This window comes from Anolis sagrei, chromosome 1, assembly GCF_037176765.1.
Source record: "Anolis sagrei isolate rAnoSag1 chromosome 1, rAnoSag1.mat, whole genome shotgun sequence".
NCBI lineage: Eukaryota > Metazoa > Chordata > Lepidosauria > Squamata > Dactyloidae > Anolis > Anolis sagrei.
In genome coordinates this window covers 194,675,069-194,963,426 of record NC_090021.1, presented here as the reverse complement: position 1 = coordinate 194,963,426, position 288,358 = coordinate 194,675,069, and the positions used below count along the sequence as shown (strand labels likewise).

Sequence of the window (288,358 nt, the reverse complement as noted above, 5' to 3'; positions counted from 1 at the left end):
CACATAATGGGCTGAAGATACCGGAATGTCCTCTTCAGCCCAGCCCTGGACTCAGAACTGAGATCTGAATGCAAATTCAATCAGGAAGCATATCGCTCCCAAGGGGACACAATGAAGACTCCTCAAAGGAAATCTAGAGCCCATCATCAGGGATTGCTATCAATTGCCATCGTTTAATAAAGGAGCCCTTCCCAGTCCTGATAAAAGGTAAAGGTTTTCCTTTGACATTAAGTCTAGTCGAGTCTCATTCTGGGGGGTGCTGCTCATCTCCATTCCTAAGTCAAAGAGCCGGTGTTGTCTGTAGATGCCTCCTAGGTCATGTGGCCAGCATGACTGCATGGAGCCCCGTTGCCTTCCTGCTGAAGTGGTACCTATTGATCTACTCACATTTGCATGTTTTCAAACTGCTAAGATGACAGAAGCTGGGGCTAACAACAGGAGCTCACCCTGTCCCACGGATTTGAACCGCCGACCTTCTGCAGCTTAGTGGTTTCACCAGCTGCGCCACCGCAGCCCCATCCCTGCCCCAATACCCACCAGCAACATTGTCTCCCCTGACACATTTACTCCCTATGTCAGTGAGCCCCCAAGGACAGAAAGGGACGGTGCAGATACAGAAGGCAGACTCAAGAATTCTACCAACAAAAGGCTTTATTAAGTTTCCCACCATACACTTTACACAAATAAGACTGTGAATCGTAATTTATATCCAAGGAAAACAAATATCTATAACAAATAGCAAAACTAAAATTGCAAACTGTTATCAACAACCGTATTGTGCTGTTCTTAACTATGCCTGCCGGTTAAATCTGCAAAGTAAAACACTAAAGAATAACACATAAGGTACAAGCCTTAATGATAATTTGTTGTCTCCCTTCGGCAATGAGTCGCCCTTGGGGGCTGAGAATTGCGGTATATAAGCGCAGTAAAAAAATAAATAATAAATAAATACTCGTAAAGTCAGAGTTTTAATTTCACTCTTCTGTATTCTATAATAAGCTACTGATAGGTATGGCAAAAATATAAACAACATTTCTGAAACAGACTAAACACTTGAAAAGTCCTTTAGAAAATAACATCCACAAGGTACAAGTCCCAATGATGATGTTCTTTCTTGTTGCGGAGGTTGCTTGTGCAGACAGAGTTTGTATCTTCACTCTTCCGTCTAATCTTTTAAACAGTTGGTAAATACTGAAGAAATAAAGTATTTTCAAAGTATTTACCAACTGTTTAAAAGATTAGATGGAAGATGGCCTGAGCCAAGAATGAGAGTTGGAGGAGCCCAGCTGAGCATTCTATGTCAATTGGTCAGTTAGCTGGAGTTAGCTGGAGTCAGATGAAAAGTGAGCTAGGGAAATAGTTAAAGTAGTTGACTAAATAAATAAATTATGGCAAGTTCTTGGAGTTAGGGGATAACAAATCACCTTGTCTCTCTCCTGAGGAATCTGTATAAGGACCAAGTAGCAACAGTAAGAACTGACCATGGAACAACAGACTGGTTTAAGATTGGGAAAGGCGTACGGCAGGGTTGTATACTCTCACCCAACCTATTCAACTTGTATGCAGAACACATCATGCGATGTGCAGGGCTGGACGAATGCAAGGCTGGGGTGAAAATTGCTGGAAGAAACATTAACAATCTTAGATATGCAGATATACACTACTTTGATGGCCGAAAGTGAGGAGGAGCTGAGGAGCCTTCTAATCAAGGTGAAAGAAGAAAGCGCAAAAGCTGGGTTGCAGTTAAACATCCAAAAAAACAAGATTATGGCAATAAGAATTATTGACAACTGGGAAATAGAGGGAGAAAATGTGGGGGCAGTTACAGACTTTGTATTTCTAAGTGCAAAGATTACTGCAGACGCAGATTGCAGCCAGGAAATCAGGAAACACTTCTTGGGAGGAGAGCAATGTCCAATCTCGATACAATAGTGAAGAGTAGAGACATCACACTGGCAACAAAGGTCCACATAATTAAAGCAATGGTATTCCCCATAGTCACCTATGGATGTGAGAGCTGGACCTTAGGGAAGGCTGAGCAAAGGAAGAAAGATGCTTTTGAACTGTGGTGCTGGAGGAAAGTTCTGAGAGTGCCTTGGACCACCAGAAGATCCAACCAGTCTATACTTCAGGAAATAAAACCCGACTGCTCGTTGGAGGGAAGGATAGTAGAGGCAAAGTTGAAGTACTTTGACCACAGCATGAGAAGACAAGAAAGCTTACTGAAGACAATGATGTTGGGGAAAATGGAAGGAAAAAGGAAGAGGGGCCGACCAAGGGCAAGATGGATGGATTGCATCCTTGAAGTGACTGGATTGACCTTGAAGGAGCTGGGGGTGGTGACGGCCGACAGGGAGCTCTGGCGCAGGCTGGTCCATGAGGTCACAAAGAGTCAGAAACAACTGAATGAATGAACAACAACAACAAAACTGACTGAAAGCAAGAAGCTAGTGACAGTAGAGAGGTTTTTAAAGGACCAAGTGGTCAAGATCTCTACATCAGGTTAAAGATTGTTAGAAATCAGTTTTAATGTGTTGATATTAAAAGGCTTTTAGGAAAGAGTAAAGGCTTGAATGAAAGTCATGCTGAAACTGTTTTGTAACATCTTCATAAAAGAATATTTATCTCATCTGTAACCACCAAGCATATATACTTCTGAAACCATCACACTTTGTTACAAAAAGGTTACAAATAAACTAACCGTTACTGTTTTACTTTATGCAAAGTCCCTCTCACTTTCCAATCCTCTACTTTAAAGGAACATTAAATTTATTATTTATTTACAGTATTTTTATACCGCTTTTCTCACCCCGAGGGGGACTCAAAGCGGTTTACACATAAGTAATGGCAAAATTCAATGCCAGTACACACAATTACAATTATACACTACAATTAGACATAAATCAAGTTAAATACAGTACATCCACAAGCAATAAAACAATCATTAAAACAACAAAACGCTCTCGTTCCAGTCATTGTCTTTCTGAAATGCGGCATACATTTACTTCTACTGCCCGAAGGCCTGGTCCCAAAACCTGGTCCTAAAAGCCAGGAGGGAGGGAGCAGATCTTACCTCATTTGGGAGTGTGTTCCATAGGCGGGGGGCCACAGCCGAGAAGGCCCTGTTTCTCGTCCCTGGCAAACGCATCTGTGCCGTTGACGGGAGCGAGAGCAGGGCCTCCCCGGATGATCTTAGATTACGAGGTGGGACGTAGGGGTGGATGCGTTCGGAGGTGGCAAAGATTTTTTAAAACACCCTGGCCTGACAGATTCATTCATTTACATTTTATGGTGGCAGCAAAATTAAACATTATTTATATTTATTAGTGGGATATCTCCAAAATAGCTGGACAGAGAAAAGAGAGGACCTTTTTTGCACCATCCTACTCAGAAACGAGTGATTGCCAATGATGAAGGTGCCAAACTACATTGATACTACGAAAACTAAAGAGTTGTGGCTGAAAAGAGAACAATTGAGTCAAGAGTGCAAGGCAGGAATGGGAGGAGAAACCAAAAGAGAGAGGGGGTTCCAGTCAAAGCTCTCCAGGAAGGAGAATCCTCACAGGCTGAGAGAAGAACAAGGATAAAGTCTCTCAGCATATCAACCGCCCCGAACGAAGATACCTTTGCGCATGCGCGCGGAGTCCCCGCCCCAATTCCCCTTTCCGCTGAGGTAATTTGTCCCTCGTCGGCGCCCGTCAGGAAGTTGCCAAGGAAGAACTCGGAGACGCTGAAGGAAAAAGCTGACAGTCGCCATGGCGGCGGCGGCGGCAGCTGCGGCGGCGGACACGCTGTGGGAAGACAGGGACGTCCGCTTCGACATCTCCCCTCAGTGAGTACTCGCGCGCGCCCGAGGGAGGGAGGGAGGCGCGAGGACGGCCGCGCGCCCCTCGGTGATCCCCCAAACGCCACTCCTCCCGCTCTTTGGGACTTCAACTAGCTTGGCCAGTGAGGAGGGATTCTGGAAAGGCCTCGCGCTTCCTCCTCTCAGGCCCTTGAAGGAGATGAGGATAGGCAACCCAGTCTGCAGCTACATTGTAGAAGGGATGCAGTTTGACACCGCTTCAACTACCTTGGCTCAGTGCTGTTAGAAGAATCGCACCTCTAACAAGGTCTTTCGCCCCCTCTAACAAGCAGTGCTCGTGCCTCACCAAACTACAACTCCCATGATTCCAAAGCATTGAGTCAGGACAGTGAAAGCGTGGTCAGACTGAGTGAATTCTATGCACTTTCAGGGCCCTTCCAGACAGACCCTATACCTCAAATCCCTGGTTTTCTGCTTTAAATTGGATAATCTGGGATAAACAGAAAACCTGAGATTAGATTCTAGGACAGGGGTCCTCAAACTAAGGCCCAGGGGCTGAATGCGGCCCTCCAAAGTAATTTACCCAGCCCTCGCTTAGGGTCAACCTAAGTGTGAAATGACTTGAAAGCACACAACAACAACAACAACAACAACAACAATCCTATCTCATCAGCCAAAAGCAGGTTCATGCTTCCCACTGAAATACTAATAAGTTTATATTTGTTAAAATTGTTCTTAATTTTAATTATTGTATTTTTAAGTGTTTTTGCACTACAAGTAAGATATGTGCAGTGTGCATAGGAATTCATTCATTTTTTTCAAATTATAATACGGCCCTCCAACAGTTTGAAGGACTGTGACCTGGCCTTCTGTTTAAAAAGTTTGAGGACCCCTGTCCTAGGATATATGGCCTGTCTGGAAAGACCCTTTCTACACAGCTATATAAAACCCAGATTATCTGCTTTGAACTGGGGGCCCTTCCACACAGTCCTATATCCCAAAATATCAAGGCAGAAAATCCCATGATATCTGCTTTGACCTGGGTTATCAGTGTCAACACTCAGATAAAGTGGGATTTTCTGCCTCGATATTCTGGGATATAGGGCTGTGTGGAAGGGCCTTGGGTTGTATGGCACTATAGACTCATATAACCCAGTTCAAAACAGATAATCTGGATTATATAGCAGTGTAGATATAGCCTCAGATGTGCCTCATGCAATTTGCGCCATTTGTTGTTTTAAATCAATCCCCCACGTTTTGTTTCTATGCTTCAAGTCTGAATTGTCAAGCTCTATGGGGTTTTTTTCGTTGAAAACGTACAGGACATAATAATACTGTTTGGCAAATACTCAAAGAAAACAAAGCACCATAAAATACATCTATTTTTAAAAAATCATGGAGCACTAGTAATAAAAATATAGGGTCTGCTACAGCCATAATACATAGGGCTTAAATACCCTAAAGGCTTTCCGATCCTCAAATCTAGGCAGAGTCACCCCTGTTAATACTTGGATGGGAGGCAGCTAATGAGTATTAGAATGTTGTGGGCCCTATTTCAGATGAAGGAATTGGCAAGACTACCTCAGAGGATTCCCTGTCTAAGAAAACCCTTTGAAATGCATGGGGTCACCATATGTCAACAGTCAATGTCAAGGCACTTCCATGCATATAGCCTTATGCCTCAAATAAACTTTAGATAGGAAATATGTTGAGCCTGTTGTAGTTTACAGTTTGCTGTTGAGCACGATGGGTTTTACAGGTTCTTGAAGCTGTGCTCTAGTTTCTTAAAACTATTATCTGCTTTTGGAGCTCTGCCGTAAGAGTTCCCTGACATAAGCTTACTAAAGACTAATGCTGATAAAGAATTACATACAAAATTGTCACATACAAGCAGTCCACAAGTTACAAATACACTACTTACAAATTACTCATAGCAAAGAACAGGGGCGAGACAACAGAAAGTGAGAGAAATCTACCCCTAGGAAGGAAAATTAACTCCTGGAAGAGTTGTCATGGGGAAAAGGTCTCCATTACAGCTGTATCTCCTGTCCTTGTTTCCACAACAAGCCAGGAGCTCCCGGTGATCGAATCCAGGGAGAGTGGGTTGAGCTCCCTCTGTCATCTCCAGCTCCCCATGCGAGGACATGAGAGAAGCCTCCCACAAGGATGGTAAAACATCAAACAGAGCGTCCCCTGACCAACTTTCTTACAGACGGCCAATTCTCTCACACCAGAAGTGACTAGCAGTTTCTCAAGTCGCTCCTGACATGGAAAAACAACCAAGCCACATTTTAAAAATCAGATTTTCACAGGGATAGAAAGTGAGGTGAAATCTCACCACAAGGGTGTTAACCCTTCCCTATGCTATCCAAAGCTTGTGTGTGTGTGTGTGTGTATTTTTGGCTGAAGTTACACCTTAAAAATGTACATATCTCAGCTTCCATACAAATTCAGCTTAACAACAAACCTACAAAACCTATCTTGTTTGTAACTTGGAAACTGCCTGTACTGGCTAAATGTTTTGAGCTTATTCAGCAGAAAACCAGCAGTGACTGTGTGTAAGACAGTGTCTTGGGTTTTTCACTGCTATCTCTTTATGCCATTGCAGGATTTTAAAACCAATGAATTGTAGAAAAGATAAGATTTGTAAAAAAAAAAAAAAACTTTATATAGGGACCACCAAACGCAGCGCCCAGACACGCATCAAGGAACATGAAAGGCACTGCAAACTACTCCAACCAGAGAAGTCAGCCATAGCAGAGCACCTGATGAACCAACCTGGACACAACATATTATTTGAGAACACAGAAATGCTGGACCACTCTCACAACCACCATGTCAGACTACACAGAGAAGCCATTGAAATACACAAACATGTGGACAATTTCAACAGAAAGGAGGAAACCATGAAAATGAACAAGATCTGGCTACCAGTATTAAAAAAATTCTAAAATTGCAACAGCAAAAACAGCAGAGAGGAAACAGGCAGGGACATCTAATTACCTTTCAAGAAGAGTTTGCTCCAGGCACAGTCAGCCCATTGTATGCTAATCAAGGTGGTCAGTTGAAATATTCACACCTAGCCCAACTGACAAAAGTCCTTTGTCTCACCCTGGACATTCCACAGATATATAAACCGTTTTCCCAGTTCCAACAGACCTCACCTCTGAGGATGCTTGCCATAGATGCAGGCGAAACGTCAGGAGAAATGCCTCTAGAACATGGCCATATAGCCCGAAAAAACCCACAAGAACTTAGTGATTCCAGCCATGAAAGCCTTCAACAATACAAAAACTTTATTTGTTTATTATCCAGTTTTTCCCAGTTTTTAATGCACCCAACAGCTGTGCTTTAAATAAAACTTTGCTCTCATATTTGCTGTCGATTTTCCTTCTCATGCCTGGAGGAAAATTCCTAAGATACTCTACTTTCTGAACCCATGAGGTCTCTGCAGCCAGCAACATAACCTTGGGTAGTTACTGTCTCTGAGCATCATCTCACATCTCATCTAATATCTCTTATCTCATCCTGGAGTCCCAATTTTGGGAGAAAGGCAAGATACAAATATAACAAGTACAATATTTCTGGCATTGTTATTATTTCAGATATTTGGAATTCCTGAGCTTGTTGGAGGAAGGAAGGATTAAAAATTTAACAAAATAAAACACTTGCCTCTGAGCTGGGTGAAGTTTATTGTTTTCTTGACATTAGCTTGGTTATTGATCAAATTTGAAATCTAAAATGCACTAGGAGAATATCTTGAGAGGGAAAATAGTATTTTGCAATGAGTTATATTGATAAATAGGAAACATTTCATCTGACTGGTGCATATGTTTGTCTATATATGTTGTGTGTCTGTGGCATTGAATGTTTGCCATGTATATATACATTGTAATCCGCCCTCAGTCCCCTATGGGGTGAGAAGGGCGGAGTCTAAGTACTGTAAATAAATAAATAAATATGCAGCATGTGGCTTCTGACACAAGGCAGCTTGAATCTTTATTAAGCTAAACAACAGATCCCTAGATATGTGATCTGAAAATTATCTGATGTAAATCATTTTTTAAGAAAGATTTTTGGATATGCTGTTTTCCCCAGAACAGAAATACTCCTTAAATAACCAAATTTCTGTTCACAGAGAACTGTGTTTTAAAAACTGAAATGTTGGAATCATTACTCATGAATAATAATGCCTGGTATAGATCTGTGAATGAGAGTATACAGGCAGAAACCTGAGATACGTGATCCTCCAGAAGTTGATGGACTGCAGCTCCCATCAACTACAACTTGCATGATGAATAGTGAGAGTTATAGTGCCAGGATCAGAGACCCACATACTCTCTAGCTCTTGGCCCATGACGTAGTTGGTGCATTCAAAAACAATTAAATGGGACTGAAAGATAGTGTTCTGTGCCCTCATCTCACCAAAGACCAAAAAACTACAATATACAAACTTTAGAAACAGTGCCTGGGTTGCTTCCCATCATTCTATAAATTTCTTTTCCTTTTTTTTGGATCATGGTGGATGCCATCCTCATAACGTGCTTTGGGGCTTCTTTTTGGCTGAAATGGGATAACGTATCTTTTAATGAATCAGTAATTATAGGCCAGGGAGAGAATGGGCCCTTTGAAAGATGTAGAAGGCCTTGCTGTTTTGCACGGTGGACCATACTTGCCTCAGAATGTTGTGAGACAGTGTCTAAAAATACCATATTATCATAGGCAAATGAAAATGAGACCAGGAGAAGTTCTCATTGATTGTTTGGATCCTATTGAAGATACCAAAGGAAACAATGGAGAAAAAGGTAACTTCAGATGTGTAAATTTCTAGATTATAAAATTACAGGTCGCATTTATAAACTTTTCTACCTCAAGCTATTTCTGAGCACCTGGGAAACAGTGGGGCATTTCCAAATTGTAGACGAAAATCATTAGTGACTGCAATAACATTTGATATTTCTGCTTCACCCACGAGGCATCCTTTTTGACTGGAAAGGTCACAAAGTGAGTAGACTCATCTTCAGGTAAGGCATTAATTGAAGAAACTCAATCCAGCATTTCAAATGGAGAGTTACGACCCTTCCACACAGCCATATAACCCAGAATATCAAGGCATAAAATCCCACAAGATCTGCTTTGAACTGGAATATCTGAGTCCACGCTGCTATGTATTCCAGTTCAAAGCAGATATTGTGGGATTTTTTTGCCTTGATATTCTGGGTTATATGGCTGTGTGGAAGTGCCCATAGTGATAGAAAAGAAAGCTGGACTCCAGGGGGCTCCATTGACAAGAGGTAGATCTCCCTTTTCGTCAACTACCATGAGTGCTATATTTCACAGAAAAGTAGTAGACAACAGATTACTTGTGGGTGGCATGAGGCCTACTAAAGTTTCCGGGTGCTCCCTTGCAGACTTTACAGGAGGGGGAATTGTTCAGAAATTTCCATTTGTGCCCTAAAAAGCCTCTAGGAAACCAGATTTGCTATTTTAAATGATTAACTCTCCCATTATTTCACTTAGGTCCAAAACAGTCTTCAAAAATATGAAGTAGCAATCTTACAATGATTCTTTGGGCCTTAAACTGATCAAAAGAGAATACTTAACTTGGCCAGTTGTACAATCTGAATCTTCAGGGATTTTGGCTATTTATCATTTATCTTTTGCATGGGGAATATTGAAATTTTGAAAATTCCTTGAGACTGCAGAAGTGTCCCACCTTTCTAGAAAGTCTTCTTTTCATTAAATTTTAAGGTATTAGAATTAATTACTTCATTTTCCACCAATTTGGTCAGAAGTTAGATCTTGAAACATTTAATATTTTCCTATAGCAATTTAATTCTTTAATTTGTCTTTAGGCTTCTTTTCTTGTACAATATTACATAGACAGACCATTGTCCTTAGAATACTATATTCTGGTACTAAACCCATTCAGATGAGGATGTTTATTACTTTTAATAGTCAATAATTACTTTTAATAATTACTTTTAATAGATAATTCACTTCAAATTTCCTTCTTTAACTTTTCAGGCAGACTCTTGGTTACAAACCTACGAATTATTTGGCACTCTATAGTATTGCCTAGAGTCAACCTCTGTAAGTATCGATCCTATTCCTCATTATTATTAATAGTATTTATTTATATAGTACTATCAATGTACAGGGCACTGTACAAGTAAAGCATTTAAAAATGTTGGGTTCTACCAGAGGCATAGAGTCTAAAATATATGACCGTAGCATAGGAAGCAGAAATAATGTCTGTTGTATGTTGGTTGTAGGAAGATAAAACAGCTAACTGGCACAGTGGGCATGTTCTCTTTCAGCTTATGAGAGAGACACAAATACTTATACAGTTTTACTATTAGGGTAGGACAAATGCTATTTCCAGCTCATACTGTATCTATCATTCTATTTTGTTCTGGGATAGCTTATTCCATGACAGTGCCAAGAGAGCTTTAGTCTAAACAGAACCTTTGTTAACAAGCAAGCGAGTCATGTGGTGATGTGTATGTAGCTGAAAAGTATTGGCAGAGGTGTGCATGTTGGAGCATGACAATGAATTGATATAATTATTCTCATATAAATGATACATCAATAAATGTTTTCCAAATATTCAGGACATTGCAGAACATCAAATTTATATGTGTGTAGATCTTTTTAAACATGTGAAATCGTGTCTTGTTCCACTTTGATTATTTGTTTGTTTGCTTTCTTCTGTTTGTCTATTTGATTTAGAAAAAATATGCTGTTTCACACTTTGAAATGTTGCTTTCATATACCGCATTCTGGTTCAATATCTTGCTTCTTCAGAGATCTGGTGCTTAATATTGAACAGCTCTCAGACTAGTATATAGTGACTTCTTTAACAATATTATTTTTCTCTTTTTGCTTAGCTGTTGGTTACAATTGCTTTGTGAACACAACAACAAGAACTGCTAACTCAGTAAGTTCTAATTACCAATTATCTTTCTAAATATGACAGAGCAATGGAATTCCTTTCACCTCAAGATGTGTTAATTGCCAAACCTTCGACATATTTGCTTTTGGATCCTTATCAGAAGACATTTTTATAGCATTATTATTCTACTTTGCCATGGCAATTAAAAAAGCAGTTTAGAAAGCAGCATTTAGAGAGCCCTTAGTAAACTACAAATCCCCAGAAACCCTCAGGTTTTGTCTATTGGCAGTTAAAATGCAGTGCAGCACAGTAGCATGGGCAAACTTCAGCCCTCCCACAATTCCTAACAACCTGGAGGGCCGAAGTTTGCCCGTGCCATAGTGTGATAAGCTTGTTAAGAGTAAACTCATTTTGTTTAGTACAGTTTCTTATCTGATATGGATTATATAGGAATGTCATCCAAAGCCTAGGCATTTTTGGATGTATAAAATCTTTTGATTTAGTTTGGCTTCTGGTTCCAGTAGAGAAATTGATTTTATATGCTATACTTTGTACTGAATACATTTAGCGGTGTCTTGCTAGTTTAGGTGTAATATTTGTTCTAGGGCTATTTTTAAATGATAACACTGAAAATGTATACATTTGTAGCATGCTAAAATATCATGTCTCATGCTTTTCTTCTTCCAGAAATTAAGAGGCCAGACTGAAGCACTTTACATTTTAACGAAATGCAACAATACACGTTTTGAATTCATATTTACGAATGTGGTTCCTGGGAGCCCCAGACTTTTTGCCTCAGTTATTGCTGTACACAGGTAATTGAGCTAGAAATATTCACTTAAACACTTCTGATGCAATTGGATTGGTTGCCTGTGGTACATAAACATTCAGAAGGAAAGAAAGCTTTGTGTGCATTTTGAAACTGAATGTAACTTTGCACTGACATGCAGATGCATAAAGTCAGCCCAAGTGTCCAGATCTTATTTCCCCACTCCTTTTTCCTTTTTATACATTAACTTCCAATACATTCCAGAGGTCTGTATGTCTTTATCCAGCCATTTGGAATTAGGTTGTTAAATTTACAAACATATCCAGTCCTGTGCACTTGAGGAGTCCTTTTAATAGAAAAGCTGTACCTTATTTGGGAGTTGGCATGTTTTACTTCTGTATTATTAAGCAGCCACCTCCAGAATTTGTTAATTAGAAATGGAATCTACAATGTGTTGCAGTGAGTTCACACTTTGACAGTGGACATTCAGTGACTATCGAGCACCTTTTACTATTCTTAACATTAGATAAAATCCTGTGAGCACTAACCAAACTGAGTTCTCTGTTACTAAGAATAATAATTTTAAAAAGATATCTTGAGTTCAAACTTATTTTAAGAAATTTCACATAATAGTAATTACATCTGCTATTTAATTCTCCTTTTTTGTGAGTGGGTATTTGATCAAATTATTTTTAATGCAACAAAACTACAAGGGCACGATAAAAACCTTTTCAGTTTTATTTTAAACATGCTGTTAGAAAATCCAAAAAACTTTACAACTGTGTTGCTTTTTATTCACAGAGCTTATGAAACATCTAAAATGTATCGTGAACTTAAACTGAGATGTGCATTGATCCAGAACAAGCAGTTGAGATTGTTGCCAAAAGAACAAGTATATGACAAAATTAATGGTGTCTGGAATTTATCTAGTGATCAGGTAAAGTGCAACATTAAGATTACATATAGAAAATGGCAGTTAGACAGTATTTGTTCCCTCTTTCTTTTCAAATTTGGCAAAGGATCAAAAACTGATTACTTGAAAAGATATGTAATGCAGTGCGAAATGCTAAGCTAAGTTTTTTTGTTGTTTTTTTTTTTTTAATGCATGGGCAAAGTTTGCCCCTCCACATGTTCCTGGACTGCAGTTGTCTTGAATATGCAGGAGGGCAGATAAGAATTACAGTCTAATAGCTTTTGGAGGGCTGCATGTTGTGCCTATAGTTCCACTCCACCAATCAGTAAAAACAGTATTAAAAGGTAAAGTTTTCCCCTTGATGCATGCCTCCTAGGTCATGTGGCCAGCATGACTGCATGGAGCGCCATTACCTTCCTGCAGAAGCAGTACTTATTGATCTACTCACCTTTGCATGTTTTCAAACTGCTAGGTTGGCAGAAGTTGGGCCTAACAATGGGAACTCAGCCCGCTCCCCGGATTTGAACCACCGACCTTTTGGTCAGCAAGTTCTGCAGTTTAGTGGTTTAACCTGCTGTGCCACTAGGGTCCCCTTAAAAACACTATATATTATTATTATTATTAATAATAATAATAATAATAGTAATAGTCACTGGCATAGAAGCAGGTTTCTTTTAAGTACAGTACTTAGGTAGATCACAAGAAAGATTAAATCAACAGCCTGCAGACCAAAAGCCTTCATCAAAGGAAGCTTCTGAATATAGCAGAAACTCTTTAGAGCAAAACCAACCCTGTCCTCAAGGTTGTTCTTGAGCTTTGGCACAACCAAAATGTTTTGTAAAATTCATACTATAGTAGAGAAAAATTATATGAGGGACGGTAAGAATGTATGACCAGGAAAGGCATGAATGAAAAGGGGGGTGTTTTCTGTAGTACAGTAATCTTGCCTACATTGTTTTTGAAATATTTTGAAATACATAAAAAGTGGCAACTGGAGTGGGGCAGGACTTAAAATGTTGCTGGAGGAGCTTGGAATCCGATAAAAGCAAGCCAAAGCATTTGATGTAACTTGAGCTGTGCTGGCCCGAAGTGTCTCTGTCCAGTTTTAAATGTTTCACTCCTGTCCCCTAAAAGCTCTCTTCACATTATTCAATAGCGCATGCAATTGTGGTGTGCAGTGGGAGAAATAGTGGTTCTCTGTCTAGGCTAGGGCAGTTTAATATGGCATATGAAATAAATTGCAGTAACTGTAACTATTATTTATGTTGTAGTTGTAGTTGCTTTGCTGAGCCGGAGCCCCAAAAATGGTTTTTATTAATTTCGCTGCTTACGAAGGGAGGGCAAGTTACTTGCTTCATTGTCATTGAAACAGCCTTAAATATAAAGACTGTTATAAGCACAGAGTGCCCTCCATACATTCAGTGTAGCTTACTACCCAATAAGTGCATAGGATGGATTACAGGCAACCTGTCATTATTTCTGGAAAGACTCAACAAAATAGCTGCTGTTATATTATTCTTAGTTCTTTATCATGTAGTGCTCTTTTGCTTAATAATTCTTGAGGAGGCTCAACTACATAAAAATACTGGTGGACCAAACTTTGCCAGATCGTTTCAAGCGAGGCTCATTCCTCCCAGCTGAGTCTCACTGGGTGCTTGAGCTTAGGATCCATGTTTCGGAGTAGAACTGTTTTCTTTTTGGATGCTAGTGTTTCCACTGTGGCATACGTAGCTAGGATTACCTAATTTTAACTTGCATGCCATCACACTTGAATGCCATATTATTTTGAGCCATGTCGGAACACCAGCAGGGGGTGGAGGGTTGTCCTTTCAAATTGCATTGTAATTCTTCCCACTACACTATCACAAAAACCTTACCCAATGAGCTTTGTATTTAAATGTTTACTTAAATATTTGTCTCACTAAGTGAATTTTATTTTTTGTTTAAATTTTAACTATAATCTAAAACTGGTATAGAAGATACGAACTAATTAGGTTTCTCTTTTGTAGGGAAATCTGGGTACCTTTTTTGTCACAAATGTAAGAGTAGTTTGGCATGCTAATATGAATGACAGCTTTAATGTCAGTATACCTTACCTACAAATTGTGAGTACCATGATATTACAATTACCATTGTCAACCAAGTATTAATAATGATGGCAAATGTTACTTTAATCTAATATATTATTTGCATTTAATATGTTTTTCTTGGGGGAACATTGATGATACTATTGTGAATTCATCACTATTGACTAACAAACTTTGGAAATGCTGTGAATAGATGTCTCCTGTAATTCTTGAGCTGGATGATGGTGAGGAAAGTGGCTTTGACTTTGGCCTTGGTTCTTTCAGTTAAAACCGTGACCAGAATGAGCTTCTTGGGATACCATTATTTAATATTTACTTTTCAAAACTTCCACGTGCAGTAAGCTGGTGGTTTTGTGACTTTGTTTATTTGGGTTGTCTGTTCTCAGAGACAACAGCAAGGAGTTTCCTTCTTCATGAATAACCGCTAGGACCTAATTACACATTAATTTGTTTGTTTGTTTTTGAATGTTTACATCCATCCCCATATCTAAAGATCTCAGGGTGGTTTACAATAAAATGTTAAAGAATAAGTAATAACAACTAAAAAGGTTTAAAATTTATTTAATAGAGGATCAGTTAAAAACCAGAGGAGTTAAAACCAGTTAAAGCCATTCTAAACAGTGCAACTCGTAACCCATATGGTAATCTGATTATAAAGTATAAAATGAAAAGAGAAATTAGATAAATAACATTATTTGTTGATTTATTTTGGGCATTTATAGCTCACCCTTCTGCCGGAAAGGTCCCCAGCAGAGCTTACAGGACATGTTTTCCAACCTTTCATCCTGTCTCCATATGGGATGGTTGTTCCAATTGTTTGTGGAGGGGGCTGCCTTGTATACTGCTGACAACTCTCACAAGATCCCATGGGTTGTATTTATCCACTTATAAATCATGTTATTCCAGTGATATCATTAATGATGAGTCACTTAGCCTTCAGATTTACAAGACAGGCCAGTGATTATGTTACTATATGACAGATGGGGTGGAGAGCTTAAAATATAGTCACTTGAATAACTTATTGAGTGAGTTGAGATGAATATTTGCAATCGGGGGATTTTGGTTCTCATGTATTAGGAATCATTATGCTACCCAAACTCTAAAGTTAAAGCCAGTTCATTTGATTTCCCTTGCTACTTGATTAGCATACTAATTGTTAATCAAAGTGGTTATAGTTATATGTAGTAAAGACATGCGAAGTGTACTTTTTACCAAAATTCACCAAATCATATACTTCTTAATATTCTTGGACTGTTCTTGTATGGAAGAAGAATGACGCTAGAATTACAAATTACTAGAAATAGAATAATGTAAAATAATGTAGAGCAGAGTCACTGTTGGCAATATTGCTTCTTTTATAGAAACACACTTGAAGGAAATGTTTCAAACCAAAATAACCTTTGTTTTTACCAGCGTTCAGTAAAAATAAGAGACTCAAAATTTGGCTTGGCCCTTGTCATTGAAAGCTCTCAAGCGGTAAGAAACTCTCCTTTTCATTCAGTTGATAACATGATCCTTGAAACTCTAGTAAATCTTCCTTTACAAACGTGAATTTAAAAACCGGTACATGGTGATAATGTCTGCTTTGTTTAAGGGAGGGGTGGGCAAAGTACAGGCTAAGGCAGTAGGCTATTAGGAATTGTGGAAGTTGAAGTCCAAAACACCTGGAGGGCCAAAGTTTGCCCATATCTGGGCTACGGTCTACCTATGGAATCTCTCAACTCCCACAGTCCCTTTTGTAAAAAGATACAGAGAGCCTGGGGAGGAATATTTGCCACATACTACCTCTGTTCCTGCCCCTCCCCCATCTGTTTTAGAGCAATTGGGACAGTTTTCCCAAATTGAACATGATATTTGTCATTCCCTGGATAAGAAAATGAACTCTCCTGAGCCTAAAACAGGCCAAAGAAGTCCTCATACATAATAAAAAACCTCCCAGATTCTCCTCCCAGGTGGAAAATTGTTTATATATATATATACACACACATGCACACACACACACATTCACACCCTCCCCTCAAAAACATTTAGGAGAGAAGGTTCAGCCCTGCTTCTAGTAGAAGGTGTATCCATTTCTCTGGGATTTCCCCCGTCTTTAAGACGTCATGGTAGTATGACAAATAGGACAGCTGAGTTATGAATGTACCAAATAATGACCATGATAAATGAGCACCAGGTGACTAGTGAAATCTCTGAATGAGACACCCGCATGTCAGTTTGATCACTTACTATTTTGAGTGCCATGTTCTTGAGAAACTTTTAACAAGAATCTTGAAATTATTTTCTTCTGAGTAGTTAGTAGGACTGTTTGTGAATAATTTACCTTATAAATGTATGTATTCTTGCTTGCCTTTATCATAGTACATCTAAAATGAGATTGATTTTTGCAATACATGTTCATCTGAAATATTGCTGTTGTCGTTGTAGCTAGCTTAAATTTATAATCATCCACAAAAATATGATATTGTTCAGGCATGGGCAAACTTCAGCTCCCCGGGTATTTTGGACTTCAACTCCGACAATTCCTAACAGCCTACCAACTGTTGGGAATTGTGGGAGTTGAAGTCCAAAACATCTGGAGGGCCGAAGTTTGCCCATGCCTGATATAGTTCATACACATACCCTACACAAGCCTATAAATAATACAGTCCTATACCTTTTTATTTTGATGTAAGTCTCATAGAGCTTGATGCACTTGCTCCCAGATTACTATGTAGGATTATAATTTAAATTATTGTGTTTCTGCAAATTTGCTTCAGCATGTGAGACTATATTGTACAGATTAATACAACTTTCATTCATATTGGTTTAGTCTGGCATAATATGATTTGTGGCTTATCTGTGAATTGCTATACAATTTATAGCCCTGAAAATTGATATTCAAATCAGCAAAAACTAAAATTATCCTGATCCAGGTAATTATTGAATTCCTTTGCTTTAATTTGCTTATATTATTCTTTTCCAGACTGGAGGTTATGTGCTTGGGTTTAAGATTGACCCCGTTGAAAAACTAGAGCAAACCGCTAAAGAAATAAATTCACTGCATAAAGTCTTTTCAGTTAATCCTATATTTGGAGTGGATTATGAAATGGAAGAAAAGGTACTCAGATTTAAAGATGTGGTGTTAGAAAATTTAATTAGTCACTGTTTCTATATTTAAAAGTTGAAGGTATAGATATTAGTGGTTGCTAAATTTGTGTCGTATATTAATCTGCAGCCCAAACAGCTAGAGGACCTGACAGTGGAGCAGGTACAGGATGATGTGGAGATAGAAGCAGATGAGCAGACAGATGCTTTTGTGGTAAGGTCCTCTTGAAAAATAGCAACCGTCTGGCTTATTTCTATAACTTCATGCAGATGTAACTTTTATAGTTGTCTTCTACAGCTTATATCCGGTAGTATGTCTCATCAAGTCTAGTTGAATATATTCAGACAATCATGTTTTACTAAACATCTGTTAATGAAATGAGACTGGGATCTACAGTGATTATTTCAAATTTAAAAATACTATCACATTTCTGTATTTCTTTAATTAATTATTTAGATTCTTAATTATGTGGCAGCATTGCTGATGTTATGAGCCCAAAGTCCCCATGAAAGTGAAAAAATATGACTTAAATTGGCATTTTTTTCCTAAGAGACTATCTATCTAGGAATTTCTAGGTTTTCCAGCATAACTCTGTGATCAATTTTCATTAGGACATCTGGAGAACATGAACTATAAGTGTGGATTTGCGTAATAATACTGTATTTTATTGAATCTAAGGTATACTGTTTCCTGTTTAAGGGGCTTCAAAAATGGGGATGCCTTAGATTAAATGGCGCCTTAGATTTGCTGGGTTTTGATGGTTTTTCAAACTATCTTGGCCCTGAAAGAGGAGGAGGAGGAGGAGGAGGAGGAAGGCCCCAGCCCCAATGGCTCTGCCATCTGCCACCATTTTATCCTCAGCCTCAGCAAATGGCTGTGTTTACCATCTTTCTGAGCTAAGTGCAGCTTCCTCCTTCAACTGCCTCTTCAATAGGCCCATAGATTCAGTAAAATAGACACATGCAGATAATATAACTTCCAGGTTTCTTCACTCACCCCTCCTCATCCCACAGGAAAGATTGTACTACAAAATTGATTTGAAACAAAAATAAGGTATTGTGCAAGCACAGAAAAACTATATTGTAAGAAAAGTGTTTCTTTCCAAAATTGAAACTTCAAAAATGGGATGCACCTTACAGTCAATGATATGGTGAAATACGGTAGTAAATTCTTCAGTTTTTTAGGGAGCCAATCCTAACCTTGTTTTTTAACTCATTAAATACATTAAAATCTTGATATCTGTATTACAATACATCATCTTCAAGTGGAATTCCTAAATGATTCAGAACTACTATGTGTTGCGCTTATTAACATAAATGTTTTCTTTGTATGGAAACAAGCTTACTGAAAAGGAAAATGTTTTTCAAATCATCTTAGATATAACAGACATCAGTAGGTTTTTCATTGAACTAAGATACTGCCTATGTTTGAATTAAGTCATATCTAATTTTTAAAATATTTTTAAAATGTTAAACAAGTGCTTTTTTCTGTTGTAGGCTTATTTTGCTGATGGAAACAAGGTAAGAAATTTCATATTTTAAAATTATAATGATGTATAGTCCCTAATTGATAATTTTAATATTTGTTTGTTTTTATTTTCTGTCTTCCTTCTTCTTTCCTGAAAAAAGCAACAGGATCGTGAACCTGTTTTTTCTGAAGAGCTAGGACTTGCAATAGAAAAACTAAAAGATGGATTCACACTGCAAGGACTCTGGGAAGTAATGAGTTGACATTAATATATAAATAAGTATGCTTAGTCGCGCTTCAGTACTTTTTAACAAAGAGGCTAAAATACCCATTTTGTGGAGATTTTGTAAAAGAATAAATAATTGTATACAGTGTATAGTTTCCAATAGGAATTATATTTGTAAGATATATTTATGTACTGTATTTTTAATATGTGTATGGTGCTTTAAGTTTTAAATTATTTGTTTAGAATATTTGTATTGATCTCATATAAGTCTAAATTGTGTTATTTAACAAAATAAAATGAGAAAAGATGCGATACTTCTGAATGATTCCTTTCATTTGGTACCTATAATACCTTGCAAAGTGTTTTCAAATGAGGACTCCGATGTGTGTTTGCCCAAATGTACCTGTTTTAAACTCTGCCTATGTGACTTGAAGAGACAATTAAACAATGCTGTTCCTACTCCAATTGCTATACTCAATTATAACCACATTCCTTCTCTAACTAGGAGTTTGCAAACTCCTAGCCTAATGGTCCCTAAATTTGAGTCCTTTAGGTGTTTTGGACTTCAGTTACCAAAAGCCCCAACCATCTTGGCCAATAGTCCAGAATTCTGGAAACTGAAGTCCCATACATCTGGAGAACCAAAGTTTGGGAGCCACTCTCCTAGCTAATCACCCCCAACATAAGATAATGAGGAAGTAAGTGAAAGTGTAATTAAGATTCTTACAAAACTATACAAAGGAGGGCTTTGAATACATTAAGACTGTTAAGATAAAGTAAAGAAGTCAACTGAGAAAATCGTGAAAAGTTAGAAAAAACAGCATCATTGGTCTTTGAGAAAGCAAAGGCCAGTAATAACAGAAATGACAATGCCAGAAATATATTGAGAATTAATAGAAAATGAATAGTCTGCATCATCAAACATTATGAGACTTCTGGGTTACTTTACTACACTATCTGCATCTCAGGAACCAAATATGAAATTTAAATATTACTTTGGTTCATGCTCCAGTAGTGGCTCTTAATGTGGCAGCTATGACACTCCTTCAAAGAGGTGGATGAAAGGAGAGCAGATATAATCATGAAAAAAACTCATGAAGCATCAGCTAAGACTTTGAGAGCATCTACATCAGTATCAATGTTTGTTTGAGCCATGATATTACAAGTTCCACACAGGAATTAGACATACAAACACTTAATAAGGCATTGAAAAGGATAACAAAAGTATTGTAATTCATAGCTGATGCATATCATGATGCAACAACCTTAGCAGCACGAACCATCAATGTGATAAGGATAGGAAGGTGATCACTGATTACGACATTGGGAAGCAAATTCCAAATCTAAAAATATTTTTTGTCTTCATGCCATTTAAAGGGGAATTATTCTTTTGGGGAGAAGCACTAGATAATATGTGAATTAAAAAGAGAGAGAAAAAAGATGATAAGGCCTTTTCATAAGAGACAATATGATAGGAGACCCTTTAGGAGTGGGTATGATTTGACTTATTCCTTGTGAGTAGAAAGAGGATGATTCAGGCTTGGTTTTTTAGGCCTGTTCCTGGGATTATTTGGGACGCTTATTCAGAAAATTGCATTGGATAGATTGCATCAGCTCTAGTTTCTTATGGTTGTTATGGTTTTCTATGGGCAAGCAGATGGCAATTGACATATGTTCTGTATCAAAAAGTAGATCTAATAAAGGAAAACTGGGGCCATTTTTTAAATCTGCAGGTCAAATATACCCAGAAACAAGTCTAACATTTGAGGCAAATGTGTGATGGTTAGTGCTATAGATACCAGAATCAAAGAGTTAAACAGAGACTACAATTTGGTAAACTAGGCCAGTATGTTGAACACTAGTAATAGCACCTTTCCACGGAGAGGAAGAACCTAGTATTGACAGAAATGTAGCACCAGTAAGAGGAAGATTAATGTCACTTAGAAGTCTTTGGTCTCAAATAACAAATCAATTGTTAAATAAGGTAGTCATGTCGGGTTACAGAATATTGTTCAATGGGACCTCATTATAGATGCCCCCCCCCCCCCCCCCCCGCTCTATTTTGTTACGTTTCGCCTGCAAACAACACTGGCATGCTGCCTCATAGCAACCCATGCGCCCTCCCTCCTTTCCCTATCACATGGGGGTATCAAGGTGCATTGGTGCCCTATTCCTTCTCCCATCAGATGGGGGAAAGGGTAGCTCCTCGCCAACCATGGTTACTTTGGTTGGCGAGGAAGTATCTTGCAACATTTCCTCACCACTTCAGCCATCATTGGGGTGAGGCCATGGCCTGCATCGTGTGATGCGGTTCAGTAGGATCTGTGGCCGAAGAGGAGTAAGGAGCCAAAAGGTGGTAGCAAAGTCGAATTTCTTTTCTCACAAGTGCCAAAGGAATGCAGAAAAAGAATGACAGCTTTATAAGAAATCAGACATTATCTGGAGCTCAAACCAATAAGGTTGGCATTGTTGAATTTTTCCCTGAAAGTAACAAACTGACACATTTATATAAGAGCAGACAATGGGACTGCGAAAACATATATTTCAAATGTAAAATGTCTACAATCACTGTCTTTAATAACAGAATTCAACAAGTTATTCCATTGGATGAAAAGAAACCTGCTATTAATCTCAGCAGAATATTTTAGATGCCAATAGAATATTTATGCCAAATGTAATCCTTCCAGGAAAGTGACTATTGAACATGTCGTTACTCACCCCAAGCCACGAGGAGAGGTGGGTTAGAAATAATAAAATAATAATAATAATAATAATAATAATAATAATAAATATTATTATTATTATTATTATTATTATGTGTCTTTCATATTATACAATACAAAATGTACATATTAAATCCTTCACCATATGTTCCCTAGCTATTACTGCCACAGATTTGAACCCAAAATACTTCATTGTTGGTGAATATGCTCTGTCCGTAACATAAAATCTAGGAAATGTTAATTCATGTTCTTTGGTGATGTATTTCCTCATTCTTTATTTATTTGTTGACTTTTCTACATCCAGTCCCTATCGCCAAACCATCATCTTACTAAACATATTCTATATGAAATGTAAAATAAAAACCTTTGGGAATATATAAAGCATTCAAATGGCATGAATTCAGTTTCTGTGTTGATAAGGAATATATAACAGGAAGTTATCACAGCAAAATCACCAGCAATTATTTTTTTTTTGCAGTGATGCAATCGGTTAAACCCTTGTGCCAGCTGAACTGTTGAGCTGAAGATTGGGTTGTTGACCTGAAGGTTGCTGGTTCGAATCCACGAGACAGGTTGAGTTCCCATCTGTCAGCTCTAACTTGTGGGGACATTAGAGAAGCCTCCCAGCTAACACATCCAGGCAACCCCAGGGCAACGTCTCTCTGTAGACAGCCAATTCTTTCACACCAGAAGTGACTTGCAGTATGTTCTCAAGTTGCTTCTGACATGATAAAAAAAACCAGCAAATTATGTGGCCCTTAGGTGAACCCCAAGCAGAAATCAACTACTAATAATCTAATTTAAAAATCCAGTTCAGCTTTGTTTTTAAGGGTAGAAGTTAAAGGAACAGCATAATAGCTGTATCTATCCAGTGAACCAACAGTGTTGCATTCAAAATGAAATGTCATTTATTGTTTGAGAGGGGCAGCTGGTATGATTTTACATGAGGTAACTGCATGTCTTCCATCTCTATAAATGGAAGAATGTCAAATGACCTGTCTATCCAGCTGTTGTTGTAGCAGCTGATCTTTCGAGTATACATTGAGAGACGCCCATTTAAACTTTCCTACTCATATAGAGTTGAATTCAGATTGAGGCAGTCACACTTCAGTCACATTATATTCAATATCATCCGCATCACCTAGGACTGATTTTTACATTTTAATATGGCTATGAGAACCAGTGTGGTGTAGTGGTTTGAATGTTAAACTAGGTCACTGTGAGGTCAAAGTTCAATTCCCCACAGAGTCATGAAAACTCACTGGGTGACCATGGAAAAATCACACACTCCCAGCCTTAGAGGAAGACAAAGGGAAATCCTTCTATACAAATTCTACCAAGAAAACCCAGTGATGGCGTCACTTCAGAGTAGTCATTAGTCAGAACCCAAAAACTCAACAATTACATGTGACTAATTTGTTCTACATCCATTCCATGACTTTTGGTGGTATCTATTCTGTATTAAAGGTACAAAGGTGACTTTCAGTAAAATTTATCAAATGACAAGTTTTGAATAACTTTCCTATAAATTGGAACCTAAGAATTTGTTATTAACTATTGTCTGTTTTGTTGGATTCCAGGAGGTATTCTTTTGTATTGAGCCCATTTCTGGTTTTATATGCTGTGCAACATATCCCCCAGTCTGAATGGGCATTTATGTCTAGCCCACATGTAAAGCACTAACGAGATTATTAAAAATGCATTTAAATTTTGGGACTTGATCCACATTTTTATTGATTTGTTGTATACTTCCTTTCTCTCTCTCTCTTTTATTGAATTGGTCAGTGCTTTCAACCAATTATTGTTGTTCATTCATTCAGTTGTTTCCAACTTTGTGACCTCATGGATCAGCCCACTCCAGAGCTCCCTGTTGGCCGTGGCCACCCCCAGCTCCTTCAAGGTCAAACCAGTTACTTCAAGGATATCATCTATCTATCTTATCCTTTTTCCTTCCATTTTCCCCAGCATCATTGTCTTCTCCAAGCTTTCCTGTCTTCTCATTATTAACCATTACCATTGTGTAACAGCTAAATATCTTAACAAGACACAAATAACCTTTTAGATATTGATTACACAGGTGTTTATTTTTCTAGGAGTATGAAATGCTTTCATTTGTCTGAAACAGTGGTTTCCAACCTGTGGTCCATGGACCACCAGTGGTCCCCCAGAACAAAAATATGGTCCATGGCCTCACCATTACAACACTGTTGCCTCGAAGCCACGTTGCAACGAGGGCGACGGTCTCACAAAACTCTCTCATAGTGCCGAAGCAACAGGAATGTCGGGAGGGGAGAGGCTGACTACCCACGAAAGATTACCACTACCACATCAACTCTAGATTATTAAATATGGTTTTTGGTGGGCGAACAGATGGCAGCTACTGGATGGCATATGTTCTGTATCAGAAATTAGAACTGATGTGGTCTATCCAATGCAGTTTTTTGAATCAGCAGCTCAAATAACCAAACCAAAGTTGACCAAAAAATGATTCATAACCCCTTTGGTACTAATGTTGGAGAGTGGTCCCTGGTCAAGTGGTTTCTGATCAAGTGGTCCCTGGTCAAAAAAAGGTTGGGAACAACTGGTCTAAAATATATTTAAATGATTTTATGAATGAACATCATACGTTCACCTGATGATTCCATATTTTGAAATCATGCTTGAGGGTAGTAACAAGTATGTTTTTGGGACCTATTCCATAGCAACTACCTTTAGATCTAATTCTGACTCCTTGCTAATGTAGGGATCTAAGTATATTCTACAAGTAATCTCAGTGATTCAATGTGTGTAACCAAGTAAAACTGATTCCTTAGTGACTAAAAGCAACAGTTGCTTCTTTCAACCCATGACAGCTGCAAGCCCCACTCTTCTTTCCACACCATCCATTCGAAATTCCAGTTTGTGAAAGTCTGTATCTATATTTAGCTGTCAAGATTAAATTACAGGACCTTCAAGCTGGGCAAAGTGCACTGATCTGCCTTTTCCAGGCAGACCTAAGTACCAACAAGAGGGCTCTCTCCCTTAGCTCCTTGTCCAGATCTCCACAAAATGGATTCTCAAAGAGAACTCACTGAAGAGCTTCGGCTTTATCAATCCACTCTTCTGCAAGATGGCCTCAGGGAGCTTTTGGAAGAGAAAAGGTTTGTCGATTGCTCCCTTAAAGCTGGGGATAAAAGCCTTCCGTGCCACAGACTGATTCTGTCGGCCTGTAGTCCTTATTTCCGGGAGTACTTCTTATCTGAGCAAAGTGAGGAGAAAAAGAAAGAGGTAGTCCTTGACAATGTTGACCCTCTCACCCTTGACATGATTGTGAAGTACCTTTATTCTGCCAGCATTGACCTCAATGATTCAAACGTTCAAGATATTTTTGCCTTGGCGAGCCGCTTTCAAATCCCCTCCGTGTTCACCGTGTGTGTTTCCTATCTTCAGAAAAGGCTTGCTGTAGGTAACTGCTTGGCCATCCTCAGGCTTGGTATCCTCCTCGACTGCCCAAGACTTGCACTTTCTGCCCGTGATTTTGTGTCAGACCACTTTGTGAAGATTTGCAAAGAAGAGGATTTCATACAGCTCGCCCCCCATGAACTCATCTCGATTATTTCACAAGATGGCTTGAACGTTGAAAAGGAGGAAGTGGTTTTCGAAGCCGTAATGAGGTGGGTGAAGAAAGATAAAGAAAACAGAATGAAGACTCTTGTAGAGATCTTTGACTGTATCCGTTTTCGGCTGATGGATGAGAAATACTTCAAGGAGCATGTTGAAAAAGATGATATAATCAAAACTAACCCTGATCTTTCCAAAAAGATCAAGTTGATAAAAGATGCATTCACTGGGAAAATGCCTGAACCGACCAAAGGTGCGGGAAAGTCAGCCCAAGGAGAGGTTAATGGTGATGTCGGGGATGAGGACTTACTCCCTGGGTGTCTGAATGATATTCCAAGGCATGGAATGTTTACCAAAGACCTCATTCTTCTCATCAATGATACAGCTTCTGTGGCATATGATCCTACAGAGAATGAATGTTACCTGGTAGCCCTGTCAGAACAGATTCCTAGAAATCATTCCAGCATTGTCACAAAACAGAAGCAGGTCTATGTGGTGGGAGGACTGTACGTGGATGAAGAGAACAAGGAAGCCCCTTTCCAGTCATACTTTTTCCAGGTATAAATCTTACGTTTCTCATTGTCATTTCAGTTCTGCAGAGGGGTAAATTGATTTTAAAAAGTTAAGTCCACATCCTAAAAGACATTGCTTTTCTGTGGACTTTTGGAAAGCAATCTTTTAAATTCATTATCTCTTGGTCTCTGCAAGTTTTGCATTTCTGTATCCTAATTCAGCATCATTTCTGACTAGAGGTCTACAGATGCTTAAGAATGTATCACATAATTTTTCAGTCCTGCTTTCTAGATAATACTAGCATATTCTAAGCTATCTGAGAGGCTAAGAGGAGACATGATGGCCATGTATAAATATGTGAGGGGAAGTCATAGGGAGGAGGGAGCAGGCTTGTTTTCTGCTGTCCTGAAGTCTAGGACACAGAATAATGGCTTCAAACTACAGGAAAGGAGATTCCACCTGAACATTAGGAAGAACTTCCTGACTGTGAGAGCTGTTCAGCAGTGGAACTCTCTGACCTGGAGTGTGGTGGAGACTCTTTCTTTGGAGACTTTTAAGCAGAGGTTGGATGGCCATCTGTTAGGTGTGCTTTGAATGCGATTTTCCTGCTTCTTGGCAGAGGGTTGGACTGGATGGCCCACAAAGTGTCTTCCAACTCTAGGATTCCATGAACTCATTTCCACTATATCCCTTCCCCCACCCCAAAAGCTTTTTAAAATATTTTAAATAGAACTTATTTAATGCTGTGTCGGCCTGAGAAATGTACATGTAAATTAAAGTGGGTTTTATTGATTTTATAACAGAAATGGTGGCACTGTGCCACTCTGTTGTAACAGCACAACTGAGACATTTGACTGGACGGCATTTGATCATAGCATGCCTTGGAAGTACCATCAGTCCAGAAGAGCCAACTATTTGTTCCTGTGTGTTCCTTTAGACCAGGGTTATCAAACCCATTTTCATGAAAGGCCACATCAGTCTTAGGGTTTCTTTCAAAGGGCTGTTTGTAATTGTAAGATTTTATAAATATAACTATGTTACCTTAACACTGAAAGTTCCACAGGGCACATAGAATGATTTTATGGGCCGGATTTGGTCCGCGGGTCTTGCATTTGACATAGGTGAATGAGACATTTTGCTAAAAGAGAAATGGGATAGGATCAAAGATTATTGACATGATCCTACTCTTTTATATGCCAGTTCAGGTGAACATTTAGCATGTGATGGAATGATGGCTCTTAAAAGGTTTTAAAAATACTTTAGAAGAAGAATGGACTATCAGTTGACTATCAGTTGACAGTACTATGTATCTGCATATCTGTGCTCACGAATACTAGAGGCTGTAGTTACAGTTTTTGGAAAGTTTTCATAGAAACTGGTTTGCCATTCTGTGACGAGAATGGTAATATATATAGGTTTTTTGGTTTGGTCCAGTATAATTTATGTTCTCAGATATTTCATGTGCCTTGTCTATGCATTTTCTACTCTGGTCTTCTAATTTTCCTTAATTTAGTTTGATATTTCCATTTCTGATGGCTACAGTCTATCTTCACCATGCAGATGGAGCTCTTCCCCTCACAAGAGTTTCCTCTTTCATTCATTTCAGTACAGGAAGTAGATATTATAGCCATTGCTTTTCCCTTGCAGATCAGATTCCTCAGTGTGAAACCCAAGGACTTGTAGGATTCTAGGTCAAAAATCACAACCAGCCTTGAGTTTGCATGTTCGCTCCTTTGTCTCTTGTGGTGAGGCTGTGAGGACATCAGAACAATCTGCTTCTGCTTATAAGCCAGTTAGAATTCCCTGTTGTATCTGGATTTGAGGACACTGATTACTTTAGTCAATGGATAACCATCAGTTTGTTAACACATCAGGATTGTAAACAACAATGGGTTGTATGTATTGTCGAAGCCTTTCATGGCCAGAATCACTGGGTTGTTGTTGGTTTTTCAGGCTGTATGGCCATGCTCTAGAAACATTCTCTCCTGACGTTTCGCCTGCATCTGTGGCAAGCATCCTCAGAGGTTGTGAGGTCTGTTGGGTTGATGGGTTGCTCCTTATTGCTTGAACAAACCAGAGTTTGAGCATAGAGGAGACATCAGATATAATGAGAAACTCCTCTTAATTTAAAGTTAGGAAGGACAGATGTCAAATTAACTACTATGAATGTTAGGAATCATGACAATGCATACTTAATGAGTTTGGAACCTCTGTAGGGAGCACATATGAAGTCTGGTGGACAAGAAGTTTCTAAGGAGCAGCAGTTAATAGAACAGACTCGGGAACTTAATTAAAATTGTACTGAGAAACCAAGAAAATGCACAGAGAAATCAAAGCATTAAAGATGCTCTCTTAAATATACCTTAGAAGCAAAAAAAAAATGTAGACAATTTCCACCTTAAAGCTCTTCCATTAGGCTTGGCGTTGGCACACAGGATCTTCACCAAAGTATTAATTCAACTGATATCTTTTGTGATACAGCAACAATGATCTTTTTCTGAAAGCCAAGTGCAGACAGGAGGCAGAACATAAGCTCATTCTCACCTTATAATATCTACAGACTTCTTATACATTTCAAGAAAAATCAGCTGACAGCAACAAAAATATTAACTCACTTGGATGTAGAAGAAAAATACACAGTGGCCATGGGTGCATCTACTCTGTAGAATTAATGCAGTTTGCAGTTTCATAGCTATAGTTTCATGGGAGTTGTCATTTGCCAGATCTTTAGCATTCTCTGCCAAAATGGGCTGGTGCTTCACCAAACTACAACTTCCAGGATTCCATAGTATTGAACCATGGAATTTAAAATGATGTCAAACTAAATTAATTCTACAGTGTAGAATAGATGTATCCCATGTCTGCCTTTCCAAAAAAAAGGAAACAGAGCTTCTTGGAGCAAGTAATGCATTTGAGAAAGGTGAAAACATTTAATGCATTTGGTAAAAGTGCTAGGAATATTAATTTCAACTGTTCAGTCCTGTGTACAAGGTTTCACACAAGGGCATTGCAAATTTTCACAAGAGCACTTCTGAAAAAGATCATAAGGCAAAGGTAAAGGTTTCCCCTTGACATTGTCTAATTGTGTTTGACTCTGGAGGATGGTGCTCATCTCCATTTCTAAGCTGAAGAGCTGGCGTTGTCCATAGATACCTCCAAAGTCATGTGGCTGGCATGACTGCATGGGACACCATTAGCTTCCCTCCAAAGCAGTACCTACTCACATTTGCATGTTTCGAACTGATAGGTTAAGAGAAGTAAAACATACTTAGGTAAATTCCACGGATGCAATAGGCCTATTCTAATTGGGACTGTATTTAAGACATAGCATTGCTACATTGGTGAGAATTAGATCCAAATAAATAGAAGAATCTTTAGGGAAAATTTAAAAAACCTATAGAAAATAGACTTTAAATAAAAACAACAATGGAGGTGCAAATCCAAAAGCACAAGTGGCAAACCTTGATAATTATCAGGGGGACATGTGGTAGAGGAAATTTTCAAAAATCTGTTATGATACACAAGCATAGTATGGGGGCGAGAACCATCAAGAGGGTGTTCATGAGAGGTGATGAGATGGGGTGAAAAAATCATAGTCTCTTTTATTAGCTGTTTTGTGGTTGTTTGCAATTGTTATGCTAAACATGCTGTCATTTCTTATTCTTACATTTGGAAATAGTTGGATACCATCACTTCTGAATGGGCTGGACTTCCTCCACTGCCATCAGCCAGATGCCTTTTTGGATTAGGAGAATCAGAAAACAAAATCTACGTTATTGCAGGCAAAGATCTCCAAACTGAAGAATCCCTGGATTCTGTATTATGCTACGACGCCACGTAGGTTGATTAATATTATCATATTTTACACTTTTAATTATCTGCCATACAGGCCAATGGGGGGAAATTATCTCTGTGTTGCTTAAATGTCTGCTCATGTCTCCTTCCTTTTCAGAGCAGTCAAATGGAGTGAGGTCAAGAAGCTTCCACTTAAAGTCTATGGCCATGCTACAGCTTCACACAATGGAGCTATATATTGTCTTGGAGGAAAAACTGATGATAAGTGAGTACCTGTTTTGAAGCTTGTTTGTGGCATGTGGAGCTCTCAGTGGCACAGCAGGTTAAATCGCTGGGCTGCTAAACTTGTTGAGATGCTGAACTCAGCTCAGTGGTTTGAATCTGCAGAGTGGGGTAAGCTCCCACTGTTAGCCCCAGCTTTTGCTAACCTAGCAGTTTGAAAACATGCAAATGTGAGTAGATCAATACGGCGGGAAGGTAACGACGCTCCACACAGACAAGACTGGCTATTCCGCTTAGAAATGGAAATGAGCACCACCACCCCAGAGCCAGACTCGAATAGACTTAATGCCAAGGGGGAAACTTTACCTTACCTTAGTGGCATATGCAGGCTCAATGTCAAATTATGGTTCTATATGGTTTTTAATGGTAAGCATGGATGGAGATTTTAATCTCTACTATCTACATCAGGGGTCCACAAACTTTTTAAACAGAGGGCCAGGTCACAGTCCCTCAAACTGTTGGAGGGCTGGATTATAATTTGAAAATAAACATGAATGAATTCGTATGCACACTGCACATGTCTTATTTGTAATGCAAAAAACAACAACTTTAAAATAATACAATAATTAAAATGAAGAACAATTATAATAAATATAAGCTTATTAGTATTTCAATGGGAAGTATGGGCCTGCTTTTGGCTGATGAGATAGCATTGCTGTTGTTGTTGTGGTTGTGTACTTTCAAGTCATTTCATACTTAGGTTGACCCTGAGCGAGGGCCAGGTAAATGACCTTGGAGGGCTGTATCTGGCCCCCGGGCCTTAGTTTGAGGACCCCTGATCTACAGTAACCTCCATTCCCCAAATTCAATGATTCTGGTGTTGTGGCAACCCACTCATGGCCATTGGGTGAGAGAGTCATCCGACAATGGTTGGCTATGCTTCAGCAGTCAGTCTCAGGAAGTCAAAGGCACCCTTCCAGACTTCCCAGGGGTTTTCCAGAGGTCTGGAAGGACAACAATGCTTTCTTGCAACCAGCTCCTAAAGCTGAAAATTTTAGATCGGTGGTTCTCAACCTGTGGATCCCCAGATGTTTTGTCCTTCAACTCCCAGAAATCCTAACAGCTGGTAAACTGGCTGGGATTTCTGGGACTTGTAGGCCAAAACACCTGGGGACCCACAGGTTGAAAACCACTGATTTAGATAAATAAAATTAGCATATTATTTCAGAATTAATGGTAATGGTGTGATCATAGAACACTGCCATATTAATAAGTAGAAACCACTTGTGACAATGAGATGAGCCACTGATTTCCTTGGTTACTTCAGTGATGCACTGTACAGAAAAAGTTATTAACGCAGTCATAGAATAAAATATTTGTTGAACATGTGTGGCTGGCATAAATGATTTCCTTTCTTTTAAAACTAAAATTGAAGTGGTTGTCATAACCATATATTGTTACCCTACAAGCAGGGAATGTTCTATTTATTATGCTTACACAATAATATAATCACCCTCCCACCATTGTCACTTTCTAACTGTAAGAGTCTTATGGCTATGTATGGTCTCACTGGAATCTAGTCTAAGACATGGAATTTGCAATGCCGAAATATTCAGCATAAAAAAATCTTCTTAAGGTGGTGCCCACTATGTTTTTGTGTTTGTATTGTTTTTGTATTTATTTTTATTTTCATTATCTTTTACTGTTTGTATTTTATGTTGTATATTTGCTGTATTATTGGGCTTGGCCTCATGTAAGCCACCCTGAGTCCCTTTGGGGAGAGGTGGTGGGGTATATTATTATTATTATCATTATCATTATAATTATCATTATCGTCGTCGTCATCTGTGCTCAAGATCTTCTTGTATGCTAAGAAGGTCTTCTTGTAAAAACTCTTGCAGAAACACTGTCGTAGTTTCTGCTTTACTCCATAATAACAGCCATACTAGTGCAGGGATGTCTCTCTGGTGCTCTTAAGTGGCACACTTTTTCCATCTTAGGACTTAATCTCTATTAGCAGGGGAAGGCTTATGTGGGAAATCTGATGCATACAAAGTGGCAACTTGGAGTACATATTTTCTATATCTTACTATAATTATACATACAATCCAGTGAACTTCCCAAAAAATTTTTAAAACTCTGACTGGCATTTTTTTATGTCCAACATACATACAATTGCATTTTTGGCCAAGGAAGAAAACGTGTAACCAGCTGAAGCTTACAAACATGAAGTTACATATGTAGTATCTTTGCAAATCATTGCATATACATCTGCTGGCAACCATTCTGTAATAAGATGACATACCATGGTGTGGACATAAGTTATGCTACATGTTTCCAATACAGGAAGAGGATTGTTGTTATTATTAAACTAAATAGTTGGACTTACATTTAGATGTTCAGAACATCTAGAATGAAACATCTTTCATGGTGTTTTTCAATTTTCCTGTTGTTATTCCTGACCTTTATTTTCTGCTGTTTTTTTTAATGCTGTTTTTTTCTTTTTGTTTGTTTCACAGAAAATGTACCAACAGAGCATTCATCTACAATTCCAAGAGAGGAGACTGGCGTGACCTTCCTCCCATGAAAGTGGCTCGCTCTATGTTTGGTGTTGCTATTCATAAAGGCAAAATTGTGATTGCAGGGGGCGTTACCGAAGAGGGCCTCTCAGCTTCCGTTGAGGCATTTGATCTCACCACTAACAAGTTAGTGTATTATCTATCCATTTACTTAATCACATCGCTCATTGTCGATCTCCTGTCCAAATCTGTCTATTGTGATGCTTTAAAGTACTGATAAAATCAAAAGAGCTGGATCACTTCTACTATGTCGGCAAAGTTTGGAATACTTCTTGCAGAATTCCTAGATTCACAGTTCATTTGTAATTCTGTACACAATACTAGGCATCAGCTGCATTAAGAGAAAGTGACCTATTCTGCCAGCAATCAGAGCATGTCTGAATGACATTTCCATCAAGTTTGGGGAGTTTGGGCCAGGAGAACTTACTGGTATTCAGTTTATACCTAACTAAGCTGATACAAGATTCTGGCTGAAGTACTTTGAACATTGTGGCTCATGTTCCAAATTAAGAGCCCTGATCAGAGAAGCTCAGCACTAGTGTGAAGTTTGCGGGTGAATGAAAAACTGGATCTAGTCTAGAGAACTACTCACTCACTAAAGAAGCAATAAATAGTTTAGAATACATGTAGCACCAAATAGTGGATCCAAAGAATCATAGAGTCATAGAGTTGGAAGAGACCTTGTGGGCCATCCCAAGAAGCAGGAAAATTGCATTTGTGTACCTTCTTTATATATATATATAATCACTCTTTTCTTTATATTCAATCTAGTCTTTGATTTAAAGACTGATTTAAAAAAACAAAACAATGGGCAAATTCCACTGTCATACAAGCTCTTCCTCCTTCTTTCCTCCTTGCTTCCCTCTAAAGAGCTCCAAATATGCAGTGACAGGTTGTTCTACTCTCTTAGAATAAATCTGGGTGTGTTCTCCAGCTTGCAGGGCCCTAATCGAATTCTTCATCGATTATTTTGAATAAGCAAAACCAACATGCATCACTTCTTGTTGCCTCCTGCGCTGTTGAGGAACTTGGCTGTTTTGAGTAAGAAGGTTTCCCCTGAAACTGCATGAAATAGCCCAGTGATAAGGCTTTAAAATGCTTGAGAGTTCTTTTTTTCCTCTGAAAAGCAACTTTTTAGAGGATGAGTTGGTACCACAAGAGCTACACGGAGCAAATAAGCAACAATATTCCCACCTTTGCTCTCTAGGCTGTATTTCAAAGGCATTCTGGGACCACAAAGAGAAAGATTGTCCTTTTCAATGCCTTTGCCAGAAACTGTTCTGATGCTGGAAGGGCTTGTTTTGTGTACATTAATAATAAACAATTTATGTAAGCTCTTTTTGCTGTAGGAGTTGATCTTAAGTGTTCATTTTCTGTATGACCATCAGTCACTTGAGCAAAACATTTTCCTGGGTAACTGGTCACATTTTTCTGTATTACTAATACTTGGTGATCCTATTGCTCCCTTCATAATGTAAGGAGTGTTTCCACTGTTGGACTGCCTTCAGTCTATAAGCCAACATGCTTTGTGTTTGTATTTCCAAAATCAGTTTTTCTTTTTACATGATACAGCTCCATGACATAACTGACAGCTAAATTTGGAAGTGATCATGCAACTGCATAAATTAATTATCTCGATCACATTTTTTTCAACATGTATGAATCCATAGCTGATATAAAATGCAAGCCATTTGCAATCCATTCATAATTTATATTCCCAGTAGCTCCTTCCATGGAGTGAAAACAATGGATACAACACATTCGCTATCTATCTATCTATCTATCTATCTATCTATCTTTATTATTATTATTAATTATTATTATTATTATTATTATTATTAACTTTATTTGTACCCCGCTAGCATCTCCCGAAGGACTCGATGCGGCTTACACGGGCCGAAGCCTCAAAACACAATACAATAAAAACAATAGATATCTATATAAAAAAAATATCTATCTATCTATCTATCTATCTATCTATCTATCTATCTATCTATCTTCCCCAGTAGTATTGTATTATGAAAATGTTTAAAATGTACATTATGCTTAAATTACAGATGGGAAGTTATGCCAGAGTTCCCACAGGAGAGAAGCTCTATTGGTTTAGTGGAATTGTCTGGCTCCTTGTATGCTATTGGTGGTTTTGCCATGGTTCAACTCGAAACAAAGGAATTTGCACCCAATGAAGTCAATGATATCTGGAAGTAAGTTCTGTTTAAGTATCATTTTTTTCTGTTTGTCTAAAATTACAATATTTAAAATTAGCCTTATTTAAAATGGTCTAGAATGTTAAAAAATTATGAGCTGTTGGCAAATTTACTAAATGTTGGCATAGTCTAGAAAGAATTCGCTAAGGCTGTTAACCTGTAGTTTTGCATAAATGATTTATTTATATTTAACGTCCCTATGCTTTCACTGCTTAAAAGAATTCATAGGTGCTATGAAAATTTCCCACATACTAGGCAGTAGCAACTCTGATTGATGGGGATTTGCTCTCTTGTCAATTGGAAACTGACATTTCCATCATCTCCTTGAACAATCTCTGGTGTGAGGGAAAATTGCGACAAAGACCCTGCTTCTGCCTTTCACAATAAAGATCACTCATGGGGGTGGGGGGTGGGGGCAACAATCATATCTTTTTACTATAGTCTATCACCCATGGCCAAGTATAGAATCATAGAGTTGGAAGAGACCTCGTGGGCCATCCAGTCCAAGTAGCAGGAAAATTGCATTCAAAGCACCCCCAACAGATGGTCATCCAGCCTGTTTAAAAGCCTCCAAAGAAGGAGCCTCCACCACAGTATGATGGTCTTCCAAGTGTAGGGTCTTAGCAGTGGGTCCATAAATGACTATGGAAACTTATTCCAGATCCCCATGGTCCTTCACAGTGAGGACATCCATTTCTAGATGGAAGGCAGTCCCAACAAGGGTTGGCTTGATGCGCCTTCCTCTCAGTGTTTCTTCCTTTCACTCTCCACAGCACTGTTGGCAACAGCAAACCTCCAGTTAGAGTGCTTGAGGGCCAGGGCTTCCCAGTTCTTGGTGTTTATTCCATGTTTAGGTTAGCTTTAAGCCTGCCTTTAAATCTTTTCCATTCTGGCTGATAAGTGGGGGCGGGAGGTACAACACGTAGCTACATAGCTGATAGAAAATGCCAGTTCTGGCACAAGTCGAATGGAGAGCAAAGGCAAGTGTCTGCCAGCAGCTGATGGATTATGTGTTCTGACGTTTGCGAAGGAGCTTATACCAGATTCCTCTTGGTCCATGTTTCCAGAAAACAGGCTGTTAGGCTAGAAATTGAGTTCTTTGAAGTCTATGGGTTGTTAATCTGTCATTTTTGATGGCCTAAAAAGAACTTAAGTGGATTCAATTTCAACCTGTTGGTTGCTGCAAATCACCTCATTTCTCTATAAGGTTCCAGTTATTCGTTTCTACATTTTTTACCCAGTGATAAATTTATACTACGTGTTTATGCTTGCATGGGTCATTTAAGCTTTTATCTTGGTTATTTTTGTCTGTTATTAAGTTTAAAGTTAGGCTATTTATATATTGCTTGATGTGATATAATTGGTTTATATATTTTCCTTTTTTGGCACTGAATGCTGCTCTGGGCCAGAGTAAAGAGAGTGGGGCCAGGGGACAGTTCCACCTTGTCTCCTGTGCTATGCTAATAATATAATATAATATAATATAATATAATATAATATAATATAATTAATATAATATAGTATAATATAATATAATACAATATATTGTATATACATATATTTACAATATTATAATGTAATGCGATATAATACTACTACTAATAATATGGTATTATAATTATATACTTATATTACATGTAATATTACTAATAATATTACAATATAATGGTATAGTACAATATAGTAATGTTTAATACTGATATTGTACTATGCTAATAACATAATATATTGTATGTATATATATCTTGTAAGCCACTCTGAATCCTCTTCGGGGTGAGAAGGGCGGCATATAAATGTCATATAGGAGATAGGGCAGTCTACAAATAGAGTTGTTGATGTTATTATTATTATTTTACTGACACAAAAACACAGTATGTCACAGCAAATGAGATCTATATGCTGGATTTTGTATCACAAAATCACAAGTCGAACACTTCCCAAGCGTCTAGGACTGTGATGATGATGATGATGATTATTATTATTATTATTGGTTGTGCTAAGATGTACCATGCTGATTTGTGTTAACTTTTTCCATTACAGATATGATGATGAGAAGAAAGAATGGTGTGGCATGCTGAAAGAAATCCGTTATGCTTCTGGAGCCTCCTGTCTTTCTGTTGGCCTGAATATGTTTAAATTGTCAAAGCTGTAAACCAAAAGACTCACTGACTAAAAATGAGGATATTGTTGCCTCTTGTTGTGTTGTGTAAACCTGCCCTGTACAGACTCTGATAAGTAACTGTATTGACTGAACTGTTAATATATCTGTCCACCATGTGTATTAACCTCTGTAGGTGTAAACTCCCACTCTGTTTTTACTAACAGTTTGAATTTGAAGTAAATTCTGCTGTAACAATGAATAAAATCGAATATGTCTAAAAATCAGCATGGAAGATTTGGCCTCTATTACTGTTTCATCCCAACCCAAAGACACTCCTTTACTCAGCCTCTTGCAAGGTTTCAAAAACTGAAACATTCATAATATGAAAAATATTTAATATTCCATGATAGTAGTCCATATAAAATAACTTCATGATTGTGTATCTTCTTCACGCAACACCATCACAGCTTCTCAAATATTTTTCTCTTCAGATACTCCATCCATGCATCCTTTGATGACAGTTCCATAGAATTCCATTCAAAATGAGGAATCTGAAATTAAATTAAGGGATTTGAAATAAAATACTGTTTACATTACATTTTATCTATATTATCTATGTATCTATGTCTATATTATTTATCCACTGGAGCCCCCAGTGGCACAATGGGTTAAACCTCTGTGCTGGCAGGACTAAAGATCGACAGGTCAGAGGTTCAAATCTGGGGAGAGAATGGACGAGCTCCCTCTGTTAGCTCCAGCTCCCCATGCAGGGACATGAGAGAAGCCTCCCACAAGGATGGTAAAACATCAAAACATCCAGGCGAACCCTGGCAACATCCTTGCAGACGGCCAATTCTCTCACACCAGAAGCAACTTGCAGTTTCTCAAGTCACTCCTGACATGAAAAAAAAGTTACGTGGTTACCTTTAATGAATATTCTACCACAGAGACAAGATATATGCCAGGACTAATTATATTTTTATGAAATAGAGTAGACACCATACCTGAACCACCTGGTAACCCAGGATCTCCAAATGTCTCTTTTTCATAGCAGTTTCTCCCTTCTGGTGATTCGAGTTTTTGCAAAAGGCCTTTGAATCAAGAAATTCTATCGCAATTCTGAATAAAAATACAATACAGAACATATACAATTTAAAAAGCTCTTATCTGTTATGCTGCACACAATAACCAGAAAACAAATCTACTCATTCTTGGCTAAGATGAATCACCCAGACAATAGGGACAGGGAATTCCTCAAGGCATGTATCTCCAACGTCCGCAAGAAAAAAAAGAAGAGAGGAAGCTAAAATGTTTCACATAAAAATACAAGAGTAACCTGTAGCAGAGTCCTACTCAGAGCTCTCATAGTCAGACTCAAGCAAAAAGGAGTTTTACTTGAATGTCATTTTCTAATTGGAACTAGCATAAAAACATGGAAGAAGTTTATTAAACTACAAAAACTTTGTTTTTCCAGGGCATCCTGTAGCAAATTTTGCTCTACTTTTTCAATGAATACCTCAGAGTGGTATATCTCATAAGGACCACACAATTAAACAGGAAATAACACTTTCAAACCAGGAACAGGGGTCTGTTTTCTTCAAATTTTATTACATAGTGTAATAATAAGCCTTGGAGGTCTGAGGGTACAAGGCCCATCCCACTAAGTGCTGGACTTTCTAGCTATTGTTTTTGTTGTGCTGTGTTTTTTCTCTTAAGTTTTGTGTTTTTAACTGGTTTTAATTTTTCAAATAGCTTTGTGTTTGTTTAACATGTAATTTGTGAAAAATAGTAACAACAACTACCTCTGAGCTCCTGGGGGTAGTCCTCGCCTTCCCAAGAACTGGTTCCCTTGCCCCCAGTGCACTCTTTCCAAGTCAGCATTCTGGTCCGTATATGGAAGAGGCTTCTTGTTTTTATCAAGAATACATACGAAGTCTGAAAAACAAGACTTGTTATTATTATTATTAATAACTTAACATGTTTTGATTTAACAGGTGTAGCAGGTATTTTACATCATGACAGCAAGTGAGTCTGTAATGTGGCATTCCTGCTGCAGCAGAACAATAAAATAAACAATAAAATACTCAGGCATGTATGTCGCCACAGAAATGTCTACCTTATTTTCTTTTAAAACACTTGGGATGGCTTATAGAGGTTCCTAGTAATCTCAAATCTCAAATGTAAGTAATTTGCATTTAATTTGAACCAAGCTTTAACTGCATTTGCTTCTACACCACACACTGGTTCATTTGAGGTCAGAATATAGTTAAAAAGACTTTTTTTAAAGTGTAGAAAAGTTGCTTGCACACATCTGAATACCAGTCTTTGAGGCTGCTTATTCATTTCTTTTGTGACTGTAATCCTAGCAATTCCAATAGAACCAAATGTGTAAACTTTTATACTGCAATAACCCACTCACCTTGGAGCATGTGCAGTTGGTTTCTCTCTCTCTCTCTATCACACACACACACACATATTACGCTGAATTATATCATGAACTAACTATATTATATTCTTTGATAAAATATTCTGACCATTTCAATGGAAAGAGAATTCTTACATTAAACAGAGTGCTAGGGGGTTAGCAAAGGTAAATGTTTCCCCTTGACATTATGTCCAGTTGTGTTCCACTGGGGGGTGATGCTCATCTCAATTTTTAAACTGAAGAGCTGGCGTTATCCGTAGAAGCATCCTAGGTCATGTCCAGCATGACTGCATGGAGCGCCATTACATTCCCGCCAGATCAGTACCTACTGATCTACTCACATTTGCATGTTTAAAAAAGTGCTACAAGCTGGGGCTAACAGTGGGAGCTCACCTTGCTCCCTGCATTCAAACCACCGACCTTTTAGTCAGCAAGTGCAGCAGCTAAGCTGTTTAACCCGCTGCGCCACCAGGGGGTTAGTTTGCAGTAAATCGTGTTTTTACAATGTGAACTGTGTGCTTTACTTCATAACCACACTACACTGAAAGATTTGTAATATAGAATTTGTGCAAATACTATGAATATACCTGTACAGAATACAATGGAAGAATGCCTTTTCACTTGCGTTCATAGCATTTAAACAGTCTACCCAGGTAGTAAGAACAAGTATTTCTTCACATACCACATACTACATTTAATATTTTTTGAAGAGAACTCTCTTTCCCCCTTCCTCTATTCTGCACTCCTGGGAGGAACCCATCCCCCCTCCCCTCCAGAGCAAATTTTGGGGAGCGTGGAAGGGCTGTGGAGAGAAGAAGGAATTACATCTTTGCCATTCCACATCAGGGAATCCCCGGTGGCACAGTGGGTTAAACTGCTGAGCTACTAACCTTGTCAAAAGGTCATAGGTTTGAATCTGGGAAGCAGCATGAGCTTCCGCTGTAAGCCCCAGCTTCTGTCAACCTTGCAGTTCGAAAACATGCAAATGTGAGTAGATCAATAGGTACCACTCCAGCGGGAAGGTAACAGCACTCCATGCAATCATGCTGGCCACATGACCTTGGAGGTGTCAACGGACAACAGTGGCTCTTTGGCTTAGAAATGGAGATGAGCACCATCTCCCAGTGTCAAACCCGACTAGACTTAATGTCAAGAGGAAGCCTTTACCTTTACTTTTACATTCCACTCGTAGAAGACATCACTTGATGAAATGGCAGAACCTGAATTTCATTCTAGGTTTTCACACTTCAGAAGTGCAGTAACCTTGCCACAGAAGGAATGGCACAGGATCTTTAAACAACAAACAGGAAATAATGTTCCTAAGTCCTTAGGGTCATCATTGTACATTTTCTTTAGCTTGTTTCTGTACATTTGGATAATTGTGTGAGTACTTGTGTTTAGAGAAAGCTCTCCACGGAGCACTGAAGCAAGGAACACTTTCAGTGGATGAATACCCACCAATTCCATAGCAGTAAGGCGTGAATACAGACACTTTGGCAAAATGGCTTCCTCCCAAAATTTCTCCCAGCAGCCTATGAATCTGCTGTTGCAATGCACTGAGGTTACCATTGCCTGGAAGGAAAAAGGACAAAACGCAGCACAACATTAGAAAATGACCATCACCTTTAACCACTTTATGCTCCTCACATATTCAGGTTTAACCAAGAACCCCACTACCAAACAAAGCAACAAGTGTAGTTTCTATTTATTGAAATAAACATGATTCCGCAAAAGATAATTGGAAATTGAATTGCAACACCTACAATGTTAATGGCATTTAACAACTTAAAATATTTACTTTTTTTCTGGAGCTGCTGACAGTAGTGCTCATGAAACCACGGGATCTGAAGTTCAGGACACTCCAAGCAGACGGCTCGGTTCAGCTCCAATAGTCGTAAGCGGACCCGCCTGTTCAAGGCATCTGGTAGGGCTGATGCCCAAATAAAAAGGGGCAAAACAAACACCACATCAGCATTTAGAGCACACTTTGCCTGGCAGCCCATCTATTAGTACAAAAGAAAGAAAATGGCCCTTGTAGACAAGGCAAAACTCACAATCACATAAAGTAGTTAGCAATCTTAGGCCCATTTTATTTTACGCTTAACTACAAACCACACTCCTCTTTAGCTGGCTGAGATATATAGACTAGAAAATAAAAAACCTCTTTTTGACACAACCTGATCAGAAATTTTCTAAGAAAATCAGTGATAGTGTTTTTTGGAATACATGCAACTAATGCTTCTTTGAACCAATGAGCTCTGTAAATGAATACTGCAGGAAGACTTCATTTGAACGTAACCTTTTCCCATAGCACTATATGCAATCATGTGAACACTTGTTAAAAGGAGCATAACATTCATTCTGAGATTTATGTAAAAAAAAAAGTTTGCCATGGATGATCTAGAAAGTGATGGTACTGCACAGTTGCAGCCAAACAGTATTTATTTATTTTTTGCAGTAATTTATATACCGCCTTTCTCACTCCTGGGGGGGACTCAAAGCGGTTTACACATAAATAATGGCAAGATTCAATGGGCACCGATACAATGCCAATACAATAGTAAGACCACAATTAAACATAAATCACAAAACAAACCATCAACAAGCATTAAAACAATAAAACAGTCTTGTCAGTCGAATCGCCATCCGTCAATGTTCCCCTTAAATGCTACATACATCTACTGTCCGAAGGCCTGGTCCCAGAACCATGATTTTATTTTTTTTCTAAAAGCCAGAAGCTAAAAGCATATGAACTAATAATGGCCAAGACAAGAGAGAAGTCTCAAAATAGAGACAAATATCTGATCCTGATAGTCATAATATGATTTGGGTCAAGTATCCTTCCAGTTGCCAAAAGGTGAGTTATTTATTCTATCGCTGACAGTTCGTAATTTTGAGGATTTTTGTCTATTGACACCCCAAAGAGTTTAACAAGGAAGGGGAGGGGTATTTATCTTGATTCCTTTTCGTTTTCTTTTCTCCCCATTTCAGGAGTGACTTGAGAAACTGTAATATGATTTTGGTAATACCATTGTGCTTTGGGAAGGAAAAAGAGAAGAACACAAAGAAATCTTATGCCACTGAAGCAAAGGACAAATTTATTTATTTATTTATTTATTTATTTGGTACACTTGTATACCGCTAATATCTCAGCCTGTGCGGCGACTCATTGCGGTTTACAACATATTTAAAATACAATATTCACTTTAAAAATATAAAATAGAATATCAAAATACATACATATACATACATAGTATTGGGCCACCAATACAGACCGGAACATCTCATAGTTAAAGTCGTAATCCAATTCGTTATCCTTGATTGCTAGTCCATGGTCAAAACAACATCACATCGGAAATTAGTTGAAAACTTGCTCGAACATCCAAGTTTTCAGTTTTTTCCGAAATGCCATTAGCGAGGTGGCTGATCTTATTTCAGTAGGGAGGGCATTCCAAAGCCGGGGGGCCACCACAGAAAAGGCCCTATCTCTCGTTCCCGCAAGCCGCACTTGTGAAGCAGGCGGGATGGAGAGAAGGGCTTCTCCTGAAGATCTTAGGGTCCTGGTGGGCTGATAGGCCGAGATACGTTCAGATAGGTATGTAGGGCCAGAACCGTTTAGGGCTTTAAAGGTCAGAACCAGCACTTTGAATTGGGCTCGGTAGCTAATCGGTAGCCAGTGGAGCTGGTACAGCAGAGGAGTTGTATGCTCCCTGCGCCCTGCTCCTGTTAATACCATGGCTGCCGCCCGTTGGACTAATTGGAGCTTCCAGGCCGTCTTCAAAGGCAACCCCACGTAGAGAGCGTTGCAGTAGTCAAGGCGGGATGTAACCAGAGCGTGGACTACCGTGGCCAAGTCAGACTTCCCAAGGTACGGTCGCAGTTGGCGCACGAGTCTTAACTGTGCGAATGCTCCCCTGGTCACCGCCGAAACCTGGGGATCCAGGCTCAGCGATGAGTCCAGGATCACACCCAAACTGCAAACCTGTGTCTTCAGGGGGAGTGCGACCCCGTCTAACACAGGCTGTAACCCTATACCCTGTTCGGCCCTGCGACTGACCAGGAGTACCTCTGTCTTGTCTGGATTCAATTTCAATTTGTTCGCCCCCATCCAGACCGTCACAGCGGCCAAGCACCGGTTCAGGACCTCGACAGCCTCCTTAGTAGCAGGTGGGAAGGAGTGACAGAGCTGGACATCATCTGCGTACAGATGACACCGCACCCCGAAACTCCGGATGATCTCGCCCAGCGGCTTCATGTAGATGTTAAACAACATGGGGGACAGTATTGAACCCTGAGGAACCCCACAAAACAAAGGTTGTGGGGTAGAACAGGAGTCCCCCAGTGACACCTTCTGAGACCGACCCTCGAGGAATGACCGGAGCCACTGCAGAACAGTACCTCCGAGACCCATTCCCGCGAGGCGTCCCAAAAGGATACCGTGGTCGACGGTATCGAAGGCCGCTGAGAGGTCGAGTAGCACCAACAGGGACGCACTCCCCCTGTCGAGCTCCCGACGGAGATCATCCACTAAGGCGACCAATGCTGTCTCGGTACCATGTCCCGGCCTAAAGCCAGACTGTGCCGGGTCTAGATAATCCGTGTCTACCAAGAATGCCTGGAGTTGTGAGGCCACCACACGTTCCATGACTTTGCCCAAAAAGGGAAGATTGGAAACAGGCCGATAGTTTACCAATTGAGTGGGGTCCAGTGATGGTTTCTTCAACAGCGGTTTTATCACAGCTTGCTTTAAGCTGGCTGGAAAAATGCCTTCCCGAAGGGAGGCATTAACCACCACCTTAACCCACTCGGCCAATCCCCCTCTGGCCTCCTTTAGAAGCCAGGATGGGCAGGGGTCTAGGATGCATGTGGTAGCTCTCATTCCTCCAAGCACCTTGTCCACATCCTCGGTTTGAACCAATTGAAATGAATCCATCAAAATCGGACAAGCAGATGATTTCCTCAGAAAGATAACTGGCATGTCTTCTCCTCCTTTTCCTTCTCAGGGAGAAGAGAAAGGAGATAAACATGCAAACTTGAAAGCAAGTCCCTCTGGGGCTCATTTATAAGTGAGTACATAAAGAGACATGACCAGGAGTAAATGTACACTATTATTCCCCAGTGGGAATGCAGTGGGTGATGGATAGCAATTTCTAACCCCACACATTTGCAGATGAACCTCCAAACTGTTACAAGAAATAACAGCATTTCCAAAACCCAACCAAAATAAACAATATAGAAGTAATTACTGCTCACTTTCAAGCTGGGTATCCAGTTTGGCTAGGAATTCAACATTAAAGATAGCTTTTATCACAGTCTCTGGAAAATACTCAGCAAGAGCCAAAGCAAAACCAAGCAGCACGAGAAGATGAGGCTCGAAAAAATCTGTAGAAAAATAAATGCATGCAATTAATACCTTATTTTTGAAGTAGCAGACAGTGAACCTGATCTATTTACCGAAGAAACACAAATACCGTTATCAGAAATATTAACATAAACAAATTTGTGTACATCATTCTGCTTCTCAAAAACCAGCTTTTTGCCTTTTAAATGTTTATGAGATTGCAGGGGAAGAAGAAAGGAAGGGAAAAGATAAAGAGCAAGGACATAAAATTTGTGCAGAGGAAGACTGGAAAATACACTCTGCATAACTCTTCCCTCTTCCCAAATTTCTGCTGGATCAGTCTGTTTATTATGCTTATTCTACCTTTCCAAGGAGCCCCCCGGTAGCACAGTGGGTTAAACCACTGAACTGCTGAACCTGTTGACCAAAAGATCGGCGGTTCAACTCTGGGGAGCAGGGTGAGCTTCCACTGTTAGCCCCAGCTTCTGCCAACTTAGCAGTTCAAAAACATGCAAATGTGAGTAAATCAATAGGTACCGCCTCTGTGGCAAGGTAATGGCACTCCATGCAGTCCTGCCAGCCACATAACCTTGAAGGTGCCTATGGACAACGCCGGCTCTTTAGCTTAGAAATGGAGATGAGCGCCACCCCCCAGAGTTGGACATGACTAGACTTAATGTCAAGGGGAAACCTTTACCTTTAACCCTATGATTCTCCATATAAGTGGCATTTCCTTAAAAGTTACAATGTCACCCCATCCCTCGGTAAGCAGACGCAGCTTATTTAAAAACACTGAACAATTTCATAACCACCCTTTCAAGAAAACAACAAAACAGGTGGAAGAACACCTAGAAAAAAGAAGTAAAGAAACTTAACAGTGAATAGTATATCAATATAGGCTACAAGAGTGGACAATTAAGAAAAAACTAGGAAGATCACATAGTTAATAAAGTTAAGCTCATGAAGGATTAGAAGGAAGTCACAAGATTTTATTTTTATTTTTTCATTTTTCCATTTTTTTCTCTTTTTTGTCTCTTTCTCGGTTTCATTTCACTCTTAGGTTTTTGTTTTCCTACTTTTCTTCAAAATACTAAGTTCCCCCACTTTACTCGGAAATTAAACTTATATATATATATATATATATATAACAAATAAAAATCATTAAAAAAGAAAACAACAAAACAAACTGTTTTCTGGAAAAGGGGCCATCATTTGTATCATCAAGGGATATCTTCTTCATAAACACTTAAAATGCGCTCCTGACTGGCACAGTGATCATTCGGAAGATAAAAAGAACAGCACCTAATTTAAATTCACTCTACCTATTGAGGCTTTTAAAAGGCTGGAACAGTTTCCCCTGGGAAAGAAACAATATATTCATTTCTTTAAAAAAAGAAAAAGAAAAAAGAAAGAAAGAAATAAAAACACACACAACTGACTGACTTTATGTTCTTATATACTGTTAATGTAACCTTCAGGAAACTGGGTTGCTGGGAATTTTCTAAGATGTACGGCCATGTTCCAGAAGCATTTTCTCCTGACATTTTGCCTACATCTATGCAGGCATCCTAAGAAGTTGTGAGGTTTGTTGTTAACAATGAAAGTGTGAACTACCAACAAAGGCAGGAAGCAGCCAAGCCTTAAAGCCGTAAGGCCATTCAATACTAATCAAGGTGGCCAATTGCAACAGTCACACTTGCCTCCAACAGACAAGGGTTTATGTATCTGGAATGTCCAGGGTGGGAGAAAGAACTCTTGTCTGTTGGAGGCAAGTGTGACTGTTGCAATTGGCCACCTTGATTAGCATTGAATGGCCTTGCGGCTTTAAGGCTTGGCTGCTTCCTGCCTTTTTTGGGAGTTCACACTTTCCTTGTTAACAACAAACCTCACAACCTCTGAGGATGCCTGCGATAGAGGTAGGCAAAACAACATGAGAATGCTTCTGGAACATGGCCAGACAGTCCAGAAAACTCGCAGCAACCTAGTGATTTCGGCCATGAAAACCTTCGACAACACTTTGGGAAACTTCTTTTTTATAGACTTACCTAAGCGAGAGTTGAAGTGTCTAATACAAGCCTCAAAAAATTTCTCACTTTGGGGAGGATCATAGTTCAGAACCGCAAATGGAAGGAGAAGAGAATAAGTTCCTGAATTGTAAATCTATGAAAAATGGGGGGGGGGGGGGGGGGGGAAGGATTCCAGTCATTTATTTTTGCCAAGCTTGTAAATCATTCAGAAAGCAATGACACTTAGTTAAAGAATGCCATAACTATCACTCAGTCTCATTTTCAGCAACAAGTTTATGGATACGTTAAAAGCAATGACGATAGCTCACTGTGTGCCCTTCATTCCTAGTTATTTAACAGTAATGTTAAATACAGATGAAATGAGCAGCGCAAGGTTCATGCCAGATTCTGAGAAGTGACAGCTTACCAGATATTTTAAAACTCACTGTATTACAGAGTTTTGTATATATTTTTAATTTAAATGGTAAGTTAGCCCCTCCCTACATTTAGGATGGAAAAAAAGAAGTAAGATGCCTGCAATCTTGTTCAGACACTACAGGCTGCCTGAAGTCTACCTAAGATGGGCTGGGGAACAGGCTGCAGATTCCCACACATTCCTCCATCAGGAAATGGTAAGGAGCCAAGAGGAAAATCCCACATTTCAATGCAGGGTTTCCTACTGTACTTGTTAATTATGAAAATAACACTATGTAAAATGTGATTATCCTTCTCACCATTCAAAGCTGAGTTTTTCTGGAAAGGACACTCAGGTGGTGAATTGCAAAATAAAAACATACATGAAATATTGGGAAGCTGCTTTTTGGATAAGTCACTGGTTCATCCTGCTAAGGCCCCTTCAACACATCCTTATAAAAATGTATTTTATTTATTTATTTACAATACTTATATTCCACCCTTCTCACCCCAAAGGGGACTCAGGGCAGATCACAGAACACATATATGGCAAACATTCAATGCAGATTAGCCGTTCTCTGCCACGCATTGCTGTGGCCCAGTCTGTGTATATGTTTTGTGTATAAATATATGTATAAATACCTCTCCACTTTTAATTAGGTTCTTATTTATCTACTCACATTTTTTTTCAAACTGCTAGGTAGGCAGGAGCTGAATGAAAGGTCAGGTGCTCACCCTGACCCGGGCTTCGAACTGTCAACCTTCCGGTTGGTGAGAATGATTGCAGCTTGGTGATTAACCTGCTGTGCTAAAGCCCGGCCTTATATAATCCAGATCATCTGTTCTGAACTGGGTTATATGGCAATGTAGACTCATATAATCCAGGTCAAAGCAAATGTGAATCAAATGCTTTGATAATCTGGATTATATGGCAGCGTAGAAAGGGCCTAAGAATGTGAACACTGGGCAGTGGCTCTCAAGGATTTCAGGGAATGGATTTCTTAATCTTATTAAAGGCCCAGGACTGAACTTGGGATCTTTAGTGATAGCCCATCCCTAACATTGTACACCTTTTGTACTATCACTTTCAGTAGAGATAAAACTAGAATATATTATTACCTTATCTATGTGTTCAATGGAAATGGCAGCAATTTTATCCAGTAATGGTGTGCAGAGGTAGTTGGTTTTTATGATAAAGGAAGAAAATTCTATCATATTTGTCCATGTTACTTGGTCTATCAAACGCTGAAGAGTCCTCATCGTTTCTTCCAGAAGCATTTCCTCAAACCACTCTCCGGATATATATTTCAGTTCCTCTAACAGAAGGTCCAGATTATTGGCTTTCTGAAGTCGCTGAAATGCACAATCGTTGATTCTTTGCAAAAGTTGCCCATATGGCCCAGAAGGGTTTTGTTGACTGGACTGGTCTCGTCGAACCCATTTTATGACAGCAGTAGCAAAGGAGTTCAAATCACTCAGGTTACACTGAGGCAAGATGGCATTGATTCGTGTGACTACAACATCATCCATGAAGAAAGGAGGAAGCATGGAAAGAACGCGAGTTAGCATGGAAACATCAGCTGGGATGACGCTAATTTGTAAGGAGCTGGAATTTTAAAAGGGAAACAAATCCATCAACAATTAGCAGGAAGAAACAATGGGCCACAAATATTCATTACCACATTTCTCAAGCAGATCACATGCATAAAGGTATATCAATTAACAAAGAAGATGGGCTGCAGGGAATTCTTAACAGAACATTTAGTACCAGAGCAAGAACTAGCATGGAAAGCGAAGGAGTAGCTTTCTACACCAAAGAAGAGAACTTTGTGGTGTAATGTAAAGTCATGTTTCTTCAATCCACACACTGTCTTGCCAGAGAAAGAAAATATGCCACACAAATGATCAATTTAGAACAAGTAGTTTACTCTTCATAATACAGAACATATATACAATCATGTGATCAGCTGTATTGACTCACATAATGTCCTTTTAGAGAGATTTTAAATGGTCTTTCTTTGTCCATGTGGAAAATCTCCTTCCAGCAGCTCATGAAGCAAGAACGCACTCCAAAACTGTCTCTCTGCTTCTGCACAGCTCAAGCCTAAATATGTAACAGTAACCAGAACTCCCAGGTTCAGCTAGCTCCCTGGGTGTAGCCCAACCCATCAGCTTCGTGCTTCTGTGATTGTGTTTATCGTAATGTTATATTGTTATATTGTTACTGTATTCATATTTTGATGCTGTTGCTTGTTGCTTATGTTTTGGTTTTATTTTCCTGTAATATGTTGTCTGGGCTTGGCCTCATGTTAGCTGCCCCGAGTCCTCATTGGGGAGATGGTAGCAAGATATAAATAAAATTATTATTATTATTATTATTATTATTATTATTATTATTATTATTTTACAGCTGACACACACTCAGTAACTGATTTCTTATATGCCCTAACAAACTTCAACATGTTTCAGCAAATTAAGGTGAATCTTGCTTAAACAAGGGTATTTTGAAATTCCTAGAGACTATTTGAAAGCTCCTTCCAAAATCCATCCGAAGATTTTTCTTTCTTTCACCAGTATTCACTTTTATTATGATTTCAATTTTGGTGGCTAGCCCGCTTTATACCTATTTTTTTAATCTGCTGTAGATAGCTGCTGAATCAGGTTCATCTGCTTTTTCCATTTCTCTCTATTTTGCTGCTCACTCATGCTCAGTTATTGTTGTTATATTTATTTCTATATTGCTTTTAAGAAGAGTTACTTTGTGTGTTATAGGCAGGTATATCAGCTACAGCTAGGACTGACTAAAGTAGCATCCTATTCTTTCTCAGCTCAAGTTTTGTTGCAAGTTTGACTGCAGATATGTTGCAAAAAAAAACCTCTCTCAAAGTCAGTGTTGCTAAAATCTTCTAACCGAGAGAAAGGAAAGGCAGGCTGGCTGGGCATTCAAAGAATTTGTAAAAAGAAATTCAGAAGTTTTGTTAGCTGGAGAATGTCTATATTTGCTTGAAAACAGGTCCAATTGATAGCAAATGAGTCTATTTGAATGCATTCAAAACCGACACCATATCTCTCAAAGGGGAAAATGAGAAAGAAGACCACAAAGTCAACTTGATCTTATATTTTGATCTAATTAATTTGTTTTCCAGTAGATAGTTATTCAAATATCCAACTTTTAATACATTATGAAAATTAAATCAACTTCCTGATAAAAGAAATGTTAATTCATTATGAGTTTTTGTTTTAAGAGGGCATATTCTAGGTCCTTCAGAGTAATTCTATGGCATGCTTTGTCTGAAAATCCAAGACATCATTTATTTCTGGTTTAATCAAATGAAAGTCTGCTTTTCCTAGTATCTGATTGGGAGATTGTCCAGGAACACAGACTCAAAAATCTTTGTGTTGAAGGCTTTCATGGCCACAATCACTGGGTTGCTGTGAGTTTTCTGGGCTGTAGAGCCATATCCCAGAAGCATTCAATCCTGACATTTCATCCACACCTATGGCAGGCATCCTCAGAAGTTGTGAGGTCTGTTAGAAACTAGGCAAGTGGGGCTTATATATCTGTGGGATGTCCATGGTGGGAGAAAGAACTCTTGTCTGTTTGAGGCAAATGTGAATGTTGCAATTGGTCACCTTGATTAGCATTGACTGTCCTTGGAGTTTCAAAGCATGGCTGGTTGCTGTGTTGGGGGATCCTTTGCTAGGAGGTCCTTTCTCCCACCCTGGACATTCCACAGATATATAAACCTCACTTGCCAAGTTTCTAGCAGACCCCACAACCTCTGAGAATGCCTGCCATAAATGTGGGCGAAATGTCAGGAGAGAATGCTTCTGGAACATGGCCATACAGTCCAGAAAACTCACAACAACTCAAAAATCTTTGATTGAATTACTGAAGAAATTGGATATAAATATGTAAGCAATTAATAAAAATGCATACGCTAATATATTTGCAGTAATATATATATATATACACGTACACACACACATACAAATGCCAACACACTCAAGAGTATAATATAGAAAATATATCTTCTTACCCAACTAATAACTTTTGTAACTTGGAGTAAAGATCAGGATTAGGACAACGCAATGCGACTAGGGATTGTGTGACTCTCGCCAGCTCAACTGGTCTGTATTTATGCAGGTATTTATGGAGGAGAGCTGCAATCCTGAAATCAAAAACAGTTTAGGTTAAATCACGGGGCAGAATCTCATCCTGTATATCTCAACAAATTACTAGATGAACGTAATGTTTTTCATAAATTCTTTGGCAATATAAACACAGCAGCCTTAAAATCAGACCGTCTGGTTGTACCAAGAATTGGAACCAAATCCATACATCCACAGGCAATTGCAAATAGATATGGAAGTTGTTTGATTAGCTGAAGATCGTTTCAGGACAGGAACTAAGTAGGAAGAAAATCCAACCAGTTTTTAAAGAAGGGCAAACCTCTCCCTTTGCCTGAACTTAAAGCAATGGTAACTTTTATCACAACCTTAGACGAGTTTTCCTTTTAACGCAGGACTGTGAATTCCTGGATGAAAAGGTTAGACATCTCCTTGCCCCAGATCACTGATCTGCATTTTTGAAAGTATCACATTACATGTCTATTTTGGTCATTAAGAAACAAATATAGCAAGAACCACTTTGTTGTTTTTAGGCATCATTGTTCTCTGCCTTTTATTAACTACCTTTTGTGCTGAACTTGCTGTGTGTGTGTTTCAGCTTCTTGAATGCATTTTCGTGAAGAATCCTAAACTACAGGATTCTTCTGTAAAACACACAAAAATGGGTTACAATCAGCCTTCCACATCTGCATGTTTGACTTTAGCAGGAATTATTATTCATAGATTTGATTAATATGTTTTCTCTAAGAATGCCTAGGTCCTCTGGGACAACCCTATGGTCAATGCCTGATAGAGACTGGTTAAAGAGATTACTAGAGAGGCATTTTCTCATGTTTTGTGTGTGTGTTGTGGGTTTTTTCCCCACTTTTGTAGAGTCCTGTGCATGAAATTGGAAGGCCTACTGCATATTATGGTCTAAGCATGGTATACAGAAGCCATAGTTCTTATATAGACTTTAAGAACGCTAGCTTCCAATAAATGTGTTTAGAGCTATGCTATAAATGTATGTCAGTTCTATGACATACTGCACAGTCAGAATAGAGTTGTGATTTAGGCATTGGACTACTGCTGTGAAGACTAGGGTTTCATTCCCTACTTGTCTATGGAAGCCCACTGGATGGACTTTCTCAGACTCTCTCAGCCTCAGAGGAAGGCTATGACAAACCGTCCTCAAAGAAAAATTGCCTTAGTGTCATAGCAAATCAAAAGCAACCTGAAGGCACACAACAACATGCCATTATGGATGTATAAGCAATGTTCTGTTTCAATTATTCTTACACTGAGGGTAGTTATACATGATTCATTTGCTCATGCTAGACCAGTGGTCCTCAACCTGTGGGTCCCCAAATGTTTTTGCCTTCAACTACCAGAAATCCTAACAGATGGTAAATTGGCTGGGATTTCTGGGAGTTGTAGGCCAAAACACCTGGGGACCCACAGCTTGAGAACCACTGTTCTAGACAATCAATGAAAGAAGAAAATCTTTCAAATGAAAATAGTGAAATTGTACTGTCCTGAAGGCTTACTTTTGAATCAACAGTGAATTTCTGCAATCCATTTCTTGCATCGTTTCTGCCACCGCTAATACCTGGTAGTGGTCAAATTCATCTGCCATGAGAAGAGCAGTTTCCATTAACCTAAAATAAATGCATAAATTACATGTTTCAAGCAGTTCTTCTATGCTGAGTTGTTTCTTACCCATTTCAAAGAAGAAAATGTGCTAGGAAAAAGCAGAAACAGAATACATGAAGGAGAAATGGTTTAAAATTGTGCAGTTCCTTTACTGGCGACCATGAAGACAACAACTGGTAGGTACACCAGTTTCCAGACTTAACTATGTGCTTTCCTACTATCACAAGGGCTGTGAGACAAGGCAGGAAATGTAAGTATATCACCATGCAAGAAAAAATAATCCACTGGGTTGCTGTGAGTTTTTCGGGCTGTATGGCCATGTTCCAGTAGCATTCTTTCCTGACATTTCACCTGCATCTGTGGCAAGCATCCTCAGAGGTTTGTTCACAGGTCTGTTGGAAATGAGCCAAATGGAAAAACTACAGACCACCACCACCCCCTGGACACTCCATATATATATATATATATATATATATATATATATATATATATGGAGTGTCCAGGGGGTGGTGGTGGTCTGTAGTTTATATATACTCACTCTTTCAGTGCTTGACTCACACGTTTGTATTAAAAAACACCCAATTAATATTTAATATTTCTGACACCTCTCACAACATAAGCTATATCATCTGCCTTGAGAATCTCCTTCTTTCCCTACTAGCAGAAAGGTGTAAAACTTTGGAAAATTTGGGAACAATTCACATATTATAAAAAAAAGTACATGCACACTTACATCAGCTAAACAGACAGGAAAACTTACTGTTCTCTGACCTCTGGTCCTGCCATGGGTCCAAGACTAGCAAACAGCCGAATGAAGATCAAAGGATTGTTGCAATCGTCCATCATTTCTGTCAGTCTCTGCTTGGCAATCAATCTAAATTCAGTATTGTTGAATTGTAAGGACTGGTAAAGTCCAAGGATGATAGCTAAATGTTCAATATCTAGGAAGTTGACATTCTGAATGAAAATCTTATTGCATTTATAGAGCAATGGGCGATGGGTTAGTTTCACATTCCGGAGGAACTGCACAAATCGCCGGACGTGGTTCAAAGGGACAAATTCCATGGTTTCCAGAGCACAATCGGCCTTTTGAATTAATTGATCTCGGAAATTCTGAGAGATAATGCTAGATATGCTGATCATCAAAACGGACAAAATCCTAAAATAATCAAAACAGATGGCACTTATTGAGTCAAGAAATGTAGCAAGTTGGAGAACACTGCATTAAAAAATCACTAGAAAGGTAAGAATGGTGTCTGATCGTGTACAATTAGGTGAGACGTGACCCTATGCCTTCTCCCGAAGAGCTATTTAAAATAAGCAAGTTTTTTAATGCTAAGAAGGCACCAATTTTTGAAGCAAAACCATTAAAAATAATTCTTCACATTTGATTGATGGATGTAGCGGCTAAGGATGCACACGCACGATCATGTGCAGGAATAAGCCAGGAAGAATTGACCATGGCTTACTGCTGAAGACATGATACTGATCTATAAACCAGTGTGTCCTCAGTGACAATCCTATCATAAAATCACCAGGTAGTCCTCAGCTAGGCCCCTTCCACATAGCTGAATAAAATTGCACACTATCTGTTTTGAACTGGAATATATGGCATTGTGGACTCACATTACCAAGTTAAAAGTAGATATGGTGGGGTTTTCTGCCTTGATATTTTGGGTTATATGGTCGTGTAGAAGGGCCCCTAGACATCATTACAGACTCAAGGCCAACACAGATGTGATTACACTGATTTCTTCCATTCCAAGATGCACTTTTTCCTATATAAACATTTCTAAAAATGGAGTGCGTTTTAAAATCGTAAGTGTATTTTTTGTTGATAGCTGTATGTAAATTATGGTGTATTTTACAATTGATGGCGCCTCAGAATTGATGAAATATGGGACTAATCTCAGTAGGATTTACAGCCAAGCAGACATATCCAGGAATACAAAGGAAGGCTCCAGAAATAGTATCCAGTCATAATTCAAACTATTTGTAATGGTTAAGAACCATGGGAAACCCAGGCCATGATTTTTCATCATCTTCTCACTTCTCAGCAAATCCCCAGTGAAAAGAATATAATATTACAAAAGTGGTAATAACCACTACAATTGCTCCAAATGGTCAATATAATTGTTATTAAAAACAGTTTCTGAACTGTCTATTGGAAGTACTACAGTTATCATACAAAAACACATGTGATTAATTTGTCAAAAACAAGCACAAAATTCTTTGTAAGCACTAGGCCAAGACGTTTCAATCATTATGTCAAATAGTTTTTAAAAACTCTACATGGAATTTATCTACGTAAGAAAGCTCCTGCCTATGGCATCTTCTCCTTCAGATTTACATAATCAGTCTTTAACTAATCTAATCCAATTTAACATGGACTGTTGTAAAAATATGTATATTAATCAAACATAGTCATAGTCCTATTCCAGAAACATCAGATCAGCAAAAATTACCTTGTATCCTGTATTGAATCCAAGTTTCTGCTGACAATATCAGCAATACGACCCATAAGAGGACTATTGTGTATTTGTTGGTCCTGCAGACATAGTGCAAACTTAGACAACGCAGGCAAGCTTAGTCTGTGAGGATACCAAATAAAATCCCATTAGTATATCAAAAGATATAAAGTTCCATATATAAAACCTGGCAACACTGCATGCACAAGAAAACACACAAGAAAAAAACAAATAACGAAGACCAGCCATGGCTGCATTAAATCACTACTCACCATGAGTTCAAAGCCAGCCCGGGTTGAAGTGAGCTCTCTACCATTAATTATCTAGCTTGCTGTTGACCTATGCAGCCCGAAAGACAGCTGCATCTGTCAAGTAGGAAATTTAGGCACCGCTTTATGCAGGGAGACTAATTTACGACACCATAAAACCTTACAGCAGCATGCATAAGAATGAGGAAGCACTCCATCAAGGAGTCGGTGTCACAAATGGACGGTGAAGCAGCAGCTCCCCCTGTGGCCTGAATCGAGCATACCCTCATGAAGCCAGAAAGCTGGAATGTTAAATTGCTTCTGTGTCTGTCGATGTTGTATGTCTAATGGCACGGAATGTTTGCCATGTATATGTGCATTGTAATCTGCTCTGAGTCCCCTGAGAAGGGCGGAATATAAATACTGTAAATAAATAAATATTCTGAAGCATTTCAGTTTGAAGGATGACTATGCCCCATCTGGCTGCTAGTTTGGTTTTTTGTGTTTGTAGTTCTAATATGTATTTATGCACTGAAAAGCAGAGGTTATTATTTACAATGCATGCAAGTACAACCTTGTGAAATCTCTTTCTTTTTTTCTTTTTAAAAAGTATTTTTATTGAATTTTTTGGGAAAAAGAAAAGAGAAAAGAAAAATAAAAAGGAGGAAGGGAAAAGGGGGAATAGGGAGTAGGAAAGTTTAACGGGTAGGAAAGAGGAAAAAGCTTACTATGCTTAAGGGGGTATGGAAGTTTCCCTACTAATGGATATTGGAGTGAAAGGGCTGGGGGGAAAGGAAAGGTATGGGCAACCAATTATTCAATGTATACAAAGACTGGAAACAAAACAAAAATTGTACTTGCCCATCTAATCGTCTCCAACCTTCCATGACCAGTTCTTGTACCAGTGAATCATGTGCCTCAACTCTGAACCTACAGAAAGAAAATTGAAGAGGCTCTGCATAGTTATTTTGAACAGATTAGAGAATGAAAACTATATAACCAGAAACATACTAGAAAAGCAGCTTATTAGCAGATTGGGGTTTTTTTTAATAAAAAATGGTTGTACTACAAGTAAATATAAAACAGTCCAACAAAAAAAATATTGGTGTCTTGGTTTTTAGGAGTTCCTGGGGTTATCAGGAGCACTGATTCAGAAAATTGCATTGGATAGACTGCATCAACTCTAGCTTTTTAGATATGGGTGTCATGACTTTTATGGGCAAGCAGATGGCGACTGGTAGATGGCATGCTCCATATCTCAAAAAGTAGAGCTGAGAGGAGAAAACTGGTGTCATTTTTGGAATCAGCAGATCAAAAATACCAAGAAACAGGGCTAACATTTGAGGCACCAAAATATATGTTGGCCAGTGATTGCACTTGCTCACATGCAGTCCCTGATGCTTATATACATGTCGACTTCTTCATAGTTCTCCCTTTACTTGGGTCAGAAGCAGACCACCTAGAACTGATACTAGTATTGAATAAGCCTTTTTCATAACTTGGTGAATGCCTGTACTCAATTTTAATAAAAGAGGAACAAAACTATTTTTTTAAAAAAATCATGATTTAATAAACATATTCCCACACACTGCTTACCTGAGTATACTGTAGAGTGTGTCCACTAGTGTTTCATTATCCATATATGCAATTTTGTTCTCTGCTAAAATGCGGAGAATAAGAAACTGAGAATGATTTTTTACATAGTCAGTATTCCTCAGGAGCTCAGGCTTCTTCTTTTGAAACTGCCAAAGCAATTGAACTGCACTTCCCACATGATTTTCAGAAAGTTTTGTTTTGTTCTTTCCAACAAGATCAAAGACTTCATCCTCATTTGTACAGTTATTCAGCTGGCTCAACAAGGGGTCACTGCTCCAAGTTCGACAACAACAATGCCTCAGTGCAAATGGGTAAAAACGTCTCAAGTGAAGCATCTTTTGTGACTTTTATAAATTTCTTTTAACTGTATCCAAAATGAGATTTTCTTTCTTCATTTTCAATCGTCAGCAAAGGATTGACATCTAGACATTGTATATCTTCCTTTTCTTATATTCTTTGAAGTTACTGCAAGGGACAAATATACAAAGGAATTCTGAAATATTTATAGCAGTATCATTTTGAAATGGTTCAATGAATACCCCAAATAAGATTGCAAATATGTGATTGGTCTCTCCAGCTAGATATGTTTGTATCAGGTAGCTGTCACAAACAGCTTTTTTCCAATAAGCAACCTGACACTAAACCATGATTTAACATATTTTTCACCAAGCTATAATAAATCTGAGATGTATGTTCTAACAAGTATATTTTATCATATAGAAATATGCCAGCTGAAATTCTGAATCCAAACTGAACATATAACTATGTCACCCAAAGTGTATAGATGCTTAGCTTTTAAATGTAATTTTAATTATATTTTTATGGTATTCGTGACACAAATATTTAATTGTTCTTTAATTTTTGTATTAATAGGTCTGTGTATTTACCTTTCTAAAAATTATATTATGTTATGTCTGTTGTGTTAGCCACCTTGAGTCCCTATGAAGAGAAAGGCTGGAAAAAAATAATAAAGTAAATGATAAAAATACAGTTTAGTCAGCCTTCACATTTGCTGAGGTTAAGGAACAGGATTTCCATGAAAATGAAAAACAGTGAATAAAGAAATTGCTCTTTTGTGTTTAACAAAGGTAACACCTCTTCAGGATGACTACGTGGTCCGTTTCCACTGGACACAGCATGGAATTACATTGAGACAGCTTAGAGATTCCTAGAGGAAGTTTACCAGGGACAGGATGAAGGATTTAGAGATTCCAAGAGAGACCAGTTTTAACCAAACACTATGTAACACACTTTTTGTTCCTGGGTTGTAAATGTCATTTCCTAATTGGTTCTATCATAGAAACATGGGGAAAGTGTATTTGTGGGACATCCTGCAGTACAATTTGCTCTAGTTTTTTCAGTAAATATCTCATAAGAGTCTCAACCAACTCAACATTGTTTATGGCAGCAACAAAAATGAAGTTTCTGGGATATAACAACTGCTTTCAAAGTACGTACCACACAATTAAACAAGAAATAACACTTTCAAACCAGGAACAGAACATGTTTCACATTTTGTTACATAATGTAATCAAAACTGCACGAGGAAGGACACCTTTACTAGGTTTTCCAAGGCCCTTTCCAGACAGGTCCTATATCCCAGGATCTGATGTCAGGTTTTCTGCTTTCAACTGGATTATATGAGTCCGTACTGCCAGATAATCTGGGATAAACAGAAAACCTGGGATCAAGGGTCTGTATGGAAGGGCTCCAAGTTAGTAGAAACAGTGTATAACATCAAAGAGCTCTGGACAGCTCCTATTCTTAATGCGGATCTTCTATACATGAAGTAAACAGTCACGCATCCAGTGAAAACTCTGAATCAAGACATTTCTAACAAACTCCCTTGTGACATTTGTGGTTTTAAAAAAGTATATAATGAATGTGCCCCTGGTGGCACAGTGAGTTAGACCGCTGAGCTGCTGAACTTGCTGACTGAAAGGATGGCAGTTTGAATCCGGGGAGCGGGGTAAGATCCTACTGTTAGCCCCTGCATCTGCCAATCTAGCAGTTCAAGAACATGCAAATGTGAGTAGATCAATAGGTTTCACTTCCGTGGGAAGGTAACAGCGCTCCATGCAGTCATGACCATGGAGGCGTCTATGGACAACGTTGGCTCTTTAGCTTATTTATTAACTTATTTATTTAGAACTTTTATATACCGGTCTTCTCACCTCCGACGAGGGACTCAGGCCGGTTTACAACAGAGGAGTTCATACACAATAGTTAAAAACATCACATCTTAGAAATGGAGATGAGCAGAGTAGGACTGGAGTAGACTTAAAAGTCAGGGGAAAACCTTAACCTTTTATACTGAAAGAGAAGAACCCACACATATTCTGTAAAGAGAATGTGGAGGATGTATCTTGGTCCTGGAGGGAAATGAAAACATTTACCTATGGGATCTATGTTTGTTGTTGTTCATTCTTTCAGTCGTCTCCGACTCTTCGTGACCTCATGGACCAGGCCACGTTAGAGCTCCCTGTCGGCCGTCACCACCCCCAGATCCTTCAAGGATCTATGTAGAAGTAGGTAAATGTAAGTCCAGTCGTGTTGGACTCTGGAGGGTGGTGCTCATCTCAATTTCTAAGCTGAAGAGCCAGCGTTGTCCGTAGACACCTCCAACGTCATGTGGCCGGCATGACTGCATGGAGCGCTGTGACCTTCCCGCTGGAGTGGTACCTATTGATCTACTCACATTTGCATGCTTTCGAACTGCAAGGGTGGCAGAAACACGGGCCGACAGTGGAAGCTCATGCTGCTCCCTGGATCCGAACCTGCGAGCTTTCAGTCAACAAGCTCAGCAGCTCAGCGGTTTAACCCACTGCGCCACCGGGGGCTTCATGTAGAAGTAGAAAAGCATTAATACATAGTTGCATCTCCACTGGAGAATGAATGCAGGTTGACATCACTTGAACTGCCTTGGCTCAAGGCTATGGAATCATGAGAGATGTAGTTTGGTGAGGCTGCGACACTCTTCGGCAGAGAAGGAAGAAGACTTTGCAAAAAAAAAATGCCATGATTTCATAGCACTGAGCCATGGCAGTTCAAAGTGGAGTCAAACTGCATTCATTCTCCACCCCAGATCCTTAGGAGCGAGAGGAAAGAATGAACCCGGCCCTGTTTGCAGAGATCACCCGGCCTTACCGCAGCTACAAAGGTGATTCCCCATCCCAACACACACCAGAGGGACCCATCAGGGCTGGGAAGATCAGCCTCCCTCTTCCAGCCACACAGCACGTGACAGAACACGCTGCCCAGGGGAAAGGAGGCGTCGCGCACCGATGACGTCCCAGGTTTCCCCTTAAAGTGACACTCCAGCCACGGATCTCCCCTCCTACAAGGCGTCGCGCGCCGATGACGTCCCAGGTCCCTCTTACAGCCACTGATCTCCCGCCTAGAAAGATTATGGGAAGTTGGAATGGACTGAGCGCGCGCACGAAGGCATCCCGAGCAAAGTCCTCACGGGCTCTTCTGTTTCCGCCTTGTCCCAGTCTGGCTGGAGAAGGCTAGGACTCCATTTCCCAGCATGCTCCGCTTTGCCCTCCCATTGCTTATTGGGAGTTGTGTTTAAACTGCTAAACGTCTCGACCAAGTTTTTTTAGGACCCTGCTCTCTCTTTTCAGGAGGGAGGGAGTTCACAGAAAGCAGTTTTAAATGAAAACGAGGGGTTTTGATTTCCATTTCTGTTGCTACTATATGCCAATTCTATATTTGGTGCAAGTTTTTAAACTTTTTTGGGGGGGGGGGTAATTTTGTCTATGTATTTGATTGTATACTAGCCGTCCCCTGCTAGGCATTGCTGTGGCCCAGTCTGGTGTTCTGGAAAATAAAGTAATAAGAAAGTGTTGGTTTCTAATATATGTAATTTCTTTATGCTTGTGGGTAAACAGTATTTCTTGTTTTTTCTTTGTCAGTGTTGATGTGCAGATTGTCTGGTTTGCCCACCCTGGAGCATGCAACTTATCGTTCTCCTTCTCTAAGGGTCCCTTTCAAATCTGAGATATGATATCTCTGTCTGTGTGTGAATCATATCAATCAATCTATCTATCTATATGGCTGGAGGGCTCTTTGTCAGGAGGACTTTTCTTGCCCTGTTGAAGGGAATTGTGGCGCAGCTGGCTGATTGTCAGCTGCATTAAGATCACCCTGACCAAAAAGGTCATGAGTTTGAAGCCAGCCCAGGTTGGAGTAGGTTTCCAACACCTTGTGTGTAGCCTGTTGTCGACCTTTGCAACCTGAAAGACAGTTGCATCTGTCAAGTAGGAAAATAAGGTACCACCTTAAAGTGTGGGGAGGCTAAATTAACTGATTTATGACCCCATAAAGAAGACTCCAGCAAAGCATTCCAGCAGGGAAGCATGCGGGGAATGCGGAAGTGCTTCATCAGCGTCAGATGGACGATGAAAGCGACAGCTCCCCTGGCAGCCAGAAAAAGTTAAATAGCCTCTGTATATGTCTGTATACGTTGTATGTCAAAAATTGGCATTGAATGTTTGCCATATATGTGTACACTGCAATCTGCCCTGAGTCGCCTGCGGGGTGAGAAGGGCGGAATATAAAAGCTGTAAATAAATAAATAAATAGGACTGGATGGCCTTAAGTATTTTCTGTTGGTCATGGGGGTTCACTGTGCCACATTTGGTTCAATTCCATCATTGGTTGAGTTCAGAATGCTCTTTGATTGTAGGTGAACTATAAATCCCAGTAACTACAACTCCCAAATATCAAGGTCTAACGGGATCCAAAGTGGCTCACAAAATAATACAACACAAGTCAAAGGACATTTAACATAAAATACAAGATATTTATCTATCTAACTTATCTATAAATCTTATCTATCTATCTAATCTATAAATAAACAAACAAACTTTATTTGTAGCCTGCCCTATCTCCCTAAAGTGACTCAGTTCTTTCCTGATCCATCTTATCTATCTATCTCAGTGGTTCCCAACCTGTGGTCCATGGACCAACAGTGGTCCGCAAGAACCAAAACATGGTTTGGGGCCACACCATTACTACACGGTTGCCTCGAAACCACGCGGAAACAAGCAACTGGTCTCGCAGTACCCTCTTATTGTGCCCAGGCAACAGGGATGTCGGAAGGGGAGAGGTTGACTACCTACGAAAGATGACTACCACATGAGCTCTAGATTATTGAATATGGTTTTCTGTGGGCAAGCATATGGTGACTACTCGGTGGCATATGTTCTGTATCAGAAACTAGAGTTGACGTTGCCTATCTAATGCAATTTTCTGAATCAGCACCCCAAATGGCCAAACCAAATCTTAAGTTGACCAAAAACCGATTTGTAACCCTTTTGGTACTAATGGTGGAGAGTGGTCCCTGGTCAAAGTACTCCCTGGTCAAAAAAAGGTTGGGCACCACTGATCTTTCTACTCCGTCTATCTAACTAGCCTATCTATCAAATCTTATCTAATTTATCTATCTATTTTATATATCTATCTTATCTATATCTATCTGGAGTATCTATCTATCCTTATCTATGTAGTCTATCTATCTATCTATGTTATCTATGTATCTAATCTATCTATGTAGTCCAGGCATCCTTAAACTGCAGCCATCCAGTTGTTTGGGCCTCCAACTTCCAGAAGCCCTAACGAGCTTGTTCAATCGCCAAGAATTCTGGGAGCTGAAGACCCAAACAGCTAGAGGGCCGCAGTTTGCGGATGCCTGATGTAGTCTATGTATCTAATCTATCTATTTTATCTATGTAATCTATTTTATCTGTCTATTCTAGCTATGTAATCTAATATATTTAATCTATCTATACTATCTATCTTATCTGTTTTATCAGTCTATGTAATCTATTTATGCTATCTATGTAATCTTTCTAACCAATGTATTCTATCTATCTTATCTGTTATCTATGTATCTAATCTACTTTATCTATGTAATGTATTTTATCTATGTAATGTATGTATCGAATATATTTTATATATTCTATCTATGTAATTTATTTTATCTATGTTATCTAATCTATCTATGTAATCTCTGTGTTATCTATCTAATCTATGTATTTTATCTGTTATCTATCTATCAAATATATTTTATCCTATGTAATCCATCTAATCTATTTTATCTATGTTATCAATCGAATCTATTTTATCAGTCTATCTAATGTATCTATGTAATCTTTCTATGTTATCTATCTAATCTATCTGTGGAATATATTTTATCTATTCTACCTATGTAATCCATCTAATCTATTTTATCTATGTTATCTATCCAATCTATTTTATCGGTCTACCTAATCTATCTATGTAATCTCTCTATGTTATCTATCTAATCTATGTATTTTATCTATCTAAGCTATATGTTTTATCTATCTTATCTATCTAAGCTATTTTATCCATATAATCTATCAAATATATTTTATCTATTCTATGTAATCTATTTTATCTATGTTATGTATCTAATCTATGTATTTATTTATTTACAACATTTATATCCCGCCCTTCTCACCCTGAAGGGGACTCAGAGCGGCTTACAAGGTATATATTACATACAATATATTATATTATTAGCATAGTACAATATCGGCATTAAACATTGCTACATTGCACCATACCACTATATTGCAATATTATTAGTAATATTACATGTAATATAAATATATAATTATAATATCACATTATTATATTGCATTACATTATATTGTAAATATTATATGAATATACAATATATTATATTAATCTATGTAATCCCTCTGTTACCTATCTAATCTATCTATTGTATCTATGTATTTTATCTATGTTTCTAATCTATCCTATCTAATCTATCTATCTATCTATCCTATCCTATCCATCTATCCTATCCATCTATCCTCTATCTATCTATCTATCTATCTATCTATCTATCTATCTATCTATCTAATCTATCTCTCCTATCTATTTTATTGTATCTACCTATCTGTCTACCTACCTACCTTCCTATCCCCTCTCTCTCTCTCTCTCTCTCTCTCTCTCTCTCTCTCTCTCTCTCTCGCTGCCCCTCCTTCCTCCGCCCCGCCCCGGCCCGCCACTCTCCTCCACTCCCGGAGTTTCCCGCTTCCTCCTTCCTTCCTTGCTCGCTTCCTCCCCTCCTTCCTCCCGCCCCTCCCCTCCCTCCCTCCCTCCCTCCCTCCTCCTCCATTGACGCAGTCCGTGCTGCACCAGATCCTAACATGGCGGCGGAGGCGGGAGAGAGGTGCTGCTGAGGGGCGCCGAAGCGGGGAGAAGCCAGGGCTCCGAGGCTGGGTGAGTGCGGAGGGAGCCCGCATTGGGGAGAAGGCCGCGGGGGGTTGGGAGGGGGTCGAGAGGGCGTGAGTGGGCCCTCCAAGTGGGGCGGGAAAGGAGGGAGGGAAGGAAGGAAGGAGCTCTTTCATTTGAATCTCCTTCACGCCGCGCGTCCATTCAGGAGAAGGGCCGAGAGGAGGAACAGGAGGCCTTGAATGGGAGGGAGTGGAAGGCGGGCGAGGGAGCGAGCGGGGCGGGTGTGTTGGTGTGCTGGTGTGCCCACGAAGGGGGCTGCCCTGCCTCCATTGTGGCTTCGGCCTGTGTGGAATATGCTCGGGGGAGGAGGGAAGCAGGAACCCCTCACCCACAACCAGCCCTGCTTCCCTCCAACCCTGCACAACTTGGTTCCACTCTGAGGCCCCTTCCACACAACTGAATAAAATCCCACATTTCCTGCTTTGAACTGGGATAGATGGCAGTGTGGACTCAGATAGCGTAGTTCAAAGCAGATATTGTGGGATTTTCTGCCTTGATATTCTGGGTTATATGTTTGTGTGGAGGGGGCCTTACTCTTGAAGGTATAGGAAGCGCAGTACAGGTTGAACATCCCTTGGAAGGTATCCCCAGATACTCCAAAATAGTCCGCCCTGATGGGCGAGAGAGGGGCACTTTTGCTTCTTGATGGTTCAGGGAACACAAATATTGTTGAGGACTCCTGACCCAAAATTCCATCATACTCCAAAAAGCAGTGGGAGAGAGTGACACTTTTGCTCTAGGATGATTCAGTGCAAGTCAACATTGAGCCCTTCCAGACAGGCCCTATATCCCAGGGTCTAATCCCAGGTTTTCTGCTTTAAACTGGATTATATGAGTCCACACTGCCAGATAATCTGGGATTAACAGAAAACCTGGAATATAGGGCCTGTCTTGAAAGGTCCATACTTGGAATTCCAAAATAGTCCACCGGCCCGGGATAGATAAGAGAGGGGCACTTTTGCTTTTTGATGGTTCAATGAACACAAAGCTTTTAATCCAGTGGTTCCCAACCTTTGGGCCTCCAGGTGTTTTGGACATCAGCTCCCACAGTTCCTAACAGCTGGTAAACTGGCTGAGATTTCTGAGAGTTGAATTCCAAAACACCGGGAGGACCAAAGGTTGGAAACCACTGTTTTAAACAAAGGCTGGACAGCCATCTGTCAGGTGTACTTTGTGCTGTTCCTGCATGGCAGGGGGTTGGACTAGATGGCCCACTTTGTCTCTTCCAACTCTATGATTCTATGAAATATTGTTGAGTATTCCTGACCCTGGATTCCTGGATTTCGTGTTTAAAACTGAGTCCCAGCTCCAAGATACCTTAATATGTATATGCAACAAACATCTGAAAGAAAGACTAAACCTGAAATACTTCTGCTCCCAAGCATTTTGGAAAAGGAATACCTGTCCGTAATCAAGTGAAGCTGACTGACTTTTACACGTATAATTAGAAGGGAAAGCAGACTAAGTGGTTGTTGGATTTGATAATAACTAAGTGCTGAGTGAAAAGAAGATACAGATGGCAAGAAGTGGCAAAATAGCTGGCATGGTGGAATTGGGGAGGAACTGCATTAAACTGGTACCAACAAGACTAAATTAAAGCATCATTACTACGATATATTCTTTTTTTTATAATGCAGTGTGTTTAGTATCTTCTGGGGTTTGGTTCCATGGATGCTCAAGTCCCATTATATACATTGAAGTAAAATACATAGTATCACTTCTTTAAAAATGATAAATTAGATTTCTGTTCTGTGTATGCCTATACCATCTCTGTATATGTTTACGAAAAAATGGAAGGTTTTCCCACTCAATCTATTTTCATAATAATAGTGAATGAGAAGTGTCATATATTGCAATTGGTGTATTTCATTTTTTATAAATGATTTTAAATTGGAATGAGGAGTGAAGTAAAGCTTTCAGGTATCATATATTGTTTAAAAATGAACTTAAAAGCAGATTCTTCAAATATGAAACATGCAGCGAAGAGATAAATGAAATTTTGTCTAAATGCAGAATGATTTTCTTGTGTCATAAACTGTGTGTCAGATGCTGCATATATTTCTGATTGTTTATGTATTTACGATATTTCTACCTCGCCTTTCTTGAACCCGAAGGTGACTCACGGTGGCTTTATAACATAGGCAGCTATTCAATGCTATTAAATCAATGTAAAAATTACAATTAACATTTAAAACAGAATTATAAAATACATACACGAAAACCTTTAAAAACATATAAAACCACTACTTTCACTATTAGCCTTGTCGTCCAAAAACATTGTCTAAGCCATTCCAGTATTCGATTTCACATAGTTCCATGTTTATCAATTGCACTAGGTTCACAAAGGCTTGTTCAAAAAACTATGTTTTCACCTTTCTGCAGGAGGGAAGAAGGGGCTGATCTAATATCCCTAGGGAGGGAGTTCCTCAGCAGAGGTACCACCACTGAGAAGGTTGTCCTTAGACCAGGGGCCCCCAAACTAAGGCCCGGGGTCAGGATACGGCCCTCTAAGGTCATTTACCTGGCCCTTGCTCGGGGTCAACCTAAGTCTGAAATGACTTGAAAGCACACAACAACCACAATCCTATCTCATCAGCCAAAAGCAGGCCCACACTTCCCACTGAAATACTAATAAGTTTATAGTTGTTTAAATTGTTCTTCATCTTAATTATTGTATTGTTTTTAAGTGTTTTTTGCACTACAAATAAGATGTGTGCAGTGTGCATAGGAATTCATACATGTTTTTTTCAAATTATAATCCGGCCCTCAAACAGTTTGGGGGACTGTAACCTGGCCCTTTGTTTAAAAAGTTAGAGGATCCCTGCTTTAAACAAAGATCATTTAAAAGTACTACAAGAGAAAGTATGTAAAATGCAATTAAAATTATCAGAATGCTGCAGTGTGCCCTTTGCGAACAAAGATTGAAGTGTTGGAGTTTTCAGGTGTGCTTTTATTTTGGTTTTTGTTGTCGTAATTAGTTAAGGGAAATTCATGGGAGCATGGAAGAGATCGTAAACTGTTTTGTCATGATCATGGCTTAAAATATTTACAAGCATAAAATCCAGTTGCCAGGTAAAGATTTAATTTGTTTAACCTGAACCATCAAACCACACTAAAGGTGCATCTGCAATTTAGAATTAATTCAGTTTGACACTATTTTACCCGGCGTGGCTCAATGCTATGGAATCCTGGGAGTTGCAGTTTTTGGAGCCTTTACCAGAACCCATTTTTGATCTGGTGCCTCCTTTCAACTTAGCCATGCTTTTCAGATGAGTAGCTTGTTTCCATCACTTGCAGTTCTATTTCTTCTGATTTTTTATTATTTTTAGCTAATCTCCCTCACTCTTACTTGAGGATAGGAAAATTCTCTATCCTGGCTGTTATAGAGGTTTCTTTATCCCTTGTTGCTGTAACTGGAAATAAGTGTGTTAGCCTTTTACTAAGTTAAGAAAATGCATAGGTTAGTAATTTTGGTGGGTTTATTAGCAAGGTTTGTTTATTTACCAAAATAAAGCATTTACATATACAGTAGAGTCTCACTTATCCAACCTTAGCTCATCCAACTTTCTGTATTATCCAATACAGTCTGCCTCCCGCCTGAATCCACAGCTGTTTCAAAACATTGTGATGCTTTGGTGTTAAATTCATAAATACAGTAATTACTACATAATGTTACCGTGTATGGAACGGCTTTTTCTGTCGATTCGTTGTAAAACATTATGTTTTGGTGCTTAATTTGTAAAATCATAACATAATTTGACGTTTAATAGGCTTTTCTTTAACCCTTCCTTGTTATCTAACATTTCCACTTATCCAATGTTCTGCTGGCCAATTGTTGGATAAGCAAGACGACTGTACAGGTTAATGCAAAGGTCACTTGACAGTGACCACTGCTGGACACCCATTGAAAAGGTTGAGATAACACCAGGTTGAGATAATGTGTTTTTGCTGTTAGTTTAATTATTTTGTTAGTTTGCTATTCAATTACAGATATGTATTTTTAAAATAAATACACCTAGCAAGAGAACTTTGCCTCTCTCTGGATATTTGATATTGATATTGAAATTGGTTTTTCCAAATCATTTTTGTAAGTTTATCTTTTCTACCATAGTTCTCTTCCTCTTTTTGTGGGGATGAAAATGTATCAGAATTTTTTGTGGAACATTTTCGATTTAGTCAATGTGTGCCATCATGTGTTTCCTGATTTAATGACTTGTGAGGTGAATCTACTATAGGTTTTCTTGGCAGGATTTGTTCGATGGCAGGGAGGGGGATTTGATGTTATCTTCCTCTAAAGCTGAGAGAGTGTGACTTTTCCAAGGTCATCAAGCAAGTTTCCATGACTGAGTAGGGATTCAAAGACTGGTCTCTTGGAGCCATAGTCCAGCACTCAAAGTATACCACACCAGGGACCTCTTCACCTGGGTGGCGGTGGAGGGTTTTGGCTGTTTTGCCACAGAGCCTGGTGGCTCTCATAATATCCCAGACAAGTGCTTCCAGGGTGGCTCCATAGCAAAACTGGCAAGAAAAACCCTGCCGCTGCCGAAAAATAGTTGGCAGCACATGACAAGAGGCTTCCCGTCTTTCCATAGGGTGGGTTTAGCCGACTTACTGAAGCTTCCCCCCGTGTGATGAGATATGAGGGAAGCCGGGACAGTGCGGGGCATGGGGCGACAGGCATGTGCTGCCAGGATCACCGCAATACTCTGCAATTTTGGCAACATGTGTAAAGAGGTTGCAGTTCTAATTCAGAACTGTCCTGGGAACTCACATGATCGGCAATGTACTTCTGAATATCCTTTGTCAGTTATCATATGTACGGTATTCTTGCCTTTCTGGCCAGATTGTGAGCTTTCTGAAGGCATCTGGCTTTCCTCCGTTAGTAACAGGAAATTGGACTACCTGATTTCTAGTTTCATCCAACAGGTCTGTACTTATACAATGAAATGCAGTGACCGGCCTTTGGGAAATCCATTGTTTACAAACAAATCTGCCCTAGCCAATTTACTTAAGGAAAAGGTCCCATTGATTTTGCCAAGTATGTGCAATGAAGTTCAGTAGGAGTGTTTCCTATGTGAATGTGTTTAGAATTACATTTTTAGTGCATTCATGCATTACAAAAATAAGTTTAAAATGAATACGCTGCTTTCTTTTGTTGGAGGCTGGTGACTCTTTGTGTATAATGAGCAGTGGACCTAAAGGTAAATTCTTGAAAAGAGAGGTCTCTTATAAGAAAAGTGCAATTCATGCTTTTGTTCACACAGCAAGCCGTGTGGTCTTTATTCAAACTGTTGTTGAATATAGGAGAGCCCTTGCACAGTGTTGTAGCATTTGAATGAACCTTGTCCTTCACATTTGCTCTTCCTATTATAGCCCTATTGTCAAGAGAGCCTCAAGTACAATCCAGGCATATTAGACCCTACATTTACAGGTCTGGTTGCATAGATAGGATTTTGCCTGTAGACAGTAGTGAAATATCAGGCAAGCAGCAATGCCACAAGCGGCTGCTGCTAATCCTCCTATAGGCCTCAAAGGGAAGAGGTGTGTGTTTGCTTATAGGAGGGCATCTGGTTTTTTCTTGTAAATTTGGTTGGTTCTTAAAGCAGCATTTCAGCAGTAACATTCTTTGGTTAAGTTTTGGACCTGTATGAAGAATTACTAGGGATTTGAGGTTAGTATTTCTGTTTGAAAAACTTGTATGCATAGCTGCTTACTTTAGTTCAACACAAAACTTGTGGTCTGTGCAGATTTTAGACTTTTTCACCTATTTATGTAAATTGCTTATAATTATACTTTTAATGCCTCCATTTTTCACTGGAACATGGGTTTAAGGAAGCTTACAAATTCAAAGGAAATATGCTTTTATAGGTTTATTGTTTTACTTTCTCTTAAAAATATAATCAAACTGTCTGTGGCATTAAAATCAGTTTACAATATCAATAAAATATTTAAAATCTAAAAAGCAGTATGATACATTACTGAAACCTGTTACTTAAAAAAACCAGTCAGTCCCCAAAAGTCCCTGCCTGCCAAAGGACAACAAGGAAGAAAGGAAGGGGAGTTTTAGAATCTATGGGAAAGGAGTTTTAGAACCTATAAGCAGCCATCGAGGTGTCCTTCTCTCATGTTCCCATTTAGCAAGCTTGTGAGGATGGTAGAACCATGAAAAAGGCCTTTTTCAAAGATCTCTGTTCCCATGCAGATTTTTGGAAGAATATGGTCCAACAGACGGTCTGGACTGGATGGAAGCAAATGGCAGTTTCAATGTAATCATAAAACAGCTGTGTCTTGGAAGGAAGGATTGGGAGCCTCTGCCACTCATCTGCTTATGTTTGATTCTGTCTAGTGTCCCAGTATTGACTTCTGATCCGCCTGGGTGCCCAACTCATGATAATGATTAAAGCAGACAAGCCAAGTCAATAAAGTTTTGGAATTTCATGATATTATTTTTGGGAACTATATAGAATCTTGGTACTCTTTTTGGGCTATTTATTTTATGCATCCATAGATATATATATACACTTATACATTCTCCTTTAGGAGAAACACAGATATAGCAGTGCCTGGACTCTTAGCTTCCATTATATAACATATATGTATGTTATATAATGTTATATGTAAGGCATCATATGTTTTGTAATAGCACATGGTCATCAAGATGTTCCCCTTTTATCGGAACAATTTACAGGAAGTTTATCTCTCTATTCAGCCCTTCAGTCTTAATCATCATCATTAAACGATTCAACATAACCTTTTATCCATCATCAACGTTATCATTGGGATCTTAAACCCTAAAACAAAACTCTTCAGTGATATTGTCGTCAAAACTGCTACCATACTGTGGCAGGCCACTGAAAATAGTTTTAGGTGATAAATTATAGGTGGAAATTAATAGACTATATTTGCAACATGCTTTAGGTTCTTAATCAACCAAAACTCAAGCAACTAATAAAGAAAACTAAAGTTGCATACTGTTATTATAATACAGTAAATAAGTTTGTCTTTATTTGCTTTTAATTACTGTTTTTAAATATGACATCAAGACAGAGTTTATGGTATGGTATGGTATGGTATAGTATTTGGTCAGTTTTTAACAGCAACTCAGGCAACCAGAAACCACATGTATCCAGCATCTTCCAATCCTCATGAATGCTGGTTAATTGAGAGTACTGTACTGTATTATGAAAGTTGTATGTTTAATATTCCAAACGTCCCCCCGCCTTGTATACATTAAAGTCAATATTTGGATGATACTGGTGTGCAAGTTAGAAGTTACAAACTTCCAAGCAGGAAACAGGGGGAATGTGTGCCAGAAGCTTACTAGCATTTGAAATTGACTTCCATAGACACAGGGGATGGGAAGGTTGCTGCAGGTGTTTCAACCTAGTGTAACAGAGTCATCTTAGGATGGACTTCCTTGTGTACAGGAGAGTAGGAGGTGGCAGCACTAAGCCCCAGATGGCCATTCTTCCTGCTTTATGCTGGAAATGCAGACCATCACTTCCATCTTTCAAAGAGTAGAAGCACCACAGCCAAAGCAGGAAGAATGATGCCTTGGCCTTGCCAATGTTGCCTCCACTAATGTCCTGAGATCGCTTCTCAGGGTATCTGCAGATATGTACATTTTAAATAGAAACTTGAGTATGCATGTTTTTTTGGCATACACTGGGGGACCTAGAACAAAGTCCCTGTGGATACCAAGGGCCCACTGTATACCAGATGTAGTTGGTCTAGAGATTATTTGAGGAACAGTTGTTCATATTGGATGTAAATTCTGGGCTGTTCCTTGTGATGATACAGGTGGAGAATTTTCCACTGCTATATATACCCACTGTTCTCGACTATTGGTGGATGGTTATTGTTGTTTTTATGTTGTTATGATGTCTGTTGTTCGGTTTTATTGTTTTAATTCTTAAAATGCAATGTATATTAATTGTGCTATATTTTATTCTGCTTTGCTGAGCTAGTCCCCATGTAATCTACCCTGAGTCCTTTTAGGGAGATGGTGGTGGGGTATAAGAGTATAGTTATTATGATTATTACTATATTTTTCCATGGAGTATCTTCTATTTCTAAAAACATTAATAGTGTAACAAGTTAAAACTTTCCTGAGATGATTGTACCTAGGAAATCTGTATGTATATGTAATTCATAATTTTCAAGATATAATAAAATTAGTATGTAAACAGTTTTAGTAGCTATTTTCTTAAAGTTTAATGAAGGGAAGTGAATGTAATTGTTAACAATATATTTACAAACACAGGTTGAGCATAACTGAATTTATTTTGAAGGTGTAGGGGAAGTTAAATGTCTTGCAATCTGAGCTTGATTGCAGTACTGAGTGGTGTGTTGATCTACGTCCCATGAAAACTGCAACAGGAATAGTTCGCTTTTCTATATCTGTAAAAGACGATGTAATTTCATACCTATATATTTTTGTTTGTCAGTGTTCTTTAATCAAGGCTTAAAAACACATTCAAATGAGTAAGAAATAAAAACTTAAAATTTGTAATTCCATTACAGTCTTAAAGGTTGGAAGCCATGGGAGTGAAAACCCAGAGACCTCGTTGCTTTTTTGACATAGGCATCAATAATGTACCAGGTAAGAGAGACACTACTGGCTTCCATGTACCATTTTGTCATGTTGAAATGTCCAGCTGCACTCACCGAGTCTTCTTTTATTTTTTATTTTAATTTTATTGATACATCAATTCAATTAACAAACTTTTGTCATACAGGTGTAATCTCAATATATATTGTTCCAAAAGTCACTTTACCTTAATTGATGCTTTAAATATTCCTTGGATGTGTATCACCCGTTTCCCATGCCCCCCACTCCCCCCCTCCCTTCTGGAGCAGCAATTCCGAATGATATCATTGCATCGATTTAACCGTGTAGAAAGCCTGGTTAAAGTATATGATAGCTGGTTAAAGTATATGATAGCTGGAATACAAAATCCTATATCATTTCCATCTGTTTTGTCGGTTACAAAAGACCATTTCTTATACTAGTCTTGTTTTGTATAGCCATTCATATATTTGCTTTTCCTTTGATTATTAAAACCACTAATTATGTATTCTGAGAGATAAAACCACTAGGTTTCCAAATCCCATCTTGCATTGTCTCTCCATTCTCGTAGCTATTGTAGTTTGCTAATGGCTCAATGGCCAATGCAAATAGGGTTGGGGAAAGGGGGCATCTCTGTTTGGTTCCACTCTTCATGTTAATTTGTCGCAAGTGTGCCCAGTTTCTTGTGATGGTTGCTTTATTTCCACTGTATTGTTCTTTTATTACCTTGCACACTCCCCCCATATTAGTTTCCTCACAAATGTTGGCATAATTGTGGGGGTATAGGTTCATTCTCTCATATGTGGTAGGATTGTAGAAAAATTCAGAACGATTACATTGAAATCAGAAATGCAGTGGAGGAACTAATAAGGCAAAAGTTAAAGTGGGATGAAGCTAGATTTATGTCTCTCACTGTAGAGGCAAAGGAAGATAATACTAAATGGACAGAAATCCTAAAGTATATGATAGCTGGAATACAGCTACTGAGTCTTATTATTGACCCTCAAAATCATATCTTTAACATTTGTGGGTGTAAATAATATGCCTTTAATTATGTATTTTTATTTTTGTTTTAGCTGGAAGAGTTGTCTTTGAATTATTTTCAGATGTTTGTCCAAAGACATGTGAAAACTTTCGTTGCCTTTGTACAGGTTTGTATATATTAGTAATTCGTTGTATAATGCAGGGGTTGATAAAGTGTAGCTCATTGCAGAACCAAAATTCAAAAAGGAAAGTCACACTTCTGTAGAGTGGACTGCCTTGTGCTTTGAAAAGACTGTTTTACATAAAGCAAATTCTTCAAGTACCAATTAGTGCAGTTGCATATTTGAGGTTCTGTATAGAAGAGTCAGCTGTGTAACTGTGCTTCAAGGATGGCTTCAGTGACAAAGAATCGAACTGTGTACCAATTTATTTTTTGAAATCTAGATTTGTTAACGTTTGAAAAGTAATCCCAAACCTCAGGACAGGCTGAGCATCTTGCTTGATTTCTAGATAGGCTTCATTAAAGATATTGTATCTGCAAGAGAAGAAATAGATTTATTGTAGCCATAATCAAAGCCTTTATTTAAATAATTTGGAATTATGCTTGATGTGGGACAAGTCTTTATTTCAGAAAACCAATTCTTTAATCAGTAAGATGAGACCAATCATTAATTCACACAATTATTTCTGATTTCTCTTTGGAATCTGAGATATATATCTTTAATAGTAGCTCCTTCCATTTAGGAAATCTAGGAGAGTTTCAAAGCAGTTTGTAATATGATATAGAAATGGGAAACTTTTGTACACATGTCTGACAATTTGGACCATTAGAAGCTTAGCAAATAAACATAGTATTCACGTCATGTAATGTTTTCACAATTTGAGTGAAAGTTATATAATAAGATAGCTCCTTACAATTTACACTTTATTTTGGTTGTTTGTGGAGAAACTGTCTCATTAGAAGTGATGGAATTTGAATGTTTTTCCCTCTGCAGGCGAAAAGGGTACAGGAAAATCAACCCAGAAGCCATTGCATTACAAAAGTTGTCTGTTTCATAGAGTTGTGAAAGATTTCATGATCCAAGGAGGTGACTTCAGTGAAGGTATAACATTGACTATTGGAAATAATTGTTTACAAATATGAAATGTACATGAAATAGCAATCTAAATCCTAAAAATAAAACACGCAGGGTGGCAAGCTCTATGCTGTGCCCAGCTTACCTGTCTAAATGTATCTCCTCCTATGAACCACCTCAGTCCCACCTCCCTTTTTTTTCAGGGCATTTTCAGTGGTGGCTCCTCAGCTGTAGAACTCCCTCTCCAGTGATATTAGAGCAGGTCCCTCACTCCTGGCCTTCAGAATGAAAGTGAAAACCTGGCTCTGGGGGTCAAGCCTTTGGAGATTAACTGCAGTGCAATAATAGCTATGGAATTATGTGTAATGACTTTTGGAATGGCCCTGGATTACGATTGTGGATTGTGTGATTTTTAATAATGGTTGTGATGTTTTATGTGTTTTAATGTGCATTTAATTTTAAATCTTTAACTTAATGTATTTTAACTGTTCGTTGTTCAAAGGCATTGAATAGTTGCCATATGTAAAGGCGCCTTGAGTCCCCTTTGGGGTACAGAAAGGTGGGATACAAATAGAGTAAATACATAAATAGTCCTGTACAACCTATATTGAGGTCAAGAGTCTACCCTCAATGTGCAAAACAGAATGGTTTACAATGGTCTGAATATATCATTATATTTCAGTAAAATTAGACTCAGAGGAAGGGGGCTTGAAAATTGGAGAAAAGGATATGCAGATACCGTACTGCTAGCCGAAAATAGCAAATGTTTGGAACAGTTACTGTAGAAAGTCAAGGGAGAAAGTGCAAAAGCAGGCTTACAGTTGAACATAAACAGAAATAGATTATTTTATATAACTTTAAAGTGGATGTTGAAGCCATTGAAACAGTTCAAGATTTTCCATATCTTGGCTCAGTTATTGATCAGAATGGAGATTGTATTGTCGAGGGCTTTCACGGCCAGAATGGAGATTACAGTCAAGAAATTAGAAGGAGACTTGAGAGGGCAGCTATTAAGAAACTAGAGAAGGCAACCCATGCTGTTATATTTCCAATTTCTATGTGTAGTTATAAAAGTAATCTGAGAGGTGATGTTGGAAAAGAGTTCTGCGTATTCAGTGGACTGTTGGAAGCAAAAATAAATGGGTTCTAGAACAAATCAAGATTGAAGGTTCCCTGGAAGCCAAGATGACTAAAGTGAGACTGCTGTACTTTGGACGTATCATGAGAAACTGGCCTCACTAGAAAAGACTAATAAATAACCTAAATGTACCATATTCCTACTGATTGTGGAAGCTAAACACTATCAGCCCTGATTAGTATTTCAGTGGGAGACTTCCAATGAATGCCACATGCTGTGAGTTATATTTCAGAAGAAGGAACTGGCAAAGCCGCCTCTGAGTATTCCTTGCATAAGAAAATTATGACATTCTTAGGGTCACCTACTAACTTGAAGGCATATTTATACAAGATAGAAGGCTATAGGAAAAAAGGAAATGGATAGACCAAATTAAGGAAGCCGCAGCACTGAAGCTGTAAGGCCTGAGCAGGGCTGTTGATGATAGGATGACTTTGAGATCTCTCATTCATAGATTCATCATAAGTTGAGGTAAGTTTGATGACAGTTAACAACAAGATGATGAGAAAAATAGAGAACAGCCTCATTCTGTTTCATGACAATCAGTTTTCTAAGATTTACCTAATTTCACAGGAATTGAAGTTCCCTACACTCATAAAATATTTTCTGTGTCGATAAGAAACATTTAAGAGACATATCACCATTATTATTAGTCATATTTTTTTCATTTTGTAACAGGAAATGGAAGGGGAGGAGAATCAATATATGGTGGCTTTTTTGAAGGTAAGAATATTAAATTCCTTACCATAGTTATTAGTTTAATAAATATGTCTGTTAGGGAATTAGTATTCAGTGTTCCTTGCCTTCAGGCCAGATTTTTATTTAGGACTATGGCCTGATCTGTCCTTAAGTTCTAGAGCCAGGGATCAAAAAAATAAATAAAATAAAAATCTTCCTTCTCTGTGGTTTTGTAATATGACCACTGATGTAGTGGCTCAGCTTTGTTCCTCCCTTTCTACTTATCTTAAGGTTTTATTGAAGAGCATAAGTCTTCTATCCCTTGTGTCAAATTGCCAGAGCTCTACTGGTATACAGGCTGAGGTGAACCAAAACAAACACCCAGCTTGTGTCAAACTGTTTAATTAAAGCATCACTTACTGTCTGACTGTTTCCATAGTCCAAATAGAAAACAAAAATAGCACTCAGCCACAGAATATAAAAAAAGACTGATAGCAAACGCCAATGCAGGTTCGGGAGAACACCGTAGTCAAAAAGTTCAGTCCAGTAGTCAAACACGAAGAGTTCAATTATTAATGTCCAAAGATCAAGATTCTGTACCATAGTCAATAGCCAGTCCATAGAGTCAAGGTTCCAGGAGACAGGTCAGGATACCGAAATCCACAAACCTGGGAGAAAAACCAGAAGCACCCACAGCCAAATATGACAAATACTACCCCACCCCCCCAAAAAAAAAGATCGGTCTCCAGGCTAGCTCCTTATATCCAGTTAAACCCAGCTGCATCCTATTTCTTGCATGCCTCCACCCTTAATTGCTTTCGCCTGTAAATTTTTACTTATAGATTACTCTGCCCTTTAAAACTGACACGGGTTAGGACTGACATTAACCCCTTCCATCACCAACTGCTAGGTCTGATCACCTACCACCATCAACTGAGGAACATGATACATGACACCTTGTCCATTTCACGTTCCTCAGCCCTTTTCAGTTTTCACATCTAACGGATGGTGCCTCAACAAACAACTGTGTTTATAAAGTCAATGACATTATACCATCTCTAGAAACAAAATGGAACTTAAACCCCACGGGCTAGACAGGTCCTTAAAATGGACATGGAGCTGAATACTAAATGGCAGTTGTACACAACAGTCCAACAAAAGAGACTTTATGATTTCTTGTAAAGCTGGAAGGTGGTTACAGGTACTTACCATGGTTCTGTTTGTACTTTCCGGCAGCTTGAATTGTGTTGTAGTCTTAAAAGGCTTTTTCTTGGAAGAGCGATTTATGATTCAAAGCTGCAGTAAACAAGTCTCCACAAGACCACTTATTTATAAAAACTCAAATTTATTTATGTTTGTGTCTCAGATTTATCCCTTGTCCTCTACATATTATTGCTACCACTTTTTATAGACTTCTATGAATGTCAAATAAGACAAAATTATGAGCTTGTTTTCATAAAAACACTGATCTGCTTGAGCTAATAAAAATGAGTTTAATGTGCACTGTTTTTGCTCAACAGATTTATTGAATTGTAAGGTAGTTCTGTTTACACATTCACTTATTCTGTGCTGTTCAAGGAGTAGATAGAATAATGGTTTTAATATTTTTGCAAGTTTGACTGAGAATTACCGTACATGTCTTTCTGTCTTTAGTTTACCTGTCTGAATACTGAATAATGTTTAGCACTGAGATGACGCATTTATGCAGTTTGACAATCCTTATTTAAAATGCTAAAGAAATGCCAGTGCAAGGTAATACTTGGATTTTTGAAGTAATTCAAACGCTTTCTCTAGATGAAAGCTTTGCTGTAAAGCACAACAAAGAATTTCTCCTTTCAATGGCCAACAGAGGAAAAGATACAAATGGTTCACAGTTTTTTATGTAAGTATCATGCCAGCTCCACTGTGTTTCTTCAGCATTTGGATGATATTCCTTACAATTCAAATTGTAAGAACTTTGAATTGTTCAAATGGCCGAGTCTTTTTTCTCTTGACAAAGTATGAATCCCTTTTAAATTATGCAGTTTAACTGTGCACATAATGTTTATTTGGGATGTAGCAAATAGGGTTAAAAGCATATAGGGAATACATTTGAATATCGTAGTCATTCTATATGTAAGAATCAAGATCAGCTTTGCATTAGAGCAGGGCCTAATGCAACTTTTCCCACTTGCAAGCCCTTACCTCCTGATAAATTTTTCCGTGATCCCAGCTATATAGGTATAGTAAATAGGTATAAAAATCAAACTTTACTGATAATGAATCAGCATTTGCAAGACTTGCTAAACAGACTGTTTTTTCCTTTTTGTGAATAATAGATGAAACATTTTCTGAAGAGTCCACTGTAAACACTGCACAACATTGCTAACAGATTTGTGTAAATGTGGCATTCAGAAACCTTTTACTATTGTCATTTTTTTTTTTTGCAACCTTAACATTGAGCTAAGGGGAGCCCATTTGTGGCCGAGACTCACAGTTTAAGAAGTAGTGTGTTAGAGGAAGCTGTCACTGCCTTCTAATTCAGGAAACATCTCTGTCCAGTAGTAGCCATTGTTGAAGCTAACTTGGTGTGTACCTGAACAATACTGAAGAACAGCCTACTGCGATCCTTGTGTAGGCTCTTCTGAACTTACTTTCTTAAAATGCTGGCTTTGAGTACAGGGAATAGGAGGCTAAGAGGCAGTGCTTGTTTTGTCCAGATATTTTCTGCTCTATTTCAACTGGCTACCTTTTATGTCAGGCCTTTTGGAATATCCAGTACAGGCAGTCCCCAAGTTATGAGCAAGATAGGTTTGTTATTAAGTTGAATTGGTATATGTCATAACAAATTCATTTTTTAAGTGAAGCTCCAGCGAAAACTATATTATTTTTTAGCTTTGGGTAGCATATTTAAGGTTTAGCATCCCTGTGGTGTTTGCCTTGCTGTCCGTGATTCTGTTCAGAAGATTCCACTTCACTTCCTGTCCCTGTGATAATTGGATTCTGAAAAAAATGGCTTGTTGTAGAAACAAGGACTGGTGCTGAAGCTTCACTTGAGACACCTTTTTCCCCACCTTAAGATGGAACAAAATTTTGTTATAATGAAAAAAAGAATCTGTGTTATTTAATAAGTTCCAGTCTGGAATCAGAGTGATCCCAAGTTTGCCAGCCATAACTAGATGATATTATAATATTTTGAGTACTGCTGTGCCTGTCAGAAATGTTATATTTTTCTTATCGTGTCTGTCTCCCTTAAATTCTTTATGTTTTTCCTATTTTGCCCATCATTTTTTTTATCTGTGACTCTTTAGGTAGGGTGGTGTCTTCCTCTGAAAGGAGTGGTTGTAAATGTTGATTGTTGACTTAGATTTTATGACATTTAAGCTATCCTTTTTAAACAGATGCATATTTGAAACATTCATTTATTTGATTATAAATGAAATAGCTTGTGTTCTGGTGAAATATTTTATCTGTATAAATTCATACAATCCCAACACCATCAAGAGGGCTATATTTCTGAAACTGGGCAGAATTTCCTCTCTTCTTTACCGAAAGATACCATGTTCTAGTTCTAACAGAGATAGTAAGCCTGTATCTAGGCTGTACTGCTCTCCATTGAAAATGGGCACTCATATTGCTAATTGTCCTTCCAAACCAAAAACATCCTCTTTATTGAAAATAAAATGTCAGACAAAAAGGTTCTAGGAGTGGTTCCCAACTTTTGGGCCTCCGAGTGTTTTGGACTTCAACTCTCACAAGTCCTAAGAACTCCCACAATTCCTAACAGCTGGTAAGGTGGCTGGGATTTCTGGGAGTTGAAGTCCAAAACACCTGGAAGCCCAAAGATTGGGAACCACTGTACAACTAGTTGAACCCTTTTTATGTGATATCCAGTGCAGTATGTGAACAGAATGCTTTTGCAGGCAAAAGTGTCCAGTGATGTGAACTCTCATCGGCAGTGTGGCCTAGACAAAAAAAAAATCATCCTATTGAGTACTAGATCTATACAGCACAGTGTTTGAAATTGCTTCAAATTTATGCATTATGTTGTTACAGTATTCTAATTGAAACCTTATGCAACATTATGCCTTGATATTTGAACTACAATATCAACATGTGCCTTTTGATGTTTATTTTTTTTTTGTTAATGGCATAATACAGAAGGTTTAACCTGCTTCCAGAGATTCTAACATATTTTTTCTTTTGTTAAATTCTTCTAAGAACAACCAAACCTACACCTCATCTAGATGGGTAAGTGCACTTGTACATCTTGATTGCAATTTGCAAAACTTTGATGATTATTTGAAATGTTCAGAGTGGTAACGATGTCAGCTTTCTAAAATAAGCTTTGATCTTTTAGGCTTCATGTTGTTTTTGGCCAAGTAATCTCGGGTCAGGAAGTTATAAGAGAAATAGAAAACCAGAAAACAGATGCATCTAGTAAACCTTATGCAGAAGTACGAATATTGAGCTGTGGAGAACTAATCCCAAAATCCAAAGGTAAGTCTAAAATAAATCAAATTTTTCTAAAGGTGTCTACTAGATTTTGTAATACAGGTGCGTCTTTTTCTGCTTCACTCTTTCATTCTTGACTCCAGTAGACAATGGAATCCAGTTGGGCAGTTTAGAATGCAGAACCACCGTAGTTGTACTTTGTATTTTAATATATGCATTTTATAATAATATATTTTAATGTATGTATTTTATGGTGATGTATTTTAACTGTGGTGTGCCTGCCTCGAACCATGAGGAGATGTGGGTAACATTAATAATAATAATAATAATAATAATAATAATAATAACAACAAAAATAATTCCTTTGCCTGACATCTCCCTTGCCCAGTCCCCACTTACCAGTTAATCCCCACTGTGATCAATGGGGCCCGTTCCCCTTCTGATTGGGAAGCAGCTGGTTGACAGTTTCATTTCATTATAGAAGTGATCTCTGGTGTGATAAAGAGGAATGGGCACCCGGTTGTAGTTTCCCCCATGCAAGGGTGGGTAAGATTATCAGTCAGCTGTCCTTTTTAATGGGAACTGCAAATCACATAAGACAGAGCTGTGAACGTGCAGCAAGGCCCCTGTTAAAAAATGGCATGTTTCGGCAACATTTGTGTTTTTGTCTGTCCTAATATTCCTAACTCCCATAAAAGTTGGGGGGCAAATGTAAATTCGTTCCTATTTTTCTCAAACATCTTTTATTTGCAATTGTCGCTGTGTGAACGTAAATAAATACATTTGCAAAATGCTTTAGGCATTTTTAAATGATGAAAGAGACTTGTTTGGGCTCTTGTGGTGTTGGTTGTTAGGGGGAACTACCCTAAAATATAGCAGAGCATCCAAAAATCAAACAGGATACTAAAAGTTAAGCAATCAGCTTACAGCTAGCAAAGTGTGAGGTACCTTGTGATGTGGCTGTAAAAAATTAAGAACTTAGGCAGGCAAAGATACAGAGTCCAATCTTAAAATCACAAAAGGTTTATTTACAATAATAAACAAAGACTGCATTTCTTAATATTAAGGAACTGGGTCTGAGCTACTCTAACACCCATCTCTTCTGAAGTTTCAAAGAGAAGGGAAAAACACCAATCACTACATCCCTGTGACACATATGCAGAGAGAGATCTCAAAGCACACAACACATACTTCAGTGTAAGAAGTGTAAAAAGGCTTTCAGTAAAAAAATATACATTCTACACAACCAATCAGAATGAGAGCAGAAACAGAGAAGAGAGAAGAAATAGATACATTCCCAACTGTCATGGGGGAAGGGAAACCCTTGGTCTATACTAAACTAAGTAACTTCCTTGTTGAGGACTTGACACTTGGTCAGTGTGGGGTTGAATTCCAACATTGGTAACTGTCTATTGTTTTCATTCAAAGCTAAGAAAGAGGAGAAGAAAAGACGAAAGTCTTTGTCTTCATCCAGTGATTCCGAAAGTTCAAGTGATTCAAAGTCTTCCTCTGATTCATCATCTGAATCTGATAGTGCTTCTGAAGAAAAAACAAAGAAAAAGAAAAAGAAACACAAAAAGAATTCCAAGAAACATAAGAAAGAAAAGAAGAAGAGGAAAAAGAGCAAAAAGAGGTATATTGGGAAGCTGAAGGGAAGTATGAGTTGGTCACAGCACTGGGAAGTACATTGCACTTGTATATTTAATAGGGAATTGCTATGTAGAATCTATGACACTTCTTTTCATTTTCTTGTCATGTTACAGAAATAATATATCACAAGTTTTTGTGATTTACTTTCCTCACATGTCTGTGTAACCATGGTGACTACAAAAGAAATTTCAGAGTGGAATTTCAGGGTCTCTAGGAAAATATTCTATGGTTTTAAAGGGTTTTTGACTTCCCTCTCTGTCCCTGAAAAATCACAACAGATTTTCAGACTGTTGAGGCAGAACAGCTGTCCCTCCCCCAAAAAGGAATTGATAAGCAATGGAAGGAAACTGCATTTCCTTCCTACCTCCCATGGAGCCATATCTCTTGCTGTGTCAACAATGAGCAAGCAGGAAGGTGGAAGATATAGCACATATTCCTTTCTGACTTTGTCATAAGACTATTCTGCCCGATTGATTTACACTGGCCAATACACATTTTAGTGCATTAAATGTTAGACCAGGGGTTCTCAAATTTTTCAAGCCAGTTCATGGTTCCTTAGACCAGCGGTTCTCAACCTGGGGGTCGTGACCCCCAGAGGGGCCAATTGGACATTTAGGAGGGGTTGCAAAGCCCTCTTCTTTGGCCCTGCCCTCTTTGCTTCCTCAAAATGGCGCCAGGTGAGAAGCTCCCTGTGATCATCTGGCTCCTGCTGTTTGCCAGGCCTCAGTAGGCGGGAGCCGAGTGACAGGCTCTCCACCAGGCTAGGCTACATGGTGCTGCCTCAATTGCCTGATTCCTGCTGCCCACAGGAGTCGGGAGCCGGGCGTGAGGCTCCCCACAAAGCTAGGCCGCATGGTGCAGTGGGAGCCAGGCAATCCAGGCTGCGCCATGTGGCTTGGCCTCTTGGGGAGACTCCCGCCAGGCTCCCGACTCCTGCGGCCTAGCAGGCAGCAGGAACCAGGCAGTTGAGGCAGCGCCATGCGGCCTAGCCTGGTGAAGAGCCTGTCAGCCAGCTCTCACCTAAGCTAAGAAACTAGAGCTGATTTCTATCCAGTGCAATTTTCTGAGCGACTGTCTCAAATAACCCCAAAAATAAGCCTAAAGACCAAGACACCAAGATATTTTTTGGTTGGGCTGTGTTACTTTCTAAAAACCCCAGTGTCAGACCTAACTGGACTTAATGTCAAGGGGAAGCCTTTACCTTTACTAATTAGCGATCAATCATGTACTAGTCTGATGTACCTTAGAGAAATTAACTTTAGGTTTAAAAGATGATATGTTTTCAATATAAACCTAATACAAATAGATCCCTGTCTTGTGAGCATTTTATTATGGCTGAATACAAACTTAACTAGCAAACAGATTTGCTTATTACAATTTCTTAAACATAATCAAATTGAGATGCTTGTTTTGGCATGTATAAATGACAAAAAACCATTATGTCTAAATACACGTTGATAACTTTTGTTCTTTTATTAATGAAGCTCAGCAAGTGAAAGTGAAGCAGAAAACCCCGAATCACAGCAACCACTTTCTACTGTCCGTCCAGAAGAGATTCCTCCTGTCCCAGAAAACAGATTCCTCATGAGGAAAAGTCCTCCTAAAGTGGATGAAAAGGAAAAAGAAACAAAGACCAGGGAAAAAGAAAGGGAAAGGTAAAATGGTGTTTGATCAGACTACACAGTGATGTTTAGTTGTGTTATGTACTAAACAGTTACATTGACCAGAGTTGTCTGCTGCATAATTTCAAATGCTTCAAATAAAATTTAAAGCGTATCCATTGTGCTTAAAGGAATCTTACAATAAAGAAAAAATATTATTCTCAGTTCTGGATCCATTCATTTTAGTTAACTTTTTGCAATTTATTAGGACTGAGGCATTTCAGTATCATCTTTTTGAAATATACTTTATTGAACAAATGTTTTACACTTTATTACAAATTCATAACACTTAGATAAAATATACTAATACCTAAAGAAGAGGGATGAATATCAGTTTTTTGTAAAGCTTGTTTTTTCGTGGACTTTACAAAACTTATAATTTATATGTTTGATTTCTTTGTTATGCTACAAATATTTAGTGAACTGGTTAGGCATATATAAACTTCATGATTGTTAAAGAAAATTCAGAAATCAAAGCTGTCCCAGAATTGTAATCACATTTCTCTGTTCTTTATTTTCAGTAATCCATCGAATTGTCAGTCGTTGTATCAGAGAAGACTGTTGGTGACAAGATCTGGACGGAAAATAAAAGGAAGAGGACCAAGGGTGTGCTTGCTTTCTCACAATCAAATTGGTTTTATCCTTGCAATAAGAATAAAACTGCATAATATTTCTGAGAGTTGATTTGTTTATGGAAACTTTGATGAGGTTTTAGAGAAAAGCATTCTGAGGATAAATAGGAGAGATGTGCCATCTTACTCACAGTAACATAGTGTCATGTCTTTCACAAATGTAGGTATTACATCCTACTAGTTTTGCACTCTGCTTCTGTAATTATGCAGTGAAGGAGCCGGCTGTTACAAGCTTTTGTGTTGCACTCCAGCAAGATTGCTTTTTTGCTTAACAGCATTTTAAGATGAGCATGAAGAAAACCTTGTAGGTTTGCTTTAGAGTCACTGTAAATTGGAAATGATGTGAAGACACATAACAGAAACAATGGATTAGGCCAGTGGTTCTCAACTATTTGTCCTCCAGGTGTTTTAGACTTCAGTTTCTACAATTCCTAACAGCTGGTCAGCTAGTTGGGATTTCTGGGAGTTGAAGTCTAAAACACCTGGAGGACCAAAGGCTGGGAACCACTGGATTAGGCACTTAGACCACAGTGCTTTTAACCATTTTGATCTTCAATACATTTGTGCCCCTTTGTGACTGATGCACTTTTTATTCTGTGGAAGAGCTGGACTCCTTTGGTCCTGTCTATGCATAACATGAATTCAGCCTAATATTTCTGGGAGTTTGCATTGGCTGCCCAAAGTGTACAAATAATCTGTTCCCCCTGAATAGCTTTGACAGTTGAATCCCCTGAAAGTTTATTCTCTCTTATAAACAAAACCTTTTTTCCTCCGAAACACCTAAACCCACATGGTTGAATCTGAGGTTGCTTTTTAGGTAATTCTTAATATTGGTTGGAATTGGACATTGGACTCTATTCTTGCCAACCCTGTGCTAGTGACATTAATTTCAGTAAGAAAGATTTCGATATAAATTACCATTCTGAAATGAAAGATGGAAGTGCTTAATTTTAGTTGGCTCAGACATCATCTCTTTCTTTTGAGTATTACTGCAACATGACCACTTTCTAGTCTTTACAAAAAAGTTGTTTACACCATTCCTTCAACAATGAAGGAAAATGTTATTTTGTAAAATTTCAGTGATTTTGCTTTCAAGTGTATGGCCTCAAAAACCCAACTGAAGTGGAGTAGATCCGCTGAAACGTAACTCAACATCTGTATAAATCCTAATGATTCTGTAGCTGCATTTGGGTGAAATGTAGCAGTTGGGCCTAGAGTTATATTCATCCTTTGATGAAAAATCTGAAGTCAGATTTATAACAGTTGTAATACAACTTATTCAACACCTACAAACAATTCTAAGGTAACTTTTCCTTAATTTTTTAAGCGCTATCGGACCCCTTCAAGATCCAGATCAAGAGATCGCTTTCGACGCAGCGAGACTCCTCCCCACTGGAGACAGGAAATGCAGAGAGCTCAGAGAATGAGAGTGTCAAGTGGAGAAAGGTGGATAAAGGGAGACAAGTAAGATGTGATCAAAATCCTTGCTATTTAAAATTCTAGTTGGGCAGTGCATATAACTGAATATATATGAGAAGACAGTAATGTATACCTTTATTCATTGCTGCCTTATATAGCAATAAAACTGGTACTGATTAGTGATATTTGAAAGGCTGTTGTAAGGAAGAGGGAGCAAACTTGTTTTCTGCTGCCCCGGAAACTAGGGTTCGGAGCAATGGGTTCAAATTACAACAAAGGAAATTCCACTTGAACATTCGGAAGAACTTCCTGATTGTAAGAGCTGTTCAGCAGAGGAACTTACTGCCCCAGAGTCTGGTGGAAGTTCCTTTGGAGGCCTTTAAATACAGGCTGAATGTTCATCTGTGGGGATGCTTTGATGGTGTTTTTCCTGCATAGCAGAATGGGGTTGAGCTGGATGGCTCGTGGGGTCTCTTCTAACTATGATTCCATGCCAATTTCCCCAATTTCTACTTTTGTCCTGGATAAGTGGTTCTCAACCTGTGGGTCCCCAGGTGTTTTGGCCTACAACTCCCAGAAATCTCAGTCAGTTTACCAGTGGTTAGGATTTCTGGGAGTTGAAGGCCAAAACATCTGGGGACCCACAGGTTGAGAACCACTGCTCTAGAACCAGGGTGGGGAATCCATAGCCTACCAATTGTTTTTGGAGTCCAGCTCCCTTCATCTCTGATTGATCCCTATTCTGGTGAGGGATTATGAGAGCTGGAATCCACATTTAGATGGATGCAAGCTGGTTGACATTCCCACCATTAAGCACTGATGGGATTGGTGATGGTGAAGTGCATCTCCTTCAACCTTGCTTGTAAATGCCTACATTTTATGCAAGCGTGTTAAGTGTTATAAAACAGATTAAGTTACTAATTTGCTGTTCCCCTTCTGACTTGATTAACTTCCTTTTCTTTTAATTTAAAATGTATAAAGTAAATATTACCTTGGTGTTATTGTTGTTGTTTTCTTTCAAGAGGTGAAGTTAATGAGAACAAGAAGGAAAAAGATGCCACAAATCAGAAAAGCCCAGGAAGAGGAAAAGAAAGGAAAGCATCTGAGAGCCCGAGTAGAAGAGGAGACAAAGAAAAGAAAGCAAAAGACCACAAATCTAGCAGCAAAGACAGAGAGACAAGGAGGAGTTCTGGGAAGGAGGACAAAGACAAACATAATAAAAGTAAGGCCAAAAAAAGGGCTCGGTCTAAAAGCCACAGCAAAAGTAAAGAGGTGTCAAAAAGTAAGGAGAGAGACTCCAAACACAGCAAACCTGAAGAAAAAAAAACACGTTCAAGAAGCAAAGAGAAAGATTATGAAAAAGAGAAGGACAAAGAAAAACACAATGATGTTCGTGGGAGAGAAAGGAGCAGGAGTAAGGACAAGAATAAAAGAGGTGGATCTAAAAGTAATGGTCATAACCATACTAAAACTAAAGAGAGAGAAAAGCATGCCAAGTCAAAAAGTAGAGAACGGGAGCAATCCAAAAGCAAGCATGGCTCGGATAATAAGACAAGAGAACGAAGCAAAAGCAGAGACCGCCGAAGGCGAGACAGGTCCAGAAGTAAAGAACGAGACCGCAGCAGAAGTAAAGATTACTCAAGACACAAAGATAAGGAAGTGAGACGAAGAGGGCGATCAAGAAGTCGGGACAGAAAAGGCACACCAGAGCGATCTAAAGGTAAAGAAAACAGGAGGAGGAAGGAATCGTACAGCTCTGAGAGGGAGGGGAGTCGGAATAAAGATAGGCATCGCAGTCAAGAGCACAGGAGTTCTCACCAAAAGCAAAATGCTGAAAAAAGGAAGCGCTCAAAAAGTCGTGACAGTAGTAGCTCAGAGACTAGTAAGAGTAAAAAGCCCTGTCGAGATCAGGAGAGAAGTCCTGACTCTAGGAAAAGGCAGAGCAGCAAGGACAGAGAAGTGAAACAGTCATCTTCACGCAGGAGCAAAGAAAAGGAAAAGGACAGGACCCATTCTTCACGAGAAAAAGACACCACCCTCAAATCAAAGAATCAGGAGAGAGATCATTCTCATGGCAAAGATAAAAAATCCGATCGTGACTCAAGTGCTGGAACTGATGAAGACAGACATGGATGAGTTTATGGACTTAATGTCTCCATTCTGCCTCCAGGTTCTAGAGACATGTTGGGGAACACTTTTTTTTAATGTGGACTTCAGTTTGGTCTTTTGATAATCCACAACCTGGAACATTTGTACTGCTAAAGTTTTAATAAACTTGAAATGGAAAAAAAGAAGTTTTATGTGTAATAATGGTGTGCTGTGTTTAATATTTCATGGTTTGTGTATCCAGCTTTTGTGTTTCCAGAAGGTAACGTGCTGTACTGCGTTTCCATTTCAGTTTAGTTGGCTGAAATTAAACAAGTCAATTGGGCTGAAAATAAATTTAATTTCTTTAAACCAGTGGAATTCTGCCTACTCATATTTTGAGGAATTTCTCTTACAGCAATTTCAATAAGGCTTTGTTAAACTAAGAACTATTGTCAGTAGGCTAGAGCAGAAGTGGGAGTGCAGAGGAAGGGGGCAATCTGCATTTTGAATATTTTAATGAAGGTACTGTTTTATCAAAATGTGACATTACTTTTCAAATCAGAAAACATGTCAGTTGCATTTATATTTGTACTGCCCATTTAGATTAAACATTTTCAGAATCCATTTGATTCAGAAATGCTGATCATTACATGATCTTGAAATGCATCTACACTGTAGAATTAATATAGTTTTAACACCACTTTAACTGCAGTGGCCCAATGCTATGAAATTCTGGGAGTTTAATTTATAAGGACTTTTGACTATAGTTCGGTGCATCACCAAACTATAACTCCCAGGATCCTATAGCACTGATCCATGACAGTTAAGTGGTGTCAAATTGCATTAATTCTACCGTGTAGATACACCACTGGATAACCTTCATTTTAGTGTTATTTCACACTTACCTGTCACAATGTATTTTGTGTGCCATGTTATTTTATCTTACCTCTTCTAGAACCAAAAAACAAAAAACAAAACAAAACTAGCCAGCTTTGCCTGAAGAGAAATTTGTTCAGAAAAAAAAGAAAAATATAATTTCCAGTAAATGTGTATGTAGAATTTCCTATTTTCTAACCATTCAGTAGCTACTGTTTCTCATTTGCCTGTTTGCCTGACACTCTGCGTGGTGAATACAGTGAGTTATATTATGTGGTGAATTTCTCTTAGTCCTGATGCACATATGTCTCCCCATCTTATCTAGCTTCTGTCCTCTTCAGAACTGTTCCCCAGCAGTGAAAGGGGATATATCATCAAACGGGTTGCTCTTTCCCTCACCCTGATGGACAGGAATGGTACAGGACCTTTGAGGAGCTTATGGAAATTAATTTTTTGTGTCTGTTAATTGAGCCCCTTTTTGTTTTTGTTTTACTCATTTTTTTCTTTCTTTTTTTTGTAAAGTATCTCCCACCATCTTTATCTTTCTCTGTCACCTCCTTTTCTTACTTCCTCAGGTGGGACTAAACCTCAACTCTTCCTTGCTGCCTTCTCATAAGTAGGGGAAGAGAGCCCTGCTGTGCCCAGGGACTCACTCCACTTACTAGTTTCACTGTCCCTGACAAGGCCAAGTTACACACTGCAACTATTTTATATAGCCTTCCACCTTTCTCTCCACTTGATGGCTATTTTTATGATCACTTCTGCTCTATATTTGTCTCAGACTCCAGATCTCCAAAACAGATTGGGGGGAAACCAAGGAGAAAAGGGAAATGTGGCCAAAAAAAAACTCCACCTCCCATTTGAAGTGTCTGGGTGGTTTCCTCACTCCCCTTCTAAAGAAATTTGAGAAATTTCTGCAAAGGAGAAGGAGGTCTCAGCCACCTATTTCCTAGGAAAGATTTTCCCCTCATAAAATCATAGAGTTGGAAGAGACCTCATGGGCCATCCAGCCCAACCCCTTGCCAAGAAGCAGGAATATTGCATTCAAAGCACCCCTGAGAGATGGCCATCCAGCCTCTGTTTAAAAGCTTCCAAAGAAGGAGCCACCACCACACTCCGGGGCAGAGAGTTCCACTGCATTGGCTAACTAATCTCTCAGGTTGCTCTCAATAAACAGCACCCATCAAAGTTCTGTACCATTCCTACCCATTGGGACAAGAGAAAGGAACAACCACCTGATGATGTTCAGCTTTCACTGTTGGAATTGACTGTATCACAGGTAAGAACCAATGTCACTTTCTTGAGAACAGGTAAGCCCTCGGAAGTAGAATGATGTAGAATGAACAGAAGGTTGCAGTACCTGCATCACTGTAAATTGGTTGCAGTCCCTGGGGAGGGTCACTGTAAATTGAATATATCAACATGCATTAATAGAAGTTACCATTAGGTGGAAGCTGCCATTAGCTATCCCAAGGCAGAGTTTATTTTGTGATTGAGTGGGCAAATGTAAAATATGGGTTGTATGTTTCATTTTTCAATTGCTGGAAGAAATGAAACTAAAACAAGGAAAGTAATCATTTGGTAAGCAACTGTTCTTCTGTAACATGTACTGTATTTGTCAGGGGAAGTTAAGTATATGATGGTTGAAATGGCTGTTAAGTTTGACTTTCTACCTGGTCAGGGAGCAGTTTACCAGCTTGTCAGCCATTAAGAACATGGGCCATATACTACATGATCAAATAATGCAGCTTGGTTCAGCTATATCTTTTGCCTCCTTTGGGACCTGTTTGGTGGCTTACCATTAAAAGTGGAAAATTTTAAAGGAGCGATTAGTCCCTACTGTTACCCCTTCCATTGCTGTGAGTATGTGATTGCTCATGTATTTGGCATGGGGGAGGAGGCAACAATTTTTAAAGTGCTTTACATGTGTAGGAAAAAAGAAACATGGTCCATTATTTTTTATTATTATTATTTTGATCACATTCCTGCCACCCTTAATTGTGCAGCAAAAAACTGGCATGTGATGACATCGATTGGTATCTCTTGTAGACCTATTATGCAGCAAGGTGGCCTTCTGGTATTAAGAAATTTAATTATTTACGTGCTTACTACAGAGTGTACCATTGGTTTTTTCTTGTTTCTTAATAGCTGGTGGACATGGAGGCAAATTCTTTTTCTCTCCTGCTCCCCCGGTATTGAAAGTTTATTCCTTGGAGCATTAGCTAACTAATCTCTCAGGTTGCTCTCAATAAATGGCAACCCATCAAACATGGGATTGTGAGAGGTTATTCTCCTTGGAAAATTTGGGAGCCATACCTACCTCATTTTCAACCCACACCACTTTCTAGCTGTGCATTACTTTAGTTCAACTTGTTTATGTTAGACTAGTGGTTCTCAGCCTAGTCTAACATAAACAATGTTCTGGCCTTCAACTCCCAGAAATCCTAACAGTTGGTAAACTGGCTGGGATTTCTGGGAGTTGTAGGTCAAAACACCTGGGGAACCACTGTGTTAGAGCTAGAGTAAGTTCAGGTTTAGAGGAGCTAGAAACTACATGCCTCCTCTCCCATCCTAGTGCTTCTGATTACTTTTTAATTTCCTCAAAGTATGGTATTTCCTTTGTTCGACTCAAGGCTCATTCAACCTTTCATTTTTCTTATCGATCTTTGTTTTCACCAGTAATCAGCACTTCCTCTCTCATAAGAGAGAGAGAGAGAGAAGAAGGCAGGAAGTCATCCCCCCCCCCCCCCAAAGAAATAATTATCAGAGGCGGAAATTTAGGTGCTTAGGGATAGATGCGACAAAACAACAGAAACTTAGGGTTTTGTTTTTTTTACAAAATAAATATTAAAAACAAAATAACAAATGGCGTAGTCCTCAGAAGCAAACAGTACAAAAATGGTTCAACATCGCAATGTTATGCAATCTATTTTTTATGTGTAAAAAGTTATCAGATAAAGGGATATATTATCTGTAGGGTAAAATGTTGAATAAATGGAATTGAATAAGTTTTGAGAGGAAGATGCTTTACATTATCATGCCCTCCTTTTTCAAAATTAATAAATTGAGATATAAAGCATAAATGTGTGGCAAAATTGCTTCATGGAACCAAGATTGCAGGTGTTAATAATTTGCCTGTTGTGAGAAATTGTTTCAGAATTGTTTCCCCATGTAAATTAATGTATACCAGGACTGAGATGAGCAAGTCAAAGCCGTGCATTTTTAGAAGTACCGAGACCTCGGTTTATATTTGGTTGTCTCAGGAACAAAGTAGCAGTGACAGAAATAACAATGACTTCTGCTCATAAAGAGAAAAATAAACATTGAGATTATCTTAAAGCGTCTAAATATATGTTAACAGTATTTTTCCATGTGACAAAGTCCATATTAATCTATGTGATGAAATTATATCTATAAGTAGTACCATGATGCATTTCCAGTTTTTTTCCATATTGTTAAGCCTAGTTTTATGTGCAGTAAATTTGTTATGTGTTGATTGAAATAACAAAATTAGAATGAAAAAGAAATGTTCTATGCTTGTTTCTTATAGTTGCCAGCTTATTGCTGTCACTGTTTGTTATGTACAGTATTACAGCATTCAGCATTACATGATGTCTCACCCCATATGAGATCTTTGCATTCCTCGTGGTATTGTTAATATAGAAATCAATTTTTGGAAGACTCTCTAAAAAAGGCTGCTGTTATCTAGGTGTTCTTTGATGTCTATGCAAAAACTCCCAAAAGTCTTTTAATTTTTCTTGTATTTTACTATTAAACAAATGCTCTCGTATGGTTGATATCAGGATTAGCTCGATCCTGCAACAACTGTGGTGCTAAATCTGTGAATCTTTGGGTGAGAGAGTATATTATACATGTTGCTGTGAGCTATAGAGCATTACAGATAAAGCACAACAAATGGTTGAATCTGTCCATTTTTTTCTCATTTTGCCAGTCTTAAGTTTGCAATATCCTGTTTCCACATCACTGTGAAATGTTTTTCAAGTTCACCTCAAAATTAATATGCATTTTCTCCTAATCTGTGTTTTGTATTTAATGTTGTCAGATACATGCCATTTTTGCAATCAATTTCCCCTAAGTAGAGCACATATTCATTCCTTATTTTCAGGAATATTCACATTTTATGTACACCATTTTATGTACATTTACATTTTATGTACACTTCCCCTAATTTGGTACACATTTTTATCAACTCATCAGATTATGAAGTGTCAATTAAATAGACTTTTATTACTATTCAAAGGAGACAGATGATGAACTTGTATAAGAAGCAAAAAATGAAGCAGAGCCTATAGGTCGGTAGGTGGTTCACTTGTTTGTTTATTTATTTGAAAACTTCAACACATTTGGACCTCTATCAAGATTGGCTTTTTTCAGGAGCTATACTTTACATTTCTAAAACTGCACGAGACACTCTCCATACAATTGTGTAATTAATGGTCCAATCCCATGGAGTGTCTCAATTGAAATTTCTGTTTCAATTGTAGCCCCTGAAGAAGGCCACCTTTGATAGAGACCAAATGCATTGGGCTTTTTAAATAAACAAGAAATTAACATCTCGCAGCACTACCTACTTTTTAAACTTTTGCATTAATACCATATTTACTCGAGTATAATGTGCCATTGATTGTAATGCACACCTCAATTTTGAAGTTGAGGAGAGCAAAGAAAAAAAAAAAGGTTTGTTGTCTATTGCAATGTACGACTTCCCCTTGCCAGTAAGACCTTCTGTTGCCCGCCTTGGCCGACAGGTAAAGGGAAGCTATGCCCCTCTATCATGCCAAGGCTGGTGAACACACCTGATGGCTGGGCAGCAACTTCCCAACTAATGCCTCTTTCATGAGGTCTTCAATACCAAGGTGGAGATTAGGAAGGCCTTGTGAATGAGGCAAGTTCTCCAAAGTCAGTCTAATGGAGGGGTTCAAGTTGGTTAACTTGCACAATTCTAACGTGCCATCAAATGTAATGTGCACCTCACTTTTGGCTATGTAATTTAGCCAAAAGGGGTGAGCATTAGATTCAAGTAAATATGGTATGCAGACTGAAGGTATGTCCCCATTCCCAGGCACCACAACAAAATGCTGTCTCAAATAGGAATATAGAGAACTGAGACTTTCTGGTGGATCTTTCACTATGAATGCTTGTGCGCACATAGGACATGAAAAAATGTTTAGTTTTATCCCAGTGGGCATGAGAAAACTGTCCTGGTGCCATGAGGGCAAGTGTTATCTTAACTTCCGGCACCAGCATTGAGATTGTGCCACACAATTCTATGGGCTACTTCCTTAGTTCAGCAACTCGTAACACTGATCTCTTGAGTAGCTGATGTTGTGTTGCCTTGTAAAAAGCCCTGAGTCTTATGCTAAAGTACTCTGAAACGAAGTACTATTTTAATCTCTCCTTTTCAGCAAAGTACTTCACATAGAAAATAATTATGCCAGTATGCCGCCATTATTAACTTGTTACAGAGAGTGGTAATAAAATCTTTGCAGGGTTTTGTGAAACTGTCACACAGATACCTTTCTATATTGTCATTTTGGGAAGAGTATGAAGTTAGGATAATTTTCTTCCTTCGTTTGCATTTGCAAGCGTTTTGTTGGCTATTGGCTTTTCTGGAAACGAAGCCAAAAAAGCAAACTTGTTTTTATAATTCTCCAAACTATGTTGATAAGGATATTGAGACATGCACACTAGTCCTTGTCAGACATTCAGCTTGTATTGAAGGTGGGCATTGGCATCACTGTGGTGTGAACCCAGATTGGTCTAATAAGTATCTGTTCTAATAATAGATTTTTTAAAATTCCAATGAAAACAGTTAAGCCCAGTAGTTGTTCATTATATTTAAAAAGAAGCCATTCCTGCCTTCAGATGAAGTAAGTAAAGTATTACATTGTATTTGAATTGCCAAGACACTATTCCTTTATAAAATTAGCAGATTTATTGATATCGGTTAAGTTGATCAATCTTCCCCAATCCATTTCGTCAAAGAAATACCTGAATATTTGTGTCTGCTCTCTATGTGTGTCAGTATCTTTAAAATATTAAATGTTTGCATTCACCAGAGTTCTAAAGATACAGCGCATGTCAGCCTCAAACTTTGCACTACATATATTGCAATAGTTGGATGGGGAAAAAGATTGGTTAAAATTTTTGAAACATGCAGTGCATGTTTTAAACAGAACATGAAATGTTTTTCAGCTTGCATATATAGCCCCTTTTGCATATACTTCTGTAAAGTTGTATAGAGAAGTACATTTATGTTAATTTTTGTGTGATCTCTTACATGTATTTTTAAAAATGTGATTAACCTACAATATCTGAACCACAACACTGTGGTGACTGGCAACCTTCCTCGGGTATGTGGTCACTGATCTGTTGGAACAGATAAGTTTTCAGGATAACACAATAGCTTTCTCAGTGTTGCCTAAAGAGTGTTGGAAAATCCATTATTTTGGACATTTTTGTAGTTTGTAATTCTCAGCTGGGAAAGACATGAAAATGTGAGTGCTTGGTTTGGAACATGCAATCTATATATTAAAAGTATTTTGAGAAGTTAAAAGCTGTTTTCATATTCTGTTACGTCACTACAATTGATACTCTTAATGGTAAAACCTGGCTCAGATCTTTGACCTGAGGTTAAACCTGGATATGGCTATGGATAATAAGCCTTAGGAGCATGTGACATTCAACAGTGCCATCCCCTGTGTACCACTTGTACATTCCTCAGTTTTCAGGTCACATTGTGCCATCTCAGATTTTTATTTTTTTATTTTTTTGTATCAGGAGCAACTTGACAATGCAAGACTTCTGGTTTTTTTTAAAGACTTTATTAAATGGTGAAAATGGAGTGCTTCAAGGTACTCTCACAGAAGATGACCCCTTCTGAACCAGCAAAGTAGAGCATAAGCCAGCTTCAAATATGTTAGCGTCACACATCAATAAGATTCATGTAACTGGTCATACAGACAGGGCATTATCCTCACATACTACAATGTATGCTCTTTTTCTCTCACAATTCCCAAGTATTCTTTCATTGAAAGATCTTCTGTTCAAAGAAAGAAGCAAGCAAGTAGCCATGCCATTTCACAGCCTACACTTTGTGCACCTATTGATGGATGTGTTTATTGAGGTAAGGGATTTTGATTGGATGCATGTCAGTTCTGGGTTGTGTGACTGACATTTATGATGTGTGTGTCTCTCAGCATGAAGGCTATTAAGAAAACCCATCTGAAAAGGATGAGACATGCAGTTATCAAGATAAAGTGGCTTTTACCAAAATAATTTAGGAATAACATAGACACCCCTAGGGCATTCAACAGCTGTAATTTTTCTAGTGGAGATACTGCTTACACATTGTGTTTACTACTAGAGAACTCAACTCCAGAATGTACTGTTATCAAGCAGGGAGATCAACTTGTTCATATTCCATTGAGAGAAATGTTTGTCTCAGTTACTATTTATGTGTTTTTTGTTTCTTTGTTTATTGCATTTCTGTACCGTTTTTCTCACCCCTTGGGGGGACTCAAAGCAGTGTACAACAGAATAAATGGCAAAAATTAAATGCCAAAACATACATATAAAAACAATACATAACCTATCTAAATTAACATAGCTATGAATTTAAACCATTAAAATCTACACAAAAACATAAAACATGGACATAAAGCATATTAGACATTGCATCAATCCCGTGGTTGTCATTTAGCTGCTTCAGTAATACTATCAGTCGCTGAACACCTGCTTGCATAGCCAGGTTTTGAGTTTTCTGAACACCAGGAGGGAAGGGGCTGATCTAATCTCACTAGGGAGGGAGTTCCACAGCCAAGGGACCACCACCAAGAAGGCCCTCTCCCTCAACTCCACCAGTACCACCTGCGAAGGCAGGGGAACTGAGAGCAGAACCTCCCCGGCCGATCTTAACAATCAAAACAGGTTCATAGAGGGAGGTACGTTCGGACAGGTAAGCTGGACTGGAACTGTTTAGAAATTTATACTAAAATATTTGTTCTAGCAACGGACTGACTGTGCTTAGTAAAACTTAAAAGCATATTGACAATAGGTTTCATTCTCCCATAGTATGACGATCATTGGAACCATCTATTAATAAGACATTTAACCAAAGTATATTACTATAACAAGCTGCTTACAAAACGTAAACATAGCACTGCTCCAAGTTATTCTCTAAAGTTGCAAGCTATATCACACTTATAAAACTATTCCTTCCCTCATTGGCGCTCTATATATGCTGTTGATTACATTAGTTATTATGTAAATTCATTTTAAAAGACAGGTGATTAGTCAAGAAGACAAAAGAATGTGTAGTGAACTTTTTACAAACATTAAGGACAAGACTAAATGTTTCCTAACTTTCCTACTTTGTGAGGAAACTAGTCTCTTGTTAGCTTTTCACTTAGTATTTTAGACTAGAATTTGGCATAAAGAGCTACTCTAAGTTCTAGATTGGCCAGACAAAGCAGAGGCACTTACAGATGGAAAGCAGAAGGAAGCCTTCGACAATACAGAAGGAAGGATACTTAAATCTCCCCAAGTTACCTGAATTTCCTTTCCACTCCCACCAGTCCTATTTCCAGCCTTGTCCCTTCATTAGGTTTTCCAGTCTAGGGGGAAACCTTAGCAACCTACATGTGCTCTGCCCACAGCTCCCTAGTTTGGCTGTCAGAAGAGAATAGCTCACTAGCTATCTCATATTTAGGATTAAATATTTTGTTAACATTTCCAACCTAAAAAGCTAAAACTAGAAACAAATGGCCATTGCCTTCTTTAACAAACACAAGTGATAGAAACCAATTATAATAAAATTCCTGAAGTTAAGAAAGAATTGTAACCCAGAATTTTTGGATCACTGATAAAAACTTATTTATTTTGAAATGTGATAAGGAGAATAAAACAATTCAATTGCTTGGAAATGTTACACATTGTTTACAATTATTGATTTTCCAATTTTCTGTAAATATATTCAGACACTGCATTAAATTATCTTAAGCTTGCCAACTCTTACTGCATTTTTTTCATAATTTGGAATATTTCAAAAATGCACCAGACTTCATTTTAACATTGAAAACAGGAGGCAGGGGTTACCATGTAAACCCAAGTCGTGCCTTAGTATCACCATATCCATGTTCATGTAAGAGTTTCATATCTCGAGCTTTGTCACCAATATATGGCAACTTCATAGAATGCTTATCAGGTGATTGAACTGGTTCTTTATGATAAACTGATTCCCTCATTGTGCCTTCCTTCGCTGCTTGGTAAAGAGGGTAAAGATGTTGCGTTGTCTTGGATGCTTCATCGATGACTTTCTTTGCATACGCCTGGAATTCCTGCTCCTTCCACAGTGCAATGCGTTCTTTTTGCTTTTCATATTCTAGCTCTTCTTGCTTCTCATGTTCTACTTTTGACGCTTTTTCCGCCTGAATTGGAGAGCAGAGAAGAAAGTATATCCCCAAACAGTTGTATAATATATCTGAAATCAAGCTATGAACCTGTGGAAGTTCTGAATTCCTCACCACAACTTTTCAAATCACAGACACACTTGGACATCATTTCGAACATCTCAAATCTCATATTTTGTCTATATCCTTAACTATGTCTCCTTTTATTTTAATCTGCTTTTTGCAAACTGTCTTGAGTCTCAGAACATGAGAAAAGTGGGATATAAATAAAGTGATAGAGGGATGGAAAGGAAACTAGGAAAAATCATAAAATACACCCAGCCAAAAAAACCCAACAATATAAGTGAAATAAAAGATTTTCATTATGTGGGTTAAAGCATTCAGCTGCTGAACTTGCTGACCAAAAGGTCGCAGGTTCGAATCCGAGGAGCGGCATGAGCTCCTGCTGTTAGCCCCAGCTTCTGCCAACCTAGCAGTTCAAAAACATGCAAATGTGAGTAGATCAATAGGTACCACTCCAGCGGGAAGGTAACAGCACTCCATGCAGTCATACCGGCCACATGACTTTGGAGGTGTTACAGACAACGCGAATTCTTCAGCTTAGAAATGGAGATGAGCATCAACCCCCAGAGTCAGACAGGACTGGACTGAATGTTAGGGGAAAACCTTTACCCTTACTAAACAGCTATTTCATATATTAAATCTCTGAACAAATGTGAACCAAAAATCTACAAGCTTGCTTAGTCTTGGCTTCGTGGATTGCAAATTTCCACCCCACTCTTGGTTTCTTTCTGTTTGTTTGTTCCTGCAGTTTAAGGCATAATCTCTTTGGTACTAGGGAGTGTGTCAGTGTAGTATGTTTTCCTCTGCCAGTTACTGAGCACACATCCAAATTGTGAATACTCCATTAGTTTAGTTTAGGCCAGGCCTTGCCTTCCATCCTCGGACCATCCCACGCTGTTCAGTAGGGTCCATGAACCTCTGCAGAGAAGAGACACCCGACTTCCATGATCCCCCTACTTGTGTCAGTCAAGATCCAAACCTCCCCCACTATGCCATACTGGTGATTATCCTGCTATGTAATGCTAGATAGTTGTCCAGTAGGAACAAAAGTTCCTATCCCTAATATATTTGTCATACAATATGTCAGTCTGGAGACGAAGGAAGCCTCATTACAAGTCAACAGTTTCCTATCACAAAAATACACGAGCTGTCTTATTTTACTTCAGAATACTTCATACATTTAAAAATGTCTCACTTACTATTTGTGTAACATGGGCTTCTTGTAATTTTAGATTTGCACAGTGAAATCTATGTTTCTTGTCCTTCTCCAGTTCTTGATAGATCCGGTCTGCTTCTATCTGTCCCTTAAGTATTTCTTTGGCTTCTATTTTTTCCTGTTTTTCTTTTTCTTCCTTCATTTTTATCTAGAAAAACACAATCCAATTCTTAATCCAAAATAGTAAAAGCTAGTATTTCATTCCCATGGACTGACTTACCCTGAGTTAGATATAAGTTGTTCTTGTATCTTGGGCAATTTACTCCTTAATATTTTTATTTGTAAAGCAAAATTTGCTAAACATTTGTCATGTAAAATATTCAGGATCACACTTTCATTTGTCTCTAAAACACATGTATTAAATGCACAGCCTGTGGCCCGAATCTGGCCCACTGCATTTTATGTGGCCCACAAGGCGTTCATTGCCAAGGCAACATAGTTACATTTATAGTCTTACAATTACAAATGGTCCTTTGAAGGCAATCATAAATGAGTTTGGCCCTCTGCTCTAAGAGAAGACATTTTCAGAAAAAACCACAACATTTTCAGAAGATATTGTATGGGTGTAGCTTACCACACCAAGTCTGTGCTCGTTAATGGATTTGAGATCAGCTTTGTTTTTTTCTTCTCTTGCTTTGCGTTCATTTTCAATCTCCTCTTCTGTTTCTGCAATCTCTCTCGCGATACGCTCATCTTCATCATCAATCTTCTTTTGCATCTGCTTCAGGAGCCGGTAAGTAATATTCTCTCTGTGTACCTCCATTAACCTGCAACAGTTCAGCAAATGTGGGCAGCACCTCACTGTTTGCATGCATGCAACAAAATAATCTGAGGTATGCCTTCATACTGAATAAAAACAAAACTCCAGTCAAAGGAGGATGCCATTATCTCTACTAGTAAATATATGACCAAATTCAAATGACTCCCAACCAAATCAATGAATCAATGGAACATATATATTGACTTTTGCCATTCTGCTATGGAATCTACTCTAGCTGTGAATAGCAACAGGATTTAGGTATTAACTTGATGGAGGCTTTTCTGTCCCATCCTTGACTGACTTAGTGAGGAGCACATGTATAAACCACTGTTATTTTCCCCTAGTATAAGATCTATTTTGAGGAAATGTGTATGTTTAAAACAAAAAAAAAAACTTCTATGTTTAAGGAGGTTTTTAAGATCAAGTCAGGGGATTCTGTTGTTTTAGCTATGAATAAGTTTTAAGGGGTTTAACTTTATTTGTAAGGCAGTTAATCTCCATAAAGAACATTGTTGGAACCTGTTTGAGATACTCAACTCAAGCATTACTTTCTATTTCATATTGTTTGCTCAAATACTTTATTCTTCATTGCAAAGGATGCGAAACACAAGACAATCATCTAAGTTTAGACATCTTACTGGACTAGGAAAAGGATGAAATGTAAATACTGTGATATATAGTAGATGCTTAATTATAGAATTGTAGAATAGAGTTGGAAGAGACCACATGGGCCATCTAGTCCAACCCCCTGCCATGGAATTATACTGATTTATGCTTTATTTCTACTTTTTGAGCTAAAGGGATTAAAGGGAGGGAAATCACACCACATGTAATGTTGACATAAATCCTTAGTTTTCTTCTACAAACAGAAGAGCTCCTACCTACAAGGACACAGACCCAACAAAACTTTCACAGAAGGAAAAGGAGGGGAAGAATGTTTTCAATGATTTCTGCTCTCCTCTACTGCAGACTATACCAGTGGTTTTTTTTAATGTTTTAATATGCCAGAAAACACAACAATATCTATGGCCTGTGGAAGCTCTTCAGAGACTGGCAGCTGATAGCTCAAAGGAATGGTATTGAATGCCTGAATTTGCATAGCAGTGGCCTGTACAACTCACAGTGTCCCACAATGTCCATTCTCAATTCTCCCAAACAGTCTTTCAGAGCTTTAGATGCTGCCGGGGGAAGGGGTCCAAACTTCCTTCCCGTCTTATGCTAGTTGGAGTATACTCTCAGTTGATTGTGTTTCAGTTAAGACCTAAGTTATGATCTGTATGTTGGGGGGGCAGCTTATCACTATTGTTATAAGGAACTTTAACAGTATAAAAATAATACATGTATCACTTTATTTGATTAGCTACAACAAGCTCATTGCAGGAAGAAACTAAATAGAGATTTCTTACCCCCCCCCCCCACCACCACCACCAAAAAAAGCCCCATTATATCACTTTGAGTAATTGTACAGATATAGTAAGTAATATAGAAACTGAAAGAATAACAATATGCATAATATTCCAGCATACTATATAGGTGAAGCTGAAAGAATGCATGATACTAGCTGCATTTCCTTTGATTTTGATCAGGTATTTAAATAAATCACTGATTTTGCCTACCTGTGTAGTTCCTCTTCCTTTTCTTTTCTCAACTTAGCCATAGCTCGCTTTGCTTGATAATGACGTCGAATTTTATCATCATTTTCTTCTTCTTTTTGCTTTTCTATAGCTTTCAGAGTTTTCTGATCAGCAACGTACTCCTTTAAATGACAAGTCGCACACAGAGAAAATAATTTGCTGACCAATACAGTCACCAAAAACTCACTTTCCTTGAGCTCTTGCCTCTACACCACTCAGTGGAATAGGAAACAACAGAGCAGTGGCTCCGGTGCAGCTGTTCCATTGGGATTTGCTGCATCAAGGCATCCCACGGCTTTAAGGAGGTGGGTCTGAATGAAGCTAATATCATTGCCCCTCTGCAATTTCCAGATTGCAAGAGGGTTTGGTGTATTTGCACTAATTAAGCCCAGCCTAAATAAATGCTTCATGGGCATCAGATCCTGAATGATCTTGCAAGCTAAGCAGAGTAGGAGTCCACCAATGAATACAAGGTGGTGTAGGCTATATTCTAGTAGAACCGAGAAAACCACCTCTGAGTATTCTTTCTCTACGAAAATGGTGACTAAAGTCACCATAATCCACAGTGGCCTGGAGTTAAATACATGCAGGCATGCATTATAGCATCTAGTTTGTGGACAAACAGGACCAGTGAAGAACTCAAAGGATTTTCTCTGCATATCTTGTCCCACAGAAGCTGAAGAGTACTGTGGTGAAAGGAGTCTCCATGTGGAGCTATCCTCATCAACCCTACACCCCCCTTCCTCCTGCACAACCATGTCTCCACACATGGAGGTTGTAGGTAGATAAACCATGCATACCTGTCTACTTCTAGTTTCAAATTACACTGCCCAACACACATTTTGATGCCTTAAATGTTCTGGGTATCTTTTCCCTGCTGGTTCCAAAAATGATTAATTTCCCCCCAATAGCTCTAGTATTTAAAATACTGAAGATATGCCATATACCGGTCTGTCTGCCCATGAAGAATCATGCTAACCATATCTAAACTAAAGCTGACGAAGTCTATCCAATGCAATTTTCTGAATCAGCACCCCAAATAACCCCCAGGAACTGGCCTAAAACCAAGACCCCAAGAATTATTCTTTTTTGGTTGGGCTATGTTATTTTTAACGTCATGAAAAAGGTAAATATAATTAACAAAGCCAACATAAACAAGCAGGGATCGGGACACTGGGAGTTTTAAAAACAGAAAATTGCCTTGAAAAGCTCCCTGTAGTGATTATGGAATAGTGGGAAGGGCTTTCATAGTCAACAGTGAAAAAACATATGATTGCATTTTCTATTTACTAAAACATCTAATATCTTAAAACATCAAATAACTGCAGATATGCTCATGGCTTATAGAACACTAATTTTTAGTTGTCTTTTTTATTAAAAAATTCACAACATTTATAGCAGTCAGAACACATTAAAATTAGAAACACAAAAGCAATACAAACAATACACCAGATATATACCACTGCCATGTGTTCTGCCCAAAGATAGCAAAGAGGAACTACCATTAGACTTAATGCCAACATTTAAAAATTTTGTCACTTATATGTCATTATTTAATGCCGTTGCCGTTGCCCATTTTTGGTCAAAAGATATTTAGCCACCTGCACACCTTCTATTTTTATCAGTTTTATACTAATTTATGCAATACTTTTGATACAAAATAAATAAATAAATTTAAGAAGGAGCAAAACAATGAGGCCAACAATGTTATAATTTGGGATCAGGAAGACCTTGCTGAAAAGGCCCTCTTTCTTGTCATCACTCTCTGAGTTTCTATTATAGTAGAATCTAAGTACTAGAAGTAAATTCTCCTATTTTTATGCAGAAATCTGTTAGTAAGTTGTTTAGCTGGTGTGTTCACAGACAAAATATCTAAGTGTTTATATAACTAAAATCAGAAAGTATTCCTTAGGTCCCAACTGCCAAACATTTGACTATGGGGTTATTGCTACGAACCAGATATGCCTGTCTACGTTTAAGTTTTTGCTTGTACTCCTCTTGCTCTTTCTGCATCATTTCCAATTGATGTCGCCTGACCAGTGCCTGGATCTCTTCCCCTTCTTTTTTCTCTTCTTGCCTGTCGATTTCTGCTTGATGTTCGTGCTCTTTGATCCTAAAATGCACACAAAAGGGAACAAGATAATAAATGAACACATATTACTAAAATCTAACAATACAAATACAAATAAAAGTTTTGAGTTAAAGGCAGGGAGCAGTTCAGGAGTCATACATCCAGGTCAATTCTGAGAAGACCACGGCATCTTCTGCACTGGCAGAATTAGCCAGTTTTACAGATTAATGTTACCTTTCAATCAAATTGGTGACTAACACTATCCAGCACTACTCAGTCCATAACTTCTACCATCTAAAGAGAAAGTGATTATTTGGCTTTCAGGCAGGGAAGATTATTCAGAATGTGCTCTAATGAACAATGTCATCTCTTACATTAATAGTTTATATCAATACAATAGTAGCTGTTAATCAAATACCCCATAAGAAAAAAAACCCCAACAAGCTAGTAAGATTTATTTTATACCTCTAAATGCTGAACACATTCAGATTCTAGCTTATGTATTTAGAGGGGAATTGTATTCCCTTAACTAATCCTTATTTTATTAAGTGGAATGTCAAATGGGTGATCTTGGTTATATTTACTGTTCTAACTGCTCCTTGCTAAGCTGCAGTCTCTTCACGTGGCGTTCCTTGATCTTTTCCTCCTCTTTTTGTACAGCTTTTAGACGCTCCTGTTCTATTTCTTCATGCTTACTGCAGTACAAGTTTTCTTTTATCTTTTTAAATTCAATTTGCGCATCTCTTTCCTTCATTACTTCAGTAAGTAAAAAGGCTTTCTACAAAACAAAATATGAACATTCAACAAAATAGTCTGCTTTCTCAAAGCTGAAACATGAAAATGAAAGGGGGCAGAGATGAACTACATTACATGGAAGCCTTTCACTCTCTCATTTTCATAATGTTGTTGCATTTTGGCTTTTTCTATAAACTCTTTTCGTTTATGTGCTTGGTACTTTGCTTCTTCCAGGTCAATGTTTCTTCTCACTTCCTCTTCCCTTTCTTTCCGTAGTTTTCCTGCTTTCAGTTTCATTTGTGACATACCCTGTAGTGAAGAGCAATACCTGCCATTAGGGGGTGTTATTCAAAGGCAAGATGGGCCAAAACTAACATCTTTGGAATGTCAGGCAAAAGGGTTGTTGTATGCCTTCAAGTCATTTCCAATTTATGGCATCCTTAAGGCGTATCTATCACAGGGGTTTTTTTTGGGGGGGGGGGGGGTGTCATTTGCTTACCTCTGAGGCCAACAGAGTGTGACTTACCAAAAGTCACTCAGCAGGTTTCCCAGTGGCTGAACAAAGATTTGAACCTTAATCCCCAGAGTCTTAGGGCCCTTCCAAACAGGCCCTATATCTCAGGATCTGATTCCAGGTTTTCTGCACTAAGATGGATTATATGAGTCCCCAGTGCCAGACAATCCAGGATACACAGAAAACCTGAGATCAGATCCTGGCATATAGGGCCTGTCTGGAAGGGCCCTTAGCCCAAAGCTCAAGCCACTACATCACACCACAAACAGTTTGAGCTCTCATTCTACTCAAGGGTAACATACACCACAGATAATCTAGGATAAACAGAAAACCTGAGGTAGATCCTGTGATATAGGGCCTGTCTGGAAGGGTCTTTAGTCCAATGCTCAAACCAATACACCGTACCACAAACAATTTGAGCTCCCATTCTGCTCAAGGGTAAAGTACATCACAGATAATCTAGAATAAACAGAAAACCTGAGATCAGACCCTGGGATATAGGGCCTGTCTGGAAAGGCAAAGTGCACCACACTTCAACATATTAAAGTGAAACCTTTGCTATGAAATCCAATAACAGTTTTGTTTTTCTCTTATATGCCTCCTTTTCAAGGCAGTATTTGAATTAATTTCCATATAAGTAAACTTCTGCAGCTACCTTGGCACAACATAAAACTAAACATGTTTCATCAGAAGTCCTAATGAATTCAATAAGGTTTACATAAGGGTAGACATACATGTTTATAGCCTTTGGCACTCAGTTAGAAGCAATCTCACTCATCTCAGTGGAACTACTTTCTAGAAAACACATGTAGGATTGCATTGTTGATTATTTATGATAAATCAGAAAGAAGCAGGGGATAGCAATTCAAGATAAGTTCTCTCAATTTGAAAACCTTTCTTCTAATAATACATGCTAAAATAGCATTTGTCTTTTTAGCTGCAACATCATGTTACTGCTGGTTTATGTTCAACCTATAATCAATGATAATCCCAAGGTCCCTTTCACATGTTGCACTGCTGAGCCATGTAGCTCCTGCAACCCAAATTCCGCCTGTACATTTTTGGGTTTTGTAGACTAAATGTAGAATTTTGCACTTGTCTCTTGAATTGCATTTTAATTTCTGCCCAATTTTATAATTTATCAAGATCTGCTAACAGTCCTTGTTATGCTAAAACCTTTTTGACTAACAATTATTTTGTCTTACTCTGCATTAGAGGAAAAGATATAAATACATTCAGACATTCAAGGAGGAACACTGGTAGTGAAATGCATATTTTTCCCTTACTGCAATAGTGTTGGTCCAGTTCTTGACAAGTGCTTGAGACTTTAAATGTAGATCTTTCCGTGCTTTCCTTTCAGCACGGGCCTGTGCTACTTCTCTGGCTCGAGCTGTGAGGCTGTCTTGAATCCTTTGCCATTCTGCCTTGGACAGTATGGCTATTTCGTGAAGATCTACTCCTACTGGGAGAAATATTCCCTCCACTTCATCCTTTTCATCTTCTGTGAAAAGAAAAAAAAAAGATTTATATACCGCTGTCTCACTTTAAGGCCAGAAAGTCATAATTTTAACACCCACCTGGAATACCAATCCCTGTATGTAAGCTAGGTAGAAATTATGTAACTTCAAGTGTTGCTGAACTGCAGCTCCCAAGATTCTTTGCCACTGGCTGTGCTAGCTTGGGCTGCTGAGATGTGAGAGTTGCAGTCTTCTAATTAAAATTACCATATTTCATAGAACCCAAGGCACACTTTTTCTTGTTTAAGGGAGTTCAAAAACGTGGTGCACCTGAGATTTTATGGCGCCTTTGATTCAAGGGTTTTGGGGTGGCTTTTTAAAAAAAACTGCCTTATTTTTGAGATAGGAGGTGGAGGTGAAGGAGCTCCAGTGACTCTGTTAGGCTCCCACTAATTTGTCCTCAGCCAGAGGGCTATTTACCATCTGGTTGAGTTAGGTACTGCTTCATACTTCCACTGCCTCCCAATGGATCCATAGACTTAATAGCCTTTATAGTCTCATGCATGACTTGTGAGTTTTTTCAAATTCCCTCAACAGGGAAGATTGCACTACAAAGCCACTGTGTAACAAAAACAAGATATTGTTTGTGCATACAGAGGAAATTTTTTTAAATATTGTAAGAATTTTTGCCCCAAATTGAAGCTTCAAAAGCAGGGTGTGTTACCCATTCAATGGCACCTTCCAATTAGGTTAAATGTGATATTTGGCAGTTCTACCAGCTATAATATGTCTAGGCTCCACAAGTAAGCTGTAAATGGAATTGCTTGCATTTCACAGCCAGGTGCCTCCAGTGGCGCAGTGAATTAAACCCTTGTGCAGGCAGAACTGAAGACTGACAGGTTGGAGGTTTTAATCTGGGGAGAGTGTAGATGAGCTCCCTCTGTCAGCTCCAGCTCTCCATGCGGGGACATGAGAAAAGCCTCCCAAAAGGATGGTAAAACATCAAACATCCAGGCATGCCCTGGGCAACGTCCTTGCAGGTGGCCAATTCTCTCACACCAGAATTGACTTGCAGTTTCTCAAGTTGATCCTGACATGGGAAAAAAATAGCCTGGTGGCCTTACTGTTTACTTTTCCTGTTGTTCCATAGGATAAGATGGTCCCATTTTACACATCTGAGGAAGAAGCCTCTAGTAGTCCACAGCAGTATTATAATATAGTTGGGTAGATCAAAAATAGCTTTTGTAGTGTCCTTAAACATCTTTGAAGTATAATGGGACACCCTCAATATCGCAGGGCAACAGGTACCCTCCACTTACACCTAGAAAGAAGTCTACTGCAGCAGATTCAGAAACAGGAGGTATCTTTGTCAAGGAGTGCATCTACACTCTAAAATTAAGGCAGTTTGAAGCCACCTTAACCTTTATGGCTCAATGCTATGGAATCCCAGGAGTTGTAGTTTAGTGAGGCGTCAGCACGCTTTGGCAGAGAAGACTAAAGAACTTGTAAAATCACAATTTCCATCATTCCATAGCATGTAGCAGGTAGAAGTGGTCTCAAACTGCATTAATTCTACAGTGCAGATCCACCCAAGCTTCCTCTCCAGTTCCCATCACACAGAAAAGGTAGTGATATTACAGCATGGCCAGGACACACCTTATGAATTATGGGATAAGCTTTTCAACTACGGTGTATGTCCAGATGCAGTGGTCACTGGCTCTACAACAAGAAAAAGGGTTCAGAAGAACATGAAGGTTTGCCTCTTTCTGATGATGATCATAATAAATGAATTACCAGAATCCAGAATTTTAGGACCCTCCCACACAACCATGTAACCCAGAATATCATGGCAGAAAATCCCACAATATATGCTTTGAACTGGGTTATCTAAGTGCCCTTCCACACAGCCTTATATCCCAGATTATCAAGGGAGAAAATCCCACATTATCTGAGTGTGGACTCGGATAAACCAGTTCAAAGCTGATATTATAGGATTTTCTGCCTTGATATTCTGGAATATAGGGCTGTGTGGAAGGGCCCTGAGTCCATGCTGCCATATATTCCCGTTCAAGGCAGATAATGTGGGATTTTTTGCAACTGTGTGGAAGGGGCCTTTGTTGGAGGTGGATTGTGTCTGTGACAAAAGAAACTCATTTTAGGAACATGTCCTCTACCTGGGTGTTTTGCCTTAAAAGTTTATTGAAACATGCTCATGGTGATAAACAGTTACATAAAAATAGTCACATGCTGACCAAAATTTTGTTCTTGCGTGCCTTCAAGTAATCAATACCATATGACAACCCTAAGATGAAACTATCGTAAAACAATCGAGGCAAAGGGGGTTTAACACTTTCCTTCCTCTGAGGCCGAGAAAGTGTTCCTTGCCCTCAGGGCCCTTCCACACAGCCATATAACCCAGAATATCAAGGCAAATAATCCATAATATCTGCTTATCACTGAGTTATATGAGTCCACCTATATTCCAGTTCAAAGCAGAAAATGTGGGATTTTATACAGCTGTGTGGAAGGGGCCTAAGTCACCCAGGGGGCTTCCATGCCTTCCACCTCAAAGCCACAGTTCAAACCACTACACCACAATGAGTGCCAAAATTATTTTAACCTGGTCTGTAAAATAATAAAACACCATCGAGGGGGTGGGAGCAGAGGCGGCCCTAGGTAATTTTCAATGGTAAGCAAACAGTATTTTGGCGCCCCCCACCCCCAACCAATCACTGTTATATATATTTACTGTTCGTCGTAGGAGTTCTGTGTGCCATATTTGGTTCAATTCCATCATTGGCGGAGTTCAGAATGCTCTTTGATTGTAGGTGAACTATACATCCCAGTAACTACAAGTCGCATATGTCAAGGTCTATTTTTCCCCAAGAGTGCCTCAAGAGCGCCCCTGGGCAAAACCAACTATACTGCAATTGTTTACTTTGCGTATGGGTTGAGCCGCCCCTGAGTGTGCCCAAACCCCAGATCAAGCCAAAGTTGAGAACCCAATCTCAAAACTTTGCATAGTGAAGTTCTAAACCAGGTATGGACAACTCTGAACTGCTAAAAGGCTACCATAGACCTTCATAGGAGACCTTTGAGGGTTGTCCCCCATGTCACCTCCTAAAAACATCAAAATAATCTACTCTCAGAGGTGGCCCTAGGTAATTTTCAATGGTAAGCAAACAGTATTTTGGCACCCCCCCCCTTCCCAACCAATCATTGATATATATTTTCTGTTTGTCGTGGGAGTTCTGTGTGCCATATTTGGTTCAATTCCATCATTGGTGGAGTTCAGAATGCTCTTTGATTGTAGGTGAACTATAATCCCAGTAACTACACTTGCTGCATTTGCTCCCTTGCCGGGCCCGCTTTGGGTCTGGAGGCATGCCTGAAGACCCCGGCGTGTGCACCAAAAGTCACCTCTTCTCCTGACTTTCTCCTCAGCCATTGGGACCGAGAGAGAGAGAGAGAGAGAGAGAGAGAGGTGGAGATGCCCATCTTTCCTGAAGGTAGGCGCAAAAACAAAGGAGTGGGCGGAGGTGGGAGATACCTCCAGCCGGAGGGGCTCTCTCTCTCTCTCGCTCTCTTGGTCCCAATGGCTGAAGAGAAAGTCAGGAGAAGAGGCGACCTTTGGTGCGCATGCTGGGGTCTTTATTTATTTATTTATTTATTTACAGTTATATTCCGCCCTTCTCACCCCGCAGGGGACTCAGGGCGGATTACAGTCAACACATATATGGCAAACATTCAATGCCAGTTTGACAAACAACGTTTAACACACAAATACACCGAGGCTATTTAACTTTTTTCTGGCCGCCAGGGGAGCTGCTGCTTTTCATCATCCATCAGTGACACCGATGAAGTTCTTCCACATTCCACATTCCCCGGAGTCTTTTTTCTTTATGGCCTCATAAATTAGTTAAATTTAGCCTCCCACACAAGGTGGTACCTTATTTTCCTACTTGACAGATGCAACTGTCTTTCGGGTTGCAAAGGTCGACAATGGGCTACACCAATGGCTGGACGCCCACTCCAGCCCGGGCTGGCTTCGAACTCATGACCTTTTGGTCAGAGTGATCTTAATGCAGCTGACACTCAGCCAGCTGCGCCACAATCCCTGTCTTCAGACACGCCTCCAGACCCGAAGCGGGCCAGACACAGCGGCTCCACCCCTTGGCCCACCCGCGGATTGGGGAGAGGAGAGGAGGCGGGTGGAGCGCCGGGGGATTGGGAAAGGGAGCCGGTCATGGGAAGGGATCGAACGCGGAGAACGATTGAGTGCTGGCTCGCTCGCGCACCCGGTGGTTGGGTGGAGCAGGAACGAGAGGGGCTAGGCGAGGCTCAAGGGCCCGGCCCCTTTGGGAAGAGGATCACCCGGCAGCGAGGCAAGAAAGCTGAGGCTCCCCCCGGACTGCTAGGGCTGTTGTGAGCTGAGGGGGCGCTCCTCAAGTGGCAGTCGAGGGGCATTTACAGAGGCGCCTCTGCGCCCCTGGCAAAAAAAAGTGTTCTGCGACCGCTCACTTCGCGTAATGGACGAGCCGCCCCGGGTGGGAGAGTAAGGCAGTTGCCTCACCGCTTTATCTTTTGCCTATGTGGTATATCTAAGGGTAGAATGGATGTAGTTTGACACCACTTTACACCACTCCGGTGGCTCAGTAATAAGTCATCCTGGGATTTGTAGTTTGGTGAGGCAGAGAGGACTAGAAGAACTTCCATAGTATTGAGTCGTGGCAGTGGCCAAACTGTTGTCGGAGACTTTCATGGCGGGAATCACTGGGTTGCTGTGACAGGATAGGTAGACGCAGCCATCTTCTTCGCGGCGTGGTTTCCATGGAGACGCCGCTTGCTCCCGTGCAAGGGAAAGGAATTCCTATTACTGCTGAGGCCTTTTTATTGCTTTGAGTTCATTCACCACTTCCCCTCCCTCCCTCCCTCGCTCGCACTCACGCATGTCCTCTCGGTTTTGCCCCCGGGGCCTCCCGAACCGCACCGCGGGCCGCAGCATCGTCCCCATGTGCTCCTCCGGCCTCCTCCGCACAGGCTCTTCTTCTTCCCCGGGGAAGGCCTGGCGCGGCGTCCCTGCGGTTGCCAGGCAACTGGGGTTGGGGGGAGAAAGAGAGAGGATTGGAGAGAGGAAGTCTCGCGGCGCTTGCTTGGCAGAATCACGCGGCGCGAGTGTCCTCTCCGGGGCGCTCGCTCACGTGACCCGGCTGGGCGAAGATGTTGCAGGTTAGTTTGGCCGACGCTGGTTTGGGGGAGAGCCGCGGGGGAAGGGGCGCTTTCACTCTACGCTCTTTCTCTTTCCCTCTTTGCCCCCCCCCCCCCCTCACACACCGCGCGCGCTTCAAACAGGCCTGCCATTGGCCCGCTGGTGCCTCGCTCGCGCCGGGCCTTAACGAACCCGGCGCGCGCTGCCATTCCTTGGAGAGCGAGCCTTGGAATTGGACTCCCCACTGTAGCATTCATGCAGTGTGACCCCCCACTTGATCTCCCCTGGCTCAATGCCGTGGGGCCCTGGGACTTGTCTGGTGAAGCACCAACACCATTTAAAGCAGGCATGGGCCAACTGGAGCCCTCCAGGTGTTTTGGACTTCAACTCCCAACATTCTTCACAGCCTCAGGCCCCTTCTTTTCCCTCCTCAGCAACTCCCGCCATTCCTCACAGCCCCGGGACGCTTCCTTTCCCCCCTCAGCAATTCTACCATTCCTCACAGCCTCAGGCCCCTTCCTTTTCCCCCTCAGCCGCTTAAGTGACCGAGGAGGAAAAGGAAAGGGCCTGAGGCTGTGAGGAATGTTGGGAGTTGAAGTCCAAAACACTTGCATGGTCAAGTTGGCCCATGCCTGCTTTAATGGCCCTATAATACTATGACTCCCAGAATCCCACAGTGTTGAGCCAGGGCTTTTAAAGCAGAGTCACACGTTTCATTCTACAATGTAAGCCTCAGAGGATTGCAAAGGCAAATTCCCTTGGAATGCATATATCCTGACAAACCATTTGGAGTTTTGGTATGACCTACTGTTTCGGGTTCTTTTATTTGCACAGTGCATGTGTGTTGAGGATACTATGTAAATAAGTGATTTGGATCCGGGATACCTAAAGGTAACCTGGATCCGCCCCACACACTTCGGTCTGGGTGGTGTCTGCTCCAACCAGCCAGAACCCGACTGACAACCATCACTCAAGAGGATCTTTTCATCAGCCACCCCACAACTGTGGAACAACCTGCCAGTAGAGCTCCGGCTGCTAAATGAACTGTCAGAATTTAAAACCATGTAAAGACCTATCTCTTCCAGCAGGCCTACCCAAACAGTCTCTAAACATGAATTTTAAGTGGCCTTTGTTTGATCTGTTTTGTGTGTTTTAGTATGTATTTCATAGAGATACGTTTTGATATGTAACTTTTATGGAGGTATGTTTTAGTGTGTGTATTTGTAGCGTTTTTGCCCCCACCTCGAGCCATGAGGAGAGGCGGGAAAGAAATAAAATGATGATTACTGTCACAAGTGCAGTTGGTAGAGATGAGGGAGAGGGTCTTCTCGGTGGTGCATGCCCCCCCCCCAGCTTTGGAACACCCTCCCCAGGGAGATCAGACAGGCCCCCACACTGTCCTCCTTCTGTAGGGATCTGAAGACTTTAATGTTTGAACAAACCTTTGAGAACGTCTAGCCCCAGTGGTCCACAATCAATGACACAGCACTGAACTTTCATCCCATGCCCTTTTCCTTGGCCAGTTCCCTTGTCTTGTTTACAGTCTGGCCATGTCTTGCGGTAGTTGTCACCATAGGTCACTGGGCGTTGTTCTGAGTTTTAAATTGCTGTTTTTAAATGCTGTAGTTTTTACTTTGCATTGTATTGTGTGTTTATTTTATGCTTTATCTTGGCACCTTGTGCCATATGTAAACCATCCCAAGTCCCTTTGGGGAGATGAAGGCGGGGTACAGAAATAAAATAATAATTATAATTATTATTATTGTTATTATTATTATTATCATTTCACCTTAGAGTCGCCAGAAGTCAGAAATTATTTGAAGGCACACAACAATAAACTATACCTTTTAAGGCTGAGCTGTGTGCTGGCTGCAATGAACATTATGAGAAACCTCTGAGTCTTTGTGAAACAAGCAATAAATCATATTTTTAAAAACCTTTTCTTGAGATATGTTGTGTCCCCATACATCTCATTATTACAACTTATGTATTTGTTTTTATTGCTTATAAGGGGTTTCTTTAACCTCCGATTTGCTAGTAAAACTGAATTCCTGTGTTGTGAAATGATACATGTCTAAAAAGTGTGTCATCAGCATGAAGTGTTTGGAAAGCTTTGTTTTAATGGCTGTGTAGAAGAGGGCGTTTCAGCCAATGTCACTTGGTGCCTGGCTGCCTGACCAGCAATACCTGCTGAAATGCCCTCTTCTACACAGGAACAGATGCTCTCCCTAATTTTCACTCTGCGAATCCCCACTTTGCACAAGGCAAACCATGTTAATAAACTCCCTAGGAATAAAATGTTCCTTAATCATATCTTGCTGGGGACTGAAGGTCTTCATCAATAAAACCTACCTGCTCTAATTGACATTTTAAAACACAAATCTTACGATGGGGTCCTTGGGTTTTTGCTGTCAGAGGTAGGTAATATATTATTTGTATACCCTTGGTAGATATTTATTTTTATTTTATTATATAGTATTTATATGCCAGAATTCCCTCAATGTGCTATATATTACCTCCAATATGGGAAATAGTGTGTGTTATACCAGTTACTGTGGTGTCCAGATGGAGGATGCACTTGCACTAATGTCCTGTTTTCTGAATTCCCAGAACCAACCCGTTGGGCTCTATGGCAAGCAGGGTGCTGAACTAGATGGGCATTTGGCTCCTTTTGCATTAGTTTAGTGATGAGTAGCAAGTATCACCTTGGATGAGAATCAGTTACGGTTAGATAGCTAATCAGGCATCTTCTATCTTTTCTCCACAGAATAAAATCACTTGTTCACCTTATCTACTGCTTTGGAAAAACAAATCACCATCTGAATGAGGAACACTGCTTGCCCTCAGCCTGTCACTGTTTACTTCCATAGTGAATTTTTCATCCCAAAATGTAAGTAGCATTTGCTACAGAGATTGCAGGGACTTTGGAGGGTAAGGATATTTATTTCAGGTAGTTTCCATTAGTGGGGATTAACAACTGTCTGCGAAGAATGTAAAAAGCAAGGCAAAGTTCACTATGAACTGTCTCACCTTAAAACTATTGTCAGAACCTGTTCCTTTTTTTCTTGCACTGGTTTTATGTTATGTAGCCTCGAAACTAATCACATTCACAATTTTTTCATCCCTTTACTGTAATGAACAACTAAACTGTGTGAATATGTGCTAAAATTATAATTTAAAAAAGCAAACACTGTTAGGATTACGGCATCACCTGAGCTCTGTGTTCCCATATCCAGTCAGTATCAGAAACAATATTTATTTAGGTATGTTGTGTTCTCACATGTTTTTTGTTGAAAATTAAAATCCACAGAAATATGAAATATAATCAAGGATATATACTATAAGGTTTCCAGCAGCTGTCTAAGCATTTTATGTCATTTTTTAAGTTATTGGGAAAGTTTTTCTGAGAAAAGGCGCAGAAGGATTCAGCGACTCATTTGATAAGGAGACTTTAAAAAGCAGCCACTAGCAATTAGTAATACAATGCAGGATCTATCCAATATGATTGGAGCAGTGTTTATCATTACATTGTGCTTTTTTATAAATTGTGAAAGACCAAATCCTTTACAGATGGTTTTAAACTAGTCCAGTCCTGTAAGCCTACCCGCCCTCACAGGACTGTTCCAAGTATAAAATGATGTATTTCGTCCTTAGTGCCTTGAAACACAGTGAGGACAGGAGGAAAATGTAAGTCTTTTCATCTTTCTTTATGTGCAGCCATTGTAAAGTGCCCTGCATTTATGTTGGAACAAAACTGAAATACATTCACCACTTTTAATCTTGAGACCCTTCAATGAATTCGGGTTTCAAACATCTGTCAACCAGTGAGTACCATTGTGTTGTTGCACGTTAGATTGTTTTCCCTTTTTAAAAAAACTACTGCTGCTATATTGAGAAAAAAATACTGATTTTCAGAAGCTAATTGCATAATCTTAAATTTTAACCAAATACCATAAGTTGTGTTTGGTCTGAGAACTACTTTGTAAACTAAACTTATTAATTTAACTTGCATTTTATCACTAGAGTAGTTTGCTATTTTAGCCTATTTCAATAGAAACCACAAACACTACTGTGACACTTCAAAAAGAAATGCAACTTGCTGTGTGTTGTTGTTTTGTGTCTGTGTGTATATAGTGTATACTATACACATTTAATAATATGCTTTTGTGTATATTACACCCTAGTGATTTTAAGCCATACTTTCTATATGGTCATAATTTGTTCTGCATTTGAAACGCATAAGGGATCGAAAATACTTGGATTTTAACCAATTCATTATTTACTGTATATCATTAAATCTAAGGCACACTTTTTCCCATTAAGGGGCCTCAAAATGGGGTGTGCCGTGGATTCAATGGCATCTTAGATTTGCCATTTTATTTTGTTTGGAACCGTCTTGACTTTGTGAGAGGAGAAAGAAGGCCACAGCTCCGAACACCTCTTGCAGTCCCCCCTCCCAATTTTCTCCTTAGCCAGACAGCTGTTTACTGGTCGTCGTCTTCTTCTTCTTCTTCTTCTTCTTCTTCTTCTTCTTCTTCTTCTTCTTCTTCTTCTTCTTTAGGGTTTCTTTAATTTTATTTTTATTGTGCAATTTTCTGTGTATTTACTGGTCTTCTTGAGCTAAGTGCCACTTCCTGTTGCTGCTGCCACCTCCCCAGCAGGTACATAGAGCTAAAAAAAATAGACTTGTGCAAACAAGATGATTTCCAGGTGGAAGCAAAAATAAAGTATTGTGCTGGTAGAGAAAATTCTTTTAAAATGATCAAAGAAGATTGCTTTTACCAAAACAAAACAGGGTGCACCTTACCTTCTGTGACACCTTAGATTCAGTGAACTATGGTATTATTTCATTTTATGTATCCCAGTTTTCTTCCAAGAAGCTCCACATATGTGGTTCTCATCTTTACAACAGTCCCGTGAGCTCGGTTAGGCTAAGAGCAAATAAAGGTTTGAACCCAGTTCTTCTTATTCCTGATTCAATCTTTTATCCAAACACTTTGTGGTTTTACAGAATTCAGTGTCTCGTAAATTCTTATTACTTTGAAAAACATAGTAAAATGCTGAGGTTGTAGCCTGATCTGAGAGTAAGGTACAAGTTTATTTTCCTGACAGAATATTTTTTTCTAAGATAATGAACAAGTATACTATTATTTTTTTAATCTTTCCAAGGCCATCATCAAACTGTAATATAATTATAGGAAGGCTCTTCGACTTCATTACATATTATCAGGGTGGTTTTTAATGTATTTTATTGGGGTTTTAATTAATGTTTTAAAGCATTTGCTAATATTTATGGTTGTAACTTGTTTGTAATTTTTATATTGTATGTTTGTAATGGTTGTAAGCTGCCTTGGACCCTTGACTGGGGAAAGATGGGGTATACATTTCATAAATGTTTTTAAAAATGTGGTTATACATAGCACCTAAACACATTCTCCTCATTTTCAGGGTTCATTCATTCAACAGCAATGAAGCTTCTTCTGGTGTTTGATTTTGACCATACAGTTGTAGATGAAAACACTGATACCTGGATTGTGAAATGTGCGCCTGCTTCAAAACTTCCTGATGAAATAAAACATTCCTATAAAAAAGGACATTGGACGGAATATATGGGCAGAGTCTTCAGATACCTGGGAGACAATGGAGTGAAAGAAGAAGAGATGAAAAGGACTATGACAACACTCCCTTTCACTGCAGGAATGAAAGATCTCCTGGATTTTATTGGTAAACACAAAGACTTTTTTGACTGCATAATTATTTCAGATTCCAATGCAGTATTTATTGATTGGATTTTAAAAGCCGCTAATGTCTCTCACCTGTTTGATAACGTGTTTACAAATCCTGCAAGCTTTGATGGCAGTGGCTATCTTACTGTACAGAATTGTCACATTCATGATTGTGTAAAGTGCCCTGTCAACCTCTGCAAAAGAAAAGTCTTAGAAGAATTTGTAGAAACCCGTTTAACTTCAAGTATGAAGTACTCACAAATTATATATATAGGTGATGGCGGGAATGATCTGTGCCCAGTAATGTATTTGAAAAAGAATGACATTGTTATGCCAAGACATGGATATACGCTGGAGAACATGATTTCTCAGTTGTCTCAAAAACTTATTCCTGTGGAGGCATCAGTTGTCAGCTGGTCATCTGGCATGGAGATACTGGAATATTTAGAGTTGCTTATAAAATGATAGTTCTTAGTAATGGCGATAAACAGTAAATAAAATGGTGCTGCTATTTTGATCTATGTATGGTAGGATCATTTCCCTCTGAATGTTAGAAAATTTAACACTTTGTTTACACCACTTTAATTCATTGTCTTCCCTTCTACGTAGTCAGTAATTGAAGGGAGATGGGATGGATGGGAAGTGGACTTGAAAACGGGGAGGAACATAATGAATGAAACAGATGCCAAAGTAATTGTCAAATGTAGTTGCTATGTAACATCTATATAAAGGAGCAATATGGTCTGTTTTATGACAAATTAGGTCTCCTCTAATAGTTTACAGGTCAAGAAAATGTAGGTAACTACTTTTCAGAATATTATTTTCTATAAATAAAAAAATTGCTCAAATTCTGCAAAATGGCAAAAACCACTGGTAGAAAGTGAAAAGATTAGATTGCCACAAGCCAAGACTGGGCTATGGTATCCCACTTTCAGCAGCAGTAATTTTCTGTCCATCCGTTAATTTTGTCTAAAGGCATATGGGTGAATTTTTGTTGACCTAAATGAAATGTGGTTTTGGTTTTTATTCTTACCAGCACATTTATGTCCTTACCCTAAGATCCCTATTATCGGCAAGGTATCTAAATACCTTCATTGTATGTAAGTAAGAAGACATTTCTTCATAATCTCATCATATAATTTATTGTAGACAATTATTTTGTGTGTAACAAAAGGTTTCTTGCACATCTGTACAGCATGGCAGCTGTCTCTCCTCCCATTTAACAGATACTCTTCCATTTAGTCAATAATTATCACCATTCTGTATCAGTATCAGATTAATTGGTCAAAAAGCTACAGGTGATGTAATGCACAGGCAGTATCAGTAAGGAACAAATAGGAGCAACATTTACTTTGTACTTTCATTTTTTTACTCATCCTTACTATGCAAATGCACTGTGAGGAATTCACAGCCAAAGATGCAGTGAAATAAATATACTTCCCTTGAACTCCTATGTGCAAGATTGGAGGTTCAAGGTGGAGACATTGCAAACAATTTTAGATAGTTTGAAACTGAGTGATTACTTGCTATCAGTAGATTTATGAGAAGCTTATGTTTCGATCACATAGGCAGTCACGATCAACTCAGGGCACTTGTCCTTCAATCTGGCTTCAGCACCCAGGGTATTCACCGAAATAGTAGTTTCTTTGATAGTGTTTATTGAACAGCAAGGGGCCCAGTTGTTTCCCTAGTTAGATACTAGCAAAAATAAAGGTTTCCCCTTGATATTAAGTCTAGAAGTGTCCGACTCGCGTGTGTTGCTAATCTCCATTTCTAAGCCGAAGAGCCGGCATTGTCCATAAACACCTCCTAGGTCATGTGGCTAGCATGACTACACGGAGTGCCGTTGGACACCACCTTACTTAAAACTGAGTGCAGAAAGGTTAGCAAAGACTTCAAACTAATTTTGCCGCATCTCCAAACTTATCAAAAAAATGCTGATAAGTTTAATAAAGAGTCAACTAGTGTCGACACAGATCACAATCTTTGGATAGAATAAGCAACCAGTTTGTATTTTATCTTTCAATAGAAAGAAAAAGGAAAATAAAAGAAGAAATAGTCACTTTGAGAAAACAGTAGATTTAATGCATCTGACCAAAATACTAGGGATAGTCATTGCAAGTATTCAAACAGCTCTGTGCCAAGGTTTCTCACCAAGACATTGCAAGTGTTTATGAGACCTTACCAGAAGGAAGTGATCTGGAAATTACACATCTTTTAGCAGTTGCAGAGAGATAGATCATACAGGTTTACTTTGAAGTTCAATGGGACTTACTTCCATGCAAGTGCATATAAATCTGCAGCCATACATTTCAAATTAGGATTTTCCTAAGATGTTTGTGTTACTGAGGCACCATATGTATCTTTGCTAATACCTGTGAGAGTATCGCCAAGAGTTTCTAATCCATTTTCTCACCATTTAAAAAATTATTTGTTTTTAATGAAGGTTTTTAAACATGTAATATATTGTGTTACATTAATCTTTCTCCTATTGTGAAAAAATGATTGTGTTAATGTTTTTATTGAATATGTGGAAAAGCATATTTAGTATATGTATGTTTTGAAAGTGGCAATGAAAACTGTGGAGCGTAAAAACTAAAAAGATAGCTGTTGACTAGCTTCCAGTTCTTTCATGGCAATCCTCTTTTTCAAGAGTTTCATTATCTGTCTTCTAAAATTCAAATTTTGAAGCTAAAGGGCTTGGTACAGTGAGCAATAAATATTTGTGAAAATCCAGCTTTCACTGACGTTGTTTTGTTTGAATACAATGTGCCTGCTGCAGCTTTTGGAGTCTATATATTGTTTTGAAATGACAAAGACATAACTGTAATTTATCCTGTTTTGTAGTATTTTGTATTTAAAGATCAGTGCTTGTATCAATAATAATTAATTAAATATTTTATTAAGTAACTACATTGCAATGTCAAATATTTGGCTTGATATTAACATATACTTGTAACAGAAGGGAGCAAGATATGTTTACATATATAAATAAATCTGATGTACAAAGGTGTTGTTCCATGAACATGGTTAGAGGCTTTTGCACTCAGTCATTGTAAAAGAACTATGCGATATGTGCAAGAAGAATTTCTCAGTCTTAAAAAATTATTCCTTGGGCAATGCTTCTGAAAATAAGAATACATTTATACTGTGGTTTAAAATACTTATATTTCAGTGCCATTAACCTTAAGCGAGGTAAGAGTTATTGTTAAAATAATAAAACAAATTCTGGAATAATCTAAAACTAGTCCATGTCCTCTTCAATTTTCATCCATTTCTGTTGCAGTATAATTTTTTGCCTTATCAGGCTAAGGAAATTGTGGAAAAGGATTTTATTGGCACTGTATAATTACTACAAAAAGGCTGTTTTGTGTTTTTGTGAAGCTGAACATTGCTAAGTCTTGGCCTTCTTTCTGAACATCTGTTATATGTCTTGAGCCATGGTGGCGCAATGTGTTAAACCCTTGTGCTGGCTGAACTGCTGAGCTGAAGGTTGGTGGTTTGAATGTGCAAGATGGGGTGAGCTCCTGTCAGCTCCAGCTTCCCATGTGGGGATGTGAAAGAAGCCTCCTACAGCATGGTAAAACATCCGGGTGTCCCCTGGGCCATGTCTTTGCAGACGGCCAATTCTCTCACACCAGAAGTGACTTGCAATTTCTCAAGTTGCTCCTGACACGATTAAAAAAAAGCCAGTTCCCAGCATTTTTGTGCTTCCACCTGCTCCTTTGCTGTGCTCAACCAGACTCAATAAGTTTAGGAAATAGTACCCAAAGTGATGCTGTGCAGATAAAAGATGATATAAGTCGCAGAACTGTCTTGATTCTTAATGGTTCCCACTGAATTCTGTGGCATAGTACACTTGATGTGGGCAACATGGCTGAGCTTATGAAAGCAAGCTATTTTCCCTTTTTGCTTTGCCATGTTGAGCCCTCTCTAAGTGGTGGAAATTATCTATTCTTTCTGCTCCTTCCCCCTCTATGACCCCCTCTATCTCAGAAACATAGGAAATTCACAACATATTAAAATGTGCTAAAATGGCAGAGTAAAAATAGACTTGGCTTGAGCTCACTGGCTTAAGAAATATTTAAAATTAGTATCAAAACCATGCAAATGGACTGATTTTTTAAAAATGCAGTGCTTGCTTCTCAAAGACTCAAGCAGCTTAGAGAGTAATCCAATGATGGGGCTATCTCTTACCGGTTGGTTGCCACCCATCTTTTTTTTCTGCTGGGAAATCACAGCTGCTCCTTGTAACTTTATAAAAAGGTGGTGGGTGTAACTGAAAGGTTCCTGATGGAAGCCTTTGGCAAAATGCACTTCCCTCTTTGTCAAATTCTCTCTTCTCAGCAGTGATCTAAAACCAAAGGTTAACAAAACAACGAAGGGAAAGCTGTTGTAGGTAGGTTCATGGAATCATGGGTTTCTAATTTTCTGCTTTCATAGTTAAGATCTGAAATTAGTATCGTTTAGCTTATTAAATGTACACGCCAAAAGTGTGCACTCAGAATCCCCTCCATGGGTGCACCTACACTGTAGAATTAATACAATTTGACAACACTAACTGCCATGGTTAGATTCTATGGAATCCTGGCAGTTGTACTTTGGTGAGGCACCAGCACTTTCAGTGCCAAAAAAGACTACAAACCTTGAAAAACTACACCTCCCAGCATTCCATAGCTAGTCATGGTAGCTAAAGTGGTGCACATGTGTGGGGTGAGGAAGAGCATGTAAGGCTGGAGGGAGGCTCATGCCAGTGACTCCCTTCAAGGCAGGGGGGTTCTGTGTGGGAAGTTTGTGGGTTTCAGAATGCTCTTTGTAAGTGAATTATAAATCCCAGCAACTACAATTTCCAAATGTCAAGTCTATTTTTCCCAAACTCCACCAGTGTTCACATTTGGGAATACTGAGTATTCGTGCCAAGTTTGGTTCAGATCTATCATTGTTTGAGTCCACAGTGCTCTCTGGATGGAGGTGAACTACAATTCCAAAACTCAAGGTCAATGCCCACCAAACCCTTCCAGTGTTTTCTGTTGGTCATGGGAGTTCTGTGTGCCAGATCTGGTTCAATTACATCGTTGGTGGAGTTCAGAATGCACTTTGATTGTAGGTGAACTATAAATTCTAGCAACTACAACTCCCAAATGTCAAATCCATTTTTCCCAAACCACCAGTGTTCACATTGGGCATATTAAGTATTTGTGCAAAATTGGGTTCAGATCTATCATTGTTTGCGTGCACAGTGCTCTCTGGATGGAGGTGAACAACAACTCCAAAACTCAAGGTCAATGCCCATCAAAAGGGTCTGATGGTCATGGGAGTTCTGTGTGCCAAATTTGGTTCAATTCTATTGTTGGTGGAGTTCAGAATGTTCTTTGATTGTAGGCGAACTATAAATCCCAGCAATTACAAAATCAATCCCAGCCCCACCAGTATTCAAATCTGGGCGTATTGGCCATTTGTGTCAAATTTGGTTCAGTGAATGAAAATACATCCTGCATAATAATATTACACTATAATGGTATAGTACAATATAGTAATATATAATACTAATATCGGTCTATGGTAATAATATAATATTTTGTATTTACATATTGTAAGACGCTCTAAGTGCCATTCAAGGTGAAAAGGGCAGCTTAAGAATGTCGTAAATAAATAAATATCAGATATTTACATGATGATTCGTAACAGTAGCAAAATTACAGTTATGAAGTAGCAACGAGAATAATTGTATGGTTGGGGGTCATTACAACATGAGGAAGTGTATTAAGGGGATGGCGGCATTAGGAAGGTTGAGAAACCCTGATTTAGCCAATGCTGGCAACTTCCAGCAAGCGCTTTTAAAGGGACGGATCCCCTTTCTCTCCTGGGATCAGGAGGAGGAGGAAAGGAGATGTGGTGGAGGAGGGCAGGCTGCATCTCTCTGTCTCTGGGATGACCTTGTTGGGAGGCAAGGCTTAAGCTGGGGTTGGGCGCCAGCTGGGGCACCAAAATAGGAGGCGCCCAGCCCCATCTGCTCCGCCTGTTTGCAGCTGCTCGTCCCTTCCAAAGATGGTCCGAGGGGGGTCCCAAGGCGGCTCCCTCCCCTCCCCTCCCCTCCCCTCCTGGGCAGCAGCCCTCCCCTGGAAGCCTCCCACTCGTGCTGTTTCCCTCCCTCAGCTGTGGTTCGGGAGAAGAGAAGAGGCTCGAAGCAGCGCCCGACAAGTAGTAACGGGAGCGCAATTGCGACTTCCCAGCTTGGCCCAAGTTTGCCTCCACGGGGTTGCCTCCAAGTCATGGAGTCGGGCAACACTTTGACAAGCCATGCTGTGGGGAGCACGGGAGTTGTAATTTTAGTTTCTGGTCTTCAGAAGGAAGGCAAGGCTGGTGCTGGGACACCCAAAGAGGGGAAGGGAGCAGAAGGGAAAGGGAGAAGGGAGCATGCTCGCTTTCCCCACAGCTTTCCTTCCATGTGCCCTGACGTTTCCTTGCCCTTGATGGCTCCTCAAGCCAAGGGACCCTAGTGTTGTCTGGGCTGTGAGAAGCCAAGGGACCCCCGTGTGGGTCTTGCTGAGGGGGAGGAAGACGAGGAGGCGTTCCCTCCCTGCTCCACGCCCCATTTGGCTCCTTCGGGGCGGCGGAGGGGGGCTTGCAGGCGACTCCTGGCAATCTCAGGGTCCTGCTCGCCTTTGTTTTCTTCCTTCCTTCCCAACTGGACCTCCTCTCCTCCTCCTCCTCCTCGGCCAAGCCAAGGTTGTCCCCTTGGAAGAGCAGGTGGGTTTTCAGCAAATTGGGGAGGCTGTCATGAATGGCACCTGCTTCAGAGGAGGGTCCTTGAAGCCAGGCATTGTCTCTCTGCCACGCTTTTGTTTACAAGTTGGAAGGCGAGAGGGAAAGGGGACACAGAGGGAAACCTAGGGACCCGCAGTGCTCCTCGGAGCTGCCCTTAGTAGTCGAAAGCACTGCTTTTGAAACTGTGGGTCCACAACCCAGGTGGGGTCTCCTTATCTCAATGTTAGGTGGCGTAATGGGTTAAACCAGTGTTTCCCAACCTTCCCAATGTGCAACTCCTTCATCCAGTTCTTCACCTTGTGATGACCCCCAAACATAACATTATTTTCGTTGGTACTTCACGACTGTAATGTTGCTACTGTTAGGAATCATCATGTAAATATCTGATATGTAGGATGTATTTTTATTTACTTGGCACAAATACCCAATACACCCACATTTGAATACTGGTGGGGTTGGAGGTGTGGGGACTGATTTTGTCATTTGGGAGTTGTAGTTACTGGGATTGATAGTTCACCTACAATCAAAGAGCATTCTGAACTCCACCAACGATGGAATTGGACCAAACTAGGCACACAGAACTCCCAGGACCAACAGAAAATACTGGAAGGGTTTGGTGGGCACTGACCTGGACTTTTGGAGTTGTTGTTCACCTACATCCAGAGAACATTCTGGACTCAAGGATGGATCTGGACCAAACTTGGCACGAATGCTCAATATGACCAAATGTATACACTGGTGGAGTTTGGGGAAAACACACCTTGATATTTGGGAGTTGTGGTTGCTAGGATTTATAGTTCACCTACAATCAAAGAGCATTCTGAACCCCACCAAGGATAGAATTGGGTCAAATTTCCCACACAGAAAATAAAAAATTAATACAGTTAAATAGATCATGGTTTTCCATACCTTGGCAAAGTCACTAACCAGAATGCAAACTGCCCTCAAGAAACCAGAAGATCAGGAAGGCATGTACACTGTAGAATTAATACTGTTTGACATCACTTTAATAATAATAATAATAATAATAATAATAGACTTTATACCTGCCACCATCTCCCCAATGGGGACTCAGAGCGGCTTACACGAGGCCAAGCCCAAACAACAAAATACAATAGAGCAAAACCGAAAACGCAAACCATTATATGATACCACTGATTATTAAATGTTGGCCCCAACCCCAAATTGGGTCCCCTCCTCAGCTCATTATTGGGGCCCCAAAAATATGGCAACAGTAAAGGTTTTCTGAGCATCACCTAGTGTTTGTTTTAGACATGTACACAACTCAGTTGTGCAGTGTTGGCAGTGCACTCTGTAAAATATGTTTCAATTGTACTTCATAAAAAGGGAAATCATAACTCGTATAGCCAGGAAGTTCTTCCTAATGTTCAGGTGGAATTTCCTTTCCTGAAATTTGAACCCATTCCTCCGAGTCCTAGTTTCCAGAGCAGCAAAAAACAAGCCTGTTCCCTCTTCCTTTCACGTATTTATACAAGGCAATCATGTCTCCTCTCAACCTTCTCTTCTGCAGATACAAAGGAGGGGATGCTTAGCACATGTAAGTCTGTCCTCTAGCATCTTGTTGCTCTTTTCTCCCTTGAAGTTACCACTTTATTCCTTTTTAATGAAAGTCTGTCCCTCCCAAGTGAACATGCCTAGTCATTTACTTTACAGATTATCTCTCATCACCATTTCTGATATTTCATTGCAGTGATGGCGCTAAACGAACAGGAGGAATACACCTATTTATATAAAGATCTTTCCCATCCTGTTGATTTTTTGGATGCATTCAGAATATTCTACCTGGAAGGATTATTCACTGATGTCACTCTTCAGTGTGCAACTGGTGTGGTTTTCCATTGCCATAAAGCTGTGCTAGCTGCTTGCAGCAACTATTTCAAGGCCATGTTCACCTCTGACATGAAAGAAAAATCGAAGAATCAGATCACAATTTCTGGGCTCAGTCCCCCAGTACTGGAATCTCTGGTGATTTATGCATATACATCAGAGATCAAAATAACAAAGAGAAATGTCCAAAGTCTCCTTCAAGCTGCAGATCGCCTTCAGTTTATCTCAATCAAGAAAGCCTGTGAAAAGTTTCTGATAAGGCACTTGGAAATTGACAACTGTTTAGGGATGCATTCCTTTGCAGAATACCATGTCTGTTCAGAGCTAGAGAAGGAATCTAGAAGGATATTGTTATCTAGGTTCGAAGAAGTGTGGCAGCAGGAAGAATTTCTGGAAATCAGTAGTGAGAAATTCCAGTTTATTCTCTCCAGAAAGAATCTCAGCTTTTGGAAAGAAGAAATCACATTCGAGCCCATTATTAAATGGATTGCCCATGATCTGGAGCAAAGAACAGAGTGTATTTATGATTTATTAAACTGTCTTGGAGCGGATTTTGATGAAATGTATTTGAGATCAGCCTTAAGTATGTACAAGAAACGCCGATTAACCAAAAATAAAATCAGGTCTCTGATACACCATGCACTAAACCCAAACCCCAAAACAAGTTCTACAAGGTCTACAGCTGTCATGTATGTAATTGGTGGGTATTACTGGCACCCTTTATCTGAGGTGCATGCATGGGATCCGCTAACCAATGCATGGATCCAGGGAGCAGACATGCCAGAGCATGCAAGGGAGAGCTACGCTGTCACTAGTCTAGGACCCAACATTTATGTGACCGGTGGATACAGAACAGACAACATTGAAGCACTTGATGCAATGTGGATTTACAACTGTGAAGCTGATGAATGGACTGAAGGTTGTCCCATGCTGAATGCACGGTACTACCATTGTGCAGTGACCCTGGGTGGTTGCATCTATGCTTTGGGAGGTTACAGAAAAGGCGCTCCAACTGAAGAAGCTGAATTCTATGACCCTTTGAAAAAGAAATGGGTCCCTATTGCAAATATGATTAAAGGTATGTCACATTATAAACACTTATTCTGTGATATTTGTTTGCAATTGCTGGTTCAAATGTCAATAAATAATCTGATAATATAGTATCTTCCTTCTCCTATATGTTTTATGTTTCTTCAGACTTTGAAGAAAAATCTAATCAAAACCATTGCAGTCTTTCGTTAATTAAAATAAGTGCATGAGAATTTTTTTTTTGTGTCAGTAGAGACTTGAGAAACTGCAAGTAGCTTCTGGTGTGAGAGAATTGGCCGTCCTCAAGGACATTGCCCAGGGGACGCCTGGATTTTTTTGTTGCACTCCAGGCCAGGAAGAAGCCCTCTGACTTAAAAACATCACACAACTAAATTAAAATGCAAGCAGTTTATTGAAGGTAATTTAAAAAGCATTAGTAGTAAAAACACTCCAAAGAAGTAGGTAAATCCAAGTAGGTAGAAAGATAAGAAGAACAAATAGTCCAGAAAATAAATAAATCAGAGCACATGAAAAACTAACCCAGAAACTTCCAGGGTAAAACTCCAAACATGAATCATGAAATCAAACAAGGTATAACATGAATATATCCAAGGCAAGACTGCAAGGTTCACTACAAGGTCTTGATTCAGTTCCAACGTTGCTTCGTCTGACCACAGATTCTGTACTTGGCACTTTTATCCCCTCATCTACTCTAAATCTCCACCAGAAACTGGTTTCTTCTCAGCATTGACTCTGTTATCAATTTCTCCCTAATAATAATACATGATGTAATTGTAACAATATTATAAAATTTGTAATAACATTATAAAAAATTTGATATGATGAATATTGTTTATCCTTTCTGAAAGCCTTTCATTAATATAGTATTACTGATTAGGGGTTGGAAACGCCACCGCTTGTGTCTTGAGTGAAGTAATCTATGTCACCGGAGGCCACTATGGTTATCGAGGAAGCTGCACATATGACAAAGTTCAGAGCTATCAATCTGACAGTAATCAATGGAGTATCATCACCACCAGTCCATATCCAGGTAAGCTTTACATCTACTCAGCAGTATGAGTAATGACATAACAATTAGTATTTTTTATTCCCATCAAAATTTTCACAAACTTTGCTCCCATGTTGTCTTATCATTCTACAGTCCATACCCTTGTTAGCAGTCTTATTTGGGGTGCACTGGAGATTGCCATGGTCTGGTCAACAACCTCCTCAATGTTTCTGTTGCTTGTCTATTCACCTGATTTCACTTAGCATATAAAAGAGAAAAGGGTAGAGCAAAGTCCTCCATTTGACTTATTCTCTCTCTCTGAACATTAGGAGAGGCGTATTTGCATCAAAGAAGTTGGAGAGGATGATTGGTGCTGTCACTGTCTTATACAAATAACACAAATTTGAATTCAATTTGAAAGGATATTTGCTATACTCTTGGCCATTTGCTGGGGTTTGGATTCATAGATTTTTTCAAGGATTCTTTGTGGTGATCAAGTGCTCTTATAATTTCTGGCCACTGCAGTGGGAGATAGTGGCCTCAGACTCATCAACATGAAAAAATATAGAAGGACAGGAACTATTCCTTTTGTTGCAGTGAGGGCTGGCCCAAGACATTTTATTGCCTGAATTCCTGGGAAAGATGACACTCTTCTATTCCATATAGAAAATGCAACCTGACTGCCAACCACGTTGTACTTCAGTACTGTCCTCCATTGCAGGGGAGTCCCGGCAATATGGTGAAGTGAAATTTGCTCCTCAGTGATCTCTGAGGAGAGAGCTGCCAGCTATGTGTTTACTGACCCTAATTGCCATTTTCTTGATCTGGAGGAGCAGATCAGAAAAGAAACTTCACAAAGCTAATTTTCTTGCTTCTAATTAAACAGCTGTTATTAACAGTTGTTGGCACTGGTGGCAAGCTGCCCAAAAGACATTCCACACATATCTGATCACTGTCATTCAGCACAAACTTTGTCAATCGCTTTTTAATAAAGAAGATATGAATGAAGCTTCATCACAGGTCATCACTCATGACCAAGTATGATTTTCTTCCAAGGATAAGAGTCTTGGCAGTGGGTCCATAAGTAACTGTAGAGACCTATTCTGGATCTGCATGGTCTTTTGCAGTGAGGACATACATTTCTAGATGGAAGGCAGTCCCGACAAGGGTTGGCTTGATGTGCCTTCCTCTTGGCATGTTTCTCCTTGTTGCCCTCTATTTGTGCCTTTTCAAAATCCACAGCACCGTTGGCAACAGCTGGCATGCAGTTAGAAAGCTTGAGGGCCAGGGCTTCCCATTTCTCAGTGTTTGTTCCACATTTTTAAAGGTTTGCTTTAAGTCCATCTTGAAATCTCTTTTGTTGTCCATTCCATTTTCTGTTTTGGAGCAGAAAGTAAAATAACTACTTTGGGAGACGGTGATCAGGCATTCAGACAACACGACCAGTCTAGCAAAGTTGATGGCAGAGAATAATGGCTTCAATGCTGATGGTCTTTGCTTCTTCCAGAACACTTTATTTTTGACATTGCAAAGAGACTGGTTGGTAACTTTGGTTTTCTTGATGTTGTTTAAAATGGCATGTAAATCTTCCTCTGAATGATCAGTCTGCATTATCATCAGCATATTGGAGTTTTTTTAGCAGAAGTTGTTGTGACCTTAACTTTTTAAAAATTAGAAAAGTGGTATAAAAAGTTGAAGGGTAGAAATAGTGATTTTTTAAAAATAAAGTGATAATTTTAAATTGTTAATTTTAATCTTTATTTCTTCAGTTGATTTTAACTTGTATTTTTAACTCTGTATAGTTTGTTACATGTCTTTTAATAGTATTTTATCTTTTGTTTTAATGATGTTGTATCCCACCTTGAGCCACAGAGAGAGGTGGGAAATAAATTTATTATTATTATTATTATTATTATTATTATTATTATTTAAAAGGAGTAGCAATTTGGTAGTTAAAATCAGCAGGCAAAGAGTGGAAGGCTCATAGAATAGTTCTAGTAGTAGAATTTGTTGAGTGATTTCAGCTCCACTAAAATCATGAGGGGCTCAGTATGTCTAGCTTCCCAGAAGGCCGAATGAGACACAGTTGGGGTATAAGGCAAAAGCAGGAGTTTATTCTCATTGGCCAGAGAGGATGTCAGCAGAGAAGTGATCTTGTAACCTGCTGTGCTTAGTAATCCTAAATTTTATGCAGAATCCCCTGAAATCAAATGGAGAAACCTTGTTTCAGTGCTCTTACATTATGACCCCTAATTATGTTGTCTTCTTCCATATCTACCAAATGCCTGGTCTGTTTTGCTTTTAAAAACCCTGCTTCAAATAGTTGCTGAGCCTTTATTTATTCTCCATATAGAATATGGATTGTGTTCAACTGCATTGGAAAGCAAGCTGTACCTTGTGGGTGGACAGACCACAATCACAGATTGCTATGACCCAGAGCAAAATGAGTGGAAACAGAAGGCTGATATGATCGAAAGGAGAATGGAGTGTGGTGCTGTTGTCATTAATGGATGCATCTACGTCACAGGAGGCTATTCTTCTTCCAAGGGGTCCTATTTACAGAATATTGAGAAATACGACCCAGAATGTAATAAATGGGAAATTGTGGGCAATCTCCCTATGGCTATGCGTTCACATGGTTGCGTCTGTGTGTACAATGTGTAACCAGACAAAATGACACATTTTTGTCAAGAAGAAAATGTCCAAGAGCCTAAAATTAAAGAAAGGTGACATGACACTTGTATGGGACTTGGTCTATGGAAGAAACATGTCTTCCAATCATGATGTAACACTGCTCAAATTGTCTTTTATTGACTGGGAAACTTGAGACCTACCTAAAAGTCTATTAATATATAGATTACTACTTTGGGGAGGGAAGGAGTTATTATTTCTGGTTTCTCACTTTTTAAGTGCCTGTATGTTCTGATTGTTGCTAGATACTGGCCAAAACAACTACTGGGTTCTGATTTAGTAAAGGAAAATCAGCCATTGCACTTTGGTGCTACTCTGGATATTTTCTCACCAAATATGATGTAAACTCTTCCATTCTCTCACAAGAGTGTTAATAAATCCAGACTTTTTCTGTTACAGCATTCAACATACTTTTCCCTCTTTATTGCTGGCTTTTTGTTGTCAGTAATAAAAAAAAGAGTATTTTATTTCATATCCTGAGAAAGTTCCCGAGATGTTGAAAAGCTCACTTCTTGGTGAGTGTTGCATTGGTTGTTAACAAACCCACTGTGGTATTGTTTCTATCAAAACAGTATTATTTCTTTAAAGTTTTGTCTAATAGAGACAATATGCCTGTACCAGTTTTCCCCAGCCATAAATGTTGTGCTATACTTTGTGATACTACTGTATACAAACAGCAATATGTGATGGCTGTACAGCACATAATTCGTTTGTGCATATTGTGAAGCTGCTTAGCTCATGAACTGTAAACTTGAATGATGTGAATGATGTGTTCCTTTTTGGAAAAAATGTTAACCATAAAAGTATTATTTAATATTTGCACATTATTTTGTAGTTAATGTTTGTTTTTGAACTGCCATCAAGAAAAATGATTTTAATTTAACTATTTTACTGTGCTTATGTTATATTGTAACATTTTCTGTTAATTGTACTGCTGAAACCATTACATATATTCTAAATCTATGTTAATTGGGGATATAGAACAAGTATAATGGGTCTCTTTTTGTTTCCACTAAAACAGACTTTCAAGTTCCATACTGATTTTGCACATAAAAATGTATTCTAAGTATCAGATTATAGGTTATTTTAACTGATGTATGTTGTAAAGCTCATGGTTTCAAAACGGTAACAAATTTACAATTGCAAAAAAGGACTAAACCACTCATGGTGTTAGGTAATGTTTCTTGGGAGATATCTTGACTACCCTGAACACATCACATAAAGTAGAATTTGTGAAGGGAAGGAATACTGTAGAAATTGCCTTTAAAATCTATATTTCACTCCCTAAATAGCTAGACTCAATGGCAAAGGACCTGATAAATTGGATTTGGATGATCCTGCTCTTCTTTGTCTAGACTAGAAATTAGCAACACTGAAACCTGTAGGTTGTAGGCTTAAATACTATGAATAATTCTGGGTTGTGTGGCATCATTGTATTATTTGCTATAGCTTTTTTAGTGGATATAAGAATTAATGCTTCTGACATCAGGGCAACAATCTGGATGAATAAAATTCCTCACATGGGTAAGAATTATAGCTGCCTTTAAAGTTAGAGGTACCGGCACAATAATATAACCTGAGTATGCCACAAGATTAAAGCCCCTGGGGTCATAATATCCAAATGGGAACAGATGTGGAAAATAAAGATTAAATTCACAAAATGTTATGGACTAAGAGAAAATTTCTACATGATAATACATGGTGCCAGAAAGATTAGCAAAGATAGAACCAAAATTTTTAAAAAGTTTGTTGGAAATGTCATCAGAAAGAAGGAACTTTTTATCAATGTGGTAGACATGTCCTACAGCAAAAATTTAATAAAAAATTATAATTCAGAAGAACATTGAAAACATTTTTTAAAGTCCCACTAGACCCAGACTTATAAATTCAACATTCTGAATTCTGATGCTCTTTTACACATGGTAACTACAGCAAGGATTGTTTATACTTTTGGAAGCAAGAAGAGCAGTATCTGCTAGAGCAGTATCATAATGGCTGGGGCAAGCAAAGACACCAGAGTTAGTGTTTCCAACCCACTGCAACTTTGGTTGCAGTGTTAGAAATGCACCTTGAAGTGGTTCTCTTTATTTATTTACTTGTTTATTTATTAAAGTGGAAATGAATGTACAGCTTTTGGGTTCTCAGAACAATTATTGCACTTACTGTTTTCAAAAACAATAAATGTTATGTATTTGAAAATACTTTGGTTAGTTATGATTTAATAATTGTAGTGAATACATTACTATAGCATAGCCCAATGAGCAAGAGGGTTTTACTGGTGAAATCAGAGTTTGGGAATTTTTTTTGGACGATAACCCGCAGAATCCCCCATTGGGATCCTGAGAGATGCTGTCCAGAAAGTTCCTTGGGGGTGGCGTGGGGGGGCTACTTTTGAAAGAAAATGATTGGTTGGCAGCAAAACTGCTCTTGTAACATCTGTAGGTTTATATTTGACAATATGTTTGGGTAATTCTTCTTCCTTTTTATTCAGAAATACTTGGTGAAAATAAGTAACTTTATGACATGTCCAAGCAAACTGTTTACTCATTTAACAGTTCAAGGAAATTTGTTCCTAATGTAAAGAAATCTATCTTGTTAATGTTGCCACATATAACAATAATAATGATACATTCTATCGTTACCCGCCTCTTCTAAGGGCCAAGGCAGGATACAACGAAGTCAAAACCTATGAACATAAAATACACACATAAAAACACATAATGATACAAACACAGGGTGCTAACTCAATGTATAGTCGTAATAGAATGAAAATTCAAAACAAATGATTCAGAGTTGACTTATTTAGCTGTCAAATCTCTTCCAGCAGGTCATTCTACAGAATACATCATAGTTAGGTAGTCCAAAGTAAAGCACATAACTCTGGAACGAGGATCTCCCCATTCTTCCTTTGAGAGATGTTGTGATTCCACGTTCTAACTAAGGGAGCATCTACAGTGAAGAATGAAAGTGATGACACTTTAGTTGCAAAGCTTGATGCTATGGAATCCTGGGAATTGTAGTTTGATGGGAAACCATCACTCTTTGGCAGAGAAGACTAAAAAGAAACTCCCATAGTTCCATAACATTGAGCCTCGGCAGTTAAACTGCATTGATCCTTTATTCTGAGTCCCTTTGAAGTGATAGGGTGGTATATAAATAATAATAATAATTGTTATATAACCTAGGGTAGTTTCAAGCCCAATTTGGCACTTGAGTAGCACTAGGTGGCATGACTCACCTTCCCTCAGCACTTGGCTATCCCATCATGTCTAACTGCTAAATGTTAGAAATTGACGTGAGAAGTAACCTTTCCCAAATGGATGGGTGTATCATCTCAGACCCGTTTTGCCCATGTTCAATGATCTAGTGGTATTATTATTATTATTATTATTATTATGTACAGCTTTTGTGATCCCACTGAAAAATCCTAAACACTTGAAAAATATATTTTTTTTAAATTAACAATAAAAACAGCCACACTAAACAAATACTGTACAGATTTCTACAGAATTAAATATTATATAGAGAACCGTAAAATAGAAAGCAACTGAGGAAGACCTTGCTCTCTGGTCTTTTACAAATGAGGAAGAAGGAAAGGGAGAGGAGGTGAGTGAGAAACCAGGATGTTTACAAACAAGTAAAGAAAGTGAGATGGCAGTGGATGAACTGAGTCTCTCACTTTCAAAGCTGAAGGGTATGTTATTGTGTGCCTATAAACAATTTCAGAGGCCCCTTCCATACAGCTGAATAAAACCCAACATTTTCTGCTTTGAACTGGGATATATGGCTGTGTGGACTCAGATAACCCAGGGCCGTTCCAGACAGGCCCTATATTCCAGGATCTGAACCTGGATTCAAAGCATCCCCGACAGAAGGCCATCCAGCCTATGGTTAAAAGCCTCCAAAAGAAGAAGCCTCCACCACACTCCAGGGCAGAGGGTTCCACTGCTGAACAGCTCTGACCATTAGGAAGTTATTCCTCAGTCAATCTGTTTATCCCAGATTATCTGGCAGCGCAGACTCATATAATCCAGTTTAAAGCAGAAAACCTGGGATCGGATCCTGGGATATAGGGCCTGTCTGGAAGGGCCTCCAGTTCAAAGCAGATATTATGGGATTTCCTGGGTTATATGGCTATGTGGAAGGGCCCTTGACTTGGCATTTCCACGGTGTGCTCAGAGGGCATTTGCCTTTGCCTTTCTTTGAGGGCCCTTCCACACAGCCATATAACCCAGAATATCGAGGCAGAAAATCCCACAAGATCTGCTTTGAACTGGGTTATCTGAGTTCACACTGCCATTTATCCCTGGCCCCTTCCAGACAGCTAAATAAAAGCCCACATTATCTGCTTTGAACTGGAATATAAGGCAGTGTGGGCTCAGATAACCCAGTTCAAAGCAGATCTTGTGGGATTTTCTGCTTTGATATTCTGGGTTATAGGGCTGTGTGGAAGGGCCACCAGTTCAAAGCAGATGTTGTGGGATTTTTATGCAGCTGTGTGGAAGGGGCCTGAAAGTGTGCGACACAGCCCTATACCCCAGAACATCAAGGCAGAAAATCCCACATCCTGCAAATCTCTTGGGAAGACAGGTGGACAAACGTCAGCATGCTGGAAGAAGCAAAGACCACCAGCATTAAAGCGATGCTCCTCCGCCATCAACTCCGCTGGACCGGCCACGTTGTCCGGATGCCCGACCACCGTCTCCCAAAGCAGTTGCTCTACTCCGAACTCAAGAATGGAAAACGGAATGTTGATGGGCAGAAAAAGATGGGCTCAAAGCCAACCTTTAACAGGGCATAGGGTTACAGCCTGTGCTGGACGGGGTTACACTCCCCATGAAGATGCAGGTTTGCAGCTTGGGAGTGATCCTGGGCTCATCGCTGAGCCTGGAACCCCAGGTCTCAGCGGTGGCCGGGAGAGCTTTTGCACAATTAAAACTTGTGCGCCAGTTGCGCCCGTGCCTTGGGAAGTCGGATCTGGCCACAGTGGTCCACGCTCTTGTTACATCCCGAATAGATTACTGCAATGCACTCTATGTGGGGTTGCCTTTGAAGACTGTTCGGAAACTTCAACTAGTCCAGCGGGCGGCACCCAGATTACTCACCGGAGCGTCATACAGGGAGCATACCACCCCTCTGTTATATCAGCTCCACTGGCTGCTGATCCAGTTCCGAGCACAATTCAAAGTGCTGGTTTTGACCTACAAAACCCTATACAGCTCCGGCCCAGTGTATCTGTCTGAACACATCTCCCTCTACGTCCCGCTTTGGAGTTTAAGATCTTCTGGGGAGGCCCTGCTCTCGGCCCCACCTCTATCACAAGTTAGGTTGGTGGGGACGAGGAGCAGGGCCTTTTCAGTGGTGGCCCCTCACCTGTGGAATTCACTCCCCAGGGAGATTAGGTCATCAACATCCTTCCTCTCCTTTAGAAGGAAACTAAAAACATGGATGTGGGACCAGGCCTTTGGGTAATCTGGCAGACAGACAAAGGACAATGACGACTAGAATTGATAGGATCTGACAATGTGGAATGAATTTACAGACTCTGAGCTGGCGAACGTTGAGCACTAGACCGGTTTTATTGATAGTGATGTATAATTGATTGTTTTAATTGTTTATAACTGTCGTCTATATATGTTATTTTATTGTTGTGTTGGCATCGAATGGTGCCTTTTGTAAGCCGCCCTGAGTCCCCCCTCGGGGGTTGAGAAGGGCGGGGTAGAAGTACGCAAAATAATAATAATAATAATAATAATAATAACCTTAACAACTCTGGCATAGACACTGAGGACTGGGAAGCCCTGGCCCTTGAGCGCTCCAGCTGGAGGTCAGCTGTGACCAGCAGTGCTGCAGAATTTGAAGAGGCACGAATGGAGGGCGAAAGAGAGAAGCGTGCCAAGAGGAAGGCGCGTCAAGCCAACCCCGACCGAGACCTCCTTCCACCTGGAAACCAATGCCCTCACTGCGGGAGAAGATGCAGGTCAAGAATAGGGCTCCACAGTCACCTCCAGACTCACCAGAACACTGATCCTGGAAGACTATCCTCCTCGGACAACGAGGGATGGCCTAAGTAAGTACGTGGTGCTGCAGAGCACTCATTCATTCATTCCTCCTCCGGCAGAGACAGGAAGGGGGTGGGGCGTGCCGCAGTGGCTGCTGGGTGACCGAGGGGCCGTCCTGAGAGTGGAAGCGGCCTAGAGGCCTCAGAGGCGCCGGAAGAGAGCAGGAGCAACAACGGCGGCGCGTGGCGTTTCCTTCCCTCTCCTTCAGAGAAGGTGGGTGCGTTGCCTGGCAACCCGGGCCCGTATTGGAGGGAGGGGGGAAAGGGCGGGCAGGCCTCTCGCCTTCCGTTGGGGCCTGTGGGGTTGTGGAGGGCCTTTCCGCGTGGGAACAAGGGGCGGCGGGGCCTAGAGGGGCAGCGAGAGCCTATCCACGCAGGAATCCCGGCGGCGGGAAAGTGGGGAAGGCTGAACGCCCTGGGCTTCCTTCTTCACTGTCTCCCCTTCATATTAATCGAACAGGTCTCTAGTGTGGCTCCGAGGCAGGGCTTCTCAAGGGCAGGGATTGGTTTGCACGCGCCGAACACGTGGAAGGAATCCTCTCTCTCTCTCTCTCTCACACACACACACACACACACACACACACACACGAGTGCGAACATCATGGCAGCCTTTCCATTATTTTATCAAAAAACCAGGGGAAGGAGGGACTGCAAAGCCACCTCTGACTATTCCATCCCTGCCTAAGCAAACCCTGTGAGGTCACCATAAATAAGTCCACCTGAAGGCAGGCTCTCAGAGCTGTATGACTCAGTTGGATGGCTAGTGCTTCCTTGAAATGAAATGAAATAATATTTATAGGCCGCCATATCTCCCCAAAGGGACTCACAACAAAATACACAATGGCAGACATTCAATGCCACTATATAAGATAAACAATAATCAAGCTCAACACACAATTATATAAACATGCTTCTTATGAGTAGCTTGTAGATGAACCGTCCAAGACCGGGTTCGGCCTACTTCAGGCCACCTTCTGGTGGACTGAAATTAATACACGAATCAATATTTTGCTACAGTTGTATACATATAGAACATCTTATACTGAAATGTACTCAAAGAAATTAGTTAAGTCTTCACCCTTCTTATTACAACAATATTTGTTGAACATATCCATTAAATACCATAGTTGCAACACGGTTCATCTACAAGCTACTCATAAGAAGATACGACTGTACCAAAAAAATTGCATGATATTGTTTATTGTCACTGTGAAGTTAAACAGTGTAGCATGTTTATATAACTGTGTGTTGAGCTTGATTATTGTTTATCTTATATAGTGGTATTTTTGTTGTATGCACCTCATTCAGGAACCCATTTATATTGTATTAGACATTCAATGCCAACAGTAATCTATTAATATATCTATTAATATTTACTTACAATATTTCTGTCCCTCCTTTCTCGAACCCAAAGGTGACTGAAAGCGGCTTTACAACATAGGCCGCTATTTAATGTCATTAAAGCAATGTAAAAATTACAATAAACATTTAAAACAGAATGATAAAATGCATACATTAAAAACATATAAAACCACTACCTTGACTATTAGCCTCGTTGTCCAAAAACATCATCTACGCCAGTGGTTCTCAACCTGGGGTCTCCAGATGTTTTTGGCCTACAACTTCCAGAAATCCCAGCCAGTTTACCAGCTGTTAGGATTTCTGGGAGTTGAAGGCGAAAAACATCTGGGGACCCCAGGTTGAGAACCACTGACTATGCCATTCCAGTATTCGATTTCACATAGTTCCGTGTTTATTGCACTATGTTCCCAAAGGCTTGTCCAAAAAGCCACACTTTAACTTTTCTGTAGAATTTCAGGGGTGGAGGGGCCGATCTAATATCCCTTGGGAGGGAGTTCCACAGTTGAGGGGCCACCAATGAGAAGGTCCTGTCTCGTCCCCGCCAGTTGTGCCTGCAAAGAAGGCAGGGCTGAGAGCACGTCCTCCCCAGATGATCTTAAACTCCTAGGTAGAGATACATTCAGTCAGGTAAGCTGGAACAGAACCATTTAAAGCTTTATAGGCTAAAGCCAGCACTTTGAATTGTGCTCGGCAGCACAATATATCCTTCTCTGTCACTATCCTTTACCTGAAGTGTTCCATAGATCTGATTTTGGAATACAAGCAGTCCCCAAATGACAGGCATCCGAGTTAGAAACGACTCACAGTCAAGAACGGGGGTTAGACAACAGGAAGGGAGAGAAATCTACACCTTGGAAAGGAAATTAACTCTGAAATTATCATGGGGTAAAGGGGTCTTCTCTGAAGCTTGTATCCCCAATCCTTGTTTCCACAACAAGCCAAATTTTCCAACATCTAATTATCACAGGGACAGAAAGTGAAGTGATAGGGGTGTTAACCCTATGCTATCCAACATATATATGTGCACTTTTATTTATACATTTTTATTTATTTATATAGATAGATAGATATTAGTTGGATAGCTAGGGTTATCCATATGGCTGGTGTTACACTTAAAAATGTGCCTGTTCTGGCTTGCATACAATTCAACTTAATGACAAACCTACAGAATGCTTTGATGAAGGCTTTCATGTCCAGAATCACTGGATTGCTGTGAGTTTTCTGTGCTGTATGTCCATGTTCCAGGGGCATTCTCTCCTGGCATTTCGCCCACATTTATGGCAAGCATCCTCAGAGGTTGTGAGATATATTGGAAACTAGGCAAGTGATGTTTATATATCTGTGGGATGTCCAGGTGGGAGAAAGAACTCTTGTCTGTTGAAGGCAAGTGTTAATGTTGCTGTTGTCCACCTTGTTTCGCATCGAATGGCCTTGCAGCTTCAAAGCCTGGCTGGATCCTTTGTTGGGAGGTTTCAGCTGGCCCTGATTGTTTCTTGTCTGAAATTCCTCAGTTTATGTTAGTGTTGCTCTTTATTTACTGTCCTGGTTTTAGAGATTTTTAATACTGGTGGCCAGATTTTGTTCATTTTCATGAGCCTATCTTGTTTGTAACTTGGAGGCTAACTGTACTTGCATATACATGGTGATATATCCTGGTGATAGGATCCAAGGCTAAAAATGAATTCATTTATGTTTCACATGCACCTTATACACATATTTTAATTACTCTGTGCAGAATTATAACAGCATGGTTCTACTCTTCTAGCCATAGCTGTTTCCTTTGGGATCCTGGGATGTTTAGTTTGGAGGCTCTATAAAGCAATGCTTTTGAGACTGTTTTATGTGGGGGACAAATAACCCCTCCCATGGGCCAGAGACTGGAACATACCCATTGAGGGTTTTTGTTTGTTTTTTTTTTGCTCTGGAGTTTTTCAGAAACTGGTAGCCAATAGCTTAGGATACTGCAGTAGTCAAGGAACCTTTACTTTGAATTACACTGCTCTGGAGCTCTCACTGAGAATTTTAGTACCCCTTCCTTAACTAAAAACCCCAGGTTTCCATAGGATGCTTGCATAGCTGTTAAAGTGGAATCATGGCATTACAATTGTGTTGTGTGAAAGGGTCCCTGGTCTTCAGGTGATAAATGGATGACACATTTCAAATGATTATGTTTGATCATTCCCTTGCATTACATGTGGACAATCTTCATACTAGCATGTGAACTAGAGAGGTTCTCGATCAGAAACAGGAAATACATGGCCCTCTCAATTATTCTGAAATGGATCCCTATCATCTTTCACCATTCACCATTTTCTAGGGTGATGGAAATTGCAGCCAAACACCTGCATTCTCTACTTATGTTCTTGAAAAGTGTTTCTCGGGCGAGAAACGAGGGGGAGGTGCCTATCCTTCTTTGGTATTATCAATTTCATTTCTATCAATAATGATCCATAAATAAGTTCTGTTGCTGCTGTTGTGGTTTCACCACCTGTTCACCAAACAAGATCTTTATCTGTTAAGAAAATCTTTTCATCATTGGTTGCACTTCCTTATTTCAGATGGTAGGAGATCTATGTTCTTACCTAGTTGACTTCCTTATAAGTGCATTGAGCCCCAGTTTTGCAGATGGATACCCAAATACTGGCTGACTTCTGAGTTGCCTTTGCTTGGTTTTTGATTCTGTGCTATTTCCAAAATTAGAACAAGTCAAATTGACACATATTTAGATATACAGTATTTAGTTTGGGGCAAACTTTGCAGAGTCTTGGAAAATTTAGTTTCATCTAGAGTGGGCCTATAGGTACTGAGCCACCTTCCCCTTTTTCCTCTTTTATGGGGTTGAATGGTTACACACATTGGAATAGTGGATATAATGTTTCTAAACATCTACACTTCTAAAAGACTAGTGTTCCACAATTCAGTGATGGAACCAATGTTTTGAAAGTGGTTATAACCATTTCCATTTCCAGTATTGATAAATTGTACTCTTGATTACAGATTATGAAAATGGCTGAAAATGGAGACAGTGAAACCATGTCTGATTTAGAAATGAAGGTGTGCCAGCAAATTGAGGTATGAATATTCCTGGAAAGCACAACATTACATAGAATGCGTATGGGAGCCTGTACCTTCATTTTACATATTGGACTGTAAGCCTCAACTAGCATGCCTGTACTCTCTGGAAATTATAGTATTTGTAGTCCAACAAGTCTGTAGAGTGCTAGGTTAGAGAAGAGTGGTCTCATTTGTAAACCTAATATAGCTATAGTTCTACAGTATTTGTAGTGGATTTCCTACAACATTGCCCCAAACTCTTGAGATCATCAACAAACACCTTTCTTTTGTTATACAGTTGCCCTTCTGCATTTGCAGATTTGATTATTCATGAATTTGATTAAAACAGTGCCCCTAACACCAATGAATGTAGAGGGCTGACTGTATATGCCTATTTTCAAGCCCCTCTCCTCCTCCAGCGATTTTGCATGATGAATATGTGGGCTTGCAGAAAAGATCTATCTGTGGGTGGAAAGAGCATGCTGGGTACAGACCAATTAAAATCTTGTTGACAGTGTTGGTATTGCCATGTTTGCTGGTAATTTACCAGACCTCAACCTAAACCATATGCCTTAAAATATGTTACTTACAATATTTAAAAATATTTGCAAAAACACTGGTTTTTATTTGTACATGTACTTTAAATGCAGATAAAAGACTAAGAAATGATTTCATTCATTAAAGGGATGGAAAATGGCAAGTAAAGAAACGGGATGTTGTCATTGTGGTTCTATTATTTATATTACTTTGATTTCCATTATAGTACTACTTTGGCGATTACAATTTACCACGAGACAAATTTCTTCAGGAGCAGATCAAACTGGATGATGGCTGGGTGACTTTAGAAACACTAATCAAATTCAACAGGTAAATCTAAAGCCCAAATTGTGCGCTCATGACTTTGTTGGAAGAAAAACAAAAACAAAATATACATTTAAAAGTGGATTTATTTTTAACTCTGCCATAAAAATGTGAATATTTTTTGTTTAGAAAACATGTGTTCCAATTGAATGCAGTAGCAAGCAGTAGATGTATGCTACCCTAGGGGCACAGACCATGTATGCAGTCCCTGTGGTCGTCCTCCTTCAGAAATGACATTTGCTTAAGGAAATAATTGTGGGAACCAAGGCTATCTTTTTTTGCCTTTTTTTATGCCTGTGTGCACACTAAGGTTAGGATATGTCTGGTGAACATTAGTCATTCCTTCAGAACGATGGGTCTCTCTACAAACTAGAAACCCCTTTTAAAGGACTACAGAACCCTCTGGAATGAGCAGGCCATTGTTGCCACATGGGGTAGAAAGCACGGGAAGCAATGTCTGATTCCACTGTTGTAGGGTACCAAAATACACAGCACAATTTTTCCTAAGTGAGAATACTATGGTTTATATACTCAGAACTTACCAGATACAAGAACTTTTCATTGTTTGGAAGTACAGTGTCTCTCCATGGGATAGAAAGTAAAATATCCATATTTGCCTATCTTAAATATTTATCTACTGGAATGACTGATGGGTCATATTTACAAGCTTGATCCTCAAGGGCACATTTCTTTGTTCCTAAATTGTTTATTTTAGGGAATGGCTATAAGAGGAGGGCTTTGATTCAATGCATAGATCTTTAAGGAAGTCCATAGAAATAGAAGTGAAACTTTTTGTTTTCCTAATAAACTGGCTACTCCTTCCCAAACTTCTGAAGTTAAGGCTCATGAACAAAAATAGGACAGGACAGAAAGACTATAGCGGGAGAGAATAACTGCCACATTTTCAGTAAACGGGTGGCTACAGAAAGGAGGAAACTGATGTTTATCTTCTCTAAGCTCAGCATTTTAAATAGGGGGTGGGTTCTAAGTCTAAGCTTCATTCTGTGTTTATATTTAATTCTGATAATACTTTCAACCAAGCATGCTGTGTTCTCTTTGCTACTTTCCTTTGTAGGTTAAATCGCCTTACAAAAGACTTTGATGTAATAGTGGCGGCATTAAAAAAATCAAAGACTGGGCTTATAGAAGTTAGTGAAGAAAAGACTAAAATTCGAAGGTCTCCAAACAAACCGCAGCCTGAAGTAACAGAGCAATACAGGAATGCAGTTAAAAACAGATCTGTGTATATTGTAAGTGAAAATGAAATTCTATTGCAGCATGTTTCAAACATTGTGTCTACAGGGGCACTTGAAAATTAAAATGTTATGATAGTGCCATTTTTCACTTATTGTGTGTTACCAAAGATTATGCATGTCATTTACTGCCTTGTGAATGGAAATGCATTTCCCTGTCCTTCCAGAAAATTGTCCAGCTCCTTGTAGGATACAACTGATGATGCTGAACAAGTTGTGATACAGCAAAGAGCCCAAATACATTTTCAGGAAATTCCAAGATTTTAAAAATACAGTATGAAAATTATTTTTATAATGTTATTTTGCATAATATTAAAATTGAATTTTTAATGACCGGGCCTAAGTACTTGAAACACTTTTCTTGGTACCTGTGAGTATTGGTCTCTTTACCTTACAGTAATAATGTTCAGTGGGCATTTCAGTAGCGGTATACCATCTTAAATTGCTAACAGCCCAAAATAATAAAATGATGATTTTGTTGGTGTGATGGTGGTATTTGTACGATACTAAGTATACAAATTATCTAAATGCTTTTTTTCCAGAAAGGCTTTCCAGTAGATACAACTCTAGATGATATCAAAGAATGGATAGATTCAAAAGCCAAAGTAGAAAATATTCAGATGAGAAAGACAATTCAGAAAACATTCAAGGTAACTCTTTTAAACAGACCTTTGCCAGCTTTAATTTATTGGAAAGAACAATTCCACTGAGATAATTAAACACTTTTCTTTATCCAGGGATCCGTATTTGTAGTATTTGATACTGTTGAATCTGCCAAGGCATTTGTCGAGACTCCAAACCAGAAGTACAAAGACACAGAGCTGTTTATTGCTTCCAAGTGAGTGTGACTTTAGTTAAACATCTGAATTGGTAGTGCTTTGATAAGGACTAAATAAAAAGTACGGTAGGGTGGGTGTTTTTTTCATCATTTGGTACATCAAACACCTGTACATTACTAGATAGGTTTCCTTCCATACACTTCATAGGTTTTTATTCTTCCATGAAGACAATGCATGTGTCCCATTTGGTCCTTGCAATATCTCTACGGCAAGCATCACTTTGAGAAATGGAGATTGAACCAAAGTAATGTCCATTACATACGTGAATGAATGTAGATTTCAGTTACATTCTGACCTCTTGTCCCCATTCCCATTTATTTTTCCACAAGTTATATTTCAGGTATTATATCAACAAAGTTTGTGAAAAAAAATCTTACAGGATTTAGTTACTAGGTATCAAATGTAGAAAAGATGCCAGTTTAACTTACTTGGTATTCCAAAGACTGATTAGTATGTCACAGGAAAAATGGAAGAAAACACTTATCAGTGATCTAGAAGATGGGAGAGAAGGGCATTCCAGAATATTCTTCTAAATAGGCTAAGCTTATGCAGATGGTTCTTATGGACATGTACAAAGAGAACTTGTTGCTTGCACTTTCTCCACATGGGAACCAGTGTGCAGTTATGAATGTATAGTAGCACTGAGTTCAGCACAGGATATTTCCTGACTGACTATGGCTAATAGGACGAGTGTGAAGTCTTGCTTAACGCTCTCTTCCTTTTGTCTTGGCAACAGCCTTTCACCAGGTGCAGTGTCTTTTTCTTGAACATTTCATGATAGAAACAATCTTTGTAGATGCACTTTTGTATAGTCCACTACATCAAATGCTAGAATCTAGTGTTTTCTGCCCTTTGCTATCAGTCATGATTCAAAACAAATAGGAGCAACAAGTGTTTGCTGTTTGAGAATTTGGGGATTCAGTGCAGAGAAAATGGGTCTAATCATGCTTTAAAGGGAAATATGGTCAGCTGTAAGAAGAGGACATAGCCTTCTGTCAACAATAATTGCTAGTGGAGCCATGTTTGAGATTGGTGGTTGGTAGCCTGCTTCATAGTTCAGCTAGGGATGGCTACCATGGTTCTATATTGTTTGGTTTAATTATATTTTATACTTTTTGTAGGGAAGATTACTTTGTAAAGAAGAATGAAAACAGAAGACAGCACAAATTGGAAGCAAAAGCAAAAGCCAAACAGTAAGAAGGAGGCTTAATTTTGAAATTAGTATCTCTATGTATTTACCAAAGTTTGCTTGCCTAACTTCATTATCTTATTGTAACAGGGAGAAGGAAGAGAAACAGAAGCAAGCAGAAGATGCCGAAATGGTACTTACTCCTTGATTTCATTGACACTGTAATCCATTTGGTAGTGTTTCTGTTTATTTGCCTCTGTGTAACCAGAAGAAACAGTGGCAGAATAAAGACTTGGAAAGCAATTATCTGGTCTGGGCTTTGCTGTCCTGGGCTAGATAGAACAAGGAGGCAAATGGAAAAGCTTCAACTCGTTGGTTTCAGCCAAATGATACCAGTGCTATAGACTGTAGATTTAAAGCCATTTTATGCCCGGGCTCCATCTGGAGTGTATGAAGAATCAATACAGTGCTCCTTTTCTCTGCAGGTGGACTTGAGATGTGTTTAGGAATTTAAGACACCTTTCACTGCTCTTTATAGGTGCTTATTATGAACCTGCTGGGACTACATTTGAGCAGGACAGAGAAGGCAAATTTGCCTTCCTGTACTCATTAAGCGATGTACTGTTACAGAGAAGGAAAACACTGACATAGAAACTTGGGTAGTCTAAGAATGAGGGTTAGCAACTGACAATCTTTTCTTTTTTACAAGGAGGTCATATACATGAAAACTCACAGCCAAGCACGGAAAAGATGCCTACTTCCATTAGTGTCTTAATAACCCTTTTCCTAGTTAATACGTTAAACTTCTAGGCTAAAATTGCTCTCCAGAATATAGGTGTATTCTGTATCATGGATTGAATATGCTTATATAGAATTTGAATTTTTAAAAAATAAGTACAAACTAATTATTTTAGTTACTTTTGAATTGTGCTTCGCGTCAATGATACCGTTTCAGGGACATTTAAAAACACCACGTCTGGCTCACAGTAGTCCTTTGATTTGGGCTATATGCTTTTAGCCATGAATGAGTTGTATAGTTTGATTAACAGCCCCTAGTGATACTACTTTAATTAAGATTGAGCAGAACTCGGAAAAGTTACTTTTTGAAGTTTAATCCAGAATCCCAAACCAGCATGGCCATAAAATGAAACTCATGGTCACATGATCATAGCCAGCACTACTTCCTCATAAAAAGAAACATTTACCATTCCCTCCGTTCCAATGTCAAAAATACTGATAGTAAGCCACATCACTGCAGATGTTTTTTGCCCACATTTTCATATCCCATCAACTGAAATTGATGCAATTACTACTCTGGATGAGATAATGTGCCCAAGGCAAGTTAAATAAGGATTATTATTATTATTATTATTATAGCTGAGCAAGATGGGAATTGAAGTCCAACAACATCTGAGAAGTTATGTTTAGAAACCTCTGCTCTAAGAGATGTACACAAGCTACAGAACACACTGCTCCACATCAAAGCCCGAAGTGGCAACCCTTGTACCATTCACTATTCATCAGCCATCATGTAATGAAGCTATAGTGCTCTAACTTTCGAAATGGCTAAACGCATTAAAAAGGTGTGAAATCATAATATAATGCAGTTATATCTGAGTTATCTGGGGAAGTAATGATAAGGAACAATTTGTAATTACTTCCATGCTCTTCTTTCCCACCTGCTTCCATGGCAGATGTGAAGAAAGCCAGCCAAACCTTTGTGGGTTTGATTCATAGATTTGATTAATACCATGTCTTGGGTTTAAAAGTTATGGTACTATTCATGTTTTCCCCGCTTTAGTAAGGGAGGTGGTTCATGTGCTACTAACCCTAGGTATTCTGGAAGGCTGGCTGTATCGTGATAGGGAAACTCCTTCACGTCATTCTTAAGGTATGGATGAAAGCAGAGAAAGGATTCTTTTTCTTTGCACTCCTTGGTTTCACATCACCTGTGCATATAAAGAAGGCTCCCATCTTCAGACTTCTTCCCAAGAGAGGGGATGGTGTGAAAGACCAAGAGATGCACATGCCCTTGCTCTCTTCTACCACACAAGTGTGACTAATATGCCTATCTGTCCATCAGGGACTGACTTCATGGCAACTTGGCCCCAAGATTGCATCTGTCTCCTTATTGAAGTCCTGGGAAGCCTTAAGATTATCTATCCTACTGAAGCTTTGTTAATAATGGGAACATGTTTCTGGTTTATCTAAAATAATCTTTTTCCTCCTTTAAAGAAATCCCTGCAGGAAGCACAGGGATACTTGTTGAAATTCTTCGGAGACCTGGAAGATCAGACTTGTCGAGAAGATCTCCATTCAGTTTTTTCTGATCATGGCGAAATCAAATGGATAAGCTTTGTCCGGGGCGCAAAAGAGGTCTGGTTGGATTGCTTCAGTGTTTGGGGTGGATAAGATATGAAGCAGTTGGAGCAAATGTTTTTGTAAAAAGAGTTTCTAGGGTTCAGAACATTGCTTCCTATTATAGCCATTCTTTTGTGTCAGATTTACAATGATGAAAACCATAATAGAAAATGTGTAATTTCTAAATTTTTCATTGGTTTTGTTCCTCTGAGATACCTTCAAAATGTTGCATGTAAAGCTTGCTGGACTCTGGATAATAGGTAGAATTAGAAATTGAATTGTAGTGAGCGATTACCATATATACTTGAGTATAAGCCGACCCGAATATAAGTCGAGGTGGCTAATTTTACCGCAAAAACTGGGAAAACATATTGACTCGAGTATAAGCCAAGGGTGGGAAATGCAGCAGCTACCGATAAATTTCAAAATAAAAATTGATACCAATAAAATTAAATTAATTGAGGCATCAGTAGGGTAAATTTTTATGAATATTTACATAAAACTCTTTTTAAAGATAAGACTGTCCAACTCTGATTAAACCATTATTCTGTCTTAAATGTAAATGTGCTTACATATCCTTCCAATAATAGAGTAAAATAATAAATGTAATAATAATAGAGTAAAATAAGTAATAATAATAATAGAGAAAAATAATAAGTGTAATAAAAATAATAGAGTAAAATAATGTAAATATAATAATAGAGTAAATCATAAATGTAATAAAAATAATAATAACAGAGTAAAATAATAAATAACGTTGACTAGCGAATAAGCCTGGGGGGGGGGGGGGGGGTTCAGTCTAAGAAAAGGCCTGAAAAACTCTGCTTATACTCAAGTATATACAATAATTAATAGCTAAGAAATCTTCAGTCATGGATGGGAAATGTTGTTTGACTCATTGTTCTCAACTGGCTATGCTGCCTATAGCATGGCAGTTATGGTCGATATAAGGAGGTCCACAGGTTACAGATGTATGATAAACACACAGGTTTAAAAGTGGACACATATTGATTGAACTGTTTCTTTTTGGGAGATTGTGGTTGTGTGGATCTGCACTTCCCCAAAAAGTTTCAAAGGGCTAGGAGACCCATGGAAGCTGCTATTGATGAGGCTGAGGGTTCCAAGAGAAAAGGGAAGCCTGTTTGGTAGTGCAGCACCAGCACATCACTACATCCAGGCCATGGATTTATCACATATTTATATATCATTGCATTGCAGTTGGTGTTCCTCAATAGCAAGGGGACACACAAACTGCAGGGCGGTCAGGGGCCATCTGTGTGACCCCTTCAAAGACTTTCAGCTCCTAAAGGTGCTTTCTTCACTAAAAATTTCTCTCTGGGGCACAACTATTTAACCCCAAACAGTGAATCTACCCAAACAATTGAGACATCTGGAACTGGAAACATAACTTCCGTTCACCCAAAACAGCATAACTTCCGTTCACCCAACCAACTGAAGGCCATGCAGCCCAAAGCATGACCATACCTTGATCATAAATAACTACATTTTGTTAAGATGCTGGTAAAAATTATTTCATAGCTTCAAAGAGCCAAGAATCTCTTTTCAGAGCAAATGGAAAATGCTGCACAAGATTGAATCATTTGTGAATAATAACTCATGCATGCATCCCATAGCAAGGAGTTGCCATATCCCCAGATATGCAGAGTACGTTCACTAAAGAAATGAAATCAAGTAGGATAGATGAACATTCGTGGAATGGCCTGACTTTTGTTGATCCGAAATCACTGGCAACATTCAGCTGCCAGCCCCTTGTGCGCCACACTGCAAATCTATGGGAAGTCATTATTTTGTGACTACTTGGGGATGGGAGAGGCAGTTCTTAATTTTAGAGCAGCTGCTGAAAGCAAGGTGGATGCTTCCTATATTGATTCAAATTGTCTTTATCCATATAGGGAGTTATCCTGTTCAAGAGTAACGCAAAAGAAATACTAGACAAAGCCAAAGAAGCAAATGATGGCAGTCTACAGCTGCGAGGCAAAGATGTTACATGGGAAGTGATTGAAGGAGATGGTGCAAGAGAAGCACTGAAAAAAATTATGGACGAACAGCAAGAATTGCTAAATAGAAGGCAAGGAAAAGGTGATTTTTCCCTTTTAATTTTTAGGTATCAGTGTTGGCATTCTTAAGAGCTAGGCATCATGGCCCTGCTCAAGAGAGGGACTGCAGGCCCATTTCTATATTTGTCAATGGCCTGTGGAAGGGCCATTATTTGTATATTGCTGTTCCAAGGCAGTAATAGTAGCTGGCTACCGAGGGAGGTAAAAGTTGGGAAAACCAGTACTGGAACAGTAGCAGATTCTGAATGTAAAAGGGATAGAGCAGTGGTTCTCAACCTGCGGTACCCAGATGTTTTTGGCCTTCAACTCTCAGAAATCCTAACAGCTGGTAAACTGGCTGGGATTTCTGGGAGTTGTAGGCCAAAAACATCTGGGGACCCCAGGTTGAGAACCACTGGGATAGAGCTAAAGACATGGTGGTAAAACTGGCTATATCATAGTTAAAGCTTTGATATCATCATGAGAAATGATGATTCTGGAGCAGTTATACACAATATTTGAAAGCTTTATAATGAAGGAATCTGAAAGACATGAGTGTTTAGATTATAAAAGTGGCATTGGAATCCTAAAGCTGGCTCGTGTGCATCAAGACAGCTTGATTTCTCAGTGTTGGCAGCCAAATGGGCAAAATGCCCCAGGCCCTGTATTTTGAAGCCATGGAAAATATCTACTTGTGAGGTTTAGTCTGATTGTTTGACCATGTTTGGGAATTGTTCAGCAGTACAACTAGAGCCTGGTTCAATCTCTCTTCAAATATAGCCATGAATCTATTGAGAGCAGTTGCTGATCTGATGCAAATAATACTGAATAAATTGGACCAGTGCTCTGACTCTGCCTAAAGTAGCTTTCCATCTTAATTCTGAGATTGAAAAAAATGAGATGAATGGCAATAAATTCCCCAAAGCGGAGTAACAGTGTTTTAAATTTGGTTGTTGTAGATTTTTTCGGGCTATATGGCCATGTTCTAGAGGCATTCTCTCCTGATGTTTCACCTGCATCTATGGCAAGCATCCTCTGAGGTAGTGAGGACCTCACCTCACTACCTCTGAGGATGCTTGCCATAGATGCAGGCGAAACGTCAGGAGAGAATGCCTCTAGAACATGGCCATATAGCCCGAAAAAACCTACAACCACCCAGTGATTCTGGCCATGAAAGCCTTTGACAATACAGTGTTCTAAATTGTATATACTGTGCTTGACAGGTCGTAAAGTTAAATACAACAAGGGATCTCAAGGAGCACAAGACAAAAAAGTGAAATTTCAAGGCAAGAAAACAAAATTTGAGAGTGAAGATGAAGAGGAGGCTGAAGGCAATAATACAAAAGGTGGGCTGTTTTCTTCACTGGCATTAACTTCTAAATAGATGCATTGGATATAGCAATGAGTGTGACTATAAAAGAGTCTATCCTGATCTCTCTCTCTCTCTCCCCCCCCCCCCCCCCAGTAATAGTTTGATGTCTCTGACTATGTCATTCCTCCTATGCAACGATACAGAGGGGAAACGATGCATCTAATTTTTCACTTTTTAGCTCGATTGTCCAAATGTCTTATCAAAATATTTCTTCTCAGAAATTTAACAATCCTGATAGCAGCTCAAACCATTCTTCAAAGAGCTCGACAAGGAAAATAATAAATTGCAGTATTTTATTTCATTCTCTTCCTCCTACTTCATGAGAAGAATTTAGTCCATTGTGCGGATCAGTTGGGGAATATTTAGTTTTTATAGGCCTTTCCTGTAGGTTCTTTCACAGAAAAAAGCCCTTTAAAATCTGGACTCTAAATCAAACAGCACCCCACCTCCCCAGAAAACCAAAGGGTCTTTTTCATGGTCATATTCATTCCTTAATGATGGCATCAAATGACTTTTTTGTCCCAATATGGGAGCATATTTGATATACTAGGTTGCTGTGAGTTTTCCAGGCTGTATGGCCATGTTCCAGAAGCATTCTCTCCTGACGTTTTGCCCACATCTATGGTAGACATTCTTAGACCTCACAACCTCTGAGGGTGCCTGCCATAGATGTGGGCAAAACATCAGGAGAGTATGCTTCTGCAACATGGCCATCCAGCCTGGAAAACTCACAGCAGCCTAGTGATTCTGGCCATGAAAGCCTTCGACAACACATATATGATATACTTCTCTGAAATTGAACTATATATTAATTTAGCACTTTACTTGTCCTATTGCAATAAATGTTAAAAAAATACATCCAAGTGTGGTCTTGATTTTGTAGGGCCGGCAAGTCCAAAGAAAAGGCCACTTGCAGATGTCACCCCTGAAGATCCTGCCCCGAAGCAGATAAAAACAGAAAATGGAGATGAAGATATGGAATAGCACTCCAAAAAGATTTTTTTATTCTTCTAAAAAAGTTTTATGTCATTCCTCCATTCATCTTTTTGTCACAAGTGAATCTAATAAAATCAACCTCGATGTCCACCTGCAGTCAAAGAACATTTATCAGTTGAGATTCTTTCCTTGGGATCCTTGCTTATTTTAACATGCAGTTTTTCCAAGTTAACTTTCCAGTAAGACTAAAAGGAAAGGCTCAAGAAATGGACTCCCTTCATTCAACTGGGTACAAAAGTTGTGTGAAATGCTCTTCAGCATACTGAATACTAGAATTCTGTGAACTATTGCATCCTAGAAGTGGAGCAACTAATGTATGAAATTGCATCATCACTTAGAGATTCATGGAAGACAGATGGACTAAAAAGGAAAGAAAGCAACTGTGTATAGTCACCTTACTCCGTTCTGAAATAACTTCCAATATTGTCTTAGTTATATCTTCAATGGATCTACTTTTCCTTTGTACCATAATAACAAAGGGTGTCTATATATATATATATATATATATATATATATATATATGAAGACAACTATACACCATTAGTAAATCGATAATTGGTAATACTGAATTATCTCAGCCTGAGTTTCTTTCAGTTACTGTTCATATACCAATGCTTGGCATGGTAAGCATACCAGATTTGTATCCTATTAAAAAATCCGCTATAAGTAGTTGTGCCCATGGTCATGTTTTAAAAATCATGCATCAGTAGGGACTTTCAAAATTAAATCATTACCATTAAAATCCCTTGACACTACCTACACTACTGGTGCAGGTGCTGATTGCTTTAAGTCCTATACTTACTTATGGCACCACCACTCTTTCAAGGTAGGGATGGGAATCATGCAGCTCTTCAGCTGTGGGGTTACAATTCCCATCACTCCTTCCTATCCACTGGGGACCCTTCCACACAGCTGAATAAAATCTGCTTTGAACTGGAATATATGGCAGTGTGGACTCAAATAACCCAGTTCAAAGTACATATTGGATTTTCTGCCTTAATATTCTGGATTATACGGCTGTGTGGAAGGGCCCTGAGTAGGACTGATGAAAAAGTGTTCCAAAAACATGCGGAGAGCCCTCCAGATGTTCCTTGCAGTTGTTCACGCACATACGCTTTGCTCAGATGTCGTTGAATACTTACTGATTTCTTCTTATGAAACTTGTATGATGCTGGTAGGTCATACCTCAGTTCTTTAAAAATGAAACAAAAATGGTTAAGCTGCAAGTGATGTGCACTTTAAGGCCATCAAGCACAATGGTACCATCTGAGGTAAGCTGCAAAGGCAGTAGGGTAGCAATGAAGCAAAGCAACTTAAGCTGGAAGCATGATTTCTAGTGCAATCAGATAGGCTTTTCCTACTTGAATGTTTTTGGGGATGTGGAAACATTTACATCGTGCTATTGGAGAATGAGAACATAACATTTGCCCATGGTGCAGGTGAAATCTACCTACAGTGTCTTGTTCAACAAAAAATTAGTGGGGCCAATTTCTAAAATGTAGATACTTCACAACATTGAACACTCTCAGCTCCTAGATCATAGCATATTCAAATGAACATCTATGTAGCTTTTACAATATTATTTTCAAGCATGTTTTTGACTTGCAAGTTCCAAAAAACTCAGGAGTAATGTATACTCTGGAACAGCCTTAATAAAAACAACTTGTGTTTTCAAAGTAACTATATAATAGCTATTTGGCTTGTTTCAATAAATTATCATATAATTTGAGCCCCTGGTGGCGCAATGGGTGCCAGCAGGATTGCTGATCGACAGTTGAGCGATTCGACTCCACAGAGAGCGGGTTGAGCTCCCTCTGTCAGCTCCAGCTTCCCATGCAGCGACATGAGAGAAGCCTCCCACAAGGATGGTAAAAAACATCAAACACCCAGGCGTTCCCTGGGCAATGTCCTTGCAGACAGCCAATTCTCTCACATCAAAAGCGACTTGCAGTTTCTCAAGTCACTCCTGACACACACAAAATCATATAATTACTTCCTCAGAGCAACTTTTCTTGGGCTTTAATCCCATCTAAGCCAAAACATGGCAAGGAATACTATCATATGGCTTCAAGGCTGGTCTAAATATTACCAGCTAGTTCTTACCTGCTAAAACTTCCATCTTCACCTTCCATTCCTCTGCTTTCTTCTGAATATGCTGAGCAATAAAGTGCAGAGTAATTAATGGGCATCTTGACACCAGCAAAATAGGCACAGCCTCTTCTGAACTGAAGCAGTTGATGATACCAACCTCCCTGCTTTCTGCTTTTAATAGGATGCCTCCAATCATAAAAAAGAAATACTGCATATATTAAGTCGAGGGCAGCTTCTGGGGTAAAAATGGATTTTGGTATGGCTCGTGGGTATGCCAAGAGTCATTCTGTGAAGAGAGGAAAGCACCAATGTTCCCTTGAAGGACCAGCCACCCCTGGCCATTTCCCCACCTAGGTATTCATCAAGGCCAGAAGTGGCCCCATGGCAGTAAAGAGGGTCAGTGTTTTTAGGTTCTTCTGGGATGGACTAAATTCTTAACTTGCAGCACTCTACTCAAAGAAGTAGATGATTCACTTACACCTAGTCATGGATTTTTTGGTTTATTATTTTGTTTTACTAAAATGTCTTATATGTGAGTACATAGCATAATCTCAAACCTCAATGACTGCAGCAAACCAGGTATGTTTGTATTATAAGTTTGTAATCTCCAAATCATGTTCTGATCCTCCTGGTCCCTATAAATAGAAAAGCAGAAAAACTTTAAAGACGTACTTGCCGGGTTGACGTTTTGTGTAAGGAATATACAGCTGTTCTTGCCATCTGCAGCGCTGTCTTCAGAAAAGCCATATCCATGCCTATGAAAATAAAATACTTGTTTTAATCTTAAGACTTATTTGGTAATCTTCAACATGGCAATTGTCTTTCATACACAGGTTATATCTTTTTAATAGTCTTAAAAGGACTATTAAAAGGACTATTAAAAAGGACTATTAACTGTCACAATAACAGTTTTTAAATTTTGTATTAGTCTTCAGGATAGCTGTCAGTTTTGGACAATTCTATTTTGTTTGGAAAGCACTGTTTTACTTTTTTAGATTTGCCCCTCTGCATTTTCACAATTGTAAAACCAGTAAAATGAAGTAAATCTGAATGTTTAGCTTTGCTAGGTTTCTCTTCTTCAACAAAAGTAGCAAGAACACAATCAGAACTGATAAGATAGTTAGTGGCAAGCTGAAAGTGTGCAGAATCCAAACTCCTCTCAGACTAGAATTCATGGAAATCCTTCAGAGTCCATGAAATGCAGAGTCTTCTTAAACGGCAAGTATATCCCTAACTCTGTATTTTGTGTTGAACAATTGGGGAGTTGTCTTATACATATATATGACATACATATAATATAGTAAGACTTGTAACACACTGGGATAATTTAGGAAATCATGGTACTTTTCTCACTTGGATATGGGGGATGCATAACTGGGGAGAAAAATATATGTTTGGGGTGCCAGAAGCATTTGTCTTAAACCTAGTGTCAATACTGTTTTTACTGTTTGTGAACCGCCGTGAGTCGCCTTCGGGCTTGAGATACAGCGGTATATAAGCAAAGTAAATAAATAAATAAATAAACAATAATTTGGAAAGAACAAAAAACATTAACATTCAAAGCTGACACAAAACTGGAAAAGCAAGGAGGAGCTTTTGGGGACTAGAAATGCAAGCAAAAGTGATATAACCTGTTTATTTTTCCAACTAAAAATAAACATTGTCTGTTGCACCAACAAGTAGAATTATGACTCAGATATGGAAACTATTTCTTTAAGTTGGCTTAATCCTTGGTTTAGTTTCTAGATTCCCTGCTTCAGAAACACAGAACTCTGTTAGAATCACAGTGGTAACAGAGGTGTGGAGAATGACACAAGTAGGAGTTGGGTTTCTGTGCCTGGAAAAGAGAAGACTGAGATGGTGAGAGATTGTAAAGACAGCAAGTTGGTGGTACAGTCTTTCAATCTAGAAGCAAAGCCAAAAATATTTATACTAGGCACGAAGACATGGGAGAGCAACTTTTGGTGAGCTGTCAGGAGAATTAATGTTCAACAAAATGGAGAGGGCCAAATATTGTTCACTCCCTTTATCAGAAAAAAGTAGAAGTTGAGAAGTGTAGTCTGACAAAATGTTCAGTTGAGTGACTTCTTGTGGATACAGACCCTGAACAACTTAAGATTCCTCAGGGCTTCCTCGTCCCTATTTATTTTGTTACTAGAAAGGAAGGTGCATTGCCTTGTGAAAAGGAAAGCTTTGGAAAGAACTCCGGGATGAGATTATTTTTCATTGCTGAAAAGACCACGTACCTTTATTGTGTTTCGTTCCAAAGGGAGGATTCATAATAACTGTATCAAATGTTTTTGGCATTTTGTCAGGCAGGGAACAGACATCACACTGAATCATATCAATATTTGTGAGCTCAAATTCTTCAGCATTCTTGCTAAATACATCTAGGGCATCGGGATCTATATCAAATCCTATACATAACCTGGGAAAAGACAGTAAAAATAATAACAGAATCTATACTAAGACATACTGTAGCACTCTGCATGAAATATGCTACTAAGCATATCAGTATGATACTAAATATCTGTAGGTTTGATGCAATTCTGAATATTTTTGTGCTAAAGGAAAAAAAAATGTTTGAACTAAGCTGAAAACCTAATACATCCTCTAACGATTACAAAAATAGAGGCAACACAGAAGGACATTTCCCATCTATTTCCAAGGGACTTTCTTCGTAGGAAGATTACCCATACTGTGCAACCTGGTTTATATGGCATATATTTCTGATCATATTTCTGAGTAACACAGGGGTGTGCATTCTACTCAAACCAGAAAAAAGATGCTAAAGACCAGGTATCCTCAAACTTCAACCCTCCTGCTGTTTTGGCTCCTGGGAGTTGGAGATTAAAACAGTTAAGGGGCCACAGTTTGAGCATGCCTGATAAAGAGCATGCCATTTATGCCTGTATTTTCCATCCCAGCCAATGATGCATGCAGTAACTTTTAAACTGTATACATCTTAACAAAGCTAGAAGATTAACCTCTAAATTTGAATTCAATAGCTGTTGTGTGCCTTCATTTCATTTCTGACCCTATCATGGAGTTTTCTTGAAAGGTTTTATTCAGAGTGGCTTTGCCTTCCCCTGAAATTCAGGGCACTTTCAGACAACACTTAAACCCACTTTGGAGCAGGTTTAAGAAACCTGCTCTGAAGGGTTTTAAGCCACCCCACCAAAGGCTTTCCCAGTGGAGTGGCTACATACTATCCCGGTAACTGTGGGGATGGTATCCATCCCTCCACCGAAGCCCTAGAAATGGTTAAAAATGTACTGTGCTGCCATTAGGCCTCCCTTCATGCCTCCTGGAACATACAAATGATACGCGAGGAGGTGAGATCCCCCCGTTTCCTGGCACATCATAGATAAGCTCCAGGAGATGAGATGACTGGTTTCATTAAGTCTTTCTAGTCACATTTCTTTTACAGAAATACAACTACTTTTAGCCCATGTTATCATTTTAAGAAAGGGAGATGAACATGGATATAAGGCAACTTACCCTGCACCCAGCATGGAACTTCCAATGCTCAGGACACCACAACCGCACCCAAGGTCTGCAACTATCTTGTTTTCGATATCATCAAACGTATTGTGAATTGTATAAAGCATACATGCTGGAGGAAGAAGATGGAGGATTATCATCAAAATCAGAGCAAACACAGAAGTGTATAAGAAAACTGAAATGAATTGAAGGTGATCTGATCCGATCCCCTTCCCTTACTCCGACTAAAATTAACATCTAGTTGACACCCAAAGACTTCTTAATATCAGTTGGCTTTGCAGTTGATAAGACCAATTTTCACTGAAATCACAGAGGCTCAAACGAGCGATGCATACCACATGCTGCAAGACAAAATATCTAGGAAACAAACCTACAAACTCCTTTAAGATATCTATTTCAGGAATATTGGTTAAATTCTTAACATTCATGACTATTACAGGGAAACCTCAAAAACAGTGTGGCTGCATTCAGATAAAGTGTAGATTTTGGAATTAGCTGGTAACATTTAATAGGATAGATTTATATTATTTGGGGAATAAATAGAGTAATTAGATTTACCTGCAATGTGTGGCCTTGTTGGATATTGTTCAAGCAGTAATTTTGGATCATCAAAAGTATCAACTTGTTGAAGGCAGCTTTCAAGTTCTTTCAGCTTTAATTTCTTCATGCTTATAGTTTAAGCCTGAAAAGATATGTTTGTTATAAATAAGCAAAGGAATTAAAATATTGGGCCCAAACCCAGTGTTCCTATTTCTACTGTGTGTTCCCTACTTCTTATTTTCAACAGTGTTGTAGAAAACTGTGAGCACAAAAATTAAAATTAAAAGGCAAGATATTGCAGCACCCAACACAGAATACTACTGCCTATCCTTCCATTTAATTCGCGACACTGACAGTATGGGATGGTGAATCAAGAACACATTACAAACTCAGCATCCCTTATCTGGAATTCCAGAATCTGATATCCTCCAAAATTGGAAATTGTTCACACAGTGGAAACTGACACCTTTGCCTTTTGATGGTTCAATGTACACACATTTAGTTTCATGCACATAATTAAACACATTGCATATAAAGTTAGCTTAGGCTATGTGTATAAGGCAGAGCTTTCCAAACTGTCTTATTTATTTATTCACTATATTTCTATACCGCCCTTCTCAGCCTGAGGGCGACTCAGGGCGGTTTGCAAAACAGTTAATGTGTCAACTGCAATATGTAGGTGTATCATGCAAGTGAAACAAGAAACCCCCACGTAAAATAAGCAGTAAATCATATATTTTAAAACATATACATGAAAGGTTTCAATGAGATATGTTGTGTCCCCATACATTTTATAATTCAAATTTATGTATGTGTCTGCGCCTCATGTAAGGGGTTTGTTTAACCTTTGTTTTGCTAACAAAACTCAATTATGTCTCAGCCCCCTTCTACACTGCCATGTAATCCAGATTATAATATCAGATAATCCACATTATCCGATATGAGTCTACACTGCCATATCCAGGTCAATCCAGGTCAAAGCAGATAATCTGGATTTTAAATGGCAGTGTAGAAGGGACCACAAAATGATGCATGTCAACATGACATGATTGGAAGCTCTGACAGAAGTTGTATATGAATTATTTTCATCTTTAGGCTTGGGTCCCACCTTCACAACATTTTGGATTTTAGTATCTGTATAATCAAATACATATATTCAAATCCAAAAAAGTCTGAAATCCTAATAATTCCTGGTCCCAAACATTTCAGATAATCTGTATGGCAGAAGGTTACAAAGTCTAAGGGTGCATCTGCACTGTATAATAAATGCAGTTTGACATTGCTCTAACTGCCCTGACTCAAAGCTATGCAATCCTGGGAGTTGTAGTTTGGTGAGGCACCAGGACTCTTTGGCAGAGAAGGCTAGAGACCTTGCAAAACTACAATACCTATGATTCCACAGCATTAATTCTACAGAGTAAATACACCTTTCACGGCTGGAAATGGGAGACTATAACCTGATGAATATTAATTCTCAGCCCTTAGGAGTAAGATGTAATTTCCCCCCAAGTAAGTGCGTACAGGACTGCATATGTGTGAAATAAAGCAAAACGTGAAAGCATCCTCAAAGCTATGCCTCCAAATACAGCATATACAGTTCAGAAAGCATTCCCAGCTCCCCTTACCTTTGCTGCAGCTCCACCACAATTCCGCTTTGTGCAGTGACTTACACAATCCTCTGCATGGAAGGGAAACACAGCGCCTCGCTTTTGGTTCCTAAGTTACTCTCTAGCAAACTCTGGCTGCACTTGCGCCCCCCCATGGAGGCAGGAGGAACAGCGAACCAAGGGATTATGCATTGCTGTGGCTCATTTCTATGCAGGTCTATCGAAGAAACAAACAGGATCCGAGGATCCATCTACACTGCCATATAATGCAGCTTGAAAATGCACTATGTGGTCAGTGCAGACTCTTATAACACACTTTGATACACTTCAATACAGTTAAACTGCATTATAGCAGTCTACACTGATCATATTATGCAGCTTCAGTTTGAATTATATGGCAGTGTAGATGGGGCCTGAGTCTGAAATTGTAACCCACGTCCTAAGGAAATATTACTAGGGAGCAGTCAGCCCTCTATATCCATAGATTCTGTATACACTGTTTCCACCACCCATAGCATGAAAACATTTTCTTAAAAATATCCAAAAAGCAAACCTTGATTTCTCCAGCTTACATCAGGGACAATATTTTCCAATGCCATTCCATACCTGAACATCCACGGGTTTTGATATTAATGGGAGCTTTCGAATCAAGCCCCAGCAGATACCAAGGGCCCACTGAAACTCCTATTGAACTCCTTGGGTTTCACTTCTGAGTACAATATCTGCTTTGAACTGGGTTATCTGAGTCCACATTGCCATATATTCCAGTTCAAATCAGAACATGTGGGATTTTCTGCCTTGATATTCTGGGTTATATGGCTGTGTGGAAGGGCCCTATGGCTGCTGTTACAGGGACACCTTCTACACTGCCATATAACATCCAGATTAGCTGCTCTTATCTGGGTTATACGGTTGTGTAGAGTCATATAATCTAGTTCAAAGATGTTAATATGGATTATCTGTTTTGATCATCTGGATTATATGGCAGTGTAGAAGGGGCCATTAGCTGGCTCTACATTGCCATATAGTGAAATTTCAGAATGCAGGTGAACTGCATTGAACTGGATTACATGGTGGCACAGATTTGCATAATCCAGTACAATGTTATTCATTCTGTATTCCAAAGCAACTTCCACACAGATGAATAAAATCACACATTTTCTGCTTTGAACTGGGATATATGGCAGAGTGGACTCACATAACCAGTTCAAAAGAAATATCGTGGGATTTTCCACCTTGATATTCTGGGATATAGGGCTGTGTGGAAGGGCCCTGAAATGGGTTATATGGCAACTGAGGCCCCCTTCTGCAAAGCAGATAATCTGGATTTTATATGGCAGTGCAGAAGGGCCTAGGGCCCTTCCACACAGCTCTATATCCGAGACTATCAAGACAGAAAATCCCACAATATCTTTGAACTGGGTTATTTGGGGGCCTTTCCACACAGCCCTATTGTATATCCCAGAATATCAAGGCAGAAAGTCCCACATTACCTGAGTGTGCACTCAGATAACCCAGTTCAAGACAGATATTGTGGGATTTTCTGCCTTGACATTCTGGAAAAGAGGGTTGTGTGGAAGGGCCCTGAGTCCACACTCAGATAATATGGGATTTCCTGCCTTGATTTTCTGGGATATAGGGCTGTGTGGAAGGCCCCACAGTTGTATAACCCAGAATACCAAGGCAAATCATCCACAATATCTGCTTTGAACTGGAATATCTGGGTCCACACTGCCATATAATCTAGCTTTTTTAAAATTTATCGTGTCAGGAGTGAACCAAAACAGTTGTATCTCATGGCCAGTATCTGGCCACTGGGAGTGCCTCTGGTGTTGCTGCAAGAAGGTCCTCCATTGTGCATGTGGCAGGGCTCAGGTTGCATTGCAGCAGGTGGTCAGTGGTTTGCTCTTCTCCGCACTCGCATGTCGTGGATTCAACTTTGTGGCCCCATGTCTTAAGGTTGGCTCTGCATCTTGTGGTGCCAGAGTGTAGTCTGTTCAGCGCCTTCCAAGTCGCCCAGTCTTTTGTAAATCTGGGGGTGGGGGTGGGGTGGGGTGGTGGTGGTGTGTGTGTGTGTCTCTCTCTCATTTGTTTTTGTTTTTTTGTCGTGTCAGGAGCGACTTGAGAAACTGCAAGTCGCTACTGATATGAGAGAATTGGCTGTCTGCAAGGACGTTGCCTAGGGGACGCCCAGATGATTTGATGCTTTTATTATCCTTGTAGGAGGCTTCTCTCATGTCCCCGCATGAGGAGCTGGAGCTGATAGAGGGAGCTCATCCGCCTCTCCCCGGATTCGAACCTGCAACCTGTCAGTCTTCAGTCCTGCTGGCACAGGGGTTTAACCCACTGCGCCACCGGGGGCTCCTCTCATTTGGTATCAGCCATTGATTGAGGTTCTGGGTTTGAGCCTGCCACTTTTGGACTCTTGCTTGCTGAGGTGTTCCAGAGAGTCTCTGTAGGTCTTAGAAAACTATTTCTTGATTTAAATCGTTGGCGTGCTGGCTGATACCCAAACAGGGGGTGGGCCGGAGATGTCACTGCCTTGGTCCTTTCACTATAATGGAGCTGAATGTGGATTGTATACAGCTGTGTGGAAGGGGGCTGAGGCTTGTTGCCAGGCCTGCCTCGATGTCTCCTCCTGAGAGAGAGAGAGAGAGAGAGGGAGGGTGCCGGGTTAGGTGCGAGGCCGTGGCCTAAGGCCTGAGAGCGCGAGCGCGAGCCAACTCTCGCGAGAAGAGTCAGCAGGGAGGGAGCCAGGGAAGGTGGGGAACGAGAGCGGGTGCGCGGAGGGCAGGAGGGAAGCCGGGCCTCGTCTCGTCGTCGTCGTCGTCGTCCCCCTCCTCGCCATGGCCCAGGAGAAGCGGGCCACGGCGGCGCGGCTGAAGGCGGCCCTGAGCCTGGAGCAGGAGAGCGCGGCGGCGGAGCTGAGGGCGCTGCTGGAGCGGGTGCTGTCGCTGCGGGACGAGGCCTCCTCCTCCTCTTCGTCGTCGTCGTCCTCGTCCCCGGAGGCGGCGCTGTCGTGGTGCCGGTGCCTGCTGGCCGGCGGGGAGCCGTGGGAGGGCTTCGTGGCGGCGGTGCGGGCCTACGACCCGGCCACCCTCTGCGGCCTGGTCTGGACGGCCAACTTCGTGGCCTACCGCTGCCGGACCTGCGGCATCTCGCCCTGCATGAGCCTCTGCGCCGAGTGCTTCCACCAGGGAGAGCACGCCGGGCACGACTACAACATGTTCCGCAGCCAGGCCGGCGGCGCCTGCGACTGCGGGGACGGAAACGTCATGAGGGAGGCCGGGTGAGTGAGAGAGCGAGCGAACGTGGGAAGGGAGGCGGCACGCGTGTCAGGGTCGCCAAGAGGAGCCTGCGCTCTGGCACCCATTCTGAGAAGTCGGAAGGCACAGGGATCCCTTCCACACAGCCCTGTATCCCAGAATATCAAGGCAGAAAGTCCCACAGTATCTGAACGTGGACTCAGATAACCCAGTTCAAAGCAGAGATTGTGGGATTTTCTGCCTTCATATTCTGGGATATAAGGCTGTGTGGAAGGGCCCTGAGTCCACGCTGCCATATATTCCAGTTCAAAGCAGATATTGTGGGATTTTCTGCCCTCATATTCTGGGATGTAGGAAGGCCACCCCACCAGGGCCCTGGGGGTTATCTAGGTCCGCACTGCCATATATCCCAGTTCAAAGGGCCCCCAGGCACCTATGTGGACCATTTGGGACTATTTTGGAATTCTCTATCAGGCAGTGGTTCCCAACCTAGATGTGTGTGTGTGTGTATACATACACACACACATATACATACATACATACCAGAGACCACTTCAACCAAGGACCACTCTCCAACATCAGTACCAAAAGGGTTATGGATCAGTTTTTGGTCAACTTTAGATTTGGGGCCCTTCCACACAGCCATATATAACCCAGAATATCAAGGCAAAAAATTCCACATTATCTGAACGTGGACTCATATAACCCACTTCAAAGCAGATATTGTGGGATTTTCTGTCTTGATATTCAGGGATATAGGGCTGTGTAGAAGGTCCCCCAGCCACCTATGTGTGGACCATTTGGGACTCTTTTGGAACTCTTTATCAGACAGTGGTTCCCAACCTCTTTTTGACCAGGGACCACTTTGACCCCCTCTCCAACATCAGTACCAAAAGGGTTATGGTTCAGTTTTTGGTCAACTTTAGATTTAAGGCCCTTCCACACAGCCATATAAGGCAGAAAATTCCACAATATCTGCTTTGAATTGGGATATCTGTTTCCACACTGCCATATATTCAAAGCAGATAATGTGGGATTTTATTCAGCTGTGTGGAAGGGACCTTGATATGGTCATTTGGGTTGCTGATTCAGAAAATTCCATTGGATAGACGACATCACCTCTAGTTTCTGATATAGAACATATGCCAATCCAGTAGTCAGCATCTGCTCACTCACAGAGAACCATATTTAATAATCTAGAACTGATGTGGTAGTAATTATCTTTAGTGGGTAGTCAGCCTCTCCCCTCCCGACATTTTTATTGCCTTGACTCCATAAGAGGGTTTCACGAAACCAGTTGATCTTGTTGCTGCGTGGTTTCGAGACAACAGTGTATTAACGGTGAGGCTGTGGACCATATTTTTGTTCTTACTGACCACCGATGGTCCACAAACCACAGGTTAGGAACCACTGCTATAAAGGATCCTCAGGCTGAATAAAGAGAATGAAAGAACCACAAAACACCTTAGTTACTCTTTGGGTGCATCTACACCAGGCATGAGCAAACTTCAGGCTTTGAGATGCAAGATACTCCACTTAGGCAGGGAATAGGAAATGCAAAGATACAGAATGGGGGATGCCTGGCTTGAAAATAGTGTGTTTGTGTGAAAAAGATCTTTAAGTCCTTGTGGACCACAAGTTAAACATGAGTCAACAATGTCATGTGGCATTGTCATGTGTCATGCTACCCCTCTGTTCTGCCTTTGTCAGACCACACCTGGGATACTGTGTCCAATTCCTGGCACTTGAAGGGAGATGTTGACTCTAAGCTTGAATGTGTCCAGAGAAGGGCAACTCAAAAGATGAAGAGTCTGGAGTACAAGCCCTATGAGGAGCAGCTTAAAGAGCTGGGCATGTTTAGCCTGCAGAAGAGAAGGCTGAGAGAAGACATGATGAGAGCCATTGCCCATGTGAGGGGAAGTCATAGGGAGGAGGGAACAAGCTTGTTTTCTGCTACCCTGGAGACTAGGATGTGGAACAATGCCTTCAAACTACAGGAAAGGAAATTCTACCTGAACTTCCTGACTGAAAGCTGTTCAACAATGGAACTCTCCTCTGGAGTGTGGTGGAGGCTCCTTTTGGAGGCTTTTAAACAGAGGCTGGATAGCCATCTGTCGGGGGTGCTTTGAATGCATTTTTGTTTGCTTCTTAGCAGGGGTTTGGACTGGATGACCCACAAGATTCTATGATTCTAGGTGTTTTGGACTTCAACTTCCACAATTCCATACGGAGACTCAAAGCAGCTCACAGTTAAAAGTATTACAGTATAACTTAAAACATACAATATCCAAATATTAAAACAGTAAAACAAGTATTAAAAGGGGTGCATCTACATTCGACTGCTATGAAATCATGGAGGTTGCGATTTTATAAAGTTTTAAAGTTTTTTGTTTTAGTGAGTTCTGGTGCCTCACCAAACTACAACTCCCATGAGTTATGGCAGTTAAAATGGTGTCAGACTGAATTAATTCTACGGTGTACACTGTAGATGCACCCTGGATCAAGGAACAGGGTAAGCACTTGAAGGGGTTGAGTCTCAGGTGAGAATAAGGTGAAGAAAAGGAAGATCAGTATAGTAAAGGGAAGAGGCAGAGTGTGCTGTTTCCTTTTGGGAAGTGTAGTTTGTTCAAAGGTTTTTGTAGGAGCATTGGTTAGGTGTCAAGCTGTGAGGGTGGCACTCCCGTTGCACAGTCGCAGTGCCAAACTGGATTAATTCTGCAGTCTAGATGCACCCAATCCCAAAATTGTCCACATAGGTGGCTGGGATAGGGATACCTTTGTATCCTGATTTCTCAGTGTACACACACTTTGCTTTATGAACGGAATTATTCAAAATATTGTATAAAATTTGGCAATGTGTATAAAGTCTATGGGAAAAATAAATGACTCTTGTGGTAGACTAAGGTCCTATGTCTAAGGTATCTTTTTAAGTAAATACAAGTATTCCAAATCTCCTTCCCTTAAAAATCTCAGCTGAAGAACACTTCTGCTCCCAAGCATTTTAGACATGGGATACTCAACCTGTATAAGGCTATTATTTTGCAGTGCTGGGGTGTGTGCATGCCTAGTTGGCCAAGTAGATAGAACTGGTATTGCAGGGTTTGGCTCGTACTCCCTTACTGCTTTTACTATTTTCACAGCTAGATGTTTCTTTCTATCCACATCATTTGGCAGCTTACATATCAGAGGGGGACAGTAAACTCATGCCATATTTCAGTCGGAAGTTGAAAGGAGCTATCCAAGTGCTGAATCTATTGTGTGGCTAGAATTCAGGAGCTTGGATATTTACTCTTAAAGATCAGTGGGGACTCAGTGCCCCACTGACATGGAAACTGTCAGTTGTTAGGGTTTTTTTTTTTTAGTGTTTTGACATTTTGGAGAGGTAGGAAACTTATAAAACAGCATTGGTCCAGCAGTGTAGTGGCGTCTACTAGTGACACAGATCTTCCCCAAACTGTGGCTGCTTAACAACTCCTACAAATCAGATTCATAAATTTGGGGGAGGGAGAATATCCCCAGGGCAGAATTCAGAGGGATCAGCAAAGAAATAGAAATAATTTGAAGTAGGGCATTAATCCATGGGGCACTGTAAGAATGGTTAGATGTTACTTTAAAACTGAGGCACAGCTTAGATGTACTTTTCAGCTGTTCCCTATGTCCAGGGAGAAAGTAAGTCACAAACTACTGATTGTGAGGAAGGACTCACTTTGAGCACTGCTCTTGCATTAGCCTTATGGTAGTCAGAGCCTCAACAGTGTGGCCTTTTCTTCTGAAGTTCTAACAACAGAGCAACTTGCACAGAAGAACGTGACATCTTATTTACTTCCCACACTAAGGGTTATCCCACCCTTTGGACACTGGCATAAGGAGTAAACATGTTGATGATCTCTTTCACATAACCTCTAACATCATTACGTAAATGTCCACACTTGCACCTTTGTCACTACTGAGGCAATATTAAGTCATAACTTAGAGTCTGTTCCTATGGCATTGTACTTGTTTCATAAGAACACAGTTCTTAGATACAATCTCTGTGTGGAAAGAACTGTGAAGTATCTTTAAGGCTTGTTTCTGTGCCTGAGATTTATTCAGTGTTTCCCCTTTCCAGTCTGTGTATGGAAAGGGAAAAGTGGGAAAGAAATGGGGGTGAGTTTAAGGGCTCCTCCCATGTAAAATCCCTCTGGGAAAAAAAATCTAAACAGGCAATATAAACGAATGTCTTTAAAAACATTCCTTTCTTCCAACCCATTGAAAAGGAACATATTATATTGTAGCATGCGACATATACATTGGTTTCTAATTGTACATCCCTGTAGTGGAGAAACAATATTTTAAAGCTGCTTCAAATAATAAAACATGTGGAGTATAGGAGGAGAAAGGAAATTTTGATTTATCCTTAGATTAGACAGCCATGAATAATTGGGGGGGGGGGGGCGGGGACGGGACTATAGCAGACTTAGGGTACATCTTGAACAGTGGTTCTCAACTTGTGGATCCCCAGGTGTTTTGGCCTACAATTCCCAGAAATCCCAGCCAGTTTACGAGCTGTTAGGATTTCTAGGAGTTGAAGGCCAAAACATCTGGGGACCCACAGGTTGAGAACCACTGCTCTAGAATAAGTATAGTTTGATATAATTTCAACTGCCATGGCTCAATGCTATGAAATTATGGGAGTTGTAGTTTTACAAGTATTTAGCCTTTTCTGTAAAATAGTGCTCCAATAATTCCATAACATTGAGCCATGGCAGTTAAAGTGCTCCCTAACTTTATTAATTCTACAGTTTAGCTGCACCTTGGGTAAAGGTATAAGGCAAGCACTTAAAGGGCTTAATGTGAGAATAAGATGAGGAAAGTGGAGATCAGAGGGACTCAGAGGGAAGAGTACACTGTTTCCTTTTGGTAGGTGCAGTCTACTCAAAAGTTTTTGTAGGTGCATTGCCGATATAATGGGCAGAGGTAAAGCTGTGAGGGCGTAATTTCAGCTCCACGGTACTGTTTTTTTTTACGGAACATGATGCTCAAGTGCTGCCAAGTCATAGCAGCAGTCATTTGCTGTCATAGTGAAAGCATGTGATAGATGGGGTCATCTTATCTCCTCCCTCATTTTAGTAACGATTGATGAGTGAACTCTGGAGTTATGGCAGTATGTAAACAGTTTTAATACTGTTTGCTCAGTCTGATTGGCACTGCCTAGTGCCTATTGTTGGTATGAATGCTAGAGAAACAAAGCAAAACAGCTCTGGAGCCAAGTCATTTTTATTTCCATGCATGAATGCTGTCTCACCCCAGTAGACAAACCTACAATTAAAATGGAGCTCTGCCTTATACAGTTAATGGAAAAAGAGAGCATTATCTACTTGTCATAGTTGTGTTTCTTGGTCATTTTTCTGCATTATCATGAAAATAAAAGTCAGTAGTGAAGGCTTGTTGCATTATGGACATAATATGAATTTGGAATAATATTTTTTCCTTGCTTGTATGTAGTCTTTCCTCTTCTTATGGACAATAGGGGAAGTTAGTAATTTTGCAACATTGTTTTAATTCCATGAAACAGATTGAGTATCACTCATCTGAAATACTTGGGACCAGAAATGTTTGGATTTCAGATTTTGGAATACTTATATTGGCATATGAGTCCACATCTTGGAGATGGGATCCAAGACTAAAAACATAAGTAACTTATGCCTCATAAGCACCTCATACACATAGCCTGCTAATTTTATACATATTTTAAGTTATTTTGCACATGCTACAAAGTTTACATATGGTGAACCATCACAAAGCAAAAGTGACCCTTTTGGATTTTAAAGTATTTTGGATTTCAGAATTCCAGGTAAGGGATGCTCAACATGTAATGTGATGGTGACCCATCATTAAATTTTTAGAAGTGATATTTATTTTTATGGTATACAGCTAGCAGCAAACTTTGGTGAGTCCAGTATTACATTGTAAATGTGACAAAGGTCAAGAAGGAAGTTTCCTGACTTCCATATACTTTCCTCTGAATAAGTCTGAAAGAACCCAGTGAGGCATAATTCTCACTAACATCATACTTTGTGTGTGTTTTTTTAAAAACATTACAATACAGGTACCTTTCTAAATGATGGAATGCTCCATGTTAATATAAATCTCTTGAGTGCTAGAATTTTGCTTGTCATGGAGAATAATAATAACAATAATTTTAAATGTTACCAGACTCTCCTTTCAGCTCCCAATCTAGCTACCTATAGAGGAGAATTCAATTTCTCATTTACAGAAACAGGCTATGCTACATTCTTTGTTGATATTTGCGAGAATGAATCTTTAGTTTCCATAGTTACATATTAGTTAACAGATTCAGTGGGCTCATTGTTCTGATAGTGCAAAAAGTGTGATAGCTCCTATAATTTAAACTTGTTTTTGAAGGGATTCTGTGGTGGTTTTAATGTTTTTGCAAACTGTTAGTCTTTTCATCTACACAAGCACTCTTTCTGATACAGAGTGCAAACAGTGAGCTGTCAAGTTGAAGAGATAACACTGCTATTCATTTTTGATAATGCAAGTAATGTGAAGAAGGTGAGGTATTTTAGTGTTTAAAGCAATAGTGCTTCTTTTACAGCAGAGATTCTGTGGACTGCTTACACTTTATTTTTGCACATTATTTCTGGATTGAGGACATGTTTTTATTATTCTAAGGTGTTTTACTTTCTCCCTGTTCTGATGTTGCTGTCCTCACTATTATACCAATGCCTGTGTGATTGTTCAGCAAGTCAGTCCAGGCTGTATTGGTTCTTTAGATAATTAGCAAACAGCTGCCCTCTCCGTTTCTCATAGCTAAACAAACTTCAGCAGCTAAGGGGAGGATCAGGTTTCCTGACTTTTTGCAATAGGAGACATTCCTAGCTTGTGTAGTAATCAAGTTCAAGCACTATCCTACCTGGTAATGTTGCCTGGAGACTGCAATATATATTGTGCATTCTGGAGTTTAAAAACATCGATAGTATCCTGTCTCTTGAACTTTTTCCTGTTGTCCCCACAGTTCCAGTTACTTATTTTGAATTCATCCCTGCTCCTTAAGTGTTGGTACATGTACATGCTATCTTGTCAAGCTAAACTATTCAATGTTTTCTTCTCTAATTACATTTCATTGTAGAGTTAATCATTATTTCAATGATTACTTGACATTTATTTGATATAGTGTTGGAAAGTAGCTTTAGTCCAAAACAGAAATTGATTTTTTTTCGAGTTCATACCTAAAAATTGAGAGATGTTTCTTATATACATTTAGGCAACATTTCTGTTTCTTTCTTTTTAAAAATGTGGTTGTTGTAATAAACACAAAATAAAACTAGGCATACACCTTGGTTCAGTTAATCTGAAACTGGTTGTGTGAATGTATATGTTGATTTTATCTTCCTTTTTTTTTAAATGCACATAATTATCTGTGGTTTTCATTTCGTTAGTCACAATATATTTTAGTCCTGCTACGGTTTTCTAATGTATCCTCTTTATATAGATAATTGAATACATAATTCTGAAACAGTACAGAAGGATTTACTGAATAGATTTAACTGACAGTAATTGGAATGATTTTAGTTCATACTTTATAACGGTTTTCCTAAACAGTAGCACAAATCTTCCAGTAAACATATTGATTTACAAAAATAATATTATAGATATGGTTTCATTTTTACATCAAAGCTTTTAATTTGTTTGGCCCACTTGTGTATGTTTAGATGCTTCTCTTTTATATTTAGAGGAGATTTCTTTGTTTCTTTTACAACCTGTGTCCATGAAAGCTTGCGAAGTTAAGTGATAATATAAGGACATTTCCAGCGCACCATTCTGTGTTCTCTTTTTCTTTCCCACGTTGGTTCTTTCTACCTTGACTCAGGTTCCTCCCTCTTCAAAGAAAGCATAAAGTACCACACACAAATAAACAAAAATGTCATGATTCATAGATCGAAGTGATTTCTGAGGCTTACTGGGCAAGCTAGAACAATTTATTTTTATCAAGAGGAAAGGAAGTACCTGTTTATAGGTACTCTGAATATTCATATTTGAGAATTTGTGCAATTAGTAACTATAAATAGCAAGACTTTATGTATCATTTATACAATTTTAATAAAAAGTTTAATAGCATGTTTAATATGGCTAGATTATGTTGCTATCAATATAGTTATTTATGCGAAAGTCACTTATGAGAAAGTTTATATAATAGCTTCTTAAATTTTACAACTGGGGACACAATCGAAGATAATGTTTCTACCTTTAATCTGCAAAGCCCAAGCAGACCTGCTCATAGAATAGAACATAATAACTTTATTGACATTGTACAACTAAATTAAATGCTTTCCCTAGCACACATCACAAAAACAACACACCCATCCATCCACACTCCAACCACCACCACATAGCCCTCAGTGCCACATCAGTCTGAAACCATGGAGTTCAATATAGTTAGAGCTCTAGGAGAAAAGCTATGTCTCAGTCTGTTTGTCCTTATCTTTGTCACCCTGTACCGTGGGTTGCCCTAACTGATTTGACTGCAGTTAACAACAACAAATTCTGTACCAGACCATTTCATGTTTCTACAGTTATCTCCGGTACCAGATTTATATAGATTCTGGTCCCGAAAATAAATTGCTTGAAATGTAGAGAGCAATTTCTCTCTCAATTGACTGTCAAGAATAGCTTCGGCTTTGTTTCTTATATTTGTATGTTCCATGGGCTTCATGAAGTATTCATGGGCTTTGGAGGATGAAGATAATCCAAATTAGTAAATCAAGGCAAATTATTTCATACGAGAAATGACTTGCAGTTTTTCAAGTCTCTCCTGACACACACACACAAAATCCCGGAAGTCTCCAGAAATGCCGCATAGCAAAAACACTCCAACCCACCCCAAAATGAAAAAAGTGACTGGAGGTCAGGCAGAAATGAAATCGGAAATGACTTCTGATGCCTATTTATTTTTGGCAGCATATTAAATAAATAAAACAGTCATTCACCCAAACTTTTTCTTTCATTTGTCTTGAAATTGTAGCTCTACATCTATTTTAGTTTTTACAACTAGAAATGTCCCCATGTCAGGATCTGATAAAAGTATTTTCACAGGTACAGTACTGAAAGAACCAGCCATAGTTTGTACTCGCACTGTAGGAAGTCAGTACAGATGGCTATGTGGCAAGTGCATCAATCAGCTATGACAAATATTGGGGGTGGCGTGGCTTTTGTGTTAACTTCTTTTATAAAACCTATGGGATAGCTTTGCATTATTTGATGGAAAGCTATTCTCTTAATACCTTTCCACCAAACAGTTGGGAACCACTGTGTCTAATACCTTTTCAAAGCTCACCTGAAAAGTAAGGGGGGATGATGACAACAGCGGACTAGATTCAGAACAAGTCTAGATAATGGTTTAGAAGTATAAAACACCAAAGATAGTGGGGATGATGAAACTTCTGTGTAATGTTTCATTACTGCAAAAGGCAATATAAAGATTATTTTAATGTCCACATAAAATCAGTGGGGATGTGGCTAATGTAACTGTTTTGGTTTGGTGAGAAGAATTCCATAACTGGCATGCAATACATAGAAAAGCTCTTGTCGAATGTTTCCATGAGAAAATCTTGCAGATGGATTTGTATTTAATAACTTACCGTTTAGTTTTATTTATGCTATGAATCCATGCAAATACAGTATGACCCCCCTTATCTATATGGTTGCACTTATCCACATTCCAAAAACTATCCCTCCACCCTCAAAGTGTTTGTGGACCTCTCTAGAACCTACTGTGTGATTCTGTGGTATGCTTTGTATAGTCAAAATATAGGGTTTGCTATTTTTCTTGGTTTTAGATATCTACAGGTGGTCTTATCCAAGATACAGATGGAGTTGTTATACTGTATTCAGTTTGATTTGCACGTATAATTCAGCATCAAGACAATATCTTTACTTAAAAACAATTGGTTTCTAGCATTCATGACTGTAAATGGAAGTTTGACAGTGTTTTGCAGCAGTTCCAGCCTTGTGGCAGAGCTCTTTATCTATTTTCATCTAGAGAGGGGGAAAAAATCAACTTCCTATTCAGTCTATCATTTATATATAAAAACAACTGAAAACTTGTGTACGCTTACTTGATTTCAATGGACTTACTTCCAAGTAAATAAAAATAACACAGGGCTGCTACTTTGATATAATTGTTGTATGGGAAAACATGGGCTACACTACACAGAACCTAGTATTCTGTATGAATTATGAAGATAAAACTAATTTGCATATATTTGCTTTTCCATTCTGTGCAATTAAGATTTCCCAAACTTTAGTATACTTTTATAGCCACTTGTCATAGGTATAGTGCTTTTGCTATTTAGTATGGCTGCGCGTTGCAGGTGGATTTGTATATCTTTTAGTTTGTTTGTCATATCATAAAGTTAGATTAAATGTTATTATGTATATGAACAGTTATTGGGCTGGAGCCAGATCTATCCTTCTACAGGGAGAAGAGTTCTTGCTGTTTTCAAAAGGAACCAAGATCCACTGTAGGCTCTTTTTAAATGTGTTCCTTCCTGTTCCCGTGCTCCCTGCAGATCTGGATGTTCAAGCTGCAGGGTGTAAGGGAAAGGAGGAATTGGTGAAAATTGCCTCCTCCTCTACAGTAGGAACACTTTTGCGAGTTCACTTCTGTGTGTGGGGAATATGATTGCATCTCTTATATTTACTGTATGGCATGAAGGCAAACCTACAATCACCAAGACACCTTTACATTTGAATATATAAAGTGCAGGGCAGTGAATTTATTTATTTATTTTATTTGGTGCACTTGTTAACCGCCATTCTCAGCCCCATTAGGGCGACTCATGAATCAGAATAATGTTCAGGTTTCTTGAAAGATGTGACATGAAGGCTAATTTTCATTCAAATCCTTGAAATATTTTCTTCATTATTTCAAAACAAAGTCTCTTGATATTCAGCTTGCATAAAGCTGTTGTTAATGAACATGTTCCACACTTGAATGATGATTCAAATTATGAAAAAAAAATTAAACTAATTTGTAAAGTTGTTAAGTTTCAATCTTGTACAGGTTTACGCATTAAAAAAGAAGGGGAAACAGTTCTCAGAATTTGATTCTTCTGAAGAAGAACTGCTTGCCTGCATTGTGTGGGCAATGAACTAATTTGACAGCTGAGATCTTTGTGACATTTCTGCCATAGTCTTAGCCATGCAATGGATAAAAATAGTACTAATCATACAAAAGGTTGTCCTAAAAATAGTTTTCTGTAAGTTTTAGGTCCTTAAATGAAAGCAAATGGGGAGAAATTCATTGGGAGTGAGATTTTTTCTGTCATTCTGATAGTGAGTTACAGTGGTGGTGATAGTGCCGTTTGCATCGTAATTAACTTCTTTGGTCATTGTAGAGATTAGGATTCTGTACTGGCTTCTTGGTGACCAAAATCTTTTGCCCATCCATACCACTTCTTTTCTCTTCCACTTCCTCTACCAAAAACCACCGTTTCCTGGCTAGTGGAACATATGTGAATGCTAGAGAGATGTCTCCTATTTCACTACAGTTGGATTCATGGCATTGGCATCATCTGGAGGGAACTCAGAAGGACCAGTGGGAAGTCTTGAATGCACTTGTTTCTTTGTGCTCACCTAGTAGCATAGCTTCACCCCTCTTCTACTCCCTCCTCTGTCTGCACTGTCCAAGCAATAACCCTGTTGTGGGGGCTGCAACAAAGAATAGATGAGGTTTAGGCAGTGGTTGGACAGGAGACATCTCATTAATTCACATGCAGTGTGTCTCCTGACCCAGAATCTCAAACCCCTTATCCCGTTTGCTAAGAATCACTGTGACCATCTGTCTTGTATAATTCATCTGGATGATGGAGTGTAGAAAAAAATGAAACCTTTCTGTTCTGTTAGGTGTCTGTCAGTCTTTTTTTAAACTATCTAATTTTGTTTCCAGATTTTGCAAAAGGCACAGGATAAAATCAAGCTCAGAAGTTCCATCTGTTCCAAAAGATCTGCTGATAATGTCAGAACTAGTTCTTCCACAGTTCATCTTCTATCTTATCCAGTACTTAAGGGATGGTTACAATGAACCAGGTATGAATAATGTCAATATTTCTGAAGAAAGATCACTATCCCAACAAATACATTTTGTTTGCTAGTTTTGTGAACTAAGTGTAGAAGATCTCTGGTTTTCTGGGAAAGAACCATTCCAACCAATTGATGAATTGCAACTCAAACGCAGATGATGTTTGAATATAATTTAATATTTTGATAAGTTTATGAAACCAACTACAAACCTACATTGAATATCAGGAGAAAATGATAAAAGTGCTATCAAAGGTTAAGGGGTAGCATCTGCTCCCTGAGACTGCTATTCTGCTAATTGATTTTGGGGGTGGGGAATGAAGCACAGAATAATTTTGTCCCTTTTTGTGACTTTTGGTTCATTTTATATAGAACAAAGACGTTTCCCCTACTCCTAAAGTGGACTGGTGAAAAACATGATAAAATATTCTTCCTATCCCCATGAATATGTTGGAGATCCTCCACGTTATCAATAATCTGTTTGCAGTTCATATTTCAAATCATTTTTACTGAATAAAATTGCACATAGATTAAAAATGAGTTACATCCATCATTAAAACAATAAATTACAACAATAACCAAAGGAGAAAATACACGGACAACAAATTTCTAGGTCACTTGAATACATAATAAATACTGTAACTAACAAAAAGGGAAAAAATAGATGGCTTCTAACTATCTTGACATAATTTTACTCTTAGGATTCAGTTTCTAATATCTATGTTAGAAGTCACACTTCATCTGTACATTTAATCATATAAATTAAGAAAAACCGGAACTCATCGAGCCATCATCTTTTTATTTCAAAACATTAATCAGGGATTCTAATATTTCAAAATCATAGTTAATGCTTTTTCTTTAACCAAAATCTATTGATTTAATGGAAATTGATAAACAATCACTTTCAGTTGTCACTCCTCATTATAAGTCAATGATCATTTTTCCATTTCTGTCCATGTAATACTTTTGCAGCTGTTAAAAATTATTTATTTATCACATTTGTACCCCACCCTTCTCTTGAAGACGACTCAAGGCGGCCTTACAACATGCAGCAATTTGATGCCATACACATATTTGTCCATAAAATAAACAATTATAATTTAAAAAATAAATCGTTAAAACATCAATGATTAAAACATCAATATTTGAAGCATTCTTTCATTGCTCCTCTCTAATTGGTTGCCCATCAAACCTGAAAGAAAAAGAAGGTTCAGCTTTTAATTGAATAGTGAACTCTAAAGTGTTGTGAATAAGACTATGTATTTAAACTCAATATTTTTAGTTTTTTCATAAGTCTGCTGTTTGTCAGGAGTGCTATGAATGTGTATTTCTGTATAGCAGGAGGTTGAACTGGATGCTCCTTGTGGTCTCGTCCAACTCTATGATTGTTCATCCTCGATCACAAATGTTAATGACAGTTGTGTATTTTATCAATTATTTGTTTGTCATTCATACATAATTGAGTTTAGATTTTTGTAAAAAGAATTTGTGAAAAAGAACTTCTTTGTGGGAGGCTTTGTTAAGTGAGGTATTCTTGTGATCAGTATTGTGCAAGTCCATGTAGAGCACACTTTGCCTGCCCCTAATCTGGAAAGATGTGCCCACTCTTCGTATTGGACAAGCATACCTTCTCAGGTTTTTATTATAGGAATGATCTTGTATTCTTAAAAAACATAATAGTCAATGGTAATGTTGCAAAATCATCAGATCTATTTGACTCAAACTTTGCAATCTGTTTGGTTTTTTCCTCCAGTTCTTGATCTGCCCTCTGAAAAAGACCTTCTCAAAGTTCTTCAGATGTTGGAACCCCACATCTCATTTTTGGAAGATCTGACAAAAATGGGGGGAGCAATGCGTTCAGTCCTTACTCAGGTTCTAACAAATCAGCAGTTCTACAAAGACCTTAGTTCTGGTGAGTTGGAGTTTTATTTTGTCTGAAGCAGTCTCAAGCATGCATTTTTCTAACATGCTTTCAAAATTAGCCCACCTTCTTGCTTGTTTCTATAAGGGGAGCAGCAGTACCGTACTGTGGGCTAAATTATACCCTCAGCTCTGCCTTTTCTTTCTTTTTCTCTTCAAAGAGAAATGGAGCATCTCTTCTGTTTTTTCTCCTGTTAGAAACATGATTCAGTGAGTGAGTTTCTGAAATCAACTTTAAAAGGCCAAGGGGACAACTCATTCCCACCACCCTCACAGTTTAGATCATTTAAAACTTCAAAATTTTGTGTTCATCTGCTTTTTTTTTACTTTTGTAGTTTACATAAGTTAATTCTGTTTTATTTTAACCAACACTAGCGTAAGCCACCTTGCATCTGACATTGAAAGGCATGATAAATAGATAGATGGTATAAAGATAGTGACTACTCCTGTGCCTTATCTCCTTCAATAATGGCAATTACTGCTCATGAAAAGTCTGCATGAAATAGCTCATGAGAAATTTATTCAAACTACATGGCAAGAAAACATTTTTGTTGTTGCAGATTTGACAGTTCAAACATTACTGAAGATATATCAAAATGTGTATCCCACAACCTCTCCATTAAAGCTTCAGTATTTTGAATGCCTGATTAGAATTAGATTAGATTAAATGCTGCTTCTTCTGTCCTTACCCTATTGCCAATTTCCCAAGTCTCCAAATGCATTCTAGCCTTAGTAGAATAATTGCAGAAGACAGGAGCCAGACAAAAACTAAATAAAATAATGAACCTGTTCACAAAATAGCAGGGAAAGTTGCTACAAGTGAAGAAGACAAAGCCTTGCTAGTATTCTTCTCATGGTTTCAAGGGTTTGAGGAACATCTCAGCCTTTGAGAATTAACAACATGCTTTAACAAAATCACAAGGTAATATAGATGAGGGAAGAGGGGGACTACAATTAGAAATTACAATATAATCACAGTAGTCACACAAGAGTTACATCAAGAGAAATCAGATATTTGTAATAACAATATTGCTTTTGAATACTTTAAGACTATAATATTTGCCTATTGAAAACAAGTCAAAGAACAGCACCTGATTCCCATGCATTGGATGAATCACAGTAAATTTATTATATGTATTTATTGTTGTAGCCAGAATTGTATAAATGTTTTGTGCAGCAGCAAGGGTTGATTGCTAATCTTTGAAATCTCTTTCAGGTAGTGGCGAAAATGCATGTGCGAAAAAGAGCCATGAAAAGTATCTTGTAGCTCTGAAAGGTTCTGGACTGACATTTCCTGAAGATAAGCTTGGAAGTGGAGTGCAGGAACCAGGAGCTGCAGCTAGCTCTTCAGTAGTTCAAGGTCTGAATAATGCTTTTAAAATGAAGAATTCATGTATTTCCTGGTATCATTTGGACTGAATGGAGCCAAACATTTTATTTCACCTCCCTCTCTTTTGTGAGGGTTACGGGTAGAGATTAGAGAACGTCTGCAAAAGTTTAAAAAAATGCAAATTTAAAAAATTACTTTACCTGAGAGAGCATCTCTCTGGGAATCTCTAGATTAGCCAAGGTGATTCTGTGGTTAACTCACATCAGAAGAGAAAACATGTTAATCAAATCTGCTAATAATCAAATCCACTAAAGTTAAATCCATAAATATGGAGGGCTAACTGGAAGAAAAGTGGCTTCCTCTCTCCCTTTCTCTTTCTCTCTCATTCGTATTCCATTTTTCTTTCACAAGTGGAGTGCAAGGCAACTTACAGCATGGTAAAATATCAAATGAAACACAAATAATAATATATGATAGGGTTGCCTAATTATACATTACTTTTAATCTTTTATTAAACAATATATAGCTTTTTTGCTGGAATTTACTATGTTTTACTGGGCACAGAAATATTTTTGAGGTGTTACTCATTTTCCAAAACTGATGAATATTCATTTTTTTTCATAACAAAGTTGAATTACTGTGGAAATGCTAGGTCCCATTATATTTATTAAGAGATGTAGCAATTTGAATGGCTACATTATGATTCAAATTATGACTCGGATATGTGGTGGCGCAAGGAGTTCAACCCTTGTGCTGCTGAACTGCTGACCTGAAAGTTATCAGTTTGTATCTACGAGACGGGGGGAGCTCCCATCCATCAGCTCCAACTCTTGCCAACCTAGCAATTGGAAAACATGCAAATGCAAGTAGATAAGGTAGTGCTTCAGCAGGAAAAGGCAAATTATTATTATTATTATTATTATTATTATTATTATTCAAATGTCATTTTTGCAAGAACTTGCATTTGTGCATTCTTCTAAGCACTTAAGAGTTGCATTTACTATTAGATCTCGAGGTGATTTGCAGGATATCAGCAATGGTATCTGACTTTCAAGGTAGCAGTGGGGAAAAGTTTGTAATGTATTTGACCCATGGGCGGATTATATATTTATGATCATCAGTTTTGTCTTGTTGTAAAATGGACTTTATGATAAGAATATTGGCCCAGTTTTGGTTTCATAATATTGCAACATTAGTATAATTATTATAGATTTAAATCTTGGTATTCTGAGTTTTTACCAGATAAGTAAGAATGAAGCAGTTGTGATGGCCATCTTCAGAGTTCTGTATTAGAATATTTTATATGTATTGTATGCCACTTTCATGAATGAAGATATGTGGATTTTGTTTTTCAAACTAAAACTCATTTAACAGTGTGTCCTACTAAATGTAAACTATAATGAATATTTTAATTGTTTATTTTGCAGGTGCTACACCTTCTTCAGGGCAAGGTGACTCTTCTGATGAGGTGAGACTTGTTTAGAAACAAAATATAGTGCAGTGTTAAGTAAAAACAACTGAATTAAACAAAAATAACTAAACAATTACCCCTGTCTTGTTGGTCTCCGCTAACAAGGAGGGTGTTTGTTTCACTGATATGATCTATTATGTTGAAACTACTCTTTTCAGGATTATATATTTGCTCTTTTGGTCTTATAGCTGGAGAGTTATTGTTAGTACAACTTTCACTGAGCTACTTTCAGTGAACTAATTTTAGCAATTCTGGAAATTGTGGAGTAAATAGCAACTTCTGAAAATACCTCATTACCATGTCATCTTCATTTGCTCTGAGCAGGTTTTAACTAGTGTTATATTGAAAGGGTTCAGTGTACCTTTCTGTCTTCCTTGCTTGGTTAAAATAGTAAGGGCAATCAAAGGGGGGTTTCCTGTAGTTTCTATTGTTAAGAATATTTATTTTATTGTTATGCAGTTTCAAGTTGATTCCAGCTGATACAAACTCTGTAATAGGTTTTCTTGGCACGATTTCTTCAAAAGAGGTTTGCATTGCCTGCCTCTAAGCCTGAATGTGACATTCCTAAGGTCACCCAATAGGTTTCCACAACTGAACAGGGACTTGAATATTTATCTCTCAGATTTCTCATCCAACATTCAAACCATTATACCACACTGTATCTTCAGGATTGCTTAGAAGAGTAACATATATTTACTTCTAACACCGTTCTAAGCACATTTACTTACAAGTACGTTCTGTTGAGTTCAGTGGGGGCATTTTCAGATAATTCAGGATTTCAGTATAAACTGCTGTCTAATTTACTTTCTATCTGAATGATTGATCTTAAAAGAGAGAAAGAGAAAAAGTGATTATAATGGAAAACAGTAAAGGCTCTTTCTTTTGGAGACATTTCATATTTTTAGTCAAGCATGTGGTAACGTGGGTTGAATAGTTATTGGATAAGCTTCTTTCTGATATCCTCTTGTCTTGTATTAAACTGTCTGTTTAATACAAGAATGAAAACAGCAGTGTAGGGGAAGAAGAGGAAGGAAATTATTGCAGTTTCAAGACAGCTCTTAATTGTTAGATGAGAAAGGTTTTACTAAAGCACTTCCTGCATATGTAAGTGACCAATCACCGTGGGCTAAAATCACTTTTTAATGTTATCCTCTAGTTTCAGACACTCTTGATTGTACTTACATGTTTTCATACAGATACGCACATACACATGCACACATGGAAAGGAGGTTACTGTAGCAAAGAATAATCTACTTTTGAACAAATACGACATTTTTACTTTTAATAGTTAAAAGAAAACATAAAATCTTAAGGTTTTATTATCTTTTCTGTAATAAATTACTGCCCCAGGACCATATTACAGTTTATGACTTACTTTGATTGAAAAAAACACACATCAAAAATTGAATTTTCCCCAGCAATATCACATTATCTGTTCAATACATAATACATATTAAAGAGATTTCGTCTTTCATTAAATAAATGATACTGGTCTTACTTTATTTTTAAAAAACATACTTACATAGCATCTGCCATTAAGATGTTTTATCTTTGTTCTCAAAATCACAGGAGGATCAGGATGGTAGCCAAGGTGTAGGAAAGCGCAAGAGGGTAAAGCTAAGCAGCAGCACCAAAGGTACATGGCAAAGCATTGTGGTGTTTTGTTTCTTGTGTTTTGTATCTTATGGTTACTTGTAGTTTTTAATCATTGATAGGAGTATGCAATATAACAGTATGCATCTGAGATGTGAAATGAAACTTGAATGAATATTAAATAAAATTGCTTGAATGTATAAAGAGACAGCTTTGGTTGCCTTGGTGGATGACTTATACAGAGAGCTAGACAGGGGCAGTGCGTCCCTGTTGGTTCTTCTGGATCTCTCAGCAGCTTTCAATATCTTTGACCATGGTATTCTCCTGGGTCGCCTCACTGTTATGAGACTGGGAGGCACTGTACCTAGAAGTTGGTGCTGGGGACTCCTGTTCGAACCCCTGGCCATTGACCTGTGGGATTCCTCAGGGTTCCATTTTGTCCCCTATGCTGTTTAACATACACATGAAACTGCTGGAAGAGGTCATCTGGAGTTTTGGAGTATGGTGCCACCTATATGTGAGTGACACCCAACTCTACTACTTCCACCTAATGCCAAGAAAGCTGTCCTGACCCTAAACTAGTGGCTGTCGTTGTTAATTGAAACTTAATCCAGACAAGACAAAGATATGCCTCTTCAGTCAGAAGGCAGACCAGGGAATAGGGATCCAGCCTGTGCTGGATGGGGTTACACTTTCCATGAAGTCACAGGTGCACCAACTTCACCCGTTCCTTGAGTAGCCAGATATGGCCACGGTGGTACATGCCTTAGTTATATCCCATCTGGATTGCTGTAACACACTCTACATGGGACTGCTTCTGAAGAGTGCTCGGAGACTTCAGCTGCTCCAAAGAGCTGCATCCAGGTTGCTCACTGAGGTTGACTGCAGGGAGCGGACAGTCCCCTTCTAGCAGCTCCACTGGCTGCCAGTATGTTAACGGGCACAATTCAAAGTGCTGGTTATAACCTTTCAAGCCCTAGATGGTTCAGGTCCAGACTATTTGGCTGACCACATATCCTTGTACGAACCAGCCCGGGGCCCTGAGATCTTCAGAAGAGGCCCTTCTCTCTGTCCCACCTCCATCCCAAGCTGAGTTGCTGAAAACAAGAGAGCAGACCTTCTCAGTGGCTGCCCCTTGACTCTGGAACTCCCTGCCCAAGGAAGCCAGAACGGCCCCCTCCCTACTGTCCTTCTGGTGGCAGGCTAAAACCTTTTTATTCAAACAGTTATTTAAAGATGAGGATGTTTAAGATCTAGTCAGAGGATGTTGTGGTTTTTAACTTTGAATAAATGTTGATGGATTTAAACTAAATTATTACTGCTGTTTGTGTTTAATTCTGTTTTAATTTTTATATATTTGTATATTTTAAATTCTGTGCTGATGTTTATATGTCAAGCCGTTTTGAGCAGATAAAGTGGGGCATAAATAAATAAAATAATAATAATAAGTTAGTGATTAATTATTGTCCCTTTGTTACTTAAGCAAAAGGATTATTGAATGAAAGTTGGGCAGAGGAGAGGGTTTTATTTTAGGGAGACTAAGATCTGATATCTTTGAGTTCCAACAAACAACAGCAGTTAAGGAATATCTTTAATACAGGCAGTTACCGGGTTTCAAACATGTGACTTAAAAATGACTCATAGTTAGGAACAGGGGTGAGACAACAGGAAATGTGAGAAATCTCCCCTTCAGAATGGAAATTCACTCCTGAAAGAGTTATCATGGGGAAAAGGTGTTTCCACTGAAGTTTTATCACAAAACCTTGTTTCCACAACAAGCCGATTTTTTCAAAATCCAATTATAACAGAGACAGAAAGTGAGGTGAAATCTTCTGAATGGGGGCAGAGACAGCAAAACAAACACCATAGACATCTGAACCCTTCCCTATCCTATTGAAATTATGCATGTGTGTGTTGGCGTGTGTATCTGAAGTTACACTTTAAAAATGTACTTGTTCCGACTTACATGCAAATTCAACTTAAGAACAAACCTACTAAACATATCTTGTTCATAACTTGGGGACTGCTTGTATACATGCTCTATGGCAATGGTTCCCAAACTTTAGTCCTCCAGGTGTTTCAGACTTCAGCCCTTGCCAGCTTGACCAACATTCAGGACTTCTGGGAGCTGAAACCCCAAATATCAAGGGAACAAAATTTAGGAACTTCTCCATGTAATGAAACATGTGGAATGAGGAAAGTTGTTAGAAGTTTGATCACAGTTGATGATATCAGCAGCATTAGAGCGATATGGAAACTTTGGGTACAATTCGATGTATTTTTACATGATAAAAAAACTGCTGTGAATAAAACAGGATTTTCAGTTACTGCGTAAAATCTAAGCTTATATAAAATTTGTATTGAAAGTCTCCTTCCTTGTATTTTCAGTACATTAAGTTGATCCAGTTAAGTTTTTATCATCACACCTACAAAAATTCAGCAATAAACTTTAGATACGATGGGAAACATAGATTCATTGGATGCAGTTTCCATTGCTCCTCAACATTAGCTGTCTGCTAAAAATGATGGGAGTTGTAGCCCAATAACTATAGCAGGGTCACCTGCTAGTCATCCCTGTTCTGGATCCTTGGATTTTGCATTGTGTGTAGTATTCTATTGAGTCGCCAAGAAATGTTAATTAACAATGTTAAAATATTATTGTTGGTGTAACTGCATTCTCTGATGCTTTGTCTTTGCCTCAGTCTCCTCCCAGTTGTAATTTTTTTGTTTATCTATTTAGATCAGTCCATCATGGATGTTTTGAAGCATAAATGTTTTCTAGAAGAATTATTATTTTGGACAATAAAATATGAATTTCCACAGAAAATGGTAACTTTCTTACTCAACATGCTTCCAGATCAAGATTATAAGGTATGTATGTGTTTTTGCTTGTCTTTTTTATTTTATTTATTTATTTCGCGCATTTCTACCCCGCCCTTCTCAACCCCCGAGGGGGGACTCAGGGCGGCTTACAAAAGGCACAATTCAATGCCAGCATAAACATTATCAAGATAGTACTATCACATTGCAATTTTAAAGTATTTTGCAAGCACATAAAAATACTATTATGGAAAAAGTCCAAATTCAGCATTCCTTCCCCTAGCAGTGTTTCTAGTTAAAAAAAATGTAAAAATATTGTGAAAGATAATAAATTGGATAATAAATTGGAGTTAAATTAGAAGGAGCAGATACATTTATTTAAAAATTACCACTGTGCTCTCTGTAAATAAACATAGCTAGTGGCTCTTCAGGGTTCACATTGACTTGCAGTTTTGTTTTCTGTACTGTTTAATATGAAACTGTTAGGGGAAGTCATCTAGATATGTGGTTTGGGATGTTGCCAATATGCTCCATTCAGTGTAGTCCCTGGGATATGTTGATGGCCCTTTTCATTGAAATTCCCCACTCCATTTGCTTAGCTACCTGAGGCAGGGGATTTAACAAATTACAGTGAGAAATACTATATGAATTTCTTCTCTGGTTGACACAAACACCATATTCGTACTAGTTTGTGGGTATTTACTAGTAGACATCTAATCTGATACTATGCAGAGGGAATATCCATAGACATGACCTCCAAGGTCATGTGGCTGGCATAACTGCATGGAGTGCCGTTACCTTCCCACCGGAGTGGTACCTATTGATCTACTCACATTTGCATGTTTTCAAATTCAGAGGCTGGGGCTAACAGCAGGAGCTCACGCTGCTCCTTGGATTTGATCCAAGGAGTATTAAACTTTACAGACCTTAAATAGTTTGGGGCTATGTTGCTTGGAGGACTTCCCAAATATACTGACCCAGGCCCCTCTCCTTGGTGGCATTGAAGCAAGTTGGGTGCCAAATGAAGAGAGTAGTAGTTCTGATCAAGAAATGAATTTCCTAGGGTGCATCTACATTGTAGAATTAATGCAGTTTAACACCACTTTAACTGCCATGGCTCAGTGCTGTGGAAGCATAGGATAGGAAGTTTTAGAAGGTCTTAAGTCTTCTCTGCCAAATAGTGCTTGTGCTTCACCAAACTACAACTCACATGATTCCATAATATTGAGCCATGGATGACACTTAAAATGTTGTCAAACTGCATTACTTTTATAGTACAGATTCACCTTTAGATGCCTATGTTTTGATTGCACAAGGTAAAAAGCTTTTGGTTTTCCTTGGCTTTTGAAGTCTTACTATTTTTTCTTCTGTTACATTATTTATGTATTTATGGTTCTTTGTCGTGTCGTCTGTGAAATGAGCACATATGGGGTCTTCTTGTGCGCCTGCGCAAAAAATCGGAATATTCTAGAGTTTTACTAAGTTTTTAAACCAATTAGAAACCCCGCCCACCACCCCCCCTCCCCCCCTGGCCGTATAAGAGGCCCCACGGCGTGGTTTCACTTTAGTTCCTTTTCCGCGCAACAGCAATATCTTCGGTCTATTCTTTCCTCTGATTTCTGGCTATTGAACTATATATTCTGACTGACGACGCTGATCTTCTCCTGCCCTGACTCGGACTGACTGACCATTCTCAGGCTAGATGTCTACTTTATATTTTAAAAACTGCTCGGCCTGCGGGACTACGCTCCCTGATGCCGATAGGCACTCTAAATGCCTTTTGTGCTTGGGCGAAACTCATAGCCCACAGACTTGTGAAATCTGTAAAAGTTTCACCACTAGGGCTCGTAAGAGCAGAGATGCTAGGCTGAAAGCTTTGTTATATGAGAGAGCATTGGCCCCGGAGGCTCCTTCTAGCTCTGCGCGCCACGTGGCTGAGCCCAGGCAATCCTCCCCCAGCACACAAATAGAGCAGCCTCCCTCTCCATCAGGAGATAGGCTTGACTCACCCATCCCCTCCGCTCCTTCCACGGAGCCTCTGAGGAAGAAATCCAAGCCTTCTAAACAAGCCTCTAAGTCAGGCAAATCAAAAGAAAAAAATGCTAAACAGAAAAAGGGACGGCAACTCACTGGCAATCAGCCCTTGAGCCCTCCTCCTCTGGATCCGATGCCTCAGCCTCTTCCTCCCTCCCACCAGGAGCAGGAATCGCTGGCTTCCTTCTTAAACATTGAAAATCCCCCCCACCTTCCCCCCCTTGAACTCCTTTCCACTCACCTTCATGGCCAAGCCTCTCCGGATCCGGAGATATCGCCTCCTCCTCTCCCTCCTTCCCAGCCCTCTCCCCCTCCCATCCTGATCAGCCTTGCCCCTTCGGTACCGCTGACCAATATTCCTGTGGATCCGCCTTCGCGCAGGGAGCGCTCCCCGCGGCCCCGTCGCTCCGCCTCCCCTGATGACTCTCGGAGCCCTTCTCCACCCCCGCAGAAGCGCATGCGCTCTCACTCGCCGCGCCAACCTCTTCCTTATCCTTACCCTGAATACCCTTATCATCTCTACCCTCCCCCTCCCCCTCCATATCCTCCCTATCCCTTCTACTATCCCCCTCCAGACCACTATAGGGACCATGGGCTCACTGATCCCCAAAGATCTCTTTATCCCCAACCTCCACGTGTGCCTCCCTCAGCCACTGCTACTCACCCACCCCCTCCACCACACCCCCGGGAAGAAGACCCTCCCATGGATGAAACCCCTCGCCCTCAGCTTGACTCTGAAGCAATCGACTTAGAGTCCCATGATGACACTCCTGCCCTCCCTGACCCCCAACCTGACACTGATTTCACTCCTCAACAACTCCAAGACTTTAAAAACTTTTCAGCCTTACTGATAAGACTCTCTAGAGCCCTTAACTTAGCTATTCCTGAACCCTCTGATACGGTTCAGGATCCTTGCTTTACTACCTCTGAACAACAACCTCCAGTGTCTACCTCCCTTCCCACCTTACCTTACCTCTTAAAAATCCTAAAAACAACAGGAGTTGCACCATCCATGGTGCCAGCCACCCCCAAGCGAGCAGAAAATCTTTATCGGATTGACCTTACATCACAGTCTTGGCTTTCCAAGATGCCTAAGGCAAATTCCATAGTGACAGATGCTCAACCAAAACCTATACAAACTAACCAATCTTCCCCTTCTGACAAAGAGGGAAGGAAGCTTGACACTATGGCCAAAAAATTCTACTCCTCAGCATGCCTCTTTGCACGCATGGCTCATTACGGGGTTTATATGAGTGTTTATCAAACCCACCTCTGGAACAAGCTGACTCCTTACCTAGATTTATTACCTGCCACAGACCAACCACTGATTAAGGCCTTCCAACAGGAAGCTTTACTACTATCCAAACTCCAAAAAGACCTGGCTAAAAATACTGCTGACACTTCTGGCAAGCTCATAGCTGGTTCAGTGGCCTTACGTCGCCATGCATGGCTGCGTGCCGCCATTCTCTCCCCGTCAGCCCGCACCTTAATTGAAAACCTTCCAATGGATGAAGCGGGCCTGTTCAATCCAGATACAGATTCTCAACTCAAACATTCTCATGAGATGAAACAAACAGTAAACAAATATGACCAGCAGCCATTTCCATACCAGCAAAAGCAGAGATGGGGACCCTACTACCAGCGGCCTCAATTCTACCACAGACCTTACTACTCCTCCTTCTACAGAGGAAGACGCCCTTACTCACCGGCTACATCTACAAGGAGACCACCTCTTCCTGCCAGGGGTCAGTACCGCGGTACCAGACCGTCTAACAATAACAAACGTCGTTTTTAGTGAACATCCAAATCCCTCTTCATCCCTTAGACCCAACCCACCCTTTCCTTTTTACATGGACAGACTTCATCCGTACCTCCCTGCATGGCGGGCCATAACATCTGACGCCTGGATACTAGATATTATTGATAGAGGCTATGCCATTGAATTTCACACTTACCCTCCAACTGGCAATATTTTACTTACCCAGCCTTCCCCTGCCATTTGGGAAGAAGTAACCTCCCTTCTACAAAAGGGAGCTATTTCTCAAATTTCCTCCTGTGAAGCCTCTTCATGTTTCTTCTCCCGTTATTTTCTTGTAGACAAGCGGGATGGAGGTCTTCGCCCCATCCTAGACCTTCGGAAGATCAATACCTTTATCATGCCCCGCAAGTTCCGGATGGTCACCCTACCTACCATACTCCCTTTCCTCCCGGAAGGGTCATGGCTAGCAACCATAGACCTCCGGGATGCATACTTCCATATCTCAATTCGACCCCAGCATCGCAAATTTCTCAGTTTTGCGATAGATGACTGTTTTTTCTCATTTAATGTCCTCCCTTTCGGATTGTCTACCTCTCCCAGAGTGTTTACTAAATGCATGTCTGTAGTAGCAGCACACCTACGCCAGCAAGGGGTCACGGTTTTCCCGTACCTGGATGACTGGCTTTTTTGTTCTAAATCACGTTCTAAATTGTCATCTGACATCCATTACACTTTATGTCTCCTACAGGAACTGGGCCTCATTGTGAATCAAGAAAAATCCCACCTCACCCCATCCCAACGGATCCAGTTTATAGGCGCTGTCCTCGACTCTACTCTCCAAAAGGCCTATCTCCCAGAAGACCGCCTAGCCAACCTCCGTCAAGCCATTCTGGGCCTTCAAGGCCGCAAATGCGCCTCTGCATGGGCTATCCAATCCATCCTTGGCCACATGTCATCTACCACCAGTGTTACTCCTTTTGCCCGCCTGCGGCTAAGGCCCCTCCAAAGTTGGTTCCTTCAAGTGTTCCGCCCTCACAGAGACTCCCAAAACACTATCCTCCACCCCCCCCAATCTGTCCTCAACTCCCTCTCATGGTGGATAAGTCAACACAATGTAAACAAGGGAATGCCCTTCCAAACACCCAAACCGACCATGGCCCTCACGACCGACGCCTCCACGTCCGGGTGGGGGGCGCACATAAACGACCTCCAGATCAGCGGCCGCTGGTCCGGGTCGGAACGCCAACTTCACATCAATGCCCTCGAACTCATAGCGGTAGAGAAAGCTCTTCGGGCCTTCAACCCGATCATATACAACCGCACAATTCAAATAGTGACGGACAATACCACCGTCAAATACTACATCAACAAACAGGGAGGAACTCATTCCCAGACCCTTCTGTCCATATCAACCCGCATCTGGGAATGGTGCATCAAAGAGAAAATATTCCTAGTTGCCATCCACCTACCAGGACAGGACAACACATTGGCCGACTCACTAAGCAGGTCCACAAGGACCAACCACGAGTGGCACTTACACCCTTCAAAGTTCAAAATGATTTCCAACCTCTGGGGCACACCCCAGATAGATCTCTTCGCATCACCAACAAACACACATTGCCCCCTGTTCTGCGCGAGGCTCCACCCTCACGCATTCCCAGGCTGTCTCGGAGATGCCTTCCTCTTTCAGTGGAACCCCGGCCTACTGTACCTCTTCCCCCCTCTCCCCCTCCTACCCTCTGTGGTAGCCAAAATAATTGCAGACAACACAGACTGCATTCTGATTGCACCGTGGTGGCCCCGCCAACCATGGTTCGCACCATTACTTCAAGCCTCCCAAGGCCAATTTCTTCGGCTCCAACCATCCCCGGACCTTCTCACCATCGAGAACGGCCTAATCCAACACCCAGATCCACACTCCCTCCACCTGACTGCATGGAGGATCAAGCCACAGTAGGACTCTCGGATGGAGTCTCACGCATAATCCTCGCAGCCCAAAGGCCGTCTACTAAGAGAGCCTACGCTTACAAGTGGACTACCTTTAAAACCTTTGCCGAGAATTCGGGCCGAGATGCCTCTCTGGCCTCTATCCCGTTGATATTAGATTTCCTCTCTCACTTAGCCTCCAAGGGCTTCTCCCTTTCATCAGTTAAATGTTATGTAGCTGCCCTATCTTCCTTTAGAAGGAAGGCGGACTTGCCGTCCCTTTTTCAAGATAACCTTGTTCAATTGTTCCTCAGAGGCTACAAGAACCTTTACCCACCTGTTTCCCCCCCTTCGCCTCCATGGAGTTTAGAACTAGTTTTATCCCAGTTATCTAAATTCCCCTTTGAGCCGATGTCTTCAGCCCATATCTCCCACCTTTCGTGGAAGACGGCCTTCCTAGTGGCCATTACATCTGCTAGGAGGTCCAGTGAACTCGCTGCCCTTCGGGCAGACCCCCCATATATCCGTTTTCACGAGGACAAGGTAGTCCTCCGTACGGACGTTACCTTCTTACCCAAAGTAGTGTCTCAGTTTCATATGTCCCAAGACATCACGTTACCGTCCTTTTTTCCTAATCCGACCTCACAGTTGGAGGTCTCACTGCACTCGTTAGATGTTAAAAGAGCACTTTCCTTCTATATACATCGCACAGCATCATATAGGAAATCCCCTAGACTTTTCCTGAAATACAGGGAAGACACAATGGGACACCCAGTAACGTCCCAAAGACTCTCTTCCTGGATCATATCCACTATTAGACTAGCTTACCAACTAGCGGGAAAAGAGCCACCACTTCACATCAAAGCTCATTCCACGAGGTCAGTCTCTGCCTCTCAGGCTTTCCTTCGGGGAGTACCTCTTGACCAAATCTGCAAGGCAGCAACTTGGTCTACGCCTTCAACATTTGCTTCTCACTACAAGCTCGACCTGGCGGCTAAAAAAGATGCAGCCTTTGGCAGAGCGGTACTTTTTTCCTGTGTGGCATGACCCACCTCCAGGTTAGTAGCTTGCTATTCTCCCATATGTGCTCATTTCACAGACGACACGACAAAGAATCATAAGTTGCTTACCTGTAACTGTGGTTCTTTGAGTGTCCGTCTGTGAAATTAGCACGAACCCGCCCATCCTCCCCTCTGGTCATGCCCTGTTTTTCCTTTTTCCTTGGTTGCTGTCTGGCGCTAAGGAACTAAAGTGAAACCACGCCGTGGGGCCTCTTATACGGCCAGGGGGGGAGGGGGGGTGGTGGGCGGGGTTTCTAATTGGTTTAAAAACTTAGTAAAACTCTAGAATATTCCGATTTTTTGCGCAGGCGCACAAGAAGACCCCATATGTGCTAATTTCACAGACGGACACTCAAAGAACCACAGTTACAGGTAAGCAACTTATGATTTTATTTGTTTTTATGTGAACTCTCTGGGGAGCTTCAAGCATTGAGTTGTGAGTGAAAGAATACTGAGATTTGTATGAAAGAAGCAAGTTGTTCTGCTAACATTTGTTTTCTACCTTGCAGATTGCTTTCACTAAAACGTTTGTGCAGCATTATGCTTTTATTATGAAAACACTGAAGAAAAGCCATGAATCGGACACCATGTCAAACAGAATTGTACACATTAGTGTCCAGCTGTTCAGCAATGAGGAGCTAGCACGGCAAGTGACAGAAGAATGCCAACTGCTTGATATTATGGTTACAGTCTTGCTGTATATGATGGAGAGTTGCCTTATTAAAAGTGAACTCCAAGGTGCGTTGAAGTCAGATCTTGCCTTTAAGATTTTTTTTACATAAAAGTTTTTTTTTTCATGTACTGTAATCCTATGACTTACAAGTGCAACACCTGCTCTGACTTTACTGAAAACAAACTTGGCAGGCTATAGATACAATAAATCAGTGAAAGTGAATTATATATAGAGGAATTTTGTTTACTATACAAGAATGTTTTTTTTTTTTTTATAAAATGTACATTTGGTATCCTTAAAAATTAATTTTCTTTTAGATGAGGAAAACAGTTTACATGTGGTAGTGAACTGTGGGGAATCATTACTGAAGAATAATACTTACTGGCCTCTTGTAAGTGATTTCATCAATATCCTTTCACACCAGAGTGTGGCTAAGAAATTCTTGGAGGATCACAGGCTATTAGTAACGTGGATGAACTTTGTGTCATTTTTTCAAGGTATGTGATGCTTTCTTTAATTCAACCTGAACTAACTTTGACTATGTGGTGAAAATTTGATGAAAAATTAAAAGAATGTTTGCAGGTGACTTAATATTGACCGTGTGGCCTTAAGTTCATCTAAATTTATCTGTAAGTATTATAATTTACTGCCAAATCTACTTCCTCTTTAATTTATTTTATTCACTTATATCTCACTTTTCTCCCAGTATGAGGCTCAAGGTTTAATTGGAACTTGTCTTTTTGGGAGGTGGATTTGGGGGGGAAACTATCCTATTTCAAAACAGGTACAATCTTCTGTTTAAAAACACAAATCTTTCTTCAAATCAAAAACTGTTGTTCATGACAAAGAGTTTAACTTGTGATCTAACTTTGAACATGGTATTTAAAGAATAGTGTGTTTTTAGGTTTACCATTGTACAAGGAGAGGCGATTTAAATGAGGTCACTTAGAACTCATTGGTGTTACATATCATCAGTTCTAGTACTGCAAAATCTGAAATACTACCATCTGAGCCAGAAACATCATGGGCTAGGTCCACAGTGAGATATTCAGGATTTTTTAAACTGCAACTCTCATAATCCTGAACAATTAGACATGCTATCTTGTGTTCATATGAATTGTCATCTGAAGTATCTGCACACCCCAGGTTGCCCATTAATGCTTCATAACTTAGCACTATCACACTAGAGCTTAAACATTAGATAAAGAGTGTTTAAACCCTGTAGCTGCCTTGTGCAGAATTCTGGGGTTTTGTAGTTGAATGAAGCCCAGGATTTCTCTGGTTGAGCAATTTAAAGGCCCCTCCCTAAACTACAAACCTCAGAGTTCTGCAATAGGCAGCCACAGAGTATAAAGACTCTTTACTTACTCTTTAAGCTCTAATGTGATGAGATCCTAGTGTGATGGATGTGCATGAGTTCAAATGTCAAATAACATCAAACCTTTGAGCATCTACACTGGCCGTAAAGGCTTCAAGTCAACTACAGCCATACCTCAGTTTACAAAACTTCTTGTGGTGAAGCTTTTTTTTTAATTTAGAAAAACCATACTTGCCCCAAATTCAGAACTAGCTAGGCAAGCCTAATGGCATGTGGAATGGGGAGAATTCCTGGACCCTGTGCTGCTCCCATAGAGCAGGACTGAATTGATTACTCAGTCAGCAGTGACCTCTTCTCAGCTTAGAAGACATTCTCTTTCCCCTTTAATTTGATTCAAAACTTTCCAACTCCACTTAGTTGTAACCAGTTGCTTCCAAAGGGTTAGACTTCAGTTGCCTTTTAAGCCTCACACATCCTCCTAGTTCAAACCTTGTGTGTCTGTCCACTATTTGCAGGAACCTATTACTGTCCTTTTAGTGTTATTTCTGTTTCAGCTACCAATATTTCTGTTAAAGACATGCTCAGGAACGCATCTAATTTGTTAACTGGGCTATACCTGTAGTCAATCTGGGCTTGTGCTAAGCTTTAGTGAGCTTCTACAATAGTGCCACTAATACCACTTCCCTTTCCAGTGTTGCCGCTACCACCATCAGATAGTACTTAGTTTCCCTGTGAGTCATTCATGATCCTCTTATGATGATGACAGCAATTTAGGACAGGAGCCTGTTGATAGTTTGGCTTGATTCTGAAGTACTATAAACACTGGTATCATATATATATGATAATATATATGAGAATTAGAGACTTAGAGCAATAATTGAAATCTAAGACTATTTTCGGATCAAGGTGAGACTAGGACAAGATTAGGACTTGGAGCAATGGGTTCAAATTACAGGAAAGGAGATTCCACCTGAACATTGGGAAGAGCTTCCTGTCTGTATGAACTATTCAACAGTGGAACTCTCTGCCTCTGAGTGTAGTGGAAGCTCCTTCCTTGGAAACTATCAAACAGAGGCCGGATGATCATCTGTTTGGGGTACTTTGATTGTGTTTTTCCTGCATGGGAGGGGATTGGACTAGATGTCCCATGTGGTCTCTTCCATCTCTATTATTCTGTGATTCTATAATTCATTTTGCTAGATTACTGGGCTTCTTGCCTTCAGAAGACATGTGGATTCTTGTGTATAGCATTTTTGGTGAAGTAACCATGTGTTTTACAACTAAACTTTTCTGTATGACCTGCTTATAGATGTGAGTGGGCAGTAGTTCACAGACTGTAGGCAAAAGTGTGATAGCTGGGATCCAATTCTGATTGCGCAGTGCGGTTCAGAATTAGAGAAGCGAAGACATGTGTGAAACAGCATTAAGTTTATAGGACGCTTCATCCACATGTAATTAAATTAACTTTTAGTGAAGGATCGTAAAAAATGGCAGTTAGCAATAGTTAAGTTTATAGCACGTACCAGCATCTCTCACTTACTCGTGAGTGCAAGTCTGACCCACGTTGCGCAGCCAACATTGAGTCCCAGCTATCATACTTTTGCCCAGACTGTGTGTGCCCACTATTGCTCTCCATCAGAAACCAACAACACTAAGAGTATGACACTTTGAGAAACATGTTCCTTAAACAAGATGTATATTCTCCACATGCCTTTGCCTAGCGTATGTCAGGTTTTCTTGTTTACAAAGGGTGTGCAAGAGTAGAATAATGTTTAGGTGGAATATTTTACAATATTATCTCAATCTTTTTTAAGGGATGAATTTAAACAAGAGGGAACTTAATGAGCATGTTGAGTTTGAATCCCAGACTTATTATGCTGCTTTTGCTGCTGAGCTTGAGGCCTGTGCCCAGCCGATGTGGGGGCTACTGTCACATTGCAAAATCAGGGTAAGTTGAGCTCTTTTTTCCTTGAATGGTTCTTTGTGACATAGTACTTTGAACAACAATGTGCAGTTGTAGCAAATTGAAATTTCCTGTAAGTTGGTCTGCATATCTGGACCAAAACCTGAGAGTTATTCATTAGATGTAATTGTAGGAAAAGATAAGTTAGAAACAGAGTATTTAGGAGGATTGGTTATGTGGACTTTAACCAGTCTTAAATGAAAGGGGTACATACTTGCAACTTTCTTGACCCATAATACCATAATCTTTTTCCTTATCTATATTTGTACTATAGCATATATTTTTAATTTTTTTTAAAAAAATTATATGCTATCCAGTAATTTCTCTGGACAGCCGAAAAGTAAAAATGAAAAACCAGAAATTCAGCTAGACACATGAATTTACATGGGGCCTATTCAAACTATATGCATCACCAACCCTGGCAACCTCAGGATGATTTGTTTCTCAGTATTCTTAACATGCCTGGTTAGAAGGAAAATGAAGATTTCAGATTTATTTGACTTCACTTATCAGTATCCTGTTGGTGGCCTGCACTGATTTTAACTTTGATACACCAATTTAAGTCCTATTTTAGATGCTGCAGTGCCTTTGCCTGAATACATAAGAGTAGATGGGTGTGGCACAATAGGTTAAACTCTTGTGCTGGTAGGACTGGTCGACCGACAGGTTGGTGGTTCGAATCTGGGGAGCAGGGTAAGCTCCCGTCTGTTGAGCTCTAGCTTCTCATGCAGGGACATGAGAGAAGCCTCCCATAAGATGATAAAACATCAATCATCCTGGCATTCCCTGGGCAATATTCTTGCAGACGGCCAATTCTCTCACACCAGAAGCGACTTGCAGTTTCTCAGGTCACTTCTAACACAAAAATAAAAACAAAACAAAAAAACTCTTCCAATCAACCAATTTCCTGGCTGCTCTTGGGCAAACATGGAAAAAAAATAGCCTTTGTGGACAAAGCTGCACCTTCTCAGGGCAAGCAAGTATATCTGAATGTTGCCTTGGTTCACCTTCATATCTAGAGTGATAGGACGTGAAAATATGAGATCTTTTCCCAGTATCACTGAATGCACAGAATCTGTTAGAGTATATTATCTGAAGAGACTCATGAGAACTAGTTCATGTCTTCATGACATTTAATAACAGGAAATAAATATTTCACATCAGACTTTTTTCCCCACAGTGGAATCTAACCACATAAATCTAACCACATAAAATAGAGATAAACTACAAAACCCATTGAGAAGACCATTGTGTTTACTAGCATTGTTAGGCAAAACAGGACTTATTTGGAATGAAGGCTTAAGGCGATTAATAGCGCCATGGCATTCATAAGCCAACTTGGTTCTCACTTTGTGCAAAAGGTGGGACATAAATTCACTCACTCAATCAATCAAAAATATGCTATCCAATTACTGAGAAGTGTTTTCAGGCACTTAGTTGATAATTTGTAGAAGTTAATAGAGTACTTACTTATTTTTGGTAAAATAAAAATAATTAAAAAAATTAAAAAAAATATCTTCCTAGCAATGTAATGCAAAAATACAGATACAGGCTGTGATACAGAAATAATATCACGAAAGCATTTTTTCTTTTGGGTAAATAAAATTAGAAAAATACTTTTTTCTTTATGTGACAGCATAGAATGTGATTAAAATTGGTAAAAAAGCTTGTCAGCATTAGTTTTTTTTTCTTGACTTTGTTATCAGATTTGATTGTTCTAATCCCACCCCCAATATTGAAATACAGTGATATTTCAATAAAGTATACCCCTAATTGTATGGTACTGGGATTGTATGGTACTGTTCTGAGACTTTGGGGTTAAACATGGGCTGAGATTAGACAAAGCCTTGGGATTGTATGGTACTATTCTTATTCCCTCACCAGAGTGGAGAAAGATAACCAAGGGAACTTTGAATTAAAAAGTAAATTTTGTCTAATAGCATCTAGGAAAACATTTTTTCCTCCTAAAAGAAATTTTCTAGCTTACATACCCACCATTATCTCTCCAAAACAGGAAAGCAGAGAGTGAAGTATGCAAGACCCCAAGCATGCCCCCAAAAATGATTAGAGTATTTGATTTGGGGGGTAAAATTACAAATCAGACAATTCTCTAGGTATTAAATCTAGTCTTTTGGTTGATGCATTTTGCCATTTGCTAGTGAGGACTGCTGATTCTATCTGAATGACTCTCTATATCAGTGGTTCCCAACCTTTGGTACTCCGGGTTTTTGAAATTTCAGCTCCCGGAAGCTCCAGCCAACTTGGCCCATTGTCAAGAAGTCCAAAATACTTGGAGGACCAAAGGCTGGGAACCACTACAATTGTACAGCATAAAAAGGAAGCTGAGGAAGGAATCGAGTACTTTGGTGCCATTAGATTCCTTCTCATCTTTATTTTTTAACAGTGAAACAAAATATAACAACCATATCTTTAATTATCCAATTTTTTTCTAAGAATTATTACTTGATGTGTAATAGACACTGTTATTTTCTAAATTGTGTTTTAGAGACAAGGAAAATGTGAGAAGCCCCAACTTGCCTGTCACTGTAATAGCTGAGAACAAGTATTGTTTCAATTTCTGTAACATTTCATATCCTTTTTCAGGAGACACAAGAATACACACGAAACGTTGTTAGATACTGTCTGGAAGCACTTCAGGATTGGTTTGATGCAATCAACTTTGTAGATGAGGTATGTGCATCTTATTATTAAACCTGGTATTGTAGGTTAGATGGGAAGTGTCTTCATATCATCTTTCTAATTAAAATAAGACAAAAATCCTGACTACACACATTCATATGCTTTGGATTTTTTTGTGCGCTCACAAAGGTTAAGCATAGGAGGAGTGTGTTTTCCTATGGTGGCTCCATTTGGGAACTGTTTATTAGAAAATGGTCTATGTTGTGTTCTTAAATTCTTCACTTTTGTTGTGAGTTCTGAAAGATTTTATATTTGCTTAGATGTACCCCCTTCCACACATTAGAAGTTCCTTAGTCCCTCACCCCTTGCACTGATGCTCTCTCTACTGTTCCTGTAAGTGCCCTTTCTGTATGGTCAGTCACCTATCTTCCTGTTTTTCTCTCCTTGCCCCAGTGCTCTTTCCTTTTCCCTCTGTTCCGAATAATCCATTCTCTCTCCTCTGGTTTTGTTTGATAATTTTTCAGCCTTTCCTTCACCCTGGTGCTTCCCATACCTGCATATAGCACTCCTTAGTTTATGTCCTCTTACTTTTCATAGATTGTGAGGGATTTGAAGAAGGAAGCATTAGCTCTGCCTGCATGTTGTTTCTTTGTTGTGCCTCTGGATCATGTAGAGTTGATCAGAGGTGCTCTGGAGAAACCGATGTGGCAGGCCTGATGGCAGCTTCCTTTTTGATGTCTAGGAACATCAACCTCCTAGTACACAAAGATGGCACACAACTCTACAGATGATTTAAATTTGCTAAAATGCATTCCTCTGGTGAAAGAAAAACCCCAGTAGCTCAGACTTGCACATGCCTAAAGTGTTCTTAGTATGCAGACCAAGTTTCAAAGGTTTGTGGTTTTGAAACTGTGGCAAAAACAGACAGATGAACACATACTCTCATAAATCAGTATACATTTTAAGTGGAAGTAGAACTTTTTAAGGTTCTTCTTAACTAGTGTAATACTTGCTATTTGCTATAGTTGCAAGCGCAGAGGATTTTAGTGTTGCATGGACATTTTGGAAGATACAGTGTCTCGTGTTACATTGGCTACGGGTGCAAAAATATGCTTATATTTGGGATAAGAAAAATGATTACCAGGATTCTTAAACTGCCTTCATCAAAACTGATGAGAATATTTTTCACACCTGTATTTTCTCTTCCACCTTGTGGAATCAGCTCTATAGCTTGACTCTGCTTTTTAAGTTATTTGGATATGTGTTTTGGGATAGTTGCAATGAGATGATGTGGGTCTCAAACACCATGGGGCAGAAATTCAGTAAACCCTTATGAAAATTTCTTATGTGATATTCTGAGTTCCTCTTTAATCTAGAGGAAAGAATGCATGAAGCAGTTTAATACCGCAAGGATAGCTTAATCATTTTTGATGGTAAATTACTTCTCTTTTCATTGCAGCCTACACCTAATCAAGTCACTTTCCATTTGCCATTGCATCGTTACTATGCAATGTTTCTGAGTAAGGTAGGCTCATTTTTTGGGGGGGAGAAAATGGACGTTGTTTATGTAGAGTTGTAGTTTGTGTCCAGTGAATGTGTTCTTGGTTTTTTTTATAGGCTGTTAAATGCCAAGAACTGGACCTGGATTCTCTTCTTCCTGACCAAGAGATGTTGATGAAGCTAATGGTTCATCCACTCCAGATTCAGGTAACTTTGCTGTTTTGGTTTAAATATACTGTGAACATTTTTGTAAAATTGCCGGAATTGATAAAACAATCAGAATTACCTAACATTCACTTATTTGCAGCTGAATGTCTGATCAGTTGATGAGAACCTCAGTGTTTTAGTGTGTGGTGTACAGACATATAGCTATACCAATTATTTGCAGTCTTTCATAAGAGGATTTTTATTAATATTTTCTGAGTTTCTTTAAGGGTTTTAATGAGAGATATTGCTCACTTATCCTGTTTTGTAGTGGCATGGCAATACAGAAATAAGAAACACAGAAAAAGGTTAAGAATCGGAACTGCAACTTTAACAAAATGCATCTGGATCCCATGGAACAATTTATCACTGGCTACACTGAAAACATCCAGTTCTCTGACATATTTGAGATTTCCCTGGATTACATTTGCTGTAATTATTTGTGAAGGACAAGGGAGTGGAAGTAATATTTTGATTCCTTTAGGTTATGGTATCTCAGAAGTTAAATATATCAGTATTGATTGAAACATTCTGGAAAAACACTGTTAACATGCTAAAAAGAGGGGGGGGGGGAGGGTTTCTAAGCCTTTCCCCTATTTAAAAATAAGCGAAATATAGATGGCACACTCAAACAATTGATTGCATTTGGCAATAACTTCTCAAAGCCAAAAATTAAAAAAAAATCTGCTTTTCCCCCTAGGCAAGCCTTTCTGAAATCCATAGTAATATGTGGGTGAGGAATGGTCTGCAGATTAAAGGACAAGCCATGACATATGTCCAGTCTCACTTCTGTAATTCCATGATTGATCCTGACATTTATCTGTTACAGGTAGGTCAGTAATTTTTGTGACCTCATCTGCTCTACGTCAGTAGATTGCTGAACAGTGACAACTAACCTACATATTGTGCTTTTTTGAAAAACAGATCTGCGCATCTAGACTTGACCCAGACTATTTTATTTCCTCAGTTTTTGAAAGGTGAGTTAATGCATGTTATTTTTTAAATTTAAAAAATGTAAATTACATTTTGAAAAAGCAGTGAAAAGAAAAAGGCCATGAAGTTGCAACTCATTATTTTTATGATATATGAATAAACATTTAATATAACTTTTCATTGCAAATACCCCAAAGTGGTTAATGATAAAAAGATACAGTTGAAGACACATTGCTGAAACTGTAAGAGCAATAAAACAATTCATTAAAAGTAGAGGTAAATAATAATGTTAATAATTAGGAAGTAATCAGGAAAAACAGCTGGAGAAAGAAATGTGTCTTTAGTGGATGGCAGAATCACTCTATGCTGGAATTCCTCGTAATTTCAATGGAATCATTTTGCTCCATGCTAATGAGTGTGCTCTGCTTGTTGTTAGTATTATTTTAATATCTAATTTTGATGTATAATGTTTCAAAAGGAACTTCCCATTTAACATTTATAGGAATAAGGGTTTAGTCTCTAGATTATACAAATATATCTTAGAGTACTATTTAGAGCAGGGTTTGACAAAATTTGGCCCTCCAGGGATTTTGGATTTCAGTTCCCATAATTCCTAACAGCCATTGTTCACAGTAACCAATTTTATTAATTTTATTTCTTCCTACCTATAGGTTCAAAGTGGTTGACCTCTTAACAATGGCTTCACAACATCAGAATACTGTCCTAGATTCAGAACATGAGAGGTCAATGTTAGAAGGCGCTTTGACATTTCTTGTCATTCTTTTAAGTCTCCGATTACACTTGGGTAAGACTCGCTCCTACTTTAATTACACACCTGAAGCATCCTTTATTCAGAATTGTAAAATCCAAAATTCTCCAAAATTGTTCATTTTTGCTTTCAGTGTTTCACACAGAAAATGATAAAAAAATAAAATTACCTTCAGGCTATGTGAATATGGTATATATGAAAACTAAAATTAATTTCATGTTTAGAATTGTGTCCCATCTCCAAGGAATCTCATTGTGTATGAAAAAACAAATAACAGGTACTCCAAAATAATAATTAAAAAATCAAAATTCAAAAAAGTCTTGTCTCAAGCATTATGGATAAGGGATAATTAACTTTTAATCATTTCTAGATATGCATGATCACAGAAACCTAGAGAGCCTGAATGTTGGGTTGCTGTGAGTTTTCTGGGCTGTATGGCCATGTTCCGGAAGCATTCTCTCCTGATGTTTCACCCACACCTATGTCAGGCATCCTCAGAGGTTGTGAGGTCCGACCATAGATGTGAGTGAAATTTCAGAAGAGAATGTTTCCAGAACATGGCTATACAGCCCGGAAAACTTGTAGCAACCCAGTGATTCTGGCCATGAAAGCTTTCAGCAACACAGCCTGAATGTTATTTGCAGTGTTTGGAGAGGAATGGTGACAAAACAGTAACAAAAATTATTTACTAACAGTTTTCATGTATAGCTCATCTGCTGAATAGGGCATAGATGCCCTGCGAATTTGCAAGCCAACGTCTCGAAGATATTCAGTCATAATATGTACATGTTTAAAATATTCATAATGAATTTCTAAGTAGAAACAGCTCTACTTTCTGTCTTAATGTTAGATGGTTTTACATTATGTTAATGTGCTATTCAATTATTCTAGGAATGACTGATGATGAGATTCTGAGGGCAGAAATGGTGGCTCAGCTCTGCATGAATGACAGGACTCACAGCTCATTACTGGATCTCATATCCTTAAAATGCATTTGATCCATTTTTGATATATGTTTATTTTATTGGCATACTGTTCTTTCATTTCATCATGAGTCCCTTTGGGGAGAAAGGGTGGGTTATAAATAAAATGTTATTATTATCAATGAAGTTATCGATGACAGTTTTGCACTGTAGGAAGTTATATCAGAAGTTTAAACACTTTGGCAAAATACAGTATCTTTTTTGCAGCATGAAATAAATATATTTTTGTGTATAACCTTGTTTAGAGGAAGCTTAAAAATCAAATAAATGATACCTTTGGTTTAGCAATATACACCATCACCTCCCTACCGCTTTTCAATCACATTCTATTTCTTAAACAGGAACATGGGATTTAAAATGATGCTTTTTCCCCACTGAGGGAAACTGGGCATTATGTCTGGATTGTTTATTTGAAGTTGACATTTAAATTTCTTTTAAACTTGTAATATATAATGTGATGCTGGAAGGTGCAGATTAGTGTTATAATATTCCTCGTTTAGAGGTGAAATGAGTTTTGTTTTTCAGATCCCAACCAAAAAGTGAACTATATAAAACAAACTGAATAGTTGAGGATAGCTGCAGGCTGTTCGTTTTCTTGTTATTACAGTGAATCCAGTGTAATATGCATTAAAATGGATTAGTAATACCACAGAGTATAGTATATATACAATTACATTCCATTTCGTGCAGTTATGTCTTTTTGAAATATGAAGCAATTTAATTTTAATAGGTTTATGATTATGAATAATTGTTCTTTGTAATCCCATAGACTGGATCTACACTGTCAAAAATGCAGTTTGAACTGTATTATGTGGTTAGTATAGACCCATATTGTGCAGTTTAATGTAGTTCAAACTGCATTACTTGCCAGAGTAGATCAGTCAAAGTCTTGGGTTGTATATTTAAAAGAGTAATAAACCATTTATAAAATTGATAACCGCCTCCAAGGAAAAGTTTGGCATTAAAGTTTAAAATCTTTGCATGAAAGGGATTGACTGTACAGTATCGACCTCTTGTGGTAAAATTAAATAGTTGCAGCGGTCCTAAGGCTATATAAAAATAATCAAATAGATAGATGGGAATCTTGCTGCTGAAGAGATTATCATAATAATGAATATTTATCTTAACAAAAACATCACATTCCAGAAAACCCTAACCCCAAAAGTGGTATTATTCCTGGAAGCTTAAGTTTTGAGTCGATGTTGTCAGCTGTGGCTGATTTCAAAGCACCTGTGTTTGAACCAGGGGGCTCCATGCAGCAAGGGATGTATACACCTAAAGGTACGTTCTGTTCTACAAGGGTGCCTGTGCAACACATGCAGTATGATCAATGAGATAGTGTTCATTATATTCCTTATTTTGTTTGCATTTTACAATGTGGAAACCTCTTCCTCAGCTCTTCAATTTAAATGTTTAAGTGATTCAGTGATCAAGATAGAAGCAAATTATCCTAAAATGTATAGGGAATTAAACTGACATTCAGGCAAATAAGAACTTTGTTTGCCCCAATTAATTATTTCAACAAGCAGTTTCATTGTTCAAGCTAATTATTATTGAGAACACTTATATCAGTGTTTGTAAGAAAGTTTACACAAAATTGGTCTGTTGTTACTGAACAAAACTGGTCTGTTGGGAAAAATCTGGTTTTAAAAATGAATTTGGAATACATTTTAGAAGCTAATAATAATTACATTTTATTTCTATAAAAATAGCTGAAGTTTGGGATCAGGAATTTGACCCAGTTATGGTAATCCTTCGAACAGTTTATCGCAGAGATGTGCAATCAGCAATGGACAGATACACAGCATTGTAAGTTGAATATATTTTGCATCAGAAAAAGTGAATACTGTTGTACTATTTTGCAATGGTAGCATAAAATGCCTTCAGTTATTTGGAATGGGAGATGGTGAAGTGTCTTTTTAAAAATGAAAAGCTTAAGTTGAGTTGGCTTTTTATATTTGCAGGTTAAGCATTCATGGATTTGATTATACTGAAATCACTGTATTTGCCACTCCCTTATGCCGTTTTAACAAGGAATTTGATAAGACCAGTGTTACTGGTGGAGTGGCTGAGCCTGGCTTGCTTACCTTTGTGGTCAGGAGGAGAAGGGAATAGAATGGGAGGAGGGCACATCCTCTAGTTTCCTTGACATCTAATTTGTATTTGTCTTTTTTTTCCTTTCCTTTCCCAGTTTAAAGCAAAGTGGGAAAGTTCACGGAAATCCTTGGCCTCCTTACAAGAAACGCACGGTTTTGCATCCCAGCTATAAAGGACTCATGAGACTTTTGCACTGCAAAACTTTACACATTGTATTATTCACTCTGCTCTACAAGGTACTGTTAAATAGTCTTTGAGTTGTATTCCTTAAACCCTTACTTTCTACAATTACATTTTATGAAAGATGTGGTTTTTAAAATGTATTAGCAATAATGATTCTTCATGGTTTCTTCCCTTTTGCAAGTTTTTGAAAGCGTAACTTTTGTGGATTTGTTTATTCACAGATTTGATTAATGTGGTCTATCTAGGAAGCTCTAGGTCAGCTTCTGCTAAACCTTTACCTTACTATTGTGCTTGAGAACCTAGATTCCTAGAAAAACACCTCCTTAGGAATCTCAGAGTTCTTAAGCACTTCTCTATGGTCAACCTCTGGCAGAAGTGGATCACAGCATTGCACTGGAGGGGGCGGGGGGGGGGAGCTAAAGTGGTGTTCTCTTCCATTAAAAAGTAGCATTTTTTATTCATGGTTTTTCCACTTTTGCGGAGATCCTGTGTTCCCTAACCCCATCAAACATGGATGGCTGACTGTTTTTGCAAGTGAAAAGAGTAATTCAGAAATAAAGGTGGAGGATTGTCACTATCCAAAGTCTGGTTTAAAAAATGAACATGGAATACATTTTAGAATAGTTTGGTGCACTATTTAATCCTGTATTGCTTTATCATGGCATTTTATAGTGCTTTCATTTTCAGCTATATAAGCTTAAACTAAATTACTGAAGGAAATGAGAATGTTAAAAATTGGTATACAACTTTGAGATTTTAGCACTGTATCTGGCAGATATTTGTATGTTTTTGTAGTTTATTCTGAACCAGAAGGCCACTTTTTATCAATATTGTTCATTAAGGCAGGGTGATAATGATATAAGGTAGACAAATATTCTTATTTTGTTTCTCTGAAATCTAATGTGGAAACATTTGGAGGCAGGGTAAGAAAGTAATATATATTTTGTTTTAGATACTAATGGACCATCAAAACCTGTCAGAACATGTCCTTTGCATGGTTTTATATCTGATTGAACTTGGACTAGAGAACTCGTCAGACCTAGAATCGGATGAAGAAGTAAGTGCCAATGCCAACGTTTTTATACCATTTGGTGAGGCATGTGTCCTGTGTTACTAGTTCCAGCTATATTTTAATTATTTACTTTGTTCATATCTGTGGGAAAATCTGACAGCTTAAAAATAGTCTGAAGTTGTGAGCCGTGAAGTCCTGACTCAGTTATCAGATTATTGGGTGGCTTTAGGCAAACTATTGCTCAGCGTTTGCTGAGTAAGACACAGTGTTTTACACAGTGCAGTGTACTTATATTATTACATTTAACTGGGCTTATTGTCATAATCACTGAAATAATGTGTGAAAAATGAAGTGCATTGTATTGACTGCCTTATGTCCCATCTACCCTGACCATTTCATGCATTTCAAAGCTAGCTTCAAACTGTGAAGACCAGACAACCATCTTCCACAAAAGTGTGCTAAAGAAAGCACTTAATCTGCATCAATTTTTGTGGTTTGTGGCATCACCATCGGGGCCTCAAACTGGTTCTAGGGGAGCCTATGTAATCACCTGCACAGCCAAACCAATTTATGGTTTGAAACTGCATTAAATGATCAATGTAGATGCAGCCTCATAAGAGTCAGTAAATATTAAGGAAACAGTCATCTTCAGCCTTTCTTAAGAATAATTTCAAGTGAACACAGTGAGGCTGTCATTCAAGTATGTAGTTCTTTTTATTGTTAAATGTATTATGTTTCTTAAAAGAGAGTTCTTTTTCTCGTGCATTTTTTGAACAAGTTGAATTTGGCACAAGTTAGCTCTTCTTGAGATGCTCAGGCATTTTTAGCTATATTTTCAATGCACTTGTGTGGATTCTGCAAACTGTATCTTACTAAGTTTTTTGTTTTGTGTGTTGGCACACCAGGATGCTGGGGTAGGTCAGGAACGCTGCCATGATAGCTGGTTTCCAGGCAATAACTTGGTGTCTAACATGAGACACTTTATTAACTATGTGCGTGTAAGAGTGCCAGAGACTGCTCCAGAGGTGAAAAGAGAACCGCCTGCAAGTACAAGTTCTGATGGCTCAGGAGCTTCTCAGGTGAGAGTTACCATTGTAATGGTTCAAGATCTCTTTAGTCAATGTTGACTGTTTTGTCCATGTTGACTTTAAGTTTTTTTGCTTGTATGAGGTTAAACTTTACTAGAAATAATATCTGTATGATACTGTGGTTCTTAGGGGTTTTTCATATCCTCCTTTTCCTTCCAACTTACCAGAGTCCAAGGCACTCTAAAGGACTTCAGAGAGAGGTATTTGTATTCTAACGACACTATATGTAGCTTGTGTATCTAATGACAGTATGGCTTTAATTGTGCTGAATCTAACTACATTGCAGTTCATCAGTCTTGGAAGAATATTTTACTGTTACACCATCATTTTTGCAGATTTGTAAAAAAGTATATTGCCTTATAACCTGTCTGAACAACAGCAAATTCCAAATTCATTGTGCCATCTGCCAAGGGTGATTTTTTTGCTTGCCTCTTAGTGAAATAAATACTGGCTGGCTTTGTTTGAATATGTGTGACTTTATGCTACAGTTGTTTCTAACCTTTAATAATACTGATGTTTAGCTATCTCATTCTCAATAAGCTTTAGTTTTGTAAAAAAAAAAAAAAAGGAATGATAAATGGTTGCTAGAGTCATCTTTGTGAGCACATAATTAACTTGTTTAAATGATTTATAGTCAATTTGTAATGGGGTTGCTGCCTGTTTGGGTGGAATGATGGCTCATTTTCATATACTAGATCAAATATACACTGCTTTTGTATTTCATTAGACTCAAGGCTATTTTAAAGAAAAATGTTAAATGGAACGTAAACATCCTAATTTAGTTGTTTAGCTTTTTGAAGACAGAGCTGAAATAATGCATTCACATTCATCATGATAGAGAATTGTTAGTGTCATGAGGCACACATACTATAAAATGGAGTTTTCAGATCCAAGATAACTTGGTTTTTCATTTGTTTTGTTAAGTTTTAAAACAACAGCAATAAAAATTGAAGTTTAATCCATGAGTACAAAAATTAAAACTATAAAGACACCATCCAAATGTTATTATTTAGAAAAGAGCCAGTGGGAATAGATGGGTCTTTAAAGCTTCACAGAAGGGTTTTGGAAGAAGTCTTGAGACATTGCAATAGCAATCCGAACCAGAAGCATGGTGCCATGGCAGTTGTCAACCTGCCTTCCTCTGGCAGTGACCTCAAAGTATAGGCAGATTGATATAGGGAAGATAGTCCTTCATATCACTTTTGTTATTTAAGTATTGTGGAAGAAATAGCTAACAGAAGTTATAGAACTAGGATTTGGTCAGATGCCATGGAAGACCTCTGAGGATGATGTTCCTCATTCTGGTTCTACCACCAGTTAGCTAATGATAAAAAGTCGTGCTGAGAGTTTCCATGAGCTTAGTTGCTCATGAATAGGATATTTGGATGAGGGGTAGGGGACAAGGACATAATGGGAAAAATAAACTGCATTTTGATCATTTTCAGACAGAAGCCATGTTTTATTGCATGGGGCTTAACTGAAGCCCATGGTTCTGTGTTCTGCTCCTATTTGCATTACCTGGTAAACAAATGGGAGTCTAGTTCATTTGAATCAGATGCCCAGGATTTTAGGTCTCTCTGGATGTTGTTGGATAAATATTCCCAGTATTTCTCACCATAAAGTAAGCTTCATCCTTCAGTGACAAAGATGGGCCTAAGAGCTAAACCCTTGCTTTCTCAGTAGGAGAGTTCAACAGTATCTGGAAGGCTGTAGATTTGTATAATGGAATTGCTTTTAAGATGGCTATGTTATCTTTTGTTTTATACAATTTATTTATTGCATTTTATACCACTTTTCTCACCCCTGGGGGGACTCAAAGCGATTTACAACATAATCAGTGGCAAAATTCAATGCCTCACCTATATAAAACACATCACATATTTATTAATTTATTAATTAATTTATTTTATTTACTATATATCAAATCAACAACATATGACTGTAGATTAAAAGCATTAAAACTATAAAACTATAAAAACAACAAACACAGACACAACCTAAAACATGTAGACCTTGCATCAATCCTGAGGTTGTCTTTAACTACTTCCATATTTCTATCATTCACTAAATATTTGCTTGAATACCCAAGTTTTAAGTTGTTTCGTAAACTCTAGGAGGGAGGGGGATGATGTAATCTCGATGGGGAGGGAGTTCCACAGCCGAGGGCCCACCACTGAGAAGGCCCTGTTTCTCATCCCTGCCAATCGCACCTGCGAAGGCAGTGGGACCGAGAGCAGGACCTCCCCGACCGATCTTAGTGTTCTAACTGGCTCATAAAGGGAAATGTGTTTGGACAGGTAAGCTGGATGTTAAATGTTTAATAACAAAGGCCTTGTTCAAATGAGAAGGGTCTTCAGCAGCAACTTGGTTTCAGAATGCTGTTTAATCTGATTATCCCCAGCTAATCTCAGAATATCTCAACAATAGGGACCATGGATTCATGGAAACAAGTGTCCCTAAACATATTCAAGTATGATCTGAAGTTGACTGATTTCCCTTTCTTTATAATAGCACTGCAGCTCACAGGAAAGTGCAGCCAACTCCCTTGCATGGGGCCTGTTTATCATCTTCCTAATTGCAATTTATTTTAATTTTCTCTGGAGGATCAAGCAATACTTGCCTATAACATTTTGATAGATGTTGATGTCTGGATTTTCCTTGTGGTCTCTTCCAATGCTGTCCCTCACTGCTTGATGCATTTTGCACTAATATTCATTTATTTCTGTTCCTAATGCAATTTTCTTGTTTTTCTTAAAGAATTCAGGGACTGCACAAGTGTTCAGTTTGGTTGCCGAACGCAGGAAGAAATTTCAGGAGATCATTAACCGGAATACTACAGAAGCCAACCAGGCAGTTCGGCCCAAGACTTCAATGAAATGGTCTGCTCCAGGTGCAACACCCCAGCTGACAACAGCCATTTTAGAAGTCAAGGAAAGCATATTGTCTTTGCTAATCAAGCTTCACCATAAACTGTCAGGAAAGCAAAACTCTTACTTTCCTCCCTGGCTGGATGACATGGAAACTTTAATTCAACATGAAAATCCAAAATATTTACATGGAGATGGAATGACTGCTGTAGAAAGGATTTTGTTGAAAGCTGCACTTCAGAGCAGGTTAAACAAACATATCATTGAGGACATATGTAGAAAAGTGACTCCACCTGTGCCACCTAAAAAGATTAGTCCAGCAGAGAAGAAAACCTTGGACAAAGAAGAAAGGTAATTTATTGTGAGATTGGGGAGAAACTTCCTTTTTCCACCCACAAACTTATAAATCAGAATGTGCCCCTTTTGCCCTGTGGGAATTATTGTAGTATGGCTTTATTCTTCACTGTCAAGATGACTTTAAAATGCACCAGGTATTTTAGAGCAGTGGTTCCCAACCTTTGGTCCTCCAGGTGTTTTGGACTTCAGTTCGCACCATTCTTAACAGCTGGAAACCTGGCTGGGATTTCTGGGAGTTGAAGTCCAAAACAACTGGAGGACCAAAGGTTGGGAACCACTGTGTTAGAGGGACCTATGCTGCAATTCCTTTGGACATACTGGAGTAGTACCTATTGATCATGCTGCTGTGGGAAAGAGGACTGTATCCTCTCTCTCTCATCCCACATCTCCTGCAGGGGTTCTAAATATCATTCATGATGTAACAAGAAATTGTGCATCTTCATGCTCTCTGTGCCTCCTATAAAAAGGTAAAGGTTTCCCCTTAACATTAAGTCTGTTGTATCCAATTCTGGGAGGTGCTGCTCATCTCCATTTCTAAGCCGGTGTTACCTGCAGATGCCTCCAAGATCATGTGGCCGGCATGACTGCATAGAGCGCTGCTACATTTTTGCTGGAGTCGTACCTATTGATCTACTCACATTTGCATGTTTTCAACTGCTAGGTTGGTAGAAGTTGGGCCTAACAGCGAGAGCTCACCCCACTTCCCAGATTAGAACTGTCAACCTCATATACATGGGTCTCAATCCTGTGAAGACCCAACCACGGAGTGTTCAAGAGCTGAGTAGCTTTTTGTGATAACCCCACTCCTTCTGGCAGCAGCATAAATTGTACCAATACACCCCACAATTCTTTTTAAACCAGTGTGCAAGTCACTTCTGAATCCATTAGTTTTCAGTAGCTTCCCTTCTTGTTCTGTTTTCCTTCAATGTACATAGATTACATAGCTCTTTCTCTTGGTTGTTTGATTCCACCCTTCTCTGTTTCCTTCCAAGTTTTATTGGTGGTTGTTTTTACTGCAAGTGAAACTGGTTTTGCACCAGAGGGTGGGGCACAGCAGGACTTCATTGCAGAGTCATTTTCCTGAATGGGAGAGGCTATTTGCTCTGCCAATATCCACCTTTTTCCCTCTTCAGGAGACTTCTAGTTAAGATGCAGGAAGATGCGGCCGACTCAATACCAGTTCATTTTTTTTGCAAGTCCAAAATGTAGAAGCCTTTACATGGGTAATTAAGCCATTTTGCCTGGCCTCGGTTTGGAGAGTAGCAAAATACATGTTTGCAGCAATAAAGACGGAACAGGCTGTGAGCACTTGAGGATGACCTATTTTCTAGTTTCTTCATCTTACAAAGGCAAACTTGGCATCACCCACATAAGCCGTTGCCATAGAAACTAAGGCATAGAGCAAAAAAGAATTTAGCAGTGCTGCTTTGCAATATTTTCCCGTCTCTGGGAAGAACCCCATGGGCCATTGCAGGAGGTTACTGAGCTGTACTGAATCTGTCAGTTTGTTTATGTCTCCTTATTAAGGGTCTCTATTTACAGTTACCCGGTTTAGCAATAGCATAGCAAAAAGAGATTCCCTGGAGAAAAACCACTATTATGAAAGCTGCATCCTTGATGCATCATGCCTAGATGGAACTAAACTGTGCTGAACTCTGTACTCATCTTCCCTTGTTATATGGTGATGCTTTTGTGTAAGGGATGTTAAAATTACATAAGCTGAATATTTGCTATCCTTGGAAGATCTACAAGGTTGTTTTCTTGATTCAATGCAGCAAGTGTATGGCCTTTTAAAAACATAACTGCATTGCATAGAACATTTATGTAACTATGTAGAAATCTAAATACATTATTCTGGTTACTGACATTTTGATATTTCTCATCTCTTACAAGTGGTTTAACCCTTTGATTGTGTCCATCACACTGAACATTATTGCATGTATCATTTCTCTTTTTAAGTAAGCTTATATGGTTTATTTGCAGGAATGTGGTTGCTCTTATTGTAAATGCTACAGATGATATAGTGTTGTAGTTGAGGAGTTTCAGCTGTGTCTTTGGAATCATGTGGTTCAAATGGCTAGATGGGTTTAGCCCTCTACTTGCCAATTCATTTGAAGTAGTAGTGGCATAATGATAATGATCAGGTTTACAAGATTATTATAGTAATTTTCTATATGAAACAGTACATAGACACCAAGTGCTGTTGTCATTTTCTGTGCTTGACAGCAAGATTGCAACACATTTGATACAATGGCAAATGAAAAATGACTAGCAAATGGTGATCCTATGAACTCGTTAGGACATTAAGATCGTCTGGGGAGGCCCTGCTCTCGGTCCCGCCTGCATCACAAGTATGGGACAAGAGACAGGGCCTTCTCAGTGGTGGCTCCTTACAGAAATTAGATCGGCCCCCTCCCTATTAGCATTTCGGAGGAAAGTGAAGACCTGGTTATTCAAGCAGGCATTTGAATAGGCAGTATATTAAATATAGGAATATGGAACAACAGATTATGAGATTGGAACTTGATTCTACCTATGAGACGCTAATGAGATGTTATAGTTATGTTTAATTGATTATTTATTATGTCATTGTTTTAATTGTTTTTTAACTGTTTTTATGATGTTGAGCATTGAATTTTGCTATTGTTAATCACTTTGAGTCGCCCAAGGGCTGAGAAAAGTGGTATATAAATGAAGTAAATAAATAATACATTGTACCCCTAGAATCCCTTGAGCTACTTACATATACATAGCTGTTCTATAGAGATATGTTTTAAGTTGCTGATTAACTTTACCTGTTAGAGCACAGAACTAGAAAGTAATTGCATCTTCTGGGACTACTTTTGAATGAAATTTGTGTTCTTTTCTCACTGGGAATATATGTATATTGGTAAGGTTTTTAGTAATGTAGATGAGCTCATATAAGGTTTAACCCCTGCAAAAGAAGGATTTCCAATATACTAGAGATTGGCATACTAAGCAATGATATATCCAAGCAGTGAGGGATGGCTGCTTGTTTCATCATGCCTTCCTGAAATCCTTCTTTTGGGTGGCAGTGTCAGGAGGTGTGATTATAACAGCGTAACTCAATTGTCATATTTATGTTTTTCAATGCAGGATCCTCAGCCATTATGTTTTTAAGTTACCCACTCCCAGTTGATTGTGTGGCAACAGTGTCATTTGCTGGCATTGCATAACCAAAAGCAAGAGTCCACACTTTTATTCTCAAAATACCAACTTTTGATATAGTGTGGCACAAACAACATTTCTGATTTTAGAACACATCTAAGAGTTTGCTGTAATCCATTCTAAACACAGATTTTAGGAATAAATGTGTTCCGTAATTGCCTGCCTTCCTTTCTTTTACCTAGGCGGCAGAAGGCCAGGGAAAGACAACAAAAATTATTGGCTGAATTTGCATCAAGACAGAAAAGCTTTATGGAGACTGCCATGGATGTTGGTAAGAATTTATTCTCTCATTTATCACATGCGTAGTTCATAATTCTCAGATTGTAAGGAAACAAAAAAGAAGAAAGAAAAAATACTACCTGGAGAACTTTTTTAAAGGCCCTTCCCAAAACTGCAAATCCCAGGATTCCACATGAGGCAGCCATAGCAGATAAAATGGAATTACAGCACTTTAACAGTATAGTGTGGTAATCTCTCCCTAGTTAAAAATGTTTAATGAATGAGTAAATCTTATGAATTCACCATTGCTATTTAATCACAATTTTGACATTACTGAAAGATCATAACTCTCCCAAGCCTACTTTATAAGACATCAACTACATGGGAAGGTTCATTCGGCTAGCAATCTGAACATGGATGAATGACATTCTTGCTGAGTCTGAATGGGAGTTGGTACCACAATAGAATACAGAATATTGCTCAATGTGACTTGGGCTTTCCAACATACCTGTCTTCTGGATTTTTTTTTCCAAATAATTTTTATTAAACATTTTATAAATCAACACAGGGAAAGAGGGGGAACAGTAACAAAAGGATAGGAAAGAAGGAAGGGTAGCACAAAAACACAACAAAAAAAACACCTAAACTAATCTAAAATGACTTCCACTCCAACCTTCTGGATTTTATGGGAAAATACATCTGTTTTTAGTGGGTTTTTGGAAATGCTCATGCTTGGTTGTGGCAAAAGATACTTGGAGACTGCCTTGAGAAACTGTTCTACATGACCAATGTTGCTTCTAGTTCCAGATTTTGAATGTGCTTAGTAGGATTAGCAGTTTCAAGTCCTTCAGTTGAGGAGTCACAGAAACACAAAACTCTTTATATTAAATTCTGTTGAGTTGAATATAATCGTAATAATAATAATAAACAACTTTATTTATATTCTGCTGTATCTCCCTGAAGGGACTCGGGGCAGATTTCAGTCACAAAAAGGCAAACATTCAGTGACTGAATACAACAACCAATACATACATAATAGGAAAAAATAATAACCCAGCATATAACAACAAATGTAAAGAAAAAGTATTTTATTTATTATTTATGATATTTTTATTTCCCCTTTCTTAAGCCCGAAGGCTTCTAAAGGCGGTTTACAAATTGGCAGCCATCCAATGCCATAACAGTCCACAATATACAATTAAAACATTTAAAACATTATAAAAACAATATAAAACCCATTAAAATGTAATAATATCTTTTTGTTAATCTCATTTTCTAGTAGCATCGTCTAAGCCATTCCATGCTTCAAACTTACATAATTCAGTGTTTGTCTATTGCACTGCATTTCCAAAGGCTTGTTCTAAGAGCCAGGTTTTTACTTTTTTTCGAATAGTCAGGAGGTAGAGGGCTGATCTAATATCCCTAGGGAGGAAGTTCTACAGCTGAGGGGCCAGCACTGAGAAGGCCCTGTCTCTCGTCCCTGCCAGGCGCACCTGCGAAAAAGGCGGGATCGAGAGCAGGGCCTCCTCAGACAATCTTAAATTCCTAGATGGGAGATATTGTTTAAATTTGTCTTTGGGGAAATTTCTATGCCACTTACGCATTTATTTATAGCTGCCTATTACCTGGCTTAGAAATAGTAATAGATAATAATGATGGTATCATAAGAATAATCCCAGTAATGGTACAAAGCCCATCTGCCATGATAGAAATGACTATATCTGAGCAACTGAGCCTGTTCATCTCTTAAAATGTGTACGTAGGAAGAACTCATTCCAGTTAATAATGTTTATGGCTTTGGTTTTTGAGCTGTTGTAGCTGTCACTTGGTCCTATACATAATCTTGAATTCAGCCATTGCAGGTGTTGAATCGAACATGAGAATTATCCAAGTCATTGTTTTAGGCACATTATACTATGCAGTCATGTCTTGGTTTATTTTAAGCATAATTAAGTAACGCAAGTTCTGCTCTGAATCAAAAAGCCTGTCACAAAGCTTGACCATGTTGTTGTTGTTTTGTGCCTTCTATGGCAGTCATATTGTAGGGCTTTCCTGCCAAAATGCATTCAGATCTTTCACATTGTCTCTTCCTAAGGTTGGGAAAGTATGTCTTGCCCAAGGTCACCTAGCAGATGTTTATAGCTGAGTGGCCCCCCCTGAAATTCTAGTCCAACACTCAAACCCTTGCTTCCAGAGTGAAAGTAACTAGATAGTTGTGATAACTCAATTGGGGTTTTTTTTTGGGGGGGGGGGGGTAATTATAAAGTTTTAATTATAAAGTTTTGGTTAATGTAGGACAAATTGAAGCACAGGTGTTTCTGTTAAAATCAATAGTTGTTAAAAGTGCTTGATATTCGATTAGAAGTATACATCAGGCTTTCCCCCGTCTTTGCTTCTTGAAGTATTTATAGACGACAGCTTCCATCCACTCTAGGTATTGACTATTCCGGTTGGGACTTAAGGGGCCAAAACCTCTGGAGACACTCGGGTTGAAGAAGGCTAATATACATGAAAGGGCCCACGAATGAATGCTTCTTCCAGATGATAGTACAAACTATAGCTGAAAGACTAATTAAATTAAACTAACCATTAAATTAACTAGATTTAATGGTTAATATAAAAACATAATTACTTTGTTGTACAGACACGTTCATATATTTTAACACTATGAATATTAATTATGGAAACTGATAGCTGATTTCTGTAGTGTGGTTGCTTCTCTATTGCAGCAAGCCTTAATTAAGTTAATTTCAATACTCACTGAAAAATACTCTTGCTATTCTGATTATTCCGAAAAGCATTCAGCAGTTTTTAAAAGATAGCTCATCCTAGTAACTGCTTTTAAAAAGTTGTGGTATCTGGATTCCTTTATAGGCTAAAGAACTGTAGGGGAAGTTTTGCTTTCTTGTAATTCCACTGCTGCCTAGTTTATCTAAGAACAATGTATGTAAGCTCATTGAATGTAGTTTCAGTTCTATGTGAAGAGCTTTGAGTGCCATAGATTTGCCCTGGGAGACCTAGTAATGCCCAGAGAACTGTTCATTCTAGGACTGTGGTGCAATTTTATGTCAACTTTGTAGGTCCTACATTGTGATTGGAAGGCATTGTCCATTTCAGGTAAGAAAAATAGGGTTCTGGATTATGCACAAAACATGTATTATATGAAGGGACTTGGATCGGATCCCTTGAATAATACGCAGGCCTACTGTACATACTTTTCCCCAATGACAACAACATGCTTTTTATCCATTAAAATATGTATATCCCACTCTTTATCCACGTATCTAAGGGTGGCTTACCATAACATCAGGGTAAAACAGCAATTATCTAAATTTTAAAAGTATTAAATATATACCAAAATTAAATAGGTTCTCAAATAGTTTTTTAAAGTATTAAATATATGCCAATTTTAATTAGGTTCTCAAATAGTTTTCATTTGAGTATTATTTTCTAAATTAACCTGCTGCTGTTACTTAGGTTGCCACTAGGTGGTGACAATAGTTTATACAGTGCCAGTAGCCATTATTACTGAAGCATTTCTCTGTAACTCCCCCCCCCCCTAAGTTTTATTGATAAATTGGCAAATACCTCCTTTGTTTGGATATTGCAATTGAGAAACTAAATGAAAATCATACCCTCACTGTGACAGATGTTGTCGGTAATACGTGAAACAAATATGGTGTTTTAATTTGGTGATTGCACAGCTAGGAGATGAACCATCTGATGTTATCTTGAAAACTAAATATCAGAGAGCAAATAAATACGTATATATTTTTTTCAAAAGAAATGTGGTGTGAAACTTTGCTGATGAGCTTCAGATAAAATTGTGATTATCAAAATATCAGTCAATCCTTGATAAACTCTGTGTGTATGCACTTCTTTGTCAATTTATGGAGACCTCACAAATGTCAGTGTTTTCTTAGGTGAAGAATACTTAGAAGTAGTTTTTCCAGTTCCCTACTCTAAAATACAGCCTGCAACACCTGGTATTCATTGGTGGTCCCCCATCCATGTAGGATTAAGTTAAATAGTAAATAATACCTTTTGTCATCATATATTTTATTATATCATGCTTCTATTCTTAATATTAGGATCAATGGCAAAAAAATAAGTAGTGGATTTTTCCTCAGTGGAAAACTATGTGGTAATGCAAAAGCATATAGGTGAAAGGAAATCAAACTTAACTGTAGAGTTTAAAGTAGAAATATAGTGAGATATATTCTGTAGAGCACTTTATTTTTGTGGAGGTGACGCTGGCATATTATTACTGGATGAAATGAGAGCTCTTCATCTCAGAGGTTCTCAACCTGTGGGTCCTCAGATGTTTTCGCCTTCAATTCCCAGAAATCCTAACAGCTGGTAAACTGGCTGGGATTTCTGGGAGTTGTAGGCCAAAACACCTGGGGACCCACAGGTTGAGAACCACTAATCTAGTTTGTTACTGTAAGTTTTAAATGGCTTGTATTTAAGGGAAAAGGGAAGAAAATTATATGTTGTTTGTTATTTCCAAAAACATATGTAGCCCTTTAAACAGTTCATTATTGTGTTGCTTTAAGAACATAAAAATACATTAAAAAAACAAGTAGTTTCGCTGAATGTTTTCTGGATTGGTGAAATTACTCTTTAAAAACATGATTGCTGTAAACCTTTGACTGCTTTGTTCGCAAGGAACTATAAGTTTTAAGTATTTATCATTGGAAGAAGCATTTAACATTGTGCTCTTTAAATGTTATTCTACTGTCACTTATTATCTTTGCAAAATCCCAGCTTTTCAGACTGTAGATTGAATACTAGGTGTTAGATTTAAAAAAGATCCTGTAAGAGAAACAGGATAGAACACTCTTAATTCCTCCATCACGTTACCGCAGTCTTGATGGTAGGAATCCTCTTGAGCAGTTACAAGTATGGACCCTACAGTTACACATTCAGAACTGCTACATGTTCATGATGTCTACATTGCCCTTAATTTAAGTTCTATATAGGGACCATGCAAGTCCCCAAAACCACACTTACTGGTAAGAAGATGCCTGGTGTTCCCATCCATTCTTTCGTGAGCAATCTGCGGCACAAATTGCATTTGTAATAGGGTTTTTTTTCGGCCTATTTCACTGGTGATGGTTCTTCTGCGTGGTACTGTGAAATCCACACCTGTGGTATTTCCCTGCGTCCACGCAGCTGACTCGGATCTTTCTTGAAAGCTTTTCCTAATTAGGGACTCCAGCCCCGCCCATCTACTCCTAATAAAGCCAGGCAGCGGGGCTTGGAGCCTTAATTCCTTTTGTCCGCGAAAGCAGCAACAACTCGGTGTTCTCTCCTAAAACAACTATTGGTTTGACTCAAGGACTCCAGTTTGACTACTCTAACAGACAGCAATTCCGACTTGTGTTCTGGGACCTTTGTTTATCCTATTTAGGCTAGTGGGAGGACAAACCCACTCCCTCCCTCTTAAAAAAAAAAAATGCCGTGTCCTCTGAGGCGCAGACTTTTTTGCCTTTGGCAATGGGCAGTAACTTACCTTCTTTTTCTTCTGTTCCCCTCGCTCAGAAAGCAGGAGGGAAGAAGAATTTTACCAGCCTACCACCCCTTACAGACCCAGGAACTGGTAGAGCTTGTGGCAACAAACTGCCACTGTGGCTTTGTGCCAATAACTTTGTTTTGGGTTGCAGCCACGCTTCTCAGCTGTCTCTGTTTTTTTAAGGACAGCTTGCTCTCACTGCCCGTGCTTTCCCTGCCCCATTTACCCCAGCAGGCAGTGGACGCTGCAACGATCCCTGCCATGCTTTTGCCCCCCTCAGGGGAGGGGAGGCTCAAGGCAGCCACGCCACCTGTGTGAGTGATGGCTAGCCAAGGCTTTGCCTCCACGCCCATGGCATATAACGCCTTGGAGGGGCCTTTGGGTTGCAACAATTCCTGCCATGCTTTTGCCCCCCTCAGGGGAGGGGAGGCTCAAGGCAGCCACGCCACCTGTGTGAGTGATGGCTAGCCAAGGCTTTGCCTCCACGCCCATGGCATATAACGCCTTGGAGGGGCCTTTGGGTTGCAACAATTCCTGCCATGCTTTTGCCCCCCTCAGGGGAGGGGAGGCTCAAGGCAGCCACGCCACCTATGTGAGTGATGGCTAGCCAAGGCTTTACCTCCACGCCCATGGCATATAATGCCTTGGAGGGGCCTTCGGGTTGCAACAATTCCTGCCATGCTTTTGCCCCCTCAGGGGAGGGGAGGCTCAAGGTAGCCACGCCACCTGTGTGAGTGATGGCTGCCAAGGCTTTGGGTCTAAGCCCATGGAATATAACTCCTTGGAGGGGCCTTCGGGCTACTATCCTCCCTCTGCGTCATGCTGCCTGGGAGTTTCAGTGACGGCTCAGACTGTAAGTACTGTGTCTTTTGGGCCCCATCTCCACTTGGCCCATGCCTCAACAGGTAGGTTGCTACTCTTTTGCATAGGCAAACTGCACCCTCCTTTCCTTTTCAAGGATTTGTAGTCCCTTCTTTTGGTTTTCAGGAGTTTATTAAAACTTTTTCCTAAGCTCATTCTGGTGCTTCCTTCAGCTGCAACCAGTCAATGAGTCTGATGTAGATTCTGACTCCTATGAGTAGCAGATTTCTCCTACTCTTGAGGAGGATTTTTCCATCCCAGCTTCCTTAGGGGATGTGTTACCTAATTTTTCCTCCTTGATTGCTTAGAGGATCTGCTTTTCTCAGTTGAGCAACAGCAGAAACAAGCTCCAAGTACAGTTCTCCCAGCACTTCCATATTCGCTTAAGCTTGGAGAAAAACAAAGGGCAACTCCTGTATCTGTGTCTGGAATTTCTAAGTTTGTAAATGCACTTTACTGCATACGCACCTCTTCAGCAGAGTGGTTAGTTAAGCCTACTAAACTGAACTTTATTGTGGTCAAAGTTGTTTAATCCACTGTGATAAGAAGATCCACCCCACTGTTAGCCTACTCACTTGCATGATTCATTACCATGCTTGTATGGCAGCCTATCAGGTGCTCTTGTGGCATAGCTCAGCACCTTATTTGGATCTTCTTCCCCTACAACATCAACAGATCCCAAGGGCTTTCTGTCAGTAGTATCTCACCTTAGCTTCTCATCACAACGCTACGGCTAAGCACAGCACCGATACAGTACTAAGGTGTTTGCTGCTGTTGCAGCAGCCATCCACCAGCATGTGTAGATCCTCTACCCTCTCCAAAGAAGGCAGAGCAATGGCAGGATAACTGCCCATGGCAGAACATAGCCTGCTTCTAAGTTTGGCTTTTTACCACAATCTAGCCTAGATTGTGGTGGCCAGCCCCTCAGCTTAATTATCCAGGGGTGACAACAAACTAAAGGGAAGAAGTAGATCAGGGCCAATCGTTTTTTCGCATGCATTTTCTCTTCTTTCATAGCCTCCAACCCTTCAGCTCCAGTTTTTGGAGCTCCACCTCATCATTTTTTGATGCATGGCATTAGATCTCTTCTCACTCATGGGTGTTGGAGATTACAGAGCATGTTTATGCAATTGAATTTTTCAAACTGTCCCCAGTAGGGACTCTACGGGCCACTCCTCCTCCTGTGTTCTAGCAGGAGGTAATTACTTTGTTTCAAAAGGAGCAGTAGCTTCTTTACATCTTTCTATGTTTCCTTCTTTTTCCTTTTCCCCAGCTGTTTTTTGGTTTCCAATAAAGGCAGTGGGCTTTGGCCAGGTTTGGACCTTACAGGATTTTATGCATATATTGCATATTGCAAATTTCAGGTATTGTCATTACCAACCATCCTCCCTCTGTTATCCAGCAAGACATGGGTCAGGCTTTTTCATTTCAAGTTCTTCATTCTGGTATCTCCACAGCTCCACAGGTGTTACTAAGGAGATGGCTGTATGCCGGTTCATCCCTGGGTGCACGGGGTAGTAGTTTACCCCTATATTTCTGGCTGGTTGCTGGTGCACAGTCCTGTGAGTATCTACAGAGGAACATTCACTTTACTCTGTCTTTATAGCAGACGCTTGGTCTTTTTATCAACAAGGTAAAATCTCTTCTTCAGCCTATCCAAACAACCAATTCATTGGGCCTGTATTGGACTCTTGGCATGCAAGGGCCTACTTGCTAGCAGACAGGTTTCTGAATCTGCATTCATTAGCTCTTTGAGTCTGGCAGACGCCATACATCCATGCCAAGGATGTCCAGTGCTTTTTGGGACACATGGCATTCACCACAGCTGCCACTCCTTTCTCCTGTTTGCACCTTCGGCCTCTCCAGAATTGGTTTCTTCGGGCACTTCATCCCATGCAGGATGAGCCCAATGAATGTGTCATTGTCCCTCTAGCCATCCACAGGTCTCTCAACTAGTGGACTCATCGCTCCGATCTCTGTGTGGGCGATGTTAGCAACCGACACTTCCCTCTCAGTGTGGTGAGCTCACCTCAAGGGTCACACCATCCATGGTCCTTAGGCGGCCATAGAGGGCATGGAGCACATCAACTATTTGGAGTTACTCGCAGTAGAAATGGCACTGCACCTTATCTCTCATTTGCTCATGGACAGTATTGTCCACCTTACTACCACCACCACGATTGTGATTTGCTTGCCCTCATCATCAGAATCTGGGACTGGTATACCATAACCATCAGTGCCATTCATCAAGAACTCTCTTGCTGGCTCCTTCAGTCAGACAGTTTATCCTGACCACTAATGGTCCCTTCCTCCTTCCCAGGCATGGGAACTCTTTGTCAGATGGCACACTCCCCTTCTGGACTTGTTTGCCTCTCCCGCCAACATGAAGTGCCAATTCTTTGGAGCACGTCTTGCCTCCACCAGACAGGCTGTTGGGAGATGCCTTCCTCCTGGATTGGACATCCACCCTCCTGTACATCTTTCCACTATTGCCAGTGCTGTCCAGCGTGGTCTCTCGTCTTCAAGCAGAGCTGGTAGATTGCATTCTCATCACACCATGGTGGCCCCGCCAGCCATGGTTTGTCATTCTGTTCCAACTTGCAGGCAGCTGTTCCATTCAGTTGCCACTCAGGCCAGACTTGCTGGCTATGGGCAACAGCCCAGTCCCGTACTCCCAGGTCACTCAGTTCCGGTTGACGGCGTGGCAGCTCCAGCCTCAGCCCTCTCTCAACCAGTAAAGGGCATTTTGGACGTTGCCCTGAGACCTGCCACTAAACATTGTTACATTTGTAAGTGGTGTCTTTTTGCATTTTTTCACAAAAGCAAGGGGTTCAGCCTCTGTCTGCTTCCACTTCCCTCCTTCTGGATTTTTTGATCTCTCTGTCAGATTCAGGACTCTCATTATCATTCTTGAAGGTCAATCTGGCAAATATAGATTCGTTTAGAAGCGAGCATTCTCTTCCCTCTCCTTTATCCGATCCTCTTGTAAAGAGATTTCTGCAAGGCTTTACAAATTTCTGGCCCCAAGTAGGCCTGTGCCCCCCTCTTGGAGGTTGGAGATTGTTCTTTCCGCCCTTATGAAACCACCATTTGCGCCAATGGCCACTTCTGACATGTTCCATCTATCATGGAAAACAGCATTTTTAGTGCCTATTACTTTTGCTCGTCGCGCTAGCGAGCTTATGGCTCTTGAGTCGATAGTCCTTACGTGAAATTTCATAAGGATAACGTCATGCTGGGCACAGACATTCCCTTCTTACCTAAGGCAGCATCATAGTTTCATATGTCTCAGGACATTGTCCTTCCAACCTTATTTCCAAATCCTTCTACTCCCCTGGAGCAGTCTTTGCACCTTCTTGATGTGCGGAGGGCTCTTGCTTTTTATGTCCACCGCATAGCTCCATTACGGAACTCACTATGACTTTTTGTTAAGTACCGTAGGGATACTGTGGGCCTTCCTGTTTCTACCCAGTGGTGGCGGCCTGGATAGTTGCAGCTATCCGGCTAGCTTGTGAAATGGCAGGACTGGACTTACCTGTTCAGATCCATGCTCATTCCACTAGAGCATTTACAGCCTCCATGGTTTTTTTTTGCACAGTGTGCCTCTGCATGATATCTGTCGGGTGGCCATATGGTCAACACCGCATACTTTTGTCTCCCGTTATAAATTGGATTTAGCTGCCAAGAAGGAGACGGCTTTTGGGAGAGCAGTACTTTTTTCTGCACTAGCATGACACCCACCATCCGTGGGACTGCTCGCTAGTCTACCACAGGTGTGGATTTCACAGTACCACGCAGAAGAAAGTAAGGTTGCTTACCTGTAATCATGTTTCTTCTAGTGGTAACTGTGAAATTCACACAACCCGCCCATCCTCCCCACATTCTGTCATGCCTTTTATCTCCGACTGTCTTTCGCGGTACGGAATTAAGGCTCCAAGCCCCGCTGCCTGGCTTTATTAGGAGTAGATGGGCGGGGCTGGAGTCCCTAATTAGGAAAAGCTTTCAAGAAAGATCCGAGTCAGCTGCGTGGACGCAGGGAAATACCACAGGTGTGAATTTCACAGTTACCACTAGAAGAAACATGATTACAGGTAAGCAACCTTACTTTCCCAAAAAGGTGGTTAGGAATACCAGGCAGCAATTTTTTTTGATTGACAAAGACACAGATCCTCATTGATTCTAGCAGCTGCTTACTGATATGTAGACTTTGGAAGGTTTGGGCAAGAATATGAAATGTAACACTGCAATTATGGTACTATGTAGCCTGTAATGGTGTTTACTGATGAATATCCTGACCTAATTGGAGAGATTGGTTAATGTTACTCTCCATACTTTCTACTTTTGATATTATATCATCTTTTAATAACAAGAATCTTGAAGCTTTTGCAATCAGAAGTTTTGACATGTGCCTAGTGTTGTAATAAAAAGCAGGGGAAAAGGTTTTGAATTTGTTGAATGCAGGAGTGGGCAAATTGTGACCTGTAGGCCGTGTGCCACCCCAGGGCTGTTTATGTGGACCTTAGCAGCCCTTCAAGGTCTTCTTGAGCTTCAGTTGCTTCCACACTTGCCCACCCTTGATTGAATAAATCTATTTAATAGGTCAGTGGTAAAGTACACTTTCTTTATGTTTTGGTCACTACATATGCTTTCTTTTTTCTTTATCTTCCTTTTTCTTGTATTTTGGGGTGTAGAATTAGAGATTGCAAAATTGCTGTATGCACCAGATTTCTAATCTCTTACTGTAGTAAAGAAAAGAAAGCCTGTTCTTTTATAGAATGTCAAAAGGGCATACTTTCACATGGATGTTAGGCTCTGCATCAGTTAAATGAAATGAGAAGCCTGAATTGTGTTGGCAACCTTCTCTTCAACACAGTCCAGGGAGGCATTGATGCCATCTTTAAGGATCTCAGTGTAAGGAGCGTCCAGTTCATCAGAAACAACGAGATAGAGAAATTTAAAGGATTTTAAATTCATGTGTAATTATTCAGAATAGATCAGTTTTACTTTTTTAAAAAGAAATTTCTTTGTTAATTTTTTTGCTTCCATTATTTCCTGTCTCATAGAGTCTCCAGATGTCGATATTGCTATGGAGATAGCAACAGCAGAACAACATGTTTCTGAAGCTGTGTATGATTGTGTTATTTGTGGACAGAGTGGCCCTTCCACCGAAGAGCGGCCAGCAGGATTAGTTGTGCTCCTACAGCCCTCTTCAGGTATGACTTATGAAGCAGATCATTGTGGTGCAAACAGTTTGTTGAATGTAGTGTCTTGTACTTCAGAGGATCTACAAGAGGCTTGTGCCCACCAAATACACATTTATTCTACAGTCTTTTTATTTCTCTAATATATGAACATTTTAAATAAGATACTCCACAGTATATATTTTGAGAAGCCTTATCCCTATATTAACTGTTTCATTCATAGATGAAGAGAAAAGCATGCAATATCTCCCTCATCACACCCTGTTCCCGCCACACCATAGTAGAAACTGCAGCCTTCTGGGAGTTTAGATGACCTCACTGTGCTCTCAGAAAATAGCTTGTTTTTAATATAGGTTTTTGTGATGTGCTGTTGTTTTATAGGAGGTGTTAAAATTTATCAGTGTTTGATTTATATGTATTTTGAGTTTGTACTGTCTTAGGTTCGAATGGCATTGAATTGTTGCCAAGTGTTAGCCACTCTGAGTCCCTCAATGAGGGAGAGAGGGCGGGGCTTTAAAACAAAGTAAATAAACAAATAAGACTGCATGTTTCTCTAGTGAATTCTGTCATCAGTTATGTGTGTTTACAAGGCACCAAATGCTCTGTTTGGCTCAGAAGATGAACAATAGAACTGACTAGCTTTTGGACTCTAAATTATTTATTTATTTATTTGACTTGTATACCGCTACTCCCAATTTGGCTTGGAGCGGTTTACAGCAGTAGATTAAAACAATACAATTAACTTTAAAATACAATAAAATAAGAACAGACATAGTCCCGAGTTATTCACCCATCAAAAGCTTGTTGGAAGAGAAAGGTTTTATAGGCTTTCCGAAAAGCAAGTAGGTCTCGGATACATTTAGTGTGTTTCTGATGTTATTTTCTACCTTTCTACAGTTTTGGGGCAATGTCGCAATTCTACTGAGTCCAAGAAGTTGCCTACTTCTGAAAAGGAGCAGATATATCCTGGGGATACATGTGCAGCGATATATGAAGCACGGCTTGCAACTTTACAGCAGTACTTTAAAGATGTATGGATATTGTTTTTTGCAGTAGTGTGTTGTTGTTGGTAGTAGTACATTACATTAATTTAATATTTAATTTAGTTTCTGTGATGCTATGCTAAAATTGCATGCAACGTGAAATTCATAATTTTTTGTGAAACTGAAAATAGTAATTGTGAAACAATTACAGTATTGCAATGAGGGTTTCACAGAAGTTGGAGGTTTGGATTCAAGTGATAAGTAGTGCCCTTGACTATGTATTGTGTTTAGATTAGAAAGTTCAAATTCTGCCCCAATTGTGGAATCAACTTTGCGGCTTTATCTAAGTTTGTCTCCCATAACTGATATAATTATGGATCTGGCAAACCCACCCATCCCAGGCAAGGAAGGAAGGACCCAATGATTTCCTTTCCACCCCTTCCTTTTGCCCAGTGTTGGACCTTTCCTTCGTTACCTGCTCCTTACCCCATTTGCAGTCTTCTTTTTGTAACCCAGCCCCCTGATGCCTGGACCTGCAAGGAAGAAAGGATCCAATGTCAGGCAAAGAGAGGGAACAAGAATGGCAGTGTTGGATCCTTCCCTCCTTGCTTGGGCTTGCAACTGCTTCTGCCAGAGGCCTATTTTCAGGCCCAGGTGGTGAGTAGCTGGATTGCAAGGAGGAGATTGCAAACGTTCTGACAGCAGCCTTCTCCAGAGAAGGTGAGGAAGGAAAGGTCCAACGCTGGGCAAAGGGAAAGAGCAGGGATGGTGGTATTGAATCCTTCATTTCTTACCTGCTTTTGAGGCAAGGAAGTAAGCCCCATTCACAGGCTGGATTGCAAGAAGGAGGAGGAAGCAAAGCCTGAGGTCAGTGAAGTTGGTGGCTGAGGGCAGGTCCAAGTATGTGGGTGCTCGATGGGGAGATAAGTTGATTGATCTTGATGGTCCATGATGCATCTAGTGTTTGCCTCCGTGGTCTGCAGGCTCTTAAGGTTGGGAACCACTGAACCACATAGTGCAGGTATATCTATGACTGCTGTTTACTCATTTCTTCTCTTCTCCCAACTTGGAGCAGTGCCATTCCAGTGGAGGTTGGGGGAAGGCTGCCTGGCATCCTCTTTGTTTGAGTTTGAAGGGTGGGTAGCATTGTGAGAAGGTACAAATCTATGGTGTGTGGTGGCTCTCTTCACCATAGGAAGAGCCCCTTCAAACTATAGGAGTATAACACTATTACAGGCAGTCCCTGAGTTACAAACATCCTATTTATTTATTTATTTACCATATTTATATACTGCCTTTCTCAGCCCATGGCGGTTTACATTTGGCACAATTCGATGCCCCCCCCCCCCCAGCAACATAAAAACACTTTAAACATTAGCATATAAAATATAAATTCATATAAAGTCAATAAAAACTAAAAAACATATATCCTTGGCATCTCCTTACTGAAATTATTATTCAGTCACATCATCCAGTCGTTCCGTGGGTCTATCTCTGCCTGTTACATTGCATTTGCAAATGCTTGCTCGAAAAGCCAGGTTTTAACTTTTTTGCGAAATGTTAAGAGGGAGGGGGCCAATCTAATATCTCTGGGAAGGGCGTTCCACAGCCGAACATCCACCACTGAGAAGGCCCTGCCTCTCATTCCTGCCAAACGCAGCTGTGAAGAAGGCGGGATCGAGAGCAGGGTCTCCTCAGATGATCTTAAAGTCCTAGATGGTTCATAAGGTGAAATACATTGGGACACATAAACTGGGCTGGAATCGTTTAGGGCTTTATAGGCCAAAGCCAACATTTTGAATTGTACCCTGGAGCAGACTGGCAGCCCATGAAGCTGGCGCAACAGAGGAGTTGTGTGCTTCCAGAGCACTGCTCCTGTTAGTAATCTGGCTTCCACTCGTTGGACCATTTGAGTCTTCAAAGGCAATGCGCTGTAGTAGTCTATACGGAATGTAACCAGAGCTTGGACCATCTGACTCTTAGTTACAAATGGTAATGGTACAATAGGAGGTCAGAGTAAATCTACCCCTAGGAAGCAAAATTCATTTCTGGAAGAGTTATTGTGGGAAAAAGTGTCCCACTGAAGCTTTATTACCAATCCTTGTTTCCATAACAACCCAAAACTTTCAGAAAGTGAGGTGAAATCTTCTAAGCAGGAAGTTAGACAGCATACAGTCGTTACAAGGGATACCTTCCTTATGGTATCGAAAACTCAGTCACACTCTCTCCCCCCCCCCCCCATATATGACTAGAGTTACACTTAAAAATGTACCTTTCCAACTTACATATAAATTCAATGTTAAGAACAAACCTACAGAATCTGTCTTGTTCATAACCAGTTTTTAAATGCCTATATTCCACTTTAACTGCTATGGTTCCATCACTATAAATGGGAAATCTAAATGCATCTCCCCAACACTGCAGACCCCATACATTTCTATATGTTACTGCCATAGCAGTTAAAGTAAAACCATAGTATAGTAATTGTGTAGTGTGAAAGGAAACCATGGGTGACCTTGGAACATTTTACCATCCGCAATTCCTCAGAACATTATCTATTTGGCTGCTCTTCAGAGCTAGAGGGAGAGGAAAACAATCTAATGGCTATTGTGCTTTGAGAATTCCTTGAGTTGTCTGTTTTATAGTAGTGGTTGTCTGTTTGACATGCTTCTTTGCAATAATTGTGTAGTACTTCTTGTACGACATTTTGTCCTGACCAGAAGTATGCTTTGAGGAGTTCTTCTTCCTTGGGAAACCAGATCACAACTTTATGAAATAACCTTCTTTCAGTTTTAGCTTGCTAATGCCTGGTCCATTTCAAATATTAGTTGCATCAGATGTTTTTACTTTCTTTTGGCTTTCTTGATCATGAGTGTACCAAAACAGTCACAGCAGGAAATAATTAATCCTTAAATTTCTATTGGCATAAAAACAGAAATCTCTATTAATCCTTTGAATCATTTTTTGACTGAGCTCAGCATTATATTAACAGTTGGCACTCTTACTGTAGTTCTAATTGCTACAGAAGGTTTTAAGAAATAATTTTACTTGGCTTTAAAAATATTTGAAAGTTGTAAAATGGAACCAGTATTTTTTATGAAAAGCAAAGTCCCAGTTATGTTTCAAAAGAAGTAGTTTATATGTAGCAGAATACATTTCGGTTTTTCTTAAGCAGCAAATGCAGCTATGAATCACTGTTGAGGTATATCATACTCTCTTATCACATCACAGGAGCATGTGTACAGACCGAAGCCCAGGGACATGCAGGACATTTGGAAACCACCACATTGATCTGCCCTTCTTAGCATCTTTTTGTCATAGGTTCACAGGTTGGTAAGTCTAGCCTTGGGTTTCCAAAGTGGATGCCTGAATCTGTAGGCCTCATTTGGGTTGAGAAGCCAAGTGGCAAAAGCATAGATAAATAGTTGAACAAATAATCTAGGTATGGGGAAGGCATTTCTTCACAGCTTACTTTTTCAGCTTTGTCCCGCAACAAAATTCTCACATCAGGCACCCCCATGAGGTCTGCTGTTTTTAAATTGTTCTCTGCCATTATAGGACAAAAAATGCAATATAACACAGTTTGTCAATAAAAGGATCTTTCAGTCCCTTTTTGTTCCCATATACCATATAGGAACCATCTGAGTGTATCACACTGGTCTAGTTTGGATGCAACATTAGTGTGTGCCTGGTTTATGGCTTGTTTGCTTATTTCCTCCTCTGCTGTGTCTATAAGGAAGAGTTTTTACTTTTGTTTTCAGTAAGCTGTATTTTAGTAATGAATCTTAATCATGCTTAATAGTTAGAAATGTAGTGTGTTTAACACGAAACACTTTTTTTAATGTTAAACACAGTTTTCCTGTTTTCTTATATGTGCCTGGATTTCAGTCAGTTTAAACCAAAACTAGTCTTCTGTACTCTTCCTTGAGTGTGAAGGTCATAGAATCAGAATCATGGAATCACAGAGTTGGAAGAGACCACAAGGATCATTCAGTCCAACCCCATTCTGCCAATCAGGAACATACAATTAAAGCCCTCCTGACAGATCCAACTGCTGCCTAGAAACCTCCAGAGAAGGAGACTTCACCAGACTCTTAAGGCAGCAGCATATTCCACGGTTGAACAACTCTTACTAACAGGAAGTTCTCCCTAATGTTTAGGTGGAATCTTCCTTCCTGCAATTTGAATCCATTGTTCTGTGTCCTAGTCTCCAGAGCAGCAGAAAACAAGCCTTCCCCCTCCTCAGTGTGACGTCCTATCAGATATGAAGGTGGTGGACAAAGAGTTCATCCATAATGCTGTCTGTGGTTCATGCTTTAGATTAGATGGATTAAATATTGAAATGCATGTACATAGAATATTTTTTTATTATCGCACCTATTCTAGCAATTGTTGTTTTGAATGAATAAGAAGAACTAATACTATCCATGCTTATTCAAGCGATAAAGATGCTATCTCAATGTATCTAGAATAAAAACAGTATCCTGTATTTAAAAACAGGGTTAACTAAGCAAATTCTTTAAAATTGTTTATCTTATTTTCCTTGTTTTTTTAGAGTTCCTGTTTGCAGTCAGTGTCAATTGGCTGGGAAGGAGGTGTGTATGTACAAACCTGTGGGCATACATTGCACATAGATTGCCACAAATCCTACATGGAGTCACTGCGAGTAAGTCAAAAGAGCATTTTTGTTATTGGCCTTTTTATAATAGGTTTTGCTGCAGACATTAGTGGGGTCCACTAGTGCCTTTTATATAATAAGTGTTTTAAATAATAATAATATTATACTGTTGTATGTGGCAACATGTAAAATTCTTGATCTGGTGTATTAATGTGGAGTAATGTGTCTAGTAACATAGTTTAATCAGACTTTTAATAAAGAGGTTATTAGTATGGAAAAAGGATCCCTTCTAAATAAGAGTGAGCCGATCTACTTTAGCATCCTGTTCACTGTTGGGTTATACCAGTAGTGAAATGATATATGTGAAGAACGTATGAATTTTGAGAACTAATGTGCAGTGGATTGAGCATTCAACATATTAGACGTCTTTCTACATTCTTCTAAACCCTGTTTAAATTTGCATTGACCAGTGTTTTTTTTAAAAAAGAAATATTTTTTATTCTGTTTGATGGGGCATATTCATACAAATTGTATGTTCATGATTAAAAAAGGGACAATGATGCACAAGTACACTGTAATCATGTAGGTACAAATGCAGATATGTGAAAGATCTGTTATATATAGGAATAAAAATGTCTTACAAAACATTCAGGATTTAGTGTCCAATTTGCTGAAGTTCATTTAGTTCTGATTTGATAATTCGCATGAATTAGCAGTACCAAGGGAAAGGTAGGTGGATGGAGGAGTGAATGGTCTGCCCATCGTTCACTGCAAATTATTGTTGTCCTGTCTTCATTTAACAGATTAAGATATCTTGTTTACCCAAACTGAAGTGGTTTGCTTTCTGGCACCACTGAGTGGCAATGTGAGTGGTGTGGCTGATGAAACGCTTTCTTGACAAGTTTTATTTTGCTATTTGTGAAGTGAGTTTGCCATTGCCTTGCTCTGAACCTGAGAGAGTTAGTTTGCCCAAGGCCACCCAGTGGAACCTTAGTCTCAAAAATTTGAACCCTGGTCTCAAAAATTCAGTGTCCAAACCACTTCATCACACTGCTTGTCTGATTAAGTCATAAGTGGATGAATGTTAAAGAATAAAGATAAAGTAGTGGTTTAAAAAAATGGACATATAGAACTACGAAGAAACATCTTCTAATGCTTTAATAGCCTAAGGACACTTGCCTCCTAGCCCAGCCCTCCGATTTTTGCACTTTCCCTGGCTCTACTTAGAATTCATTGCACTTGATAATTATGAACCGAACCCAGCACTTTATTTGCTCAGCCATGATATTGCTTTTAATTGTTTTTATAATGTTGCCTGATTTTATGTTTATTGATGTTTGATATTGCTTGTTTTTGATGCTTACTTTAACCTGTTTTATTGGGCATGTCCCTTTGTAAGTCGCCCCGAGTCCCTTTGGGGAGATGGAGGTGAGGTATAAAAATAAAATTGTTGTTGTTGTTGTTGTTGTTGTTATATTAAAACAATGACTGACATCAAACAACATTTTAAAAGGACATGGGAGAAGAATGATAGTTTGTTTATAATATGCAGAATCAGCAAATGCATAGAGTATTCTTCTATCTCTGCAAACGTGCCCCTAGCGATGAAATTACAATAACTAGCCAGTACATTTGAAAAACAAATTCATGTTGTTAACATGCTTTGTTCCAAATCAGGCGTGTTGTATACTGAGAAGAAGGGGGGATCCAAATGATCAAATATATTTATTTTAGTTTTATGAATTACATAGCTTCCATATAATCTGGACTGCTGGCAAATTCTGGAGCAGTGATGTGTATATTTTTCTCCTTCAATATTTATCAGTAGTGTACATTTGCTTTGTAATCTAGAGCAGTCCATTTTTTCTTATTTTGTTTTTTTCTGAGATTTATAAACAGTGATTATTCATTGCTTCTAAAATGACTGGATTTTTTCTTGCTTTCTTCCTTTCAGAATGACCAGGTTCTCCAGGGGTTTTCTGTAGACAAAGGAGAATTTACTTGTCCTCTGTGTAGGCAGTTTGCCAACAGTGTCCTCCCATGTTATCCTGGCAACAACGTGGAGCGCACCCTGTGGCAGTGCCACAGTAACAAGAGTATGCAAGATCTCATAAAAGAAGTAGAAGAGCTTCAAGAGCAGCTGGGAACTTTCCCAGTAAGCATCAGTGTAAGGCAGAAAGATCTTTGTTAATTTGCCTTAACCTTTCCACCTTCTTTTCTGTTCTCTTTATCCCTGCTACACTCTCATCTCCATGACTCATTTCTGTTTTATAGACCTTAAAACTCGAATGATCCCTCTCTCTTTTCCACATTAAACACTTAAAAACTTAAATTACATTAACATTTTAACATCTTTTAAAATTGGGTATGATTATGCAAGCATTTGTCTGCTGTATTTTATTATATGTATTTATTAGACATTAAACTCCAAGAACTAAACTATATTACTTGGAACTCATAATTTTTTAAGCCATAAAGTATCAGTCACCTGTACCTAGGAAGCCATTTAAAATGTGCTAATCAGGAAAGTATTTAAGAATGCCAATTAGTCATTTTATTATGACTTTTTTGATATAATTATACATTTTGAAGTTTCACTGTGACATTTAAAATGATATAGTTAAAATTACAAGGTTTAGGCTACAGTCCTATGCATACCTATGTCCCATTGAAATTGATGGGATTACTCCTGAGTAGACTAGTATGGGATAATTAACCTGTACAATTTCACTGTAGGGTTGGTAGCAAAGTGCTTGTACTTACATTAAAATAGTACTTTTGTCTACAAAAGATTGGTATTTTTAAATTGTTGTCTTTAATTCCATGGAGTTGTATAATATTGTGTGTATATGTATTTATAAAACACTGAACATTATTATAATAATAGTTCATCTTTTGATTTATGGCCCTTGCAAAAACATTAAAAGTATTTTTATTTTTGATGAGTTTTATTTGTAACTACTTCTTACTAAAGGTAAATAAAATTAGCAATTTCTCAATCTTTTTTTTTACTAGTCAGAAACCAATTTAAGTAAAGAGATGGAGTCTGTCATGAAGGATATAAAAAGTACTACTCAGAAGAAGTACACCGACTACAGCAAATTTCCTGGATCACCAGACAATGATTTTCTTTTCATGTATTCTGTAGCCAGGTGGGTAAGACATCCATATATCACATTTTCTGTTTGTTAGCTGCTTGTTACTTTACCAGTCAGATACATTAGCAAGTTAATAATTTTTGTTCACAATGTGGCAGAATTCCCTTGACTAATTCACATCATATTTGGTGTTAGATTGTGCTCTTCAGACCCAAATGCCCCAGGAGTCCTTGCCTGAATATGGAGCTTTCATTTGAAGAGGCTTTTCCTTTTTCGGTAATTGAGTGCTTATATCTAGAAAAAAGAAGATGGAGCTGCCACTTTCCTTGGGGAAAAGAGGGGCATCTTTCTCAGTTTAAGGGGATCAGATTTGAATCCAGTTTCCTACATTTGCAATAAACTGCTGGATTTCTGTGCATGAGATATAAGCCAGATCATATTGAAGTCCAATGCTGAAACATTAGGTTTTGACAACTCCAGTCTTATCAAAATGGGCATCCATCTTAAAATGGAGAGTTGCTGTTAATTTTAATGTTAAAGCAGGAAAACTGTTTTTTACTTACTCAGGAATCACATTGAGCATCAGAAATATATAAACATAGCTTTTACTTGTACATATTCACATTTGCATAACTGAGATTTACATTCTAACACAAAGATAAAGAAGTGGAGAGTGTTTCGGCTTTTGGGTTCTGTGACATCCTATGCATTACTTAGAGTATGAGAAAATATTTTGTTTTAGGAAAGAATAATAGTTCTGGAAATGAGGATAGTGATAGAAATACCTGAGCTCTTATAAGATAGGTTCAAAAAAGTATCCACTGTTTTTATGATATATGCTTAATATATTTTAATTGTTTTTAAAATAATGTTTATTTATTATTAAGATTAGTTAATGTTTATTAATAATAGTATTATTTAATGGTTTTAAAATCTTAGCTTTTTTCATATTGTAAACTGTCCCATATTAGTATAATCAAATGACACTCTTGAGGAGGAAGAATAAGAAAGAGACAGTTTTCATAACTAAGCAGGCCTCTTTTCAAAGTCTCTTCCACAACCTCTTCTTGCAGTTTTCAGTGCTGACTTCGGGAAGCCTGCTTTTTAAAAATGTTCTGGGTTAGTTTATTAGGAAGATTGTAAAAAATAGAAGAATTTCTGAGTTCCTAATGATATTGAAGAATGCAGACATAGAATCATAGAATAAGAATTGGAAGAGTCCACATGGGACATCTAGTCCAACCCTCTTGCCATGCAGGAAAAGCACAAAGTATTCCTGACAGATGGCTATCCATCCTCTGTTTAAAAGTTTCCAAGGAAAGAGCTTTCACCAGACTCTGAGGCAGAGAGTTCAACATTCTCCAAAGCTTTTACTGCAGGGAGCTGGAAATCTACAGAGAACCTTTGGCATATCTTCTTGGCTGCCATTTTCCTTCCTCTTCTTTCTCTTTCCAGATTGCAATTTTGGGAAAGTGGGCAAAAGGTGAACATGATAGTTGTGATTTGGGGGATGATACTGGTTTTTCTTTTTCTAAACAGTTCATTTCTGTCAGATATTGTTAGGAGCTAATTTAGTCCGCAAGAGTCAACATGCCGTAAATCTGGAGATTCGGATTCAATTCCCCACTCAGCTGTGGAAATCAATAGTGTGACCTTGAGCATGTCACACTCTCTCATCCTTGGAAGAGAGCAAAGACAAACTTCCTTTGAATAAATCTTACCAAGAAAATCCTTTGATAAGTTTGCCTTGACCATAAATTTGAAACCACTTGAAGACAGATGAGGAAGGAAGCATGTGAACCCTGTCTTTGTTTCCAGCCCTGTTGGTCTTACCCTTTACATTTTGTTTATTTCTAAATGGGGAAACAGAGTCACCCTTTTAGTAGCCAAGCCAAGTCTTTAAAATAGTGGGGACATTGCCCAGGAGATGAGGATTTTCACTAAATGAATATTTATATGTACTGATGATGGAAAAGTCACACTATTTTGGCTTTACAGGAAGACAAAGCAAACCCTCTAAACAAATATTGTCAAGAAACCCCCCAAGATATGTTCGCTTTTAGAAATTTCAGTAAGATGAAAACACACAACAATAAAATGTAGTCTAAAAACAATGTTCTTTTTGCCAGTATCCTTTCGCTTCTCTCCCACATGAAACAAGGGCGTTGTTACCATGCCTCATAATGCTTGAAATTCCTCCCAAGACCAGACTGGGTTTTTTTTAAAGAAGATACATAAAAAGTTTTCAGTACATTTGCATCCCCTTAACATAGTTTATTAAATTATTTTTCAGCATTTCCTTTTGAGATAGTATATCTGCACATTGCCAGCTGCTTTGAAAGTGAATAGAGATGTTTCAAGCCACCCTGTATGCACATACATATTTGGTCTTGTATTATTCGTGCATGAGAGTGTTTCAGGAAGCTGAGCAACTCTTTTTTGAACCTTCAGGAAGCCATTCTGTCGCAGCTGTAAGTGAAGTGAAGCTCTGAAGAAGAGTAGTGATGTGTTTTCCAAGTTGATGAATGAGTCAGTACCCTGACCTTTATAAAAATATTAGGAATTGAAGTTGGTTGGAAAACGTGCACCGCAGACCTCAAACCTTTTGTTCCAGTTCTCAAACTTTCTAAAGTGTTTTTTTTTTCTTAAGAGATTTGAAGACTTTGACCTTTATTGTACTAACATAGGACCATGAGATATCTGAAAGTTATCTAGTCTCATTCTTTAGAGAAGAAGCTCCACATTACTGTACAGAAATATCTTTAATCAGCATTAGAGAAAAATGTGGTTGAAATATCTTGGAAAGTCATTTTTAAATGTAGCAAAAAGCATATTAGTCAAAGCAGGACCTTAAAGCCCGTGGCATTGGCATGTGCAATTAAAGTAGGAACATTGGGAAGAACTTCCTGACTGTGAGAGCTGTTCAGCAGTGGAACTCTCTGCCCTGGAGTGTGGTGGAAGCTCCTTTGGAGGCTTTTAAACAGGTTGGATGTCCATCTATCAGGGGTACTTTGAATGCGATTTTCGTTCATCTTGGCAGGAGGTTGGAGTAGATGGCCCACGAGGTCTCTTTCAACTCTATGATTCTATGATTTCTCCTCCTCTATTACCTATTGCATCAAAACAGCTTGGAATATTCAATCAGTTCAAAGTTATCTCCAGTTAATGCAGCTGCTGGCCAGCTGCAGTGAGTTCTGGGCTGCTTTATTCATGGAAATGACAACTATTATCATCCCTGCCCCATGGCTACAATTACTGATGTCAGTCTTCCCATTAACATTGGCACTCATATGCAAAAGAAAAAAAATACGGCATTTAAAATCATATACAATTTTTAGACAGCCCCATCAACTTATGTCAAGGAGTAGTTTGAGGGAAGCACTTTCTGATTGCTGCCATTGTCCATTAAATTATTGGGCTAGGCTAGACTAAGGCTAGAAATCATGTAGCCTTCCAATGATGGTGGACTGCAACTCCTATCACCTTTCCCAGGAGCCCTAGCCAGCATTGCCTTTAGTGAGGAATGTGAGAGCTAGAGTCTATTACACCCTGGATGCGTGCCCACTTCTGTTCTTTATGTTTTTATCTTATAATTTTAGCAAATATGCACAAGGAAAACAGAGCTCTTATTTCCACAGTACCTGAGCCTGTATGGAGAACTGCCTTGTGGATAATGACCAGTAGAATCTAAATAATTCATATGAAACAGTTGTACTGCAGCAGATTTCTGATGGTAGGAGTTCAGCTTTGTTTCTGTTCTCCAGTGGGATCAATAGCTACAGCTATAATAAACTGGAAGTCTTTTCAAAAAGTACATTTTTGCCAGCATCATGTAGCTTAGGAAGTTTATGTCTTCTTTGGAAGTCATGGTGCTCTTCAAATCCGATTGTTAGCAAGAGCTGCTGAGAAGTAGCTGTTCTTAACAGAGTAAGGGAGATTATCATGTACAGTCTCCTGTTGCAGAGAATGGCTGAGATCTTTGAATGGTGCCTACAAAAACACTGACAGGAGTCAGCCCTGGCCTTAAAATTGTTTATGTTCCTTTTCTAGCTTGTGACCAGACATGACACATTATCTAACAATATTGTATTTCTTTTTATCGAATCATGCAACATTACAATTACTCCCCAAATGTTCTTGTTTGCTATTTCCTCCTTTTTCGTCTTGTGTCATATCTTGTTTTAAATACTGTATAAATTGCTCTCAAAGCCTTTCCAGGTGTGGAACTGAGTATAAATCCTTTAAATAAATAAAATGAAAGTGTTTGTGACTCTAAATATTGGTCTTATTGCAATTTTTGTGGTGAACAAACATGTGATCTGCATTTCCTATTCTGTCCAGTAATAGGGAGTCTGTGTCTTAGCTTCTTTGCTGGTAGCTTTTTAGAAGTTCAGTGAGCACTGCAAATCGCCTGAAGAGTGGAAAATTCCCTTGTCACATGGATAGTCTTATCAGCAGCAACCAGATGGAGCTCAGAGCCTGAACATTATCAATGTTAAATTGCTTTTTTCCTGAAGTAGAGGATTAAAGCGTTCCTTCAAAAATTGGCGACATAAGCTGCAGACTTAGGGATATTAATATTTTGAAATGTTACTATTTTAGTAATGTGTGAATATATTTAACAAACATTCTACACAAAGAGAGCTCTTTTCTGATGGATGCAGCTGAAATCCGCACAAAATACTGCATTTTGAATGAAATCCTTCTCTCTATGTTCTTTTGACTAGCTACAGTCCACCTTGTGCCACAGTTTAATGACTTAATATAAGACACCTAAAGTATCTGTTCAGGTGATGGGCTGTGTGTTTTCATTGAGGAAGAAAACATAACAAATCAGACTGTACCATGTGTACACTGATGTTTTGGGGACAGTTGTGTGTCAGCTGTTTTTCAATTGACATGGAAGATACAGATGGTTTCAAATTGCAAAGTATTAGAAACACTGAAAAACATTCATATTTCTGGGTTGCTTTGAGTTTTCTGGGCTGAATTCCATGTTCCAGAAGCATTCTCTCTTGATGTTTCACCCACATCTATGGCAGGCATCCTCAGAGGTTGTGAGGTCTGTTGGAAACTAGGGAAGTGGGGTTTATATATCTGGAACGTTCAGGGTGGGAGAAAGAACTTTTGTCTGCCTGAGGCAGGTGTGAATGTTGCAATTGGCCACCTTGATTAGTATTGACTAGCCTTGCAGTTTCAAAGCCTGGCTGCTTCCTGCTTGGGGGAATCATTTGCTGGGAGGTGTAACTGGCCCCGATTGTTTCTGGAATTCCCCTGTCTTCTGAATGCTGTTCTTTATTTACTGTCCTTCTTTCAGAGTTTTTTAAATACTGGTAACCAGAGTTTTTTCATTTCCATGGTTTTTTCCTTTCTGTAGAAATTGTCCACATGCTTGTGGATTTCAATGTGTAGTCTGATAGGTTGGTTGTTAGAGTGGTCCAACATTTTTGTGTTCTCAAATAATATGCTATGTCCAGGTTGGTTCAATAAGTGCGCTGCTATGGCTGACTTCTCTGGTTGAGTTAGTTAGCTATAAATATGGACGAAATGTCAGGAGAGAATGCTTCTGGAACATGGCCATTCAGCCTGGAAAACTCACAGCAACCCAGTGATTCTGGCCATGAAAGCTTTCAACAACACATTCATATTTCTTTCTCTTCATGGGAAAAGGGCAGGAGAACATTCTAAGTTGAACATTCTCCTCAGTATACAATGTCTATCAGTCCCTAACCAAGGCTTTTTCATATATAAATTATGTATATACAGAGATGCAGATATTTTACTGCAGCTTCATTTGCGATGCATTGTAAATTACTTTTTGAAGTATGCATATATTTTTCTGCTACTAGGTTCAGTGGAAATATTTTTGCATAAAATGAATCTTGTCCTCAACTAAATTTATTTGTTGAAAGCCTTTAAAAGAAGGAGGAGGAGGAGGAGGAGGAGAAATGTAAATAATGCAGCAGACCTACCTGAGATGAACTTAACCTGCAGGAACTGTACTGATTCTTTAGAATTTATAGATAATTTATTAATAGAATATTATTTTTAAAAAATTTAGGACAAACTTGGAACTTGAACTGGTTCATCGTGGAGGCAATCTATGTCTAGGAGGTGCAAGTACAGCTGGGAAGAGATCATGTTTGAGTATGTATTTTATAATTCATTACAATCTGTTTGACCGTAACGAAGTCAGATTCAGAATATTTTTAAAGTTATTTTTAAATGTTATAGTAATCTGATTGATTTACAAGATTAAGTTTAAAACAGTCTATATAGAAAATACATTGATTTCTAGTTTTCCCCATCAGTTATTTGATTTATAAGAATTGCATGTAACATTTTCCTGATCTGGAGTTTGTGATATTTATTTTGGGCAAGAAAGCTTTTCATTAAATGGTTGTATATATGCAGTCAGTCTCATTCAAAATATTATTTGACACAGAGTCATTAGAGGGAGCAAATTCTGTGTTATATTTGGTTTGTAGTTTCAAACCTGCTTTTGAACTTTGTCTGTAGGGTAGACAGAGGACAACTGGTAACTCTTAGGTGAGTGCTGCAGCACTGGACAGGGAGTGCCTTTTTTTCTTGCTTGCTTTTTTCCCTCTTGCTGAAGTATGTTTGAAGCCACAGATCATACTTGTTTATGTTCTGCCTAAAGATGGGAAGGCCTGGAAAAAATCCTTGAAAAAATTGGGAGGAAAAAGTTTTTTCTGCCCCCCCCCCCCAATTTTTCAGGTCTTCCCCCAATGATTCTGTTTTTTTCCACCCCCATCCCCTATTTTTCTGTTTTTCCCCCAGGCCTTCCCATCTTTAGTTCTGCCACATACCTTATTTTTAATAGTTTATGTTTGTGATGGATGGGGACAGGGAGGGGAATAAACTTTTAGTACTGCTTTAGAAAAAACTAAATGTATACACTTATTTGCCTGAGACTGCAAACAGGAAACTAAAATGGATATTAAGTACACTGTTCAACAGAGAAAAAGTTGTGGGCCTGAAAATAGTTGTTCTTTTATGATTTTGGGGTTTTGAAGGCGAAAATGACATTTAAAAATGTATATTGCCTCTAGTTTTTATGATATAAGCAATCATGTGATCACGTATGGTTGAAAAAAATGCATGTTGCGACTTACACTATGGAAGATTCTAGAATACTCTAGAAAGTTTGATGACGCAGTATTAGTGCCATGTGCAAAAGCCAGAAAGCCCTATATAAGGCCAGACTTTTGAACGGTGAGGGTCAGTCAGTTGAAGACTGAGACAGTATCGTTAAACATCGTTTTACATTGTTCTTTTTACTGTAGTTATGCCTCACACGTGTGTAAATAAAGCACTATGGAAAAAAGATATCAAGGTAAATGGACTCTGTCAATGCTGTCAGACTACTGCTGGAGCATTGTAAGAGACAATCCTTTCCTTGAATACAAAAGAAAAGTCAAGAGAAGCAAACAGGATATAAACTAAAGTCACGATTAAAGCGACATTTAAACTTTCAGACTTTTCAACTGCATTAGGCCTACTAATATAGTTTCTTGCTGCACAAATATAAACAATAGACTAATTAAATAAATATTTCTCATGTATAAAATATTGGCAATATAATTTGACTAAAATTTAGTAAATATTCACGGTTTATATACATGCAGTAAGGTTAGGCGCATTATCATAATATTAACGAATTACCTATTGTGGAGAAAATTGAAATAGCTGTTGCATAAAAAACAGAGCCAATTAACACATTTAATTATTATATTTGAATTCAGCATGTTAAATTTATTAAGAAACTGAGAAAACTGAGAAAACTGAAAATTTGTAGAACAGTGGTATTGGTTGTCTTCTTGGCCTTTAAAATTATGCAAAGGGGGTGCTTCATACTTTGCTCCAGCACACCCAGTTTCTATCCTGCCTAAAAGAGACTTTAGTGAGATTGTTACTGGGGGGAAACCTCAATGAATTCAATTGTATTAGAGAATTACCGGTGCCTAATATCTTATTCTTGTACAAAGTTCTAAAGTATGTGAAATATTTCCTGCTCCAGGGGTTTCTGGATGAAATAGATTATTTGTCAGTTGTAATCTGTCTTCAGGCCTGGCTAAGGAACAGAAACCACTTTGGTTGCCTTGGTGGAATTGGACAGCATGTGCATCCCTATACATGTACCTCTCCACAGCTCTTTATACCGTTGATCATAATATCCTGGGTCACCTCTCCAGAATGGAACGTGGAAGTACTGTTTTTCAGTTGTTCCAGCCTTTCTTGGAGGGAAGAATTCAAAAGGTGGCACTCTTGAGTTTGTGGTTTTTAAACCCTTAGGGCTTGGTTTTGTCCCCCACGATATTCAATATATACATGAATGCTGGGAGAGGTTATTTGGAGTTTGGGAGCTAATGAGACCTAATTCCATTTCTCCTTTCAATCTGATTCCAAGGAGGCTGTCTTGATACTAAACTAGTTTCTGCTGTCAGTAATGAACTGGATGAGTGCAAACAAATTGAAGCTTAAGCTATACAAGATAGAGGTCAGTAGATAAGACAGAGGTCAGTTGATCAGTTGAATAGGAATTTAGCTTGTTCAGGTTATAGCTTGGCTATAGTCCTGAGCTCAGCTCAGAGCTTGGATTCTCATACTTTGATTGGGGTCAGGAGTATATTTGCAAGTTTCACCTTAGTTCCTGTTCTTGAAGCTGTCAGATGGCCCATGTGGTCTCTTCCAACTCTATGATACTAAGACTGTATATTAAGGTATCTGTTTAAGACCTGGATGAGTAATAAGAAAATTGGTGCGGGGATTATTTCCCCAAAGATGTTCTCTTTTCTAAAACATTGAAAAACACTGAGTTATGAAATATTTCATTTTTGAATGGTGATTAAGACAATTATTCATACAAGATATACATTATTTCTTCCTGGCTTTTTCTTACGCAAAGGATTTCCAAAAAACATTAAATTTTTGAATTAATTGAACAGACAGCTTAAATTCAGCTTGATAAATTCACATTCTCAACATTTTAAAGCTAAAAAGAGAGCCCCCGGTGGCTCAGTGGGTTAAACCACTGAGCTGCTGAGCTTGTTGACCAAAAGGTCACAGGTTCGAATCCAGGGAGCGGCATGAACTTCTGCTGTCAGCCCCAGATTCTGCCAACCTAGCAGTTTGAACTCATGCAAAAGTGCGTAGATCAATAAGTACCGCTCTGGTGGGTTTTTTTTAAAGTGTTTTAAAAAACACTTTAAAACAATACAATAATTAAAATGAAGAACAGTTTTAACAATATAAACTTATTAGTATTTCAATAGGAAGTGTGGGCCTGCTTTTGGCTGATGAGATAGGATTGTTGTTGTTGTGTGGTTTCAAATCATTTCTGAGTTAGGTTGACCCTGAGCAAGGGCCTGGTAAATGAACTTAGAGGGCCGTAATCGGCCCTTGGGCCGTAATTTGAGGACCCCTGCCCCAAATAGTAGTTTACATTCAGCCATGCCCTTCCCCCCACACATAAAAAAAACGAATGGAAAATCAGCCAAGTGAAAACTGGAGGTATGTAACTATCATTTGCTGAGAATTCTAGCATGCAAGAAGAGGAGAAAAGGCAGTCTCTCTCAGGTGTGTATACATTCTAAGCCATGTTTGGGCATTGCGTCTGAATGAGAACCAAGGATAGTATCCTGCTATGTTTTCTGTGTTTGTAGAAGGTTCTATGATCTCATGGCGGTCTCCACTAGGAGAACAGATGGACTATTTTCCCATCAATATGGGGAATGGAATTGTATCAAACTTCCTTTAAGTCCCAAAAGGTCTGGATCTGGTGATCTGCATGGCACCTTTCCTATGACCAAGGAGAAAAATGCTATACAAAAATATATATGAGTATTTGCCCCTTTAATGTCTGGGAAAAATGCCTATAGGAAAAGGCTTTTAGTAAAATGCAATTTTCTGCTATAATCTTTTGCCAAGAGAAACGGGGACTTGTTTTGCCCTCATTCACTCTGTCTTGTTCAGAAAACAGGTGACAGCCATCGGTTCCAATGTCATCTGTGCCTTCCATTATTTCAGAAACCCCAGGAGCTAATTGCAGCCCTCAAGCTCTGCTTGAATCAGCTGATTTCAGCATGAGACAGTTTTGGCCTCCCAAGTGCCTATGCATAATTGTCTACTTGTGGAAAATAAATTAATTCCTTCTGTGAGTTATATAAATATAGCCTTTCCAGGAGCCTGGTCAGGTGGCAGCAGCATTGCAAACAAAAGTACAGAGATATGGGGTAAACAGTTAAAATGTGATAAAGAGTGGATTTTCATTTTGTAGAAGAAATAAATAGAATCTATTTAATGCGTTGGAAAAAATCGATGTTTTGGACAAGCAGTGATGGTATCGGATATTATGCAATAGTCAATAAATACAAGAAAGAATGCACTTTTTATATATTCACCCTTAAAATTGCATCAAAACATATATAATTCTACTAGAGATTTAAGTGCAGATAAGCATATCAAAATAAACTGAACACCTTGCATGGGTCCCAGACATGGCAGCAGATTGAAGGAATCATAGCCTGATAATTAATAGGTAGGAAATACAAAAAGGAAAGAGTCCTTTGTCTGGATATTTATTAGTTGATCTCTGTGTTAATTATAGATGTCATTCTATGCCCCATTAGTTCTGCAGATCTAGGGAAAAGGTACTCTTAAGCAGTGATATTTTATTTAGTTCTTCTAAACTGTTCTAAACTTCGGTTTTAAACTGGTTCATGCTAATCACAGGAATCCCAAGTGGAATTCTTGTATTTTAACTGCACTGAAATGCAGCTGCTTCTATATTAAGATATTTGACATACTATATTATATACATCAAAGAATCCTGTTTAATAGAGTTGCTGTGAGGATGCCTGCCATAGATGTGGGCAAAACGTCAGGAGAGAATGCTTGTGGAACATGGCCATACAGCCTGGAAAACTCACAGCAACTCAGTGATTCCGATCATGAAAGCCTTCGACATACTCTTTAATACTTTTCGGAGATTGCCTCCTTCACCCACAAAACCCTATTTTCCTCCCACCACTCCATGCTTTTCCTCCATGGTAGGAGGGAGTTGAACAGGATGCCCCCTGGTGTTTCTGCTATAATCATCATCATCATCAATCATCATCATCACTAGTAGTAGTAGTCATGAGTAACGAATAGGAGAAGTACGGTTATGTAAACCAGAGCCTTCCAAATGATGTGTTGTGACACTTTAGTGTGTCAGCTACAGTGTATAGGTATGTCATGTGAAGGTAACAAAAATGACAAATATCTTGGAAATGCATATTATCTTACAAATAATACATTTTAAAAATATAAATGAAAGGTTTTTATGAGATATGTTGTGTCACCATACATTTTCTTATAGCAATTGATGTGTGTCTGTATATCTTATAAGGGGTTGGTTTAATACCCAGTTTGTTAGTAAATAATGAATTGCTGGGTCACAAAATGATGCATGTCTAGAAAAGGTGTGTCACCAGCATGAAATGTTTGGAAAGTTCTGATATAGTCAGATAGAATATCGGTTGTGGGCACCATGGGGTGCTGTTTTGTCAGCCTCCCTGAGTCCCTCTGCGGAGGTCGAGATAGGATGGGATACAAATGTCCGAAATAAATAAATAAATAAATATGTAAATGTATGGAATATTGTAGTTTTGGCCAAATGTATTAACCTACCAGATGGTTTCCTGTGTTTTTACCCTCAGATCAGCTGTTCCATGTATTGGCAATGCACATGCGACTCTATAGCATTGATTCTGCATTCAACCCATGGAAAAAACTTACACAATTGGCCATTGATGAAAATTTGCAGTAAGTATACTTTTTGGCCATGTGTTTATTTATATTTTCTTAAAGGCATTTTGTAGGTAATAGCCAATAAACAACATATGCAACCAAATTAAAACAGACTAGTAATAAAAATTACACATTGCAAACACTGAGCGTCAGAAATAGTTCACACAATATTTAAGAAAGTTGAAGTAAGTCCATGACAGTGGAGGCAAGTCAAAACTAAAATGAGTTGGAGTTTGAAATAATTCAAGTCACTACATAGCTGTTGGCGAACATTGATCAAGGGGACTGTTGGAAGCATGAAAATGCAAAAACAAAAACAAACAAAACAAAACATCAAGCATAATGTCTTTTGTGCTGCACAGTTATGTGCATGCTTGGTCAGTGTTAAGTCCTTTCTTACTCATTTTGACATGTGGCCTAAAATTTCTGAATATTTATATATAATCATAGTTGCCAGCTGATAATTTCAACATTTTGAAGAAATGGTATGTCATCACTTTTTGTCAGATTGAAAATAAATATTTTGTCATTGTCTTTTGGTACAATGTAATATAAAGCTGTACATTTTTTATTCAGGTATGATTTATTTCAATTTACATTTTTCTTTTTCACTATCAGACATCACATTAATTTGTTTGTTATTAACGGCTCCTGTTGTAGCTGCACTTATCAGTCTCGCTCATGTGCCTTGAAGGGATTAGCAGGACAGATCATTTCCATATTTAAATAGACTTTATAAACGATGGTTTTCAGTCCATGATGAAAAATTTGCTTAAGTTTTTAATAAATGACAGAGCAGTTTTAAGTGCTTGATGTAGCTAAAGAAGCTTATCTAAACCTTGGCATTTTATGTAATTTTACTTTTTCGATTCTAGCAGAAGGATGCAAATTTAGCCAAATGGTTCACTTGTTCCCTCAAGTCTTGTATTTTTGTAATGATGCCAGGTGTTTTCATGTGCCATATAAACTGAAACATTTAATAGACTGCGGAAAAATTAACATTCAATTTTTGCCCTGTAAAATGGATTTTAAAAATATCTGTTAGAGAAGAAAATAAGGTTTGAAATAAAAGGTATTTCAGTAAACATTTTAATATCTTTTCTTCATTTGAAAATTGAGCACTCAATTTTAAACTTCACCCAAGAGACAAGGTATTTTAAGCCACTCTAGAGTCACGTTTTGTTACAGAAAATATTTGAGGTGGGCACTGTACTACATTGCTGCCTGAACATTTTAAATTGTGTCTCCATTGGCCATATAGAGTTTTTTGCAGAAAAAAATGTTAGTATTTTTAAGCAAAAAAACGGTGGTTATAATTTTTTGCACAAAAAAAGAAACAAGATCAGTTGGCTACTCACAACAAACAGTTCATCACATATGAACATGCCCTTTCTGGTCATGAAGATATGGATATTGTGGTATACCTTTAATTCTGCAGCCACAAACATTTTCTTGGACACAAGATATTCCTGTAGACAAGTGACAATTCTCTTCGTTTAACTTAAGGGACGGATAAAAACATAATTTTATGTTTTCTAGCTTATTACAATACATTGAAAAGAGGGTTAAATCTTGTAAAAGAAATATAAAAAATCAAGTATTGAACACCTTAAAAGTAGTGACCTGGGCATTAAATTAAAAATTTTTCCACAGCAGTTTTGACTATTTAAGAGGCAAGCCACTTTGAAAACCAAACATTGGCATACTTCTTTGAGAGCGGTGTTTTATTGGCAATGAATTAGACTGTGCTTGCACTTTATGGTTGCACATCTGTCTGTCTTTTGATCAGAATGTTTTGTTATTTGTTAAAAACTTTTAAATCTCTGGAGAAGAGCAAGAATTGACAAAAAAACTGACATACTTGGAGAAAATGATCTTCATTCTCCCCCCCCCCCCCCTTTTTTTTTTTCTCACTTCCTCTAGTATGTCTTGTTTTGCTTTGTTTTAAATTTGAGGTCTCTTTTTTATGAGAGCCAGCTTGGAAGACAAGTGGGATAAAAAGTTATTTAAAAAAAACAACATTTTTTCAAAGCAGTTCCTGTGTCATACATAGATTCCCCCTGTAAGCATTGCTTTTTTTCAAATTGATAATTGCAACAACCAGTTATCTGTATTATAGTGACAGCATTTAGTTGAAGTGGCCAATTTCTTTATAAAAAGATATCTTGGCATATAAACTTTAATGTTGCAAATGGCACAAATTCCTGATCTGGCCCCATCAATCTAACAGAAACCCCACAATTAGCCAATTGACTATGTGAGAATTAGTCTTGTTCAAATGGCAATAAAATGTTGAAATGCATAGCCACTAACTACATACCTGATAGCAATATTTGTAGCACAAAATAATGGTTAAGGAGACTTTAAATGGTATCCTTGTGTAGTTTTATTTTAAAATTCATTTTAAATTTGATTTTTACAATTTTTCGCAGAACCCCTGTGATGCCTTTATGGAATCCTAGGGTTCTAAGGGACACAGTTTGAAAACTGTTTGTCATAGAGATGAACATGCGAAGGAGTCCACAGACAACAGAGATATTGTGGGGATGAGAGGGGGCTGGCATAACTAAAACAGATCAAACACCGAAGTGGGTTATAGAGAGAGGAGAGGAAACTATTCTGTCTTTGTGAAGGGTGAGAGTAGTCTAAATATCTTATTTGGGGGTTTCAGTCACAGGTTCCCCCTTCAGCACATGTCAGTGTTTCAGAATCATTTTAAGGAAGTTGTCCTCAACCAGTGGGTCTCCAGATATTTTGGCCTTCAACTCCCAGAAATCCTAAGAGCTAGTAGACTGGCTGGGATTTCTGGGAGTTGTAGGCTAAAACACCTGGGGACCCACAGGTTGAAAACCACTGACTTAGGACTACAAAATACTTTTAAAATTACAAGGATTTTCATATTTTTTTCAGGATGAGTAATGAAGAGCAGCCAGAGGTCCCAGTGCTTTATCGAGATGTCTCATCCCTTCTGCTTATCCAGATTTTAACCATGCCACAGCCATTGCGCAAAGGTATGCCTCACAAAATGGATATATAATAAACAAGTGACAGTGATCCCTTGCCTGTTCCAGCTTTTAAAAATGACAGCAAATAAAGCTTATTTGCTTGGCTGCATGTGCTTGAACAACAATTTTGCCTTATCTCTAGAAGTTGGCATTAAACTGATTTTTTTGTGGTGGTGTGGTGGTGGTGGTTTGACAGGCTTATCTGTGGCTTCTTACTTTTATCAGATAACAATACAGTAAAACCACAATGGTTATTACATTCCCTGAGTTATGGGGAAGGAGGGAGGTCCTTCTGTTTGACCTTCATTTGTTTGCTGTAGCGGGACTGCTTAATATTTCACATGGAACTGTGAATGCCTAAGGGTGAAAGCGAATAATTTATTTTAATTTAACTGCACAAATTGTGGCAATTGTGTCACACACGACAAAGATAATTGCTATAACACAGTATCGGTAATGGTTATAATGTATGAATTTGAACACGTTCTTGGAATCCCAAGACATTCTTGAAGCAGAAATGATTTAGTGCTACTTATTTTGCCAGCTTTAAAGCTTTTAATATTATGATTCATATGCACATTTCAGATGTATGACTTCTTTTTCACTGCCAAGCTACATTTTCGCACATTTTCATAAAGGGTTATTATAAGCATTGTAGCTTGCCATTGCCCTTAAAAAAAAAACAAAAAACAACACACACATTTATAACATGTATTGACCAGCTAATGACCTCAGCTGTGATTTTTGGTTCGGGTGCTCCATTAAAAGGCATAATCAGTTATGCCAGGAGCCTTTTGTTCTGTGGATGCATGAAGATGAACATTTTTAAGGTGAAAAAATTCCTTTAAAACCCAGTTGATTTGAGCATTTGAAAAGTTCAAATATATCTAAAAATTTAATATGATAGCTTCTTGGAGATTCAGATGTTCTCCATTTGAAGGGTCTACTATTCCAATCCCAGTTCTTAGTTTCCAGTTATCTTTTACTTTCTAGTCTTTTTTTCTCCCTAAGATGTTTTTATGTCCAGTGACAAAAATTGTTAAGAAAATATCGATGGATAGTCCTAGGAGTTTCTTTCAGGCAATTGAATTAAATATCATTATTTCATGGTGGGTAAGTGAATTAAAACTAATTCAATAAAACATCTGTCTCATATCAATTACTGCCAAATTGATTTAGGGTTTGGTTGTTTAGCTACTCCCTACATATGTAGGTTTTAGTTGTTTACCTACTAGGAGCCCCTGGTGGTGCAATGGGTTAAACCCTTGTGCCAGCAGGACTACTTACTGCTGACCGAAAGGTCGGTGGTTCAAATCCGGGGAACAGGGTGAGCTCCCATCTGTCAACTCCAGCTTCTCATGCGGTAACATTCTCACAGGTTGGTAAACTGTCTGGGCATCCCTTGGGGAATGTCCTTGCAGACGGCCAATTTTCTCACACCAGAAGCAACTTGCAGTTTCTCAAGTCGCTCCTGATACAAAAAGAAAGTTTAGGTACTCTTATTTTATAATAAATATTTTTGCATCATTGCTGTTTCCCCCCAGTTATCTTTGTGCTGTCACATGATATGTTTGCATGCATCAACACAACTTGATTGCCTCCTTCTTCACATTATTAGCAAATATTAAGATTCCTGATCAAATGCAGGTGTGTTTCTAGGGCTAGGAGACATCAGATTCATACCTCTGGTAATTTTGTTCTCCTGGAATTTAATCTGGCAGATTGACATTTTGACCCAAAGTCTTTTTGTTTTAAAGGATATCTAGATAGTAGTATTAGAGGAAATTAGCACTTAATAAGGAGTGTGCTGGTCTTTTGCCCTTCAAGCAAGGCCCTGGGAATTGTATTAACTATCTTATTAACTCTTGAATGGCCTTGGTTATCTATTTCAATCCAACATCGATTAAGGCAAAGTAAATGCCATTATACTGTTAGTCTCTTCTTTCTGAGAGGAAAAATTGATTGGAAGCCACCTCAAAAGAGAGAACACAAATTAACTCTGATTGTAAAGAAACATCATTCTAGAGGTCAGTCCAGTTGGAGTCGGTTGCTTCATCCGTATATAAATGGAGGACTTAAAGGGCGAAAGGTCACAAGCAATCTCTGTGTTGCATAGAACTGCTGTACAACCTAAAGGATTATCACTGAGTTGAAGGTTGTTGATATTGCTAAAGTATGGGCAGAATGGATACGTGCTTAAAATGCAAAAGAGATTTTCACCTCACCGTGCATTGCAGTTGCATAATAATGCTAGTTTATCATTATTTTGATACTCAGTTTGCATTGATCTTCAGAAGAAAAACAAAACTGAGATAGGATTTGTCCTAGAAAAAGAGACTAAAGCATGCTTATGTTTAACTGGGGAATGGCAAGGATCTCACATTAACTACCCCTGGTCCATTATGGAAAGAATGGTTCACGTGCCATTATACACATGCCTCCTATTTACCTTTTTTTACAAAGCAAATTGAAATTAATGCATGAACAGTAGAGAGCATCAGCCCCACATCTCTTGTTCTCTCATTTTCCTCATATGGAAAATGATAAGTGTACACATGATAATTTCCCCTACTTATGGGTGTTCCCCTCATTACTGGGGGCCCCCGGTCCAATGCACCAATGGGTAGGGAGACTCTCAATCAATGTTTTTCCAGTCAGAGCAATAAAACTGAAAACAGAGAGGTGAAAAACTAGTATCCTTTCCTCCACATAGATTTATTCAACACTCTCTGTAAAAAAATGATCATAATCTAATTTTTTGAAACAAACACCAGGAGTTTTTTATTCTTTTATTCATCATCAGCAAGCCCTCATATGGGTTGCTGTGAGGTTTCCGGGCTGTATGGCCATGGTCCGGAAGCATTCTCTCCTGACATTTTGCCCACATCTATGGCAGGCATCCTCAGAGGTTGTGAGGTCTGTTGGAAACTAGGCAAGTGTTATTCAATGCTAATCAAGGTGGCCAATTGCAACATTCACACCTGCCTCAAGTAGACAAAAGTTCTTTCTCCCACCCTGCATGTTCCACAGATATATAAACCCCACTTGCCTAGTTTCCAACAGACCTCACAACCTCTGAGGATGCCTGCCATAGATATGGGCAAAAAATCAGGAGTGAATGCTTCTGGAACATGGCCATATAGCCCGGAAAACTCATAGCAACCTAGTGATTCTGGCCATGAAAGCCTTCGACAACACAAACCCTCATATGTTCACCCAGCTTCAAGAAATATGTTAACTACTTTATACAAATTCATAGAAGGGCTCTCATAATAAGAGAGGACCTAGAAAACAAACTGAGAGACCAAGTAGGAAGGCAGGATTTACTAGTTTGGAGAAAGGAAGGGTGGCAGAGCTCTGTGTGTGATCATTCACATCTCCAAATTCATATATTAATTGTTAATATTAAAACACAAAAAATACTAGTTTTAAAACAAATATCAAATTGTCAGTTTTCATAATAGATAGTCTCCAGATAGCAAAACTAATATCAAAAGTTAAAAAGTGGCTGTTTCAACTTAGATCTGGGTATACGTACAACAAAAACCATTTGGTTCATAACTGGATTCTCAGATTGTAAATGCATATCTTTAAATATTAGTTCCCTGTGCTGTTCTAGTGTTCTATAGGCTCTCTTTTCTTTAGTAAACAAAGATTCACTGAAATATTGGCAAAGTAGCCATTTCCAGATTAAATTAAATAGCTGTTCTCTTTCCTACTTCGATTTAGTAGGCAAGGTCTTTCCCTGAAGTTGCAGCCTTTGAGCACATGACATTTAATTTGGTATTTAATGTCAGCCAGGCAGGTTTTGCTGAAGTGTTATATTCTACATTTACTGGCAGCAATATTTTTGAGTATTGATAATATTTGTTCCTGGGGTGCTGTGTGGTTTCCGGGCTGTACTGCCATGTTCTAACATCATTTTCTCCTGATGTTTCGTCTGCATCTGTGGCTGGCACCCTCTGAAGATGCCAGCCACAAATGCAAGTGAAACATCCTGAAGAAATGCTGCTAAAACATGGCCATACAATCTGGAAACCACACACCACCCCAGTGATTCCAGCCGTAAAAGCCTTTGGCAATACAATATTTGTTTCTTAATAGAGTTACGGATTATTCAATACATTTCTGTGCAAGTTTTTCTGTAGACCTTCATTACTGCAATAAATAATTACAAAGTCTACAGTCTGTTGAGCGTAATTTTCATTTGGAAAATAAAGCATCTTGATATTCAGAGCAAATGAGCCCTCACTATTCTTACTGTGGGCTTCAGGTTTATTTAGACATCCCAGCTAGTGCCTCAGTTAAACCTGATAATTTTATTATGCAAGTTGAGCCTACCCTAACTGCTACCAAAAATGTTTCGGAGTTCTGATTTTTTTTTTCATTTTTTGAATATCTGAATTTGCTTCAGGTAATTTGTGAATGTGGGATAGAGCAAAAAGGGGATTAGTTTGATGTCCAGTACTCACTTAGTATTTTTACTAGGAGCACTTGCTCTAACATTGCCAGAAATTTGACAAGATGAAGAAAGGAGACTCTGGTTTCCATGGCTTTGCTCGCATAATGTCCTTGTAAAAGACAGACATCCTAGGTGCTTCTCAGCACACATTTTAGACTTTTAACAAAGTAGCCTTCAGAGAAGGAGAAACAGAAAAAAGTCCAAGGGGATCGGGCCACACCACCAACTAACGCTTCACTTGGCCCATAATAGCCCTTGTAGCTGAAGGGAAGAGAAAATTCTCTCCCCATCTTGTGGAGTGTTGGCAGCTAAGGGAGACACCTGCTTTTTACAAGGGTCTTGTGTGATTGGAGGCATAGGAACCAGAGTCCTCCCCACTTCCCCCTCTTTCTTATCCCTGTCAAATTTCCAACAGTGATGGAGCAAGGGCTCCTTAATTCAAAACCTAGTGGCATTGGACATGTAACTAGCCCCTTATCTTGAAGGTGGAAGTGGGTGGCGAGTGGCAAAAAGCTTATGTTTTTGAAGTATTTCAGATTTTGGATTTCCAGATAAGGGAGGGTCAACCTGTACAAAGTAGTGGATGTTTTGAGAGAGAGTTGACTTCGAGTCTCTCCTTTACCTCATCATTATGTTGTGAAGATATCCTTGTCCTTATTTATGTTTTAATTGCTTATAAAACATATTTTTGTACATTTGCCATTTGGAATTTTTTTTTTTAGAAAAATGGTTTGTAAATTTGTAATTGGTTTATAAAAATGTAAGATTTAATCTACAATGTCTGAATCACCTTATCTGTTTTTGTATTTTTGTAGAACACTTTATCTGTATCACAAAGGTGCTGTTCACACTGTTGTATATACAAGCGCTCGTTGCACTTTCTGTTAAATGCAGCTCTGAAGAGAGAATAACTTGGATGAACTCAGGAGCTTTGAAAAAGGTTTGTTGATTTGTCAAAAACTGCTAATAAAATGCCAAGGATGCAGTTCTGTCTCCAGTTGTGCACAGTTAATCCTCTCAATTTCTCTGGAATATAGATGTGCACAGCATTATGCTGCATTGCAGCCTAAAGCTGTCTTTCTTTCTCTCACACATGTTCAGTTTTTACATTTCAGTTGAAATACAAGATCGGTCTTTCTCCGAGAGAGTAACTGTCCACTATCCCAGACCTCCTCTGTCCTTGGGGGTAGTCAGCTGCATTTTTATCAGGCCACTCATTTAAGCTCTTCCTTCCCCTTTTCATCGGAAAGTGGGAATACTGAAAGGCTGAGTGAGCTATGGCTGTAAGGCCTGGGTAATAGACTGGCCAAAGCTGAACTCTATTGACTGCTTTTTATTTTTCAAGTCAGTCATTCTTCATGTGAGTGCCAGTCTTGCATTTGGAGTGAAACTACTCTAGGTACTCCCTTCACATCTCAGTTAATGAGAGACTTGTTGGAAAGAGGAGCCATAGCTCTTTTGTTGCATTTCATATTTATTTCGGTGTGTGTGTGTGTGTACACAGTGTGGTGTATTGATCTGAACTCAGATGATGACTCTGGAGACCAGGGTTTTAATCCTCGCTAAACCATAGAATAGAACGGGTGACTGTGGGCAAGCTGCACTTTTTCAGCTTCAAAGGAAGGCAAAGGCAGACCTTCTCTGAGCAAAACTTGCCAAGAAAACCTTTTAATAGATTCAGCTTAGGGCCATCATAAGTTGGCAATAACTTGCATGCTTGCCTTATCACTTGTTTCTGGACTGTGTTACAGTAATCACACGTAATGGATAGCAAATCTTGTTGGAGTAACATATTTCTGAAGAAACAATATTGTTAGAAGTAGGCTTCAAAATAATTCTTTATATAATTATTTTTGGCCTGTTCCTGTTGTATTGCAACACTCCATCACCTCTCCATCTTCTCAAGTTCCAGATCTTAGAGCCTTTTCATACCACACATGGTCCCAACATCTCCTGCAGTGACATTCTGGGATTTGCAGATTAAGGAGGAACATTTAAGAATCCTCAGCCAGAGAGCTCTCTGGCCTCACTAAACTGTAAACCCCAGGATTTCACAAAATGCAATTACTACATGAAAATACAATATTTTTGTGATTTAATCTTTGTATATTCATATACAGATGTCTTGTGAAAGTCTTATAATAGCATTTGCAGATTGTAAGACACAGTTCTTCCTGTGTCCATGATAATGGCAACCTAGACATGGGAAACATCTTAGGGGCATGAATTATGGTAGAGGACTGGTAATGCAGATATAGATCTGAAATTTTGAGTGCCCTGAGTGAACTACACTGTTGTTTGGATCTTGGTAAATAGTATTTCCTTTAGATTTTGCAGTGAAGCACAGGCCACATTCACATAAAAAGCAATGCAAAATGGTGGAGAATCTTGGCTTTTATCATTCACAAACAAACATACTAGTGATTGCTTTCCCATCGAACAAGCAGGGAATGTTTTATTAAGTTGGAATATATCCATGGTAAACAACTTTATGTCATTGATTTGCAGTTCCTAAACAAGATTGGAACCATAAGCTCAACTTTGAGCCTTAATTTGAAACCTTGGTTTGCAAACTGCTGTACACGAGGAAAAGCGAACATTGCTAGTTATTTAATGCTGACATTTCCAACTCCTAGAAACTGCTGAATGGTAATAACATTGTATTGCTTTCCCAATGAAGGGACTGATAGTACTTCCAGTCCCATTCCTGATGCTTATTCTGAAATAGGTCAATGGCATATTGCCTTGCTTTCAAACAAAAAACTTACAGTGTTTGCCTACAGTACAGTGAATAGATCAGTCTATTCCATGCCACTTTCACATAGGTTTATTTATTTATTTATTTTTGTGTCTGAAGCAAGTTGAGGGATACATGGGTTTAGAAAGAAGTCTGTTATCTCCCTTTTGGAATGAATGTTAAGTAGCGAAAGCTAGTTTAAAAATCCATGTGGATGTAACAAATTCTCCACCTTAAGAAACATTTTTCTATGCACCTAAAGGACAGTTTGTGATCGCGTTTTCCACAGTCCCACCAGCAACTGTTCCTAAATCTTGAAGAAGCTAGTTGAAAATGTTTCTTTAAAAGCCTGGGAATTAGCAGGACATTATGACATGTTGTTGGGTCCTGGGCACTTGTTTTGTATGGAGTAAAAATATTTCTGCCTTGTGTACAGTGGTGGCAGCAGTCATTCTTTCATGCAGCATCCATATTAGCTACACAGGGAATACATACAGGAGGAGAAAAAGATACAACCCTCATCAGTATTCAAGAACAGCCATATTTTTCTTGTACCCATGCAATTATGACATGTCATGACATACCACCACTTTTTAGAAGCTTTTCTGGTCTTTAGTGAAGGTGCAATTCTTTGTAGATGCCCCAAGGAGCTTGGAAGGGTAATAAATATATTCAGGATAGATCCTTGTTTAGTTTGGGGGGGGGGGGGCAGGCAGATTCCATTAAAGTGAAAATACATATCAGGTTTTGTATGCTAACTACTAAGTTTGAATAACACTTTTCATTTTCTATCAAGCATTTTACTGTGGAAAATTGTTGTATGTTGCACTATGTGCAAAGGATTAGTGTCCTTCAATGAAAGAATTAGAGAACCTTTTTTGGCAGATTAACTCAGTCTGGGGCTTTTGGCCCAAAAAGAAAAGGCCAGATTAAAGATACAACATTTTCATACTCTTTTGATTAGATGATACATTTCTTTTTGTTCACAGAGTCTATCCAATGCAAAAAAGACTTGGGAAGTGTTGTTTAGCCATGTCATCAGTGAACTCTCCAAAGGGAAGATCTATGAACAAGAGGAAACTGAAGAACTAGCCATGGTATGGTTTGTGCATTTGAATATGTCATCTGCACATTATTTAATGCTAACTATAGTTCCTTGTGGATAGGGCCAAAGTATGCTAGAGGCATTAGATCCCATCTGATCTTAGAAGTTAAGCCGGGTCAGTACTTGGATGCGAGATCCAAGTACTGGATCTCCAGGTACTATAGTCTGTATTTCAGAGGAAGTAAGTCGCAAAACCACCTCTTTGTCTAAGAAACCCCTATAAAATTATTGGAGTTGGCAAGCGATTTAAAGGCAAATACATGCACATATCCTATTGTAAAGTTTGCTTTTCTCTTTTTCCAGTAAAAGTAAAGTTCCATTAATTGAAATTTACTGGAGGTTTTTTTCTCTCTAATTTAGGACAGCACTAGTTCTTGGTGCCCACATTCCATAGAGATTTACTTGCAGCAATTCTGCCTGCCTTTTCTCAGGATCACAAGCCTTCTTCAGCACCATCTCTTTGGAGGGGAGCTCCCCAGCTGTCAGGTACTATGAAAACATCATTTGTTGGATCTGTCATGGTGATACAGTGTATATCATGCTAAGCCAACAAGCCTTCACTTTGTATCTGCAAAATTCATATATGCAACAAACAACCTTGTAGATGTCTTAAAGAATGTCACTGAAATGCAAGAGTGAACCATAGTGCTATATCCCAGTAATAAATTATGGAACTGTTGCATAATGAATGGAATCTTGTATGTTGAAACTAGAATTATTCTTCATTAAATACATCATAATAGATCATTGCCTCTTACTGCTTCCTTGTTGGGCTTCTGTTTTGAATATGGCTCTTTCTTTTATGATTAATAGGAAGGCGAGGAGTTTACTGTTCTTGCCAGCTGCCTGGGTTTGTTATCACCATCTTTTCAATCATCGCAGTTCTCTAGTGCCTCTTGTCTTGATTGGCCTGTACCAGCATTTGACATAATATCTCAATGGTGCTCAGAATTGGTTTCATTCTCGAATACGCATCCAACACAAGTAAAGGTAGGTAAACGATACTGCCACATCTTAATACATTATTCGAGACAATGGCTTATACAACACTATTGGCAATTGTTTGCCCCATCAGTTTTAATCCTGTTGAAATGTAGTTTTTAAAAATGCTTTTAACTTTAAAAAATCGTTTTCATGCAAACTGTTATTAATTTTTTCCTTTCATCAGAAATAAATAGTATTTCTTTAAAATATTTGAAGTGGAATTACTGTTTAACTATGGCTCATATTTTAAAACTATTATAACTTCTCAAAGCAAGAGGGAATAACTAGTAATAAACATTTTCAGGAAGTAAAGATTGAGTCTTTATATTATGAACATACCAGCAGGAAACTGAATGTGTGATTTCATCGCCCTGGGTATTGTGTAGAGAACATAGAAATTGCTCTACAGTGATTTTCCAACTTTGATCCCTCAGGAAGATCTGTCTTTGTCTGTTTAATATGCAAGCTGCAATAGGTACCGTAGGATCCTCATGATTTGCCAAAGATTATCTGGTGTGGTCTTAAGTTCACTTTACTTTTCCCCACGATCGCAGCAAGGCTACCTTGCTTCATTGGAGAGTACAGCCTTGAATATACTCAAAAGTGGTAACTTTGCTACTTTCCACTATGACAAGTCTACTGAATATTCAAGAAGCATAACTTCGAGGGGAGCAGGAGGATCCAGAGCTTGCTGGTGTGGATGAGATTGGAGAGTAATGATTTAGAACAGTGATTCTCAACCTGTGGGTCCCCAGATGTTTTGGCCTTCAACTCCCAGAAATCCTCACAGCTGGTAAACTGGCTGGGATTTCTGGGAGTTGGAGGCCAACACCTGGGGACTCACAGGTTGAGAACAACTAATTTAGAATGACTCATTTTGGTGTAGACCAGACTATATTCCCATCTTTGTTGGTTTTATTTATTTGTCTGAACAAAAATATTAATCCACTTTTTATCTCTAATAAAAGTAATTGATATAATCATAGCTTTCAAAATAAACTACATGGTGTTCTTCCTGATAGGAAGAGGGACAGTCTCTGGATCAACAGGAAACAAGCTCACTCCATCTTTCCACATGACATCCCTTCTGATTTTTAAGAACGTGTATCTTATGACATTTCTTCTCCAAGCTAAACATACTCAACTCCCTAAGATCATCTTGGTTACCTTCCTCTGAACACAGCCCAGTTTGTCTATATCCTTCTTGAACTATGCTCCAGAACTGGACACTGTATTCCAGTCATTGTCTGACCAAAGATAGACAACTTTGGGATGGGAAGGGAGGGAAGGAGAAAGCAGACAGAATATGTGAGTGTTTTACATGGGTTTCCTCCTTTCTCCCCTTTTACAGGTTTTACTTATACAGGAGCCTAAATGGGACTTACCACGCCTCCTACAATTGCCTGAAAATTACAATACCATTTTCCAATACTATCACAGAAAAAGTTGCTCAGTCTGTTCCAAGGTTCCTAAAGATCCTGCCATTTGTCTGGTTTGTGGCACTTTTGTGTGTTTGAAAGGACTTTGCTGCAAGCAACAAAGCTACTGTGAATGTGTCTTGGTAAGAGATATAACAGTTAGCACTTAGCATAAATACTGTTTAGAAAGCTTCTCATTGATTGCCACTATCAATAATCCCAGCAACCCTCTGTGAAGCGGGTGGCCTAGTGCGGACACAGTATCTATCCCCTGAACCCCTGCTTATAAGTCTTCCTCATTCACTTCAGTGAAACGGAGGAATGCTTCTAAGATGATAATAGAAATGAATGGTCTGCACAGCTGCTCTGTCCTTGAAGGAAGATGTTAATGCACATCATTGTCAAGGAAAGGCTTTGGAGCAAAGGAACACTTTGTGTAATAATTTAGATTCTTTTGGAAATGAGGGGTTTCTTTTTAAATTTGGTTATTGTGATGGGTAATCTGGACTAAATGGATTATTATAAAATTACAGGTTCACTTCTTGTTTTAAATGTACATTTATACACTTAGTTCTAATGCCTATTATATTATTTTACAGACTTCAAAATGGCAATATTTTGAGAGTATGTACTTAGTTGATAGTTCTATCTGTGATATTGAAAGTGTTGATAGGATTTGCCTGGATCTACTTTTCTGCTATAATAGCCAGACATATTTCTCAAATGGAGAATGGTGTGATAATGTGTGGTTTGTATGGAGAGTTGCTTATAATTTTGCTTCTTAAATATCTTCATTATTTAAGAGAGAAATGAATTCAATTGTATCTCTATAGTTAATGGTGGATTGCTAATACTAGCAGCCTTATTAGCATAGCCAGTGATGATGGAAACTTCAGTCCAACAACCTCAGGAGGGTCACAGTTGTTTGTTCCAGTTTTGACATATTATTTCTACAGTCTAAAATACAGAAAAAGTAAGGTCTAATTATACAATTGTGTGATTAGAAATAGGAGAAATTTTATCCACTTCTCTCATCTTTCTCAGCATTCACAAAATTGTGGCGCTGGAACAGGCATATTCCTTCTGATCAATGCATCTGTAATCATCATCATTCGTGGTCATCGTTTTTGCCTTTGGGGTTCTGTGTACCTGGATGCACACGGTGAAGAAGACAGAGATCTCAGGTAACCTTTGTAAAGACAAGTGAATTTGCAATTGTGCCTATAGAAATCAAACTCTTAAAGTGAGCTTCCACTTTTACAGTACTAAGGACACAATTTGAAGCGACGTTTAATTGAGTATGGACCTGGATCAGCTTATACATTGTTATATGATGCACAGAGTTGATCCAGCAGTAACATGGCCTTGACTCTGTTTCACCCCTGCCAGAATTCACCTAGCACTCAACACCAACCAGGAATCCAAAAGCAGTAGTAAAACAGTTTATTGAGGAAAGCACATATTAAAAAAAAAAAAGGGGGGGGGGGAGGAATCACCATAGGAAAAAAGAAAGGCAAAATCCAATAGGTAATGGGGGAAAGCAGTCAACAAGTAATAAGCCAGACCAAAACTGTTAATGGGAAAAACATTCCAAAAGTAATAATCCAAACAGTTCAGATTTGTTCCATAAAACAAGGTATAGGAAAACCAGAATGAAAACATGAGCATGAATCCAAAACCAAGACTATATAAACTTCTTAAAAACTTGAACTCAAACTCCCAAGGTCTTTGACTAAATAATGAACTTGAGATCCTCACTCTAATGCAGCGTTCCCTGATCTGAATTTTAAAGGAAACAATTTCCTGATTTAATGACCACAAGCCATTAAGTCATGTCTGTGACCTGGGCTCTCTTGTCTGTGATATTTCTCACACTGTTGTTTCTCACAGAATCTCTGTGACCTCTTTAATTTGCTTGCTTCTTCCCTAAGATGAAGCCTGAGATTTCTGCAGACCGCAGGTGTGTTTTCAGGCAATTTTTTCTCACCCATCCAACTCCTTATCTGGGGTTGCTATGAGACGACTAGATGAAAAGTCTTCGCCAGCCGCAGCATCTCCCTGTCTGCTGGACTCCGAGACAGTTTCACTTTCAAGCCCATTCTCACAGACAGGATCTAAACTCCCTCCATTTCCCTCATTGAAAAACCCTTCCACTCTCCCAGGCTCTGGAATAACAATCCCCTCATATTCATCAGCTGGCTGAACCACAACAGACTCATGTTTCCTGAAGCCACAGAATTATCTGGAACTTCCCCAAAGCTGCAGATTATTCAGCAACTTTGGGCCCATTTAATCAACCATGCTACTTCCCATTCCAGAATGGGCATAGTTGATGAAATGCCATCCCAGGGAAAGGGGGAAGTACTTGTTTTGGCCCTCCCCCCTAATTTCTCTTAGTGGTGCTCAGTGGGCAGTAAAATGAAGGAAGACTCTTCTCAGCGTCTGGAACAGTGCTATCCAATACAGTCCAGAGGTCAAAGTGGAGAAGGATTCCTCCTCTCCCCAGTGTCAGGGAGAGTCTTCTTCCATTTTAGCACTGCATAAGGTAAGTTCATAAAATCAAGCAACCTGGCCAGCCCTTTGGGCAACAAATGTCATTGGATGCTAAAGACACAGCTCATCATTTGATGGGGCAGCTCTGAATGTCTTCCTATTCTGCTTATGCTTAAGACAGGAAATAATTTTTGTCCAGCTTTCATTGTTGTAATTTGTTTTTGTCTTGTTTTTTCTTGTAGGCGTGGCAAACCTCTGTATATATGTAAAGAAAGATACAATGTGCTTGAACAGCAGTGGGTGTCGCACACCTTTGATCACATCAATAAAAGATGGGGGCCGCATTATAATGGTTTGTAAATCACCAGCCAGCATCTTGCCATCACATCGCCTTTGTTATTAATGCTTCCTGATGGGCTTTGGCTACAAGTAAATGGAAACTAAGTTTCCTCGCTGGGGAAAGCTTGAAGCCTGGCCATTTTATGAAGTCCTCCTTTAGGTGTTGGTAATAAGAGGATTCATACGTAACAATGCAAGGCAATTTGTCTTCCTAATTTGAGTGAATTATCTAAATTTATTTGATTGCTGTTGCTTTCTAATCCACTAATAACAAGCACAATTTGTACTTTAAAAATGTTGCTAAATGGATATTGAGTTTTATTTTTCCATGATTGGGGTTGTTTATGCTGAAGCACTGTATATGTGTAGTAGTACACCTGCTTAATATATTGGGGTTTTTTTTCTTTGCCTTTCGTTGTATTGCTTTAAGATTTTGCTTGATCTGTATCTGTAAGTACAAAAGAGTTGTGACACTTTTGATCTGTGAGATTGTACAGAAATGGTCTAAAGGGTTTTAGAGTGTATTTCGCTCATTGCCAGAGAGCTATTGAAATAGTTTCAGGCATTGCTGAAAAACCTTATTCATTCTCAGGAATTTCATAGATATACTCCAGAGATTCATGAAATAGCTGTAAAATAGATAGCTTGCTGCTCTTAATGTAATACAGTACATATACAGTATTCTGATATTTCTGTTAACTTTATTATTTACTAGCAAACAAATCAGTTTTACTGTTTGTGTACATACAACATTTGTAAAATGCCCAAAATGGTCAATTGTAAACCAACCAAGCATGTCATGGCTCATTTCCACCTAGCTGTATGTTTCAGTGTGGTGGGTAGAGAGGACAAAAGACATGCTTGATACTTGCAAATAAGACATATTTTCTGAGTTCAAGCAGGTTTTTTCTATTGTATTTATTGAGTAATCACTGCCCTTTCTGCTTGAATTTCTTAATAGGGGAATAGGGAGAGTTACATTTTAAGGTGCCAGAAGACAAATGACCCTCTTCCCCCATTTCAACCTTACGTAAACATGTACTTTACCAACTTTCCTCCAATCTTCATGCAGCAGCCCAAGAGCTTGTTGTTAACAGCAAAAATTCTTTTTTTTTGACAGAAATTAGGGTGTAGGGGACAGGATGCGTCAAGCTCGCCGCTCTCCTCCCCCAAAAATGCTCTGTATCTGGTTGTATACATTGGTTTTCCCCAAATCTAGAAATATATCTGCAGAAGCCAGCTTCCACTGTTGAGTACTATAGGACGTTTGAGGCACTTGGGATAAGAAAGCTTTGAAATAGCACCACAGTGGGCACCTTTATAGGAAAGCGCCATGTATATAACCAGGCAGGGAGTGTTATTTCTTAGTCCTAGCACATTGCTGCCAAACCTTTTCCTTTTCCATAGCAGACACATGTTTACTGTTTAAAAGAGTACTTTCAGATACTTCTGATACTTACATACTTGTAGTTTTTTCTGTAACGTTTTTATCTCTGAACTAATTTTAAAAGAGCCATAGCCATAAATTAGATTGAAAGTTGTTCTCTGCTCAAAGGTCTGATAGGAAATCAACTGTTGCAAACTGCAGAAGGGATAATATTAAGAATATTGGACAGTTCATGTAGAAAGCCTCTTTAGCCGACTAGGTTTTTACAAAAATACAACATTTGGTAATGATTTGCTATTTTGTATAATATAGTGTGTGATTACACACATCATACACACACATTTGGAATAGTCCTTGAAACCTACGTTTTCTTCAACTGAAAATTTCTTCCGCTCTTCCAAAAAAACAACAACATCGTTTTCTTTTAATATGTATCATATATGCAACATTAGGAGTTTTGCATCACCAATTTCTGAATATCAGACCATTTTAAGCACAGTGGACAAGCAGAAATATTCTTGGCCTGTCCTAGTATAATAATACTATCACAGGGTGCTTGCGTTTGAGTGCTCTGTGTAGTTGGAAGCTTCACAAGAGATAATGTCTCTACAAATAGAATCAAATGCATTATTTAAAGTGGATTTTTTAAAAATTGTGTATATGGGTGTGGAGTAAAATTATTAGCCTTAACTTTCAAATCTTTGTATTACATGGTGTTCATTTTGATACTGGTGAATTAGTCACTGGTCAGTTTTTAAAAAAGAAAACGAAGGCACTAGTTTGGAAATCCTACTTGAAAAGCACCTGCATGCTGCTGGACTAGAAGTTTGGTTAACCCCGTACCTTTTTGGAAATCTGCTTTACTAAGCTAACTTTGAGAAATAACAGGTCCAAACTAGAACTGGGCGTGTGTGCGTGAGTGCTGCTCCTCCTGCTCCTGCTGCTGCTCCTCTTCCTCCAACATACTGGTGTGGTTTCTTGTGTAAATGATCATTTAAGTACAGTACATTACTGTAGAAACAGAATCCGTCTCTGACACATCAAAGGCAAAACTAGAAATACCATAATCAATATTGTAAAATATGTTAATAAAAGTCTACTGCCGTTACATGTGTGTATGGGCTCATTTTGTTGTCTTAGGAAATTAAGTTTACACGAAAAAATAATTACATGAGACCCCTGTATCCACAGGTTATATGTTTCTGGCTAGACTGCAGTTACATGAAACCTCTGATTTGACCAAATGTCACTGAATTACCTCACTTCCAATCCCAACATACCATAGACATGCATTGGAGAATCTAGGGAGGTATCACCGAAGCTCCCGGTTGTGCAGTGGGTTAAATCCTTGTGCCGGAAGGACTGCTGACCAAAAGGTCGATGGTTCAAATCCAGAGAGTGGGGTGAGCTCCTGTCTGTCAGCTCCAGCTTCTCATGCAGGGACATGAGCGAAGCCTCCCACAGGATGGTAAAACATCCAGGCGTCCCCTGGGCAACGTCCTTGCAGACAGCTAGTTCTCTCACACAGGAAGCGACTTGCAGTTTCTCAAGTCACTCCTGACACGGAAAAAAATATCTAGGAATATGCTAGGTCCTTCAACACAACCCTGTGATAGTTTCCAGGGGAAGTATGCAATAGAATTGCTTGAAGGACGTAGCAAATTCCCAGAGAGGAAATTTTTCAGATAAAATACTGTTTTTATGGATTGCAAAGTTACAGAGTTCTTATTGTATACTTTACACAATATACTTTACACAACTATACAAATATACAGTGTCATCAGACTTTGAAGCAGAAGTTCAAAGTCATCCCTCAGCAGATTGAGGAGCAGGTCTTTAGACACAACTAGGTTGGCTTTCTCCTATTTCGAAGTGAGGATCCTTTAACTATCATTTAAATATACATGTGGTTAAGAGTTCTTCCTGCAACACAACACATTTTATGTTGTGGCATAGAATTCTGGTGAATGTAATGTCTTTTTTATAAGTGGGCAAAAACAGTTGTGGTGATTGATGCTCTATGTAGAAGAACACACACTTTAAAAATTCAACTGGGGTACTTTAAATTGTCTCTCTTTAGGGTGTTAAGGCTGCAGGGAAACGTAACATGAATAGTTGCTTGTCAGCCCTGATGCTTGAGTGCCTCATTTGGAAAAGAATATTTAACTATAAAAAACCAGCACACTTTCTCTCTGCTTGTATTTGCCTGATAACATACATTTGATGTAATAACTTTTCCCCACTCAGTGCTCTACCCTTCTGCAAAATCTAGTCTAAATCAAGAACGTAAATATTAAGTTGTCTATACATTACTTTCACTTTGCATAAACGAATGCATTCAGTTTAGATTTGAGTTTGTGTTTGTGTCATTGATTTCTTCTACAGAAACTTAACATTAACTCCCTAGGCACAAATGTAAAATAATACAGACAAGATTTATTGAAAAACAAAAGAGTTTAAACATCCAGCACGTAAACACGCTTTACACTAGGTTTTCTTGTTATCCACTGGATTTGGTTCCCCTGTGGATACCTAAACCAGTGGATGTTCAAATACCATAATATAAAGCAGCACCGTACAATGGTGTCACTTATAGAAAATGGCAGAATTATGGTTTGCCTTTTGAATGTTAAAAATATTTTCAAGCTATAGATAATTGAATCTGTAGATATGGCAGGCTGATTCTACCAATCTCAATAAAAAACTTGGTTTCTTAACTCTGGCAGTTTTCTGCCTTCTCTAACAAGTGTGCACATTGCTCCCATCTAACCAAAGTTTGCCATTTGCAGACTTTTTTATCTTTATAAAATATTTCAGTCGTTTTACTTCACTGATATCTCCATTTTATCCTATTCTCCAGTGATCCATTCCTCTATCTTAACTGACCCATTGATTTAATTGGTTAACTGAACTCATTCCCACACATTGATCACCTGCCCCTTTTCTTTATGTGACACATCCAAAATCTATTCTTTTATATCCTTCTGCCTCAACCCATTTTCACAGATCTTTGATTGGCTCACTCTGCAAAGGCGGCCTACTGTCCTGCTCTATTTCACACCGGAATTAAAATAGATTTAATTTGAAATAATACCCAGCAAATTAAGGAAAGCATTGATTGTAATGAAACAGTGATGTTGGCATTTCCAAACTCCCTCTGTTCTAAGGATGGGGACGATTCCCCAGGGCAAATGAATAAAACATATGCGGAGAAGAAATACTCAACTAAAACATAGGAACGAAGAATTGAAATTTACTAATGTGGATAACGAATATGTAAAGTAGAAGAGAGAAAAAAAAATGGAACCCCTTTGGATGTACCTGGAAGTACCAACACTCCCCCTCCTATACCAAACCTTCCCCATATCCCCCCCTCGCCCACCCCCCTCACAATACCCCTCCCTACCCTTCTTTACCCATACCCTACCCCATTGTTTTGCCCCCACCCACACACACCCATTTGTGTACGTTTGTCAATGTATGTATTTGCGATGTGACTTCTTATATGTAATATGTAAATATAAAATTATTAAAAATTTATAAAAAAAACAAAAAAACAAACTCCCTCTGTTCTTTATCGTAAGGATCTTGGCCAATATAAAGAAAAGAGTCGTATCCAATAAATATCTGTTTTGCATCCAAGCTTTCTAGAAAATATTCCATTAATCAGCCATGTTGTAAAATTCTCAGACAAGAAAAGAAACTTTATTGTGTAGCGTTTCCTAAATTTTACAGTCTAACAATGTATATTGGTATATTTACTTTCTTTCGAAGGAAAGTCAGACAAATACAGCTTTCTGCACTGTCACATTAAAATATGAAGATGAAGCTTGACAAAACTTGAAGACTAGCATAATAATTTGTGTGATTTTGGTTGAGTCTAATAAAAGCATCCTTAACTTTGGATTTTCCTTCTGGAGCAATACTGATTTTTTAGGATGAATCCACTGGTCAAAGAGAATCCAATTGCCACTTTCTGTTATGTGTGTGTGTTTCAAGTCACTGACTTAATAATGACCCTTTGAATTTCATAGGGATTTTTTAGACAAGGAATAGTTGGAGGTTGTTTTAGTAGTTCCTTTCTCTGAAATATAGCCTACATTTCTGAGCAGTTTGCCTTTGAAGGGAAAGATCAGGAAATGATCAGAAGGCTAAAGAAAGGTTGAAGAAAAAAGTATTCTTGTCCCTGGGAAAAATTTAGAAACTCTCCCACACAGCTGAATAAAATCCCACATTATCCGCTTTGTATTGGGATATATGGCAGTGTGGAGTTAGATGCTCCAACTCAAAGCAGATATTGTGGGTTATTCTGCCTTGGTATTCTGGGTTAGATAGCTGTGTGTGGAAGGGCTCTCAGAATTTCCAGTTAAAAATCAAATTAAATGTTCCGATTCTAAGATTGGAATTAAATGTAAGGAGAATAATAATCATCATCATCATCATCACCTTTGTTTATACCCCACCATCTCCTCAGAGGGGACTTGGGGCGGCTAACATGAAGCCAAGCCCAAGAATTACAATACAGCAAAGTAAAATACAAAACAAGTAATAACATCAAATAAAATGCAAACAATAACTAGTATGAAGTAAGTAAATACAACTTAAAATGATGGAAGAATGAAACAGAGTGGACGGGCCAAATGCACAGGCTAAAATTGATAAAACCCTGGGTGAGATAAGTAAATGGAGTAGTCTGAGGGGAAAACTCAAAAGGGACGAAGGTTCAACATGAAGGTTCAACATGAACAGAATGCTTGTTTTTTAAAAAAAAAAGTTTAGTTTTTTGCTTAAAATGTTGTTTCCTGCTGCTGCTGGCTACACCTCCAAACTCCTATAAGTGGGAAATCTGTACGTTTGCTTGGACTCGTTCAAATGCTGACATCTAGACCGGCACTGTGTCATGAAATAAATTGATGCCTTTATTTCTCTAATGCCTGCATCCATTTTTGTAACCCCAAAGTGGCAAGTTTCCCTTGGTCCCTTTTGGTCTCTCCCTTCTTCTGTTGGCTTCAGTTCCTCTGTATTACATGTATATACCATGAAAGATTTTAAGAAGAGATTATGGAAGCATAAGCAGGTCTTATATTCTGAATATATATTGGATTTTCTTGGAATTTGCTGTGTGTGTGAAAAATTCGTGTTTGTGGTTACACACTGGAATTACGTAGGAGCCCCCAGTGGCACAATGGGTTAAAACGTTCTATCGGCAGGACTGAAGACCAACAGTTTGGAGGTTCGAATCCAGGGAGAGTGCGGATGAGTTCCCTCTGTCAGCTCCACATGAGAGAAGCCTCCCACAAGGATGGTAAAACATCAAAACATCCGGGTGTCCCCTGGGCAATGTCCTTGCAGGCGGCCAATTCTCTCACACCAGAAGTGACTTGCAGTTTCTCAAGTCACTCCTGACATGAAAAAGTAGCGACTCTTATTTTATAATAAATATTTTGCATCATTGCTGTTTCCCCCAGTTATCTTGCATGAACCAACACAACTTGACTGCCTCCTTCTTCACATTGCTAGCAAATCTTAAGATTCTTGATCAAATACAAAAAGACAAAAACAAAACCTGGAATTAAGTAAAAATCACATGCTTTAAAATTGTTATAGCAGGGCAATTTTCGTTAAGTATCTGTTTCAAAACTTCAGGATAGTATTTGCATTAGCCGCATAAACAAAATCTTTGCAGATTCAGGTTTGTAGTCGGCATAAGTATTGAACCCGACACACACAGAGTCCTCATTGTCCTTGTCATGACCTTCACCGAGATGCTGCAAAACCCTCATGATTTCCAGAGAAGCCTACCTTCCCTTCAAAGCATATTAACAAAATTAAGGTAGTCAAGAAATCTGCCCTGCACTTACTCCTGTCAAGACTGTCAACCCAGTAAAGAGGTCATTTTTAACAATTTGCATACTTCAATGAGCTTCAGAAAAGGAGGCAAAATGCATGCAGGGTCTCGCAAAATTCTGTGACCAAAATCAGCACCAAGCAAGGCGATTTTGCAGGCAAAGGAGGAGGTGCTTCTTATTCATATCCGGGAATATTAATTATAAACAACACAAACTATTTTCTGTTAATTGCTGCCTCTTCACCCTTCAGCTGTGCGTAACACTTCATTGTGAAGTTTGCTGCAGTGTGCGTGGATAATTTCTTTCCCGGTGCCAAAAATGGAACGCTACAGCCATGAATACCAAAGAGTAGTTGCCATGACAACAATAAATGGGAACGGGCTGGCCCAGTTTAGGTGATTTACCTTTCGAAGCCCTTTGGGCCGCAGAGATGGCCCTGAACGCTAAATAAGGCAATAGAACTGGTCGCATAAAGCTTGCCCTTCCACCCCTTACATTACCCCTACCTGTTGTTTTTGGATATATGAAAATAGTTGAATGCCTATTTAACATTTTTTATAGCAACCAAGTCTCTTGTTGGTTTAGTCCCGTTTCTCTCCTGACAAGAGTCACTTGTGAATATTTGTGATTATTTCCTAATCCCTTTCAAGGGTATGGAATCGTCTCCCTGAACTATATTAGTCTATCTCTGCATTCATCGCCTTGACTGTTGTGTGTTGCTGCTAAGGCAGAGAGGAAACTTGAATTTGAGCAGTAAAGGTAAATTCAAGGAGAAGGAATGCCAATCAATTCAAAGGCAGAGAATCTGTCATGGTTGCTACCGCTCTCCTTCCTCTTATTCTGTATGATTTTCCTGAGTCAGCTCAGGAGAAGAGGAGAGACTTCTGGGTGGAGCCTTCTCTATGTTAAGAATCCCTCTTCTTGGGCTCAGAGCAAAAAGGGGTCAAGCAATGAAGTCCCCTTTGTTTATTATTATTATTATTATTATTATTATTATTATTATTATTATTAACTTTATTTATACCCCGCTAACATCTCCCGAAGGACTCGGTGCAGCTTACAAAGGCCAAGGCCCTCAATAAAACAACAGCATAACAAATACAACAATAAAACTTATAAAGCAAAACAATAAATGTTAAAGCAATAATAATAAACATTAAAACAATAACACCATGACGCATTTAAAAAAAGGCCGAGCCTATGTAATGAATAAAATTTAAAAGTGCTGGGCATGACAGGTTAAATGTATAGGTTTTTAGAGATAGGTGCGATGTGCAGACAGTCTTAAATCTCTAATAAAGTGCATTTGGGACATGTGAGTCGCCTTCGGGCTGAGAACAGCAGTATATAAGTAAAGTAAATAAATAAAAAGTAAATAAAATGATGCTAGGAGTTTCCTAATCTGGAAAGGCACACTGGAACAGCCAGGTCTTCAGGCTCTTCCTAAAGACTGCCAACGTTGGGGCTTGTCTGATGTCCTTGGGGAGAGAGTTCCAGAGTCGGGGGGGCTACCACAGAGAAGGCCCTGTCCCTCGTCCCCACCAAACGCGCTTGCGACGCAGGTGGAATCGTGAGCAGGGCCTCTCCAGATGATCGGAGGGATCGTGTGGGTTCATATACGGAGATGCGTATATTGGCATCATAATTCATCCACCATGCCCTTCCAAAAGTTCTGCACAATCCTGCATGATCTCTAAGATCTTCTGGGGAGGTCCTCCTCTTGCCCCGATCCCCGTCACAAGCATGGTTGGTAGGGACAAGAAAGAGGGCCTTCTTGGTGGTAGCCCCCAGCTGTGGAACTCTGTCCCTAGGGAGATTATACTGGTACCCCCCTCCCCTGTCCATAAAGATCTTCTGTAAAGATCTAAAAATGCTCCACTGTGCTTTTGATTAGACAATTCCCCAGATAATTTTGGCCCCAGTTATAATCCAAAATCCAGTCCTCGCATATTACTACTGTTCCCTAACCAGAGATATTGTGGTCTTTTTACATTGCCCTCCATTCCCTAACTTTGTCATCTGGCTCCAGCACTTTATCCATCAGCCCTGTCCTTACCAATGATTTGCACCAGCCCTCCCTCCCTCCCAAGCTCAAAACTGTTTACTACACAGCCCATTGGTGGTTTACTTGATAGTTGTTTTATGTTGTGTGGTGTGTGGTTTATTTTATATTGTTTATGAAGTTGTTTTTATGAATTTTGTTGTGTTATATTTTAACACATGGGCTTGCTCCCATGTAAGCCGCCCAAAGTCCCTTCAGGGAGATGGAGGCAGGGTACAAAAAGTAAAATTATTATTATTTTACTGTCACAAAAACACAGTATGTCACAGCAAACGAGAAATATATGCTGGATTTCGTATCACAAAATCACAAGTCAAACACTTCCCAAGCATCTAGCATTTTATGATGTATTTTCGAATGATGCGCACAGATCCAAGTAAGGTGACCTTTTGCAGTTGATAGATTGTTGTTGTTGTTGTTGTTGTTATTGTTATTATTATTATTATTATTATTTAACACTCATGCACCAGGAGAGGATATTTTACTGCTTCACGGCCATGCTTTTCTTGCAGAATCTACGTGGACCCAGATTTACAGCATAGGTTCCTTCAACATTGGATTTGATCTCACAGAAGTGGCAAACAGAGCCAAGATCTGTTCACTGCCAAGCCAAGCAGGTCCTCTGTCCATCGGATAATGGTGCTCTTGTCTTGTTGTAATATTTGTTTAGCACTCAGAAGGGTTTGCATCTACACTCTCCAAATACGAAGCTCTAAGATGCAGAAGAAAGACATGCAAATTATTATGGAGAAACCTGATTCAGCTGCAAAAGTTGGTCACAGCCCAAGAAAAAGGAGCAGGATGGGAGGAGGAAGGGATCAGAAACAGAAAAGAAAGTTAGCTTTCACAAAGTCACCTTACAGGAAGTGTTCAGTGATGCTGAGAGAGGATGTGGAAACTTTTCTCCTTGGCTGCTGTAAGGGCAGCATAGGTTACTGCACTAGATTCACCCTCCAGAGAAATGGGATTTATTGTAAAGTAAAGACTAGTTTACACATTACCTAAACATTTCGAGTATCAGGAACGCATAGTGATTCGGTGGTAAGGAAATGAATTGCATGCTGAAGAACCAGGCTGAATTTTGGCTCCTCCAGGCAGGGTTGGAGGGGCCAAACCCCTATTTAAAATCTTGGAAAATCTACCAGACAGCAGGCTGAAAGAAGGCAAATTTTGGCCCATGAAAGTTTCTGGACTTTGGTGAAATTATTATTGTTTTATTTATTTATTTCCCACTTTTTCTCCAGCACGAAATGCAAGGTGACTTTCAAATTAATATGCAGAAACTGCAGTCTAAACAGCAATAACATTTATTTCTTACCCCAGTTCTCGCCTCTGCAGAAAACAACACAGTAGACACATACTAATGCAAAGAGCATATAAACCAACACATATCACAACAATCCATACATATTTTAACATTTGTAATTTAAAAATCATCTAGATACATCTGCCAGAAGAGACTGATCTTTAAACTCAGAGAGTACATCTATCTGATGAAGGTCCTCTAGCAGGTCATTCTGCAATCTCAGGCAACCAAAGCAATTCACCACTGTAGTGTTGACTGAAGCAGATGAATCCATGTTCAGACTTGCTATCATCCAGTCTCCAATATGTTCATGCTACTGCTTCTATCATTATTTTAAACACACCTGAGATCTTGTTTATATTTCAGCTAACAATATGCAGGTGAATTCTGTAGTTACATTCTTGTGCTTGACCTCTCTTCAATGGCATCTTCATAAGGCATATAACCATTTGATTAATCTTACCAGCTGTTAGGATTGTGGGAGCTGAAGTTCAAAACACCTGGAGGAGCACAGTTTGAGAAATTTTGATCTAAACTATAAAGGAATGGCATGGACTACAAAGTAGCAAATTACCACTGTGTGCTTATATCTCCTAGCTTAACAGGTGCTTCAGGTCAACTTTCCATGTGTTTCAGAGTGTTATCACAGAATCATGTGCTCAGTTATTTTGACTACAGTACAAGGCTCCTTCTATAACCTAGGGTTGAGGAACTGTGAAAGATGGGGTGGCCACATTTCAAATACTTTGGAAAGGTGCCCCACCCCCTACAAAGATAGTTTTGCCCCTGAATGCCCTTGAGAGGATGTAGAGAACATGTTGCCACCTTTTAAGCCCATCTCAGAACAGTTTAGATACAGAAGAGGTCTTTTTAATAGCAGGAAGTGAATGGAAATAACTTCTGGTTCATGTCATATTGTTAAAGGAAGCCCTAGTGACTGCTGTGCAAAACTGTGGTGAAAATGCCTGCATGTCCCGTTAGAGATATTTAAAGTGGGTTGTTGTACTTGTGGGAATGGGGAGAAGTTTTTTTGTCTTTAGTTAACTCACTGAAGTATCGATCGCAGCTATCCAGGTTTGTGCTTTTGTGATGTTGACAAAATGAAAGAGGACATACCATTACTATGAAATCTGCTTAACTTCACTGCTCAAGCATATCCAAAAATAACTTAAAAAATGGAAGAATGGGGCTAAAACTCCCAGGGCCCATCCAGACAGGACTTTTATTGTGGTATCTACTACAATAAAGGAGGGGCTGTCCATACAATGTTCTGCACAATCCTGAGTTAATTTGCTACAAACCAGGAAAACCCTGGTTTGTAGTGAATTAATTAGATAGTGGGTTTATTCTTGGAAGGCGCGGGATAAATCCACTATTTCCGGTTCTGCAGTCCAGACAGTATTCCCACAGTTTACCGGGTTAAATAAGCCTGATAAACTGTGGGAATACTCACTCCTCTCCCAAAGCCCCCAGACCCCTTAGAAAAGTAATAACTTACCCAGCTCTCCTGGCGCATCATTTCTACATGCCTGGAGAGCTGGCCAAAGCCTATAATGGAGGCCGGGTAAGTTTTCATTACTTTTCGAAGGGATCTGGGGGCTTTGGGGGAGGGGGTAGGGTCTCCAGATGTTCTCCCGGGCTAGTCCCAGAAGAACGTCTGTACACCCAGGAAAATCCACGTTTTTAAGGCTCGGATTCTCCTGGCATAAAGCCCTGTCTGGATCTGCCCCCAGAAAACCCAACCATCTATATATTGTAGCCCAAAAATATTCAAAAACCCGAGTCCAAACAAAATTAATAAGTTAAGGACTTTCAGTAAAGTTTTGAGGATAAAATTTGAGGAAAAAAATATGCCACATTATGTGTCTCAAATTAGTCTGCTATAGTTCCTCCCTGTGCTTTTATTTCTCCACTAAAAATCATGTCTATGAATCTTCTCCCTGCTTCAAGAAGCTGTCCTCTCCAATAGCTGCCCAAGCATCCTAAAAGGCTATGAGCTTGTGTGTATATGTGTATGCTGAAATCTGAAATGTATGATTAAATCAATCCTTCAGAATTTAAGAATGACCAAGCCATGTCTGTGCATCTTCTTGAAATGCTATGACAGAAGTTATAGAAAGCACCCAGGATGACTTAAAGGAGTGTGCTGATTATATGTGGCCTAAAGCAAGCAAGCCCTGAAATGGCAGAGAAAGATGGAATGCTTGTGACAGCAAAGCTGTGTTTGCCTCATTTGGCGGAACAGGCAGCCCCCTTTGGACGCTGTTTGTCGTTAGTGACATCAGAATAGGCCTGCAGTAACAGTGAGTGATTCATTTCTGCCTCCCCTCGACAGGCCTTTTCTTTGACTCAGCAACTTCTACGAACCTAATTACTCATCCGCTGTAATCATGGATTGCAAGAGGCACCATTTGTGTGGTTGACCTTCTTTGTTAACAATGTTCGTATCTTCTCACAAGGCCCTCTTTGGCTGCTTCTGGAGGATGTGCCAGATAGTTATGTCGTTTTTGTTTTTGTTTTGAACTTTTTCCAAATGTAGAGGGTGGAAGAAAAGCTCATTAGACAAATAATGACGACCATTCTCTCCAAGCAGAATGCTTAGCGCTCAAGAAGGCGTTCTGCAAGGACTCCCCCAAACTCAAGCACTGGGAAACTGAGCTCTAATGGAAAGTGGGATCAAAGAGGATGGAGGTTAGGTGTCATATTCAGAAAGGGAATGACTTTCGACTTCCCCAACCCAAGAACAGTAAGCAATAGTTTAGAAAGATACTTTGAGGAATGAAAACAGAAGACCTCGACCTATTCAGTACTGTCTCCATTGGAGGTCTGTTACAATATCTAGGGAGATTTTTGATCATTAGAAGGTAATAGATCCTGATTGATAAGTATGTCTAAATTATGCTTTAGTGTAAACGTTTCAGCAGGAATAGTATAACTAAAGCAAGAATGGCGAAAAGAAAACAGATGAACAAGAAGAAAGAAGTGAGAAGCATGTTGTAACTGTGTTAGCTTCCTGTATCAGGTATCAAGTGAGTATCTGAAGTTTAATCTTTCTGGTTTTTAAAATGTCATCTTTTGTTTAATTTTGTTTAATTAAAAGAAATCATTTCCAAAATACTTTTCCTGTTTTCCAAAAGAGTTTCTCTGTCCTCATGATCCATTTACACTAGCAGAAATGGCACGGATCTCTTCAATCACATGATGGAAAGCAGTTATTGATGAACAACAACACAGGATTTTTAAAACTTTAATAATTAGGTCATTATATCAGGACTTTGAGCATCCACACTGTGCAATACTTATATAGCAACCATTGCCTAGTTACTTGTGATGAATGTCCATTGCAGTGACTAATACATGTATCTTATGTCCCACTATTAACTCAGGCTGAATCTACACTGCAATATAATGCAGTTTCAGAATGCAGATTAACTGAATTGAACTGTATTATATGGCAGTGAAGAGTCATATGCAGATAGCCTGCATTCTGAAACTGTATTATATGGCAGTGTAGATCCTGCCTCAGTGAAGAGGTAATACTATTCTTTTTAGAGTATAATAATAACTATTTGCTACTTTTATAGATACCTCACTGAACGGCGCAAGTGGAATATCACAAAGCTCAAGTGCTGGTTTGTGCTGTGTCTGATGCTGTTGTTGGGTGGGTGCTGAGATGACTAGAAGATGGATCAGTCAGGAATATATTTTATATCACAGGCCAGCAGCTTGTAGCATTTGGATCAGGAAAAGCTGGTGCTCACTAATGCTGGTGGGGCTAAAGGCGAAGTCAGCTACAGTACTTGTACAGTTGCTGTGAGTTTTCTGGGCTGTCTGGCCATGTTCCAGAAGCATTCTCTCCTGACAGTTCACCCACATCTATGACAGGCATCCTCAGAAATTGTCAAGTCTGTTGGAAACTAGGCAAGTGGGGTTGTGAATACTTGTAGTTTGCTATCCAATCTCCTCTCTTGCAAGGTCTTACCTATACCCAGCACAACTCAGCTAGGTTACTGTGGGTTAATTTGCCAGTAATCCACCTGCTTAAACAGAAAGACCATATTGGGATGATTTAAAGTAACAACAAACAACTTTCCTTGATTTAGTTGCTTTTGAGAAACAGGGGAGTCAATGCTTTTTTCTAAATTGAATATATAACAGGAATTAACTAGTTGTGGGGGGGGGGGATTAGAACTATAATGATACCTAGTTACGTTTTAAAAGCAATTCCCTATGCCGCTGTAGGTATATATAAATTAAAACTGTCCCAAGTTTCTTTCCCTTTTTGCAATGCAAGCCACTTTGTGAGTCTCCTTGTCTTTGGAGGCTATGTATTCCTGCTGCTCAGCAATCCAAATTCAGCACAATAATGCCACAGCCTGAATAAATTATGCAAAGTAAAACATCAAAAAGAATTGGCTGATGTTGCATAACTCTTCCACTATTCCTGGTCACTGGTCACCTTGGCTGGGATTCTGCAAGGTGCAGCGATAGATAATCTTTGTGACTGTGTTGCTTCAGCTAAAGAGATCTGATTGAATCATGGTCTCCTAGCCTGACTCTATCTCATGATCCAAGTGGCAGACTTGGCATTACTTCTTCCTTTGAGATTCTTTGGTGAAGGTTGTCATTTCAAACCACTGCATCCTCTCCATAAAGGTGATCATCTTCATTTTTGGTGGAACCCGTGTGACCTTTAGATTGGTTTAACTTCAGCTCCCAGAAGCCCTAATTGCCAGCATTGGCAGTTGTAAGAAAAACAGCAAATTGTAGTTTGAGGTATTTGAGGCACAGCACAATCCCCAGATTTCAGAATGTTAGTTTGTTATGACTGATTTTTATTTCTAAATTTGCATATTTATATTTATCTAAAAGGATAACAATAAAAAAATCTATACACACGTGTATATGCATGAACCAATGCAACATTTCCTCGCATTTATACAGTGATTGAACCTGACTATGCCATTCCCTACCTCCCACCAATCCCGTTATAGTAGCTTTCCCTCTTTTGGGTTGGAAACAGTCATGTGCTGAACATCTGAAACAGAGCTAATGTGCATTATCCCATGCACCTTCCATGTATTTATATATATGGTTATATGCCTTTACATATATGTCATCACTACACAGGACTATTGTGTGGTGATGACAGTCACTTACAGAATTATTAGGTAAAGCTTGATTATTATTTTGCAAGGAAGGCGGTGGTCCTCAAAATCTGGTTTATTCAAAAACCAAAAGTGAATATATACTCCCTCCCAGAGAAGTCCCCTAACCTTTCCTGATGCCCACCTTCCCCAATTAAAAAAATGTACAAAATGACCATCTTCTCACCCCAAAACTCATATAAGGCAATGGAAAATTGCCATTTAAAAACTATTTTACATATGCATACAAACTCTGGTCCCTGCAGAATTGCCCACCTTTTTCCTAAGCTGTGTATGTTCATAAATATATATAAACTTACTATATTGTTTGCTATTATCATTTCAAAAACACCTACAATTTCTAAGCATTCACAGTTCCTTGTAATGACCAGGCCAAATAGAAGTACATCACATGGCAGCTGGTCCTTCAGCAGACTATCTGGAAATTTAGCCAGTCCTTTCCTCTGAAATATATAGCCCACAGTATCTGGTATTCATTAGTGGCCTCTCATCCAAGCGCTAATCTGGGCTGACCCTGCTTAGCTTCCAGGATCAGATGGGGATCTGGTGTCTTCCATTCTTTGAGGACCCTGGTCCTATAACTGCAACAACCACAGCAAATTTGAAATCATTTCCCAAGTATCACATTTTATGCAGAAAACCACTTAGCTGCTTCCATCTTCTATTCCCTTTGCCTTTTTCTAATTTGAAAACTCTTGAGTAGATAAAAATTAGCACTTCACAGGGCAATTAAACTTGCAGTTTTCTATCACGTTCTTATAAATGTGAGATCTAAATATAGCTGATGAAGAAATTGGTTGTTTGATACTAGCAGTGCTCACACAAGCACCTCCCATGTGAAATCATTTATATGAGCAGTACAGTATAATAGTTGTCACCGGGTGTATTTACACTGTAGAATTAATGCAGTTTAATAATAATAATAATAATAATAATAATAATAATAATTGCACGCATTATTCGCTGATACATCACACAGTCCTAGATACTTGAGAAGTGTCCGGCATGTGATTCAATACAACAACCAGCAGAGTGTCTGCTGTGGACTCATCTTGTTGTGTTTCTAATAATAATAATAATAATAATAATAATAATAATAATTTATATTCTGCCCTATTTCTCTGTGATGACTCAGGGTGGTTTCCAACAAACAAAGGCAAACATTCAATGCCAGCATCAAAAGACAGTAACTGTATAAATGTAAACAAAAAATTTAATTGCAACACAAACATTACACAACATGAAGTTAAAATCAAACAAGCCAAGACAAAAGATTATAACAATTTAAAAGCCAGCCTAGCTAGAGTTTCATACTGTAGAGATGTGTTTATTATAAAGTGTTATTTATAATGTGTTTAAACTGTATTTATAATGTTTATTATAAAGTGTTATCTATAATGTGTTTGAATCTGTATTTATATATTACATTTGTTGCCAGGGCCTAGCTGAGAGAGATAGGTTGCCATAGTAACAAAGCCTCAGTGGAGGTGGGCGGAGTTTAAGGAATAAAAGGTTTGAAAGCGTCAGTTAATATTCAGTCAGGAGGAAGAGACCCTGAGGGGAAGAGCAGAGCCAGTTAAGGGCTCTGGGAAATAGCAGAGTCAAGAAAGGACTCTGGGGAAAGTAGTTTAGTCCGGTGGATGAGACCCGGGGAAGAGGATCGGAGTCAGTTAGGGCTCTGGGTTGTGAAGCTGTGGAGAATTCAGTTAGTTCTTAGGATTTGTGAATATTTCTTCAGCAAGAGAGCTGAAGGTGTTACCTTGTTAGATTGCTTAGGTTAAAAGAATCTAACAGAAGGGGTTTTAAGGATCGCCAGTAAGGAAAGACTGGTGATCAGTGGTTTGTTCCGAGTATAGGGCAAACAGTGTGGACATTCACAATAGGGAACTCTGAAGTAGTATAAGCACTTCACCAAAGAAGGAGTTTGTAGAATTGTAACATTCAGGAGCCTGCATGTATCTCAAACCAGCCATTTTGTAACATCAAGCCTTGTGCCAAGTTCAAAGTCTCAAAACTGCAACAATTACGTTCTGTTAACAATAAAACTTGTTCTCTTTGTATTTCAAACCTGCCTCCTCCATTTCTTTTATGCTTGGTGCATTCCACACTACCAAAGTCACCTCACAACACAACTAAAGATAAACAGAGATATAAACCAGCGTCTCTAAACATATTGGTGGCAGCTTAATTGATATTTAAAAGAAGGTTCCTCACAGAATATTGGTGGCATTAAAGAAGATAAATACTTCCTCACATAATTTTGGTGGCATCTAGTGGGATTAGCGCTTCTTTACATAATTTTTGGTGGCAGACGACAGGATTCGTGTAACAACTAATCGAGTGCCTTAAGTTTAATTTTAAAATAAGTTGTGAGGTAAAAGTTGTTGATAACATGGCTACCAGGCGGCAGAGAAAGCTGGCTGAGGAAAGAGAGGGAGACCAAGAGGAAAGCTCGAGCTCTGAGTCAGAGACAGAGGCAGTGCCTATGTCAGAAATGGCTTTTAAGTACAAGTTAGAGATGAAACGATTGGAGATGGAGAGAGAGGCTAAACAAAGAGAGTTTGAAGAAAGACAAAGAGTGAGAGAATTAGAACAGGAGAAGGAGTTAGAATTGAAGAGAATGGAGTTTGAGCTAGAGAAACAAAGATTGGCTTTGTCTCAAACATCCAGGGATGTTCAGGAAGGGAGATCTGGAGGGGATACCCCAGACTTGATGAAGAAATTCCCAAAATATACCAAGGACGATTGTCCAGAGAAATTCCTAATATCTTTTGAGAGATGTTGTCGAGATTTTGGAGTGGCTAAGGAAAAATGGATGACATACCTTAGACCACAGATAAGTGGGAAACTTTTGCAGATTTATGGACAGTTACCTGAAGAATCTTATAGAGACTATGATCTGTTTAAGAAACAGATTCAACAAGAGTTTAGATTGACTCCGGAATATTATAGATTTAAGTTCAGATCCTTAAAGAAAGATAAAACTCAAAGTTTTGCTCAGGTGGCCTCAAGATTATCTCAACTGTTCGATAGTTGGATAAAGACGTCTGAGGTGGAAGATTATCAACAGCTGAGGGAACTTTTAAAGCTGGAACAGTTTTTTCAGTTAGTGCCTTATGATATTCGTTGGGTGATTCAAGATCGCAAGCCATCCACGATTGTAGAGGCAGCGGGTATGGCAGATCAAATAACAACCTTGAAAGAAGGATTTAAAAGGGAAGATCTGCCAGGGGACAAAAGAACAAACAGGCAGCCATTTTATTCACAACAAAAGCGCCCACAGCAAGAAAAGGGTGCTGACTTAGAAGACACCATCTGTAGGAGGCCGAGTGTAATAAGACCAACTGCTCCTGAGGTAAAACGACGGTGCTTTCAATGTGGAGCATTGGATCATATAAAATATCAATGTCCCCTGTTAAAGAAGGAGAAAACAACCCTCTTTGTGAATAAAATGAAAGAAACACCAAGGGCAGAAGCAGATACTGTTTCAAAAGAGAGTTCAAGCTCAGAGCCTCAAGAGAAACAATGTTTGTTCATCTTGCCAAACAACCTATCTAAGGACTACTTAGAAACCATTTCTATTGATAACAAAGACAGGAAAGGACTCCGAGATACAGGTTCCGAAGTATGCATAGTGCATCCCGAAATAATACCTCAGAAGTTTCAGCAGCCAACCTCTGAAATAAAACTAAAAGGTTTAGGACCGGCGATTCCATCAGCCGTGGTAACTTTGCCAATAGAATATAAAGGATGGAAGGGTATGTGGGATTTTGCAGTCAGTCCTGACATACCATACCAATGTTTAATTGGAAATGATTTGGCTGAGGAGATTAAATACTGTAAGATGGCGTGTGGGGAGAAAGAATGTAACAATGAAAGCCCTGAACAGAAAGCCCTGTGTTTTGCCATACAACAAGATGGGGATGAGAGCCCAGAAGCCAGTGCTACAGTGGCTGAGCTTGTTAAGAAGACGGGAGGAGTTGAGGAGATTCGGCAGGAACAGAGAGCCGATGAATCTCTGAAACCTCTATTTGCTTTATTTATTTATTATTTATTATTTATTTTATTTCTTGCATTTATTAACCGCCGCTCTCAGCCCTAGGGCGACTCGTGGCGGTGTACAATACAAAAAAGACACTTTACAAAGCAATCAGGACAACAAACTAACATCACTAATACACAACATTTAAATTACACTAAAAATCCGCTGCGTCATATTATGGAATCATAATCAATCTCGTAGTCGTAAATTCATTCCGGTTGTCATTTCCAGTAACATAGCACTCAGTTGAAAGCCTGCTCGAAGAGCCACGTCTTCAGGCCCTTACGAAAGGCCATGAGGGAGGGCGCCTGTCTGATGTCAGCAGGGAGGGAGTTCCACAGCCGGGGGGCCACCACTGAGAAGGCCCTCTCTCTCGTCCCCGCCAGATGTGCCTGTGAGGCAGGCGGGATCGAGAGAAGGGCCTCCCCAGATGATCTCAAGGTCCTCGTGGGCTCGTAGGCCGAGATGCGGTCCGTAAGGTATTTTGGGCCGGAACCGTTTAGGGCTTTGTAGGATAACACCAGCACCTTAAATTGGGCCCGGTAGCAAATCGGCAGCCAGTGGAGCTGGAACAACAAGGGCGTTGTGTGCTCCCTGCGTCCTGCTCCTGTTAACAACATGGCTGCCGCGCGCTGGACGAGCTGAAGCTTCCGGGCCGTCTTCAAGGGCAGCCCCACGTAGAGAGCGTTGCAGTAGTCAAGACGGGATGTGACCAGAGCGTGTACCACCGTGGCCAAGTCAGACTTCCCAAGGTACGGGCGCAGCTGGCGCACAAGCCGAAGCTGTGCAAATGCTCCCCTGGTCACCGCTGAAACCTGGGGATCCAGGCTCAACGATGAATCCAGGATCACACCCAAGCTGCGAACCTGCGCCTTCAAGGGGAGTGCGACCCCATCCAGCACAGGCTGTAACCCTATACCCTGCTCGGCCTTGCGACTGACCAGGAGTACCTCTGTCTTGTCTGGATTTAATTTCAGTTTGTTCGCCCTCATCCAGACCATTACAGCGGCCAGGCACCGGTTCAGGACTTCGACAGCCTCCTTAGTAGCAGGTGGAAAGGAGTGACAGAGCTGGACATCATCTGCGTACAGATGACACCGCACCCCGAAACTCCGGATGATCTCACCCAGCGGCTTCATGTAGATATTAAACAGCATGGGGGACAATATAGAGCCCTGTGGAACCCCACAGGTCAAAGGCTGTGGGGTTGAACAGGAGTCCCCCAATAACACCTTCTGGGTACGACCCTCCAGAAATGACTGGAGCCACCGCAAAGCAGTGCCCCCAAGACCCATTTCCGCAAGGCGCCCCAGAAGGATACCGTGGTCGACGGTATCGAAGGCCGCTGAGAGGTCCAGGAGCACCAACAGGGACACACTCCCCCTGTCTAGCTCCCGGCGCAGATCATCCACTAAGGCGACCAAGACCGTCTCGGTACCATGTCCCGGTCTGAAACCAGACTGTGCCGGATCCAGATAATCCGTGTCTCTCAAGAATACCTGGAGTTGTGAGGCCACCACGCTTTCCATGACTTTGCCCAAGAAGGGAAGGTTGGAAACAGGCCGAAAGTTGTCAAATTTAGTGGGGTCCAGTGATGGTTTTTTCAACAGCGGCTTTATAATAGCCTGTTTTAGGCTCGCTGGAATCTTGCCTTCCCGAAGGGAGGCATTAACCACCACCGTTACCCACTCAGCCAATCCCCCTCTGGCCTCCTTCAGAAGCCAGGATGGGCAGGGGTCTAGGATGGACGTGGTGGGCCTCATTCCTCCAAGTATCTTGTCCACATCCTCGGGCTTCACAAGCTGAAAAGAATCCATCAAAACAGGACAAGCAGGTGCTCGTGTCACATCCACAGAGACTGCATTTAATATGGTGCCCAGCCCAGAACGGATCAAAGCGACTTTGTCTGCAAAGAACCGAGCAAATGCTTCACAGCGCGTGGCCGAATTGTCAGGGCTCCCGCCTGAGGTGGCGGGAGTCAAAAGACCTCTGACAATCCGAAACAACTCCGCCGGACGGTTTTTTGCAGACGCAATAGTGGCCGCAAAGAAAGTTTTCTTTGCGGCTTTTATTGCCGCGGCATATGCCCTTAGAAAGGACACAAACCGTGCTCGGTTTGGCTCGCTTGGGTCCGAGCGCCACACGCTCTCTAGTTCCCTCTTTAGCTCAAAACCCCACAGTGTTGACAGAAGAACAGCCCTCTGAGTTTATACTGAAGAATGGTGTCTTATACAGAGAATCCAAAAGTGTAAACTCGACAGAAAGACCAGTGACATGTAGTCAAATTGTAGTGCCTCAAGGTTTTAGAGAACAGCTGATGAGGGTGGCACACGAAAACCCTCAAGGTGGACATTTGGGCATAAGAAAAACCACGAAGAGGATCACTAAAAACTTTTATTGGCCTGGCATGTTCCAGAGGATCAAAGAGTTTTGCCAGTCTTGTGACATATGCCAGAGATTGAGCACTGGAAGGGATAAAGTTAAAGCTCCATTGATCCCTATGCCAATAATTGGAGAACCATTTTACAGAGTAGGCATTGACATTGTAGGTCCTCTCTGTAAACCAAGCAGACGTGGTTACCATTACATTTTAACCATGATTGACTACGCCACAAGATATCCAGAGGCTGTAGCTCTGACTAACATCGAAACAACTACAATTGCAAATGCCCTGCTGTCCATTTGGGGAAGAACTGGATATCCCAGAGAACTGGTCTCGGATTTGGGAACACAGTTTACTTCCAAGCTTATGTCGAAGTTGCTGGAGTTATGTGGAATTAGACACCTGACTTCCACAGCATATCATCCGCAAACAAATGGACTGGTTGAGAATATGAACAAGACTTTAGTCAAAATGATAAAGTCTTACAGTCAGGAAAGGCCTTATGACTGGGACGTCAAGTTACAACAACTGCTGTTCGCCTACAGGACCGTCCCTCATGACAGCACCGGCTACAGTCCATTTGAGTTGCTGTATGGAAGGAAAGCTCGTGGTCCGTTAGATCTGTTAAGAGAATATTGGGAAGAAAGTCCGGCGAAGGATCCTGTTCCAGTGACGGAGTATTTAAGAGATCTTCAAGCGACAATGCAGCTGGCTAGAGACATTGCTCAAGAACATTTGCTTGCGGCTCAGCAGAAACAGAAAGACTATTATGACTCTACTGCTAAGCCAAAGGTCTTCGACATCGGAGATAAAGTTTTATTTTTATCTCCCAACAAGGCCAACAAGCTTCAATTGGATTGGTCTGGACCATGGAAGGTCATCAGAAGACACAACCACATAAACTATGATATTTTTGATGAACAATCCAATGTAGAAAGAAGAGTCCATGTAAATATGTTGAAGCCTTATGTTGTAAGATCTGCAAATGTATGTTTTGTTGTTTCAGCAGAGGAATCCGGTCCCTTTTCTTTTTGGGAGGGTGATCGTGAACAGAACAAAAATTTAGATCGGGTAGATATAAATGTAGAATTGTCCCAACCACAGAGAAGAGAGGTTGTGGAAGTTTTAAGTAAAAATTGGCATTCTGATAAATGTAATATGTCAACAAATGAAAATGGTTAGAAAATCTATAGGATACGAATAACAAATTGTTAAGATGGAGTTTGGGTTTACAAGATTTCATATTTGACATAAAAAATGTTTCAGGTAAACGAAATGTAGTTGCGGACGCCTTATCTAGGATTCCATAGGTTAAAGGTTTGTATATATGTGTAATTGAAATGTATTTAACCCTAATATGTTTCCCTTTCAGAATTGCTGTATATGTATATATTGTGGAATAATATGTGGAATTATTTTTGCCATTCTGGGATCGAGAATGGTACAAAAATAATATTTCTGGGGGGGAAGGTGTAGAGATGTGTTTATTATAAAGTGTTATTTATAATGTGTTTAAACTGTATTTATAATGTTTATTATAAAGTGTTATCTATAATGTGTTTGAATCTGTATTTATGTATTACATTTGTTGCCAGGGCCTAGCTGAGAGAGGTAGGTTGCCATGGTAACAAAGCCTCAGTGGAGGTGGGCGGAGTTTAAGGAATAAAAGGTTTGAAAGCGTCAGTTAATATTCAGTCAGGAGGAAGAGACCCTGAGGGGAAGAGCAGAGCCAGTTAAGGGCTCTGGGAAATAGCAGAGTCAAGAAAGGACTCTGGGGAAAGTAGTTTAGTCCGGTGGATGAGACCCGGGGAAGAGGATCGGAGTCAGTTAGGGCTCTGGGTTGTGAAGCTGTGGAGAATTCAGTTAGTTCTTAGGATTTGTGAATATTTCTTCAGCAAGAGAGCTGAAGGTGTTACCTTATTAGATTGCTTAGGTTAAAAGAATCTAACAGAAGGGGTTTTAAGGATCGCCAGTAAGGAAAGACTGGTGATCAGTGGTTTGTTCCGAGTATAGGGCAAACAGTGTGGACATTCACAATAGGGAACTCTGAAGTAGTATAAGCACTTCACCAAAGAAGGAGTTTGTAGAATTGTAACATTCAGGAGCCTGCATGTATCTCAAACCAGCCATTTTGTAACATCAAGCCTTGTGCCAAGTTCAAAGTCTCAAAACTGCAACAATTACGTTCTGTTAACAATAAAACTTGTTCTCTTTGTATTTCAAACCTGCCTCCTCCATTTCTTTTATGCTTGGTGCATTCCACACTACCAAAGTCACCTCACAACACAACTAAAGATAAACAGAGATATAAACCAGCGTCTCTAAACATATTGGTGGCAGCTTAATTGATATTTAAAAGAAGGTTCCTCACAGAATATTGGTGGCATTAAAGAAGATAAATACTTCCTCACATAATTTTGGTGGCATCTAGTGGGATTAGCGCTTCTTTACAATACCAATTCCATTCCACTTGTCCATACTACAAATTCTATACCTCCTCCTCACTATATGCTAGAGAGCATAGAAAAGTTTTAAGCTGTTTAAAAGAGAGTAAAGAGGCAGCCATTTTGATCTCCTTGGAGAAGGAGTTCCAAAAGCAGGGATGACCACTGAGAAGCCCCCCTCTCTTGTTCCCACCAGCCATGCTTGAGAAGGGAGTGGGACCGAGAGCAGGACCTCATCCGCCAATCAAAGAGCTAGATAGTCTGCACTCAAACTGTTTAGGGCTTTAAAGATCATAAATGACATTTTCCAATGTGTTGTATATGTGTGCACACACACATTCTCTAGTGCTTGGGGTGAGATTAGTAAGGTTCCCAAGGGCTTTTTGTGGCTTATGGGCTAGAAAATCCCCATCCCTGATATACTTGCACTAAATGATATTTTAATTGCTACAGATCAGTGATTCTAAAACATCGTTATACAACCGAGGAGTAGTGCCGTGCACAGACCTACTTGAAGCCAATCAACTATTAATATTTTATGGGTGAAAAACACTGAGCCTCAGATATGAGCAATTACCTCAAGGCTCGCAATTGCAGGTTTTTAAAAGGTTGCAGTGCTAACTACATGCATATATTAGGTATTTATAAATGATCTTTTAATTTACTTTCTGAGGGCAGCTAGTCTTTGCTTTTTAATGTTAAAGCATTGGAAGCCAGAAGCTCTTTAAGATCCTTTGCAAACACCCAGAGATTTGCCAGTAAATCTTATAACTGGACACTGGTTGGGGTTTTCCTGAACTAAATTATATTTAAATATTTAGCTTTCTGTTTGGAACACACAATCATTCTTAA

At 39.3% G+C, this 288,358-nt stretch overlaps 11 protein-coding genes and 1 long non-coding RNA gene across 20 annotated transcripts in view; 8 read left to right on the top strand and 4 right to left on the bottom strand.

Annotated features, from left to right (window-relative positions):
* The first annotated feature begins 3,662 nt into the window (after positions 1-3,662).
* Positions 3,663-19,564, top strand: BBS5 (Bardet-Biedl syndrome 5). Its single transcript, XM_060778702.2, has 12 exons — positions 3,663-3,832; positions 8,528-8,610; positions 9,833-9,898; positions 10,696-10,745; positions 11,388-11,515; positions 12,271-12,406; positions 14,392-14,487; positions 15,883-15,945; positions 17,435-17,569; positions 17,687-17,770; positions 19,054-19,077; positions 19,186-19,564. The coding sequence occupies exons 1-12, from the start codon at positions 3,756-3,758 to the stop codon at positions 19,285-19,287; spliced, it is 1,044 nt and encodes a 347-aa protein (XP_060634685.1). The 5' UTR covers positions 3,663-3,755; the 3' UTR covers positions 19,288-19,564.
* Positions 19,565-24,930: 5,366 nt separating this feature from the next.
* KLHL41 (kelch like family member 41) lies at positions 24,931-37,274 on the top strand. Its single transcript, XM_060778690.2, has 6 exons — positions 24,931-26,131; positions 29,766-29,923; positions 30,039-30,146; positions 32,623-32,808; positions 34,740-34,886; positions 36,930-37,274. Exons 1-6 carry the CDS (start codon positions 25,022-25,024, stop codon positions 37,039-37,041), a joined length of 1,821 nt encoding a protein of 606 aa, XP_060634673.2. The 5' UTR covers positions 24,931-25,021; the 3' UTR covers positions 37,042-37,274.
* A 94-nt stretch (positions 37,275-37,368) lies between these two features.
* Positions 37,369-60,733, bottom strand: FASTKD1 (FAST kinase domains 1). Its single transcript, XM_060778677.2, has 15 exons — positions 60,399-60,733; positions 57,252-57,716; positions 56,517-56,585; positions 55,405-55,530; positions 53,700-54,098; positions 52,834-52,944; positions 51,217-51,348; positions 48,296-48,782; positions 46,802-46,916; positions 44,669-44,797; positions 41,214-41,345; positions 40,874-40,987; positions 38,793-38,925; positions 37,995-38,109; positions 37,369-37,541 (listed from the first exon to the last, which is right to left on the bottom strand). Exons 2-15 carry the CDS (start codon positions 57,584-57,586, stop codon positions 37,452-37,454), a joined length of 2,487 nt encoding a protein of 828 aa, XP_060634660.2. The 5' UTR covers positions 57,587-57,716; positions 60,399-60,733; the 3' UTR covers positions 37,369-37,451.
* A 3,653-nt stretch (positions 60,734-64,386) lies between these two features.
* PPIG (peptidylprolyl isomerase G) lies at positions 64,387-89,221 on the top strand. The gene is made up of 13 exons (XM_060778725.2): positions 64,387-64,511; positions 73,050-73,128; positions 74,172-74,246; positions 75,075-75,182; positions 76,969-77,013; positions 78,763-78,850; positions 81,169-81,198; positions 81,308-81,447; positions 82,831-83,035; positions 84,537-84,707; positions 85,235-85,319; positions 86,673-86,809; positions 87,787-89,221. The coding sequence occupies exons 2-13, from the start codon at positions 73,068-73,070 to the stop codon at positions 88,898-88,900; spliced, it is 2,259 nt and encodes a 752-aa protein (XP_060634708.1). The 5' UTR covers positions 64,387-64,511; positions 73,050-73,067; the 3' UTR covers positions 88,901-89,221.
* A 7,340-nt stretch (positions 89,222-96,561) lies between these two features.
* Positions 96,562-112,761, bottom strand: CFAP210 (cilia and flagella associated protein 210). Its single transcript, XM_060778738.2, has 9 exons — positions 112,557-112,761; positions 107,439-107,653; positions 105,774-105,947; positions 105,488-105,681; positions 104,789-104,945; positions 102,815-102,954; positions 101,013-101,205; positions 100,422-100,586; positions 96,562-99,177 (listed from the first exon to the last, which is right to left on the bottom strand). The coding sequence occupies exons 1-9, from the start codon at positions 112,621-112,623 to the stop codon at positions 98,842-98,844; spliced, it is 1,641 nt and encodes a 546-aa protein (XP_060634721.2). The 5' UTR covers positions 112,624-112,761; the 3' UTR covers positions 96,562-98,841.
* Positions 112,756-121,781, top strand: PHOSPHO2 (phosphatase, orphan 2). Of its 2 annotated transcripts, none has more exons than XM_067471690.1 (3): positions 112,756-112,838; positions 115,586-115,708; positions 118,267-121,781. In XM_067471690.1, exons 2-3 carry the CDS (start codon positions 115,642-115,644, stop codon positions 119,007-119,009), a joined length of 810 nt encoding a protein of 269 aa, XP_067327791.1. In that variant the 5' UTR covers positions 112,756-112,838; positions 115,586-115,641; the 3' UTR covers positions 119,010-121,781. The 2 variants fall into 2 exon arrangements, with proteins under 2 accessions (XP_067327791.1, XP_060634731.2); XM_060778748.2 differs by lacking the exon at positions 112,756-112,838 and adding an exon at positions 116,536-116,642 and having other exon boundaries at positions 115,589-115,708.
* Positions 121,782-124,689: 2,908 nt separating this feature from the next.
* On the top strand, positions 124,690-134,072 carry KLHL23 (kelch like family member 23). The gene is made up of 4 exons (XM_060778761.2): positions 124,690-125,294; positions 127,024-128,238; positions 129,088-129,240; positions 131,552-134,072. Exons 2-4 carry the CDS (start codon positions 127,026-127,028, stop codon positions 131,860-131,862), a joined length of 1,677 nt encoding a protein of 558 aa, XP_060634744.2. The 5' UTR covers positions 124,690-125,294; positions 127,024-127,025; the 3' UTR covers positions 131,863-134,072.
* LOC137097636 (uncharacterized) lies at positions 128,583-138,023 on the bottom strand. The gene is made up of 2 exons (XR_010910319.1): positions 137,907-138,023; positions 128,583-131,398 (listed from the first exon to the last, which is right to left on the bottom strand). It is a non-coding gene; the product is annotated as an uncharacterized lncRNA (long non-coding RNA).
* A 21-nt stretch (positions 138,024-138,044) lies between these two features.
* SSB (small RNA binding exonuclease protection factor La) lies at positions 138,045-153,324 on the top strand. Its single transcript, XM_060778775.2, has 12 exons — positions 138,045-138,164; positions 142,310-142,384; positions 143,130-143,233; positions 144,303-144,477; positions 145,023-145,130; positions 145,218-145,318; positions 146,441-146,512; positions 146,599-146,641; positions 148,684-148,824; positions 150,723-150,909; positions 152,090-152,212; positions 153,122-153,324. Exons 2-12 carry the CDS (start codon positions 142,313-142,315, stop codon positions 153,220-153,222), a joined length of 1,227 nt encoding a protein of 408 aa, XP_060634758.2. The 5' UTR covers positions 138,045-138,164; positions 142,310-142,312; the 3' UTR covers positions 153,223-153,324.
* On the bottom strand, positions 153,220-162,082 carry METTL5 (methyltransferase 5, N6-adenosine). The gene is made up of 8 exons (XM_060778789.2): positions 160,995-162,082; positions 159,388-159,511; positions 158,827-158,941; positions 157,572-157,753; positions 155,998-156,080; positions 155,338-155,389; positions 154,377-154,426; positions 153,220-153,325 (listed from the first exon to the last, which is right to left on the bottom strand). The coding sequence occupies exons 2-8, from the start codon at positions 159,494-159,496 to the stop codon at positions 153,260-153,262; spliced, it is 657 nt and encodes a 218-aa protein (XP_060634772.1). The 5' UTR covers positions 159,497-159,511; positions 160,995-162,082; the 3' UTR covers positions 153,220-153,259.
* Positions 162,083-163,704: 1,622 nt separating this feature from the next.
* Positions 163,705-265,360, top strand: UBR3 (ubiquitin protein ligase E3 component n-recognin 3). 4 transcript variants are annotated; one of them, XM_067471646.1, is made up of 40 exons: positions 163,705-164,265; positions 176,193-176,332; positions 178,077-178,235; positions 179,460-179,603; positions 181,001-181,041; positions 182,614-182,680; positions 185,378-185,508; positions 192,747-192,975; positions 193,228-193,407; positions 196,043-196,176; positions 198,796-198,882; positions 200,291-200,356; positions 200,449-200,538; positions 201,236-201,364; positions 201,460-201,512; positions 202,140-202,273; positions 203,129-203,216; positions 204,362-204,501; positions 204,933-205,029; positions 205,412-205,553; positions 206,453-206,557; positions 207,418-207,591; positions 207,768-207,800; positions 210,358-210,818; positions 214,196-214,284; positions 225,672-225,821; positions 226,707-226,840; positions 231,348-231,458; positions 233,365-233,565; positions 234,426-234,562; positions 240,570-240,655; positions 246,232-246,337; positions 249,233-249,333; positions 254,605-254,729; positions 257,516-257,623; positions 257,992-258,117; positions 258,445-258,621; positions 259,967-260,176; positions 261,078-261,217; positions 262,769-265,360. In XM_067471646.1, exons 1-40 carry the CDS (start codon positions 163,823-163,825, stop codon positions 262,884-262,886), a joined length of 5,586 nt encoding a protein of 1,861 aa, XP_067327747.1. In that variant the 5' UTR covers positions 163,705-163,822; the 3' UTR covers positions 262,887-265,360. The 4 variants fall into 4 exon arrangements, with proteins under 4 accessions (XP_067327747.1, XP_067327746.1, XP_067327753.1 ...); XM_067471645.1 differs by having other exon boundaries at positions 233,365-233,577; XM_067471652.1 differs by lacking the exon at positions 207,768-207,800.
* A 10,670-nt stretch (positions 265,361-276,030) lies between these two features.
* MYO3B (myosin IIIB) overlaps positions 276,031-288,358 on the top strand; it is a 310,362-nt gene continuing 298,034 nt past the window's right edge. For 2 of the 5 annotated variants that reach the window (XM_067471635.1, XM_060778850.2), the window contains exon 1: positions 276,033-276,498. The gene's annotated coding sequence lies outside the window, so the exon portion shown is untranslated. Of the gene's footprint in view, positions 276,499-288,358 lie in introns of all 5 variants that reach the window. The other 3 variants (XM_067471640.1, XM_067471636.1, XM_067471630.1) reach the window with 3 other exon arrangements.

What these genes read in the sequence shown, in the direction of transcription:
- BBS5 (XM_060778702.2), top strand. Translation starts at nt 3,756, where the DNA reads ATGGCGGCGGCGGCGGCAGCTGCGGCGGCGGACACGCTGTGGGAAGAC. An exon ending in GGAATTTATCTAGTGATCAG is followed by an intron (nt 12,407 to 14,391) that starts GTAAAGTGCAAC and finishes TCTCTTTTGTAG; the next exon opens with GGAAATCTGGGTACCTTTTT. An exon ending in TCATTGAAAGCTCTCAAGCG is followed by an intron (nt 15,946 to 17,434) that starts GTAAGAAACTCT and finishes ATTCTTTTCCAG; the next exon opens with ACTGGAGGTTATGTGCTTGG.
- KLHL41 (XM_060778690.2), top strand. Translation starts at nt 25,022, where the DNA reads ATGGATTCTCAAAGAGAACTCACTGAAGAGCTTCGGCTTTATCAATCC. An exon ending in TCCAGTCATACTTTTTCCAG is followed by an intron (nt 26,132 to 29,765) that starts GTATAAATCTTA and finishes ATTTGGAAATAG; the next exon opens with TTGGATACCATCACTTCTGA. An exon ending in GGAGGAAAAACTGATGATAA is followed by an intron (nt 30,147 to 32,622) that starts GTGAGTACCTGT and finishes TTTGTTTCACAG; the next exon opens with AAAATGTACCAACAGAGCAT.
- FASTKD1 (XM_060778677.2), bottom strand. Translation starts at nt 57,586, where the DNA reads ATGCTTCACTTGAGACGTTTTTACCCATTTGCACTGAGGCATTGTTGT. An exon ending in GGACCAGAGGTCAGAGAACA is followed by an intron (nt 52,945 to 53,699) that starts GTAAGTTTTCCT and finishes CATTTATTTTAG; the next exon opens with GTTAATGGAAACTGCTCTTC. An exon ending in CTACCCCCAGGAGCTCAGAG is followed by an intron (nt 38,110 to 38,792) that starts GTAGTTGTTGTT and finishes ATTTTTATTCAG; the next exon opens with AATTGCGATAGAATTTCTTG.
- PPIG (XM_060778725.2), top strand. Translation starts at nt 73,068, where the DNA reads ATGGGAGTGAAAACCCAGAGACCTCGTTGCTTTTTTGACATAGGCATC. An exon ending in AGGAAAAAGAGCAAAAAGAG is followed by an intron (nt 83,036 to 84,536) that starts GTATATTGGGAA and finishes TTATTAATGAAG; the next exon opens with CTCAGCAAGTGAAAGTGAAG. An exon ending in TAAAAGGAAGAGGACCAAGG is followed by an intron (nt 85,320 to 86,672) that starts GTGTGCTTGCTT and finishes TAATTTTTTAAG; the next exon opens with CGCTATCGGACCCCTTCAAG.
- CFAP210 (XM_060778738.2), bottom strand. Translation starts at nt 112,623, where the DNA reads ATGGGGACGATGCTGCGGCCCGCGGTGCGGTTCGGGAGGCCCCGGGGG. An exon ending in AGAGAGTGAAAGGCTTCCAT is followed by an intron (nt 105,682 to 105,773) that starts GTAATGTAGTTC and finishes TTTGTTTTGTAG; the next exon opens with AAAGCCTTTTTACTTACTGA. An exon ending in AACGTAGACAGGCATATCTG is followed by an intron (nt 102,955 to 104,788) that starts GTTCGTAGCAAT and finishes TGTCATTTAAAG; the next exon opens with GAGTACGTTGCTGATCAGAA.
- PHOSPHO2 (XM_067471690.1), top strand. Translation starts at nt 115,642, where the DNA reads ATGAGGAACACTGCTTGCCCTCAGCCTGTCACTGTTTACTTCCATAGT. An exon ending in TGAATTTTTCATCCCAAAAT is followed by an intron (nt 115,709 to 118,266) that starts GTAAGTAGCATT and finishes CCTCATTTTCAG; the next exon opens with GGTTCATTCATTCAACAGCA.
- KLHL23 (XM_060778761.2), top strand. Translation starts at nt 127,026, where the DNA reads ATGGCGCTAAACGAACAGGAGGAATACACCTATTTATATAAAGATCTT. An exon ending in TATTGCAAATATGATTAAAG is followed by an intron (nt 128,239 to 129,087) that starts GTATGTCACATT and finishes ATTACTGATTAG; the next exon opens with GGGTTGGAAACGCCACCGCT. An exon ending in CACCACCAGTCCATATCCAG is followed by an intron (nt 129,241 to 131,551) that starts GTAAGCTTTACA and finishes TTCTCCATATAG; the next exon opens with AATATGGATTGTGTTCAACT.
- SSB (XM_060778775.2), top strand. Translation starts at nt 142,313, where the DNA reads ATGAAAATGGCTGAAAATGGAGACAGTGAAACCATGTCTGATTTAGAA. An exon ending in ACACTAATCAAATTCAACAG is followed by an intron (nt 143,234 to 144,302) that starts GTAAATCTAAAG and finishes TTTCCTTTGTAG; the next exon opens with GTTAAATCGCCTTACAAAAG. An exon ending in TGAAGGCAATAATACAAAAG is followed by an intron (nt 152,213 to 153,121) that starts GTGGGCTGTTTT and finishes TTGATTTTGTAG; the next exon opens with GGCCGGCAAGTCCAAAGAAA.
- METTL5 (XM_060778789.2), bottom strand. Translation starts at nt 159,496, where the DNA reads ATGAAGAAATTAAAGCTGAAAGAACTTGAAAGCTGCCTTCAACAAGTT. An exon ending in ACAAAACGTCAACCCGGCAA is followed by an intron (nt 155,390 to 155,997) that starts GTACGTCTTTAA and finishes TTTATTGCTCAG; the next exon opens with CATATTCAGAAGAAAGCAGA. An exon ending in AGTTTCATAAGAAGAAATCA is followed by an intron (nt 153,326 to 154,376) that starts GTAAGTATTCAA and finishes CTTTGACTGCAG; the next exon opens with GTGGACATCGAGGTTGATTT.
- UBR3 (XM_067471645.1), top strand. Translation starts at nt 163,823, where the DNA reads ATGGCCCAGGAGAAGCGGGCCACGGCGGCGCGGCTGAAGGCGGCCCTG. An exon ending in ATGGACAGATACACAGCATT is followed by an intron (nt 205,030 to 205,411) that starts GTAAGTTGAATA and finishes TTCCTTTCCCAG; the next exon opens with TTTAAAGCAAAGTGGGAAAG. An exon ending in TACAGCAGTACTTTAAAGAT is followed by an intron (nt 226,841 to 231,347) that starts GTATGGATATTG and finishes TTGTTTTTTTAG; the next exon opens with AGTTCCTGTTTGCAGTCAGT.